The 288,358-nt window shown below is 50.0% G+C and overlaps 4 protein-coding genes across 9 annotated transcripts; all 4 read left to right on the top strand.

The window, feature by feature from the left end:
- The first annotated feature begins 42,626 nt into the window (after nucleotides 1–42,626).
- On the top strand, nucleotides 42,627–44,880 carry LOC144799591 (RNA-binding protein 3-like). Its single transcript, XM_078670976.1, has 5 exons — nucleotides 42,627–42,776; nucleotides 43,485–43,598; nucleotides 43,770–43,994; nucleotides 44,142–44,270; nucleotides 44,380–44,880. Exons 2-4 carry the CDS (start codon nucleotides 43,493–43,495, stop codon nucleotides 44,267–44,269), a joined length of 459 nt encoding a protein of 152 aa, XP_078527102.1. The 5' UTR covers nucleotides 42,627–42,776; nucleotides 43,485–43,492; the 3' UTR covers nucleotide 44,270; nucleotides 44,380–44,880.
- A 55,589-nt stretch (nucleotides 44,881–100,469) lies between these two features.
- On the top strand, nucleotides 100,470–105,637 carry LOC144798963 (cold-inducible RNA-binding protein B-like). Of its 4 annotated transcripts, none has more exons than XM_078670102.1 (7): nucleotides 100,470–100,655; nucleotides 101,360–101,465; nucleotides 101,645–101,751; nucleotides 102,336–102,465; nucleotides 102,657–102,723; nucleotides 102,835–102,909; nucleotides 104,993–105,637. In XM_078670102.1, exons 1-6 carry the CDS (start codon nucleotides 100,485–100,487, stop codon nucleotides 102,905–102,907), a joined length of 654 nt encoding a protein of 217 aa, XP_078526228.1. In that variant the 5' UTR covers nucleotides 100,470–100,484; the 3' UTR covers nucleotides 102,908–102,909; nucleotides 104,993–105,637. The 4 variants fall into 4 exon arrangements, with proteins under 4 accessions (XP_078526228.1, XP_078526227.1, XP_078526230.1 ...); XM_078670101.1 differs by lacking the exon at nucleotides 104,993–105,637 and adding an exon at nucleotides 103,187–103,655; XM_078670104.1 differs by lacking the exon at nucleotides 100,470–100,655 and adding an exon at nucleotides 101,133–101,240.
- Nucleotides 105,638–111,208: 5,571 nt separating this feature from the next.
- LOC144798962 (cold-inducible RNA-binding protein B-like) lies at nucleotides 111,209–199,489 on the top strand. Of its 2 annotated transcripts, XR_013603714.1 has the most exons (8): nucleotides 111,209–111,244; nucleotides 121,202–121,319; nucleotides 121,414–121,520; nucleotides 121,782–121,905; nucleotides 122,103–122,208; nucleotides 124,579–124,646; nucleotides 197,559–197,631; nucleotides 197,730–199,489. XR_013603714.1 is itself a non-coding variant. In XM_078670100.1 (7 exons), the coding sequence occupies exons 2-6, from the start codon at nucleotides 121,217–121,219 to the stop codon at nucleotides 124,637–124,639; spliced, it is 501 nt and encodes a 166-aa protein (XP_078526226.1). In that variant the 5' UTR covers nucleotides 111,209–111,244; nucleotides 121,202–121,216; the 3' UTR covers nucleotides 124,640–124,646; nucleotides 136,801–137,344. The 2 variants fall into 2 exon arrangements, 1 of the variants encoding a protein (XP_078526226.1); XM_078670100.1 differs by lacking the exons at nucleotides 197,559–197,631; nucleotides 197,730–199,489 and adding an exon at nucleotides 136,801–137,344.
- An 8,557-nt stretch (nucleotides 199,490–208,046) lies between these two features.
- Nucleotides 208,047–253,507, top strand: LOC144799216 (cold-inducible RNA-binding protein B-like). 2 transcript variants are annotated; one of them, XM_078670489.1, is made up of 7 exons: nucleotides 208,047–208,181; nucleotides 208,723–208,832; nucleotides 208,974–209,080; nucleotides 209,165–209,291; nucleotides 209,583–209,688; nucleotides 209,789–209,852; nucleotides 253,287–253,507. In XM_078670489.1, exons 2-6 carry the CDS (start codon nucleotides 208,727–208,729, stop codon nucleotides 209,847–209,849), a joined length of 507 nt encoding a protein of 168 aa, XP_078526615.1. In that variant the 5' UTR covers nucleotides 208,047–208,181; nucleotides 208,723–208,726; the 3' UTR covers nucleotides 209,850–209,852; nucleotides 253,287–253,507. The 2 variants fall into 2 exon arrangements, with proteins under 2 accessions (XP_078526615.1, XP_078526614.1); XM_078670488.1 differs by lacking the exon at nucleotides 253,287–253,507 and adding an exon at nucleotides 210,116–210,590.
- The last annotated feature ends 34,851 nt before the right edge of the window (nucleotides 253,508–288,358 follow it).

Here is a 288,358-nt window from a genome sequence, read left to right as displayed (position 1 = left end):
ACACACTGCACTTCACTCCACGTGTACAGGGGCAGGAGAGGGACACACTGCCCTTCACTCCACGTGTACAGGGACAGGAGAGGGACACACTGCACTTCACTCTACGTGTTCAGGGCAGGAGAAGGACACACTGCACTTCACTCCACGTGTACAGAGGCAGGAGAGGGACACACTGCCCTTCACTCCACATTTACAGGGGCAGGAGAGGGACACACTGCACTTCACTCTACGTGTACAGGGGCAGGAGAGGGACACACTGCACTTCACTCTACGTGTACAGGGGCAGGAGAGGGACACACTGCCCTTCACTCCACGTGTACAGGGGCAGGAGAGGGACACACTGCCCTTCACTCCACGTGTACAGGGGCTGGAGAGGGACACACTGCCCTTCACTCCACGTGTACAGGGGCAGGAGAGGGACACATTGCCCTTCACTCCACGTGTACAGGGACAGGAGAGGGACACACTGCACTTCACTCCACGTGTACAGAGCAGGAGAGGGACACACTGCACTTCGCTCCACGTGTACAGAGCAGGAGAGGGGCACACTGCCCTTCACTCCACATGTACAGGAGAAGGAGAGGGACACACTGCACTTCACTCCACGTGTACAGGGGCAGGAGAGGGACACACTGCCCTTCACTCCACGTGTACAGGGGCAGGAGAGGGACACGCTGCACTTCACTCCACGTGTACAGGGGCAGGAGAGGGACACGCTGCCCTTCACTCCACGTTCACAGGGGCAAGAGAGGGACACACTGCCCTTCACTCCACGTGTACAGGGGCAGGAGAGGGACACACTTCACTCCACGTGTACAGGAGCAGGAGAGGGACACACTGCCCTTCACTCCACGTGTACAGGGGCAGGAGAGGGACACACTGCACTTCACTCCACGTGTACAGGGGCAGGAGAGGGACACACTGCACTTCACACCACGTGTACAGGGGCAGGAGAGGGACACACTGCCCTTCACTCCACGTGTACAGAGGCAGGAGTGGGACACACTGCACTTCACTCCACGTGTACAGGGGCAGGAGAGGGGCACACTGCCCTTCACTCCACGTGTACAGGGGCAGGAGAGGGACACACTGCACTTCACTCCACGTGTACAGGGGCAGGAGATGGACACACTGCACTTCACTCCACGTGTACAGGGGCAGGAGAGGGACACACTGCACTTCACTCCACGTGTACAGGGGCAGGAGAGGGACACACTGCACTTCACTCCACGTGTACAGGGGCAGGAGATGGACACACTGCACTTCACTCCACGTGTACAGGGGCAGGAGAGGGACACACTGCACTTCACTCCACGTGTACAGGAGAGGGACACACTGCCCTTCACTCCACATGTACAGGAGAAGGAGAGGGACACACTGCCCTTCACTCCACGTGCACAGGGGCAGGAGAGGGACACACTGCACTTCACTCCACGTGTACAGGGGCAGGAGAGGGACACACTGCACTTCACTCCACGTGTACAGGGGCAGGAGAGGGGCACACTGCACTTCACTCCACGTGTACAGGGGCAGGAGAGGGACACACTGCACTTCACTCCACGTGTACAGAGGCAGGAGAGGGACACACTGACCTTCACTCCACGTGTACAGAGGCAGGAGAAGGAAACACTGCACTTCACTCCACGTGCTCAGGGGCAGGAGAGGGACACACTGCACTTCACTCCACGTGTACAGGGGCAGGAGAAGGAAACACTGCACTTCACTCCACGTGCTCTGGGGCAGGAGAGGGACACACTGCACTTTACTCCACGTGTACAGGGGCAGGAGAAGGAAACACTGCACTTCACTCCACGTGCTCAGGGGCAGGAGAGGGACACACTGCACTTCACTTCACGTGTACAGGGGCAGGAGAGGGACACACTGCCCTTCACTCCACGTGTACAGAGGCAGGAGAGGGGGACACTGCACTTCACTCCACGTGTACAGGGGCAGGAGAGGGACACACTGCACTTTACTCCACGTGTACAGGGGCAGGAGAGGGACACACTGCACTTCACTCCACGTGTACAGGGGAAGGAGAGGGACACACTGCACTTCACTCCACGTGTACAGAGGCAGGAGACGGACACACTGCACTTCACTCCACGTGTACAGGGGCAGGAGAGGGACACACTGCACTTCACTCCACATGTACAGGGGCAGGAGAGGGACACACTGCACTTCACTCCACGTGTACAGGGGCAGGAGAGGGACACTCTGCACTTCACTCCACGTGTACAGGGGCAGGAGAGGGACACACTGCACTTCACTCCACGTGTACAGGGCAGGAGAGGGACACACTGGACTTCACTCCATGTGTACAGGGAAGGAGAGGGACACACCACTTCACTCCACGTGTACAGGGGCAGGAGTGGGACACACTGCACTTCAGTCCACGTGTACAGGGGCAGGAGAGGGACACACTGCCCTTCACTCCACGTGTACAGGGGCAGGAGAAGGACACACTGCACTTCACTCCACGTGTAGAGGCAGGAGAGGGACACACTGCACTTCACTCTACGTGTACAGGGGCAGGAGAGGGACACACTGCACTTCACTCCACGTGTACAGGGGCAGGAGAGGGACACACTGCCCTTCACTCCACGTGTACAGGGACAGGAGAGGGACACACTGCACTTCACTCTACGTGTTCAGGGCAGGAGAGGGACACACTGCACTTCACTCCACGTGTACAGAGGCAGGAGAGGGACACACTGCCCTTCACTCCACATTTACAGGGGCAGGAGAGGGACACACTGCACTTCACTCTACGTGTACAGGGGCAGGAGAGGGACACACTGCACTTCACTCTACGTGTACAGGGGCAGGAGAGGGACACACTGCCCTTCACTCCACGTGTACAGGGGCAGGAGAGGGACACACTGCCCTTCACTCCACGTGTACAGGAGCTGGAGAGGGACACACTGCCCTTCACTCCACGTGTACAGGGGCAGGAGAGGGACACATTGCCCTTCACTCCACGTGTACAGAGCAGGAGAGGGACACACTGCACTTCGCTCCACGTGTACAGAGCAGGAGAGGGACACACTGCCCTTCACTCCACATGTACAGGAGAAGGAGAGGGACACACTGCACTTCACTCCACGTGTACAGGGGCAGGAGAGGGACACACTGCCCTTCACTCCACGTGTACAGGGGCAGGAGAGGGACACGCTGCACTTCACTCCACGTGTACAGGGGCAGGAGAGGGACACGCTGCCCTTCACTCCACGTTCACAGGGGCAAGAGAGGGACACACTGCCCTTCACTCCACGTGTACAGGGGCAGGAGAGGGACACACTTCACTCCACGTGTACAGGAGCAGGAGAGGGACACACTGCCCTTCACTCCACGTGTACAGGGGCAGGAGAGGGACACACTGCACTTCACTCCACGTGTACAGGGGCAGGAGAGGGACACACTGCACTTCACACCACGTGTACAGGGGCAGGAGAGGGACACACTGCCCTTCACTCCACGTGTACAGAGGCAGGAGTGGGACACACTGCACTTCACTCCACGTGTACAGGGGCAGGAGAGGGGCACACTGCCCTTCACTCCACGTGTACAGGGGCAGGAGAGGGACACACTGCACTTCACTCCACGTGTACAGGGGCAGGAGATGGACACACTGCACTTCACTCCACGTGTACAGGGGCAGGAGAGGGACACACTGCACTTCACTCCACGTGTACAGGGGCAGGAGAGGGACACACTGCACTTCACTCCACGTGTACAGGGGCAGGAGATGGACACACTGCACTTCACTCCACGTGTACAGGGGCAGGAGAGGGACACACTGCACTTCACTCCACGTGTACAGGAGAGGGACACACTGCCCTTCACTCCACATGTACAGGAGAAGGAGAGGGACACACTGCCCTTCACTCCACGTGCACAGGGGCAGGAGAGGGACACACTGCACTTCACTCCACGTGTACAGGGGCAGGAGAGGGACACACTGCACTTCACTCCACGTGTACAGGGGCAGGAGAGGGGCACACTGCACTTCACTCCACGTGTACAGGGGCAGGAGAGGGACACACTGCACTTCACTCCACGTGTACAGAGGCAGGAGAGGGACACACTGACCTTCACTCCACGTGTACAGAGGCAGGAGAAGGAAACACTGCACTTCACTCCACGTGCTCAGGGGCAGGAGAGGGACACACTGCACTTCACTCCACGTGTACAGGGGCAGGAGAAGGAAACACTGCACTTCACTCCACGTGCTCAGGGGCAGGAGAGGGACACACTGCACTTCACTCCACGTGTACAGGGGCAGGAGAAGGAAACACTGCACTTCACTCCACGTGCTCAGGGGCAGGAGAGGGACACACTGCACTTCACTTCACGTGTACAGGGGCAGGAGAGGGACACACTGCCCTTCACTCCACGTGTACAGAGGCAGGAGAGGGGGACACTGCACTTCACTCCACGTGTACAGGGGCAGGAGAGGGACACACTGCACTTTACTCCACGTGTACAGGGGCAGGAGAGGGACACACTGCACTTCACTCCACGTGTACAGGGGAAGGAGAGGGACACACTGCACTTCACTCCACGTGTACAGAGGCAGGAGACGGACACACTGCACTTCACTCCACGTGTACAGGGGCAGGAGAGGGACACACTGCACTTCACTCCACATGTACAGGGGCAGGAGAGGGACACACTGCACTTCACTCCACGTGTACAGGGGCAGGAGAGGGACACTCTGCACTTCACTCCACGTGTACAGGGGCAGGAGAGGGACACACTGGACTTCACTCCACGTGTACAGGGCAGGAGAGGGACACACTGGACTTCACTCCATGTGTACAGGGAAGGAGAGGGACACACCACTTCACTCCACGTGTACAGGGGCAGGAGTGGGACACACTGCACTTCAGTCCACGTGTACAGGGGCAGGAGAGGGACACACTGCCCTTCACTCCACGTGTACAGGGGCAGGAGAAGGACACACTGCACTTCACTCCACGTGTAGAGGCAGGAGAGGGACACACTGCACTTCACTCTACGTGTACAGGGGCAGGAGAGGGACACACTGCACTTCACTCCACGTGTACAGGGGCAGGAGAGGGACACACTGCCCTTCACTCCACGTGTACAGGGACAGGAGAGGGACACACTGCACTTCACTCTACGTGTTCAGGGCAGGAGAGGGACACACTGCACTTCACTCCACGTGTACAGAGGCAGGAGAGGGACACACTGCCCTTCACTCCACATTTACAGGGGCAGGAGAGGGACACACTGCACTTCACTCTACGTGTACAGGGGCAGGAGAGGGACACACTGCACTTCACTCTACGTGTACAGGGGCAGGAGAGGGACACACTGCCCTTCACTCCACGTGTACAGGGGCAGGAGAGGGACACACTGCCCTTCACTCCACGTGTACAGGAGCTGGAGAGGGACACACTGCCCTTCACTCCACGTGTACAGGGGCAGGAGAGGGACACATTGCCCTTCACTCCACGTGTACAGGGACAGGAGAGGGACACACTGCACTTCACTCCACGTGTACAGAGCAGGAGAGGGACACACTGCACTTCGCTCCACGTGTACAGAGCAGGAGAGGGGCACACTGCCCTTCACTCCACATGTACAGGAGAAGGAGAGGGACACACTGCACTTCACTCCACGTGTACAGGGGCAGGAGAGGGACACACTGCCCTTCACTCCACGTGTACAGGGGCAGGAGAGGGACACGCTGCACTTCACTCCACGTGTACAGGGGCAGGAGAGGGACACGCTGCCCTTCACTCCACGTTCACAGGGGCAAGAGAGGGACACACTGCCCTTCACTCCACGTGTACAGGGGCAGGAGAGGGACACACTTCACTCCACGTGTACAGGAGCAGGAGAGGGACACACTGCCCTTCACTCCACGTGTACAGGGGCAGGAGAGGGACACACTGCACTTCACTCCACGTGTACAGGGGCAGGAGAGGGACACACTGCACTTCACTCCACGTGTACAGGGGCAGGAGAGGGACACACTGCCCTTCACTCCACGTGTACAGAGGCAGGAGTGGGACACACTGCACTTCACTCCACGTGTACAGGGGCAGGAGAGGGGCACACTGCACTTCACTCCGTGTGTACAGGGGCAGGAGAGGGACACACTGCACTTCACTCCACGTGTACAGGGGCAGGAGATGGACACACTGCACTTCACTCCACGTGTACAGGGGCAGGAGAGGGACACACTGCACTTCACTCCACGTGTACAGGAGAGGGACACACTGCCCTTCACTCCACATGTACAGGAGAAGGAGAGGGACACACTGCCCTTCACTCCACGTGCACAGGGGCAGGAGAGGGACACACTGCACTTCACTCCACGTGTACAGGGGCAGGAGAGGGACACACTGCACTTCACTCCACGTGTACAGGGGCAGGAGAGGGGCACACTGCACTTCACTCCACGTGTACAGGGGCAGGAGAGGGACACACTGCACTTCACTCCACGTGTACAGAGGCAGGAGAGGGACACACTGACCTTCACTCCACGTGTACAGAGGCAGGAGAAGGAAACACTGCACTTCACTCCACGTGCTCAGGGGCAGGAGAGGGACACACTGCACTTCACTCCACGTGTACAGGGGCAGGAGAAGGAAACACTGCACTTCACTCCACGTGCTCAGGGGCAGGAGAGGGACACACTGCACTTCACTCCACGTGTACAGGGGCAGGAGAAGGAAACACTGCACTTCACTCCACGTGCTCAGGGGCAGGAGAGGGACACACTGCACTTCACTTCACGTGTACAGGGGCAGGAGAGGGACACACTGCCCTTCACTCCACGTGTACAGGGCAGGAGAGGGACACACTGCACTTCACTCTACGTGTACAGGGGCAGGAGAGGGACACACTGCACTTCACTCCACGTGTACAGGGGCAGGAGAAGGAAACACTGCACTTCACTCCACGTGCTCAGGGGCAGGAGAGGGACACACTGCAATTCACTCCACGTGTACAGAGGCAGGAGAGGGACACACTGGACTTCACTCCACGTGTACAGGGGCAGGAGAGGGACACACTGCACTTCACTCCACGTGTACAGGGCAGGAGAGGGACACACTGGACTTCACTCCATGTGTACAGGGAAGGAGAGGGACACACCACTTCACTCCACGTGTACAGGGGCAGGAGTGGGACACACTGCACTTCAGTCCACGTGTACAGGGGCAGGAGAGGGACACACTGCCCTTCACTCCACGTGTACAGGGGCAGGAGAAGGACACACTGCACTTCACTCCACGTGTAGAGGCAGGAGAGGGACACACTGCACTTCACTCTACGTGTACAGGGGCAGGAGAGGGACACACTGCACTTCACTCCACGTGTACAGGGGCAGGAGAGGGACACACTGCCCTTCACTCCACGTGTACAGGGACAGGAGAGGGACACACTGCACTTCACTCTACGTGTTCAGGGCAGGAGAGGGACACACTGCACTTCACTCCACGTGTACAGAGGCAGGAGAGGGACACACTGCCCTTCACTCCACATTTACAGGGGCAGGAGAGGGACACACTGCACTTCACTCTACGTGTACAGGGGCAGGAGAGGGACACACTGCACTTCACTCTACGTGTACAGGGGCAGGAGAGGGACACACTGCCCTTCACTCCACGTGTACAGGGGCAGGAGAGGGACACACTGCCCTTCACTCCACGTGTACAGGAGCTGGAGAGGGACACACTGCCCTTCACTCCACGTGTACAGGGGCAGGAGAGGGACACATTGCCCTTCACTCCACGTGTACAGGGACAGGAGAGGGACACACTGCACTTCACTCCACGTGTACAGAGCAGGAGAGGGACACACTGCACTTCGCTCCACGTGTACAGAGCAGGAGAGGGGCACACTGCCCTTCACTCCACATGTACAGGAGAAGGAGAGGGACACACTGCACTTCACTCCACGTGTACAGGGGCAGGAGAGGGACACACTGCCCTTCACTCCACGTGTACAGGGGCAGGAGAGGGACACGCTGCACTTCACTCCACGTGTACAGGGGCAGGAGAGGGACACGCTGCCCTTCACTCCACGTTCACAGGGGCAAGAGAGGGACACACTGCCCTTCACTCCACGTGTACAGGGGCAGGAGAGGGACACACTTCACTCCACGTGTACAGGAGCAGGAGAGGGACACACTGCCCTTCACTCCACGTGTACAGGGGCAGGAGAGGGACACACTGCACTTCACTCCACGTGTACAGGGGCAGGAGAGGGACACACTGCACTTCACTCCACGTGTACAGGGGCAGGAGAGGGACACACTGCCCTTCACTCCACGTGTACAGAGGCAGGAGTGGGACACACTGCACTTCACTCCACGTGTACAGGGGCAGGAGAGGGGCACACTGCACTTCACTCCGTGTGTACAGGGGCAGGAGAGGGACACACTGCACTTCACTCCACGTGTACAGGGGCAGGAGATGGACACACTGCACTTCACTCCACGTGTACAGGGGCAGGAGAGGGACACACTGCACTTCACTCCACGTGTACAGGAGAGGGACACACTGCCCTTCACTCCACATGTACAGGAGAAGGAGAGGGACACACTGCCCTTCACTCCACGTGCACAGGGGCAGGAGAGGGACACACTGCACTTCACTCCACGTGTACAGGGGCAGGAGAGGGACACACTGCACTTCACTCCACGTGTACAGGGGCAGGAGAGGGGCACACTGCACTTCACTCCACGTGTACAGGGGCAGGAGAGGGACACACTGCACTTCACTCCACGTGTACAGAGGCAGGAGAGGGACACACTGACCTTCACTCCACGTGTACAGAGGCAGGAGAAGGAAACACTGCACTTCACTCCACGTGCTCAGGGGCAGGAGAGGGACACACTGCACTTCACTCCACGTGTACAGGGGCAGGAGAAGGAAACACTGCACTTCACTCCACGTGCTCAGGGGCAGGAGAGGGACACACTGCACTTCACTCCACGTGTACAGGGGCAGGAGAAGGAAACACTGCACTTCACTCCACGTGCTCAGGGGCAGGAGAGGGACACACTGCACTTCACTTCACGTGTACAGGGGCAGGAGAGGGACACACTGCCCTTCACTCCACGTGTACAGGGCAGGAGAGGGACACACTGCACTTCACTCTACGTGTACAGGGGCAGGAGAGGGACACACTGCACTTCACTCCACGTGTACAGGGGCAGGAGAAGGAAACACTGCACTTCACTCCACGTGCTCAGGGGCAGGAGAGGGACACACTGCAATTCACTCCACGTGTACAGAGGCAGGAGAGGGACACACTGGACTTCACTCCACGTGTACAGGGGCAGGAGAGGGACACACTGCCCTTCACTCCACGTGTACAGAGGCAGGAGAGGGGGACACTGCACTTCACTCCACGTGTACAGGGGCAGGAGAGGGACACACTGCACTTTACTCCACGTGTACAGGGGCAGGAGAGGGACACACTGCACTTCACTCCACGTGTACAGGGGAAGGAGAGGGACACACTGCACTTCACTCCACGTGTACAGAGGCAGGAGACGGACACACTGCACTTCACTCCACGTGTACAGGGGCAGGAGAGGGACACACTGCACTTCACTCCACATGTACAGGGGCAGGAGAGGGACACACTGCACTTCACTCCACGTGTACAGGGGCAGGAGAGGGACACTCTGCACTTCACTCCACGTGTACAGGGGCAGGAGAGGGACACACTGCCCTTCACTCCACGTGTACAGGGGCAGGAGAAGGACACACTGCACTTCACTCCACGTGTAGAGGCAGGATAGGGACACACTGCACTTCACTCTACGTGTACAGGGGCAGGAGAGGGACACACTGCCCTTCACTCCACGTGTACAGGGACAGGAGAGGGACACACTGCACTTCACTCTACGTGTTCAGGGCAGGAGAGGGACACACTGCACTTCACTCCACGTGTACAGAGGCAGGAGAGGGACACACTGCCCTTCACTCCACATTTACAGGGGCAGGAGAGGGACACACTGCACTTCACTCTACGTGTACAGGGGCAGGAGAGGGACACACTGCACTTCACTCTACGTGTACAGGGGCAGGAGAGGGACACACTGCCCTTCACTCCACGTGTACAGGGGCAGGAGAGGGACACACTGCCCTTCACTCCACGTGTACAGGGGCTGGAGAGGGACACACTGCCCTTCACTCCACGTGTACAGGGGCAGGAGAGGGACACATTGCCCTTCACTCCACGTGTACAGGGACAGGAGAGGGACACACTGCACTTCACTCCACGTGTACAGAGCAGGAGAGGGACACACTGCACTTCGCTCCACGTGTACAGAGCAGGAGAGGGGCACACTGCCCTTCACTCCACATGTACAGGAGAAGGAGAGGGACACACTGCACTTCACTCCACGTGTACAGGGGCAGGAGAGGGACACACTGCCCTTCACTCCACGTGTACAGGGGCAGGAGAGGGACACGCTGCACTTCACTCCACGTGTACAGGGGCAGGAGAGGGACACGCTGCCCTTCACTCCACGTTCACAGGGGCAAGAGAGGGACACACTGCCCTTCACTCCACGTGTACAGGGGCAGGAGAGGGACACACTTCACTCCACGTGTACAGGAGCAGGAGAGGGACACACTGCCCTTCACTCCACGTGTACAGGGGCAGGAGAGGGACACACTGCACTTCACTCCACGTGTACAGGGGCAGGAGAGGGACACACTGCACTTCACACCACGTGTACAGGGGCAGGAGAGGGACACACTGCCCTTCACTCCACGTGTACAGAGGCAGGAGTGGGACACACTGCACTTCACTCCACGTGTACAGGGGCAGGAGAGGGGCACACTGCACTTCACTCCACGTGTACAGGGGCAGGAGAGGGACACACTGCACTTCACTCCACGTGTACAGGGGCAGGAGATGGACACACTGCACTTCACTCCACGTGTACAGGGGCAGGAGAGGGACACACTGCACTTCACTCCACGTGTACAGGAGAGGGACACACTGCCCTTCACTCCACATGTACAGGAGAAGGAGAGGGACACACTGCCCTTCACTCCACGTGTACAGGGGCAGGAGAGGGGCACACTGCACTTCACTCCACGTGTACAGGGGCAGGAGAGGGACACACTGCACTTCACTCCACGTGTACAGAGGCAGGAGAGGGACACACTGACCTTCACTCCACGTGTACAGAGGCAGGAGAAGGAAACACTGCACTTCACTCCACGTGCTCAGGGGCAGGAGAGGGACACACTGCACTTCACTCCACGTGTACAGGGGCAGGAGAAGGAAACACTGCACTTCACTCCACGTGCTCAGGGGCAGGAGAGGGACACACTGCACTTCACTCCACGTGTACAGGGGCAGGAGAAGGAAACACTGCACTTCACTCCACGTGCTCAGGGGCAGGAGAGGGACACACTGCCCTTCACTCCACGTGTACAGAGGCAGGAGAGGGGGACACTGCACTTCACTCCACGTGTACAGGGGCAGGAGAGGGACACACTGCACTTTACTCCACGTGTACAGGGGCAGGAGAGGGACACACTGCACTTCACTCCACGTGTATAGGGGAAGGAGAGGGACACACTGCACTTCACTCCACGTGTACAGAGGCAGGAGACGGACACACTGCACTTCACTCCACGTGTACAGGGGCAGGAGAGGGACACACTGCACTTCACTCCACATGTACAGGGGCAGGAGAGGGACACACTGCACTTCACTCCACGTGTACAGGGGCAGGAGAGGGACACTCTGCACTTCACTCCACGTGTACAGGGGCAGGAGAGGGACACACTGCACTTCACTCTACGTGTACAGGGCAGGAGAGGGACACACTGGACTTCACTCCATGTGTACAGGGAAGGAGAGGGACACACTGCACTTCACTCCACGTGTACAGGGGCAGGAGTGGGACACACTGCACTTCACTCCACGTGTACAGGGGCAGGAGAGGGACACTCTGCACTTCACTCCACGTGTACAGGGGCAGGAGAGGGACACACTGCACTTCACTCCACGTGTACAGGGCAGGAGAGGGACACACTGGACTTCACTCCATGTGTACAGGGAAGGAGAGGGACACACTGCACTTCACTCCACGTGTACAGGGGCAGGAGTGGGACACACTGCACTTCAGTCCACGTGTACAGGGGCAGGAGAGGGACACACTGCCCTTCACTCCACGTGTACAGGGGCAGGAGAAGGACACACTGCACTTCACTCCACGTGTAGAGGCAGGAGAGGGACACACTGCACTTCACTCTACGTGTACAGGGGCAGGAGAGGGACACACTGCCCTTCACTCCACGTGTACAGGGGCAGGAGAGGGACACACTGCACTTCACTCCACGTGTACAGGGGCAGGAGAGGGACACACTGCCCTTCACTCCACGTGTACAGGGACAGGAGAGGGACACACTGCACTTCACTCTACGTGTTCAGGGCAGGAGAGGGACACACTGCACTTCACTCCACGTGTACAGAGGCAGGAGAGGGACACACTGCCCTTCACTCCACATTTACAGGGGCAGGAGAGGGACACACTGCACTTCACTCTACGTGTACAGGGGCAGGAGAGGGACACACTGCACTTCACTCTACGTGTACAGGGGCAGGAGAGGGACACACTGCCCTTCACTCCACGTGTACAGGGGCAGGAGAGGGACACACTGCCCTTCACTCCACGTGTACAGGAGCTGGAGAGGGACACACTGCCCTTCACTCCACGTGTACAGGGGCAGGAGAGGGACACATTGCCCTTCACTCCACGTGTACAGGGACAGGAGAGGGACACACTGCACTTCACTCCACGTGTACAGAGCAGGAGAGGGACACACTGCACTTCGCTCCACGTGTACAGAGCAGGAGAGGGGCACACTGCCCTTCACTCCACATGTACAGGAGAAGGAGAGGGACACACTGCACTTCACTCCACGTGTACAGAGGCAGGAGAGGGACACACTGCCCTTCACTCCACGTGTACAGGGGCAGGAGAGGGACACGCTGCACTTCACTCCACGTGTACAGGGGCAGGAGAGGGACACACTGCCCTTCACTCCACGTGTACAGGGGCAGGAGAGGGACACGCTGCACTTCACTCCACATGTACAGGAGAAGGAGAGGGACACACTGCACTTCACTCCACGTGTACAGAGGCAGGAGAGGGACACACTGCCCTTCACTCCACGTGTACAGGGGCAGGAGAGGGACACACTGCACTTCACTCCACGTGTACAGGGGCAGGAGAGGGACACACTGCCCTTCACTCCACGTGTACAGGGGCAGGAGAGGGACACGCTGCACTTCACTCCACGTGTACAGGGGCAGGAGAGGGACACGCTGCCCTTCACTCCACGTTCACAGGGGCAAGAGAGGGACACACTGCCCTTCACTCCACGTGTACAGGGGCAGGAGAGGGACACACTTCACTCCACGTGTACAGGAGCAGGAGAGGGACACACTGCCCTTCACTCCACGTGTACAGGGGCAGGAGAGGGACACACTGCACTTCACTCCACGTGTACAGGGGCAGGAGAGGGACACACTGCACTTCACTCCACGTGTACAGGGGCAGGAGAGGGACACACTGCCCTTCACTCCACGTGTACAGAGGCAGGAGTGGGACACACTGCACTTCACTCCACGTGTACAGGGGCAGGAGAGGGGCACACTGCACTTCACTCCACGTGTACAGGGGCAGGAGAGGGACACACTGCACTTCACTCCACGTGTACAGGGGCAGGAGAGGGACACACTGCACTTCACTCCACGTGTACAGGAGAGGGACACACTGCCCTTCACTCCACATGTACAGGAGAAGGAGAGGGACACACTGCCCTTCACTCCACGTGTACAGGAGAGGGACACACTGCCCTTCACTCCACATGTACAGGGGCAGGAGAGGGGCACACTGCACTTCACTCCACGTGTACAGGGGCAGGAGATGGACACACTGCACTTCACTCCACGTGTACAGGGGCAGGAGAGGGGCACACTGCACTTCACTCCACGTGTACAGGGGCAGGAGATGGACACACTGCACTTCACTCCACGTGTACAGGGGCAGGAGAGGGACACACTGCACTTCACTCCACGTGTACAGGAGAGGGACACACTGCCCTTCACTCCACATGTACAGGAGAAGGAGAGGGACACACTGCCCTTCACTCCACGTGCACAGGGGCAGGAGAGGGACACACTGCACTTCACTCCACGTGTACAGGGGCAGGAGAGGGACACACTGCACTTCACTCCACGTGTACAGGGGCAGGAGAGGGGCACACTGCACTTCACTCCACGTGTACAGGGGCAGGAGAGGGACACACTGCACTTCACTCCACGTGTACAGAGGCAGGAGAGGGACACACTGACCTTCACTCCACGTGTACAGAGGCAGGAGAAGGACACACTGCACTTCACTCCACGTGCTCAGGGGCAGGAGAGGGACACACTGCACTTCACTCCACGTGTACAGGGGCAGGAGAAGGAAACACTGCACTTCACTCCACGTGCTCAGGGGCAGGAGAGGGACACACTGCACTTCACTCCACGTGTACAGGGGCAGGAGAAGGAAACACTGCACTTCACTCCACGTGCTCAGGGGCAGGAGAGGGACACACTGCACTTCACTTCACGTGTACAGGGGCAGGAGAGGGACACACTGCACTTCACTCTACGTGTACAGGGGCAGGAGAGGGACACACTGCACTTCACTCCACGTGTACAGGGGCAGGAGAAGGAAACACTGCACTTCACTCCACGTGCTCAGGGGCAGGAGAGGGACACACTGCACTTCACGTGTACAGGGGCAGGAGAGGGACACACTGCCCTTCACTCCACGTGTACAGAGGCAGGAGAGGGACACACTGCACTTCACTCCACGTGTACAGAGGCAGGAGAGGGACACACTGCACTTCACTCCACGTGTACAGGAGCAGGAGAGGGACACACTGCCCTTCACTCCACGTGTACAGGGGCAGGAGAGGGACACACTGCCCTTCACTCCACGTGTACAGGGGCAGGAGAGGGACACACTGCACTTCACTCCACGTGTACAGGGGCAGGAGAGGGACACACTGGACTTCACTCCACGTGTACAGGGGCAGGAGAGGGACACACTGCACTTCACTCCACGTGCACAGGGGCAGGAGAGGGACACACTGCCCTTCACTCCACGTGAACAGGGGCAGGAGAGGGACACGCTGCCCTTCACTCCACGTGTACAGAGGCAGGAGAGAGACACACTGCCCTTCACTCCACGTGTACAGAGGCAGGAGAGGGACACACTTCACTCCACGTGTACAGGGGCAGGAGAGAGACACACTGCCCTTCACTCCACGTGTACAGGGGCAGGAGAGGGACACACTGGACTTCACTCCACGTGTACAGGGGCAGGAGAGGGACACACTGCACTTCACTCCACGTGTACAGGGGCAGGAGAGGGACACACTGCCCTTCACTCCACGTGTACAGGGGCAGGAGAGGGACACACTGCCCTTCACTCCACGTGTACAGGGGCAGGAGAGGGACACACTGCACTTCACTCTACGTGTACAGGGGCAGGAGAGGGACACACTGCCCTTCACTCCACGTGTACAAGGGCAGGAGAGGGACACGCTGCACTTCACTCCACGTGTACAGGGGCAGGAGAGGGACACACTGCACTTCACTCCACGTGTACAGGGGCAGGAGAGGGACACACTGCCCTTCACTCCACGTGTACAGGGGCAGGAGAGGGACACACTGCACTTCACTCTACGTGTACAGGGGCAGGAGAGGGACACACTGCCCTTCACTCCACGTGTACAGGGGCAGGAGAGGGACACGCTGCACTTCACTCCACGTGTACAGGGGCAGGAGAGGGACACACTGCACTTCACTCCACGTGCACTGGGGCAGGAGAGGGGCACACTGCCCTTCACTCCACGTGTACAGGGGCAGGAGAGGGGCACACTGCCCTTCACTCCACGTGTACAGGGGCAGGAGAGGGACACACTGCACTTCACTCTACGTGTACAGGGGCAGGAGAGGGACACACTGCCCTTCACTCCACATGTTGGACAGGCCACATGAAGGGCCGCTCTCCCCCGGCCCAACCAGGCCCGAACCAGCCACGCAAGTACCACACACCACTATTGCACGTCCACCGTCCCCGCAGGGACCCCTACACTCGAACCTGTTGACCGCGTAGGCCGACCCACTACCGGCCTGCGCGCCCATCCTGGGCGCCATCTTGGACACTCCACCACGAGGCCGCCTGGCCCCCGATCGACCTCAACCCTGGGCCTGGCCAGGCCTCAGACATTCCGGCACCAACATCCACCCAGGAGGTGAGCGGGCTACTGGGTCAGTCAATGGGAGCAGGAGGTGTCGATGGCTCTCCCCCGCCAAGTGCCGCTCGCCCATCGCCTCCCCGGGCGCTGGCTCCACCCCCCTGCTGGGTGTCTGAACCCCCTCATCCCGGACCTCCCGACCTCCAAGTGCGAGGGTCCGGACATCAAAGCACACCAGCCCTATAACTGGGGCAGCTCCAGAGCAGGACGGGAGTTGTATCTTGGAGTCGAGAGACGCAAAGAAGAACTCATCCTTGACGGACTACTGGCGCTGCCGTAGCTCTGTCTTGTGCACCCTCGTCTTGCCTGCTGGCGCTGCCGCGGCTTTGGGAACCACCCTATCCTTCATCATCGTCGGGACCTGCTGGCGTGGCCGCGGACCGTTTGTAACCACCACCTTCATCGGGACCTGCTGGCTCTGCCGCGGACCGTCGTCTTCCTTCATCCATCTCGGGACCTGCTGGCTCCGCCGCGGCCCGTTCATCTACACCACCGAGCTCGAGGATTGAGAGCTATTTTCCATCTTTTTGGTAACAAGACTGTCCCGCTACCCCTTTCCCAAACAGAGACCAGAATAGAGGGGACCCCTGAGTCCAGACCTCCTTGTACCATTCTACCGTACTTGAAGAATTGTCTATAAAGTATCGTTGAACTTTATCATTGTGTGGTGTCCGTCTGTGGGGGGGAAGTTACTTGTCTGTACGATTCACTGGAGACGGCTCTCCCCGGAGACCTCTCCCCGTATCCTCGGCCGACCCTCCCGGTCCGTCTAACATTGGTGGCCAGCGACGGGATCCGAATCACCGCATAAACCGTACAGAGAGTAGCTCACCCCACGGCGAATCACGATGTCAACTAAAGACAGCGGATCAACGGAGAAATTCCAGATGGAGAAATTGGGCGAGTACAGCCATCGTGAACTTAAACAGTTCTGTATCGAATTAGGTATCGCTACCACCGGACTAAATACCAAAGATGACTTTAAGCAGGCCCTGGAATCTTGGGCAGAAACCGGGGCTGCCGGAACCCCCGATCAAGACATCGCAGCACAAACCCCCATGGCCCCTGAAGAACGAAGAACGGGTCTCTCGCCAGACGAGATCCAGGAACGAGAAAGAACCCGACTACACGAGCTGGAAATGGCCCGGCTCAAAATGGACGTTGAACTAAAGTTGGCCGAACAGAAAATCAACTTAGAGCACCTGCGTCTCCGAGAAGAAAGAGAGGAGAAACAGAGACAAAGGGAGCTCGAGGAAAAGAAACTGGCATATGAACATGAGCGGAAATTAGCTGAAATCGACCTACGCAAACAGAATAAAGAAACAGGGGTGCCCGAGCAACCCCGCACTCCAGGGGCAACAGAGAAGAAGGTACACATCCCCAAGGATGTCGTTCGAGAATACTTCCGAGAGGACGACATCCAGCAATGGTTTAAGGCCTATGAAATCGCTATGACTGCACACCGGATCGATAGAAGCGATTGGGGGGCCGGTCTGTGGGGGAGATTCCTCAATGAGGGCCGCGACGCCCTGCTGCAACTCCCGGACCAGCAGATGACCTCCTATGACCATATGAAAGCTGCACTCCTCACCCGCTATGGCCTCACACCCGAGATGTACCGTCAGAGGTTCCGAGACTGCACCCGCATCCCAGGTACAACTTGGGTGGACTATGTCAATTACTTTAGCCGAGCCTTCGAGGGCTGGATCAAAGGAAGCAAGGTCACAACCTACGAACAACTGTTCAATCTTATGGTATGGGAGCATCTGTCGAACAATTGCTTCATTGAACTTCGCCAGCACCTCCTCGACAGCAAGTTAACGGATCCCCGGCAGCTCGCAGCCGAAGCAGACCGGTGGGAGATCACCAGAGTGAGTCGAAATGGGTCCTCCGAACAGAACCGGAACAACAATGGTCAGCACCGTCCCCGAGGAGGTGGAGGCCAAGGACGCGGAAGAAGCAACGCTCCGGTCACCCCCACTACCAGCCCCACCCCCCCGGCCAACCGGGGCAGCACCCCAGCGCGACCGGGACATCGAGCCAATGTTACCTGCCATCGATGTCAACGAGTCGGACACTATGCAAACGACCCAAACTGCCCCCAGTACCAGAGCCCAAGACCCCGCCAAGTAGCCGCTGCTGCTCTGGGGGAGGAACGGATCTCAGAGGAACAAGAAGAATATGAACAGGAACACCAAGAATGGGAGCCAGCCGCCATGGCTCTCGCCTGCCTAGGGGGGAGAGACATGGTCCCGCGGGTCCCCCTACCCGCTAATACCCAGAAGTACAGCCAATGGGTGGGCATCAATGGACGCCGGGCTGAAGCCCTTCGTGACACTGGGGCCAGTGTAACAGCCGTCCGCTGTCACCTGGTGACCCCCGAACAATACTTACCAAACATTCTCTGCCCTGTACGTTCAGCCGATAACTCAGAAAGTCTGTGTCGGATGGCCTGCGTCCCCTTCGAATGGGGAGGGGTCTCCGGCATGTTGAAGGTGACGGTCCGAGATGATGCCCCCGTAGACTGCCTCCTGGGTAATGACCTGGAAAGCTCTCCATGGGCAGCAGTCGAACGAAAAGAGCACCTGGGGATGCTGGGCGTCCCGGACTGGGCGTGCGTCACCACCCGGTCCATGACCGCCCGTGCCAACACCCGCCCAGAGGAACTCGAATGGCCAGCGCCACCGCCTCCGGTCGCCCCCGCCGAAACCACCGACCGTGACGTCCCCCCCGAACCAGCTCAACCTCCAGACCTCGCTAACCTCGACCAGTGGCCTCAAGAGGGGGGGCCCACGCAAGAACAATTTCGCCAAGAACAAAAGACCTGTCCCTCCCTCGAGGGACTCCGCCAGCAAGCGCTAGCCCAAAGCGCAGGGGATACCTCCGGAACTCACTGGGTCTACTGGGACAATGATCTGCTGTACAGTGAGCAAAGAATCGCGGAGCTGGGGGCCAGCCGAGTCCTAGTGGTACCCCTCCGTTTTAGAGACTTTCTGCTAAACCTGGCCCACGATGTCCCCCTGGCAGGACACTTGGGTCAAGACAAAACCTATAGCCGCCTGGTGACCCACTTCTTCTGGCCCAAAATGAGGGACAATGTACACCAGCATTGCCGATCTTGCCCCACGTGCCAAGCCAGTGGGAAGAGCGGCCGCAAACTGAAAGCCCCCCTGCAACCTTTTCCCGTGGTCACCACCCCGCTCGAGAGGGTCGGAATCGATATCGTAGGGCCCCTGGACCCGCGCACAAAACAAGGCCATCGATTCATCCTGGTGCTAGTGGACCACGCCACCCGCTACCCGGAGGCTGTTCCCCTGCGGACTGTGACAGCCCCGGTAGTCGGCCGGGCTCTGATGGGGATCTTCTCCCGGGTGGGCTTCCCCCGGGAGGTCGTCAGTGACAGAGGCATGAACTTTATTTCGAAATATATGAAATCTCTCTGGCAACAGTGCGGGGTTACCTACCGGTTCACGACCCCCTATCACCCTCAAGGAAACGGACTCGTTGAGCGGTTCAACCGCACGCTCAAAGGGATGATCGGGGGGTTGGAAGAGCCCCTCCGTCGCCAGTGGGATGTACTGTTGCCGTGCCTTCTCTTCGCATATCGAGAGGTTCCCCAGAAGTCCCTGGGCTTCAGCCCATTTGAACTGCTATATGGACACCCCGTGCGCGGGCCGCTCAGCCTAGTTAAGGAAGGCTGGGAGATGCCCCCTCTAAAGAACCCACCAGATGTTTTCCGCTACCTCCTAACACTCCGCAACCAGACCCGGCGATTCCGAGAACTAGCAAAAGCCAACCTAGAGGCCAGTCAGGAGGACATGAAAAGGTGGTATGACCGGAATGCCTCCTCCATCGAATTTGAACCTGGGCAACAGGTATGGGTGATGTCCCCCACCGAACCCTGCGCCCTACAAGACAAGTGGACAGGGCCCTTCAAAGTGGTCGAGCGCAAGGGTCCGGCTACCTATCTCATCGACTTGGAATCTTCCCGGAACCCCCTCCGGGTCCTCCACGCTAACAGACTGAAACCGCACTTTGTACGGACAGAACTCAGCCTCCTGATGGCCACAGACAATGGGGCTGAAGAGGACTCCGAGCCCCTCCCGGACCTCCTACGAACGCAGGAGAAAGACGGTTCCGTAGATGGGGTCCGACTCTCAGAGGCCCTCACCCGAGAGCAACACCAGGAGTGCCAAGTTCTCCTGTCACAATTCGCCAGCCTGTTCTCCCTCACCCCAGGTGTCACTTCCTGGTGTACGCACGATGTGGACACGGGGGACAGCCCCCCTATCCGCCACCGGGCCTACCGCGTGCCAGATCGGGTACGGGCCTGCATCCAGGAGGAAGTAGCCAAAATGCTCACGCTCGGGGTCATCGAGCCCTCAGACAGCCCCTGGGCCAGCCCTGTAGTACTGGTCCCCAAAGCAGCTGCCCCCGGCACCACACCAGAACTCCGGTTCTGCGTCGACTACCGGGGCTTGAATGCGGTCACCAGGACAGACGCACATCCCATCCCCCGGGCAGATGAACTAATCGACCGCATGGGAGCTGCCCGCTACCTCAGTATCTTCGACCTGACGGCGGGCTACTGGCAAATCGGCCTCACACCCCGGGCACAAGAACGTTCTGCCTTTTCCACTCCCGATGGCCATTACCATTTCACAGTCATGCCCTTCGGCATGAAGAATGCCCCAGCAACGTTCCAACGGCTCGTCAATCAGGTCCTGGCGGGGCTCGAAGGATTCAGCGCCGCCTACTTAGACGACATCGCTGTATACAGCAACCAGTGGTCCGAGCACCTCCACCACCTCCGAGCAGTACTGCACGCCCTTCAGCAAGCTGGCCTCACGATCAAGGCCAGCAAATGTCAAATTGGGCAAGGGTCTGTAACCTACCTCGGGCACCAGGTGGGAAGCGGCCTGGTGGCCCCTCTGCAGCTAAAAATTGCCGCCATCCAGTCCTGGCAGCCCCCCACTACCCAGACCGAGGTACGAGCCTTCCTGGGCCTCACGGGCTATTACCGAAGGTTCGTGAAAGACTATGGTACTATCGTGAGGCCCCTCACAGAGCTCACGTCAAAAAATCAGCCCCAGAAAGTCAACTGGACCCCAGAGTGTCAAGCTGCATTTGAACAATTGAAAGCCGCCATGTGCTCCGCCCCTGTGCTCCAGGCCCCCGACTACAGCCGGGAGTTCATCGTCCAGACGGATGCCTCCGACCATGGCATTGGGGCAGTCCTGTCCCAAGTGAACACCGAAGGCCATGACCAGCCGGTGGCCTTCATCAGCCGGCGACTCCTACCACGGGAACAACGCTGGAGCACCATAGAGAGGGAGGCCTTCGCGGTGGTATGGGCCCTCAAGAAGCTCCGGCCCTACCTTTTTGGCACACCCTTTCGGGTACAGACCGACCACCGACCCCTGCAGTGGCTGATGCAGATGCGGGGGGAGAACCCGAAGTTACTACGCTGGTCCATCTCCCTACAAGGGATGGACTTCACAGTTGAACATCGGCCTGGGCCCGATCACGCCAACGCAGATGGCCTGTCCCGGTTCTTCCGCCTCGACGAGAAGAGTCCCCAAGAGAATGGGTAACTCTCCCCGCCTTCAGCTGGGGGGGACGCATGTTGGACAGGCCACATGAAGGGCCGCTCTCCCCCGGCCCAACCAGGCCCGAACCAGCCACGCAAGTACCACACACCACTATTGCACGTCCACCGTCCCCGCAGGGACCCCTACACTCGAACCTGTTGACCGCGTAGGCCGACCCACTACCGGCCTGCGCGCCCATCCTGGGCGCCATCTTGGACACTCCACCACGAGGCCGCCTGGCCCCCGATCGACCTCAACCCTGGGCCTGGCCAGGCCTCAGACATTCCGGCACCAACATCCACCCAGGAGGTGAGCGGGCTACTGGGTCAGTCAATGGGAGCAGGAGGTGTCGATGGCTCTCCCCCGCCAAGTGCCGCTCGCCCATCGCCTCCCCGGGCGCTGGCTCCACCCCCCTGCTGGGTGTCTGAACCCCCTCATCCCGGACCTCCCGACCTCCAAGTGCGAGGGTCCGGACATCAAAGCACACCAGCCCTATAACTGGGGCAGCTCCAGAGCAGGACGGGAGTTGTATCTTGGAGTCGAGAGACGCAAAGAAGAACTCATCCTTGACGGACTACTGGCGCTGCCGTAGCTCTGTCTTGTGCACCCTCGTCTTGCCTGCTGGCGCTGCCGCGGCTTTGGGAACCACCCTATCCTTCATCATCGTCGGGACCTGCTGGCGTGGCCGCGGACCGTTTGTAACCACCACCTTCATCGGGACCTGCTGGCTCTGCCGCGGACCGTCGTCTTCCTTCATCCATCTCGGGACCTGCTGGCTCCGCCGCGGCCCGTTCATCTACACCACCGAGCTCGAGGATTGAGAGCTATTTTCCATCTTTTTGGTAACAAGACTGTCCCGCTACCCCTTTCCCAAACAGAGACCAGAATAGAGGGGACCCCTGAGTCCAGACCTCCTTGTACCATTCTACCGTACTTGAAGAATTGTCTATAAAGTATCGTTGAACTTTATCATTGTGTGGTGTCCGTCTGTGGGGGGGAAGTTACTTGTCTGTACGATTCACTGGAGACGGCTCTCCCCGGAGACCTCTCCCCGTATCCTCGGCCGACCCTCCCGGTCCGTCTAACACCACGTGTACAGGGGCAGGAGAGGGGCACACTGCAGTTCACTCCACGTGTACAGGAGCAGGAGAGGGACACACTGCACTTCACTCCACGTGAACAGGGGCAGGAGAGGGACACACTGAACTTCACTCCACATGTACAGGGGCAGGAGAGGGACACACTGCACTTCACTCCACGTGCACAGGGCAGGAGAGGGACACACTGCACTTCACTCCACGTGCACAGGGGCAGGAGAGGGACACACTGCCCTTCACTCCACGTGTACAGGGCAGGAGAGGGACACACTGCCCTTCACTCCACGTGAACAGGGGCAGGAGAGGGACACACTGCACTTCACTCCACGTGAACAGGGGCAGGAGAGGGACACGCTGCCCTTCACTCCACGTGAACAGGGGCAGGAGGGACAGACTGCCCTTCACTCCACGTGTACAGGGGCAGGAGAGGGACAGACTGCCCTTCACTCCACGTGTACAGGGGCAGGAGAGGGACACACTGCCCTTCACTCCACGTGTACAGGGGCAGGAGAGGGACACACTGCCCTTCACTCCACGTGTACAGGGGCAGGAGAGGGACACACTGCCCTTCGCTCCCCGTTCATAGGGGCAGGGGCGCTGGGTGCGGACGCCTCTGTCCGTCTGTCCTGTCCTAGGTCTAGTTTGGTCGAGGGTATGGCGTTGCCTTAGCAGACTGGGTTCAGTTGCGGTTCCTTTTGGGGCCGGTGTTTCTAGCGCCATGAAGCGGCGCCTCGGCGCTGTGTGAGGCACATGGTTTGGGCGGCCGGAGGCCAGGCCCGTGCACCCGGCCCTGGTGGCGCCTCGAAGCCCCTCTGCATGGCGCTTCTTGCTGTGATGAGGGGGGGGGGGGTCTTCCGTCGCTCTGAGCTCGTGATCTGTCCCAGCCCCCCCACCCCGCTCGGGGGTCGTGTGTTCCTCGCTTTGCATGGCGCCGTGAAGTCTCTTCTAAGCGCGGGCCTTTCATTCATAAAACCGAATAAAGGCTCCGAAATGAAAATAAATATAAATGTGTTGAATGCGCCCCCCGCCCCGCGAGGCAAAGGCCGGAGCCGGAGGGGGGGCTGAGGCCAAGGGCGGGGGGCGGCCCCGGGCTGGCGGGGGGGGCTCAGATGCATTTGGCGTTGAGTAAAGACCCCCCGGGCCTCGAGGGGGGCCGTGAATGGGCCGCATTCACGGGGCGTCGCCCCCTCTTCCTGCCCCACTCAGCCCCCCGGGTCTTTCTAAGGGGGGCCGGGCCTCCCCCACACTGGGGAGCTGAGATCAGACCGCAGGGAGGGGCTGATCCACTCAGGCGCCACCTCGCACCCCCAGGACCCCCCCCCCCCCAACAAAAGGCCCCCCTGTGGGCCTGTAATCAGCAGCCCCCCCCCCGGCCCCGCCAGCTGCGCCGCCCCGCTTTGTCTCACCGCAGCCCCCTTATCTTTGAATGGGGGGCTGTGAATGGCGCTGATGGGGGCAGACGACCCCCCCCAAACACACACACACCCCCACGGCCTCCCCGCACTCAAGCGTGAACTCGGAGCAGGGCCCAGGAGCGCCTTGCGTCAGCACCAGTGACCCTGCACAAGGTCAGATTCATGTTTGTGATTTGCCCAGGATCACAGGATGCGCAGCCGAGGCCGGGACTTGAACCTGGTGCCCCAGTTCCAAAGTCGGCAGATCCGGCCGTTAGGCCACATCCTCATGTGGATGCATGCAGAGGCGCCCCTGAGCCCCGTCCACTCATCAGCAGCTCAATGCGGAGGGCCCGGGCCCCCAATGCGAGGAGGGGGTAGAGCTGCTTCAGGAGGTGGGCAGGCGATGCTCCCCCTGGTGGTACTGACAGGCGATGCTCCCCCTGGGGGTACTGACAGGCGATGCTCCCCCTGGTGGTACTGACAGGCGATGCTCTCCCTGGGGGTACTGACAGGCGATGCTCCCCCTGGTGGTACTGACAGGCGATGCTCCCCCTGGTGGTACTGACAGGCGATGCTCCCCCTGGTGGTACTGACAGGCGATGCTCCCCCTGTGGGTGCACACTGGCGGCGATGACCCCCAGGGCCTTGACCCAAGAATCCAGTAGATGACGGAGCTTGACTCAAAGCCCATCACATGGACATTTTAAAGAAAAGATGTTTGTTTATGCCAGATCTAAAAAGCTGCAGCATTTTTTAATTTACATTTAGTAAGAATTTTTGTCCTTTGCCATTTGTTGCTAAATTCAATAAAAACACTTGTTAAAAAAACATATAGCAGGAATGTTGAATCTAAGATAATATTAAACCTGCATTTGAGTGCGCGGCCTCTTTCAATGGAAACGGGGGGAGTGGAAGCGCCCCCCCTGATGGAAGTCAATGTGTGATTGAACACATCGGATGAACTCGAATGTATCCAAGGGGGCCTCGGCCATGACTTTAAAGGTGGGATGGCTGGACTGACGCTAAATAAAGGACAGAGCTCCAGACACGACCGAGGTGGGGCCTGCGTTTTTAGATGTAGTGAAACTTATTACACCACGGTTGATGGGGGGGGGGGGGCACGTCAAATGTGATTGCTGTGCTACTTTGAGTGACTGGAAGGGTTACTGGGCGTGCTCCTCCTGAGCCGTCGGTGTCCTCACATACTAACAGCACAGCTGAAACACCTGTAAAGTGTGTATGACATATGCAACGTGTATCCTTAAAATTAAGACTAACGTTAAAGAGCTCGGTAAAGCCAACATAAAGGAAGCCCTCGGCCAATCTGTACGCGCACGCGCTGGAAAAGGATGAGTGAGTGAGTTACGGGTGGATTGGGCTGGTTTTCCAAACTGTAACTACTAATCGCTTACCAGGTAAACTATCTTACATTTGCATAAAAGAAAGAAACAAGGAAAAAGTGGTTGAAAGCAACAATGAGAAACTGACCAGCTTTGGATGAGAGAAGAGTCTGTGTCCTTCTGTGCGAGCCCCCAGGTTTGGATGAGACAAGAGTCTGTGGCCTTCTGTGAGAGCCCCAGGTTTGGATGAGACAAGAGTCTGTGGCCTTCAGTGAGAGCCCCCAGGTTTGGATGAGACAAGAGTCTGTGGCCTTCTGTGAGAGCCCCCAGGTTTGGATGAGACCAGAGTCTGCGTCCTTCTGTGAGAGCCCCAGGTTTGGATGAGACAAGAGTCTGTGTCCTTCTGTGAGAGCCCCAGGTTTGGATGAGACAAGAGTCTGCGTCCTTCTGCGAGCCCCCAGGTTTGGATGAGACAAGAGTCTGTGTCCTTCTGTGAGCCCCAGGTTTGGATGAGACAAGAGTCTGTGGCCTTCTGTGAGAGCCCCCAGGTTTGGATGAGACAAGAGTCTGTGGCCTTCTGTGAGAGCCCCAGGTGTGGATGAGACAAGAGTCTGTGGCCTTCTGTGAGAGCCCCAGGTTTGGATGAGACTAGAGTCTGTGTCCTTCTGTGAGAGCCCCAGGTGTGGATGAGACAAGAGTCTGTGTCCTTCTGTGAGCCCCAGGTTTGGATGAGACTAGAGTCTGTGTCCTTCTGTGAGAGCCCCAGGTGTGGATGAGACAAGAGTCTGTGTCCTTCTGTGAGCCCCAGGTTTGGATGAGACCAGAGTCTGTGGCCTTCTGTGAGCCCCCAGGTTTGGATGAGACAAGAGTCTGTGGCCTTCTGTGAGAGCCCCAGGTGTGGATGAGACAAGAGTCTGCGTCCTTCTGTGAGCCCCCAGGTGTGGATGAGACAAGAGTCTGTGGCCTTCTGTGAGAGCCCCAGGTTTGGATGAGACCAGAGTCTGCGTCCTTCTGTGAGAGCCCCAGGTTTGGATGAGACAAGAGTCTGTGTCCTTCTGTGAGAGCCCCAGGTGTGGATGAGACAAGAGTCTGTAGCCTTCTGTGAGAGCCCCAGGTTTGGATGAGACAAGAGTCTGTGTCCTTCTGTGAGAGCCCCAGGTTTGGATGAGACAAGAGTCTGCGTCCTTCTGCGAGCCCCCAGGTTTGGATGAGACAAGAGTCTGTGGCCTTCTGTGAGAGCCCCAGGTGTGGATGAGACAAGAGTCTGTGGCCTTCTGTGAGAGCCCCAGGTTTGGATGAGACTAGAGTCTGTGTCCTTCTGTGAGAGCCCCAGGTGTGGATGAGACAAGAGTCTGTGTCCTTCTGTGAGCCCCAGGTTTGGATGAGACTAGAGTCTGTGTCCTTCTGTGAGAGCCCCAGGTGTGGATGAGACAAGAGTCTGTGTCCTTCTGTGAGCCCCAGGTTTGGATGAGACCAGAGTCTGTGGCCTTCTGTGAGCCCCCAGGTTTGGATGAGACAAGAGTCTGTGGCCTTCTGTGAGAGCCCCAGGTGTGGATGAGACAAGAGTCTGCGTCCTTCTGTGAGCCCCCAGGTGTGGATGAGACAAGAGTCTGTGGCCTTCTGTGAGAGCCCCAGGTTTGGATGAGACTAGAGTCTGTGTCCTTCTGTGAGAGCCCCAGGTGTGGATGAGACAAGAGTCTGTGGCCTTCTGTGAGCCCCAGGTTTGGATGAGACTAGAGTCTGTGGCCTTCTGTGAGAGCCCCAGGTTTGGATGAGACTAGAGTCTGTGGCCTTCTGTGAGAGCCCCAGGTTTGGATGAGACAAGAGTCTGTGGCCTTCTGCGAGCCCCCAGGTGTGGATGAGACAAGAGTCTGCGGCCTTCTGTGAGACCCAGGTGTGGATGAGACAAGAGTCTGCGGCCTTCTGTGAGAGCCCCAGGTGTGGATGAGACAAGAGTCTGCGGCCTTCTGTGAGAGCCCCAGGTTTGGATGAGACAAGAGTCTGTGTCCTTCTGTGAGCCCCCAGGTGTGGATGAGACTAGAGTCTGTGTCCTTCTGTGAGCCCCCAGGTTTGGATGAGACAAGAGTCTGCGGCCTTCTGTGAGCCCCCAGGTGTGGATGAGACAAGAGTCTGCGGCCTTCTGTGAGAGCCCCAGGTTTGGATGAGACAAGAGTCTGTGGCCTTCTGTGAGCCCCAGGTTTGGATGAGACAAGAGTCTGTGTCCTTCTGTGAGAGCCCCAGGTTTGGATGAGACAAGAGTCTGTGGCCTTCTGTGAGCCCCAGGTGTGGATGAGACAAGAGTCTGCGGCCTTCTGTGAGAGCCCCCAGGTGTGGATGAGACAAGAGTCTGCGTCCTTCTGTGAGAGCCCCAGGTGTGGATGAGACAAGAGTCTGTGGCCTTCTGTGAGAGCCCCAGGTGTGGATGAGACAAGAGTCTGTGGCCTTCTGTGAGAGCCCCAAGGTGTGGATGAGACAAGAGTCTGTGGCCTTCTGTGAGAGCCCCAGGTTTGGATGAGACAAGAGTCTGCGTCCTTCTGTGAGAGCCCAGGTTTGGATGAGACAAGAGTCTGTGTCCTTCTGTGAGCCCCAGGTTTGGATGAGACAAGAGTCTGTGGCCTTCTGTGAGCCCCAGGTTTGGATGAGACAAGAGTCTGTGGCCTTCTGCGAGCCCCCAGGTGTGGATGAGACAAGAGTCCGTGGCCTTCTGTGAGAGCCCCAGGTTTGGATGAGACAAGAGTCTGTGTCCTTCTGTGAGAGCCCAGGTTTGGATGAGACAAGAGTCTGCGTCCTTCTGTGAGAGCCCCAGGTTTGGATGAGACAAGAGTCTGTGGCCTTCTGTGAGCCCCAGGTGTGGATGAGACAAGAGTCTGCGGCCTTCTGTGAGAGCCCCCAGGTGTGGATGAGACTAGAGTCTGCGTCCTTCTGTGAGCCCCAGGTTTGGATAAGAGAAGAGTCTGCGTCCTTCTGTGAGAGCCCCAGGTTTGGATGAGAGAAGAGTCTGTGGCCTTCTGTGAGAGCCCCAGGTTTGGATGAGAGAAGAGTCTGTGGCCTTCTGTGAGCCCCAGGTTTGGATGAGACAAGAGTCTGTGGCCTTCTGTGAGAGCCCCAGGTGTGGATGAGAGAAGAGTCTGTGGCCTTCTGTGCGAGCCCCAGGTGTGGATGAGAGAAGAGTCTGTGGCCTTCTGTGCGAGCCCCAGGTTTGGATGAGAGAAGAGTCTGTGGCCTTCTGCGAGCCCCCAGGTGTGGATGAGACAAGAGTCTGCGTCCTTCTGTGCGAGCCCCCAGGTTTGAATGAGACAAGAGTCTGTGGCCTGTGAGCCCCAGGTGTGGATGAGACAAGAGTCTGTGTCCTTCTGTGAGAGCCCCAGGTTTGGATGAGACAAGAGTCTGTGGCCATCTGTGAGCCCCAGGTTTGGATGAGACAAGAGTCTGCGGCCTTCTGTGCGAGCCCCAGGTTTGGATGAGACAAGAGTCTGTGTCCTTCTGTGAGAGCCCCCAGGTGTGGATGAGACAAGAGTCTGTGGCCTTCTGTGAGCCCCAGGTTTGGATGAGACAAGAGTCTGTGGCCTTCTGTGAGCCCCAGGTTTGGATGAGACAAGAGTCTGTGGCCTTCTGTGAGAGCCCCCAGGTTTGGATGAGACAAGAGTCTGTGGCCTTCTGTGAGCCCCAGGTTTGGATGAGACAAGAGTCTGTGGCCTTCTGTGCGAGCCCCAGGTTTGGATGAGACTAGAGTCTGCGTCCTTCTGTGAGAGCCCCAGGTGTGGATGAGACAAGAGTCTGCGTCCTTCTGTGCGAGCCCCAGGTTTGGATGAGACAAGAGTCTGTGGCCTTCTGTGCGCCCCAGGTGTGGATGAGACTAGAGTCTGTGGCCTTCTGTGAGCCCCAGGTGTGGATGAGACAAGAGTCTGTGGCCTTCTGTGAGCCCCCAGGTGTGGATGAGACAAGAGTCTGTGGCCTTCTGTGAGAGCCCCAGGTTTGGATGAGACAAGAGTCTGTGTCCTTCTGTGAGAGCCCCAGGTTTGGATGAGACTAGAGTCTGTGGCCTTCTGTGAGCCCCCAGGTGTGGATGAGAGAAGAGTCTGTGTCCTTCTGTGAGAGCCCCAGGTGTGGATGAGAGAAGAGTCTGTGGCCTTCTGTGCGAGCCCCAGGTTTGGATGAGACTAGAGTCTGTGTCCTTCTGTGAGAGCCCCAGGTTTGGATGAGACTAGAGTCTGTGGCCTTCTGTGAGCCCCCAGGTGTGGATGAGAGAAGAGTCTGTGTCCTTCTGTGAGAGCCCCAGGTGTGGATGAGAGAAGAGTCTGTGGCCTTCTGTGCGAGCCCCAGGTTTGGATGAGACTAGAGTCTGTGGCCTTCTGTGAGAGCCCCAGGTGTGGATGAGACAAGAGTCTGTGGCCTTCTGTGAGAGCCCCAGGTTTGGATGAGACAAGAGTCTGTGTCCTTCTGTGAGAGCCCCAGGTTTGGATGAGAGAAGAGTCTGTGGCCTTCTGTGAGAGCCCCAGGTTTGGATGAGAGAAGAGTCTGTGGCCTTCTGTGAGCCCCAGGTTTGGATGAGAGAAGAGTCTGTGGCCTTCTGTGAGCCCCAGGTTTGGATGAGACTAGAGTCTGCGTCCTTCTGTGAGAGCCCCAGGTTTGGATGAGACAAGAGTCCGTGTCCTTCTGTGAGACCCAGGTTTGGATGAGACAAGAGTCTGTGGCCTTCTGTGAGCCCCAGGTTTGGATGAGACCAGAGTCTGTGGCCTTCTGTGAGCCCCAGGTTTGGATGAGACTAGAGTCTGCGTCCTTCTGTGAGAGCCCCAGGTTTGGATGAGACAAGAGTCTGCGTCCTTCTGTGAGAGCCCCAGGTTTGGATGAGACAAGAGTCTGTGGCCTTCTGTGAGAGCCCCAGGTTTGGATGAGACCAGAGTCTGTGGCCTTCTGTGAGCCCCAGGTTTGGATGAGACAAGAGTCTGCGTCCTTCTGTGATAGCCCCAGGTGTGGATGAGACAAGAGTCTGTGGCCTTCTGTGAGCCCCCAGGTGTGGATGAGACAAGAGTCTGTGGCCTTCTGTGAGAGCCCCAGGTGTGGATGAGACTAGAGTCTGTGTCCTTCTGTGAGCCCCCAGGTTTGGATGAGACAAGAGTCTGTGGCCTTCTGTGAGAGCCCCCAGGTTTGGATGAGACAAGAGTCTGTGGCCTTCTGTGAGAGCCCCAGGTTTGGATGAGACCAGAGTCTGTGGCCTTCTGTGAGAGCCCCAGGTGTGGATGAGAGAAGAGTCTGTGGCCTTCTGTGAGCCCCCAGGTGTGGATGAGACAAGAGTCTGTGGCCTTCTGTGAGCCCCCAGGTGTGGATGAGACAAGAGTCTGCGTCCTTCTGTGAGAGCCCCAGGTGTGGATGAGACAAGAGTCTGCGTCCTTCTGTGAGAGCCCCAGGTTTGGATGAGACTAGAGTCTGTGGCCTTCTGTGAGAGCCCAGGTTTGGATGAGACTAGAGTCTGTGGCCTTCTGTGAGAGCCCAGGTTTGGATGAGACAAGAGTCTGTGTCCTTCTGTGAGAGCCCCAGGTTTGGATGAGACAAGAGTCTGTGGCCTTCTGTGAGAGCCCCAGGTTTGGATGAGACAAGAGTCTGTGGCCTTCTGTGAGAGCCCCCAGGTGTGGATGAGACAAGAGTCTGTGTCCTTCTGTGAGCCCCCAGGTTTGGATGAGACAAGAGTCCGTGGCCTTCTGTGAACCCCCAGGTTTGGATGAGACAAGAGTCTGTGTCCTTCTGTGAGAGCCCCAGGTGTGGATGAGACAAGAGTCTGTGTCCTTCTGTGAGAGCCCCAGGTTTGGATGAGACAAGAGTCTGTGTCCTTCTGTGAGAGCCCCAGGTTTGGATGAGACAAGAGTCTGCGTCCTTCTGTGAGAGCCCCAGGTGTGGATGAGACAAGAGTCTGTGTCCTTCTGTGAGAGCCCCAGGTTTGGATGAGACAAGAGTCTGTGGCCTTCTGTGAGAGCCCCAGGTTTGGATGAGACAAGAGTGTGTCCTTCTGTGAGCCCCAGGTTTGGATGAGACAAGAGTCTGTGGCCTTCTGTGAACCCCAGGTGTGGATGAGACAAGAGTCTGTGGCCTTCTGTGCGAGCCCCAGGTTTGGATGAGACAAGAGTCTGTGGCCTTCTGTGAGAGCCCCAGGTTTGGATGAGACTAGAGTCTGCGTCCTTCTGTGAGGGCCCCAGGTTTGGATGAGACAAGAGTCTGCGGCCTTCTGTGCGAGCCCCAGGTGTGGATGAGACAAGAGTCCGTGGCCTTCTGTGAGAGCCCCAGGTGTGGATGAGACAAGAGTCTGCGGCCTTCTGTGAGAGCCCCAGGTTTGGATGAGACTAGAGTCTGCGTCCTTCTGTGAGAGCCCCCAGGTTTGGATGAGACAAGAGTCTGCGTCCTTCTGTGCGAGCCCCCAGGTGTGGATGAGAGAAGAGTCTGTGTCCTTCTGTGAGCCCCCAGGTGTGGATGAGACAAGAGTCTGTGGCCTTCTGTGAGCCCCCAGGTGTGGATGAGACAAGAGTCTGTGGCCTTCTGTGAGAGCCCCAGGTTTGGACGAGACAAGAGTCTGTGGCCTTCTGCGAGCCCCCAGGTGTGGATGAGACAAGAGTCTGTGGCCTTCTGTGAGAGCCCCAGGTTTGGATGAGACAAGAGTCTGCGGCCTTCTGTGAGAGCCCCCAGGTTTGGATGAGACAAGAGTCTGTGGCCTTCTGTGAGAGCCCCCAGGTTTGGATGAGACAAGAGTCTGTGGCCTTCTGTGAGAGCCCCAGGTTTGGATGAGACTAGAGTCTGCGTCCTTCTGTGAGAGCCCCCAGGTTTGGATGAGACAAGAGTCTGCGTCCTTCTGTGCGAGCCCCAGGTGTGGATGAGACAAGAGTCTGCGGCCTTCTGTGAGAGCCCCAGGTGTGGATGAGAGAAGAGTCTGTGTCCTTCTGTGAGCCCCAGGTGTGGATGAGACAAGAGTCTGTGTCCTTCTGTGAGAGCCCCAGGTGTGGATGAGAGAAGAGTCTGTGTCCTTCTGTGAGCCCCAGGTGTGGATGAGACAAGAGTCTGCGTCCTTCTGTGAGAGCCCCAGGTGTGGATGAGACAAGAGTCTGCGTCCTTCTGTGAGAGCCCCAGGTTTGGATGAGACTAGAGTCTGTGGCCTTCTGTGAGAGCCCAGGTTTGGATGAGACTAGAGTCTGTGGCCTTCTGTGAGAGCCCAGGTTTGGATGAGACAAGAGTCTGTGGCCTTCTGTGAGAGCCCCAGGTTTGGATGAGACAAGAGTCTGTGGCCTTCTGTGAGAGCCCCAGGTTTGGATGAGACAAGAGTCTGTGGCCTTCTGTGAGAGCCCCCAGGTGTGGATGAGACAAGAGTCTGTGTCCTTCTGTGAGCCCCCAGGTTTGGATGAGACAAGAGTCCGTGGCCTTCTGTGAACCCCCAGGTTTGGATGAGACAAGAGTCTGTGTCCTTCTGTGAGAGCCCCAGGGTTGGATGAGACAAGAGTCTGTGTCCTTCTGTGAGAGCCCCAGGTTTGGATGAGACAAGAGTCTGCGTCCTTCTGTGAGAGCCCCAGGTGTGGATGAGACAAGAGTCTGTGTCCTTCTGTGAGAGCCCCAGGTTTGGATGAGACAAGAGTCTGTGGCCTTCTGTGAGAGCCCCAGGTTTGGATGAGACAAGAGTCTGTGTCCTTCTGTGAGCCCCAGGTTTGGATGAGACAAGAGTCTGTGGCCTTCTGTGAACCCCAGGTGTGGATGAGACAAGAGTCTGTGGCCTTCTGTGCGAGCCCCAGGTTTGGATGAGACAAGAGTCTGTGGCCTTCTGTGAGAGCCCCAGGTTTGGATGAGACTAGAGTCTGCGTCCTTCTGTGAGGGCCCCAGGTTTGGATGAGACAAGAGTCTGCGGCCTTCTGTGCGAGCCCCAGGTGTGGATGAGACAAGAGTCCGTGGCCTTCTGTGAGAGCCCCAGGTGTGGATGAGACAAGAGTCTGCGGCCTTCTGTGAGAGCCCCAGGTTTGGATGAGACTAGAGTCTGCGTCCTTCTGTGAGAGCCCCCAGGTTTGGATGAGACAAGAGTCTGCGTCCTTCTGTGCGAGCCCCCAGGTGTGGATGAGAGAAGAGTCTGTGTCCTTCTGTGAGCCCCAGGTGTGGATGAGACAAGAGTCTGTGTCCTTCTGCGAGCCCCCAGGTTTGGATGAGACAAGAGTCTGTGGCCTTCTGTGAACCCCAGGTTTGGATGAGACTAGAGTCTGCGTCCTTCTGTGAGAGCCCCAGGTGTGGATGAGACAAGAGTCTGCGGCCTTCTGTGAGAGCCCCAGGTGTGGATGAGAGAAGAGTCTGTGTCCTTCTGTGAGCCCCAGGTGTGGATGAGACAAGAGTCTGCGTCCTTCTGTGCGAGCCCCAGGTGTGGATGAGACAAGAGTCTGCGGCCTTCTGTGAGAGCCCCAGGTGTGGATGAGACAAGAGTCTGCGGCCTTCTGTGAGAGCCCCAGGTTTGGATGAGACAAGAGTCTGTGGCCTTCTGCGAGCCCCAGGTGTGGATGAGACAAGAGTCTGTGGCCTTCTGTGAGCCCCCAGGTGTGGATGAGAGAAGAGTCTGTGTCCTTCTGTGAGCCCCAGGTGTGGATGAGACAAGAGTCTGTGTCCTTCTGCGAGCCCCCAGGTGTGGATGAGACAAGAGTCTGTGGCCTTCTGTGAGCCCCCAGGTGTGGATGAGAGAAGAGTCTGTGTCCTTCTGTGAGCCCCAGGTGTGGATGAGACAAGAGTCTGCGGCCTTCTGTGAGCCCCCAGGTGTGGATGAGAGAAGAGTCTGTGTCCTTCTGTGAGCCCCAGGTGTGGATGAGACAAGAGTCTGTGGCCTTCTGTGAGAGCCCCAGGTTTGGATGAGACAAGAGTCTGTGGCCTTCTGTGCGAGCCCCAGGTTTGGATGAGACAAGAGTCTGTGGCCTTCTGTGCGAGCCCCAGGTTTGGATGAGACAAGAGTCTGTGGCCTTCTGTGCGAGCCCCAGGTTTGGATGAGACCAGAGTCTGCGTCCTTCTGTGAGCCCCCAGGTTTGGATGAGACAAGAGTCTGTGGCCTTCTGCGAGCCCCCAGGTGTGGATGAGACAAGAGTCTGTGGCCTTCTGTGAGAGCCCCAGGTTTGGATGAGACAAGAGTCTGTGGCCTTCTGTGAGAGCCCCAGGTTTGGATGAGACAAGAGTCTGTGGCCTTCTGTGAGAGCCCCAGGTGTGGATGAGACAAGAGTCTGTAGCCTTCTGTGAGCCCCAGGTTTGGATGAGACAAGAGTCTGTGGCCTTCTGTGAGCCCCAGGTTTGGATGAGACAAGAGTCCGTGGCCTTCTGTGAGAGCCCCAGGTTTGGATGAGACAAGAGTCTGTGGCCTTCTGTGCGAGCCCCAGGTTTGGATGAGACAAGAGTCTGCGTCCTTCTGTGAGCCCCAGGTGTGGATGAGACAAGAGTCTGTGAGAGCCCCAGGTTTGGATGAGACAAGAGTCCGTGGCCTTCTGTGAGCCCCCAGGTTTGGATGAGACAAGAGTCTGTGTCCTTCTGTGAGCCCCCAGGTGTGGATGAGACCAGAGTCTGTGGCCTTCTGTGAGCCCCAGGTTTGGATGAGACAAGAGTCTGTGGCCTTCTGTGAGAGCCCCAGGTGTGGATGAGACAAGAGTCTGTGGCCTTCTGTGAGCCCCAGGTTTGGATGAGACCAGAGTCTGTGGCCTTCTGTGAGAGCCCCAGGTTTGGGTGAGTACTGGCTGCCCGAGGCTAAGGTCTGTACTTGTCTGGACTTCAGAGGGGGGCAGAGCTGCTGTCCCACGGGGCGCTCGTGCTCGAACGTGCAGCCTCGTGAGGACAGGCTGCGTCTTCTTTGCAGACTTCATGTGCTGCGAAGTGGAAAGAGGAGGACATTGAGCGAAGCAGTCAAGCTGGGGCATGCCTGCATCTCGCGGCTGGGAAAGACCTTGCCTTGAAAAGCTGGTTGTGCAGGAAGCCGAGGCTCCGTGCACAGGCAGAGCAGCTAGTCCTGTGCATGCATGTGAGCTCGAGCCACAAGCAGAGCAGAGTCCTGCGCGTGCATGTGAGCTCGAGCCACAAGCAGAGCAGCGAGTCCTGTGCATGCATGTGAGCTCGAGCCACAAGCAGAGCAGAGTCCTGCGCGTGCATGTGAGCTCGAGCCACAGGCAGAGCAGCGAGTCCTGTGCATGCATGTGAGCTCCAGCCACAGGCAGAGCAGAGAGTCCGCGCATGCATGTGAGCTCGAGCCACAGGCAGAGCAGAGAGTCCGCGCATGCATGTGAGCTCGAGCCACAGGCAGAGCAGCGAGTCCTGTGCATGCATGTGAGCTCGAGCCACAAGCAGAGCAGAGTCCTGCGCGTGCATGTGAGCTCGAGCCACAAGCAGAGCAGCGAGTCCTGTGCATGCATGTGAGCTCCAGCCACAGGCAGAGCAGAGAGTCCGCGCATGCATGTGAGCTCGAGCCACAGGCAGAGCAGAGAGTCCTGCGCATGCATGTGAGCTCGAGCCACAGGCAGAGCAGAGAGTCCTGCGCATGCATGTGAGCTCGAGCCACAGGCAGAGCAGCGAGTCCTGTGCATGCATGTGAGCTCGAGCCACAGGCAGAGCAGAGTCCAGTGCATGCATGTGAGCTCGAGCCACAGGCAGAGCAGAGAGTCCTGTGCATGCATGTGAGCTCGAGCCACAGGCAGAGCAGCGAGTCCTGCGCATGCATGTGAGCTCGAGCCACAGGCAGAGCAGAGAGTCCTGTGCTCGCATGTGAGCTCGAGCCACAGGCAGAGCAGAGAGTCCTGCGCATGCATGTGAGCTCGAGCCACAGGCAGAGCAGAGAGTCCTGCGCATGCATGTGAGCTCGAGCCACAGGCAGAGCAGCGAGTCCTGTGCATGCATGTGAGCTCGAGCCACAGGCAGAGCAGAGAGTCCTGCGCGTGCATGTGAGCTCGAGCCACAGGCGCACGGCGAGGGCTCCGTCTGCACGCCCCCCGGCCTACAAGTCGAGATACCCAGTCATGTTTCAGGAGGGGTTCAACACCGGAGCAGGTCTGCCCCCAGGACTGTGTGTACTGGCTGCATATGTGGCCTAACGAAGGAGCCAAGAGACGGCTAAAGGCAGCAAACTATGGAGTCGAGGAAGAGCGCGAAACAAGGACAGAAACCACACCATGCATGGACACACCATACAGGGAGGGCCATACACACGATGCATGACCCCGCAGGACATGGGGACAGCAATGCACAAGACACATGACCGCACAAGACACATGACCCCGCAGGACACGGAGACAGCAATCCACACGATACATGACCCCGCAGGACATGGGACAGCAATCCACGCGACACATGACCCCACAGGACACGGAGACAGCAATCCACACGATACATGACCCCGCAGGACATGGGACAGCAATCCACGCGACACATGACCCCACAGGACACAGAGACAGCAATACATGCGACACATGACCCCACAGGACACGGGAACAGCAATCCACGCGACACATGACCCCGCAGGACACAGGGACAGCAATCCACAATGCAGGACACAGGGACAGCAATACACACGACACATGACCCCGCAGGACACGGAGACAGCAATCCACACGATACATGACCCCACAGGACACGGGGACAGCAATCCACGCAACACATGACCCCGCAGGACATGGGAACAGCAATCCACACGACACATGACCCCACAGGACACGGAGACAGCAATACATGCGACACATGACCCCAAAGGACACCGGAACAGCAATCCACGCGACACATGACCCCGCAGGACACAGGGACAGCAATCGACACAATGCAGGACACAGGGACAGCAATACACACGACACATGACCCCGCAGGACACGGAGACCGCAATCCACAAGACACATGACCCCGCAGGACACGGGGACAGCAATCCACACAATACATGACCCCGCAGGACACGGGGACAGCAATCCACACGACACATGACCCCACAGGACACGGAGACAGCAATACATGCGACACATGACCCCACAGGACACGGGAACAGCAATCCACGCGACACATGACCCCGCAGGACACAGGGACAGCAATCAACACAATGCAGGACACAGGGACAGCAATACACACGACACATGACCCCGCAGGACACGGAGACAGCAATCCACAAGACACATGACCCGCAGGACACGGGGACAGCAATCCACACAATACATGACCCCGCAGGACACAGGGACAGCAATCCACACAATACATGACCCCACAGGACACGGGAACAGCAATCCACGCGACACATGACCCCGCAGGACACAGGGACAGCAATCGACAATGCAGGACACAGGGACAGCAATACACACGACACATGACCCCGCAGGACACGGAGACAGCAATCCACAAGACACATGACCCGCAGGACACGGGGACAGCAATCCACACAATACATGACCCCGCAGGACACAGGGACAGCAATCCACACAATACATGACCCCACAGGACACGGGAACAGCAATCCACGCGACACATGACCCCGCAGGACACAGGGACAGCAATCGACACAATGCAGGACACAGGGACAGCAATACACACGACACATGACCCCGCAGGACACGGAGACAGCAATACACACGACACATGACCCCGCAGGACACGGAGACAGCAATCCACAAGACACATGACCCCGCAGGACACGGGGACAGCAATCCACACAATACATGACCCCGCAGGACACGGGGACAGCAATACACGCGACACGGGGACAGCAATCCACACGACACATGACCCCGCAGGACACAGGGACAGCAATCGACAATGCAGGACACAGGGACAGCAATACACACGACACATGACCCGCAGGACACGGAGACAGCAATACACACGACACATGACCCCGCAGGACACGGAGACAGCAATCCACAAGACACATGACCCCGCAGGACACGGGGACAGCAATCCACACAATACATGACCCCGCAGGACACGGGGACAGCAATACACGCGACACGGGGACAGCAATACACACGACACATGACCCCGCAGGACACAGGGACAGCAATCGACAATGCAGGACACAGGGACAGCAATACACACGACACATGACCCGCAGGACACGGAGACAGCAATTCACAAGACACATGACCCCGCAGGACACGGGGACAGCAATCCACACGACACATGACCCCGCAGGACACAGGGACAGCAATCGACAATGCAGGACACAGGGACAGCAATACACACGACACATGACCCGCAGGACACGGAGACAGCAATTCACAAGACACATGACCCCGCAGGACACGGGGACAGCAATCCACACAATACATGACCCCGCAGGACACGGGGACAGCAATCCACACAATACATGACCCCGCAGGACACGGGGACAGCAATACACGCGACACGGGGACAGCAATCTACACGACACATGACCCCGCAGGTCACAGGGACAGCAATCGACACAATGCAGGACACAGGGACAGCAATACACATGACCCCGCAGGACACGAAGACAGCAATCCACAAGACACATGACCCCGCAGGACACGGGGACAGCAATCCACACAATACATGACCCCGCAGGACACGGGGACAGCAATCCACACAATACATGACCCCGCAGGACACGGGGACAGCAATCCACACAATACATGACCCCACAGGACACGGGATCAGCAATCCACGCGACACATGACCCCGCAGGACACAGGGACAGCAATCGACACAATGCAGGACACAGGGACAGCAATACACACGACACATGACCACGCAGGACACGGAGACAGCAATCCACAAGACACATGACCCCGCAGGACACGGGACAGCAATCCACACAATACATGACCCCGCAGGACACGGGGACAGCAATTCACACAATACATGACCCCGCAGGACACGGGGACAGCAATACACGCGACACGGGGACAGCAATCCACACGACACATGACCCCGCAGGACACGGGAACAGCAATCCACGCGACACATGACCCTGCAGGACACAGGGACAGCAATCCACACGACACATGCCTCTGCATGTCACCGAGAGAGGAACCAGGCTCCATGGACATGTAAAGCATAGACAACTAACCCACCAGTGCCGGAGGGGCTGGGGTGGGTAAATAGAGGCCTCTTCATGTCACAGAGAGAGGACCCAGGCTCCAGAGACATGTACAGCCTGTAAATCTATAGGCCTCTGCATGTCACCGAGAGAGGAACCAGGCTCCATGGACATGTAAAGCATAGACAACTAACCCACCAGTGCCGGAGGGGCTGGGGTGGGTAAGTCGAGGCCTCTGCATGTCATGTGGAGGGGGACTCGCAGGGCTTCTGGAGCTCAGGTGAGGACCATGTGCGTAGAAGGGGTAGAGAGGCGGCAGATGTGGAGTGGGGAGCCCACTCCACAGGACATGTCCCGTCGAGCGGCACGCGCGGTGAAGGGTGTCCCTCAGAGCAGTGCTGTGGGGCACCCCAGTGATCATGGGAGCGCCACCCCATGGCTCATGTGTTGAGGGGTGTTCGGCGTTGCGCCTTTAGACCGGGTTGAGGTAACCCCCATTTTTGCAGCGGTTCAGAGGCTCAGCCCACGGCTTCTGGCATCTCCGCGGGGTCACATGTATCACAGTGTGTGGTGGTTGAGGGGGGTCTCGATATTGAGGTGCTGTGGGGTTTTTACTCCATTGTGGGGGGCCCACGAGGTAGGTGTTTTGCTGTAGTTTGCACATGTTGGGGAGCCCGCTTTTATTTATGGGTAGGAGGGATGGTTTTGGCGGAGGGGTGTTTTTGGGGGGCGCTTGTTGCATTTGTAAGAGGGATGCCTTCTGAGCTGAGCTGTTTTTGAGGACCCTGGTACCCTTTGTAAGAGGGATGGTTTATGTAAACTGTTTATGGGGGACCCTGGTACCCTTTGTAAGAGGGATGGTTTATGTAAACTGTTTATGAGGGACCCTGGTACCCTTTGTAAGAGGGATGGTTTGTGTAAACTGTTTATGGGGGACCCTGGTACCCTTTGTAAGAGGGATGGTTTATGTAAACTGTTTATGGGGGACCCTGGTACCCTTTGTAAGAGGGATGGTTTGTGTAAACTGTTTATGGGGGACCCTGGTACCTTTTGCAGGAGGACGGTTTGTTAGGCGAGCTATTTTTGGGGGGGGGGTGCTGGCACCCTTTTGAAAGAAGCATGATTTCTGAGGTGAGCTGTTTTCGGGGATCCTTTGTGAGGGATGATTTATGAGGGGGAACTGTTTATGGGGGCGTTGGAAGCATTTGTAAGGGGGATTGTTTATGTGCCGAGTTGTTTTTGGGGGACTCTGGTACCCTTTGTAAGAGGGATGGTTTCTGAGGTGAGTTGTTTGGGGGGCACTGGAACCCTTTGCAAGAGGGATGGTTTCTGATGTAAACTGTTTTCGGGGGACTCTGTAAGAGGGGTGGTTTCTGAGGTGAGTTGTTTGGGGGGCACTGGAACCCTTTGCAAGAGGGATGGTGTCTCGATGTGTACTGTTTTCGGGGGACTCTGTAAGAGGGGTGGTTTCTGAGGTGAGTTGTGTTACGGGGTGCTGGAACCCTTTGTAAGGGGGATTGTTTATGTGCTGAGTTGTTTTTGGGGGACTCTGGTACCCTTTGTAAGAGGGATGGTTTCTGAGGTGAGTTGTGTTACGGGGTGCTGGAACCCTTTGTAAGGGGGATTGTTTATGTGCTGAGTTGTTTTTGGGGGACTCTGGTACCCTTTGTAAGAGGGGTGGTTTCTGAGGTGAGTTGTGTTGCGGGGTGCTGGAACCCTTTGTGAGGGGGATGGTTTCTGAGGTGAGTTGTTTTTGGGGGACTCTGGTACCCTTTGTAAGAGGGGTGGTTTCTGAGGTGAGTTGTGTTGCGGGGTGCTGGAACCCTTTGTGAGGGGGATGGTTTCTGAGGTGAGTTGTTTGGGGGGCACTGGAACCCTTTGTAAGAGGGGTGGTTTCTGATGTAAACTGTTTTCGGGGGACTCTGTAAGAGGGGTGGTTTCTGAGGGGAGTTGTGTTACGGGGTGCTGGAACCCTTTGTAAGGGGGATTGTTTCTTCTGTGATCAGTTTCTGGGGGGACCCCGGTTCCCTTGTTCGAGGGGGGGGGGCGTTCTGATGCGTTCTGGGGGGCACTGGCCCCCTCTGTAAGGGGGGGTTGTTTATGAGGCGAGTTGTTTTTAGGGGGCGCTGGAACCCTCTGTACTTCGGTGATCCGTTTTAGGGGGGGACCCCGGTACCCTTGTTCGAGGGGGGGGGGGCACTGGCCCCCTCTGTAAGGGGGGTGTTTATGAGGCGAGTTGTTTTTAGGGGGCGCTGGAACCCTCTGTACTTCGGTGATCCGTTTTGGGGGGGACCCCGGTACCTTTGTTCGAGGGGGGGGGCACTGGCCCCCTCTGTAAGGGGGGGTTGTTTATGAGGCGAGTTGTTTTTAGGGGGCGCTGGAACCCTCTGTACTTCGGTGATCCGTTTTGGGGGGATCCGGTACCCTTGTTCGAGGGGGGGCACTGGTCCCCTCTGTAAGGGGGGGGGTTGTGTATGAGGCGAGTTGTTTTTAGGGGGCGCTGGAACCCTCTGTACTTCGGTGATCCGTTTTGGGGGGACCCCGGTACCCTTGTTCGAGGGGGGGCACTGGTCCCCTCTGTAAGGGGGGGGGTTGTGTATGAGGCGAGTTGTTTTTAGGGGGCGCTGGAACCCTCTGTACTTCGGTGATCCGTTTTGGGGGGATCCGGTACCCTTTGTGAGGAGAGGGGGGGCTGCTTCTGATGTGATCAGTTTAGAGGGGGGAGCAGGGGGGGGCCGCTGGAACCCTTTGTGCGTCACGCCGCGCCATTCCCATTGTCCCTCCGGGGGAGGCGCGCGCAGCGGCCACGCCCCTTTATGCGAGGGCGGGAAGGCGCGTCACGCCGCCAACGGTCACGCACGCCCTTCCCCGCATGCGCCCCTCCGGCGGCGGGAAGCGGCGTCACGAGGCGTGGCCCGCGCTCGGCCTATAAAAGGGCAGCGCGCGACTGCTCGGTCCTTCACTTCCTGACAGTCCTCAGCTTGACTCGGCTTCCGTGTTCTGAACCCGGTAAGGAGCCTGCGGCGGCGGCCTAGGTGGGGGGACTGGGCCCGCGGACCGTGGCGGGGTGTCCTGGGGGCTCTGTGTGGGAGGGAGCGATGGAGGGAGGGCCTGGGGGCGCACTGGTGGTGGCCCGGGGGGAGGCAGCTCTTTTTCAGTGGTGGCGTCCCTGTGGTGAGCGGGTTCGGTGGGGTCGAGTCTGGAGGGGATCACCGGCCCCCTGGGAGGGACACTGCCGGGGAGGTCGGGAGATGGCGGGAAAGGAGCATCTTGGGCCTAGTGTGGGAAGATGTTCGGGCCGGGCGCTCGCTTCCTCCCCTGCTTGGGGGGCGGACCAGTCTGCCGGTGCTCGGCGGCTCTTGAGTTTATTTGGGGCGCTGATGTTTTGATTTTTTGCGGTGGGCTTCTCGGCGCTAACGCCTGTTGTTAATGGCTGCCGGCCGCCATCTTGGGACGGGTTCGTCCGGACGGCACCTCCATGTCGGGGTCTCCCCGCCGGTTGGGCGGCGGCGGGCTGCTGCGTCAGTCCCGGCTCTCCGATCTGAGATGGCGGCCTGCGCTGCGTGCCTGGCCGCCTGACTCCAAGATGGCCGCCCAGTGCTTTCCCCCGCCCTTTTTTTCGTCCCAGGCGTCTCGTGCAGCGCGGCCCCCGGGATGTGCGCGCGCCCTTCGCTGCAGCGGGGCCCGGCTCTAACCTGCCTTTTTCTCTCTCCGCAGAATCAACCATGTCTCAATCTGATGAAGGGAAGCTGTTCGTCGGGGGCCTGAGCTTCGACACCACCGAGCAGTCAATGGAGGATGTTTTCTGCAAGTACGGGCAGATCCAAGACTGTAAGTATAAGTGGACCGGGATGGGGTCCCCTCGTGTGTGGGGGGAGGGGGGTCTATGGGGCCTGATCTTGCCGGAGACCCTCGTGGGTGGTGGGGGGGTCCTTGGGTTGCTAGGTATGCAGTCTGATGATCACGCTGCAAGCCCCCCGTGTAACGCTTCTCTCCCTGCAGGCGTCGTGGTGAAGGACCGAGAGACCGGCAGATCCCGAGGCTTCGGTTTCGTCACCTACAGGAACGCCGACGACGCTAAGGAAGCGCTGCAGGGCATGAACGGAGAGAGCCTGGACGGAAGGCAGATCCGCGTGGACCTGGCCGGCAAGTCCTCCGGCGGAGGCCGCGGTGGTGGTGGAGGATATCGCGGAGGATCCGGTGGAGGATACCGAGGAGGATCTCGTGGTGAGTGCTTGGTTCAGGGGGGTGGGGCCTGAGATGTATTGCCTCCCTCCGGCTGTTATTGGGCTGCTGGTGGATAAACTCTGGTTATGTTGTAATTTACTCGTGTTCAGATAATTCGGGTCACTAACGTGTTCATTTGCTCCCCAGGAGGCGGAGACAGCTATGGCAGGAGCGGCGGATATGGAGGCGGCTCCCGAGACTACTATGGAGGCGGCGGTGGCGGCAGGAGCAGCGGCGGATACGACCGGTCCGGCGGATCCTATTATGATAACTAAAGTAAGTTCAGACCCAAGAGCTCTGCTTCTAGCCGCTATGTGTGCTTTGCGCTTCCAGCCGCGGTGAAAGCCGGCAGAACTTCATATCGTGACCCTTTGTTTGCTTCCAGTTTCAGGCATCACATCGCCTCGACCTCTTTCAATGGCTGTATTTATAAAGACTTTTTGGAGCTTCGCTGATTGGTTTGCTGCACCTCCATCCTGCGCTTGTCGACCAGTCCGATGCCCAGCATAGAATCTTGAGTTGTTTTTGTCCGTGCCCTTCACGAGCTGGTCCATTCTTCAGAAATGCAATGTTTACTTGAGAGCGGAAACTAAACAAGCTGTGGAATCTTCTGAAAGTGCATTATTGACTTCACCACGTGTTAACATTCCTTAGAGTAGCGGGGTACACCCACGGACGTGGGGTACCGCCCTGGAGCAGCCGAAAGACCTTGTTTTACTGTAAAGTAACGCCTCTGATTCTTGAAGCTTTCCGTGAAAGGTTCTTAATGTCCTTTTTTTACTGAAAGAAATGCATATTCAGTGTTCGAAGTGGTTAGGAATATTGTGTACCCAATTGTTTTTGGCTTCATGAAGCCCTATTAAAAGACGGTCTGGATTACAAATCAGTGATTGCCTTTGTTTTCTGCACTAATGCGTTTGGTTGCATCCTGAGGATTGAGGTTTTGTGTTTTTAGCTGGGTGGGGGGGTCGTGTGTTTGGTGCAAGCGTGGGCTCCCTCGGTGATCGCGACAATGTCCTGCAGACCGAGGGTGAGTGCCACCACAGCAAAACCCGGGTTCAGCTTTGGGGGATTAAAAATATTTCTCGCTATGCTACTGCCTAAACTTACAACGTGTTGATTGAATGTGGCCGAGCTCGTTCGACTGTGCAGGTGGCAGCGACACGTGTTGCTGTGCACTTGTAAGCGGCGGCAGGTAGTCCCCGTCGAGGCTTTTTCCTCTAGATTAGATACCCCCCTTGGCGACCTGTGGGGGGTTCAGCAGCAGCTGACACCAGAAGCCGCCGTGCAGAATCCGTTGGGGGCGCTGTCCCTAATTTGAGATGGTGACGCTTCCATGGGCGCCGGTGCCAGACTGGTACCGCAAATAGCAGGAGCTGGCTGACCTCCCCGGCTGCAGGACGTTTAGGGGGGGCTTCTTCGTGGCTCATAGTGAGTCACTACCAGTTGGCTATAGGCACTGTATGTTGGCCTTTTGAGTTCTCTTGGCAGCCCTTGTTTGTAGTCTGCTCCCCCCCAAGCTGAGATCAGCTCTACCCTTCAGGGAGATTCCCAAATCAAGCGCGTTGGATGGTTAAACTAAATCCCTTCCACTGGCATGTGGTGATAGCATTCCTTCCCCGCTGCCAACTCACATTGGCAGAAGTGAAAGTCGAGTAAGAGGTGATTCTGACCATGTTCTTGTATGGTCCAGGGTGACCCCATGAGTGCATGCATGTTCACGCGGGATGGCCGTAGCCCCAGTATTTAGCTTGGCGTTTAATGCACCCCTCTTCTACCCTTCTTTGTGTAGATAGTCGGGTAGTAGCATTTTCAGCACTATGGATGCTTTCCTGTCACCCCCTCCTGGTCGAGTCACTGCAGAGCCATGTGCTGCTGTGCTCTGCTCGCTAGTTGGTACAGGCCCTCGTCCTTGTGGTTATGTAGTGCTTACTACCCCTGACAGGCGTTAAACCGCAGCCGATGAAATTCCGCGGGGCTGGTGATTGCTAGTTATCCTAGTGGCAAATTAACATTAGGGCCCTGTATGCGATGGACTGGAGATGATAGGTAGAGTCCGGAGTAGAATTACAACTGACTAGAAAGGAAGGTATGCCAAGATGGCAGGAAACCAGGTGGTTAATAGAAGGGAAATAAAGATTCGTGCATGCCTCACTTGAGTGGGAAGGGGTTTAACTTAAACATGCAGCAAACTTGAGTGTCCAGATCACTGAGGACATACACCGCAGGGTTCAAGTCCTTGCAGCTTAAAACAGTATTCACTTAAAAAATCTAGGTCACTAGCACGGTTACCTGTTGCGTTTATTTTTAAAGGGCATGCTGACATCAAAAAAACATGGCTGCCAGATAAATCTGGCTAGCCAGCTTTTACTACACTAGAAATATTCAGTGTCGTTACCGGTAATGGGGGTGGGGTGTAATAGTTGAGTCTTTGCCCCCCCACCTATTTCGATCTGCATTTAAATCAACCCTTGGTACACCTAGCTGGCCTTTGGGTACTGTGGGTGCTCCCCTGTACGTGTCGTGGCAGGCAGAGGAGCGTGGCCCACATACATGCTAAGAGGGGGGTCTCGAGCCCATTTTGTGGCTGGTCGTAGGTAGGTGCAGATAGTTCAGTGCGCACCGGTGCTGAGGCTGTTGTAGACATTCTAAAACCGCTCATCCTGGGCACTGTACATACGGCCAAGTATTCGTAACACCCGGAGCCCCAAACTCGCCTGTTGATGGTGTGCTGATGGCCCAGGTGAAGTCTGCAAGTAATCCCCCGCCCTCTACCAGAGATGAGCCTCATAGATGCCACGACTTCATGCACTGATCACTTATACACCTTTATTTTGTAAAGGATTCAGTATGCGCTGTGATGCCTGGGTAGGGGTTTTCAACGGCTGCCCACGAGCAGGGTGAGTGCGTTGTGCCTGGCCATACCGCTTGATATCTCGCGTTATCTAGGTCCTGGTACAAGTCCCACCGGCACAGTGCAGGCTGGGTCAGCTGACGAGCTCTCCTTCAGCCATCGGCCCCTTCTCTGCTAGCCGCCAGGTTCAGCCATCGGCCCCTTCTCTGCTAGCCGCCAGGTTCAGCCATCGGCCCCTTCTCTGCTAGCCGCCAGGTTCAGCAGCTGCAGTCCGCAGCGGTGCAGCCTCTTGGCTGTTATCGGGACAGCCCTTGCAGTCCTAATCTGGGTGCCAACACTGCCTTGTTTATGCTCAGAAAAAGCACTTGCAGTTAACAGGAAATACACAACGGGAGGGAGGATACCTGGTAGTTCATTTGCTAGTAAGTGGAACTCCTGGCTATCCCAGGATGCATCATTCTGCCTGGCTCCAAGTGGCCGAACCCCCTCTTGGGGCATACCACGTTTAGCACAACCCAAAGGGGTTACATGACTCGTGTAAACGGGTTTGGTAATTGCTAACAGCCGGAGTGTCAGCCAGTCTATCCAACAATGGGGTTCCCCATGTACCCTTTGTGAAGAAATGGGGTGTACTGTGCTTGGGCCACCTCGCCATGTAATGCCCAACTCTGTAGGACCTTTACATTTCATTGATCAAACCTTCAGCTCAACCCTGAGCAGACCGGCTTCCACACAGGAACAAGGGCGAAGCATTGAAAAAATGTAAACAAATCGATTCCTCAGCAGAAATCCGAAGTTTGTAAAAATTGACTTTGTGTTTTAGATGCCACGACTAAATAGTGCACCGAAGGATTCCAAAGATGTAGAATTTTCAAGATATAATAAATCTGAGCATTTGCCTCGGACACAAACCAGCGTTGGCAAATAACACATGTGGACTTAAGATGGCCTGTAACATACTAGAGACCAAACCCATTGGGAAGCCAGCCGGGGAATAGCAGGGTTCGTGAACCGTTCACTCCACGTGTAAAGCAGTTTTCAATCCGATCTTGGCATTTTTAGGCGTGGATTGTTTTTTTGCCTCTGGTTCTGATGCAAGCACTGGAGGTGCTCGGAGGGGCTGTGGCTGCACCTTTGCTCTTAAAGACTCGCGCCCCTCGGAGCCCTCGAAGTGCTGGCAGTTGTCACTTGGCTACAGATCACCCGTTCGTCTTGGCTGGGCTCCAGAGGTGTCTTGGCCACGAAGGACATGGCAGGCGGGGTCCCACAGTGCTAGACGGCAGGTGCAGTCCACAATGATTCAGCCTTGGCGGCCACACGCTGCTCAGGGCAGCCCTCCCTTGTTTATGCTTCCAGTCAATATCCGCGTCCTGGGAGCCCTATTTATGCACTTAAAATGGCCTCCGGGTAGGATGCCGTTGGTTGTCAATGGATTACCATGTTCCCTCTGGCTTGATGACCCCTCCCTGTGCAGTATGGCTCTTGACTATCCCAAGCTACACTATTCTGCCCACTCCCAAGATGGCAGAAGCTGCTGAGCGCCCACACACTCGAGGCCAGCTCAGAGGGGTGGTTACCAAGGGGTCCACGCTGCCCTGGGAAGCCGGTTTCACAAGTGGCTTCTCCCCCCCCCCCCCCCTTCCCATCCCCAGTGGCAGCCTAAATCATCTTCAGCACCAACTTTAGTATTTTCAGCCGAAGTTAGCCGGGCTGTACTTGCCAATGGAGTTACTAACTTGTCTACAGTAAATCATTTTGGTTTTTACTGCTGGGACATGTATTAAGTACATATTCTAGTTTATATAACATTTAACATCCAGCCTTGGGCCTACCTTAGGGGTAACTTGGATTAAGGGAACGTTAACCTTCATCTTAAATGGCAAAACAAAGTTGACCGTTTAAACTGCCCTTCTAGTCTGCAGTGGCAGGTGGTTTATCTTGTTCTAATTGGGTGGCACAAGTGTTAGTCTCTGGGGGCACCCTTAACTTACACGCCCTGGGTACCCCTTGTACTACTGACGCACAAGTTTTGCTGTAAGTAGACTGAATTGCTTGATTAGTGAAACCCTTTCAATGTGTTACAAATAAATCTATCCAATTACGTAACTGTAATGCATTGTAAAATGTGCATAAAAGGACAGTTAACACCATAGCGAGGAAGTATTTATGCGATTTTCTCGCGCGCACTTTACCCGAAGGTGTCGGAGCGCTTTACATAAGCACCAGTTGAGAAACATAAGGATTTAGGATTACATGAGTTACAAAAAGGATACACACGGAAAAAAATTGCAAATGTACAAAATGTAAAGTCACAAGGAGGCGATACACGTTGATATACTCTAAGCTGGTATAAAGGTCTACGCATATACTAGTGATTGCTCTATACATAGGGAAGGGATACACATGGATATACTCTAAGAGTCACATAGGAATGGTAGAGAGTACGATGGTCTACGCATATACTAGTGATTATAGAGATCTCTATATACACAGGGAAGGGATATGACGATATACTCAAGGGTCACATAGGAACGGTAGATGGTACAAAGATCTACTGCAAATACTAGTGATAAGTTATCCTCTTTAAACAAAAATAAGCACACGTAGTAGAGATCCTCAGGCAGAGTTCCCTTAAGTGGGGTTGTAGGGGGGACGAAGTCACAACACCCCAAGGTAGGGTGGGAGGGAATCGAGGGTAGGGAGAGGAGGCAATGCATAAAAGGGAGGAAACATTTGAGGAACATCAAGGGGGAATCGAGGGAAAAGGGTATAAGACGAAGGGATGGGCAAGAATACAAGCCGGGGACAAGAGAAAAACGGCCGAGAGCAGAGAAAGAGCCCTGTTCGGCCTGATGCCTGCTTGTAGACAGACGGTTGGTACGAAACATTGTCCTGCAAGGTCCACAAATAAAGAGCAGTACTGGTTAATATACCCTGCGCCTGTTCAAAACCGTTTCAGAAAAAAGTACATTCATGTGCCCAGTGCCAGGCACGTTAACAGCCTAATCACCCACAGCTGCATAATCCAGAGAATCGACTTTTTTTGAAAAACAAACCTTTAACCAGAGCACCCTTTAGAATGGTATTCATTGGCTCAAAACAGGCCAGCACTGCTTCCCTGCAGGAGGATCTTGTGGCAACCCACACCGTCCTAAGTGTCACCCAAAAGGGTGGGCCAACACATTGCCTTTTCCTAACCCTTTTCCAGGCTGGATAATACACTGGGGTCAGGATTACCCCCATTATTAGATGAATAAACTTCCTTTGTCCAGTTGCTGTAAACTTCTTTTAAGTAGCGCTGTGGTTTCTGATGTTTATAGGTGTGCAACGTCATCCAGCCACCTTTCCGTAGAGAAAGGCAGGCCTTGTCTTCTATTAGTGAGAGCAGCTTGTGCTTATTTATGCCACCCTTCAAAATGCCTGATAGTTGGGTCACAAATGATAATTGAACCAAGCGTGCTAAGAGCTTGTGGCAGAGCACTTTTCTGCCGACCTTTGCTTTGTTTCTAAGTCAGTCCATATATGGTGACCCCGAGTGCGTTCTTCTGTACCCCTGAGCTTGTGACATTGTATTGCAGAGGCTGCTTTCCATGCCAAAGCCTGCCTGCATAGCTAAATTCCAATCTTATAAAAAGGTCATATATGAGAGGGAAGCTAAACAATTGTCTATATCTTCAGAAGCATTTGGTCAAAAGTTGCACTGTCCCGCCCTATAATAGCCTCACTCCCATAGGGTAAGGTTGGCAGAATCTTTGCTTGGGCCACCTGAAGGATAGGCTGGGTCAGATATCCTTTCAGCATTGTGTACACATCTGAGAGCCAACAATATTTTATTTATTTTGAAAGTTTTATATAGCGCAAACAAGATCTTTGCAGATATCAGAGCGCTTTACAAAGCATGGATACCAACAGGAGAGTAGATAACAGTCCATTGGGCATAGCGTGGTTGCAGGTAATAAGTGGGGTGAGGTAGGTACATGGGGAGCATAGTAAAACGGGTACATCAATAATGCTAATAGTACAAATAAGTGGGAGCAAAGACAGTCAGGTAAGACAATAGTACAAGTAATAAAACAATCACAGGGATCGAGCGGATAGTACAGGTCGGTGCAGAGTCTTTAACAAATCCACAGTAATAGTTCAAGTGTATTTAGCCATGAGGATAGCCTTCTTTTTAAAAAGTGTAGTGGAAGAGATGAGCCTGGTTTCGAGAGGGAGTGAGTTCCAGATCCTAGGCGCCATTCCTGAGAAGGAGCGTTAATATGTTTTTTCCTTCCTGAATCTTCGAGGTTTTAGCAAAAGATTATTTGTGCCTCTAGTGTTTCTAGAGCCGCCAGAGATTGTCAGCTTCTGGTTGAGGTATCCGGGTGAGCTCAAGTGTACCGCCTTGTGTGTCATGCAGGCGATTTTCAGATGTATTCTGGCTTCAAAAGGCAGCCAATTCAGGGATTTCAGGTCAGGGGAAATATGCAAGTGTTTTTTTGACCCAGTGATGAGTCTCGCTGCAGCGTTTAGAGAAGCTCTTAGGGGTGCGGTAGTAGTTAGGGGGAGACCACAGAGGGCGGTGCTGCCGTATTCTATTCGCGGGATGACTAGTGCTTGTACTGCAGTTTGGAACAATAGTGCAATGCCTTTCTTCTTTATTTCATTCATCTGGTTCCTGTATCTACCATTGCGTTAAAAGTGGACTCCTAGCTACTTGAAGCATTTGATTGTGCCTAGTTTCTCCTGCTCCAGAAACAGTGTCAGTTCTAGCACCTCGGGCCACAAGAATCTTAGTTTTCTTGTTGATCAGCAGGCTATTCCTAATTGAAAAAGCAGAGGTGGCCTTGGTTTTGCAGATAAGAACCAGATCATCTGCGTACAGTAGGTTTCAAAGGGGGAAACCCCTTAGTTCGAGCGGATGGGAATTGACGGCATTCATAGCCGTGGTCAGATCAGATAAACAACGTTGAATAGAGTAGGTGAAAGGACGCAACCTTCCTTAAGGCCTTGCAAGGTGATAATTGGCCTAGACAGACGTGAACCGTTCCCAATTTTTATCATTTATTCAAAGTTTTATATAGCGCGAACAAGATCTTTGCAGATATCAGAGCGCTTCACAGAAACAGGGGGGAGGGGGCAACAGAAGGGTGACTAAACATATTGTTGGGTACAGTATAGTAATCAATAGCATAGTCGGATAGCAGTCATGTGCTGATAAGATACCAGTAAATAATCAGACAATAATATAAGACGGTGCAGAGTCTTTGATCCAGCTACAATAGAGATCAGGAGAGCTTAGGCTATAAGGATATCTTATATCAATTACTAAGAGTTACAGAGAACGAGGGGTAGGGGCATCTAGAGGGTGAGTCAACAAACTAATATGCACAGTGTAGTAATAGGTAGTAAGTGAGTAGCATAATACGATCGCAATCATATAGGAATATGAGGTCATTAGACAATCAAGTAACCAAAGTTACAAAAGCGGTGCAAAGTCTCTGATCATGACCTGCAATTCTAGAGCCTTGAGCAGGCCGCCTGGGGAGTTGAGGTGATCAAGTTTCTGCCAAAGCTTCACCCGGTCAAATGCAGATCTGTACTCAACAGGTAGATGGCTTGGTTGTTGGATTCTGCCCGATCAAACAGAAGGGAGAGTGCATTGTAAATCCGGTATTTGTAAAGTGCACAGGCAACCATGGGTGTTCCGGCGCTGGGGGCTGTTGGGAAGGTTAAGCGAGCTATTGCCCTGAGTCACATGGTGCTGGGCAGACTCCGTGATCCCCAACGTCCGGTGTCAGTCACCCTGGCCGTTGCGCCACACCTCTTCCCATTAAGGTTCACGGATGTCCCTCTTTGCTTCATGAACCCACTTTGGTTTGGCATAAAGATTTTGTGTCTCAGCCCACAACGGTAGTGCTTCTCAACACACCAGCACAATATTTAGCTTTGTTGTCAATTAAAGCTATTGGGTGATAGTTCTTGGGAATCTTTTTATCGCCCCTGTCGGAAAGTGCTACTATTTGCATGGTTATCTCCCACTTTTTGCCTGACGTGATGCAACCTGAGTTGATGTTCCCTGGGTACCTGCCTAGCTGGTTCCAGGGCCTGTGTTCTTTCCCCAAGACTACCTTTCTACCCACAATTGGAACATCTCTGGCCACAGGTTAGCCTTTTGTAAAAAAAATACCATGGGTACTGTAGGGCACTGTGACCAGAGAATGCCCCTAAGTGCTTCAGCACCTATTGTGCTGTCCTTCCAGGCCCTGTTCCTTAACACCCACATTGCAGCATGCATGTTTTGGTGCAGAGAAAGTGAAGTCTGCATGACAGCAACCCACTGCCTGAGGTCTAGGTAAGTTGCCCCTCTAGCAGGGTGCAGTAGCCCTAAGCGAAGGGTACCGGGGCAGGAGCCCTGTATCCCTACATCCATTCTTGGACATTATAGGTGTAGTCAAATCAAAAAGGTGAGGAGGCGCTGGTGACTACCGCATTAGCTGGCCACGAGGTACATAGTAAAGTGTTCCAAGCCAAAACTGAAAACCCAGGTGAGGATTGTGTATATTGGCAGCCATTCTATACGTGATTGTTGCTTTTCATCTCATGTATAACCTGTGATCAGGTATTTGAGTTCATTCAACCACTCCCTAATTTTTACGTTCCCATGGTTAGCACCAAGCAGTGGAACTGGTTTGTGAATTCTCTGGGCGAGGATTGAAAACAATTTGTCTTCCTGCGCTTTTACAGCATGGGACTGCTACAGATTCACAGGCTTTGCATCAGCCTGGCATCTACAGCTTGGATCCGGAATAGTGGGTAGTGTCTTTGAAGTTTTGAAAACAAAATTGGGTTTCAGCCATTACAAATATATATAGAGCTTTCTGTGGTGCTTGGAAAGTCACACTTGGACACTTTAGTTTGTTTTGTTAGTTGTTTTCCAAAACAGAACTACACAAGAAAATTAGACTTTGACAGAAAGCAGACGAGATGTCACAGGACATGGTTTTTGTAGGGCAAGTCTTCAAAGTTCATGGCAGAATCACCGACGTTCCTGAAGATTTACTTTTCAGATTATCTCAATGGAGTCCCCAGGATGCGGACATTCCTGATTGAGACCGAGATCAGGCCGAAAAGCCAGTTTTGCAAGAATTGACAATAACTGGAAAGTACAACCCTGGATTAGCAGAATAGCACAAATAAGTTACTTAATCTCCATAAAGCTGCAATGCTTGGCTTCAGTGAATTTATGTGCATTGGTAGATTGTGGCTACATTAGTACAGACCACGTATTTAATCATTTTCTCCAGTACCACCAACATAGTAAAAGAGACCAAAGATGGAATGACAATGTGGGCTGGACAGATAGACTTCCTCACAGTGTATGGAAAAGTCACCATGTATGCATAAGCTACCAGGCACACAAGGGAACTGGTTTCTGGCATGAATGAACTCCATTTAACAACATAACTTCTGGATTTTTAACCCTTTTACCGCAATTTTGCGGCACTTTTGCAAAACGGGCGGGCCGCGTTGGTCCTACACTGCTACCCATGCATTGTTTTCTGAAGACGCCCCATCAATCGATGCATTGTACGTATTCCAACAAATGAAATATGTTATTGTTGCAAAGTCATCCTGGGCACCCCCCAACTTTTTGCTGACTGGAACTGGTGGTAACTGACTCTGACTGACCCGGGGCTCTGTTTAACCAGGCCCAGTGCCAAGCCAAAAGGAACACATTAGAACACAGTTAAGACACCCAACATACACTAGGGTACACTATAGTATGGTGGGGTACTCCTGTAGTTGGCATGACCTACCTCCTAAGCCCCAAGTATGTAACAGGGCAGGGGATTGAAACTACCTAGAAGTCTCCAGTATCCTGGTGCATGGCAGTTTAGAGGCCAGCAGATTCTCTGCATCAGCATGTGTGCAGTGCTGAAGCCTGAGGTCAGTTTAAAAGCTGCACTGGTGGCCAGGACAGCTTTTAAACCTTAAATTGTGCCCAAACTCGACTTTGAGGGTAGGGGCCCATAAAAATGAAAAACCTACCATGTTTTTGCATATTAGGGACCCCCAGGGTCACCCCTAGGTATCCCAGGGGTGGGGGGTCAGTTATCTATAAGGAGCGCCCTTATAAAATGAGTTTTTAGAAGCCTGGGTAAAGTGAATTTTTACATTTCACTCACCACATTGTCTTAAAGAGGTGCTCAAATTCGACTTTGATTCTGGAAGAATTGGGTAAGGGTGATCTGCAATATTTCTGCAGATTCAGAACCCCTGAAGTCTCCCCTAGTTGCACAGGGGGTGGGGGTCCGGTAGAAATTTGGGAAATACTTATGAAATATGGTTTTATAAGCCCTGGTGCTACAAAAGTGGCGCAAGTCATGTTCCCCATTGCAAACCACATGGCCCATAGGTTAACATGGTAGGAAGTGATTGATTAATGAATATTGATAGGAGAGGACTAGCCGGACCATTCAAAGACTTCCCAGAATGGTCGTAGTAAATCCAACAATTTTATATTGTTGAATTTCTCCTAAAGTGTACATACAATAAGTTATGAGACTTTCTTGTTTTTAAGTCCAAATTCAGCCTTTCAGTGGTCTGCCCTGATTGGCCAGAGTTAAGTGGATTAGCCAGGCTGCTGGGAGGGCAGTGATCTGTTCTATAAGAATGCCAGGCCAGGAGGTGGCGTCGTAAACTACGCTCTTCAAATGCAAGAGGGGAGGCCTGGGTTTTAGTCCACAATGACAGTTGTGACCCAGAGTCAGGACTAGGCTTAAGAAAGGAATTTGCAGATGTTACTGGGATGGTCCATGGAAATGAGATATCCCAGGGGGTGTGTTTAGCCAGCTCTTACCTCCTTGCTGGAAAATCAGCCATTATGGATTTGGAAGGATGATGCATTCTGGGACAAACTAATGACACACTCCACAGGATGTGGTCATAACTAGGAGGAGTTACCCTGCTCTCATTGGTCAGCAGTGACCTGGTGCTTGACCCAGAGAATTTTGAATAAGTATCTGAGAGGGGCAGAGCCCTCCAGATCTGCTGCTTGAAACTGAATGAAGCAAGAAGTGCCCTGCCGCGAAGTTTGCTGTGCTAAGATTTCTAAGGCCTGGCCTCTGAAGACTGCACCAAGTAAAACTGCAGCCCTGTGGATTACCTTGCTGCCAAAGGACTAAGAGTGGACTCCCTGCAAGCTACAGGTTTACAGAGCTCACCTGGACAGCCCGACAAAGAATTCCAAGCCTGAAGTACAGTGGATTTTTAAGGGTTTTGTTCAAGTGGATTGCAGCATTGAAGTTTCACACTTTCAAGGACCCTCTTGGAGATTCCAGAACCTTGGATTGCATGTTGGATACTTTGGGACCTGCAAGCAGAACGCCAGGAAGGTGTTCTAACTGGACCCCGCTTGCTGAAGAAGGCGGCCCACTGCAGTGGTGAGACGTCTTCAGAACAATTTATAAAGGTGTGTCCCTGACCGAGAAAACAAAAAGACTTAAAGGGGCGCTGTTGGTTTCTAAGCACTAGCAAGTGACTAATCTTTAAAAAATCATATATCAGGATCCCTACAGTGGATTATTTTCGTTTTGTGTCATTTAAAAGATAAAAATATGACCTATTTTTATAAATTGGTGTTGGATTTTTATTTTGTGATATGTCTTAATTATTTACTGAAATGGTGTTTTTAAATGCTTTACATACCTGTCTTTGAAGTTAAGCCTGTCTGCTCGCAGCCACGTTACCAAGGGTTGAGCAAAGGAATAATTTTCTAAGACCTATGCTGAGTCCTATTATGTGTTAGTGGCCTTATTGCCAGTGGCAGACCTACATTTGCCCCTACCAATAACCCACTTTCCAACAGTTATTTGACAGACTATTAGTTATAGATTCCTTAGAATAAACCCCAGGCATCAGACTGGATCCAGAGAATTCTTCAGCAGTACCCCTGCTTGTTGGTAGGTGGCGTCGGTCGACTCTGCATCGTGGTCGCCGGAATGGCGTTGCAGTGCCTACTTAGATGCCGCCCCTGCTCGCTGACATCAGTTCATGCCAGCCTATGGCAGAGGAGGAGAGAGCTTGCCCCTTAGTTATTTTTGACATTACTTTTTAAAAAACTTTTGTCGATGTCTTTTTTCAAGTCTTCGACTCCTGGTGCGTGAGGGATGTCCCACAATCGGACTGGATTCAAGCCTTGTGACTCCAGTCACAAGCTGATGTCCGTGACAGGTCTGCACCTCATGTACCTCTGGTACCGGTAACGCGACCACGACCCGAAGTCGTGCTCTAGCTGTTGGGCCATGAATCTGAAGTCTTTGCAGGAGCAGTCCCAAAAGCTTTTATAGACCCGGCAGTCTTTGCGTAGCTCCTGATCTCATTCGAGGGGAAGGTCTCTAAGCCATCACACCTCGCCAAAGTCTGCGCACTCCTCGGGTAAGTCGAAGCACAAGAGGAAGGCAGAGAAGCACCCTCACTCTTCACTTTCCCTTCCGTCAGCTGACGCGGCACGGAACCCGGTCATCATTGCTCTAAAGCTCTGTCTCCGGCGCCTGACTCTGAGATGGCTCAGCGCTTCCCCCGTATCCATGAGCTGGGGCGTCCCCTGTCCAGCTTTGTACGTTGTACAAAGCCCTCCACCGTGTGTTTGGCCAGCCTGACTCGGCAGATGATCCTTCGGGCCCCGCAGAGCCAGTTGAGGGCCCTGAGCCTTTGATGCCAGCCACTCCACCCTACGCTACTCAACTCTACACTATTACACTCTACCATACCCTACTCTACTCCACTCCGGCGATGAAGCCCCTGGTTTCAGCTCTGCCCCCGGCTGACTCCATCTCCATCCCCGAGCTGGATCGACTCAGCTGACCTTGGAGGATACTTTTGTTCCCTTGTTCATCCTAGGTGTCCCCTATCACCCGGAGGGTGGGATGAGGAAACAGAGGGGTCTCTGGGCCCTTTAACAGACCAGCTGGAAGAACAGGACTGGAGCTAGGAATCGGGTGACACCAGTGGTCTGGGTACCTCCCCAGACCATGGCATGCTTTCTCCCCCTACCGAGGAGGGAGCGTCCTATGCAGTGGTGGTGGTGCGTAGGGCAGCCAAGGCTTTGGGCCTGGAGATCCCTACGGTTGCAATCAGGACTAACCTCCTGATGGAGGTGCTTCAGCCAGTGGTAACATCCTCTAAACCCCCTCTTGCCCTTCAATGAAACCCTTACGGATGTCCTTCTGGGCACTTGGTCCAAGCCCAGCACAGAAGCTCCTTTGGAACGGATGATTGCCCACCGCCACAGCCCAGCTCCTGGCGATCCCATTTTTCTCACTCAACACCTTTCCCCTGAGAGCTTGGTGGTCCAAACCTTTTCTTCCAAGGGCACATTTCCTTCTGCACCCCCGGATAGAGAATTCACCATTCATCATCATTCTTTAGCTCACTTCGCCACCTCACCTCAGTTCAGACCCAGCTATATGCAAATCCGTCTTGACGCTATGCCTCTAGGGAACAGTCCAGCCCAAACTGTTAAGCCAGGTCTTCCTTGAACCGGAAACAAGCATCCTGGGACCGATTTCTGGGTAGCAACTATCATGTCAGACAGGTGGGTTTTGCAGAGAGTATGATGGGGCTCCTCCCTCCCGTTCAAGACTACCCCTCCCTGACACTGTCTTTTGATTGCATGCAGAGGATCACTTGGCGCTTCTCCACCAGGAAGTCTCAACTCTCTTGGCCAAGGGAGCTACCAAGAGGGTCCCGGCTCCAGAAGTAGGTTGTGGTTGCAATTTTAGATACTTTTCTGGTGCCCAAGAAGGACAAAGGCTTGCATCACAGACCTCAGGGCCCTCAACCGCTTCTTCCGGAAGGAGAAGTTCAAAATGATAACTTTGGCTCAGGTCTTGTCTGCCCTCGACCCTGGAGACAGGATGGTGGCGATGGATTTGCATGATGCCTCTTTTCACATCCCCGTCCTGCCAGTAGGCCACAAGCATTTTCAGTTCACTGTGCTCTCCTTCGGCCTTACTGGTGCCCCTCAGGTGTTCACTCATTTGATCAGATTAGGGGTTCCAGTCTTCCCCTATCTCGACGACTGGCTGTTGAAGGCATCAGACCTCTTGCATTCGCTAGGGTTCACTATAAATGTGCCGAAGTCACACCTGACTCCCTTTCATTAGAGCTGTCTAGACACTGCTGTTTCGGGCCTATCCTCCCGAACAGCGAGTCTGGGATATTCGGGCTATGATACCGATGTTTCAGCCTGTATCCCAGATTTCAGTGAGAATGACCCTGAGGCTGCTGGGCCTCATGGCCTGCATCCTCCTGGTGGATCATGCTAGATGGCATATGCGAGCTCTGCTGTGGGACCTGAAGTTCCCTTGGCACAGCATCAGGGGAATCTTTCAGACTACGTATAGATCTCTGTGGGAACTGCACAACAACTGCAGTGATGGTTAACAGACCAGGATTGGGTCAGAGGCAGATCCTTCCCCAAGCAGACCTCACAGTGGTGACCGATGCATCACTACCGAGATGGGGCGGCCACTTGGGAGAGGCGGAGATCGGAGGAGTCTGGTCTCCTGCCATAGTCCAGGCTCCATATCAACCTGTTGGAGCTCCGGGCGATTCAATTGGCACAAAGCATTCTTTCCCTCTCAAGGGGAAGGCAGTGCAGGTGTTCACGGACAACACCAGCGCCATGTGATACTGCAACAAACAAGGCAGAGTGGGGTCGTGGACCCTTTGTCAAGAGGCTCTTCGCCAACACCTTGCAGGTTCTCAGAACGCCAGGGCTAACAAACTCACCACATCAGGTGCCTGATGGATCACGAATGGTGTCTTCACACACAGGTGGTGCAAGGTCTCTTTCCGCCTATACCACTTCTGCCCAGAGTGCTGAAGAAGATCGGGCGCGACCGGGCCCAAGTCATCCTTGTAGCTCCGGACTGGGCACGAAGATACTGGTATCCCAAGCTACTCAGCATGTCTGTCGAACCCCTGATTCGTCTGCCTATTCAGGAGGACCTTCTGTTGCAGCTGCAGGGGACGGTCATCCACCAAACCTGTCCAGCCTTCACCTCCATGCTTGGAGATTGAGCGGCGACAGTTGACACCTTTTGATCTTCCTCCCGAAGTCTGTGATGTCATTCTGGCAGCCAGGCATCCCTCCACCAAAACGGTGTACACCTGTAGGTGGAACAGATTTGTGGCATGGTGCACAGCTAAGACTGTGGATCCCCTTTCAGAGGTTCTTCTGTTCCTTCTATCTTTGGCCCTGCAGGTATCTGCTCTGGGCACTATCAAAGGTTATCTTTTGTCTATCTCCGACTTTTTATGTCTTCCAGATCAGCCTTTTCTTTTTAAGTCCCCGGTTGTTAATCGTTTTCTTAAAGGCATTATGCATACGTTTCCACCCGTACCCTTCATAATGCCTCAGTGGGATTTGAATCTTGTCTTGACTTTTCTGATGTGTGCTCCCTTTGAGCCCCTTCATAACTGTCCCTTACGTCTTCTCACTCTCAAGACGGCTTTCCTGGTAGCTATCACCTCTGCCAGAAGAGGGCGAGACGTAATAACCTGCGCTTCGTAGGTTTTCGAGAGGGAATCGAAGAAGGGAGCATGACCGCGTTCCTACGCACCTGGCTGAAGGAGACCTTCCCCAATGCCCAGTTCTCTCCGTGCTTCATCATCGAGAGGGCGCATAGGGCCCTCCTGGCAAAATCGCCCGAAGGAGCAAGACCGAGACCGGTTATTGCGCGTTTTCTAAATTTTGCGGACAGAGACTTAATCCTGCGGGAGGCGAGAAAAATGGGTGAGATCTGCCTGGAGAACACGACGATAATGATCTTCCCGGACTACAGCCAGGAGGTTCAGAGGCAACGCCGCTCCTTCGACGCTGTGAAGGCAAAGCTGAGGGCACTGAATATCTCCTACATGCTCCTCTTTCCGGCGAAGCTCAAAGTGCTATATAAAGACAAGTCTATCTTTTTCACTCACCCAGAGGACGCCTGGCAGTGGCTCGAAGAGCGCCCTATCCTTAATAGTAGGGAGGCCGCGGGGCGAGAGGAACTGGACAAAGAAATACGGCAAAGATCCCAGTGGGAACTACCGAAACCACGAAGGCGTAGGTTCAGTAGGGTGAAGAAGCGCACACCGGCGACGCCATACAGAAGTCATGACATGGGCCGGATGCGGAGGGGACGCTCGGAGTCGCCAGGTTCGCCCTCAGGAACGGGATCCAGGTTCAGCTGCCTCAGGAACAACGTCAGGTCGTCAGGTCGGAGGGCGACGACGAAGAGGAGCTGGGGAGCCGAGCGTCTGGGGGAGAGGAGGAGGAGGGGACACAAGACTCTGCCCATCCGCTGGCAGTGGCAATCCGCCATTTGGAACAGGATGCCCCGGAGATGAACAATGCTCCAGTGACTGATACACAAGGCTCGCATTCATGATCGGGGGTGCACCTGGTCTTTAGTGATGGCAGCCCGACACGGAGAAGCACGCAAGTTGACACGCCCTCTTGTTTTACAACGTTCAATTGTGTGTTTTCCTTGTTAGTTAACTGAAGAAAGGGATGGATGGGTGGGCGACAGGCCTACTCCTGCGGACAGTTCTGTCCTGTGTTGGGATGCGACTGGATGGGGAGGGAGGCGGGGTGGGGGGTGGGGCAAGGGTTTACCATGTTGTTTCAAGTTGGGGATTGGGGGGGTAAGCTGGGGGGGGGGGCACTAGTTGGGGAGAGACAGCACAGCACTTTGAACCTCCGCACCTCACGACCATGCCAGAGATTTAATGCAGTGGGTTACCGCTTTGTCGAATGGCGCGTACCGTAGGCGCTCCTCAGGAGGGGAATAGGGGGATAAGTATCCTGACGTGGAACGTTAATGGTCTGGGCTCCTAAGTTAAGAGGGGTTTGGTGAATGCCTACATTAGAAGGGTAGACCCAGATATCACCTTCCTGCAGGGAACCCACCTCAGGGGAACCCAGTGTGCTTTCATTGCTAGGGGCAGACATGGAGTTCTGGCTCATGCGGGATACACCTCCGATTCCAGAGGGGTGGCGGTCATCATCAAAAAAACCTCCCCATTCTGCGTTACGCGTACCTGGTTAGATGCACAGGGGAGATATGCTGGGGTGCAGGGGTCCTGGAATAGGAACACTTACACGCTGCTTTCGATTTATGCACCGCCTAAGTTACAGGCACGAACGCTTACAGCGTTGGCTACAATCCTACTAGACACTGCAGACACAGTACAGGTGGTGGGAGGCGATTTTAATGATATGAGTGTAGCTCAGGATCGCTCAGGGGAGTCAGATAGGGAGAGGCATCAGACCGCACTAGCCCGGCAGATGGCTACCTTGGGCCTCACTGATGTCTGGAGATGGCTACACCCAACACAACAGGTCTTTTCATACTACTCTGGGGCACACAGGGTGTTCTCCCGCCTAGACTATATTTTCATGTCCCGGCAGTACCTGAAAGTGGATGACATGGCGGACTATAAGGCCAGGGGTATATCTGACCACTCACCGTTGCTTGCCAAGGTAGGGCATGCACGGGGCACTTCGGGAGGCTCCTGGCGATTGGCAGCCTGGGACCTCCAAAACGCAGCCATACTACGAGGTATCAGGGCAGACATCAAGGTCTATGTTGCCGAAAACGAAGGTTCGGTGGAGTCCAGTGTCACCTTCTGGGAAGCTATGAAGCTGGTTCTACGTGATAGAATACAGGGTAGACTGGGAGACGAAAGGCGTAAACTCCAGGCTGAGGTCTCGGCCTTGGAACGGACGATCCTGGGATGGGAGAGTGAGTATCAGGCCTCTAAACAGGTCGCGACACTTAGAAAACTCCTAGACGCCCAGAGGCAATACCGAGAGTTGGTAACGAACGAGGCGAAGACCCAAGCCCTTGCCACGCTCCATCGTCTCTATGACGTGGGAGACAAGTCCGGCAAACTCTTAGCGTGGCTCAGTAAAAAGGAGCGGGCGGCTAGGTGGGTGGATAGTGTACACGGAGCGGACGGAACACTAGCCACTACGGACACGGGTATAGCTGAAGCGTTTGCAACCCATTATGAGCAGTTCTACACAGCTAGAGACCTGGCGTCCTGCGAGGAAGCCCTACAATACATGGAACAGATCGACCTGCCGGTGCTGTCCTCGGAGGCGGCCATAACGGCCGATGACATAGGGGAGGCCATTGCCAAGCTGAGGCCGGGCAAAACGCCAGGCCCGAATGGGTTCCCGGCTGAGTTTTTTAAGCGCTCTTCAGACCTCTTAACGCAACACCTTCAGGCCCTCTTTCTCGGTGCGTACCAAGAGGGGGAACTCCCCCCCGACCTCGCCCAGGCGACAATTGTCCCGATATATAAGGAGGGCAAGCCGAGGGACGACTGTGCCTCCTACCGCCCAATTTCCCTCCTTAACACGGAGGTGAAGTTGTTAGCAACCGTCTTGGCGACCCGCCTCAGGGCGGTTATTCCGGATCTCATACATCCAGACCAATCTGGTTTCTTGCCGGATAGGGCGACTAAATTGAATCTCAGACGCACTCATAACTGGCTGCAGGAAGTGCGGGGGCGAGACGAACCTCACTGGTTCCTATCTTTGGACGCCGAAAAGGCTTTCGATGCGGTGCATTGGCCATTCCTTACGGCAGTCCTCCACAGGTTTGGTTTTGGACCGAATTTTGTGAAATGGGTCCAACTCCTGTACTCCGCCCCGACAGCTAGGGTGCAGGTGAACCAGACGCTCTCCCGTGAGTTTCAGATCCTGAGAGGCACCAGACAGGGTTGCCCCCTGTCCCCCCATCTATTTACACTCACTATAGAAATACTAGCAGCGCGGATCCGACAGACCGCGGACATCTCTGGTTTTACAAGCATTGACACCAATCCGACACAAGAAAAGATTTCCCTCTACGCGGACGATGTCTTGCTATATATCACAAAACCAGAGACCACCATCCCGGCGCTATTCAGGGAGCTAGAGCACTATGGGCGACAGGCGGGCCACAGCATTAACTGGCACAAATCGATTCTTTTTGATCCGGGGGGGGGGGGGGGCGGGCGGGACCAGTGGGGGAGCCTACCGGACAGGCTGTTAAAGACGGCTGAAGGTTTCCAATACCTAGGGATATACATAACCCTGGATAAGACTGCATCCTTCCACAGGAACCTGGAACGCATCATGCGTAATGCAGTGGCAGATATGGACCGCTGGAGACAGCTCCCTCTCACGCTCCTGGGCCGAGCGGCCATGTATAAAATGATAACTCTACCAAAATTTCTCTACGTTCTACAGAACGAATACTACCCACTCCCGTCGGGGACCTTCGCGAAGATCCATGCTGACTTACGCTCCTTTCTGTGGCTAGGCAAACATCCCAGGGTAGCCTTGGCTACGCTCCAGAGACACCAGTACAATGGGGGGATCTCGCTGCCTAATCTGGAGGCCTATTATTGGGCGGAACACCTGATACCCATCAACGACTGGCTGCACGCCCCGGCGGATCACCCGACGTACGCCCTGGAGAGAGACAAACTGTCATCAAAGCACTTAATGTGCTACCTTTATGGTGGAGTTGGAGGGGCCCCACTCCTCCCGGCGACGTTCCTCACGCTCGCCGCATGTAGTAAGGCTACTAAACGTATGGGGTGGGACAAGAAGCCCACGAGACAGACCCCGTTGTGCCACTGCCGATGGCTGACTGAACTGAATAAATTACGCGGCTTTCAAAGGTGGGATGACATTGGCATCTCCACCATAGGGGATATAATAGCCAAGGGAGAGATGAAGTCCTTCCAGGCTCTTTGAACTGAGTTTGGTCTCCACAACACACAACATTTCAAATACATTCAACTGAGACATGCATGGCGAGCCCAGAATATCACACTTGCCGGCATCCCGGAATATGCCCCGTTGGAGGGACGGCTTCTCCAGGAGCGGAATCCGGGGCAGGCGGTTTCCTTAACATACAAAACCTTGACGAACAATATGCTGGGGGACCTGGCGACACTTAGAGAGAGGTGGGAAGCGGAGGTGGGTGAGATGGAGGATCTGGATTGGGAAATTGTGCTGACACATCCCAGGGAGGTGGCGATTAAATCGAGATTGCGTCTTATCCAATTCAACGTGCTCCATAGAACCTACTATGATAGACTGAGGCTTAGTAAAATGGGGAAGGTAGACGACCCGCAGTGTATCAGATGCCGCCACGGGGACGGGGATTTCTTCCACACGATTTGGGCATGTGACGTAATCCAAACATACTGGTCACAGGTCTTCAGGGAGTTGGAAGACGTTTTGGAGACACCGATCCCCCGGGACCCCAAGCTTGCACTGCTAGGCGTGACCACGGAGGTAGATCTGACTCGCCCACTCACCATTTTCCTCGTCCTAGCCCTGGTGGTCGCGAAAAGGGACATCGCTAAGTATTGGGGGGCCTCTGAACCCCCGGGTCTAGAGGAATGGCGAAGGGGATTGGACTTATATATGGCAGCCAAGAGGGTGACTTACAAGGCGAGGGGATGCCCCAAGAAGTTTCGAAAAGTTTGGTCCAAGTGGCGACACCATCACAGGTTGGAGGGAGGGGTGTAGGGGAAAGGGACCTAGATACGGGCCACGGATCAAATTTTGGCACTAATGGTATGGAGGTGATCAATAAGATGGACAAGATGGGCACGGGGTATTCGACTCTCAGCATATGAAGTAATCTTTGGTCTTTGGGGGGTGGGGGGGAGAAGAAGTGAAATTGCTGCTGTCCTTTTGCCTGTAATGTTGAGTTTGAAAAATGCAAATAAAAATATATATATAAAAAAAAAAGATTCAATCCTAGTTCTACTACAACCACCTCAAACTTAACACCCAAAACACTTAAATCATTCTTTTCTCCCCTAAAAACAGTTTGCTCCCCATCCAATCCTGGATCTTGGACCATACTGCGTTTGTATGTTCTTACAACAAACTCCGTTGTAACGCATGCCTTTACCACGCATGCGTTACAACGGAATGCTATTTTCACGCTTATCCTTCTCCACGTATTTTTCCGTGGTGACATCATACGTAGTAAATAAAAAACGGCCGTTTCCTTCGTCTGCGACTCCGATTGCCTGCACATCTCGACTAAAGGTCAGTGTTTTTATTGGGGGGGGGGGAAGCCCCCCACCCCCTTTTTAGGTCGAGCTAGACGTAAGCAATGCGAAGCATTGCTTAGTCTGCGAAGACATCTATAGTCACCCGTTTCTGGGAATGAGGACAAGAGGGTGCACGAGCGCAGATTGTTGGAGGGAGGGGTGTAGGGGAAAGGGACCTAGATACGGGCCACGGAGCAAATTTTGGCACTAATGGTATGGAGGTGATCAATAAGATGGACAAGATGGGCACGGGGTATTCGAATCTCAGCATATGAAGTAATCTTTGGTCTTTGGGGGGTGGGGGGGAGAAGAAGTGAAATTGCTGCTGTCCTTTTGCCTGTAATGTTGAGTTTGAAAAATGCAAATAAAAATATATATATAAAAAAAAAAGATTCAATCCTAGTTCTACTACAACCACCTCAAACTTAACACCCAAAACACTTAAATCATTCTTTTCTCCCCTAAAAACAGTTCTCTCCCCATCCAATCCTGGATCTTGGACCATACTGCGTTTGTATGTTCTTACAACAAACTCCGTTGTAACGCATGCCTTTACCACGCATGCGTTACAACGGAATGCTATTTTCACGCTTATCCTTCTCCACCTATTTTTCTGTGGTGACATCATACGTAGTAAATAAAAAACGGCCGTTTCCTTCGTCTGCGACTCCGATTGCCTGCACATCTCGACTAAAGGTCAGTGTTTTTATTGGGGGGGGGGAAGCCCCCCACCCCCTTTTTAGGTCGAGCTAGACGTAAGCAATGCGAAGCATTGCTTAGTCTGCGAAGACATCTATAGTCACCCGTTTCTGGGAATGAGGACAAGAGGGTGCACGAGCGCAGATTGCACCTCGTGGGCGCGCACGGCGCCGTGCCGCTCTCCTGCCTCGGAAGCAAGCACCAACACGCATGCGCATACCCAGAGACACACACACGAGCACCCATGCACGCACCCATACATACAGAGAACCCACCCCCGCCGTCGCATACACACACATGCGCGCGCACACACACTGCATACACACACTGCATACACACACGCTCCCCCCTTACCTCACCAGAGACACACACACGAGCGCACATACATACACGCACGCATACACACACGCTCCCTACCCCCTTACCTCACCTCACCAGGCTCTCTTCTTGTCCTGTTTTCATGTGGGCTCCTTCTGTCCGGCTCCCGATGGATGGGCGGGCGGGTGCCGGAGAAGCGACCAAGAACACTCTGCGCCTGCGCGGAAGTGCACGCGCCCGTCTGACGTTACTTGTTTTGCTTGTTTACTATTGGTAAGGTTCCTGCGCCCCGCCAGGCACGAGTGATTGCTCAAAGCAAGAAACTACATTTCCCTGTTGGTTGTGTAAACTGACCATGTGTGTGCCGGTGATGGATATTGTCTGTTCGCCTATATATGCGCTCCTTGCAGCTGCTTACTAGCGAAGACAAAGCCAAGGTTCGGATGCTGTCGTTGAAATCCATTTTCTTAATGCGAAAAATATGGAACTGTCCATCTATCGATATGCATTTATTTAGGAGTCTATACAAATGTACTGTGTGCGGGTATATATGTAGTTATATATGGGTATACATATCCTGAACCTTAAGTGAATATATGTAAATATAGATCTGTATACATAAATATGTATTCCCTAATATATAATACATACGTGTTTATACGTTTTTTATATATGTGTTTACATATATTTCACATAGCGCTGTGCGTGGATACCCGTGTGAACACAAACATCCCAATCCCAAGAGGTACACATGTCCCCCAGGTATGTTGATGGAGAGGGGAGGGGCGGGGAGTGTTGCTTATGGATCCCTACAATGGTATTGCGCCTCCATATTAGAGGCCTGTGTATGTTGGTGGCGGTGGCTATCGCAGAAAGGTGAGTGAAATATGGGTGGGATGGCATGAAAGGTTGAAATTCAAGGTTAACCCATTCAGTTGGACACATCATCACTGCAGGGACCTGGGGGGAGTCTTTCTGAAGGGTGTGCGCAGGGTTACCCAAGAGCACCTAGGCGGTTGACATGCATTTCACTGGTGAACATGTTTCTTAGCTGTTAATTTGGAGTGACCCCTTGCTTTCCCTCCAATAACGCCTGCGTCACCCCGACCGGGGGACAGCGCCACTTTGATGATATTAGGGCGCGCAGTGGGAGGGCACGAGGCGGTGGCGCAGGTAGTGATGGTTAGGAGTGCCTAAGGCATAACCGCCACATTTTGTTAATCTGGAAAATGGAGGCAAAATGGAAAAATACCCTTCTACTGCAGTATAGACCGAGACAATGGAATTAGCCGCCGATCGGACTTTTCTGAAGCATAGGCCCCAAGCATAAAATCTTCAAATCCTTTGTCGTTAGCATAAATATTGTTGTTATTGTAGTCCCTTCATCTTCGTCCGATATTACCATTCGTAACCAATCAGTGAGCGGATTAGCATGCAACAATCACGGAGCTGTTCAAGAAAACTAGAGCAGTCTTATTTAATTTGTTCCTCACTACCAGCAACTGGACTGACCAATGGCTTTTTCCTTTTTTTTTTCTTCATACATATATTTTTTTCTTTTCTCTATTCTCGCGTTCCATGGTGGTGTTCTTGTGTCCGTTTGAACATCTGTACCTGCGTGCCCCTCCTCCTTTCTCCATCTTGCTTTAGAACTGTCTCTTTTTAAATATTTTTCTGTAGTCTTTCTTACTTTATTACCATACATAGTACCACCTTTAATTCTAACAGTGTTTCTATGCATCTTTCACTATCATTCTCTCGTTCATTTTATTTTCGATACAAGGTGACAGCACAGCTTTATGAGTGACATGGCTGCCAAAATATTTCTCACTTTGAGATTAGGCAAGATAAATGTTTTCATAACCTTAGAACCTGCTTTTGCTAATTTTTGTCTAGCAAAGAAATGCCACACGTACCGTAAAAATACCTTCCTGTGCCAACACCCGAAAGTGATTCCCCAGTGCGAAAAATCACGTCGGATGAAAGGAGTGTCTTGACTACAAAGGATGTGTTTGCTCAAGGGCTTATGCAATTTCAGCTCCACGGTCTTGTTAAGTTATATTGCGCCCTTGCTTGCATCGAAGTTGCATTTAGCCATTAAAGCGCTTCATGACCTCAGAAGGCGCAGACGATCCTTTGGAGGACAGATAGCGCTATACTATGGAGTATGTGCTTTTGGGAAGTGTATGTGTTTATTGTTTGGCTATTTAGGGCATGTTTTTGTGTTGTGCGTGATGATGAGCAGAAAGATTTGGTAGTTGTATGGCACTCGCCTGCTGCTAGTCTGGTGTTTTGCTGCTGTTTGTTGGCAGTCTGTATTGTTTGCCGCACAGCATTCTCTTTGTAATTTAAACATTGATACATGGTTCTGGGATTCGCGGACAGGGGGCTTATTGGGCCTGATGTTAGGTGGCGTTGTATGTCACGTGTCTTCATTTACGTGTGTAGTGTGTTGTTTTATGCACACGACTGTTTGGAGGTGTAGATCTTGGGCCCAGCTGGCAGCCCGATGCCTGGGGCTGGGTTCATGCTCGCCTGCCGGTGTGGCATCCTTGCGGTATGTGCCCCGGCCTCGGTGTTGAGTCCCACAGTGATTGTGTGGGTTGGGGGCTCGTAGGTCCTAGGCAGTCGTTGGATTGCGCAGGCATCTGAGGGTAGGAGAGCTTCGGTAGGGTGGAGTATGAGGAGGGCAGACGTGACTCGTCGCCATTGAGTTGGCCTTTGGTCATGGGGTGGCTGCAGCTCACGCAGGACGGGCATAAGGGATTGCAGACCTGACCCTGGTGGCATGCAGGATGCGCACCAGGGGTTGCGTAGGGTCCGAGAGCAGGCGGAGTGTGAGTGTAGTCTTGAGAGTAGTGACTACTACACATTGGACTTGGACGCACAGGTGTTTGCGGACCCGGGTCCGGTCCAAATGCTTTGCTTGGATGGTGGTGTTTGACAGTGGTGATGGTGAAAAGTGAGGTATCCTTGTGACGGGAGCGGTGTCTGCGGACCGTGTCACTGCGGTGGCTGCTGATTGAAAACGAAGACACTGGCGTAGCTTTTTACTGTTACACTTTGGGTTTGCCGCTTGCCGTATGAGTGTTTTTATATGAAGGTCAACAAAAAAAAGCGACTCGTCACCAGACGCTAGTAAAGTGTTCAAGTCTATGGGTGACAGAGAAGTGGAAATTTATCTTGGCTTGAAATGCCCTCGCCCAAAATATGAGAGGAGCGCCGATCCAGATTAACAGCGCCTTGAGGGAAGGAGTACAGCGTGTAGCGCCTGAAAAGTCTGTCCTTGCCCGGAATAATCATTTACAAGGACCTCGTCCCCATAGACTTGTACTTGTTCTTCCTAAAACTGAACGGACACAACTTCCATCCCCAGCATGCAAGTTTAACTCAAGTGTCTGTCTGACTTAAAGTTCTAAAGCTACGTTTAACTCCAAATGCCCCTGCCTAATCCGAATAGTAATCCTAATTGCTACGGCTAAACCCCAATGAACCTAAACCAAAGAATTTTTTTCATGTCTCTAAACATCAAAATGTAACCAGCTGTGACCCTTAACCTAAAACAAAGTCTCTAACTCTAAATGCAATCTTAGTCTCTAAGTGCTACAACTCCAAAATGAATGCTAAGTATCACAGAGTAAACCTTAGGATACACGTCCAAGCACAAACTCCTACATTCATACATATAGGATAGGCCTAAAAAAGATGCCTAAACACTCGAACCTAAGCACTGAATTTTAAACATAAACAGCAAGTCTGAGACTGATCAGCCTAAACCTCTAAATCTGATACCTAAGGCAATCCACCTACATATTTCTAAACCTCTAGGTTAATACCAGGCTCCTAAACCTTAAACTCTTTATACTTGGTTTAACCTCATGAATCTAAGCCTATTTCCATAAACCCACATTTAAATTCCTCAGCCTCATTCACAGCAGCTGTGTCTAAATCTAAACCATTTGTCACTACTTAAACATCTAGGTTAAGGTTACTCCCTAAACCAAAACTTGTGCGACTCAATTCCCTAAACCTATATTTAACACCTTATTGGTAAACCTGGAATTTATTATAAAAGTTTACTCATTTTGTAAATCTAACCCTTTTAATCCATGCTAGCAAATTTTAGTCTAAATGTTTTAGACTAAAACCCTAAATCCATAATATTGTCCGTATCCCAAACAATGTGTCCACAATCTCCACTTCTGGATGAAGGACAGTCATTTCTGCTTGAATGGTGACAAAACTGAGATCATGCTTCTAGGCGGTACTAAGGAGAATCCATCCCATTTCCATTACCCTTAATCCTGTCCCAGCAAAGAAGGCAAAGAATCCAAGCATTACTTTAGACTCTGTAATCACATTTATGCTGCAAACAGATAAAGTGCTCAAGGATGCTGGCTTTCAACTCTCCAGCTCAGCAAGTTCTTGTAACTCCTGCAACCAACTACCAGATGGAAATGGCTAGAAGTATGTTCATAGTCGTCTTCATTATTCCATTATTATCCACATCGGCCAGCCCATAAAACTCATAGACATGCTGCTGCAAATGTGAAATGAAATGATCCGGTTGTGCATATGAGACCCACCTTGCTAGTTCTCAATTTTCTCACACTTAAATGGAGAATTCCATTCACAGTTCTCTGTGCAGTGCATACGGCCCGGTGGATCACAGGCCCTTGCATCCCCAGGAGCTTGACCACACTATTGACCAGAGTTACATGGTCAGCAAAGTACTCATGATCTGCCATGCAAAACAAATGCTGCAGAAGCCTGGCAGGAGGGTATCTGAGCTCCATGAGCCAGGGATCCTAACCATGGCCTCTTGCAAAGGCTCCTGGAGCACGTGCTGTTCAGACAGACCTTCAGCTGAAGATGATCATCACAAACAGGGCCGGACTGGCAACCGGGCTTTTCTTAATGAACAATGCAAAGACCTGTTTAAACAAGCATTTGCAATGCAATAGGTCTCGAATTTACGCAAGTTTGACCTATTGGCATTGTAAATGACACTGGCTTTTATTTATGTTTCATAAATAAAAGGCATTGTCAATTACAATAAAAATAGCTCAAACTCGCAAATGCGAGACCTATTGCATTGCAAATGCTTGTTTTATTTGTACCCTTTACCACACATGCTTTTACTACGTACCTCGTAGTAAACGTATGCGTGGTAAAGGCTTTCGTTGTAACCACGCATGCGTTGTAATGCATGCGTGGTTAAGGTTTTTGTTGAAACGGTCGCATTGTAGTGGCCGTTTCCCCATACTGCGCTCTCTAATTCTGTGAAATCCTCCGGAATGAACATTGACCAGAACCTTTCTCTTCTCTCCCACATAAAAAATTCAGCCAAGAGGGGTCTATTCACTCGCCATCCCCTCATGAAATTAAATCCCTTCATTCCTGCTTATGATTTTAAATCAGTTGTCCAATCACTGGTCCTGTCAAAAATCGATTATGGTAACGCCATTCTCTCTGGAACACCTAATGTCCACCTAGCCCCAAGCAAATCTGTTCTTAACCTCGTTGCTAGGCTCATTTCTGACCTCAAATGATTCAATCACATCTCCTCTGCCCTTAAAGCACTCAATTGGCTTCCCATTGAAGGCAGAGCATCGTACAAGACCGCCTGTATTACACACTAAGCCCTGCATCAACACACCCGCTTTACCTTGCAGATAAACTCCACAAAGCGGGCTGCTCTTGAACACTGAGGAGCTCAAACACTCTTGTCCTTCCTCTGCTAAACAAGAAATCCACCCAATCGCGCTCCTTCTCCGGAAATGCGCCTACCATCTGGAATCCACTCCCTAAAGAACTTTGTTGCAACCCCTCCTACTTCAGCTTCAAAAAAGACCTCAAACTTCACCTTCTCAACAAATTCTGGGGTCCTTAACCCCCTTCTCAATGCTCTCATCCCAACCCAGTTTTCCACTCTTTAGGGTCCCCCCTTCTGTTCTTCCGACTCACTTTCTCCCCCCCCCCCCCCCCATTTCACTTCTTCCTTTTCTTCCTCTCCCACTAATCTCTCTCATAGGCACTGCCGGTCATACTTGGTATTTCCTCCCCCCTCACCCCCCCCTCCTCAACAGCCTCACACCATTCCTACATCCTACCCCCCTCTTCTCCACCCCCCCTTTCTTTTCCACGCTAACCTCTCTTCTCTTGACTTGCTGTTGCCTATCGCAATTTGTGTAATTGAGCTATCTACTGCTTTAATTGGTTTTGAATGCTAGCTCATTGTATTTTGCTATATTGTAAGTCCTACTCATTAACCCCTTCTATGCTGATGACAGCCCCCGTCCGTCATGCATCACGGTGGGCGTGTGCTGATGACGGCTGGGGGCCGTCATGATCCCACCCACTCTTAAAAACGGCCGCACAGGCGCAGAATTGCGGCCGCGCCCAAGGGGTTAAACCTATGTAAAGCGCTCTGATACCCTTGGGTCCAGTCAGCGCTATATAAAACCTTTTAAATAAAAATAAAATATACCTCTGGGGATACGCTGGACTCTGTGCACACTATACCATACTTTGGTGTAGTACATACAGAGCCAGCGTCCTACACCCCCCTTGAAGATAGGAGCAAGTATTGATCCATGCCATGAGGGGGGAATAGTGTTCTGCTGCAGTATGGTCAAAAAAGAGTGAAGCTAGTTGGGCGGCCCAGAATAAAGGGTCCTACTTGTTAATAGCGGGTGGTATACCGCCTGGGCCTGGTGCCCCGTCTTTGTGGCCTTCTGGCAATTTGTTTTTGGACTAGAGTGTCAGTGATCAAACACCAGGGAGTAACCTGATCACATCTCTTTAAAAAATGTCCCAGGGCTTTGCTAGCCTCCAAACCTTCCCCGAGTAAGGAACGGATCAGGTTTCAACTGCTCGATAAAGTGGATGTACAGAAAATGATAGCATATTGGCTCCGAGATGTTGGAGGAAGCCACGTTTAGAAGCATGCCACCCAGTCCATTTACAGTACTCCAGAAATTTGCAAAAGTTGTTTGACCTGGTGTCGTACAATAGTTATGTCCAGAACAAATTCCATATCTCCCTTTGATTTTTCCTCTTCAACGCCTTTAGATGTCTTCTAGCCTCCCTTAAATCACAAAATAATTTTGAGTGCATTGGCGACCTTTTGAGGCTTCTCCACAACTGGTTGGTCTGTTTTTTTAGCACTTATTATTAGGCTGTTGGTTCCCCCTCCTTGTGTGGAATACAACATTTGTGTCTTAAAATTCATTGTTTTTCCAGGTACCGCCTTTGCGTTGTGGCGTGCCAATTTTTCAGTGAACCTTGCCTAAGAGGAAACCATGTCTCCCTCTATCTCACTCTAACTTGTAAGTGTTAGCTAGTAGTTGTTTGGCTTTTGAGGCCAGGCTTTAGAGGGAGTTAGTGGTACACTTCATTCGAGTTTCCTTGTTTCACAATCAAATCTGCTGCAACATCACACATGTCTAACTCAATGTTGAGGGTAAGCTTTTGAGGGCGGTGATCACTGTCCATTTTTTTGTCAAAGCCAAACAAAGTAATGTTGTTCATTAGGGGAAGATTTACAAAGGTGTAGTCAACTAAGGAAGCACCAGTACTTGTTAAATATGAGAGGCCGGGTGGTTCATCTGGGAGTATTCGACCATTTGGTGCTGTGAGGCCAAGATGTTCCAGGTTTCCTTGAAGTGCCCGTCCTCTCTTGCCCTCTTTGTGACACCCGGGGGATCCCGAGATGGAATTGCCCAATCACCACCTTGCACTTTCTTTATCTCAATTGAGGGTAGTTCGCTTATTAGCCACATATTGAAATCGCCTCATATCATGATGTCCATACTGGCATTCTCTGGTCTGAGGTTTCAGATAATATCGAATTGCTTCTTAGAGAGAGCAGTACTTGAAATTAGAAATGAGCAGATGTAACCATTTATCATGGTTATTCACTTTGGCTGGTCGTTAGTTGTTTTGAGAGATAAGTCCACTACTTGTGGCCCTGTAGTGTTGTTGTCTTGTTCCCAGGAATCATTAGCACTAGTAGTGGATATGCATATTGCAAGGCCACCACTGCTGCGGCCATACTTCTGTTGTTTAGTAGTAGGAATGCAGTGAATTGTGTAGCCCTCAAGATGGTGAGCCTTCTGTGTCCAAGTCTCTTGTAAAAAGAAAATTTAAAAGGGACATAAATATAAGAGAATGTCCCGGTCACTCAGTTTATTAGCCAATCCATTGATGTTTCAGGAGCATATTTTGAGGGGTTGGTCTGAGAGTCCAGTTAAATGGCTACTATGTCAGCGCAACAGTCAGGTTGAGTTAAAGGTTCCAGACAGCCAGGCCCAATTTTCTGCCCCTTCAGTGCCAGCACCTAGTTTTTCGTGGCCACCCTTCATTTGCTCACTTAAAGGTGCCAGAGTTTTACCTAGTGAACCTCTAAGGACTGAGTAGACCGGTATGCGCTGAGCTGTTGTTACCTCATTCATCAGACTTTCGAAAATGTACCTTTATCCTGGTTCCTTTGGTAAGGTGATGATAATCCCCCGCTATTTAAAGGTATCTGTGTATCCCATTACTTTCATGGATAGCTTCGTAGGTCTCCAGGTTACCTGGGTTGTTTCATTGTTCTGGCTAGACCCAGGAGCGATGAACTCAATAGATACGATCTCTTGCGATGTAACTTCTCCGAGCGTCCCCATGGCTCGGATTAGTTTGTTTATTATCACGATTTGAAATATCAAATGGACTTTAACACTTAAATTCCGGATAAAATAGCATGCTGGCAGTTGCAATTTGAGATTACTTAATGTCTGTGCATCCATATTATGCTCTAGCAGATGTTCTAAGATGCCTGGTCGAAGAGGCGAATGGTATAGGATTAGTTTCAATAGAGGCGAGTGGAGTAAGCTGAGAAGTAACTGTGGTCCCCTTTTTGTTGATGGGCTTTTGTTGAAAGATGGAAGTAGGCCCTCTTCATGAAAATTGGAGTCCGAGCTCGGGCTAGCTGTTCTGGGGGGCAGTTGAGGGGATGTGTGGGACTCCTTTTGACTCATTGTGACTGGGCCAGTGGCGTTGTGTAAGGCACTTGCTTGATCGATGTCCGCAGGATAGGTCTTTTAATGTTCAGTAGTCCCGTTCCAGTTGGCTTGGGGGTTATTCGACCAGATGCTACTGCCCCCGCCGGAGTGCTTGAGGCTGGATTGGGCTGGTCTTGCTCGACTATTGTACCGGGAGTTGTAGGGGGGATCCCTATTTACTGTCGTGGCTAGGTCCACAACATCTTGTGGGGTGCTCGCTTTAGAAGATTCCATGGTGTTAGTCTTTTGAGTCAAGGGGGTAGGTTCATGGTTTGGCCTGCACCTTCAGGCACCGCTTCCAGGCATCTGGGCTGATGTTGATCCTTGGACGGGCTGGTGAGAGCTGAACATTTCCTGGTTTGAAACAAGGGATAGGGCACAATGTTGTGATTTGGAATAAGATTTTTGTTACAACCCTTCCTTCTTTTTGTTTGTTTACGTTTGGACTCTCCTTCATCTTTGGAGAGTGGCCTGTCAAGTCCAGCTAAAGAGGCAGATTTGTCCCAGAGAATGCTGTTATTAAATGATGTGTGCAAACAGTTGTCTTCGACGTTGCTATCTATCAGGGCTCATTGCTGCTGATGTCCAGACTCCGCTACCATTTCAACTTTTGCGCCATCTCTTAGACCGGCCTGGTAACCATTTTCAGTTTCCCCCCCGTCTTTTGGGGCCCCACCTTTGTGCTTTTAAGGTTCTGCGTTCATTGCTTCTTTCAACTCCCCCACTACTTTTGTCATCACCTCTCTGGGTGAGCTTAAATGATCAAGACCGAAGAACAATTAAATGTGTGACAGGGACTCTCTGCACCCGCCTGAGTCCCTTATATCAGGTTGTTTAGATTTGTAATTTTTTCGTCAATTCTGACTACGTACAGAGCCAACCATGGTGTTTAGGAGGCTGACCTGTATGCTCATTTTATTGGCTTGGAAGGACATTGCCACCACCGTCCTCTGCAGGACCCCAAGAGCTATGGAACCAATAATTAAACTGAAGAGGGGCCCTGAATCTAAGAATACACTACAAAGGGGGAACAACCCGCCAGGGCGAGAACAAGAGGAAACAACATGAAAGTGGATTTATTTTGCTGCCCGGTTTTAGTGTTTCTGCGTGTCCTAGTTTTTAGACTGTTTTTGCATGTTTTTGACTATGTATATTTTTTCTAAATGTCATGTATTGTTCAAATGGAATCACTTTATTTATTATACAAAAAAATCATGTTGATTGTCAAAATGAAAATTAAAAACTTCTTTTGAATAAATTTATTCTTGTTGTGGTGTGTGAGGTATACTGTTAATATTAATTAAACTTTGATCCTTGTTATCTGGGAACACCCCTTTCATGTTGTTTCCCCAAGAGCTATGGCCCAGAGCGAACCGTGATATCCCTTGGGTTCTGCTTTGTGGATTCCAGTTGGGCTTGAGTTTTTAGGGGCTTTGTTTCCATAAAATGACAACATAATCTTCCATTCTTTTGAGTGGAGATAAGAGAAATCTTTTGCTGGATTTTGTGAGTCTTCTTCAATGAAAATCGATTGATTCAGTCCATTTACCTTGGACTTTTACATCCTTGATTGCTGGAGCATCCGGTGAGGACACTGAAGTGCAGACACGAGAGCAAGCTATGCTCAACAACGCAGCAAAACTGACCGCTCTCCTGCTCAAACGACAGCTACACAGCCGCCTCTATAGTCTTTTGGGCCCTCCTCACAGCCCAGTTCCAGGCAAGATTACTCAAACGCTCCTGCAAACGACTAAAGATACAAAGGAACAAAATCTATAAAGCACCATTTATTATTAAGCAGGATTTGTTTCATCTTAGCTTCACCAAGTCAAAGTCAAATAAAATTTGTCTCTCATCAGGCTCTACGGTGCTGCCTCCAGAATCACCTCCACATTTTCCACCTGTAGACTGGGCACTGCAGAATCAACATACAGGCCACATTTGCCTAGTAGCAGTAGCAGTTTGTAAATTGATACTTGTATAGCGCACTACTCACCCGCAAGGGTCTCAAGGCGCTTGTACGAATACCGCTGTGGAACCCATCCTGGCATTCCCTGTGAGGTGTCCACTCCTGGGCACCCCCAAGGTGGAGGCCAGGCATCCTTAGCGTTGTGGGGGCCGTTGTGGAGATTAAGCAAGCTTTGCCCAGAGTTGCAGAGTGGGACTCCATGATTGGAATAGGCACCGAGGCGAGAATTATCAGGTCCGTGGAATTTTTGAGCCCAAGACCCGCCGAGGCGGGGAATTGAACCCTGGTCCCAGGCTAGACCTCTGCATCAGGGTCTGCCGCTCTAACCATTGAGCCTCACTTCTCCACAGCAACCAGACCTCTATACTGGGCAACAGGCAGTCCCAGGGACTAGACCCTTCAACAACTGAAGAAGTGCCATGTCAATCTTCCCCTAGGCGTACCTGCCCCCACTGTTCCCCCAAACAATTCAAACAACCGGTCAAAAAGGTTGTCTGAGGAAAAAGCGATCCACAGCAAAACAGATACCCACTCAAGTCTGTTCTCCAACCCATCCAACAGAGCACTTTACAGTGAAAAACAAGATGACTCCATCCCATCGTGCGATTCTCTGATTCAAACACCGAGAATCAACAGAGCATCTCACAGCGAAAAACACAATTGCTTCAACCAATCACTGAATCTCCGACTTAAATACTGAGAACCCAGGATTCTGTCAATAGACTGCCAGCCCTACCCGGGTCCAATAAGCTGTTTTTTCTCTTGAATACAATTCAAGGGAGGCACATAACGTTTCAAACAGGGGCAATATTCTTCTTCTGCTACAGTCTATCCCAGATCTAAAGCTCATAAAATCAGCTGACATCCTGGCTATCGACTTTTTAGAGCCAAGAAGAAAGCTTGAACCCGAACCCACCCAGGTTTCATTCCTTTCTACCACTTGGGTGGAAATGATCTTGGCAAAATCCACAGTCTTTGAAAGTTGGAGCATAAAAATAGAGCGAGCGGGGGGCGTGGCCTGCAGCCAAGGAAGATGGCCGCACATTAGAAGAGCTGCTGTAGCAGACCCGCACATTACACCCTTAATCCGCTATTATCCGGCCTAAATCACGGCACCCATCACCCTGTAAAGCTGTAGGTAGGCGGCTGAAAAAGTTTTTTCTTCCTCATCGATCTATAGTAAGGTGTTCCCGAGCCGTTGAGTGGGAGCCCGGGCGGCGAGTCAGGCAGAGAGAAAATGGCGCCTGCCGCCGCCGAGCTCTGCGGCTGAAACCTAGTGCCCGGTGCAGGACCTGCGAAGCTGCTGAAGGACGGCGGCGGAGTGGAGCGGTGACGGCACACAAGGGTTGCCGTCAGTGAACGTCGCGGTCTGCCAGAAGTAAGACCCCCGTCCCGGCGGCTGTTAAATTGCCGACATTGACTTCTGCGGTGCGACCTTAATCACCGGTCCGTGCCAGTGACGGAGTGGGGCTGAGGAGGGCCGGGCGCTCTAGAGGAAGGAGTGCCGCGGCCGGCCCTGAGGGCATAGCTGAATACTCATCGTCTGCGGGGCCTGGGGGCACCGCCTGGAAGACTGTGGCATGGCTGGGAAGGACAGACAGCGCAAAGATCCGAGGAGGCCCTGGTGGGCTGGGCCTGGTGAGACCTGGGCGCTTTTGTGCCGGGAGAGCGCAAGGCACGGTTGCTAGGCCCCGATAGAGGTCAGACCACTCTTCTGGTACTGCTCGACCTGACAGCGGCGTTTGATACCCTGTCCCCTCCATTCTGGCTACTCGCCTTAAGGAGATGGGAGTGAATGGATCAGCACTGAGCCTCCTAACATCTTATCTCAACCAACGAAAACAAAGGGTTAAGCTTGGTGACTTCCTTTCTCCCGTTAAGCCTGTGCAGTGTTGGGTTCCTCAAGGCTCGTCCATGAGCCCCACGCTCTTTAACATCTACGTGGCCCCACTCGCCAGGTTAGTAAGATCATTCGAGTTGGAAGTGTTGTCATACGCTGACGACACCCAGATCATGGTTTCCCTCTCCCAACCGGTGAGTAACACCGCCCTTAATTTCAGGAATTGTATGGAAGCAGTCTTGCGCTGGATGATTCAGAATTTCCTGAAATTAAATGGGAAGAAAACCGAAGTCCTTATCTTCGGGGGCGAACAGGAGATCTGGTCGAGCCATCGGTGGCCCTCTGCTCTTGGAGCCTGTCCTCCTCCTCCACTGCTCGCAACTTGGGTGTAATGTTGGACACCACGCTCTCCTTCGACAAGCAAGTCAGTAGGATGGTTTCAACCTGTTGTGATGTTATTAGAATCTTGAGAAAGATTACACACTATCTCACCCCGGAAGGTCGAAAGCAGGTTACGGTGGCCCTTGTCTCCTCAAGGCTGGACTACTGCAACGCACTATACTTAGGCATAAATAAAAAGCTGATTCACCGCCTACAAATAGTGCAAAAGGTGGTGGCCAGGTTTGTCGTTGACGCCCCAAGACTTTCATCAGGCTCCCTAATTAGGAAAGACCTTCACTGGCTTCCAATCCAGTCCTGGATAAACTTTAAGATCTTATGCCTCACCCACAGCGCCCTGCATGGGTTTGGAGCAGAAGATATTAGGTCCCTTGTGTCCTTCTATGCGCCCAGCAGGGCCCTACGTTCCACCAATAGGAAACTTTTGTCTCTCCCTTGAGTTTTCAAAGCCAGATGGGGAGGGAGGGCCTTTTCCTCCCTCGCTCCAAGACTGTGGAACTCACTTCCCGCTGAGCTAAAAGGGCAAACATCGCTCGCGCTTTTTCGTAGAGCATTAAAAACCTGGCTTTTCTCAGAAGCCTACCAGTAGTCGGTGCATCTTTTCACATCACTTGCAGCTGTACCATCTTTTAAGCGCCTTGACGCCCTTGGTCTAAGTTGCGCTCTATAAATCTTCATTCATTCATTCAGGTCCAAGACTGTGAGAGCAACGGGGCAAAATCAGTAACGGACATATTGGCGGCTCAGGGCGGCTGAAGGCAGCGAAGCTGTGAGACTAGATCAGCACAGGACGGCAGAGGGGCAGTGGGCGAGTAATGTGTTGCACAGTAGGACATTCACCACGAGGCCCACCGTTGCTGAGAGGGTGGCCACGGCATGGTGGCGGCTAGAGCGTCCTGGAGCGCCTGAGTCCTGCGCCTGGAGAGTGTGAGGTGTGGGGGGTATAGGTGCTGGCTCCCACGCAAATTGAAGAATGGAAGCCAGTGTGGCATAGCAGGCTGCCCCCTGGAACACGTGGAGTCCCCCTAGCTGCAGTATCAGAGTTCTTCCCCCGGCACTACAGGATCCGATCTGCACCGGGGTCTGCGCAGGTGGTGCCGGCCTGGGGAGTGTGGCAAGCCATTGGGGAGCGGTTTTCCTCGGGAGCCAGACGAGCTGCGAGAGGTCCAGTGACTAGGAGGTCGGCTGGGTGGGGCTCTGAGCCACCCAACGAGCACTAAATTGATCCTTAGGGGGCCTTGTGGGGAACTGCCAGCCGTACCCTAGTGAGTGTCTTGGATAGGCCTGGGGGAGTGGTACAGTGAGCAGTGTTGACTCCCGGGGTGGAATCCGGTGCAATGGGCCGCAACAGACCGCCAGCGCACGGCCAGACAAACCACATCGATAAGTACACGGTCAGCATGGGGAGAGAGGAAGATCACTTAGGAGGGAGCCAGCACTGCGAAGTGAGGGACGATGGGCCTGACCCTTCGCTTCGGGCCATTTTGTTGGCCATACATGAGATGCGTGGCCCATAAAAGAGATGCGTGGCACCATGGAACCCAAGCTGGACTCAGTAACGGAAGAAGTCATACTGCTCCGCGCAGACTTTGGTACGATGTCTGACAAGGTTGCGGAGGCAGAAAGCGGCATAGGCAGCCTTCAGTCCAAAACGAAGAGGCTTGAGGAGCAGGTGGCCGATATAGCCGCCCAGCTGGAGGATCAGGAAGGTCGGGCGAGACGCAACAATATCCGTATTGTGGGGGTTCTGGAAGGCATGGAGGACCCCTCCACGGAATGCTTTGTGGAGGATCTTATACTTAAGCATCACAAGCCGAAGCGCCTTTCAAACTTCTTCTCGGTTGAGAGAGCCCACTGGGCGCTGGGGGGAGGCCCAAGCCGGGGGCCCCTCCATGCCCTATCATTGCCCAGATTCTAAACTTTAGAGATCGGGGTGCTATCTTACAGGCCTCAAGGGTGTTCGGTGACCTGCAGCTGAACAATGCCACGATTCGATTCTTCCCAGATTTCACGCTCAATGTACAGCATCAGCTAAGATTGTTCGAAGGGGTCAAGAGGGCCCTCAGGGATCAAGGAATAAAGTACATGATGCTGTACCCGGCGAGACTTAAAGTCCTGGATGGGGAAAAGGCGTTCTTTTTTGATGCATCGGCTGAGGCACACCATTGAATGGAGTGATGTCAGACCGTGGGCCGTCAGAGTGGTTCACGACGTTCGACCCATGACCTAGTTGGCCAGGGGTCCCAGAGCGGCAACACCCAATCAAGAGAGTCCCAACAGATCGAGCAGGCATCTCTCAAGTGACTATCCTGGTAGTGCTGCTGGGGTGTGCTTGGTTGATGGGAGGCGGGGGGCGGTGTGCCGCTTGGATCCTGGCCTGTTGGGAGTGGTAGAGTGAGAGGTTCAAGGACTGTGGACTCCGCTAAAGCTGTAAGTGTTGACCTGGTTTTTGGTTTATTGGTGAACACTGAAGGTCTCCGGCTTTGTTCTTTGTGATTGGGGAGGGGGGCGGAGTCCGGTTAACGTGATTCATCCATGGGGTGTGCACTCCTCTAGCCAAGTATGTCTTCTTCTGCCGATGCAGGCTTATGTTCCCTCTTTCTGTTGATATGGGGCTATTGGGGCGATAGGCATTCTGCTTGCTTCAGAGGTGGGCAGTTGGGGACCCACTTTGCAGGGAGGCAGGGAGGGGGGTATGGGGCGGGGTGGGGGTAGGGGTTTGTGGGGTTGTTTATATTTGGCTCATGACGTCTCAAACCCAAATGTTCTGTTGGTGAATTGTAACAGCAAGCAGTGGCACGCAACAGATCTGGGACAAGCTAAGCTTTTGTCTTGCAATGGCTAACCAGACATGCTTAACGATTTGGTCATGGAACGTTAATAGATTGGGCAATAAGGTAAAGCGGACTTTAGTTCTACAGTATCTGAAACGCCACGCCCCTGACGTAGTGCTCCTACAGGAGACTCACCTACGGGGTAATTAATACATGCGGGGCTCTGGACCGGTTTGGTTATAAAATGGGGGCCCATTTGGAGTTCACGTCTGGTTCCAGGGGGGTGGGGATTCTAGTCCGTAACACCCTCCCAATGTCAGTTACACGTACTTGGGCTGAGGATTCTGGGTGTATGGTGGCTGTAGCGGCCAGGTGGGAGAGGCGTACAGTAATGTTTAGCTCCTGTTAGATTTCACCCGGCTTGCATGCCCTGACATATGCAAAACTGGGGACCCACCTGCCAGACCTTCCCCGGGGCACGTTGGTATTGGGGGGGGGGGACACTGATGCGGTCATGGATGCGGACTTAGATCGCTCTGAGGAGAAGCAAGGAAATAGGGGGAAGCTGGCTTGCGGAGCTTCATCACAGCTATGGGCCTCAGTGACATATGGCGCGCACATCACCCCTCACAAAGGCAGTACACTTTTTACTCAGCCAGGCACGGGTCCTTTTCAAGGCTAGATCACCTTTTCGCCCGGGGGGACCAACTAGGCGACTTCGCGGACCCCTGTATCATGGCCCGGGAAATCTCGGATCATTCACCAGTGGGTGTCACTCTTAGAGGGGCGACAACGGTTAGGGTGGCATTCCCTAGAATTGACCCATGGCGTCTCAGGGACGATTTTCTGACGTAGAAGCTACGAGAAGTCTCCCAACTGTATTTCGCTGAGAACCAGGGCTCGGTCGACTCTCAAGTAATCTTGTGGGAAGCATTTAAAACAGTCTTAAGGGGCCAGGCCCAGGCGCTTATTGGTGCTCAAAAAAAGGAGGAGGCGCTTCAGGTCACACAGATTGAACGGGAAATTGAAGCGCTGGAACGGGGTGCCGGTGCGGCTCTGTCGGCGGAGCAAAAACATGAGCTTGCCCTTAAACAAAAAGAACTCCGCTCGTTGGCGGAGGGCGAGGTGCGCGCCTATTCCCTCGCCACGCAACATCGGATAGAAGATACGGGGGGACAAAAGTATGAAACGGCTAGCGTGGCTCGAGCGCAGGGACCGGGAGCGATCATGGGTAGCGGAAGTAAGGGATGAGTCGGGATCCTTGGTATCCACTGGGGTAGCCATAGCAGAGGTTTTTGAGTCTTACTATGAGAGGGTTTATACCCCGGTCTGTACTAGATCCGAGTTGGACTGTGAGGAGTTCCTGCGTGACTTTGCCCTGCCTATGTTGTCCCAGGAGAAGACTGACAGTCTAGGGGCTGGATTGACGGGTCTAGAATTGGGAAAAGCCCTAAACTCACTTCAGGCTGGGAAAGCGCAGGGACCCAATGGGCTCCCAGTGAAACTATACAAGAGGCATCCTAATGTTGTGATTGACCAGATGTGACGGATGTTCCTTGAGGCGCGTGAGGTGTGGAGGCTCCCACCCGACCAGTGGGTGGCTACGACTGTGGTCATCCACAAGACCGGTAAGCCGGCTGACCAATGCTCGTCTTATCGCCCCATCTCGCTCCTCAATGTGGAGGCCAAGGTGTTGGCAAAAGCCTTGGTGACGAGACTGCTCTCGGTTCTGCCAGACCTGATACACGTGGACCAGTCGGGTTCATGCCTCACAGGAGTACTCGGCATAATTTACGACGGTTGTACGGCGTTCTTTACATGACGGTTGATGTGGGCGACACCCAAACGGCATTGATGGCGCTGGACGCCTCAATGGCTTTCGACAGCATTGAATGGCGGTACTTATTTATGGTTCTGCAACGTCTGGGCTTCGGGCCGGTCTTCTGCAGTTGGGTGCGCTTGTTCTATGAACAGCTGGTTGCAAGGGTGAGGGTCAATGGAGCGATGTCTCGTACTTTTCCCCTGTGTAGGGGTACCAGGCAGGGATGTCCCTTGTCCACTCTCCTTTTTGCCTTGGCCCTAGAACCATTGGCACACTGGATTTGGAGAGATCGGTCTTTCTGGGGCCTGGCGCTTACTGACGAGTGGGAGGAGCGTATGTCACTGTACTCTGATGACATTGTCCTCTATATGGCCAGACGCTGATGACATTGTCCTCTATATGGCTAGACCCTACCACACAATGGCGCAGGCGCTTTATCTGTTCAAACTATTCGGTAGCTACTCCGGCTATATGATTAATTGGGCTAAGTCTTTGATTTACCCACTCTCGGCCCCCCCCACGGGTCCCAAGGGGATGTCTGGCCTCTATCGTGGCTGATGGATTTAAGTACCTTGGGGTGTACGTTACCAGAGACAGGGCGGAGTTCTTCTTTAAAAATCTTGAGCCGCACTTGGTGCGCTTAGCATCGGACGTTGCCCACTGGACCCCGCTGTTTCGGTGATCAGTTGGCGGATGTGACTAGACTAACGGGCTTCATGGGATGGCAACTGATTGGGATTGATTACATGGGCTATGCCTGGAAGGGGAGGGCGCCTAGACCCATTGACTTTCTCAGAAAAAAGTATCAAATGCACGACTCCCAACACTACCATTACTTGCGCCTGACGCATGCCATATGCACCCATATACCTGCAGACACTTCGATCCCGGAATACTGTCCTATGGAGGACAGGCTCCTACTGGACCCCATCTTAGAGAAACCCACGGCCTCTATCTATCGTAAGCTCATAAATAATGCGCTGACCCCCTTGTGTCCCTGCGGGAGAGGTGGGAGGAGGATCTCGGATGCCTGGAAGACGAGGATTGGCAGGACGCCCTGCAGAGCCCTAGCGAAATCGCCATCCGGGTTCGGTTTTGTCTTGTACAATTAATTATTTTGCATTTGGTGTACTACCCGCGTACTTGCCTGTTTTCGTGGGGCAGGAGTCTGTCTTCCCTGTGTGTGAGGGATTGCCAGGGGGAGGGAACCTTTTTCCATATTCTTTGGGACTGCCCATACAGACTGCCCTTTTGGACCAAAGTAGCACATACTATGACGACAGTGGTGGGATCGTCGGTTCCGGTGGAACCCAGGTGGTTATTATTGATGATTAAAGGTCCCACGGTCTGGTCCAGGTATGACAAGATCTGGTTGGCCATGGCGGCTGGAGTAGCTAAACGTAATATAGCTAGTAGTTGGGGGTGCTGGCGCCACCACAATGGGATCAGTGGGTGTGGGACCTAGACTGGTGCCAGAGGGTGGAGGAAACAATCTACAAGTCCAGGGGTTGTGTGAAGAAATATGGATGGTCTGGGGGCCCTGGCGGAAGTATCGGGCCATGGGGGTGGGGGTGGGCCATGAGGGATAATTGTCCTCGACCTACTTTATTGCCCTGCCTGCATATGAAAGTGTAGTGTACTGTCATCCTGTTACATGCCTATTGAACACTGCTATGTATTGTATAAGCCACTGAGCAAAGTTAAATACAAATAAAAAGATTAAAAGCAAAAAAAATAGAGCGAGCGAAGGCCAAAGAATAACCAACAGTACTTCTGCATTAACAAAACCCGACTCATTCTATATTAAAAAGCACATGGACCTCAAGGCTCAAAAATATCAGCCACATCTTGGGGACGAAAATCACCTAGGGGGATATGGCTCCAGCAAAACCCTATGACAGAGGTCTCCAAACTTTTGGATGCCGAGACCACCCTGTCAACATTTGCAGGCGTAAGGACCCCCACCTGACAAAAATTTCTAAACCTCTAGGCAGGGCTACTGGAATTATGAGGCAGGTGAGGACCAAATTATACGACAGGCTTGACTAAATTGTGTCAGTAGAAAATTTAAATATTTATTTAAATTTTTTAAACACAGTAACACTGAGGAAAGATTTCACCCCATCAGTACCAGTTTATAACCAAAATACAGCAATTAACATCAGAAAGATGTCTAGTCAACCTCTGTGAAGGGCCTCCCACTCAGCAGGAATACGCGCTGCCACATTAGAAGCTCACCTGGCCATGGCCGGGAGCAGCAAGGGTCCCTTCAAACCCTGGCGGTCTTGTGCAGAGTTAAGCAGTTTACCCATGCCCCTTTCCTCTCACCCCCTTCCTTCCATCCCTCTCTCATCTCTCAACCCCGGATCCCTCTCTCACATTGCAGGCAGATGGTTATTAGCCCCAGGACACCTTTTGGTAACAGTAGCGCACTACAAATGTAAATAATAATAGGCAGAAGCAGGGGATCCGCTAGACCCGAACTTCGGGGGGGGTTTAACACTCCCAGCCAGGGCTGGCCCTAGCACTGGTCGCACATGGTGCAACAGTCTTTCCACCTTCTCCATGAATTCCCTCACTACTACTCACCGACAATACACCTCATCTCTCTATAGCACCTGTCTGACAAAATACTCATAGTTTACTCACACTCAGTTCTGTGATGTGAATGGTACATCTTCTGTGTACCAGGTACTTTAACCTTCTGCACTGTGTGGGTGACAAGAGTGCCCATGTGACTGCACGGAGAGCAATGCAACAGTGTGAGAGTGGGGTAAAAGGAGTGACTACAGGTTGAGTGAGGTGACCATATGGATTTGGGTTCGGCTGTAAGTGCAAAGTGGGACAAATTAGTGCATGGTTAGTGATGGCCTTGTTTGAGTAAGCTACAGATTGAACAGTGAGGAGGGGACAGGTGAGTGAAGTGTGCTTGTGTGACTGCAGGGTGAGGTACAGAGTGAACAATGCAAGCACATTTTTAGTGCAGAGTGATCACTGTGAGAGCAGGGTGAGCGGGTGAATGTTGTGAGTGCATTGTGATCAGTGTGAGTGCATTGTGATCGCTGCGAGTGCAGGGTGAGCATGAAAGTGAAGGCGAGAATGAGAAGTGAGTAGTCTGAAAGCAGGGTGCATTCCCAGAAACTTGAAGTGTAGTGTTTCAGATATAAGTTAAACTATTGCTATAATGGCATTAATCAGGGATTGAGGGTGGAGGAAATAAATAATGTGCTGATCCTGCAACAAACTTCCAGTCTTATGATTAGGGTTACCAGCTCATTATTTTGATGGCCCAGAAATAAGCAGTCACCTACAGCTGTATTTTTAGCACTTATAAGTGAATAATTAGAACAACAAATATATATAGAAAGCACATTTAATTGTGTCACTTTTAATTGTGTTCTAGGGCTGCCTCAATGATCCATGACTGAAAATATAACTAATTAATACATACTTTTTTATTTATAACTCTATTTAGTGTCAAAAGCAGGTATTTTTCTTTTGGCAACCCAACTTTATATTCCTTTTCATTAAATGCATTCTCACACTACAGCAGTAAATGTAAAAATACAAATGTAAGGAATAGGCAGAGTGGGAGCCCAGGGGGTACTGGAACCATAAAAACATTAAGCCTCTGTAACCAGTTTACAAAGGCATGTAAATATGCTAATGGTCTTTAAAGACCTGTGAAAAACTCGGGCGTGCCGGAGATAAGACTCCAGACCCTGCCCAGCCGAGCCCCCAGCAGCTCGAGTTTCACTGCAGCAGCCCGGACTGAGACACAGGACGGGGAAGAGGGGGGCTGAAGCCCTGGAGGCCAGGGCAGAAGTGTGACTGTGAATGCGCGACCCCCTTCACACCACTCCACGGCCCCCTTGGGGGTCGTGCCCCACAGTTTGAAGACCCCTGCCCTATGACAAAGTAACCTAACTGAAGATGGGCAGTGCCTCTGCAGGGACAACTCCAGTCTATGCTCCTGGAACACAAGGTCTCTTGCAAAAACGTAAAAAATTACAAACCCGTACAGGCTTCGTGAGTTTTAGAAACCAACCATAAAAGTCAACAAGCATTGCCGACCAATGCGCAGCCTCTCCATTTATGTTTCTATACTACTGCATCACACAGTGGAAGAGATCGCATTTGGGCTCAAGCAATTCACCAAAATATCCTCCAACACAGTAAAGTCCACGCGCTTCTGATCATCAAATCTATATTAATCCGTTTAAATCCAGGAAGATCGAGACGCTGAAGAAACTGGTATCAATATTAACAGATTCCAAACTAAAACACCTCTCTGCAAACATCCTACTCTCCGGTGATTTCACCACCGACCTCTTTGGGGGACTAATTGGCCTCAAGGTCAAAAGCCTGGACATTGATAATGATCTTCAAGTGCAAAGCACCCCCTCCCCACCTCAGCCACTTGGCAGAACTCTTTTTAAATGAATGTGGCTTCCCAGGCCTGAGGCTCATCAATGGCCACTTCTGCGGCGGTATACAACATGGTTGGACAAGAACAGTGGGCACGCTCATCTCTTGCATAGATTTCAGCCTCAGCACGGTGGGACGCTTCAAACATATTGGAGACTTATCAGTTCAAAACTTCTTTATTTCGAAATTCCTTCATAAAAGACAACAATAAAATATATACATAGTACAACATAATAGATGTTAAAAACAATTCATTCATTACACAGTAAAATAGGATTAAATAGTATTGTAAGACGTTGCATGAGTCATAAAAAGGAAAAAAAGTTGTTTATCAGTCATGAATCGTGGTGATTTAAACAATTGGTTCCTACAATTGACTTGTTTATCTTTTTCCACCTGGTACGTGTCTAGCTCTGATGATCCAAGCCCATCCAAGGAATTTCACCATACCTATAGATACCCACTCTGTGCTGTTAGATCTTAACATGACCAAAGCTTCCTCACACACACGTAGATTGATCCTTCTGCAAATGGGTTGAAGCCATTTGCGACGGGGTGCGGAATAAGCTGGACAAGCAAAGAGGAAGTGGCCAACAGTTTCTTTTAGCTCACTACACCAGGGACAAAACGTAGTTGATTGATTACGCCATTTGTTTGTAAATGCCCTTACTGGTAATGTGCCAACTCTAAACTGGTGGTAAAGTTTCCTGTCTGCGCTTTTAGTAATATTGTCCCAATAAGTCTCGGTATGAGGGACCAGTTTGTGAAGCAGAAAAAGACCAGTCAAACTGGATGTCTGCGAAAGCAAAACGTAGTCCTCTGTTACTGTTGTCCAAAAAAGTAGTTTAAATTCTTTTTTCGACGGGAATACCTGATTTCCCGGATCTGACCACTGTAAGTGAAGACCCATTTTATAAAGTGTGGCCTTCACAATCTTAAACCAAAGTAGGTTACCTGACCCCAAAATCGATCTTACATCCAGAATCTCATTGGCAAACATAGAGAGTTCTGGTGTAGACCAAATGCGTCTCCACAGGGCAACCATCCTGTATCGAGCCTGATTTTTAATCGAATGGCAGCCCATGTCTAACATAAGGGGAAGTGATGGTGTTGATTTTGGGAGCCCTATCAGGCTACGGAAAAACTTGTTTGGGATTTTATCTAAAGGGGCAAGATCTACATTACCCCATAAATCCGAGCCATAGAGGATGGCAGACCTAATTTTAGCGTTATAGATTTTAAGTGCTGGTAGAACCCTTTTGGTTTGGGAGCTGCGCTGTTCCTTAACTAAGCATCCCGACAAACGTGCAAATTTTAAGCAAAGTGCCTCGATCTGCTCCTTCCAGCGAAGCCTGTAGTCTATAACTACCCCTAAGTAGGTCATCACCTCTACTTGCTCCAATATAATACCGTTCATTGTAACTTGACCCCTTAATGGTTTGTTCTTAGTCAGGACCATAAATTTGGTTTTCGAAACATTAATTTCGAGGTCATTTATATTACAAAACTCCACAAATGTATTTATTGCAGTCTGGAGTCCCCCCTGTGTTTTTGCCAATATCAAGGTATCGTCGGCAAAAATTAGGAGGGGAAACTTAGTCCCACCAAGAGCTGGTGCATCGGTCGGGGTATCTGCTAAAAACTGCACTACTTGATTTATAAAAAGTAGAAACAGGGTAGGTGCCAAGACACACCCTTGTCTTACACCGAGTGACACTGGGAAGGACTCAGTCACCTGGCCCTGGCTACCCATTCTAACCCTGGCGAAATTTTGGTCATGCAATCTAATAGTTAATTCGAGAAGTTCCAGTGGCATACCCATTCGCCTTAGGGCCATCCACATCTTCTCTCTTGGGACCAAATCGAACGCGGATTTGAGGTCCACGAACGCTGCGTATATGGTGCCTTCACCTAAGTGCACTGTCTTCCAGTATATCAGATTAAATCTTAGCACTTGGTCAACAGTGCTTGTACATGCCCAGAAGCCAGCTTGCATCGGGGACAGGATGTTTTCATCGTTCATCCAAATCTGGATTCTACCTAACAGCATTCTAGCTATGACTTTCTGCAGGGCATCTATAAGGCTTATTGGGCGGTAGTTCCCTGGAATGGTCTTATCGCCTTTTTTAAATACGGGAAGATTTCATCCCCTTTCCAGGAGTCGGGTACCCTAGCACCTCTGGCGATGGCATTAGCCAGTGTAGTTATGTAGGGCACCCAGTTATTCAGATCATGTTTAAAGAGATCCGCAGGGATGCAATCCATGCCTGGTGCCTTGACAGCTTGGACCAGCCTTAGTGCATTTGCCGCCTCAACTTCATTAAAAACTAAGGGCCCACTATTTGCTTCCGGACAAAGTAACATGTTATGCACCCCTGCATTGTTACTTTCCATCAACATGCCGCAGAACTGGGAAGAGAAATACTCAACCCAGACATCAGCAGGGACATGGTTTGCTAGGGTTTGCAGGTCTCTCGACCCACCCCACTTCACTACCTGCCAGAATTTAATCTGGTTTGAGGACATGCTGGCCTCATAAAGATCCCGCCAGCGTAGATCATCCCATGTGGTCTTTGCACATTTTAAGGCCTTCTTATAGTTCAGCCTTTCCTCTTGGATATCCGCAGTTACTCTAGATTTAATAGCAACAATCAGGGCGCTATGGGCGATACGGCAGGTTTTATCATACCAATTGGCACCTGAGGGTTTTCCACCTTTTTTCACTTCAACACCAGTTTTTGTAAAAAAGGTTTTTAGTTTGGCAAAAAGGGACTCATGGATTGTGCTAATTTGCTCCAAGGAACCCAATTCGTCAAATATTGACCTTACTTTTATAACCGCCTCCGACACCTCATGAGCGAACCCTACGACAGTCGTTAGTAAGGGCAGTCTCAGCTGTAATGCAATTTGTTGCATTTTTACTATACGAATCAACATCAATTTTCAATTTAATTGCCAAGGGGTTATGATCACTTTCTGGTCTCCCAATGATTTCCATATCCCCTAGTAATGACCAAAACTCCATTTTAATTAAAAAATAATCAATCCGACTCGAGCTATAGCCATTATCAAAGGTAACATTTCCTGCTAAGTCGGAATTTGACCTTCCATTGGCTGCCCTTAAACCCCACTCCAGGCACAATCCAAGCCACTGCAGTACGGCCTCAGTGATCTTTTTGACTGGTGGTATGGCAAGGCTGGGGATATTCCATAACTCATCTACCTCTCCATAACAACCATCATCCAAGCAGGACAGAGGTTCGAACGTACAGTTTAAGTCCCCTGCCACTATGACACACTTGTCTCTGCCAATCGTGTTCAATAAAATCTCTAGGTCCACTATTATTGCAGGGGCCTTTCCTCCAGGTAGACCCCTTGCATAAATATTATTTATATACAGGTCCTCACAGTTTGCTCTACTAAGTTTGAGCCCCATAATGTCAGCATTTGGGGTAAGCAACATGAGGGGCCTATAACAAAGTGATTGTCTAATCCAGACAACTAGCCCACCAGACGGACGACCCTTTGTCCCCTTGAGGGCTGGTTTGAAAAAATTTAGATATCCTAAACGAAAAACTGCCTCGATTGACCAGCTTTCTTGAAATAAAAGGATACCGTATTGCTCTATAAAATCACCCCATTCGGCCCCATCCAATTTCCCTTTCAAGCCCGCAATGTTCCAGGAGGCTGTCTTAAGAGAGTGTGCCTGAGCAGCTAATTCGTTTACAATAGAGGCAGTGTGCCCCCTACTACTCTCATTTGGTAAAAAGTTATTTTCACAGCCATCCACCAGATTATTGACGGGGGGCCCTCTCCTTCTAAATCCCCTGATAAATCTTCTACAACAGTTGTAGTGCCTCCATAAGGGCCTGTCACCTTATTTCCAACATCTAAGGTCATTATCTCCTGAACCTCGACCTCGTCTATTACCAATCCCACATCCCGGTCACCACCAGGAAGATCAGATTTCCCATTCCCACAATAAGATGACTTTCCATTCAGTACTTCATCATAAGAAGGAACTTTACCTGGGGTAGCAAAAATACCCGTACAATCTTGATTGGCCTCTAAATCGGAGAACGGAAAAATGAGTCAATCATTAAAATCCAACCCCGAAAATGGTTCATACAGGTTTTGCAACGGGATGTTCCAATACTCATTATAGTTGGTGTAATTAGTATGATTATTTGGTGTGGGGAGGTGACTAGGAGGATGACGACGTAGAGGGAAGGGGAAAGGAATGTTGAAATTATTGGCTGGGCGGGGAAAAAGTGGTGTACGATTGGCCATATTCAGAGGGTGAGTGTTTCTATTAGATCTGGAATAGGAAGGGGGTCTAAGCAGAGCCTCTGGATAAAAATAACTTAAATTTCGAGTTGAAACACCTCCTTCATTGTTTCCTGGGTACCAATCACTAATATGTGAAACAACTCTGTGGTCCTTAAAATTAATGATCACAATGTCTCCCTCGATATCTTTCGGACGAAGACCCACCCAATTACATCTTCTTACCGAGATTATACGACCGTTTAAGTGGGCAGGGTGGGGTCTATTAGTTCTCAACCAAAAGATAACTTTGTTTTTCAAATTTGCATTGTGTTCACGATTTCCACCTGAAATCGGGGAACACCAGTTAAAAGGATCACGAAGTTTGCCGACTCTGGCGGTAAGTCCACTGTGGACCTACGATTTGCTCTTTGAGTTATAGTATTTGTTTTGGTTACCCCTGAAAACATTGTTGGCTTGGTCGAAGGAGGAGGTGGTTTATTCGGAATCAACAGTGTCTTCTCTTTGACTGGCTTATGTACTGTCGTCAGCTTAATTGAGGTTGGGGGGGCACTTGTGTTATTAGAGGTTGCCTTTACATTGGTTTTAAGAGATCTACTAGAGATCAAAGTTTTTGTACTAGGCTGGCAATTCGAACAGGGCTGATCTTTGGAATTCACAGGATCAGGATGCGTGTTCAAGTCGGCAGCTGCCATGAGGCAATCCATTTTTCCCCCCAAAATCCTCACTCTCTCCATAAGTGGGAGCATATACGATTTTAGAAGCTGTTCAAAGAGATCGATTGTCTCTTTATTGGACATAGGTGGTAAATCTTCGACGAGGGGTGGCAAGGAGTGGGTTCTTAATGAAGCCTCACTCACAAGTGGATCAGTTAATGTGATTTTGGGACTTACTAATAGGGGTGCAGGGCTCAAGGGATTTTGACTTTTTCGTTTTAACCCACCTTTTCTCCTTTTTTTCCTTGGCGGAGAGCAGAATGCCCTTTGTGGATTCAAGGACTTAATCTTGGTCTTGCTAAGAGTATGTTTTGGAGATGTCTCGGTGGGTGCTACTATATCAGATGGATGAATAGTCAATGTTGAATGGAGTTGCGGAACTATAGTCAGGGCAACTGGAGTATTCAAATCGATAAGGCTATTAGAGACAATAGGAGGGCTATTTATATTGTCTTCGCTAATAATAGCAGAGTGGGCAGGAGTTATATTATGATTTCGAAAAATATTACGGATATGGTCGGTGCTAAATAAATCAACGTCTAAGTCCGACCTACCAATACTGCCCAAATCTTGAGTAAAAGTTATATCTTGTTGGGAAGTCATCGGTTTCTTTTTGAATTTTTCAATAGAGCGACGACGCTCTGCACGTTTCTCGGCTAATAAGAGTTCTTTATCAATTTCCTTATTTGCCTTCACAAAGTATTTATCGAGAGGCCCAAGAATCGAAACCCCAACACAGGAAGGTAAAGAATTAGACATATCTAAAAATGTCCTTAACATGTGAGGCTCCCCGGAGACCAGCTAACCTGAAACAGCAGTAAGCAGGATATGAATAGTGTAGATGTTAGAGACTAGGCCCAGCCCAGCCTCCTTCAGCCCCTGACGGCCACAGACGGCCCGCCCTTGTCCTGGGCTTCTCCCGGGACGCTCCCGCGCCGCGGGAAAGGATGATTGCAAATATAGGTAATTGGTTGGTGGGGCGGGGCGAGCAGGGAGAGCGGCCAGATGACAGAGGCTCGGGTTACCAGGGCTCCTGGGATATGGAGTCCGGGTCCCGACGCTCGCAGCCCTGCACACAAGCCCACACCCACAACAGCTTTCAGAGGTCCAGGGAAGATGCACACGGCGCTGCGGGACCCGCGGAGCGGGTTCCGCAAGGTATGGAGTTTTAAAGCTGGTGTGCGCAATAAGCAACGAAAACCACGGGTCCAGGCAGGTCAAAAACAGCGTCCCAAATCCATTAGGCAAGCAAGGGCTTTAAAGTTGGTGGTGGGGCGGGGCGAGCAGGGAGAGCGGCCAGATGACAGAGGCTCGGGTTACCAGGCCTCCTGGGATATGGAGTCCGGGTCCTGACGCTCGCAGCCCTGCACACAAGCCCGCACCCACAACAGCTTTCAGAGGTCCAGGGAAGATGCACATGGCGCTGCGGGACCCGCGGGTCCCGCAAGGTATGGAGTTTTAAAGCTGGTGTGCGCAATAAGCAACGAAAACCACGGGTCCAGGCAGGTCAAAGACAGCGTATTGGAGACTTATCTTTAGGTGTGCGTCTCAACAGCGACCACCGGCCGCAGCACATGAACTTCACTATTAGCAGCTCCACCTACCAGCCTCGGCGTGCAGACAGAAAACTTAAAACTGCTGAAATGGGGCAACAAAATCAGCCTGGAAGTTATCTCAACGATAACAGCCAAACTCAACGAAGACACAACCCAGTGCAACTCCACCATGGACATGCTTCGTCAAACAAATTCTGCAGGAATTCCGAGCCAACCCAACAGAAGGTGCTAAGCAACGAGGCCTGATTTCTACAAAATTCAAAGTGCCAAAAGACTTAAAATTGGTGAAAAGAGATTTCAACCACAAATTGCAAACTCTGGCAAATAACCCATATCAATAGCCGTGAGACACAGTCTGAGCAAATCAAGATCTCTATTCAGGAGAGCAATCATGTCAAAAGGGAAAAAATGAGAACTTCTGGCTACAATTGCTAGTAACAAGCAAGGGAAAAGGGCTCAAAAAAATTCTGGTCATTTATCAACAAAGCTACAATAGGCAGCAGGAGAGGGACTAACACAAACATCTGAACCAGCGTGGGTTTCATTCTTGTCAGCTTATTTCTCATCACAATCTGAAACCCCCCCCCACCCCCACCCTCCAACCCCAGCAGCTTGCCACGTAATTTAGCTGCCCCTCAGAAGGCTAGTGATACACCCAGCTCCTTAAACCTTTCCAAAACATGCAGCAAAATGGAATAATGTGTCACACTAAAACTGGAAAGGCTGAGAAAAGAAGGGCCTTCTCTCTGGTCCAAGGTATTAGCACCACTGTTCAAATATTGTTTAGCAGCCAACTCCATTCCAGACTCTTGGAGAGGATCCCTCATTCAACCAATCATCAAAGGAGGCACGAAATCTGATCCTCACCACTACCGGCTCATTGCTTTAATCGATAACGATGCCAAAATGTACGCCAGCCTCCTACTTGACAACCTTCGAGCCTGGGTAGAAGACCATCGGACTGTACCTAAGAACCAGTGCGGCTTCAGAGACAAATGCAGCACTTCTCCCAACCTGAAAGCTCAGGCCCTTATGTGTGACAAAGCAATCACAGGCAAAAGGGAACTTCACTCTTGCTTTGTGGACTCTAAAGCCGCATTAAAAAGCATACCTAGACGGCCTCTATAGTGCAAATTGCGGGACTGGGGTTTGCCAGAAGTCTTGTTGAGAGCAATAGTGCAGCTGTACGGCAACACCGGGGTACAGATTAAATCAGAAGGCCTCTGGATCTCAATGAGGATCCCCACAAACGCTGGGTTGAAGCAAGGCTGCGTGATGGCCCCTCTGCATTTTAACTCATTTATATCTGACATGTCAATACCCCATGTTGAAGCAAACTGCCATCCACTGAAATTAGGAGGCCAAATAATGACTCGTCCGTTATATGCAGATGATCTGGTGCTCCGCAGCCAGACAAAGATCAGACTCCAACGGCTATTGACCACTCTACGTGACTATACAGTAGGAAACATGCTCGAAATCAACCAAGCAAAAACCAAGGTGGTCTTATTCAGCCTAAAACCAAACTTGGCTAACAGGTGGCATCTTAAAGGCATCTGGCTCCAGCAAAGCAAGCACTATAAGTACCTCGGAATCCTCCTAGACAGCAAATGGTATTTTACCCCTCATGTACACTCCATAAACTTCAATGGCTGTTTCCATATGTTCGCTCTCTCATCCATCGCCCTGAAGCTACAAGGCCCCGGCCTCGAACCGCTCCTCCAGGTGGAGAAAGAAGCGTGGCTCAGTGGTTAGAGGCGGCAGACCCGGAAGCTGAGATCGACCGTGGACCAGGGTTCGATTCCCCGCCTCGGCGGGTCTCGGGCTCAAAAGTTCCACGGACTCGACAATTCTCGCTCCGGTGCCTACTCGAATCACGGGGTCACACTCTGCAACTCTGGGCAATAGCTTGCTTAATCTCCACTACGGTCCCTCGCGGCGGGATGCCTGGCTTTCACCTTGTGGACACCCTGCCGGGGTTTCTCACAGGGGAATACCAGGACGGGTTCCCTAAGCAAGCGCCAGGATGCCCTTTGGGTGACAGGTTTGCGCTATATAAGTACACCTACATTTACATTACATTTACATTTACATGAAAGCGAAATCTATCCCAACATTAACCTACAGGGAAGAAATCACCCTGGGAAGGGAAGCTAGGTCAGTGGACAAACTGTTCACCAGAATCTACAAAGCCACTCTGCATCTTCCAAAGAGAGCATCACTGTTGCAAGTGAGACACGAGTGAATCATCATAAACCAGCACTGGGCGAGTGCCAGCTGTTTTCGCAACTTCTGCAACAGGCTCAGACTGGCCTCTCCTGACTCCATGCACAGCCTAATCTGCTGCGAACTTGAGCAATCTTCATACAGACAAAATCTTTATGAGAAACGGAGGGAATTTGCACTTACCGAAGCCCGGAGCAAACACCTCCCCCATCAGGTGTTCAAGAAACTAACATCTCTCATGGCCCCAAAAAAGTCAAAGCTGGAGGATTTGAACCGTGGCCCGTGTAGGTAAGAGCGGTGGGGCCAGGTGGGGGTGAGGGGGGCATTTTGACAGATGACGAGGAGGGAAAATTATTTACATCAATGGCACTTATCCAATAGGATTAAAGCATGGCTTGTGGCCCTAAGAATGGGTGAGTGGAATTTTCTAGCTCAGCTTCCGTCCTGGCGCCGCTCTGTCGCTCATCACACAAGCTGCCGCCTATGCAGACAAGGAAAATAAACCTTAATCCATGTTTTATGTATTTTCCCCCCAACTACTGCAGCAAAGGAGAAACCTTCTCCGCGCTGACTGCCTCTGGCTAGGCGTGCGTACCTGCAGGCAGGCTGCAATTGGCAGCCTGGATCCACTAAATCCACAACTAATAATTAAAACTCTAATGTCTTCATATGGCAGCAACCAAATTGGATGCAGTGAACACAAGCCTCACCAGCCTGTGATTGTTGTAGCACTTACTAGGAGCAAGGAGCTCAGCTGTGCAGGGAGTGCCCCAAGCCTGCGGAGCAGTGCGCACAGCGGAGCTCTGCCGCAACAGTGCTGGTGCAGTGCTCCACAGTGACAGCTGAGACAGATGCAAATGCATATGCGTGACAATGCATTTCAGTGCGGCGATGCGTCGCACCACACTGAAATGCGTTAGTCTAACGTGTGATGCGTGATAATTGTCAGGACTGCGGCTGGCAGGCTACTGGTTTGCAGGCAGCGCCGTCTTTAATTCAATTAGGGCGCGGTGGGATTGTGGCTCCCAACCTGAGCCATCTGCCTTGCAGAGTCGTCAACACAAGAGTCGCGCTGCCTGCAGTGCTGTGAATGTTGAAGTAAGCACTAGTTACCAGGCACTGTAACCTGTGTGTCACTGACTGTGTTAATATTTATAACAAATCATTTTCAATAGCAGTGCTCGATGAGCAACTGCCTCAGCCTGCAGTCTGAGACAGTGTGTGCCCTAGCCACGGTCATGGGTCTAGGAGGTATAGGTGATTAAACTGCTTGTGAAGTTGTTGGGCCTCTTTCATCTTTGGTATTGGGCAGGGTTGCATCACAGAGAGAGGCCCTGAGTCCCGACATTGTGCTCTCCAAATTGATTTTGCAGGGATTGGGGCTGGCAATCTTGTTTTGTTTTTCTGACGGCCAGTCCAGGGCAACACTAGGCAGGCACGCACCACACCACTGTGTTGTTGGGGCCGGGAAACAGCCACTACAACGCGGCCGTTTCCACGAATACATTAACCACGCATGCATTACAACGCATGCGTGGTTAACACGAAAGCCTTTACCACGCATACCTTTACTACGAGGTATGTAGTAAAGGCATATGTGGTAAAGGTTCAAAATAAACAAGGGGGGCTTGGGGGGGGTCTCCCCCCCCCCAAACAAAAACCTCACCTGAAATCACGTCAGAATGTGTATGGAATCGTCGTCGTTTAGGAGGAAAAGGAAAGAAACTTTTGTTTCTTCTTAACGACGTACGACGTCACCACGCAAGAATTAGAGGAAAAGGTTATGCGTTGGAAAACCATTCCGTTGTAACGCATGCGTGGTAAAGACATGCGTTGCAAAGGAATGCGTTGTAAGAACATACAACCGTTGGGGCCAGGTTCAAAACCCAAGCAGTGGGAGAGAGGCCTCAGCATAATTAACCCATTGCATGCGTCGCGAATTTTCGCGCTGTGCGGCCGTTTTGAAGAGTGGGCGGGATCATGACGGCCCCCAGCCGTCATCAGCACACGCTCACCGTGATGCATGACGGACGGGGCCGTCATCAGCATGGAAAGGGGCTAAGAGGGAAGTGCAAAGGGGCAACGCCAGTCCGCGTCGCAAAGCCAAGGCTCAAAGTGTGTCATTAGTAATATTTGTATGTTTCCCTCGTCTTCATTTCCTTGCTTGATTTTGCTCATGAATAAGTGTCACTCACAGTGGTTGAAATGTCACTCCTAATTACACTAAAATTATGAAAATGCCACACATGGCATTCTGGAGCCTTGGCAGCTCTGCTGGCAGAGCAGACCCACAGACGTCAAGGGGGGCAGCTGCACTGTGATCTATGTCGGTATTTTGAACCCACAGCCGCCGCCATGCGACCAAAGGGGCTGGGCTCCATGAGGCAGGGTCCCACGTCCTTCTCTTTGCTGGACGCGCTTGCGTCATGGCGTTTCCATACCGTTAGAATGAATATTCATGACCATGCGAGACTCCGTCGGGCGGAAGTGCGTCAGCGCGTCGTAGTTCACGCGGTGGGCGAGGGGCTGCTTATAAAGGGGGCGCGCAGTGGCTCGCGTCTCCATTCGCGGTCTCTCCTCGGCTCCTGCTTTCGTGACTCGTGTCTGTTCATTTTCAAGGTATGGCGCGCGGGCGCTTTTAACGCATATTTGGCTCGAGGGTGTAATGGGGGTCTCTCTCGATTTTTGCCGCTGCAAAGCATTTCTTTTAACAGTTGCCTTGGATTTTAAATCCATTTAGCGCTTAAGTGTGTATTGGTATTTAACATCTTTCCGTTAAACCATCGAGCGATATTTTGATTTTTCCTAACCGATGGCGCGCCCCTCCCCCCTCTATTTTATTTTACGTAGCCGGTACCATTGACCGTTATCTGCTGATCACGTCGTGCGTGGTTCCGGCTCTTTGTTCTGCGTAGCGCTTTACTAGCCACGGCTCTTCCCGTACTAACATGGCGGGGGCGGCCTCAGACCCTTTATTGTTGTCAGTGGCTTTAGCGACCAACGACGACGTCTGTGTCCAATCCAAGATGGCGGTCTTTTTGTTCTGCGTGCTGAACGTAGTGCGACAAGATGGCGGCTGCTGGCGTGCGTTGTTTGGGCGCCATCTTGGATAGCGCGACCGCCATTTCGTGCGGGTGGGGGCGGTTGGCCCTGGTCGGATTTTCAAACTGATCATCCGGTTTTGTATTTTGGGGTCTTTGGAATGTGAGTGTGGGGAGCGGGTGGGCCCGGGCGCCGCTGCTGCGTTGTTTGTGGCGGGAGGGGGGGGGGTGGTCGTGGGCCGCTCGGAGGAGTAACCGGGCCCGTGTCTTGTCACCCCGCAGCTCGCCATGGGTGACGACGGGAAGCTGTTCGTAGGAGGCCTGAGCTTCGACACCAACGAGCACAGCCTGGAGCAGGTCTTCTCGCAGTACGGGCAGGTGGCCGAAGGTGAGCGGGGGTTCTCTGGGGGGGTGAGGGGGGGTTCTCTGGGGGGGTGAGGGGGGGTTCTCTGGGGGCTGAGCGGGGGTTCTCTGGGGGGTGAGCGGGGGTTCTCTGGTGGGGGGTGAGGGGGGGCCGGGGGCGGCCTGAGGCGCGCGGGCACTGACTCTCTCTTCCTCCCCCCGCAGTGGTGGTCATCAAGGACCGCGAGACGCAGCGCTCCCGGGGCTTCGGCTTCGTCACCTTCAAGGACCAGAACGATGCGAAGGACGCGCTGCAGGCCATGAACGGGGAGGTGAGTGCGGGGGGGGGGCTTAGAGAGGGGTGCATGCCATGTGCGGGGGGGCCATAGAGGGGGGTGCATGCCATGAACGGGGAGGTGAGTGCGTGGGGGCCCTAGAGAGAGGGGTGCAGGCCATGTGCAGGGGGCCCTAGAGAGGGGTGCAGGCCATGAACGGGGAGGTGGGGGCCCTAGAGAGGGGTGCAGGCCATGTGCGGGGGGGCCTAGAGGGGGGTGCAGGCCATGAACGGGGAGGTGAGTGCGGGGGGGCCGGCGAGAGGGGGCCCTAAAGAGGGGTGCGGGCCATTAATGGGGAGGCACCTAAAGGGGTTCAGCCCAGAAGCGTGAGGTTGATGGGGGGGGGGGGGGTCCTTGACCGGGGAGGTGAGTACGGGTCCAGACCATTAATCGGTAGGGAGTGGGTTTCTAGGAGGGGGTGCTGGCCACGAAACTTAAAAGAGCTTCCCCTTTAAAGGGGGGCAGGCCATGGACGAGATGTGAGTGTCTGTAGTGAAGGGTGGGGGTGGGGGGAGTTCTGATAAGAGTATACCCCAAACCTGGTGCCAAGGCTTGTACTAAATACTCATTTCCGCCCACAGACCCTGGACGGGCGGCAGATCAGGGTGGATCTGGCCGGTAAGTCGGGAGGAGGAGGCGGCCGAGGTGGCGGCGGTGGATACAGAGGAGGCTTTGGCGGTGGCGGAGGAGGAGGACGCGGATATTCCAGAGGTTTGTGTTTCTCTTGATATTGCTTGAGGCTCGATGCGGCTGAGCTGTGCCCCAGTCCACTGTGCCCTTGTCTCCTCCCAGCACCGCCAGCTCGTGGCGGGAAATAATGGCTCCCCTTGCCTAGTACGTGCCAGTAGGGTGGGCTGCCAGTGTCCACCTGCCCTGATGCTCATTCTAATATCCTTTAACAGGTGGTGGAGACAGCTACGGAAGAAGTGGGGGATATGGCGGCGGCTCCAGAGACTACTATGGTGGAGGGTAAGTACTGGACTCCTGTAATTAGTAAATGTTTCACACTGTGGCTCGGCGTAGGAAGGAGTACACCTTTGTGTTGGCACTGTGATCTGACCCTCCGTCTCTCTCCTCTAGTGGCAGCGGTGGCGGCAGGAGTGGAGGAGGTGGAGGATACGGCCGTTCCAGCGGATCCTACTACGATAACTAACGGTAAGTGGCCGTTTTGAGCTTCTGCTACACCTAAACCCCATGGTACCTTTAATGCATGCTGGCTGGGAGGGTTTTCTCCAAAGCAGTGGGTGGTAGGTCTCCTCTTTAATGCTTCTGATTGCGTGGACTGAACATTAGTCTGTTAAATTGACTATTCCTTTAGATGGGGGGGGGGGGGTGTAGTTTCCCATATCTGCTTAGAGGGAGGGTGGGTATTGTTACATGCTGAATGTTCTGCTGGAGCTTTTACAACTTTGTGCCTGCTTCTTGTCCTCAGCTCGCAAGTAAAAAATCTTCCTGACTCGACATCATCCTTCCAATGGCTGTATTTATAAAGATTTTTGGAGCCTCGCTGATTCGTTCTCGTATAATGCACCTGCAATATTTCTAGTGTTCAAGCCTGTCAGATACGATATCAAGTTTAGTTTGCCTTTTTTTGGACTTGTGCCCATCACAGATGTAGCCAGGGTGATGTTTATTGCAAGAAATAGACATCTAAAGTTCACGTTTTATAACATTCCTTTAATATAGCGAGGTGCGGTTTGGGTCATTGTACATAATAAAGCGAAGTCTCTTAATATTCATTGTCGAACTGAAGACAACTGCTCGTGTATCTTTTAAAACACGTATTGCTTTTTTTACTGGAAGAAATGCATATTGAATTGTTGTATTTGAAATGGTTACAGAAACTTGTATCCCGTTTTATTTGGCTTCATGAAGCCCATTAAAAGACGCTCTGAAAAACATTTTTGCATTAACTGGATCTTTTTAGATAGGTTTTGCTCATTAAATGTCCTGGCCTATTTGGTGCACAGTAAATCACCTGCAATAACCCAGGCTGGACTTGTGTAAGGTTGTGAAATCTGGCCTGCCCCCGAGTTACATGAGGGGTGGCCAGTGACCTTACAACAGAACCTGGGTTGGTAGTCTTGGAGCTGTAAACACGACCCCAAATAATATAAATTGGGTCAAAGATTGGGCTCGTAAACCACTTGAGCGTTAAGCGTTCACCCGGGTTTTGTGCACCCCTTCCCCCTCAATGACGCTCCAGAGGCGTCTGGTATGATCACCCTAGACAGTAAATAAGTAACGCAGGACAGGCGTGGATGCTTTAGACTTCAACAAACATGACGATTTGGCCTCCAGAGATGATGCTCTTGACTAGCTCAGATGCGCACATAGTCCTGTCATTAAAGGTAATTTTTGTTTGTAAGCTATCATATATTCTCTTTACACATCCTTGCTGTAGAATTCGAGTGAACTATTTTGAGAACATATTTTGTTTTATACTATTACTTACTGCTTCTATGGCCCTAAGTCACTGGAGCGCTCCTCGAGGGTAAAAAGCTGGACTTGGTGGGCTGTGCGAGGGGTGGGGGTGGTGGTACTGTAGTGGAGGGCCCACTCTCAAATGACTGTTCTATTTGGCAGGTTTGACTGGCACCCATGGGCACAGGCTGGTGTGACCTGTGCACACCTCTGGGGATGGGAGCTGCCATTGGAGGTAGGTTGGTACGGCGAATCTGGGACTGCATTCGACCACCAGCCTACTATACGTTAGCCTTGCAATCGTTAAATGGCAGGTTATGGGTGTATACTTAAGGTTATGGATGTTACAAAAGGGGAATATGTTTGTATTTAGGCCCGAAATAGCTAGTTACGGATGAGGGCGCTGCGTAAACAAGGCGTGCAGCTTTTGGGCTCCGATTAAAGGTTGATACCAGTCTTGCTAATACTAGCTTTACTTGTCCTTTGCATGCACTGGACTGGGAAGACCCCCACCTATTTGAGTGGCATTAAAGTTGACTGCAATGCATGCTTTAGTCTCAGTGCACGTGCTTAAAAGGAGGTTTTATGGGGGGTGAGGGTAAGAGTATGAGCTGGTTTGCAGCTGTTGGTGAAAAGCACAGCTTTCGAAGGGCCAGGGAGGGCGTGGTGCCAGGCTGCTACATTCGGACAGTAGAATTCTTTAACTAGTTATCTTGTCATAAGTTTGTAGTTGAACATGCAAACGCTTGCCCTGCGTTGAGACGGTGGTCACAGCTGTGATATTCTTGATCACTGAATTACTGTTTTGTAACAGGTAACTCCCAGCAACCGCCTGCTTCTGAGGATAGCCCCGAAGCACACATTGAAGGCTTGGACGATGGCGAAGAGTGACTGCAGCCTGGCGTGCTCTGCCTCCAGTGGAAGGTAGCGCAGAACTAGAGGCGGCGGTTACCTCGACATGGATGTGGCCTGCTCGATGCACCGAAGGGCTCTTACTGCAATAGCCGTTGGTCATCTGGGACTGTCAAGTAGGCATCCTGCCCCACCAATGTGCTGTAGGGCTCTTGTGATGGCTGGTGGGGGTAGTTTATCTTCCCGTGGTAGCTGGGACGTGTTTATCCTAGTATGGATTCACATGCGGCCCCAGAGTTAACCTAGAATTGAACAGTACGTGTGATTGGTGTGACCCGAGATAATTGCCCCCGCATAGACTGCAGTGACCTCTTAATGCGGTCTGAATGGCTGATGGGAACAACGTGGGCCGGGCATCCCTCGCTGCAGTGACCTGACGGGGGTCCTCCTACTCCAGTAACTCATTGTGGTCCACAGAAGACAAACGCAAAGAACCACTCCTGGGGTCTCGTGCACGTTGCCATGAAGCTTTGGTACATTAAACTTGCGCTGCCCCTAGTGGGTTCATTGTTTTATGAAGTTAAATAAAAAATGCACATTTTGGAAACTTGTGTGAATTGATCAATTTGAGTTTGTATTGTTTTACGGTTCAAATCATGGCATTTGCCGAGGCCCTGGCTTCTAAAGACTGGGGCTGAGCTGAACACCATAACCAGCAAAAATCGAGGTCAACCGAAGGGAAAGGGAGTAATGCTTGCTGCTATCCGTTGCCCCTCGGGGCTTGTGTCCTCCACTGCATTTGCTTCACGAATCTGCAAGAGCCACAGTGGGAGCCGTCTTGGTTGAGCACCCTGTGCGGCAGCTCCCTTTGCTATTACATGGGGGTCTGTGGCTTACGATTCCCCCACCCCCGGGTGCGCTGTGTGGGTGGTGCTGTGACTAGTTCTGGATGCATCTTCTAGCCATGATTGCTTTTTGACCTCTGTCTAGAAGCTGCATGACACGTGGGCTCTGTTCCCCTGGTGGTACCGCAGTTATTTCGGTAAAAGATGTAATTGGCCCGGGTCGGATTCCAAAGATGCCGTGTCTGCTACCTGTAGGGTGTTTATTTCTTTACTCGTCTAGCCAGCGCTTTTGGTCTCTTCGAGACATGCTACATTCAGGTGTGGGCCATTCCCTCGCTTTTTTCGCAAATATTTTCAATTAGCATTTTTTTAAAAATAGGTTTTAATTCTTGAATGTGCTTAGTACCTCTTCTATTACTTCCGTAAGGACAGCCTCTTACATGTGTCCCTACATTGTAAGCAGTTGTGGGGCACTATGTAATTTGTCCATCTGCGTGCCGCTTATTTTAGATGTAGACCCATGCCTCCCTCGCAGGATGTGGCTTCAGCAATAGGCGCCGCGTGTCAGTGCGCTCTTTCACTTCAACAGTGGCCGAGCTCCTCTTCCAAATGATTGTTCCTGGCGTCCTTCACATCTTCTCTTTGCCCACTGTTTATGTAGGATTCTTGGTGTGAAAGATACAAAAACTTTCTTGCAATAGTGTAGCCAGTGTTTACATGAGGTACTGTAACATGGCCAGGTGAAAACTGGCTTTTATAATGCCAGTAACGCCCAAAAGAGCAAGACCTATAGCATTTGCAAAGCTTGCTGCTTCGAAGCCTTGCCAAATGTGTTCTGCTGGGCACAACTGAGCATCACCTACCATGGGGACTGTACTGGGGCACCCCCAACCCACAGTGACCTCTCTGGGAGAAGCACAAGCCACACTGCGCCCCCCAACCCAGGTATCCAGAGTAGGCTCCTTGCTCCCTACTATTCAGCTGTGCTGGAGCCGCCAGAGGAAGAGCGTGGCCTGCGGAGAGCACTGCACCCTCTGGGGGACGAATGTCCACATTGGGTGAAAGGGAAACCAGTGACAGGCCACCTATAGGAAGCCTTCTGGCTTGTTTTAAGTCCTGCCGCTGTGGGCAAAATCCCGCACTTGACTGGTCTCGGTGCTTGTTTCCGGTCCAGGGAGCACTTGCCCTAGCAGTTCAGGTTGGACTTTTACCATGAATAACGGCATCCAGACTTATTTGCCTATTGCAATTACATTCATATAATTATGATTGGACTCGTTTGTATGGCGCAGCTAATCATTCCCGCGGGGATCTCGGTTCCTGAGAAGACACCCTATAGATCGGAAGATCTTTAGAATAGCCAGGTCTCCAGCATGTTGTTGAGAGAAATGCTTTCTACCCCCCATGCGAGGTATCCAAGTGCTTTATTGGCCAGTTGCCTGCTACTCGGGAACCGATAATGGATTAGTTATGAATTAGTTGGTGTAGCAGGAACATTTTTATTTGAGCGGTGGACATGTTAGTCTGTTCAGATTGAAAAGGATAGTGGCGAATAGGGGAGGGAAGCGATTCCATTTACAGGGTGCTTGCCATTATGGGATGTTAAAGCACTTCTTGGTGGGTACTTGAGGACACCAGCAGGATTAAGGGGGCATTGGAATAGGGTAATATGAAATCAATTTGAGAGGTGGAGTAAGTTTGTTTTGGAAATGATGAAGGTATATAGCGCTTGCTGCCCCTGAGGCAGTGTCCGTGCTTTCTGGTGGGTAACCAGCTGCTCTGGAACTGGGTTTGAACTGGAACGGCGTAGGGAGCCAAACCTGAAGGATTTAGGCCCAGGTCGCTGCACAGGGTTGAGCTTTTGACATTGTTCTGTACTGTAGCAATCGTTTTTGTAAATAAAACGCTCTTCCTGAGTGTCTTACCCTGCATGCCGTGGTGCTAAATGGGACTCGAAGCAGTGCATGCTGTCTCCTCTCTCTCCCCCCCCGGTCTGGGGAGCAGTCTAGTGACTAGTAGTACAGGTGCTCCTCATAAATTGACACTGGCGTAGGTATGGATTTATTAAGACCAGATTCCAAACCAGGATTTTCAGTCCAAGCCATTAGGTAGCCGGTTTACTCGTTATGACCAGTACACATCTTTAAAATGGCTTCAAGGACACTTTAAATGTCTAGCAATGGAACTAAACCCCACTCGCCCATCCAGACAGTCTTCTGGCTCTGCAATGTGCTGTAAGGGTGCATTACATAGCATATCCCGTCTGCTTTGGCATTGCACACAGGGAGTGGGCAATGCCAAGTTTTCAGTATAGATTGCACCATTTCGCACAATCTGCAGTTCGTCTACACGCAGTGTGTCTGGATCCTTGGTGGTGCCATAATGCATGCTGCAGCCTTTAGGGACCCTCTTTAGAACCTTTGTCCTGCGTCCCAGGGGTACCAATTATCAGGGGCCCATTGCGCTACCAATCAACATAGGTTACAATGAACAAGAAGTGGAGGGTGACCATGTCAAAAAGTGGCATTTTACTATTGTCTTAATCATTTGTGCAAGCAGCATCCATCAGCAAGGCTTGTCTCTTTTTTTTTTTTTTTTTTTTTTTTTTAAATGTCTCCCCCCCCCCCCCGCACTGCTTTGTTGTCTGTGATCACACTCCTCCCCCTATGGCCTTGGATCACCCTCCAAGATGCAACTTCAGCCTTTTGGCACCTTTGTTTTTAGCTATGAGAGGATCTTGCGGAGAAAGGTCGTCTTTTCCCCTTAATTAGGCAGTGTTCCCCTGAACAAAATCACGTCTTTCGTACTTGACAGAAAGGTATTGAACCTTTATCAATGAGCACCAATGATGTTTCAAAAGGCTGCTTTGATTCGCAGGATTTTGAGCCGATACCAGGACTTGAAGCTGGTTCCCCAGTTTCTAAGTCTGCAGCGCCAAGTCCTCTCCCCGCTTCAGAGATTTGCAGTGGCACGCTCGTTTCCATGAGAGTAAGAATTCTCTCTATTTTTGCTTATGTTCAGGTACTCCCTCTGAAATATGCAGAATTTGCACACGTGCCATACAAACATGGAACACCATCAATATTAATTATCTTCAAACGGTAAAAGTAACACAATCTGAAATCAAAAGCAAGAGATTTGCATCTTTAGTCATTTTTGAGCCTTGTACAACAGTGCAGAAAAGTGCTGTGACGCGGCCAGTTAACCAGGTCATGGCGCTTTTTTTGTTTTTTACTTTCAGCCATCTTGCGCAATGTTAAAACAAATATGGAGTAGATCTTGTGTAGCCAAGACCTATTGGCTTTGCCAATGTTTGTTTCTTTAGAGAGCAATGTAGCCTCCTGCTGGACGGGTAATAAAGTAGCCTCTCCTAGAGGTGGGTGATCTGCTGAAAGCTGGAAGCTGGCTCTCTCGGGCCAATGTCTGGCTAGAATCTTGAGCCACTGGTGAGCCAAGCTTCCGCCTGCAGTCCTCTCGCATAAATAGGTAAAAACAAAGCATTAACATTTCAGTTAAAGTGTTTGATTCACACACAGTGAAACTGGAAAACCGGGACTCCTCTCAGCTTCCCCAACTTCTGGGAAACGCTTTTACGGGTCCTCTTTTTAAAATAAAAATCATTTTGCAGTATTTTATGCAAAAGCACTTTCAAATATGTGAGTGCAGAATACCAGCTGTAGAAACACCAATTGTGATCAACTTGATAAGACTATAAGCATGGCATGTGGAATTATGCAGCACGGAAGGGCCACCATATGCGACAGGGTTGATTTGTGCCATGAATAAGCATTTTCTGTGGCCCAGTCTGTGATAGCATTGCTTCAATATTTCCGTCTCATATTTTTTCTTCTTGTTTTAACACTAGGCATAGGTTGCACATTATTAGTAGCAGTTTTATATCATCCCAGTAGCCTCTAACTATAATAATACGAGCCCCATACCAGGGTTACACGACCTCTGTCTTGCCTCTTATTTAACTAATGGCAGTTTTGCTGCATGGTCAGGAATGAGCTTAAGTTTGCTGTTAATAATTAGTTGTGATTTTAATGTCATATTTCACATGTTTTGGTTTTTAAGAGACTTTATCATGTTATGTTTTTTTATTTACATTACAGACCCTTGGCTTGGCTTAATTTTTGGCTTGCCCACCACTACCTTGCACTGCCCACACCAGGTGTCGCCAGTCCTAGATAATGTAGATGGGGTGCACATCACCACTTTGGGCAGATCTTGATGTTTACACTAAATGTTGCATTCATTGGCTGATGCTTCAACAACAAGGAAGTAGTTGAGAACCTCAAGACATCGTTCAGCAGACTATCCGAATGGTACAGTGACTGGCACCCTGAACAAGAAAACCACCGCAACATTTACCAGGAAGCAAAATAGGAAGCCTTCTCAAACCCTCCTCAATGGAGAGGAGAGCAAATGAGAAAACAGCTACCATGGGGTGAATCTGGACTCAACTCAGCCGGAGAAACCACATAGAGAAGACACGCCAGAAAGCAACAACCGCCGCGTTGTACCCACTCGGGAGGACCAGGAAAGCAACAACCAACCTGGCCGCGTTGTACCCACTCGAGAGGACCAGGAAAGCAACAACCAACCTGGCCGCGTTGTACCCACTCGAGAGGACCAGGAAAGCAACAACCAACCTGGCCGCGTTGTACCCACTCGGGAGGACTAGGTCGGAGCATGGTGCGGGCAGTTAACCGCATTGCATGCACTCCTGAGGACTAAGTCGGAGCATGGTACGGGCAGTTAACGGCGTTGCATGCACTCCTGAGGTTCAGGTCGGAGCATGGTGCGGGCAGTTAACGGAATCATTTCATGTAGGTGTCCCCAGTTTGGAGTGGTGGCCTCGTGATGTATCGGAAGGGCCTGCAGAGACTAGAGCGAGGCCTTGCGGAGTGCAGCAGGTGCTCCTTGCATCGCAAGAACAGCAGACCTCCAGGGACCATCTCCCTAAACTCAACGAGGCACTCTACAAGGGACTGGATCAAAAAGAAAACCCACAGATCAGGAAACTGCTGACATTGCTGCAAACCCATTTGACCGCTTCCCATCAAAGCGCTGACTGAACCAACTGTCTCACATGAATAAGAAGTGAAACAGCGACTAAAGTAGTGAAGGTGAAGGTGGAGTCATGAGGCCTCTACCGCCCCAGCATCAAAACACCAGAGGCGTCCGAGGGCCCAGGGCTGAGCAGTGTTTCCAGGGGCGGAGCCTGGCTGTGCCGTCGTCAGCGCGTCATCATGGATATTCATGAGCTGGGCGTGGCTCGCCGGCGCTTGTAAGCGGGAGTGCGCCTGCGCGGCAGCCTTCGACGCCCCTATCTCACCGCGTCAGAACCCGCCGCCCGCGCTCAGGTAGGGGCCCGGGGCCCGTCTGCGGGGGGGGCCCCTGCGAGGGCCCGGGGGCGCAGGGCAGTCAGCGGGGGTTCTGTCCAGGGCTGGGGACGCAGGAGAGAAGGGGCTCGTGCGCACGCGCGGTACCTGCGGCTACGGGGGCGGGCGCCGCGGGGACGAGTGACGACACCCGAGGGGCGGGGTCTAGCGGGACAAAGGGAGGCGTGCGCCGCGGGGACGAGTGACGACACCCGAGGGGCGGGGTCTAGCGGGACAAAGGGAGGCGCGCGCCGCGGGGACGAGTGACGACACCCGAGGGGCGGGGTCTAGCGGGACAAGGGGAGGCGCGCGGCCGTTGCAGGGCGGGGTCTCGCGAGCGCTGCGGCCTGCAGAGGGGCATGCTGGGACTTGTGGTCCGCGCGCCGGAGCCAGGCCTGGAGGCCGCGGGGACGGGCGGGAGCCGCCGTGTGAACCCCGCGTGGCAGCCGTGTCCGTGGCCGTACAAGCGCCTCTGGGGACTGGAGCCGCAGACCCGGGACACTCGGGGCTCAGATCCGCAGCCGAGCTTCAGCAGTCCCACAACAACTCCAGGCGCAACAACAATCATCACACTCACTGTGTGGCCGGCGTGAGCGAGCACGGCCGGCCGCAGAGGAACACACATGACAATAAACAGGAGCAACGAGCGAGGGCTGCAGCCAATGCAAGAGCGCTGGCATTTGCCGGTGCTTGTTTAATCTGGAGGGGCTCGGGAAGGGCACATTCGAGCGTGCCACCCAGGGCAAGTTGATGATGGAGGTCATTTTAAAGACTTAAACCCACCCGAGCTGAGGGCAGCGCTGGCAGCCCCTGGGTGCAGTCGGGCGGAGGGCAGAGCTGGCAGCCCCTGGGTGCAGTCGGGCTGAGGGCAGAGCTGGCAGCCCCTGGGTGCAGTCGGGCTGAGGGCAGAGCTGGCAGCCCCTGGGTGCAGTCGGGCGGAGGGCAGAGCTGGCAGCCCCTGGGTGCAGTCGGGCTGAGGGCAGAGCTGGCAGCCCCTGGGTGCAGTCGGGCTGAGGGCAGAGCTGGCAGCCCCTGGGTGCAGTCGGGCTGAGGGCAGAGCTGGCAGCCCCTGGGTGCAGTCGGTCTGAGGGCAGAGCTGGCAGCCCCTGGGTGCAGTCGGGCTGAGGGCAGAGCTGGCAGCCCCTGGGTGCAGTCGGGCTGAGGGCAGAGCTGGCAGCCCGTGGGTGCACCCGAGCTGAGGGCAGAGCTGGCAGCCCCTGGGTGCAGTCGGGCGGAGGGCAGAGCTGGCAGCCCCTGGGTGCAGTCGGGCTGAGGGCAGAGCTGGCAGCCCCTGGGTGCAGTCGGGCTGAGGGCAGAGCTGGCAGCCCCTGGGTGCAGTCGGGCTGAGGGCAGAGCTGGCAGCCCCTGGGTGCAGTCGGGCTGAGGGCAGAGCTGGCAGCCGCTTGGGTGCTCCCGAGCTGAGGGCAGAGCTGGCAGCCCCTGGGTGAAGTCGGGCTGAGGGCAGAGCTGGCAGCCCCTGGGTGCAGTCGGGCTGAGGGCAGAGCTGGCAGCCCCTGGGTGCAGTCGGTCTGAGGGCAGAGCTGGCAGCTGCTGGGTGCAGTCGAGCTGAGGGCAGAGCTGGTGCAGTCGGGCTGAGGGCAGAGCTGGCAGCCCTTGGGTGCAGTCGGTCTGAGGGCAGAGCTGGCAGCTGCTGGGTGCAGTCGAGCTGAGGGCAGAGCTGGTGCAGTCGGGCTGAGGGCAGAGCTGGCAGCCCTTGGGTGCACCCGAGCTGAGGGCGGAGCTGGCAGCCCTTGGGTGCAGTCGGTCTGAGGGCAGAGCTGGCAGCCCCTGGGTGCAGTCGGTCTGAGGGCAGAGCTGGCAGCTGCTGGGTGCAGTCGAGCTGAGGGCAGAGCTGGTGCAGTCGGGCTGAGGGCAGAGCTGGCAGCCCTTGGGTGCACCCGAGCTGAGGGCGGAGCTGGCAGCCCTTGGGTGCAGTCGGTCTGAGGGCAGAGCTGGCAGCCCCTGGGTGCAGTCGGTCTGAGGGCAGAGCTGGCAGCTGCTGGGTGCAGTCGAGCTGAGGGCAGAGCTGGTGCAGTCGGGCTGAGGGCAGAGCTGGCAGCCCTTGGGTGCAGTCGGGCTGAGGGCAGAGCTGGCAGCCCCTGGGTGCAGTCGAGCTGAGGGCAGAGCTGGCAGCCCCTGGGTGCAGTCGAGCTGAGGGCAGAGCTGGCAGCCCCGGGGTGCAGTCGGGCTGAGGGCAGAGCTGGCAGCTGCTGGGTGCAGTCGAGCTGAGGGCAGAGCTGGTGCAGTCGGGCTGAGGGCAGAGCTGGCAGCCCTTGGGTGCACCCGAGCTGAGGGCGGAGCTGGCAGCCCTTGGGTGCAGTCGGTCTGAGGGCAGAGCTGGCAGCCCCTGGGTGCAGTCGGTCTGAGGGCAGAGCTGGCAGCTGCTGGGTGCAGTCGAGCTGAGGGCAGAGCTGGTGCAGTCGGGCTGAGGGCAGAGCTGGCAGCCCTTGGGTGCAGTCGGGCTGAGGGCAGAGCTGGCAGCCCTTGGGTGCAGTCGGGCTGAGGGCAGAGCTGGCAGCCCCTGGGTGCAGTCGAGCTGAGGGCAGAGCTGGCAGCCCCTGGGTGCAGTCGAGCTGAGGGCAGAGCTGGCAGCCCCGGGGTGCAGTCGGGCTGAGGGCAGAGCTGGGTGCAGTCGGGCTGAGGGCAGAGCTGGGTGCAGTCGAGCTGAGGGCAGAGCTGGCAGCCCCTGGGTGCAGTCTGCGTGCTCTTGTAAGTTACCTTGCTGTACAGTGAGCAGGGTCGCTCTGGTGGTCCCTGTACTGCGAGGGCACCTCGACAGGTAAAGAAAGAGATATGGGGTCAACAGCTCCCACTGGCCAGCCAGTGTGCCCCCAGTCTGCTATTTTCACATAGTTCAAATGATGAAGAACATGTACCCAAATAAACTTATGTATTTTCAGTTTTTCTTTTTTAAACCAAAAACATTTACTTCAGAGATTAAATAAAACAAATCAAACTAAATTAATCTAACTTCGTAAGTACCTGTGGCTTAACCCACTCTGTGAGTATCAAGACTGCCATTGCTCCAGCAGCGCTTTGCCATCTGGCCTGACACAATGTCGCCCAATCCTGGAAAAGGAGGACTTATCTTCGTTCCAGATCTGGCACAGACCTCAGCTGGGGTGCTAGTGTCTTTTTTTGGCATCAAAATACAACTTCATACCGGCCAGAGACTGCACCACACAGGGATCTATGCTCATCGCCAGCTGCACCTATCACCTGGGAGGCCACGTGCTGTGCTCACACCATCTGATGAGTGAATGAAAGGGCTGGGGCAGAGAAACACATTTGACCAGAGGATGTGTGTTAGAACACCCCAAGAGAAACAGAGCGAAGATGAAAGTCCCAAGGAAATGCAGCTGGGAAAGAACACAACATGGAATATCCGATCAACACTCAAGCAGCCAATGTCATGGAGGTGTCCAAACTAGCAATGATACTTGTAGGAACAACACTGTAGGCCAATTGTCTTAAATCTTTTCAATGCTCTCCCCCCCCCCACCCGAATTTTTATACTAAATTCGCAATGTTTAAATATGTCTCGGCTTATTTAAACACAAGACATATTTGAACATAGCAGTTAAATTATGTTATAGTTTTAAAAATGGAACCAAATGCTTGCTTGACCAGAATAATACGTTTGGCAAACAGGCCCTTCTAATGTGTAAAAGTATCCATCGTGTGATTAGAGGTGGGGGTGGGGTTTTGAAGAGTATTTGGGGTCCCTTCCCCTTTGATACATACTCCCAGCCAGGGTATTGTAACGGCCTGCTGATTTCGACCAATGAAACCTTACTCCGCAGACTACAGGTATTTCAAAACACAGCAGCACGGCTGGTCCTGAATGTTCCATCCTGGACTCCCTCCCACCCCCTCCTTGTAAAGCTCCAGTGGCTTCCTATCCGCCAACGGATTAAGTTTACAACTTGTATTATTCACAAGGCACTGCCGAACCTGGGTCCTTCCTATCTTTCGGCGAAATTTCTACCCTATGCATCCTCAAGATCTCTCCGTTCCAGCGGTAAACATCTTCTGGAAGTACCTCATATAAGAAAGGCTAGACTAGGAGGGAAAGCTCCTTCCTACCTTGGCCCTTGCCTTCGGAATGAGCTCCCTCTCTCTCTCAGACAGTGTTCAGAACATCTGATATTCAGGAAACTGCTTAAAACCTTCTTGTTCTGTATCTGCTAAACTTGCTAGGAACCACTGCCTCTCCTCACAGTCTGCTTAAGCGCAGAGATACCCCTTCGGGGGTCGATTCTAGCACTATACAAATAAATAAATATAAATGACAAGAGATGTCAGTGATGGCTTGTTACAGAGTGTCTTACTGATGCTAATTTTTTTCCTGCTTAAAACAAAGAATTTCTATCAGCATAATGCTCATTTTGGCTAGAACGCCCCCACCCCCTTCCAGGCTCACTTAAAGACCCCCTAGCGAGACCCGCCCCCCCCAGTATTAAGACCCCTCCTGTAGTAGGCCCTAGCAACCTAGAGACTAAACTTTTATAGTTACCTGATATCAGCATACATATCTAAACCGACACTGCGTCCGGTCTGTGTGCCCATTACCCTCCGACTCTTCAACCTACTCTGTCCCAGAGATCACCAGGGCATCATGTGCTCTTTCTCCACCAGCCTGCATGTAGATACACAAAGGAGAAGGCCTTTAAGCCATCACTGCAATGATTTGGCCGCCTTCTGAGCACTACTAGACCAGAAGACAGAACTACCAATCCATTGCTGACTTAATTCACAATAATAATACATTCAAGGTGAAACCTTGAGTGGAGTATGTTTGGAGAAGAGGAGAGAGACTACAGATTCACACAAAGGATTGTGGCATGGGCCAGCCACCGCAAGTTTATATACTCTAATGAAACATTTCAGCAGTGCACTCTACTGCAGTACCAAGCCAGTTTATAATTCGACCCCTTCCAGTGATATAGAAAGCCCCTACATAACATCATTGTATACCATCAAGCCTCTATCACCTGATACCCCCTTTGTGATATCCTTTCCACCCATCTCAGATTGGCATAACATAAAAACAAACATTGTCGCTAGAAACTGCTCATTTAGACAGCAGATCCGATTCTGCAGTTCTTGGCTCACCATTCTTTCAAGGGTGTAGATACCCTTTTCCCTAGATCAACTGGTACCAAAAAGTTCAATTTCACCTTAGTGTGGGTGGGGCAGAGTGTTCTTAAACATGAAAATAACCTGCATGTACTCCTACTAATTCTTAGTCAAGAAGGACTCAATATGATGATTTGACCACTTGTGAATCTCAGACCTGGCAATGCGTCGAGAGAAAGTTATATGGATGGCGCAACTAAAAGGAGACTGAGTATGCCACACCACATTAATACATTTGTGCAAAATATGCGTTTCATGAGGTACACTATCAGCAAAAGCTATTACCTATACTGGGTCTTTGCTTTCAGACAAAAAAAGTCACCCACCCACTTTTTTCCTGGCAAAATGCACGAGGGTAGTAGTAGCGGGCTTTCTCGGTTACAAAGAAAGTTTCATCTGTAGTTTTCTGGGCGATTGGCCATTTGCAGACAGAAGGTACTACGGGCCATATGTATCAACACATTTCCCCATAGACACAGAATGGGCAAAACCCTTTGATACATCTGGCCCAACAAGATGTGCAGCCGCATTCGACTGTCAACAACCATGTCTTCACCTCAAACCTTTAGTCTTGTTCATCCAGGAATTACACGTTTTGAACAAAGGCCTTTGAAGACTGTTTGTGTTGTACAAAATGCCATTGCCTCTGAGTCACTTCTCGTCTGGTCAGAAATGTCTCCTCTTTGTGGGATTGCATGTCGTCGTCGTCCGGCTACCTCCAGAAGCCTGAAATCTTGACATTTGTGACTGATCATCTCTGGAGGAATGCAAAGGCACTATGGACAAGCTCACAACTTTTAAGTAGTCTTCCAAAACGCTGAAGAATCTCAGCAAGAGGCTAGAGTATAGGGCACGTTCATCTGGCACTCATCCATCCATCCTACTGCCTACACCACCCCAGATCCTTCCATCTGGATATCCTCGCTCACTCAACAAGCAGCAATTCCTAACACCCATATTTCTGTGTAGATACTCTTGTCACTGGTTCTGGTGAGGAATCTTTACATTGCATCGGGGCACCTTTCAGGATTACATACTTGAGGGGCTGACAAACGCTACGTTTCAGCTAAAAGAGCACAAGTGGCAGTCAATCTGACGAAAGGTGCTATCTGATCCCTTTGCAGCAAGGTGAACGAAGATCTAAACAATACACCCCTTCGATAACCTGGTGGCGCTTCCCCTCTCAGAGTTGATTTCAGATCTGGAATCCTGTGCAGTTTGCTCCAGACTGTCCATGGTACTGCCACTTCACCTATCCACATACCTGCACAGGAGGCGTCGGTGCTTGCCAGAGCTCCTCCGCCCCCATCCTACTGTGTCTGTCCTTGACCATCTTGCTTCTGACAGCTTGCGGGATGTCCAAATGAACTTCCCTGACAATGGCACGAACAGCTTGAAACCAGCATTGCGTTCTTCCACAAAATTGCCTTGCTCTTTCAAGTCTCGAGGAAAAGCAGGTAAACTGTGATTTGCCAAGGAGAACCAATGCCGCCATGTCATCTTTATTTACCTATCTCAGGCTTTCAATGCCGCCGTGTCATCTTTATTTACCTATCTCAGGCTTTAAATGCCGCCACGTCATCTTATTTTACCTATCTCAGGCTTTCAATGCCGCCACGTCATCTTTATTTACCTATTTCAAGCTTTCAATGCCGCCATGTCATCTTTATTTACCTATCTCAGGCTTTCAATGCCGCCGCGTCATCTTTATTTACCTATCTCGGGCTTTCAATGCCGCCATGTCATCTTTATTTACCTATCTCAGGCTTTCAATGCCGCCGAGTCATCTTTATTTACCTATCTCAGGCTTTCAATGCCGCCATGTCATCTTTATTTACCTATCTCAGGCTTTCAATAACGCCGTGTCATCTTTATTTACCTATCTCAGGCTTTCAATGCCGCCGTGTCATCTTTATTTACCTATCTCAGGCTTTCAATGCCGCCATGTCATCTTTATTTACCTATCTCAGGCTTTCAATGACGCCATGTCATCTTTATTTACCTATCTCAGGCTTTCAATGACGCCATGTCATCTTTATTTACCTATCTCAGGCTTTCAATGCCGCCGAGTCATCTTTATTTACCTATCTCGGGCTTTCAATGCCGCCATGTCATCTTTATTTACCTATCTCAGGCTTTCAATGCTGCCGTGTCATCTTTATTTACCTATCTCAGGCTTTCAATGCCGCCGTGTCATCTTTATTTACCTATCTCGGGCTTTCAATGCCGCCAAGTCATCTTTATTTACCTATCTCAGGCTTTCAATGCCGCCGTGTCCTCTTTATTTACCTATCTCAGGCTTTCAATGCCGCCGTGTCATCTTTATTTACCTATCTCAGGCTTTCAATGCCGCCATGTCATCTTTATTTACCTATCTCAGGCTTTCAATGCCGCCGTGTCCTCTTTATTTACCTATCGCAGGCTTTCAATGCCGCCATGTAATCTTTATTTACCTATCTCAGGCTTTCAATGCCGCCATGTCATCTTTATTTACCTATCTCAGGCTTTCAATGCCGCCGAGTCATCTTTATTTACCTATCTCGGGCTTTCAATGCCGCCATGTCATCTTTATTTACCTATCTCAGGCTTTCAATGCTGCCGTGCCATCTTTATTTACCTATCTCAGGCTTTCAATGCCGCCGTGTCTTCTTTATTTACCTATCTCGGGCTTTCAATGCCGCCAAGTCATCTTTATTTACCTATCTCAGGCTTTCAATGCCGCCACGTCATCTTTATTTACCTATCTCAGGCTTTCAATGCCGCCACGTCATCTTTATTTACCTATCTCAGGCTTTCAATGCCGCCGTGTCCTCTTTATTTACCTATCTCAGGCTTTCAATGCCGCCGTGTCATCTTTATTTACCTATCTCAGGCTTTCAATGCCGCCATGTCATCTTTATTTACCTATCTCAGGCTTTCAATGCCGCCGTGTCATCTTTATTTACCTATCTCAGGCTTTCAATGCCGCCGTGTCCTCTTTATTTACCTATCTCAGGCTTTCAATGCCGCCGTGTCATCTTTATTTACCTATCTCAGGCTTTCAATGCCGCCATGTCATCTTTATTTACCTATCTCAGGCTTTCAATGCCGCCGTGTCATCTTTATTTACCTATCTCAGGCTTTCAATGCCGCCATGTCATCTTTATTTACCTATCTCAGGCTTTCAATGCCGCCGTGTCCTCTTTATTTACCTATCTCGGGCTTTCAATGCCGCCATGTAATCTTTATTTACCTATCTCAGGCTTTCAATGCCGCCATGTCATCTTTATTTACCTATCTCAGGCTTTCAATGCCGCCGTGTCATCTTTATTTACCTATCTCGGGCTTTCAATGCCGCCATGTCATCTTTATTTACCTATCTCAGGCTTTCAATGCCGCCATGTCATCTTTATTTACCTATCTCAGGCTTTCAATGCCGCCGAGTCATCTTTATTTACCTATCTCAGGCTTTCAATAACGCCGTGTCCTCTTTATTTACCTATCACAGGCTTTCAATGCCGCCATGTAATCTTTATTTACCTATCTCAGGCTTTCAATGCCGCCGTGTCATCTTTATTTACCTATCTCAGGCTTTCAATGCCGCCGTGTCATCTTTATTTACCTATCTCAGGCTTTCAATGCCGCCATGTCATCTTTATTTACCTATCTCAGGCTTTCAATGCCGCCGAGTCATCTTTATTTACCTATCTCAGGCTTTCAATGCCGCCGTGTCATCTTTATTTACCTATCTCAGGCTTTCAATGATGCCACGTCATCTGTATTTACCTATCTCAGGCTTTCAATGCCGCCGTGTCATCTTTATTTACCTATCTCAGGCTTTCAATGCTGCCACGTCATCTTTATTTACCTATCTCAGGCTTTCAGTTCTCTTAGTTTAATGATGTCGCTGCCAATAATGCTCAGACAAGTTTTCCTTAAGCAGTCCCTTGCTAGGTAGTATCTTGCTTCAAAATTGCTTCTTTAAGGCCAACACATATTGTCAGCCATAGGCTGATGCAGGCAGGAGGAAATGTAGCAATCACTGCGTGCATGAGCAATTTACCAAATCCAGTACTTTGCGGCTAGCAAAAGATTAGTAAATATTTTTGCTGAGCTTTATTGAATTGTCCATCTCAGAACGAGTACGCTTGAAGCTAAAGCCTTTATATCCTCTTTCCTTAATTGATCTCAAAGCCCCCGAAAACCGAGGTATGGAGGAAGCTTTTAACAGGATTTATGGATACTAAATGACCATTTCCCTTCAAGGATAAGACAAAAGACTTGTTTAAAATAGTGGCTCCCCAAAATGGGTTTTATCCCTGAATTAATAAAGATCTACCTATCTACCTGTGGTTTAGGGACATGTGTGTTTGTGCTTCAAATATCCATTCTCTGCTTAAGCTCAAACCAAACGGCATACGTAATCCTGCGCATGATGGGACAGGGTAACTTTAAGACTCTTTAAAGAGACAGTTTGAGTTTGTTCTTAAGATGAACATACACTTGTTTTAGTTTTTCATTTTAAAATGCTTTTCTTAAGTACTACGTCAACACGCAAAATACTCTTATGATGATTTGGTAATCTATGTTCCTTTCAAAAAAGACAAAAAATAACCTGTCTTTATTTAATAAGTTTAAAAATGTGGAAACACTTCTCAGTGGTTTCTGGCACATACACCCATATAGCCCTGATAGTCGGTCTATTAACTGTTCTACCTCATCCGGGTTACTGAAACGGTTTATTTAAAGTGGGGACTGCATTTCTTAGTCGCTGCCCTAATCTCCTGCCTTTATATTGATTGAAATCTTTGCTTTGTGCAGGTTTCAGAACTCATCATGTCATCTGATGATGCAAAGCTCTTTGTTGGGGGCCTCAATTTTGACACCAACGAGTCCACGTTGAAGCACACTTTTTCCAAGTATGGGCAGATCGTAGAAGGTGAGACTGAATTTCAAGCATCTTGTTTCTCCGATGTCTGAAATGTAATGACTGTCCGCAGATGGCTCTCACACAGCTTTTGTTTTCCCTGCAGTTGTTGTAGTAAAAGACCGAGAGACCCAGAGATCCAGAGGCTTTGGATTTGTCACCTTCGACAATCAAGATGACGCAAAGGATGCACAGCAGGCCCTGAATGGAAAGGTGGGGGTCCCTGAATAGCAATATATCTGAGAATGCCTGGGATCTGCTGATAGCTTAGTGAATTCATGGAAGAAATGCACTAATAGGAGTAACTTGTGAGCCCAGTTGACCTCAATGATTGTGGTATTTTCTGTTATGGAGCACTCTGCCTGATTTGCAGTGCGTTTATCGAACACATGGCTTGCAGGCTTTTCAACATTTTTATTTTGTGTTCCTCTAAGCTGACCATACTACTGTGTTTTCTCTACTCCTGCACTCCAGACTGTTGATGGGCGCCAGATTAGAGTTGACCAAGCCGGCAAATCTTCAGATCGAAATCGCGGTGGCTATCAAGGAGGTTCTGGTGGCGGCAGAGGATTTTCCCGTGGAGGCAGAGGAGGGCGAGGTATTGGAATGATGTTATGTGGGACATCTTTAAGTGTCTTATTACCACAGTCACAACCTTTCTACCTCTGTGGGTAGGATGTCAATAACTTTTTTTTAAAGATATACCCAAAATCTTGTTGCTCATGCTGAGATCTAGAACATACATAAATGCTTGCTTCCTCTTTAAACTCCTGACTGTCTGCTTCCTTCTTGTAGGCGGCGGAGACGGGTACGGAGGGAATTATGGCAGCAGTTATGATAGTAGCCGTTTTGACTCCAGACGCGGAGGATATGGTGGTGGATCCCGTGATTATTACGGCGGGTAAGAGGACTTACTCTGTTCGGATTCGTGTTGTTGGTGAGGGACTGTCTGTGCACCTGCTGCAGCTACCACTGTGTAACAGGTCCCAGAGCAACAACACAACTTCTGTTTGCAGTAGTGTCAGCCTGTGGTGGCAAGGCTTGCCTTGAGCTGGGGTGGTCTCAGTTTTATTAGAGCTGACCCTCTCTATCCACAGCGTAACTTCTGAGATCTGTAGCTGCGTGGTGGCCTCTTACTATGGGTTCCACAATAACCTTGGCAGAAAGTCAGTGGTTGCTTTGTTGTGCCAGGCAACCTAGCTGTCCACGTAGGGCTGGACATCTGACAAAGGTTTGCCATCCTTGAAATGTCTCCATGCTCGCCTTCTGCCAGTAGAGCACATGCTGCTTTCTGACCAACCCCTACAGTTTGGATTTAATTGAGCAATCTGGACACTGCAACTGCTGCCTGACCACACGTCCCTGAGTAACTGCCTGGGAATTAATGTCGGCGTCAATCACTAGATTATCATTAACGTTCATAAACGCTTTTTCCATCTCAACCCATGGGCTAGTTTCAAAAACAATAGTGTACCTATTAAATTAAAGCCACAATTGGCATTAATAATCGTTAACGGAGTGCCCCAGCCACCCTTTTAAAAAGAAAAAGCAGGGAATCTGCATACATAGAAACCTCATAAACGTGCAATTTGACAATGTCATCTGCAATTCCTCTCATGAAATTCGACCTGAACAACATCAAAACACGCACTTAGCACAGCAACCGTGCAGTAGATACACAAACTAGTTGTGCTTCTATCGTCGTCAACCAGAGAAATTCTCTCCCCACCCCCTCAAAAAACACATTTTCCTCACATTTCAGTGATGGAAAGTTTTGGAATCTGCCTGGATCCACAAAATTCCACCCACCCCGCATTCCCCAGAGCCTTCTGATGAAAATGGTACTTCACTTGTGTGGGTAGGCCGAGTGCCCGTAACAGGAAACTGGCCAAAACGCAACGTGGACACACCACATTTTCACAGTGAAAATGGACCCTTTTTTTGGAAAGTGCCTAGCTGTAGATTTTGAACCCTAGCTCTGGCGGCACCTAGGGTACCTAGCAAACCTAAAAAAAATTGAAAACTAGACACCCAGGGGAATCCAGGATGGGGGGGACTTGTCTGGCTCTCACCAGAATCTGTTACTCAGAATCCCTTGCAAACCTCAAACTAGGTCAAAAACCCACATTTTCCTCTCATTTCTGTGGGAAAAGTTCGTGAATCTGCATGGATCCACAAATTTCCTACCCTTCCGCGATAAAAATGGCTCAAGTACCAGCGACAGGCAAGGGCCCAAAACATATTGAGGGGGTCACCTGGGTTTTTGGCCCCGGGCTCGGCGGCTATCTTGGGAAACCTACCAGACCCACACATTTCTGAAAACTAAACACCCGGGAGAGTCCAGTGAGGTATAGCTTGCTTGGGCCCCCCAACGTTTTCCTACCCAGAATCAATTTTAACAGAGCAGCAACCTGGTCATGACCGCATCGCATACCTTCCCAGACACTATGATCTAGGTGTCCAATCATCAGCTGAGGCATCGGTTTCTCTGTATTGTGTGAACGTTGTTGGTACGGTAAGCCTCATTTCCGCACAATGTCTTTGACAAATTTTACTTTATGAATCGTTATTCAAACGTGTGAATCTATGAAAGATCCAATGCTGTTCTGCAGCATTACTATCTCTCTAAGTCATATGCTCCCTCTCCTCCCGGTTCATAATGCTATTGCGAGCAGTGCAAACCTGGCAGTTAGCACCCCTGAGGAGGGTTTGAGCTTGGGAGTCCCCCCAACGCCACCAAAATGTCTGGACTTTGGGCTACAGAGTGGGGTGGATGGGCTTAGTATAGTCTACAGAGGTCTGTCCTTTATTTTCAATATCATTTGCTTTACTGAAAAACTGCTATGTTAAACATTGCCTTCTGCAGGCGATTACAATTATTCTGTGCATGAGTTTAGGAGGCTGTGTTAAGCCTTGCATCCATGGTATCAACATAATTAGGAGATCATATTTTTCAGATATGGGCGGGGCCCCCACGCATGGATTTGTGTGAAAGAAAAAGTAAAAATGGAAGATTTGTGGTTCACCCATGGCTGAAAGACCAGCCTCTCTGGGCGGAAGGTCCTCTAAAGACACTTACATGTTCATAGATGTGCTAGATATAATCACCTGGCAAAGCTCTTCAGTTAAAGTGTGCTGTAGCTTTGTTGACTGCCAGTCGACTGCTGTTAAATATCACACTAAGAGTAAATTGTCAGATTTCACTTTGCTAGGAGTTGGTGTATACAGTGCGTTTTTGTTTTTGATTCTCATCTGAATTGTCTCTCCTCAGCGGAGGCAGGCGTGGTGGCTATGATCGCTCCGGGGGATCCTACAGAGACAGTTATGAATAGCTTGAAGGTAAGTCGGTTCAGAGTGTTGTGTCTTTGTGCCGTGGTTACACGGAACTTCCAAATATCCAGCAGTATCTGTTCTCTGAGTCTCACCATGACCTAAGCCAGAATCAGTACCTTGAATGTTTCATGTTCTCCATCTTCAGTGACATGCTTGAACACTGATTGATTCTGTCGTGTGCCAGACACTGGAACACTTCTGAAAAGCAGTCATTCGGGCATTTATTGCATTCCTCCTTTTAGTACATGGGAAACAGTAAACATTCTTTATTAAACCTGCAGATGGCTAGAATATCTCCTGGTCCAAGGATCACTGCAAATCTACTTATGTGTGCCTGACTGAAATCCTCCTTGCATACACAAGAGTCCTCTATAAAAACCCAAGGCATGTCTCCAGGTGTTAGAGACAAAGAAAATGATTCCAACAGTGCCCTTGGTGTGGAGCCAAGTACACCCACACCAGCACACAGGAAGTATGCAACGTGTGCCTGTCTCCAGCGCACAAAGAACAATGCGCTGCATAGCACTGTTCAAATAAAAATTAGGACACAACAAGATCAACACGCACGCACCACCCTCCGGCTTGGATACGAAACTTAAGGACAAGCCTTCCGGCTCTGGCTCGAGCCGGCCCCGTTCCGGTACTGAAACACCTCAGCACTGAATCATAAGCCGCCTCATGTGCCACTCCCTACAATGCCGGCAACGAAGGACTCGGAGCCGAAATCGTCCAGACCAAAATCCTCGGCACCTAAAAGCTCGGAGCCGTCAACCTGCGCACAGAAACTCTCGGACCCGAAACATCAGGTTCTAAACACACAAAAAATAAGCATCCAGACTCGGTACATTTGGTGCACAAAGACCCTCATAGATCTTCCACGCCGAAACCCATTCCTAAGGAAAAAGACACTCCTTCCAAGGAACTTCCATCCGAAGATACAGTTTTTGGGCCCAATAGAGAAAAGACTCTGTATCGATCCCAAAGCTGGACACCTTACAGCCACTCTTCCAAAAAAACGGAAGCAAGATCTCTCAGAGGTTACTAACCCTTTTCCCCCTTGCATACCTCCTTCTTCACCTAACCCACATCTACTAATCACACCATCAAATTCACCACCACCCCCATTTTCACCTGAACCACAGGATGATGATAATGGGGAACCGGGATGGGGACGAGGATCAGGACATTCCACATGACACTGACCCATGGGAAGATTACAATAAAGACCCTGACCTGTATCCCTCCAGACCCTCTCCACCTGATGATAATATAGGCTTGCACAGCTTATTAACGGCTGCTCAATACCACGGGTGGAGCTACATTCAGACACGCTAGAGGAGGATTTTCTTGTGGAGACATTCACGCATTCACAGAAATCCACTAATACTTTGCCCATACTCAAGAGCATTATAAAACACGTAGACGAGGTTTTTACGGACCCAGTCAGAGCCAGAATACTGACCCTTCTGTGCTGATGACGGCCCCCATCCGTCATGCATCACGGTGTACATATTAAGGGACAGTTGCCCTTAGACTCTCTTGTCGTATCTAGTGCACGCAAAAGAGCTAATTCCCAAACTACAGGCAACGCCCCATCTCCTGATAAGGAGTCTAAATAAATAGATGCATCAGGCAAATGATTGGCCTCACGGGCTGCTAGTAATTGGCGAATCGCCAATGCTCAGGCCCTATTACCACGCTACGCCAGAGCTCACTATGATGAGTTAGAAAAACTCATCCAATGTTTGCCTGATGAATACAAGACAAAGGCTAACAACCTCATCCAAGAAGGGAAGCTTATCACCAATACATCCATGAAATGCGCACTAGATGCAACAGACACAGCATCTCGTGCCATCAACACCAGCATACGCAGGCACGCTTGGCTTCGAATCTCTGGATTCAAGCAGGAGGTCCAATCCTCCGTACTCAATCAGCCCTTTGATGAAGAGCATCTTTTTGGGCCAACAGTCGACACTTCAGTTGAAAAGATGAAAAAGGACACCGAAACTGCGAAGTCCATGGGGGCATTACAATTACCTTCTAGCAGGGGTTCCTTTCACCGCTCCTTTTATAGCGGTGGCACAAGATGCAGCCAAATAAGTTGTGCCCTGGATACTGGCCACACATGGATGCTGCCCACAGGTTTTTCAGGGGGTGTATGGGCACTTTCAATTCGGTTCTACCTGACACTGCTTCCTCCCACATCAGAGCATCTCTGATGAGCTCCTCTCCATCTTACTACAGCAACTGCAAGTTCTGCAGTATTGGGGTATCTTTCATAGATACACATGCCTGAATCATTCCCCATCGTCGGAGTGGGAGTCCCAGGAACTCCCACTCCGACGACGGGGAATGATTCAGGCATGTGAATCTATGAAAGATACCAATACGTTGGTCCGGGAGTGTGTGGTCCTGCTCTCCGATCAGGCTACCCCTTTAGAAAGATTTTTTGTCTCTACAGCAGGGCTTGGTTTTCCACTCAAACCTGCTCAATCTTCACCTCTGTGCTCGGAGATTGAGTAATTGCAGTTGACCGCGTTTGATTTGGCAACAAAATTGTGGACGTCATCCTGGCTGCCAGGATGTCTATTTACGCTGGGACAAATTTGAGTTCTGATGCAGAGTCCGCAGGACAGACCCGTTGCAAGTCAATCTGTTGGATATTTTATTTGTTTTGTCTTTGATCTAGCAAGTTCATGCAGTGGGCACCATTAAAGGTTATTTATTGACCCTTTCGACTTTTTGGTTGTTTTCCTGGGCCGACTGTCCTTGGTTTTTAAATGACCCGCGCCTGCATACCCACACGGGTGAGAAGCTGCACCATACAGATCGGCATAATATAACCTGTTGTGCAGTTTCTTGAAGGTTTAACACGCATTTCCTCTGAATCTGTTATTGATGTTACAGTAGAACCTTGTGTTCTGTAGTAGGGGATCTCTGTGTATAGTCATAATCTAGTGAATAGTCCCGCCCATGTGCGTGGACCCCGGAGCAATCAAAAATAATCTCTTACAGTGTCAAAAAATGCAGAAAAGCATAGACACTTAAGAGAGAATTTAAAGACAGATAATGCAGCCTAAAAAGGCTACACTGTCCAGTACTTCAACTAGAAATTCCACCATAAAATCCACAAAACAGCAAAAGCCTGTACAGATTTCCCTTGCTTAAGAGCAAAATCCCTCCGGAATGATAGAGAGAAGAACCTGGACAGACAAGCCCCATAGGCTGCCATTATGTGGCTCAAAACAGGATACTGTGCCTTTAAGAGAATCTTCCAGAACCTTCTCCCAGTATCCCAGAATGCATAGCAGGTCCAACTTAGTTTCAGTTCTTTTTTCCGGCTCCTGCAAGCAGGACCCTGGAGCATTGAGCTCTCCCTTTTCAAGGGTTTTGTTAGTGTTTTCTCACTAAATTCGATTTTGTGTACTTTTAAAGTACTTTGGTGACTTTCTTCTTGGTTTTCTGCACTCATTTATTGTCCATAATGCCTGCATTATTCGATAAATGCCCGGAGTGCTCCAGGAAGAAGGCCAAGTCAGACCCCCATGCCTTCCCTCTTCCCACATCCCAGAGGAGTGTGTGATCTGTAGAGGCTTCTCTGGCAGGACCCTGAAGGACAGGAGGAAGATCAGACTTCAGGGACTTGAAGAAAGAAGACTGAAGGCTCAAGGTGGGTCTGGAGGGGCTTCTACTGCCCATGCTGAGGCCTCTGGGGGGCTCCCCAGGGGCAGGAAGTCCAGCAAACGTCCAAGATCTCCGTCTGGGTCGGTTGCCATGACCACGACGTCGAGAGGACGGTCCACGGCCAGTTCCCGGTCTCCCCAGGGCTCTGGGTTGAGCAAACGTCGCCCGTCGACGTCGAGGGACTTACACAGGCCGCCGTCGAACCCGGTGTCGATTTCCTCGTCGTCGGCGTCGAGCGGACGGCATCGAAGGGCCCGGCGTCGGCGCTCGCCGTCGAGGCGACACCGCCGTTCGCCGTCGAGGGCGAGGACATCGTCGTCGAGGGGATCCTCGTCGTCGAGGCCGCCGTCGAGACGGAAGAGGTCTCCGGCGCTGAAGAAGTCGACGTCGAGGCGATCGAAGAGGTCGACGTCGAGGCGTTCGAAGAGGTCGCCGTCGAGGCGATCGAAGAGGTCGTCGTCGAGGTCGCCGTCGAGGCACCAGCGACCGTCGTCGAGGTTTAGAGGTTCGTCCATCTGGTCGGGGTCGACGTCGAGGCGTAGAAGCCGGTCGATGCCGAGGAGTGCGAAACGGTCGACGCCGAAGGGCCGCTCGACGTCGAAGGAACCACGGTCGACGTCTGAACACCGGTCTTCCGCGTCAGGGGGCCGTAAGGACAGGCCGAGGACTGTGGGGGGCTCCCCACAGTCAGAACAGGATGGTGGCTCGCCGGGAACGGCGTATTCAGAGGTGTATACACCAAGGAAGACTGTTATACAGCCTCCTCCCCCTCCTTTGCCTAGAGGGCCTCCTCCGAGGACTGCGACGCCTCCTCCGTTGCCCCCTCTACCTGCTCTTCTGTCAGGACCACAGGCCCCGGTGCCGGGTGCTCCTCCTCCGGTTCCACCGAGATCGGTGTCGATGCCCAACCGTCCGACACCTCCGAAGAAGACTCCGAAGTCGAAGGTTCCTCCTAAGCCCAAGACGTCCGACCCGGGGAAACCGGCGGAGCGTCCCAGACCCAGGAGATCGAGGTCACGCTCAGGGAGAAGGGACAGGTCTAGGAGTGGACATGGCTCCTCCTCGAGATCCAGACATCGCCATAGGAGGCATCGGTCCAGGTCCCATTCGGCCTCTGGGACCCGTTCGTATTCGCCTACATTGTTGGATTCACCGGAGACGGGGGTGTCTCCGATAGATGACATTGGCACGTTCCAGGAGGTTCTCCTGAGAGGGGCGGCGAAGTTGGGGATCAAGGTGACGGCCCCTACGCCCACAACTTCTGTGATCTTCGAGACTTTGCACACGAAGCACCTGTCTCGCCCCCTACTGCCTTTGGTGCCAGGACTGGTCGAGCCGGCGGAACAGCTATTTCTTACGCCGGCTGTGGTGAAAGTGGCTCCCTCCAGGCTTGTCAAGAAGTACAGGGCTCCTGAGTCGGACCCGGCCTTCTTGCGGAAGGACCCAGTGCCTGATTCAGTGATTGTGACGGCGGCTCGGAAACTACATGCTACCTTCCCGTCCTCCACTGTGCCTCCGGATAAGGAGAGCCGCTGGATTGACTCGGCTGGACGGAAGGCGTGTGGCACGTCTTCCACGACAATGAAGGCCTCCAGTGACTCGGCGTTGTTAGGAAGGTACTACCGGGCACTGTGGGACTCCATGGAACAGTTTGCGGACCTTGTCCCGCGGGACAGAAAAGAGGACTTCATGGAGATCGTCCAGGAAGGGATGCTGGTTTCGAACCAGGCCATCAGTGCCGCGGCGGATATCTCCTTGCTGGCCGCTCATGGATACTGCCACGGTATCAATCAGAGACGCCATGCTTGGCTCCGGCTGACGTCGCTCAAGCCTGAAGCGCAGCAACGAGTGGCTAATCTGCCGTTTTCCGGCGACACCCTCTTCGGGAAACACGCAGATGACGAAATGGCCAGGATGAAGGCCGAGACTGAAACCCTGACGGCTGTGGGCTTGGAGAAGCCGAAAGAAAAGAAACCCTACCACCAGTTCCAACGGCGGTTCGGGTCGCAGGGTAGAGAAAGAGGACAGTCTTCTGGGCAACAACAGCAGCAGCAATACAGAAGACCCTTCCAGAAACGTCAGAGGGGTAGAGGTGGACAGCAGTCCTCTACCGCGAACAAGGGCCTGGCTGGGCCTCGCCCCTGAGCGGTTACTTCCCCTTCATCCGTTACCCGCTCCGGTGGGGGGAAGCGTTCAATTTTTTCTGGCAGAGTGGAGAAAAATTACTCAGGACAGGTGGGTGCTGAATATTGTTTGCAATGGATACAGTCTTCGGTTCATCAGCCCTCCTCCATCGATTCCTCCGGTCAGCTCGCAGTATCAACTGCGCGAGCTCCAGGCGGAGGCCGACATCCTTCTGAGGAAAAGGGCGATAGAAGATGTACCTCTGTCTCAAAGAGGAAGAGGTCTGTACTCCCGGTTCTTTCTGGTCCGAAAAAAGGACAAGAACGAGTTCAGGCCCATTCTGGACTTGCGACAGGCAAACAAATGGATTCGCAGAGAAAAGTTTCGCATGCTGTCGTTGCATCAGATTTACCCTCAGCTGCAACGGGGAGACTGGCTTTGCGCCATAGACCTGCAGGATGCGTACTTCCATGTGCCCATTGCACACAAACACCGGAAGTTCCTGCGATTTCAAGTCGGCACCAATCACTATCAGTACACGGTACTTCCGTTCGGGCTGAAGTCTGCGCCCCGGACGTTCTCGCAGTGCATGGCAGTGGTAGCGGCACACCTGCGGAAGAACAAGGTGTTTGTCTACCCATACCTGGACGATTGGTTGATCAAGGCCTCCTCCTTCTCGGAAGCTCAAGCACACTTCCAGAAGACGTGCGTTCTCTTGAACAAGCTGGGGTTGCACATCAACATGTCCAAGTCTGTCCCGACTCCGGTCCAGTGCATCCAGTACTTGGGAGCCTCCATCGATACGCTGTCGGCAAGCGTGTCTCCTTCGGAAGAGCGACGTTTATCACTCCTTCGGAAGGCTCAGGCTCTCCTGTCCGCTCCATCCACGACAGTGAGGACGGTGTCTTCTCTGCTGGGATCGATGGCTTCTTGCATCTTCCTGACGCCACATGCACGGCTGCATATGAGACCGCTGCAGGAGTGCTTGGAAGATCAGAGGGACCAGAGGAGAGGCTCTTGGGACGACAAGATACGACTGTCTCTACATGCTCTTCAGTCTCAGAAGTGGTGGTGTTCAGCGGAGAATCTCCTCAGAGGGGTTCCCTTCCACAAGGACATTCCCACTCAGACTATCGTGACGGATGCTTCTCTCCTGGGATGGGGAGCGCACTCCGGAGATCTGCAGATTCAAGGGACGTGGTCCCCGTCGGAGTCCACGTACCATATCAATTTCCTGGAACTCAGGGCTGTTCACTTGGCGCTGAAGGCCTTTCGACCGTCCTTCCGGACCAACTCTCTGCTTGTACAGACGGACAATACGACCACGATGTATTACCTCAACAAGCAGGGGGGCTCGAGATCGCGCACTCTGTCTCAGGAGGCGCAGGCGATCTGGCATTGGCTTCTGGCTCGAGGACTCTCGATAACTGCCACTCATCTGCCAGGTGTGCAGAATGTTCAGGCAGACGAGCTGAGCAGACTGATTCAGGAAAATCACGAGTGGGTCATAAACGACGAAGTACTAGGAGAAGTCTTCGCAAGGTGGGACACTCCAGACGTAGATCTGTTCGCCACCGCCGAAAACAGCAAATGCCGAGACTTCGCCTCCAGGTACTACCAGCCGGGGACGCTGGGGAACGCGTTATGGATCAACTGGTCGAACAGCTTTCTGTACGCTTTTCCACCCATTCCCCTGATTCCAGCGGTTCTCATCAAGCTCTCCCAATCCAGGGCGAAGATGATTCTGATTGCCCCGGAATGGCCCAGACAGTGGTGGTTCACGGACCTGCTTCACCGGTCTCTCCTTCCTCACATGAAGCTGCCGTGCAGGCCGGACCATCTCACGAAGTTCGGGGGGCGGATGGTGCACCCCAACCTCTCGTCTTTGAGTTTGGCGGCATGGCTCCTGAAATAGTGCAATATGGCCATTTGAATCTCCCAGCGGATTGTATGGACATACTGAAGGAGGCTAAGCGACCTTCCACTCGGACTTCTTATGCTTACAAGTGGAAGAGGTTTTGCATCTGGTGCAAGTCTAAGAACTATGACCCTACGACATGCAAGGAAGATGTCATCCTTCCATATCTGCTACATTTGGCGCAGTCTGGCCTTAATGTCCATTCCATTAAGGTTCATCTGGCTGCTTTGACTGCCTACAGGAAATGCCCTTCACAGACTTCCTTCTTGCAGATCCCTGTGATCAAAGATTTTTTGGAAGGCTTGAAGAAAGTGTTCCCTCCTGTCCGGCTTCCTTCGCCTTCATGGGACTTAAATGTGGTGCTGTCCAGATTGATGAAGGAGCCTTTTGAACCTATTCATAAGGCTTCGTTGCAGCACCTGTCCTGGAAGGCGGCGATCCTCGAGGCCATTACATCAGCCCACAGGGTGAGTGAAATTCAGGCGTTGTGTTGCCAAGAACCTTATACTGTATTTCATGCTGCTAAGGTTGTTATGCGTACTCACCCTAAGTTTCTTCCCAAGGTTGTTTCTGATTTTCATATCAATCAGACTATATCTTTACCTACGTTCTTTTATAATCCTTCATCTCCAGCGGAAAGGTCTTTGCATTCCCTGGATGTTAGGAGGGTGTTGAAGTTCTTTTTAGGTTAAGCTGATGGAGTCTCTCCTCCTCTTTCAAGGTGTAAGGCAGACTAAAGAACTTTGGAGGATAATGGATTGCCCAATGTGAAAAGGAATTACCACTTTTGGCATGAAGGTTGTCCTGGTCCTCAGCACAAGTTTGTTAGGCATGAAAGGTAGTGTAGGACAGTTGCAACAAGATAGCCTGGAGCTCAGGCACACACTGAGCTAGAGAAGGCATAAAGCAACCCATCTTTAGCATCACAAGATGCAATACGAAGCAGTGCATCAACTCGAAGGGCGTACACATGGGAAGCCCCAGAAGGAGTAGTTTCTGTCCTGTAACTCCAGTTCTGTAGTAGGGGTATCTCTGTTATAGTCATAATCTAGTGAATAGTCCCGCCCATGTGCGTGGACCCCGGAGCAATCAAAAATAATCTCTTACAGTGTCAAAAAATGCAGAAAAGCATAGACACTTAAGAGAGAATTTAAAGACAGATAATGCAGCCTAAAAAGGCTACACTGTCCAGTACTTCAACTAGAAATTCCACCATAAAATCAACAAAACAGCAAAAGCCTGTACAGATTTCCCTTGCTTTACCAGCAAAATCCCTCAGGAATGATAGAGAGAAGAACCTGGACAGACAAGCCCCATAGGCTGCCATTATGTGGCTCAAAACAGGATACTGTGCCTTTAAGAGAATCTTCCAGAACCTTCTCCCAGTATCCCAGAATGCATAGCAGGTCCAACTTAGTTTCAGTTCTTTTTGAAGGCGTAACACGCCAGACCTGTAGCATTCCATAAAGGAAAATGTCTCTCTCCACCGGGGAGGAGGGAGGGCGCTTATGACTATAACAGAGATACCCCTACTACAGAACTGGAGTTACAGGACAGAAACTACTCCTTCTGTAGTAGGGGATCTCTGTGTATAGTCATAATCTAATGAATAGAATGGCAAGCCCATCCCCACACCAAGCGGCGGTGGAGAAAACAGAATTAAGGCCACTACTGTGCGAACAGATTTCGCAGCGAAGCCTGCCCAACCTGAGCGTCTGCCCTGGCATCAGTGTCCAGGCAGTAATGCTTAGCAAAGGTATGAACCGACTTCCAAGTGGCCGCCTTGCAGATTTCTGCAATCGGAACATTACGGAGCAACGCTGTCGTGGCAGCCTTGCCCCTGGTGGAATGAGCCTTAGGCTTACCTCCTAAGGTCTTATTAGCTTTTTGGTAACACAGCTGTATGCAGGACACAATCCACCTAGAGATAGACTGCTTAGAGGTCGCAAGACCCGTCCTGACAGATCCATAATTGATGAACAATTGGTCTGACCTACGAATATCCCTGGTTCTGTAGTAGGGGTATCTCTGTTATAGTCATAAGCGCCCTCCCTCCTCCCCGGTTGGCTGCATTATCTGTCTTTAAATTCTCTCTTAAGTGTCTATGCTTTTCTGCATTTTTTGACACTGTAAGAGATTATTTTTGATTGCTCCGGGGTCCACGCACATGGGCGGGACTATTCACTAGATTATGACTATAACAGAGATACCCCTACTACAGAACTGGAGTTACAGGACAGAAACTACTCCTTCTGGGGCTTCCCATGTGTACGCCCTTCGAGTTGATGCACTGCTTCGTATTGCATCTTGTGATGCTAAAGATGGGTTGCTTTATGCCTTCTCTAGCTCAGTGTGTGCCTGAGCTCCAGGCTATCTTGTTGCAACTGTCCTACACTACCTTTCATGCCTAACAAACTTGTGCTGAGGACCAGGACAACCTTCATGCCAAAAGTGGTAATTCCTTTTCACATTGGGCAATCCATTATCCTCCAAAGTTCTTTAGTCTGCCTTACACCTTGAAAGAGGAGGAGAGACTCCATCAGCTTAACCTAAAAAGAACTTCCAGCTGATAGCACCAAAACGTGTGTACATTGGGTGGACAGTTAGCTTTTTGTGGGGGTTCTCTGGGGCAAGGAAGGGAATGGTGCTGCAGAAAAGGTCTCTGTCATGGTGGATAGTCATTTGTATTAACAGCTACTGCATATTGGCTAAGAAGCAACTTCGAAAAGGCCTGAGAGGCCCATTCCACCAGAGCTAAGACTGCCAACACTGCTTTAGTACATGAAGTGCCTTCCTTTGTATCAGTCAGGTCGCTACATGGACGTCAGTGCACACATTCACAAAGAACTACTGCCTTGCCAGCCAAGTCCAACAGGAAGGGCGTTTTGCCTGTTCAGTCCTGCAGACTTTTTAGTCTGCATTAGCCACAGAGCCACCACCTTGGGAGACGCCGCCTTGGTATCTAATCTAAAGTTGAGGGATCTGTGTTTAGAAGTATCCGTCAGAAGAACAAGTTACCTTCGAGAATGCTCTTTCTGTTGCATACTGTATCTAACCACTGATTCCTCACTGCCCTCCTACTCTCTGTTTTGTGGAGAGGTCTCTTTTTACCATTTAATATGGTCCCAAATTGGACATCTGCACCCTGGTATCTCCAGTTGTTTTGTACTCCACGTCCAAGCACCCTGAAATGGTCAAGCAAGAAACTAACGTAGGTGCACAGGCGTGGTGCTCATGCGTAGTGCAGAGCCGCACTGCGACACCTAGCGCTGCGCTGAAGTTCTACTGTGAAGATCCAGTCCAGCGACCTAGGAATTTTCCACCTGAAACACCTTTACTTAAGGTAAGTAACTTGTTCTTGTGGGAATTAGCCCTGGAGAAAGTTTCTTATGTATTGAGCTGCCAGACTTTTTTGTCTTTGTGCCATGTTCCTGTAGCATTAGTCCATTTGCTCTGCTTCGTATGAAATAACTTAGGGCCAATTGTAGGTGGCTCATTACCGGTCGGTAACGGCCGAAATTAGCGAATTTCGTCCGTTACCGACCGGTAATGGGCTTTTCTTATGTAGGGGGCCAAAATTAAGGATTCTGTAATTTACCGAATCGGTAATTTAAGAAATCGGTAAATTACCGATTTCTTAAATACCGATTCGGTAAATTACCGAATTCCTAATGTAGGGAGCACTTAAATTCGTTATTTACCACCAACTACAAGTTGGTGGTAAATAACGGAAAAAAACCAAAAAGCTATTTAATGCAAATTGCTTCAGTGCCATATTGCAGACATACATGCCGATTCGGTAATTGTCATTCATTCCTATGGGCCTGCAGGCCCATAGGAATGAATGGCAATTACCAAATCGGTAAATACCGATGCGGTAAATACCGAATCTTAACGATTCGGTAATTTTTACCGATGTTTAAGCTACATAGCATTTACCGATTCGTAAATACCGAATCGGTAAAATTCGGTATTTACGAATCGGTAAATACTATTTACCTACACGAGACCCTAATTCGTGACCCCTACAAAGTCAGGCCTCCGAACAGATTTGCAGATCTTTTCGGTTCACTCACTACTGCATTTTTTAGCTGCAAATTTAGGATTTTATTGGTTCATTTTCTGTAGCGTTCTGTCTAAATTTTCTGAAACTGGTAATAAGATGAAGTCGATGCTCATGCTTGAAAGCAGACTTTTTTGAAAGACTGAATAGTGTGTGGGCTCTGAGGTCTGGTGAGTTAATGGCTGACGCCTGAATCCTCTGACTATACAGTGGTCCTTGTAATCTTTAAGGCACTTAGATAGCGCCAGGTGTGTGGAGCTCTAGCATGGTTGTGCACTACTTCTACTGGTGGATGGTTTCTGTAATGAGCTAAATGCATAATTCAATGCTTCAGTGACTTTACACTTGTGCCTGCTTCTTGTTCTCAGCTCGCAAGTAACAGTCCTTCCTGACCTGATCATCAGTCCAATGGCCGAATTTAGAAAGACTTGTGGAGCCTCGCTGAACTTTATTTAGTGCACCTGCATACTTTCACTGTCTGGATTTACCTATTTGAAAAAGTTTTGTCCTGCATTTTGCTCTCCATGAACTTTTTTTTTATACGAGGCCTATTTGTGAACCCTCTCAATGTCCATTTTACTGTTCAGTGGATGCTAAGGAAGCTGCGAAGGACTCCACACTTGAATGGTCAACATCACATTGGTAGCATCCTTGGAGCGTGTTACGAGTTGTGAACTGGAGCATGTGTTCTAGGGCAAGCTTCCTTGCGATACATAAAGAGAATGGTTTGTTAAATCTTTTTATAATTACTGTAACTGCTCTGAGGTTCTTGGAAATATGCATCTGAACGGTTTTTATTGTCCTTTTTTACTGGAACAAAAATACATTTCATTAATGTGTTAAGTGGTGAGTATTTCAGTATCGTTTTTTTCTTCGGCTTCATAAAGTCTATTAAAAGACACTCTGAAATTACTCTCCTCGTGGCACTTTTCTGTAAAACACAGGTTGCAGATATATTATGCAAAAGGTTGGTAAATTATCTCCTACAAAACTAGCACCATTTTGAAACCTAATAATGTGAATTTCATTTTTGGTTACCTAGCCAATCCTTCCTCCTCAAAGGGTGGGTAAACAGGAAGACTTCTGCACTGAAACATAGCAGACTTCTCTAGGCTCTGCAAAGGAACTCTGTCCTGCTCATACTCTTGAGATGTCTTTCCTAGGATAGGAGATGACAACAGTGCTGTGTACAGCAAAGAAGGCCTTTATACAGAAAGTACAAAAAAATGCGGTCTCCTTGAACTGTTGAGCTTGTTTGAATGCATGACCCAAACCCTGCTCCCCTTTCCTAAGTAAATATGTCTGCTTTTGAAATATTTTTTCAAGCACAATTTAAGTTCCCCGTGATCTAACTTAGTAGAGAGACTCCAGCTTTATCCTCAGCGCAGAAATGTGGTTCTAGTAGAACACGTTTCTCTGAAGCCATTACTCTTGAGAAAATCTTCCCTGCAATCCCTGTATTTTTGCCGTTCTGCTCCTTTTTTGTTTCCAACTTAATAAAAATGCCTGCATGGTAGCCATGACCAGAAAAAGGTTCTTGAAAGTTGTCACTTCAAGATCTTTGGAAAGGGACCAAGCTTGGGCTTCCCATTTCCGTTCCCCACCTTTGTCCAGAACCATCCCAGGTCAGTTCCTGTTTTTAGATGTAGCATAAGGCGGTATGACACTGTGCTTACTTCACGGCTAACTACCTAAAGGCTGATGTATACATTTTTTTTTTCTTCAGCCATTGGGTTCAAACGTGTACTGACTCAGCTGCGAGACTCTACTTGTTTTTTTTCTCTGGCTCACACGGTCAAATTCCACACCTACAATCGCGGGGAGGGTAGAAGCCTTCATCGGCCGTGCGGCACCCTTCAGAGACAGACGCCTGTCAATTGATTTCTATCCTCCAGGGACCCAGGCCCTCTTTGGGGTCACATTCACCCTTGTCTTTGACTTCTTCATGGAAAATACACATTGGGTGATGGAACGGATGCCCTTCCTGTACTGTACCCAGTATCACATGAAGTACCTGTGGTTTTGCAGCATGCATCTTTTCTGAAGTCACATACTGTGCAATATTCCGACATCTAGTGGTTTGGTCCGGGACTCTCAATTTTTGTAGACCTTCTAATTTTATTTTGTTGGTGGTTGTCGAAGGACCCCCATTTGGTGTCCCTTGTGAGGCTGTGAAGAAAAACTCTAGGAGAATTAGAGAGAGAAGGAGACACAGTTCTTCGGTTTTTCGAGAATGCTCATGCAGAGGGTTCCCTGTGTGGCCTAATGGAGAAGACTTTGTTCCAGTTATGCCCGAATCGCCACCACTTGCTCTGCAACCTCTGTCTGCCCGAAGACCATTGATGCGACAACTGCAACACCTGCTCCCTGTAATGCCAAAGACGCTGAGGCTGAGCGATAGAGGCGGGCCCATCATACCATGCAGGGACGGCAGACATTGCCATCCCCAAGATTCCTGGGTCTCTCGAATGACGAGAAAGAAAACGTAGCTGACGGTGCGAGAGGGAAACTTTGGTTGCCGACTTGCGGATCGTCAACGCCCAGGCAGCCAATAGGACAACGAAACATGAGGTAAGAGAGTCAGTGACCTCGAAGAAAATGCCAGAGTCTAAAAATCGAACTCAAGGGTGAAAAAGGGAGCCTCGGCGTTCAACACTTGCCGACCAGAGGCACGCCTTGAGACAAGGAATCCCTCAAAGCAGGATGAAGATCTCAAGAAAAAACCCAGCCTTCGAAAGATGAACGAGGAAAAGACGTTTCAACACCCAAAAGAGAAAGGTCGCGAGGAGAAGAAGCTCGACAACTGAGATGTCTTCAAAGTACTCTTCAACGTTGAAGAGAAAGACCACAGAAAACCTTGATGCCGAAGAACGGGCGGCAGAAATCAAGAAGAGGAATCTCGAAGCCAAAATGGCTGCCCTTCTACAAAAGAAGGACTTCGTCAAAAGCCTAAAGGATTTTTAAATTCCACCGAAGGAACAGGGTGAAAAAAAAGTTGACGATCGTGCCTCCTTTAACACCAGATCCACAGGAAGAGGAAAAGGAGCTCTTCTATGAAGAGGCAGAAAAGCTGGATGGATTGTACCATGGGTCTGAGGAATCTGAGTTCATAGAATTTCAGTGGTAAGACCTGGAGACAGACTCCCTGGAGGCCGTCGCCTACTGATGACATGGGTGTCTATAACCAGGTGATTAAGAAGGCCGCGGACCAATTTGGGATGCGGCTGGAGGAAGAAAGCCCAGTCTTGTTTCTTGCTGGAAACACTTCTACCCACACAAGCCAGGAGCCAATTCCTGCCAATGCTCCCTAGTGTGCTAGACCAGGGAAGAGAGGCCTTCAAAGAACCTGCCACTTCTAGAACAGCTGTTACTCCAGGGCAGAGAAAAAATACTCGTCCAAGGATCCAGCCTACATAAAGGAAATGGTGACGGCTGATTCGATTATAACCTCAACAGCAAAAAAGAGAGCCAACCTCCCATCTACATCTGGCCTGCCTCCAGAGCAAGAGGATAGACCTCATTGTTCAAAAATGTTGGTGCAATGTGGCAAACTAGTAATGCATCGCAAATTCATATGCCCTGCTAAGTCATCATGCCTCCCAGCACTGGGAGAAGATGGCTGAACAAATAAAGCACCTGCTTGAACAATACCGGAAGAGAGCTGCTCACCCGGTGGACGAAGGCAAAAACATTGCAAACACGTTCCTCACATCAGCATTGGACGTGGCAGACAATGATGAGGACAGCCACATAGGGGGGTCACCTTCACCAACAAGTGACTTCACAGCAGTCCACAACCTCTCACAAACAAGATCAGTAAATCCTAAACGTAATAGAATGTGGATATTGCATAAAATTAGTCAAGAGCCCTCCAACAAGGAGACCTAAGAAGGTTGGTCCATTGATAAGAAGAAACATCTTGCCTGCTCAAGGAGGTATAGTAATTGCTGGAGAAAAAATCAGCTCAGACAGTGCCGAAAGCAGATCCCAGCAAGGTAAATTACTCTACGTATTTCCTAATTACAAAGGTAGACTGATCTCTACGGCCATGTCTAGACCTCAGATTTATAAAACAGTTTATTAAGACTCATGTTTAAAATGACAACATTGCAGCAGGTAATACAGCAGTTGCAAAAAGGGGATTATATGGCAAATCTAGACTTAAAAGGCGCCTTCTTGCACATCCCAATGAGTCCAAAGCACAAAAAATACCCCAGGTTTGTTTCAATGGCATTTGGGGTAAAATCAGCCCTAAGAGTGTTTACAAAATGCCTCGTAGCAGTAGCAGCACACCTAAGAAGACAAGGCATGCATGTCTACTATTACCTAGATGACTGGCTAGTAAGCGCAAACTCCCACTACAAATGCTGGGAACATATTCAACAAGTAATGAAAATGTATTTGCTTTGGGATTCTAAATAAACATGAAGAAGTTATCACCAACACCAGAGCAAGGATAAACTCAGTCCAAGGGAAGGTGTACCCCAGTGACAAGAGAATACATTAATTACTGCTGGAAACAACACTATACCAGAAGGGGCAGGCTCTGACTGTGAGTCTTAGATCAGAGGGCATCATGCATACCTCAGATCCCATATGCAAGACTGCACATGAAGCCAATCCAGGAATGGCTCCAAGACCAATTGTCACAAGCAACAGGGAGTTAAGAGGATCTAGTGCTGTAATGCAGAGAGTACAGAAGGAGATGGTGTGGTGGAACATATCACATAAAACACAAGGGAGGAACGTTGCACAACCAACTCCAGCAGTGACACTTACAACAGATAACTCACAAATGGACTCGGAGTCTCACATGGGGGAAAGTGCCCCTTTTTGCATGGTTGCCCTAACCTTTTGCCAGGTACCTGATGCACTTTGACTTAGTGTGCTCTGCCAATCAGGTTCCCACGGCCTGTGTTCTTTCACTAACCTGTACCATTGTTTCCACAATCGGCACAACTCTGGCTTACCTGTAAGCCACTTGTAAGGGGCACCAATGGTACCAAGGGCATGGTAGCCAGGGAAAGGCCTCTGAGGGCTGCAGCATGCTATGCCACCCTCCGAGACCTCTCACCACAAACATGCACCACTGCCATCGCAGCTAAAAGTGAAGAGTCAACATTGCACACGTCTCTGTGTGCTATGCCGCCCGCACTGCATGAGCCCTAGATAAGTCATCCTTAAGGCAAGGTGCACTATACCTCACGTGAGGACCTATCTGCATGAGCAGACCGGCCCCCATTAATATCTACGGCCATTCTTAGATATTATAAGTGCACAGTAAAGTCATATTTTTGGAAGCGGGCTCTGTATATACTATACCAAAATGAGGTATGGTGTGCACAGAGTCCAGTGGGAACCCCAAAGGTGGGCAGAGGGAAATGTGGATAGCACCTTCATCTCTATTTGTGGTAGAGTGGTCGAGCAGTAAGGCTTTTTTAAAGGAGTAGTGTTAAGCATTTGTTGTACACACTCAGGCAAGAAATTATGTTGCACACTCAGACTTCACCCAGATACATTTGTTTGTATAAAAAATATTATTTTGCTGTATTTATTTTCTAGAACCAAGCAAGCCTGGTACAGGTGAGTGTAAATGGCATGTTGATTAACATAAGCAAGCTGAATGAAAATGTATTTGTTATGGGTTTGTGAATCTTTTCAATACAGTGGAAATTACTGTTAGATTACTTTATGGATTACTTTTTCTACTCAGTGTGATATGCCTCGATATCACACTGGGACGTTTCCTAGAGAAAAGGAGAGTAAAGCAGTTTTCAATTATTCGCAGTTTTTCAAGTTCTCGTACAAAACCAACTCCTCACTTAAAACAATTTTCAAGAAAAAACAGTCAATGTATTCCTACGGAGAGAATGTGGTTATCGGTTAACAGTCAAGTACTTGGTTGTGCGAGTTGGTATTCTGGGGTTAGAACCTGGGTTCCCCCAGGGTCAAGGATGCACTCTCAAAGCACCCTGCACCCAGCCGCCCCTGCCCCTCTGATGTGGTAGCTTTGGTGCCGCCTTGGACCCCCCGTTATACTTACCTTAACTCCTGAAGATTGTCCCCCAAAGCCGCTTTACCTGCTCGTGAGCTGAGCAGCCTCCAACCGATGTGCCCCTATTCTCCATTGACACTCTGCACCCGGCTACCCTAGTGCTGCTGGGGGTGCACTTTGAGTGCAGAATTGAACCTTGGGGAACCCTGGTTCCACCCCCCAAAAGGACCACACCAAAATCCGTTTTACCTACCTGCAATTACTAACTTCGTGTTTCCCATGGGATTGCATGGTGTGGCATTTTCTGAAAAAAATTTAAGTGTTGACTCTGCCTTGCATTGCAACGAAGTAACTTAGTTTTTACAAGTGAGTTGCCCTGCTTACTAATGTACCGCAGTACCTAAACTGCATTATTTATTTGTTTTACACTAAGTTAGAAAAGTAACTGCAAAGCAACTAGAAAGTCCTCTGAAGTAATTCTAATGATTCTGAAGAGTTTGAAACACAGTTTCTCTACTGCAAATTAACTTTATACAAAACCAGTGCACACTGTACTCGGAAAAGTATTAATGCTTTGAAAACATCACTTACCTTCAACTAAGTAATTCTGGGTTCTAGCAATACAATAAAGCAACAACTTTTTCATACAAATAATTGGTCTGGATTCAGTCTTTGATTGTGTGACATTTCTTGCTTGAGTGTATACAACAAATGCTTAACACTACCCTTGGATACACCTGACTGCTCAACCACACTACCACAAAAGGAGAGTACGTTTTGGAAAGTGTATTATTAGTAGTGGCAGATATGCATTTACAACTGGTAATAATACCACTGACACAATATAGGGCTCAGAATAGCTCTTAGAAAATTATTCCCATGGTCAACCCTTGGTAGCTTGGCTGTGAGCAGGCAGGCTTAACTCAAAGACAGGCATGTAAAGCATTTAAAAACACCAATTCAGTAAATAAGTAAGACACCGCACACAATAAAAAACCAACACCAGTTTATAAAAATAGTAAATATTTTTATCTTTAAACTGACACCAAAATGAAAAACATCCACTAAAGGGAATCAGAGATATGACTTTAAAAATAAGTCACTTTCTAGTGCTTAGAAACCATCAGTGTCACTTTGGGACATTTGGGGCCAGATGTAGGTAAATCTGATTTACCGACTCTACAATACCGAATTTTACGGATTCGGTATTCTAGATTCGGTAAATCAGATGTAGGTAAAAAAATCGGTAATTTTTACCGAATCTGTATGATTCGGTAATTACCGAATCGGTATTTACCGATTCGGTAATTGCCATTGATTCCTATGGGCCTACAGGCCCATAGGAATCAATGTCAATTACCAAATCGGTATTTCGGTAAAATTACCGATTTTGCAAGGGGAATAGGGTGTCACTTTGACACCCTGTTGCACCCCTGATTTTGGCTTGTGTGCCATGTGACACCCATACATGCCCTTAGGGCATGTATGTGTGCCACATGGCAAAGGTGTACATGCACAGATGTGCATGTACACAGGAATTCGTTATTTACCATGCAATAGTATTACATGGTAAATTACGAATCGGTAATGGCCTGTGGCACTGTTTGAAGTGCCACCTACATCTGGATTTACAGATTCGGTATATTTACCGATTCAGTATTTTACAGAATCGGTAAATTTACCGAATCGGTAAATATACTGATTCTGTAAATCTATGGCCCCCTACATGTCAAACACCAAATACCGGTCGGTAACGGCCAAAATCGGCCGTTACTGACCGGTATTTGGTGTCCTACATCTGGCCCTTGGTTGCCTCTGACAGGGACAAATTCACATGTAGCAAGTGTTCTGGGGGATCTCTCACCAGGCTTGTGCAGCCTCCTCCAGCAGGCTTAATTTTGTTAGAACTCCTTCCTGAAGTTCTTCTTGCGGGCCCAAAGTGTCTAACACACAATCCAAGATTCTGGAATCTCCAAGAGGGTCCTTGGAGATTCCAGGGCAGCTTTTAAATGGACCTCAGGCTCCCGCAGTGCACACAGGCAAGTGCAGAAAGGGCTGCTGGCCTCTAAACTGCCCTGCCCTATTCTATACTAGGGACTTACAGGTAGTTTCAATCCTGCTGCCCTATATGTACTAGGGCCTTATAGAGGAGGTCATGCCAATCACAGGAGTACCCTAACCCATAGTGTACCCTAGTGTATGTATGTGTTTTCACTGTATTACTACAAGTACCAGTCAGCAAAAAGTTTAGGGGGGGGGGGGGGTCACAGGGTGACTTTGCAACAGTAAGATATTATCTACTTTAGCCTCTGCTATACCTTAGGGACTCAATGGTCTCCGAGCACACTATACCTTACTTTGGTGTAGTATACACAGAGCCATCTTCCTACAACACATCAATATCCTGGAACTAAAACCGGTGTTCTTAGCCTTACAAGCCTTTCAGAAAGATTTGTTCTCTTCCAGGGGATACTCATCAATAGTCATAAGCACTGAATAATGCCCGCCCAATTGCGGGATGCCGGAGCATACAAAAAATACATATATATGGTGGCTGAAGACGGGGGAGGTGGCGGTCCCAATGCGACTCCGGCTTGTCCAGCGTAAGATTCTCCATTGGGTGTACTTTGATGCTAAATTGTTATTTAAACGCGGTAAGAGACCAGGTGCACTCTGTATTAGACACTGCAACCAAATTGGGACATTTATACATATCCTGTGGGAATGCCCCCACATACATCAATACTGGACAGAGGTCACCCGACAAATGTCAAAGTCTTGCAACAAACCCATGCACCCATCTCCCCTCCTATGCCTCCTTACCATCTGGGAGGCAACTGACCTCACCCAAGCTGAACAATCGTGGGCCACCATGGGGTGGAGCATAGCGAAACAAAACATTGCCCAGAAGTGGGGGGTCGACACTGTGCCAAATTTACGAAATTGGGCTAAGGACATGGACCACGCTATGGTAGCGGAGAAAACTGTATATAAGGGTAGAGGTTGCCCACGAAAATGGGATCAAAAGTGGGGACGCTGGAATAAATCCAGGGGGGAAATTTGTGTTCGAGGCATATGAGCTGCAGATTGCACACTGTGCATAGATGGCCACCTAGTGTTGGGCCCGGATGTTTGCAGTTTGTTTTTCTTGTAGAGAGTCTTTGGAAGTCACGGGATAGTTGACTCCTCCCTTGGGTGATACTGCGCATGGGCATCGGCTCCATCCCCACATAGTTTTTTTCCGCCACCGGGCTCAGATGTGGTTCCAGCGCTCCGTGTTGGAACCGATTAACCGTCGATGCGCAATCTTCATCGGCATCAAGAAAATACTCTACAAGGCGTTTTACAGTCGACTTAACTCTTCGACTCCAAGGACGTCCATTCCGTTCGTCTAATACGGCCTTCGGGCCCAACTAGGCCTCGACTCCAGCTAATGGAAAGTACGCCATTTAAAAGGTGTCCTCAATGTGGGTCGAAGTTTCCCCACGCCGACCTCCACGAGGTCTGTAACCTCTGCCTCTCTCCGGAGCACGAGGCCAAGGACTGTTCAGCCTGTGCCTCTTTCCGCTCCAAAAAGACTATCAGGGACCGGAGAGCCAGGCGAACCATGGCTCAAAGATCTTCGGCTCCGGTTCCGTACGACATTTTCCAAGAAGGCGTCGACGTCCCAGAAGAACACGACGTCGACAGCGAATCGGAGGCAGAAAATTCAGATGTCGAGGACCTGACTCCAGCGCAGCGGGTCGTAAGTAAGATCGTCGACCCCCACACTTCCTCGACACCCACAAAAAAGGCTACGGTCACACCCCCGCCCTCGGGCTCGGGTACATACTGAGACAATACTTCGACGGCCCCACCTTCGGGCTCGGCCAAGAAGTCGATAAGGCCTTTGGGAGACTTGGGCTCGAGTCGACCCCCGCTCGGTGCCGGCACACAATTACCGGCACCGAAAAAAACATCTACTACCGCACCGAAGCCATCGGTGCCGAAACACCCAGTTCCCTTGGCACCCAAGCCAACTTCGGAGCAACCGAAAGCTTCCGGCACCAAAAAACCACAGGAGCCGAAGCACCCGTTGGAGCCGAAAAAAGTGTCGGACTCGAAAAAACACCCGGAACCGAAAAAGACACCGGCTTCCCCCGTAAAGGATAAAAGGTCAAAAGAGGCCGTAGCGGCGCCGAAACGTCCTTCCACGCCGACAGGCCATACTCCTGAAAAAGACTTGGCTCCAGATCCAAAGCAAAAGACTCTTGTTAAAGACCCAAAGACTGGTCGATTGACACTATCAAAGAAACGACCACCAGAGGCGCCTGCACCAGCTCCAGCCCCAAAGAGGAAAAAGGACATGGCTACCTCACCTATGCATGTACCTCACCCAGCTCCTGCACCCACTCCTCCACCCCATATTTCACCACCTCTCTCCCCTGTACCATCTAGCACACATGGGGATGATGAATCAGACACAGGGGCTTATCCTCAAGAGCCAGTTGATCCCCCAGACTCGCCAGACCCATGGGTAGATTACAATACACCGGACGTCCCAGACGTCCCACAAGACGTTATATACCCGTCTAGGCCTTCACCACCAGAAGAAACCATGGGGTTCAATCAGTTACTAATCAGAGCAGCACAATACCATGGGGTAGACCTGCACTCCAATGCAGTAGAGGAAGACTTCCTCCTGGACACATTTGACACTGCACAACGGTCTTCCACAATTTTGCCAATGCTCAAAGGGGTCGTTAAACATGCCCCTGAGGTTCTTAAAGACCCTGTCAGGACTAGAGTCATAAACCCAAGAATGGCAAAAAAGTACAAAGCAGCACCATCTGACCCAGCATACATAAAGGGACCAGTTCCCCTCGACTCTCTAGTCGTATCCAATGCACGAAAGAGGGCTAACTCTCAGACATCAGGAGAAGCTCCCCCACCTGACAAGGAGTCTAAACTCCTTGATGCGTCAGGGAAAAGAACAGCCTTACAAGCAGCAAACATGTGGCGCATTGCTAACACGCAAGCTTTACTAGCCAGATACGATAGAGCACACTATGATGAGCTCGAGGACATAATGGAACATCTCCCTGATCAATTTAAGGATAGAGCTAGTGAGCTAATTCAAGAAGGCAAAATTATTACTAACACATCTATCCGCTGCGCACTAGATGCAGCAGACACAGCCTCAAGAGCAGTCAATACTAGCGTCCTGCTGCGCAGGCATGCTTGGCTGCGTATATCAGGCTTTAAGCCAGAAGTCCAAAGTGCCATACTCAATAGGCCATTCGATGAGCAACACTTATTTGGCCCTGAGGTAGATGTCTCACTCGAAAAAATGAAGAAAGACACGGACACAGCAAAGTCTATGGGAGCACTGCAGTCCAGGCTCCCAGACGTTCTTTTCGTCGCTCCACATATAGAGGTGCAAGCAGAGGGTACTCATCAGACACACCATCCACAGGTTATAAAAGCCCCACTCAGTCTAACTACGGTAAGGGCTATCAAAGGGGAGGTTACCGCGGTAACAACAACAAAGGCAGAGGCAAGAATAACAACTCCCGCTCTGCCTCCACCCCTACCCAATGACTCCCCTCCCCTTCCCCCGCCCCATTCCACTCCTGTCGGGGGAAGGATACAGCAACACCTGTCAGCCTGGCAAGACATCACATCAGACAGGTGGGTGCTTCAAATAATTTAGTCAGGTTACTGTCTAGAACTAACATCTACCCCCCCAAACATACCACCCAAACAGCGTCCAATGTCGCAAGATCATTTAACGCTACTCAAAGAAGAAGTACTTTCTCTACTGCAGAAAAATACAATAGAGATAGTTCCAAAACATCAACGGAACAAGGAAGTATATTCCCTGTACTTTTTGATTCCAAAAAAGGACGGATCTCTGAAACCCATTCTAGACCTCAGACCTCTCAACGCTTACATACAATCAGATCACTTCCATATGGTCACACTTCAGCAAGTCCTCCCACTCCTGTTACATGACGACTTTCTGGTCACACTAGATCTCAAAGACGCCTACCTTCACATCCCAATTCATCAGGCGCACAAAAAGTATCTAAGATTTGTGCTGGAAGGACAGCACTACCAGTTCAAGGTACTCCCATTCGGAGTAACCACAGCGCCAAGAGTGTTCACCACATGTCGAGCAGTGGTGACAGCACACCTAAGAAGACAACACATACACGTCTTCCCATATCTAGATGACTGGCTCATAAAGGCACAGTCATACAACCAATGTGTACAACACGCTCACAATACAATACTGTTACTTCACAGTAAATTACACCAAGTCACATCTGCCACCGTCTTACACACAACAGTACCTAGGAGCTACAATCAATACTCAACTAGCACAAGCTTATCCCTCTCCAGCAAGGATAACAAGTGTGCAAACGCTCCTAAAAAAGTTCAAATCACAACACTCGCTTCCAGCTCGAGTGTTTATGCAACTCCTAGGGATGATGGCATCTTGCATATTCATAGTACCTCACGCAAGACTGCAAATGTGTCCGCTTCAAGAATGTCTAGCACGTCAATGGAACCAGGCTCAGGGTCAGTTAACAGACTTAGTGTTGGTAGACAGTCTGACTCATCGCTCTCTACAATGGTGGAACTCAAAAAACCTATCAAAAGGCCGACTGTTCCTAGAGCCAGTTCCACAAATCACTAACAGCAGATGCATCGCTCTCCGGCTGGGGAGCCTACTTACTGCACCACACCACGCAGGGAAAGTGGACACCAATGCAAAAACTACTCCACATCAACCATCTAGAGCTATTAGCTGTGTTTCTAGCTCTAAAAGCATTCCAAAGACAAGTGGTAAACAAGACTGTTCAAGTCCGCACAGACAATATGACAGCCATGTATTACGTAAACAAACAGGGAAGGACACACTCTCTGCAGCTATCTCAACTAGCTCAGCAGATATGGAGGTGGGCTATACCTCAGAACATCTTTCTAATAGCCCAACACGTGCCGGGGGTCCAGAACACCATGGCAGATCTGTTAAGTCGGCAGACCCAGCAGATGCACGAATGGGAACTTCATCCAAGAGTTCTTCATCCGTTCTTTCAGATGTGGGGTCAACCTCAGATAGACCTCTTTGCCACCCACGACAACGCAAAATGCCCACACTTCGCCGCCAGATACCCACACCCATTACCCAAAGGCAATGCGATATGGATGAACTGGTCAGGACTATTTGCGTACGCTTTTCCTCCTCTACCAATGATTCCTTTACTAGTACGCAAGATGCAGCAACACTCGCTAACGCTTATACTAGTAGCTCCAACGTGGGCCAGACAACCGTGGTACACCACACTGCTGCAGCTATCTGTGGTACCACACCAAAAACTAAACCTATCTCCACATCTTTTAACCCAGAACCATGGAGAGATCAGGCACCCGGACCCAGCTCAGCTCAACCTTGCGATCTGGCTCCTGAAGTCATAGAGTTTGGCTATCTTAAACTCCCTCAAGAATGTATTAATATTATCAAGGAGGCAAGGCGTCCCACCACCAGAGCATGTTATGCTGCTAAGTGGAAACGCTTTGCGATATACTGCCAAAGCAACAAATTGAATCCATTGGATGTATCCATTCAACACATTATAGGCTACTTACTACATCTTCAAAAGTGTAATGTAGCCTACACATCTATCAGGTTGCACCTAGCTGCCCTTGCAGCTTACTTACAAAACAGACAGCACCTGTCTCTCTTCAGAGTGCCAGCCATTAAAGCTTTTATGCAGGGTCTCAAAAGAATAATACCTCCAAGAATGCCACCTTCACCAGTGTGGAACTTAAACATAGTGCTCACACGTCTCTTAGGACCTCCATTTGAACCCTTACACAAATGCGAATTGCAATTTCTCACATGGAAAGTGGCTTTCCTAGTAGCCATTACTTCCTTAAGAAGAGTTAGTGAAATGCAAGCATTTACCATCCAAGAACCTTTTCTGCAAATGCATCACAATAAGGTGTTTCTTCGTACAAACCCTAAATTCCTACCAAAGGTAATTTCACGTTCCATCTAAACCAATCTGTGGAACTGCCAGTTTTATTCTCGCAGCCACAAACAGTCGCAGAAAGAGCTCTGCACACCTTAGATGTCAAAATAGCACTACTCTACTACATAGAGAGAACACAAAGCTTCAGGAAAACAAAACAGCTTTTTGTATCCTTTTCACCACCACATAAAGGCAAACCAATATCAAAAACGGGTATTGCCAGGTGGATCGTTAAGTGTATCCAAATATGTTATCAGAAAGCTAAGCGTACACTGACAATTACTCCAAGAGCCCATTCAACAAGAAAAATAGGGGCTTCCATTTCATTCCTAGGGAACATTCCCTTAGAAGACACCTGCAAAGCAGCTACATGGCTTACACCGCACACATTCACAAAACACTATTGTGTAGATGTGCAAACAAAACAACAAGCTACTTTAGGCCAAGCTGTACTTAAAACACTATTTCAAACAACTGCAACAGATTTAGGTGGTCGCCGCTAGTGTGGGTACTGCTATATAATCTATGCACAGTGTGCAATCTGCAGCTCATATGCCTCGAACGGAAAATGCTACTTACCAGTATGCATCTGTTCTTGGCATGTAGAGCTGCAGAATTGCACACGCCCACCCGCCTCCCCGGCCACTTTTATCTGTTCCAGTGTTATTAACATTAGATACAAACACACATGGTCATCACTATCTCTTAGCTCCATCACTTCCCTAATGGCGAAAAACAATCTGGGGATGGAGCCGATGTCCATGCGCAGTATCACCCAAGGGAGGAGTCACCTATCTCGTGACTTCCAACGACTCTCTACAAGAAAAACAAACTGCAAACATCCAGGCCCAACACTAGGTGGCCATCTATGCACAGTGTGCAATTCTGCAGCTCTACATGCCAAGAACAGATTGTAGGAGAGTAGGGTCTGCAATCCTATGATCACCCAGATTTTTGCTTTTTGCTGCACTGGTTTACGACTTTCCCTGGCTGTGGGCCTGCTAATCAGACCCACAGCCTAGCTGTTCTCTCTATCCAAATTGTACTCAGGTACTGAATTGGCACTGGGCCCTCTCTAAGTCCCTGTACCCAGGGCTGAGGTACCCAGAAGTCTCCCAGGGGCTGAAGCATGTATTATGCCACCCCTGGGCTGACTATCTAAACTGACACAACTGGCTGCACGACAGCTGGGGCAAGGTGGTGTACTCACCCTTTGCTGTAGATATAGTATACCTATATCTAACCCTAAAATGGACACACAGATCTCCTATCAGCCACTCCTATGGCAGGCCTTAACAATCCTGAAGGCAGAGTGCTTGGAATCGTGTGAGATGGTGCTCTGGCATGAGCTGAGCCTGTCTGCGGCTTTCGGGACCCATCCCTTAGCCGTTTCCATGATATCCCATACCATATACTCTTAAGTGCATTATAATCCTCGCGGTTATATGCCAACTCTGGTATCGCTTTATCAAAACATGTCGAGTAAGGTGTCATACGAATTGGAATACTAACCCCTCGCCAATTCTGGCGACGGGGTTATTATTCCACCCTTCTAGAGGGACACGACATGCATGTAACCTATAACCCGGTTAAAAGTCAGACAGAGCCTTAGCATCCACAAAATGGATGCTGCCACCGAGACACAAGTCTGCCCTCCTGCTGCTGGGAGTCCTCCCAGAGCAGGAGATAAGGACAAAGGGTTTCCTGCCAGGGGCGGTGCCAGCACCGTCCCAGACAGGGTTTTGTGTATTGTAGGTAGGCAGGGCTTTAGAGGAAGGTGACTGCACGTGGCACCCCGGTGCTCACTGTGCATAGGCTGGCTGGAACCAGTTCCAGGGTCACTCCAGACCCTGTGCTGGGGAAAAGCCCGCCAAGGAAGTGGGTGTAACCACCCCCCTCCTAGTCCCACCCCTAGGGCAGGACTTAGTCGCGTGCCAGCCCCTTTTTACAGGATAAAGGTAGGAACTGGCCCCCTTCCAAATCAGATCATCTTTGAATCCTGAAACTACTTTCCACGAAAGGAACTCAAGACTTCTTCCTATGATTTCTCCCTTGTGACTAAGGAGTAGTCACCCTGCATCCGCAGGCACCATCTTAAGAACACTGCGGTCTGCTGCAAGTCTCTCCTCCGGATCAAGACTGCCCAGCTCGACGAGAACCGGCTTCCCTGGCACCTCTGACCTCTACCTACATCATCAGTCACGCTGAGATTCGTGGGTGTGACGAGACCTCGAAGGACCGGCCATCTTCAAGACGGCACGACTTCTGCACAGCAAGCCCGCCGAGTAATTTCCTGGTGAGTGCTTTGGGGTCCGAGAAGCCCCCACCCTGAGCAGCTCCAGCACCGAAGAGCAGCCCCCCAGCATCTCCACGATCGGCGTGGGGCCCTTCTGCTTTTTGCTGCTCACCGCGTTGTTTGGCTACTAGCCCGCTGGCTTGTGGCCTTCCGAACGACGCCCGACGACAACACTGCTGCTGGTCTGGTTGCTCCAGACTGGCCCTTGCTTCCCTCCATCGGAGAAGTACCCTGGACCCTCCTGGTCCGGCTAAGACGCCATTTTAGGTCCACCGCGTGGGCCTTGCATTTGCCAAGACTTGTTGCCCAATCCTGGGTCCAGCGACGTCGACAGCAAGAACCTTCGTGGGACAGCTCGCACCTCCATCCTGGTCGCCGACAACGCCTCCTGGTCCGAGAGACTGCAGAGCCCAGCAGCGCCCACTCACCTGACTGCGGTGACTTCGCCCGGTGCCATCCTGGTGCCCACTAAATCACTGGCTAGTGATTCAAGAACTTGGTCCCCTCTGCTTTCAGGTTTTCTTCTTCCTTGATCCAGGCTTGGATCCATCGAACTTTCCCTCACTGGTCGCCTGCCAGCAACTTCCTTCTTCCAGGCTCCTGGTCCGGCAACGAGATCCCCGACGTCTTTTCAGACCTATGCAGCTGCAGCCCCTGGGCTAGGTAACTTCGGCACTTCGGTGTCCCAGCATAGCCTCACTATCCTAGGGTCAGGATCCACTGTCGTTTTCTTCCTACCAGGTCGGGTTCGCCCGTAAACACTAACTTTGTGAAATCTAGCCTCCATAGACTTTGTCCCGCATCCCGCGTGAGAGTGCACACTCTGCACCCGAGTCCCCTAGGCCTCCTAGAAGTAATCTAACGATTCTATAGTCAAGTCCTGGCGATTCCAAAGCCTATTAGTACTGTACTTACCTGCTAGTAATTTCGCATTCCACTTTTAAAGTATATGGTTTTTCGTGCCCCTCGGGCATTTGTGTATAACGTGCTAACTTAAGTATTTTCGTAAGAGTTTTGTTGTGTGCCTAGCACCCTGTCCTCATAAAGAGTACAGGGTTGTTGTGATTCTAATAAATACACTGTTTATTTTCATAACACTTGTGTGGTGTCCTTTCACTGGGTGTTCAAGGGGTAATGTGATGGTAAAACAGCTGGCTTAACACGCCCTCTAGAGTCTTAGCCTTAGACTGCTCGTATCCATGCTACTAGGATAGCTGGTCTATAAGGTTGACTTACAACCAATCATCAATAAGGGTTGTTTGGACTGATATATAGTGATCACTAGAATAGTGAGCACTGCACATCAGGCCAACTTCTCACACAGATGCATACTGGTAAGTAGCATTTTCCTTTTCGCCCACGGTTCAGCCTTTCCCTCTGCGTACTTTTAGGTGCTCCCGATGGATTGCAAGTCATATTGTAATGCTAAAACGCTTGTATCCCCAGCTGAGATGTATATGTAATGTCATTATTGCTGCAGGTTGTTTCTAATAAAAACTTTAAAAAAACACATATATATGTGTATGTTTAGGCAAAAAAGTACAGAGTACTTCCAAACATACATATATACATGTATACATACATAAACATGCAACCTAGTATAGCTCAAATAGGCTACTATGCCAACATTACATGGGTTTAATCCCACACATAAATACTGTAATAGAGAACATTCACTTAAATAGGGTTCCAAGACAGCCCTTTATTTTCAGAGAAAAGTAATAGCAGGCAATTAGCCCATAGGCTGCATAAATGAAAAAAACATAACAGTATAAAAAAACTGGCACCTTGCCTTTAAGACTTTCAAGAACCTGGACACCGTGCCTTTAAGACCTCCAGGAGCCCCCCTGCTCCCATCATGCACCACAGGTGACAGTTAAGTCAGTTCTTTGTTTTGGCTCCTTCTGTGAGGATCCTGGAGCATTGAGCTTGTCAATTTGTGATTCTTTCTAGTCAGAAATTGGTTTATTTCATCTTTACTTGACATTTGTGACTGCTGATAACTTTTTGTGTTGTTTTTTGTCACATTTGACAACTATTTTCTGTCAGAAATGCCAGCTTTATTCAACAAATGTCCTTCCTGTGGGAAGAAAATTGCCAAATCAGACCCACACTCTGTTTGTATTGTGTATTTGCCATCTTCACACAATCCAGAGAAATGTTACTACTGTCAGCAATTCTCCAGAAGAACTCTGCGTGATAAAGAGAAAATAAGACTTCATGCCTCCAGCATCCAAAAGGAAGCAAATTCCTGATTGTTTGCCGTCAGCGTCGAGATCGACGTCGGAAAAGCATGCAAGGCATGCAGAGACGTCGAGGGAGAGATTGCTGTCGAAGCGACAAGAGTCTCCATCGCCGAAAAGTAAGTCGAGGCATATTACTTCGGGCTTGAAGTATGTTGGTCCCGAGAGACCTAAAGTCGATGTCCAATTCTAGGTCGGCGTCGAGAAAACATCCGTCGACGTCGAGTCACTGGTCGGCGTCTTGTTCTCCACCCCCTTCATGAAGGTAGGCGTCAAGAGGATCGACGTCGAAGACACCGCCGCAAGCCTACAGACGGTTGGAATCGAGTACTCCGCCGCAGTCACGACGGTCGGCGTTGAAGGGATAGACGTGGAAGGCACCACAGCAAGTCTACAGGCGGTCGACGTTGAGAACTCCATCACAGTCCTGTGGGGAGTTCGACGTCGAGGGAGAAAAACTCAGCGGTCTCATCAGGAGAAGTACCAGATAGGCCGAGGTCAAAGACCATACGGTCGACGTTGACGGAAGTGTCATCTTCGCCTGGCATTAATATTATACAAATCACACCGGAGGGATCTCCGGCTTCGAAGGAGAAGACTCCTGCTGTCAATTTTTCCCCAAGATGGCTAGAGACGGTACAACACTGGAAGGTTCCACACAGAAGTCCGGGCTCGGATTTCTCCAGAACATACTCTCCCTCAAGTGTCTCTGCCGGTCCTCCTCCTACTGCAAGTGGTGCAAATGATGGACGGAATGCTGAATGATTCAAACATTCTCCTCCAGTCAAGAATCTGGGTTAAATCCATCGTTCTTTTGCCCACAACGCCATCTCCAGTTTGGACCCAGCCATATGTAAATGAGTCTTGATCCTGTGCCTCATGGGAACAGTCCAGACCGAACTGCTAAGCCAGGTCCTCCCTGGACCGGAAACAAGAATCCTGGGACCGGTTTCGGGGTATGTCACCCTTCATCAGCCAGGCTAGCTTGAATCCAGTGGCACAGTGAGCAAGGGACCCACATCTGGGCATACCCATCCCACTTAGGGCGAAAAGTGTAACTGCAACAAATGATGGACGGAATGCTGAATGATTCAAACATTCTCCCCCAGTCAAGAGATCTGGGTTAAATCCATCGTTCTTTTGCCCACTACGCCGCCCCACTTTGGACCCAGCCATATGCAAATCAGTCTTGACCCTGTGCCTCATGGGAACAGTCCAGACTGAACTGCCAAGCCAGGTCCTCCCTGGACCAGAAACAAGCACCCTGGGACTGGTTTCGGGGTATGTCACACTTCACTCCTCCTACTGCATCGATGAGGGCTTCACTACTCAGGTCCCCGAGGAGAGCTAGGTCTCCATCAGCGCGACACTCATGATCCAGGACACGTGGGTGGTCTGGATCTCATCCTTCTTTCACCCCAAAAAGAAGACGGAGATCACGACCATGGTCCACGTCCTCAAGGTCTTCCATTAGAGACTATTCAGACTTTCATGATTTTCTTTTCCGGGGTGCCAGCAAACTGAACATTGATATGTCGGCACCAGCAGTTTCTACATCAGTCATATTTGTATCCGGCACCACAGATCCTCAGCGAGTTCTCTGCTTCCTTTAGTCCCAGGTCTGCTGGAACCAGCGATGCAGACTTTCCTGACTCGGACTACAGTGGGCTCAGCTTCCTCACGTATTTCCAAAAAGTACAAGGCCCCGGATCAGGGTCCATTGTTTCTTCGATCGGATCCTCCTCGAGATTCGGTCATAGTGGCAGCAGCCAGAAAAGCACATTCAGCGACATCCTCCTCTGCAGTCGCTCCAGAGAAGGACACTAAACATGGATTTGCTGGGCAAAAGGATGTGTTACACTTCGGCATCAGTGATGAAAGTGGTTAGTGCCTCTGCTCTCCTGGGGAGGTATGACAGATCGCTCTGGGTCTCTTTGGCCCGATTCACGGAGAAGCTGCCAATAGAAGATCAGCAAGATTTCCAAGAAATGCCGCAGGAAGATGGCTTGGTGGCAAACCAGGTAATTAGCGCATCAGATCTGGCTGCTCATGGCTACTCCCATGGCATCTGCTCTAGACGCTCAGCCTGGTTGCGTCTCACGGGGCTGAAACATGATGCACAGCGGAAAATTGTGAACCTCCCCTTCAACGGCACGTCTCTCTTTGGATCTCATGCAGACAATGAGATGTCCAAAATGAAAACTGAGTTGGACACTCTAAAAGCCGTCGGATTGGAGAAACGAAAGGAGTTTCGATGGAGGTTCCATCCTTATGACTGGTGCTCCTTCCAGCAGAGAGTTCAAACCCCTCACTGGTCCATGCAGCATCAACTTCAATCCAGGTCTCACTACCATCAGCGAAGACCTGGTCGAGGAAGGGGAGCTGCAAAACAAACATCTTCTGCAACAAAACAATCAGCAAAGCAATGAGCTATGGCTTCCTCCATGCCCTTTAGCCTCTCCGGTGGGGGGGGGGGGGGGGGGGAGTATTATGTTTCACCTGGAAGAGTGGAAGAAAATAATTTGGTCAGATTCAAATCCCCACCTCCATCATTACCTCCTCGAGAAAAATGTCCCCAAAAACACCACTTGTTGCAAGCGGAGGTGAACAGTCTTCTGCAGAAAGATGCCATAGAAACAGTCCCTGTTCTACAACGAAGGCAAGAAATATATTCTCATAATTTTCTGGCACCTAGAAGAGGCCCTACCAGAGAATACAGACCAATACTCGACCTGAGGTTTTTAAACAGATTCATCCGCAAAGAAAAATGTTGAATGTTAGCGCTGCACCAAATCTTTCCTCATGTGCACCAAGGGGACTGAATGTGCTCCATAGACCTGCAGGACGACTACTTTCATGTACCTGTTTCCAAGAAACATCGGAAATTTCTGCGATTTCAAGTAGCACTTCAGCACTTCCAGTTCAAGGTTCTCCAGTTTGAGCTCAAATCAGCTCCCGAACTTTTCGAAATGCATGGCAGTGGTGGCAGCTTTTCTTCTCAAACAATGGATATTCATATATACTAACCTGGACGACTGGCTCCTGAAGAGCTCGTCACCCACTCTGCTTCAGAGTCATCTCTCATACTGTCTTCAACTACTGAGCAAGCTGGGCCTACAAGTCAACTACAAAAAGTCAATCTTCAACCTGACCCAAAAGATCCACTACCTGCGTGCTTCTCTGGATACCACAAAGGCAAGCGTGTGTCCTTCGGAGGAGAGGTTATACTCAGTCCGCGAGAAATGTCACAATCGTCTCTTTTTTCAGCATCCCACAGTCAGACTGATGTCATCACTGCTGGTGTCGATGGCATCATGCATCTTCATCGTACCAAATGCCAGATTAAATATGCGTCCTCTGCAGCAATCTCTAGAGGACTAGTGAACGCGGATATCTGAAAGAGACAATTAGTTATAGATTCTTTACCTTGTGAATTACCCCAGGCGTCAGACTGGATCCGGAGAACTTTTTCATCAGCAGTACCCCTGTGCGTCGAAAGGTGGCATCGGTGGACTCCGTGTCCTTCATTGGTGTCGTGGTCGCCGTAATGATGTTGTGGTATCTACTTAGACGCCGCCCTCGTGCGCTGTCAGTTCTTTTTTTTTTTTCACGAAAGCCAGCGCAGATCCAGAGAGAGCGGTACCTCTAGTCACTATTTGACTGACTTTTTTGCGACTTTTGTCGACTTCGTTCTTGAGTCTCACATCAACTCCTGGAAAGCCCGGTTTCAAGCCTTGCGTTTCCCGCCGAAAACTGATGTTGGTGACCACGTGTGCCTGTGGTGCCTCGAATGCGACCACGTTTCTAAGTCGAGTTCCGACTGCCGGACCTTAAATCCGAAGTCTTTGTGGGAACGGTCCCGAAAGCTTCACGAGGCCCGGCAGTCCGCTCCGCGCTGCTCAAGGTTCCGGTCGTGTGGGAGGTCGAGGGACCGGTGGCGGAGCCACCACCACCACTCATCCTCGAAGTCTTTGCACTCTTGAGGTAAGTTGAAGCACAAGAAGAAGCCGAAGAAGCATCATCACTCTTCGACTTCTCCCAGTCCGTTTGCTGAAGCGACGAGACATGCGGGTGGTGGCCCTCCCGTGGCTCCTCGTGCGCAGCCTGGAGGGTCGACTCCGAGGTTCTCTTTTTCCGGGACCCAGAGCGACCCCTGCCGAGCTTCGAAGCTTTTACGAAGTTATGCATGTCATCTTTGAGCAGCCCGACTCCGCTGGCGCGCCTTCAGGCCCTGCGGACTCGGCTGAGGCACTGGGCCTTGGACGCCGGCGCTGCAGGGTCCCCTTGGATCCAAGACTGGATCCGCTTCGGCGCTAGTCAACCTCATAACACCTCCCACGGCGCAGATTCCACCGGCACCACGTCCGCAGCCGACGCTGGTTGTGTCCCCAGCCGAAGTCGACCCCGGCCTCCATCCCGACGTGGACACAGTGCAGGACCGGCGTCAACCGACACCGGTTCCGGTGGGTACTTTTGTACCCCTGTTCTACTCTGGTGCTCCTTTCAGGCCAGATTGGCAACCAGAGGAGGGAGAGGAGGACTGGAAGGGGTCTGGAGACGCTTTAACAGACCAGTTGGAATATGATCTAGACTGGAGAGTGGAATTGGGGGTAGCCAGTGGTCTGGACACCTCCCCAGACCTTGGCCTGTTGTGTCCTCCTACCGTGGCTATGGAGGAGGGAGCTTCTTACGCAGTGGTGTTGCGTAGTGTGGCAGAGGCTCTCAACCTTGAGCCACCTACGGTGGCAGTCAGGACTAACCTCCTGACAGTTGCTTCAACCAACAGTGAGCTCTTCAGAGCCCCTGCTGCCATTTAAAGAAGCCCTAACTGACATCCTTTTGGGCACCTGGTCCAGGCCCAACACAGTGGCTCCTGTGGATAGGATTAATGCCCGACACCACGGCCCGGCTCCGGGTGACCCCACTTTCCTCTCCCAACACCCTGCCCCTAAGAGCTTGGTGGTCCAAGCCTCAACGTCCAAAGGCACATTCCCTATCGCACCACCTGATAGGGAATCCAAAAAGCTGGACCATCTTGGGAAGAAGATGTTTTCTTCCTCCAGACTGGGACTGTGGTCGGTAAACACTGCGTGTCTGTTGGGCCGTTACATCCACTGTGTGGGATACGGTAGCGCAGGTGCTGCCCCAGTGCCCGGAGGAGGCCCGGCCGTGCTCTCTCATGCAATCGCCGAGGGGAGAAAAGTTTACCATACGATGTGGACTGGACACTGCCGACTAGCTAGGCAGGACGATTTCAACGTCTGTAGTTCTTCGATGCTACGCCTGGCTGAAGTAGACTGGTTTTTCTGGGGATGTCCAAGCTACCCTCACGGACATACCCTTTGAAGGCCGTCGTCTGTTCGTGGACAAAGCAGACAGCGCACTAGAGCGCCTCAAGGACTCTAGGGCTACGGCCAAGTGCTTGGGCTTCTCCACCACCCGCCCTGCGCAGTCTGCTTTTCGCCCCTTTTGTGTCTATGGAAAAGGTGCCCAGCCACGTTCCTCTCGGAGCCACAACCCGATGCAAGCTGTGAATAGGATGATTGCCGACTATGACCAGATCTCTGAGAAAACTGCGCAACAACTGCAGTGGTGGTTAACGAACCTGGATTGGGTCAGAGGCAGATCCCTCTCCCTTCCCCAACCAGACCTCACAGTGGTGACCGATGCATCAATCCTGCGATGGGTGGCCATCTGGGAGAGGAAGAGATCGGAGGAGTCTGGTCTCCAGCAAAGTTTGGGCTCCATATCAACCTGTTGAAGCTCGGGAGATTCTCTTGGCACTGAAGGCATTCCTTCCCTCCCTTAAGGGGAAGGCAGTGCTGGTGTTCACAGACAACACCACCGCCATGTGGTACTGCAACAAACAGGGCGCGGTGTGGTCGCCTTTGGACATGGCTGGAACATCAGAGCATGAACACCAAAGTGGACAAACTCCGCCATCGGTGCCTGGTGGATGACAAATGGCATCTCCACTCAGAAGTGGTGCAAGGTCTCTTTCAGCAGTGGGTAGAGCCTTGGTTAGATCTGTTTGCCACCGAAGAGAACGCGCAATGTCAGCAGCTTTGTGTGTTGGAGTTTCCAAGGCGGCACTCGCTCAGCGACGCTTTTTGACGCGAGTGGAACTGCAGCCTCCTGTACACCTTTCCGCCTGTACCACTTCTGCCTCGAGTTCTTAAGAAGATCAATTGCGACCGGGCACAACTCATTCTTGTGGCCCGGGACTGGGCACGAAGAGTCTCGTACCCCAAGCTCCTGAGCATGGCTATCGATCCTCCGATCAGACTGCCCCTTTAGGAGGATAGTTTGTTGCAGTAGCAGGGGACGGTCCTCTGCCCGAACCTGTCCAGCCTCCACCTCCTCCCATTAAGACTCAGCGGCAACAGTTGATAGCTTTTGCCCTTCCTCCCAAAGTCTGTAATGTCATTTCGGCAGCCAGGCGCTCCTCCACTAAGTTGGTATACATCTGTCAAACGAACATGTTTGTGGCATGGTGCACAGCAAAGGCTGTGGATCCCCTCTCCGCCCCTCTTTCTGAGGTTCTTTTATTCCTTCTTTCTTTGGCCCAGCAGGGCTCTACTCTGGGCACTCTTAAAGACTGTCTGGCAGCCATTTCTGCTTTTCTTCATCTACCAGTTCAGCCCTCTTTGTTCAAGCCCCCTATTGTTAACAGGTTATTTAAGGGCATTATTCACCTCTATCCTCCATCTCTTTTCATAATGCCTCAGTGGGACTTGAACCTTGTCTTGACTTGCCTTATGTGTGCTCCTTTTGAGCCTCTTCACATCTGCCCTCTCAGGCTCCTTACTCTAAAGGCTACCTCGCAGAGTGAGTGAACTTCAGGCTCTTTCTTCTAAGCCCCCTTTCTTCTCAGTGCATCCGGACAAAGTGGTGCTTCGAACAAGACCCTCGTTCCAAAAGTGGTTACACCTTTTCACATTGGACAAACCATTACTTTGCCCACCTTTTTCTCACCGCCGCACCCTTCCATGGAGGAGGAGAGACTCCACCGCTTGGACCTTAAATGTGTGCTGTCCTTCTACCTTGACTGCACTAAAGATTTCCGGGTGGACGATCAACTTTTCATTGGCTATGTGGGTGCCTAGAAAGGAAGTCCAATAGCATGCCATCTCAATATGGGTTGTCCTTTGTATAAAGATTTGCGACACTTTATGTAGGAAGGTTGATCCCTGACTATGGTTGCCCCCAACTTTTTGCCTGGTGTTTTGCTGGTTTTCTGACTTAGTTGACCTGGGACCCTGCTATTCAGGGCCCCAGGCCTACTGCTCTCTCTGTAAAATGGATTCCATGTACCTTAGGTACATATCTAAATTGGATACTGAGTCACCTTATCAGTCCCTGTACAGTGTACCTTAGGTACCCAGGGCATAGGTGTACCCAGGGCCTACCAGGGGCTGCAGCATGTATTATGCCACCCCTGGCTGGCCATCCAAATCTGACACAACTGGCTGCTTGACAGCTGGGGCAAGGTGGTGTAATCACCCTTTGCTGTAGATATAGTATACCTATATCTAACCCTAAAATGGACACACAGATCTCCTATCAGTCACTCCTATGGCAGGCCTTAACAATCCTGAAGGCAGAGTGCTTGGAATCGTGTGAGATGGTGCTCTGGCATGAGCTGAGCCTGTCTGCGGCTTTCGGGATCCATCCCTTAGCCGTTTCCATGATATCGCATACCATATACTCTTAAGTGCATTATAATCCTCGCGGTTATATGCCAACTCTGGTATCGCTTTATCAAAACATGTCGAGTAAGGTGTCATACGAATTGGAATACTAACCCCTCGCCAATTCTGGCGACGGGGTTAGCATTCCACCCTTCTAGAGGGACACGACATGCCTGTAACCTATAACCCGGTTAAAAGTCAGACAGAGCCTTAGCATCCACAAAATGGATGCTGCCACCGAGACACAAGTCTGCCCTCCTGCTGCTGGGAGTCCTCCCAGAGCAGGAGATAAGGACAAAGGGTTTCCTGCCAGGGGCGGTGCCAGCACCGTCCCAGACAGGGTTTTGTGTATTGTAGGTAGGCAGGGCTTTAGAGGAAGGTGACTGCACGTGGCACCCCGGTGCTCACTGTGCATAGGCTGGCTGGAACCAGTTCCAGGGTCACTCCAGACCCTGTGCTGGGGAAAAGCCCGCCAAGGAAGTGGGTGTAACCACCCCCCTCCTAGTCCCACCCATAGGGCAGGACTTAGTCGCGTGCCAGCCCCTTTTTACAGGATAAAGGTAGAGACTGGCCCCCTTCCAAATCAGATCATCTTTGGAATCAAGATACCACTTTCCCCGAAAGGACTTCACGATTTCTTCCTCAAGATTCTCCCTTGTGGCTAAGGAGTAGTCACCCTGCATCCGCAGGCACCATCTAAGAACACTGCGGTCTGCTGCACGTCCTTCCTCCGGAATCCGACTGCCCAGCTCGACGAGACCCGGCTTCCCTGGCACCTCTGACCTCTACCCACCTCTACAGCACAGCTGAGAACCGTGGGTGCGACGAGACCTCGAGGGACCGGCCATCGCCAAGACTGCACGACTTCTGCACAGCAAGCCCACCGAGTAATTTCCTGGTGAGTGCTTTGGGGTCCGAGAAGCCCCCACCCTGAGCAGCTCCAGCTCCGAAGTTCAGCCCCCCAGCATCTCCACGATCTGCGTGGGGCCCTTCTGCTTTCCGCTGCTCACCGCGTTGTTTGGCTACTAGCCCGTTGGCTTGTGGCCTTCCCGACGACGCCCGACGACATTTCTGCTGCTGGTCTGGTTGCTCCAGACTGGCCCTTGCTCCCTTCCAGAAGAGGAGCACCTTGGACCCTCCTGGTCCACTCAAGACGCCATTTTGAGTCCACCGCGTGGGCTTGAATTAGCCAAGGCTTGTTGCCCAATCCTGGGTAACTTCGACGCCAACGACTTCATCCTTCGTGGGACAGCTCGCACCTCCATCCTGGTCGCCGACAACGCCTCCTGGTCCGAGAGACTGCAGAGCCCAGCAGCGCCCACTCACCTGACTGCGGTGACTTCGCCCGGTGCCATCCTGGTGCCCACTTAATCACTGGCTAGTGATTCAAGAACTTGGTCCCCTCTGCTTTCAGGTTTTCTTCTTCCTTGATCCAGGCTTGGATCCGTCGAACTTTCCTTCACTGGTCGCCTGCCAGCAACTTCGTCCTTCCAGGCTCCTGGTCCGGCAACGAGATCCCCGACGTCTTTTCAGACCTATGCAGCTGCAGCCCCTGGGCTAGGTAACTTCGGCACTCCGGTGTCCCAGCATAGCCTCACTATCCAAGGGTCAGGATCCACTGTCGTTTTCTTCCTACCAGGTCGGGTTCGCCCGTGAACACTAACTTTGTGAATTCTAGCTCCATAGACTTTGTCCCGCATCCCGCGTGAGAGTGCACACTCTGCACCCGAGTCCCCTGGGCCTCCTAGTAGTAATCTAACGATTCCCTAGTCCAGTCCTAGCGATTCCAAAGCCTATTAGAACTGTTACTTACCTGCTAGTAATTCGCATTCCACTTTTAGCGTATATGGTTTTTCGTGCCCCTCGGGCATTTGTGTAACGTGCTAACTTAAAAGTATTTTCGTAAGAGTTTTGTTGTGTGCCTAGCACCCTGTCCTCATAAAGAGTACAGGGTTGTTGTGATTCTAATAAATACACTGTTTATTTTCATAACACTTGTGTGGTGTCCTTTCACTGGGTGTTCAAGGGGTAATGTGATGGTAAAACAGCTGGCTTAACACGCCCTCTAGAGTCTTAGCCTTAGACTGCTCGTATCCATGCTACTAGGATAGCTGGTCTATAAGGTTGACTTACAACCAATCATCAATAAGGGTTGTTTGGACTGATATATAGTGATCACTAGAATAGTGAGCACTGCACATCAGGCCAACTTCTCACACAGATGCATACTGGTAAGTAGCATTTTCCTTTTCGCCCACGGTTCAGCCTTTCCCTCTGCGTACTTTTAGGTGCTCCCGATGGATTGCAAGTCATATTGTAATGCTAAAACGCTTGTATCCCCAGCTGAGATGCGTCGAAAGGTGGCATCGGTGGACTCCGTGTCCTTCATTGGTGTCGTGGTCGCCGTAATGATGTTGTGGTATCTACTTAGACGCCGCCCTCGTGCGCTGTCAGTTCTTTTTTTTTTTTCACGAAAGCCAGCGCAGATCCAGAGAGAGCGGTACCTCTAGTCACTATTTGACTGACTTTTTTGCGACTTTTGTCGACTTCGTTTTTGAGTCTCACATCAACTCCTGGAAAGCCCGGTTTCAAGCCTTGCGTTTCCCGCCGAAAACTGATGTTGGTGACCACGTGTGCCTGTGGTGCCTCGAATGCGACCACGTTTCTAAGTCGAGTTCCGACTGCCGGACCTTAAATCCGAAGTCTTTGTGGGAACGGTCCCGAAAGCTTCACGAGGCCCGGCAGTCCGCTCCGCGCTGCTCAAGGTTCCGGTCGTGTGGGAGGTCGAGGGACCGGTGGCGGAGCCACCACCACCACTCATCCTCGAAGTCTTTGCACTCTTGAGGTAAGTTGAAGCACAAGAAGAAGCCGAAGAAGCATCATCACTCTTCGACTTCTCCCAGTCCGTTTGCTGAAGCGACGAGACATGCGGGTGGTGGCCCTCCCGTGGCTCCTCGTGCGCAGCCTGGAGGGTCGACTCCGAGGTTCTCTTTTTCCGGGACCCAGAGCGACCCCTGCCGAGCTTCGAAGCTTTTACGAAGTTATGCATGTCATCTTTGAGCAGCCCGACTCCGCTGGCGCGCCTTCAGGCCCTGCGGACTCGGCTGAGGCACTGGGCCTTGGACGCCGGCGCTGCAGGGTCCCCTTGGATCCAAGACTGGATCCGCTTCGGCGCTAGTCAACCTCATAACACCTCCCACGGCGCAGATTCCACCGGCACCACGTCCGCAGCCGACGCTGGTTGTGTCCCCAGCCGAAGTCGACCCCGGCCTCCATCCCGACGTGGACACAGTGCAGGACCGGCGTCAACCGACACCGGTTCCGGTGGGTACTTTTGTACCCCTGTTCTACTCTGGTGCTCCTTTCAGGCCAGATTGGCAACCAGAGGAGGGAGAGGAGGACTGGAAGGGGTCTGGAGACGCTTTAACAGACCAGTTGGAATATGATCTAGACTGGAGAGTGGAATTGGGGGTAGCCAGTGGTCTGGACACCTCCCCAGACCTTGGCCTGTTGTGTCCTCCTACCGTGGCTATGGAGGAGGGAGCTTCTTACGCAGTGGTGTTGCGTAGTGTGGCAGAGGCTCTCAACCTTGAGCCACCTACGGTGGCAGTCAGGACTAACCTCCTGACAGTTGCTTCAACCAACAGTGAGCTCTTCAGAGCCCCTGCTGCCATTTAAAGAAGCCCTAACTGACATCCTTTTGGGCACCTGGTCCAGGCCCAACACAGTGGCTCCTGTGGATAGGATTAATGCCCGACACCACGGCCCGGCTCCGGGTGACCCCACTTTCCTCTCCCAACACCCTGCCCCTAAGAGCTTGGTGGTCCAAGCCTCAACGTCCAAAGGCACATTCCCTATCGCACCACCTGATAGGGAATCCAAAAAGCTGGACCATCTTGGGAAGAAGATGTTTTCTTCCTCCAGACTGGGACTGTGGTCGGTAAACACTGCGTGTCTGTTGGGCCGTTACATCCACTGTGTGGGATACGGTAGCGCAGGTGCTGCCCCAGTGCCCGGAGGAGGCCCGGCCGTGCTCTCTCATGCAATCGCCGAGGGGAGAAAAGTTTACCATACGATGTGGACTGGACACTGCCGACTAGCTAGGCAGGACGATTTCAACGTCTGTAGTTCTTCGATGCTACGCCTGGCTGAAGTAGACTGGTTTTTCTGGGGATGTCCAAGCTACCCTCACGGACATACCCTTTGAAGGCCGTCGTCTGTTCGTGGACAAAGCAGACAGCGCACTAGAGCGCCTCAAGGACTCTAGGGCTACGGCCAAGTGCTTGGGCTTCTCCACCACCCGCCCTGCGCAGTCTGCTTTTCGCCCCTTTTGTGTCTATGGAAAAGGTGCCCAGCCACGTTCCTCTCGGAGCCACAACCCGATGCAAGCTGTGAATAGGATGATTGCCGACTATGACCAGATCTCTGAGAAAACTGCGCAACAACTGCAGTGGTGGTTAACGAACCTGGATTGGGTCAGAGGCAGATCCCTCTCCCTTCCCCAACCAGACCTCACAGTGGTGACCGATGCATCAATCCTGCGATGGGTGGCCATCTGGGAGAGGAAGAGATCGGAGGAGTCTGGTCTCCAGCAAAGTTTGGGCTCCATATCAACCTGTTGAAGCTCGGGAGATTCTCTTGGCACTGAAGGCATTCCTTCCCTCCCTTAAGGGGAAGGCAGTGCTGGTGTTCACAGACAACACCACCGCCATGTGGTACTGCAACAAACAGGGCGCGGTGTGGTCGCCTTTGGACATGGCTGGAACATCAGAGCATGAACACCAAAGTGGACAAACTCCGCCATCGGTGCCTGGTGGATGACAAATGGCATCTCCACTCAGAAGTGGTGCAAGGTCTCTTTCAGCAGTGGGTAGAGCCTTGGTTAGATCTGTTTGCCACCGAAGAGAACGCGCAATGTCAGCAGCTTTGTGTGTTGGAGTTTCCAAGGCGGCACTCGCTCAGCGACGCTTTTTGACGCGAGTGGAACTGCAGCCTCCTGTACACCTTTCCGCCTGTACCACTTCTGCCTCGAGTTCTTAAGAAGATCAATTGCGACCGGGCACAACTCATTCTTGTGGCCCGGGACTGGGCACGAAGAGTCTCGTACCCCAAGCTCCTGAGCATGGCTATCGATCCTCCGATCAGACTGCCCCTTTAGGAGGATAGTTTGTTGCAGTAGCAGGGGACGGTCCTCTGCCCGAACCTGTCCAGCCTCCACCTCCTCCCATTAAGACTCAGCGGCAACAGTTGATAGCTTTTGCCCTTCCTCCCAAAGTCTGTAATGTCATTTCGGCAGCCAGGCGCTCCTCCACTAAGTTGGTATACATCTGTCAAACGAACATGTTTGTGGCATGGTGCACAGCAAAGGCTGTGGATCCCCTCTCCGCCCCTCTTTCTGAGGTTCTTTTATTCCTTCTTTCTTTGGCCCAGCAGGGCTCTACTCTGGGCACTCTTAAAGACTGTCTGGCAGCCATTTCTGCTTTTCTTCATCTACCAGTTCAGCCCTCTTTGTTCAAGCCCCCTATTGTTAACAGGTTATTTAAGGGCATTATTCACCTCTATCCTCCATCTCTTTTCATAATGCCTCAGTGGGACTTGAACCTTGTCTTGACTTGCCTTATGTGTGCTCCTTTTGAGCCTCTTCACATCTGCCCTCTCAGGCTCCTTACTCTAAAGGCTACCTCGCAGAGTGAGTGAACTTCAGGCTCTTTCTTCTAAGCCCCCTTTCTTCTCAGTGCATCCGGACAAAGTGGTGCTTCGAACAAGACCCTCGTTCCAAAAGTGGTTACACCTTTTCACATTGGACAAACCATTACTTTGCCCACCTTTTTCTCACCGCCGCACCCTTCCAAGGAGGAGGAGAGACTCCACCGCTTGGACCTTAAATGTGTGCTGTCCTTCTACCTTGACTGCACTAAAGATTTCCGGGTGGACGATCAACTTTTCATTGGCTATGTGGGTGCCTAGAAAGGAAGTCCAATAGCATGCCATCTCAATATGGGTTGTCCTTTGTATAAAGATTTGCGACACTTTATGTAGGAAGGTTGATCCCTGACTATGGTTGCCCCCAACTTTTTGCCTGGTGTTTTGCTGGTTTTCTGACTTAGTTGACCTGGGACCCTGCTATTCAGGGCCCCAGGCCTACTGCTCTCTCTGTAAAATGGATTCCATGTACCTTAGGTACATATCTAAATTGGATACTGAGTCACCTTATCAGTCCCTGTACAGTGTACCTTAGGTACCCAGGGCATAGGTGTACCCAGGGCCTACCAGGGGCTGCAGCATGTATTATGCCACCCCTGGCTGGCCATCCAAATCTGACACAACTGGCTGCTTGACAGCTGGGGCAAGGTGGTGTAATCACCCTTTGCTGTAGATATAGTATACCTATATCTAACCCTAAAATGGACACACAGATCTCCTATCAGTCACTCCTATGGCAGGCCTTAACAATCCTGAAGGCAGAGTGCTTGGAATCGTGTGAGATGGTGCTCTGGCATGAGCTGAGCCTGTCTGCGGCTTTCGGGATCCATCCCTTAGCCGTTTCCATGATATCGCATACCATATACTCTTAAGTGCATTATAATCCTCGCGGTTATATGCCAACTCTGGTATCGCTTTATCAAAACATGTCGAGTAAGGTGTCATACGAATTGGAATACTAACCCCTCGCCAATTCTGGCGACGGGGTTAGCATTCCACCCTTCTAGAGGGACACGACATGCCTGTAACCTATAACCCGGTTAAAAGTCAGACAGAGCCTTAGCATCCACAAAATGGATGCTGCCACCGAGACACAAGTCTGCCCTCCTGCTGCTGGGAGTCCTCCCAGAGCAGGAGATAAGGACAAAGGGTTTCCTGCCAGGGGCGGTGCCAGCACCGTCCCAGACAGGGTTTTGTGTATTGTAGGTAGGCAGGGCTTTAGAGGAAGGTGACTGCACGTGGCACCCCGGTGCTCACTGTGCATAGGCTGGCTGGAACCAGTTCCAGGGTCACTCCAGACCCTGTGCTGGGGAAAAGCCCGCCAAGGAAGTGGGTGTAACCACCCCCCTCCTAGTCCCACCCATAGGGCAGGACTTAGTCGCGTGCCAGCCCCTTTTTACAGGATAAAGGTAGAGACTGGCCCCCTTCCAAATCAGATCATCTTTGGAATCAAGATACCACTTTCCCCGAAAGGACTTCACGATTTCTTCCTCAAGATTCTCCCTTGTGGCTAAGGAGTAGTCACCCTGCATCCGCAGGCACCATCTAAGAACACTGCGGTCTGCTGCACGTCCTTCCTCCGGAATCCGACTGCCCAGCTCGACGAGACCCGGCTTCCCTGGCACCTCTGACCTCTACCCACCTCTACAGCACAGCTGAGAACCGTGGGTGCGACGAGACCTCGAGGGACCGGCCATCGCCAAGACTGCACGACTTCTGCACAGCAAGCCCACCGAGTAATTTCCTGGTGAGTGCTTTGGGGTCCGAGAAGCCCCCACCCTGAGCAGCTCCAGCTCCGAAGTTCAGCCCCCCAGCATCTCCACGATCTGCGTGGGGCCCTTCTGCTTTCCGCTGCTCACCGCGTTGTTTGGCTACTAGCCCGTTGGCTTGTGGCCTTCCCGACGACGCCCGACGACATTTCTGCTGCTGGTCTGGTTGCTCCAGACTGGCCCTTGCTCCCTTCCAGAAGAGGAGCACCTTGGACCCTCCTGGTCCACTCAAGACGCCATTTTGAGTCCACCGCGTGGGCTTGAATTAGCCAAGGCTTGTTGCCCAATCCTGGGTAACTTCGACGCCAACGACTTCATCCTTCGTGGGACAGCTCGCACCTCCATCCTGGTCGCCGACAACGCCTCCTGGTCCGAGAGACTGCAGAGCCCAGCAGCGCCCACTCACCTGACTGCGGTGACTTCGCCCGGTGCCATCCTGGTGCCCACTTAATCACTGGCTAGTGATTCAAGAACTTGGTCCCCTCTGCTTTCAGGTTTTCTTCTTCCTTGATCCAGGCTTGGATCCGTCGAACTTTCCTTCACTGGTCGCCTGCCAGCAACTTCGTCCTTCCAGGCTCCTGGTCCGGCAACGAGATCCCCGACGTCTTTTCAGACCTATGCAGCTGCAGCCCCTGGGCTAGGTAACTTCGGCACTCCGGTGTCCCAGCATAGCCTCACTATCCAAGGGTCAGGATCCACTGTCGTTTTCTTCCTACCAGGTCGGGTTCGCCCGTGAACACTAACTTTGTGAATTCTAGCTCCATAGACTTTGTCCCGCATCCCGCGTGAGAGTGCACACTCTGCACCCGAGTCCCCTGGGCCTCCTAGTAGTAATCTAACGATTCCCTAGTCCAGTCCTAGCGATTCCAAAGCCTATTAGAACTGTTACTTACCTGCTAGTAATTCGCATTCCACTTTTAGCGTATATGGTTTTTCGTGCCCCTCGGGCATTTGTGTAACGTGCTAACTTAAAAGTATTTTCGTAAGAGTTTTGTTGTGTGCCTAGCACCCTGTCCTCATAAAGAGTACAGGGTTGTTGTGATTCTAATAAATACACTGTTTATTTTCATAACACTTGTGTGGTGTCCTTTCACTGGGTGTTCAAGGGGTAATGTGATGGTAAAACAGCTGGCTTAACACGTCCTCTAGAGTCTTAGCCTTAGACTGCTCGTATCCATGCTACTATGATAGCTGGTCTATAAGGTTGACTTACAACCAATCATCAATAAGGGTTGTTTGGACTGATATATAGTGATCACTAGAATAGTGAACACTGCACATCAGGCCAACTTCTCACACTTTAGCTGAAACCTCCAGTGGGTCTGCGGGCTCATTCCACTAGAGCTACAGCAGCAACTACTGCTTTGCCTTGTGGAGTCCCACTTATTTACATCTGCCAGAGGGACTCGTGGGCATCTATGTACACGTTCACCAGACATTACTGCCTGGATAGCCAAGTCCGGAGGGACGGCTTCTTTACCTGTTCTGTCCTCCAGGACATTCTGGTGTGAACTTGGTTCGCAGCCCCTCCCCTGGGGATGGTATTGCTGGGGTATCTATTCTAAGGTAAGGAATCGATAACTGTCTCTTTCAGATGAACAAGTTACTTACCTTCGGTAACAATGTATCTTTAAGAGACCTAGGTTAGTTATAAATTCCTTACCACCCCACCCATCCTCCCCGCTCTGCGAACTTAATTCTAGGGATAGGGACTCCATTACAGGGCCCTAGCTGTGGTGTACCAGTGGTCAGTGTATTGCATGGCTCTGCGCTTCTGGCGTGGAAAGTCGTGTCAGAACTGACGTCAGCGCGCAGAGGCGTTGTCTAAGTAGACACTGGATCTTCATCCCAGCGATAACGTCATCGGACGCGGAGTCGACCGACGCCACCTACCGACGCACATGAGTAGTGCTAAGAGAAAAATTATCCGGATCCAGGCTGGCTCCTGGGGGTTATTATAAGGTAAGGAATCTATAACTGACATATGTCTCTTACAGATACATTGTTACTGATGGTAAGTAACTTGTTCATCTGGACCGGAGGCTTCAAAGCCTCTGCTGCCTTTAATATGCGACCATGACTTCCCCCATACCTGGGGAACCCCACCCCATGCCCTGAGGCCTATTTGGCGCCACAGCAGGTGGGAAATAAATGTTCAGGAGGCGTTTCACTTACAGGCTAGTCACACCCCTAATGTGGGCTACCTGAAGTGGATAGCGAGAGAAGGGTTTCACCATCTTGATTTGGATGAAACGAGAGAGTTATGGGTCAGGGTTATGGTCACGCCACATGGGAAGTGGTCATAATGGGGGCATATTCACCCTTGTGGTATATAGCCCATTGGCTACTATCATATATTACCCTACATTCCATATTTAGGGATCCATCCTGACACCAGAGAGAAATTTCTACCAGGGAAGAGAACAGGGAGAAAGAAGAGCAGTCACCGCGAGAACTGAGGACCTCTCCGAACTTGGCAAAAAACCCTGCCTGGCTGCTTGTATCTCGGGAGTTGCAAAGACCGGACTCATACAATAGCTGTGCATCCTCCCCAACACTTGGAGGACTGTCCAGCACTTGCCAACCAACCATCTAACATCTCCCTTTGAGGTGGAGGAGTCATCCCCCTGCATCTGCAGGCGCCGACCACACTTACTCCAGTATTGGAATATTCATAGATTCACATGCTTGAATCATTCCCCGTCGTCATGATGGGATTCCCCGGTACTTTAGTAGTAGTAGTAACAGGAGTATACTGATAGGTGTAGACTAGAAAAGGCCTCTCAGTTTATTAACTTATCATAATCCTTATTAAAAAAGGAATCAAAATCTCCTCTGAATCTCTGCTCGGCTTTCTCATCTGAAGAACATTTCTGGACTTTTTACCTCATTTGATTATATATTCATAGACAGATATTTAATCCATCCTGTATACCTACTGGCAATTACCATATCTGACTGGATTATGGCTGATAAGGCTAAGAAAGCTCTCTTCAAGGAGTGTGCCACTTGTTTGAAGAAGAGATTGTATGTAAAGGACCCTCATAAAAACTGCATTTATAGTCTGTATCCATCTTATAAGGCTTCAGACTGCAAGATATGTCACACTTTTTCGAAGAAAACCCTTAGAGACCAGGAAGGACGTCTTCTTATCTGGCTCCAGAATTGAAATCTAGGTCTGACGCTGTATCAGACTCAAAGAGTAAGCAGTCTACTGCTTTAAAAATGTCTAAAATTTCTTCAAAGAGGGCAAGAGAATCTTCACAATCCAATAAAGAGCCTGTCAGAAAATGCGCCTTGAAGTCCTCTCATGAATCTTCCTCTGAGCGCAAAAAAAGGTTCTCACAAGATAGAACAGCCATCCAAGACTGTTTCTGAGCCAAAAACACCACCTACAAAGCTCAAATTAACATTGAAAACGCCTGCTTCTGACCAGCCGTCGGCGAGCTCTCTGCCAGTGAAGAGAAATGTTTCAGCGCTGTCAACAACCAGAGCCTGCACTTCAGGCACATCGACAACTTGTTCTATGGCCTTCTCTTCATCGACAACATTTTAATCATCGATGCAAGGCCCAATCTCCTCGACCATTACTCTCACATCATCATCTAAGGAGGAGCAGTTCTCGTCGACGAAGCACTCGTTGCCATTGAAGTTGACAACAGCACCATCGTTGTCGGAAAAAGTGCAGTTGGCGAAGTCGTCATCGTCGTCATTGACGGATAAGTAGACGAGGTAACAGCGTTCGACAAGGTCGTCACCGTTAACGGCGCAGTCGCCACCGTTGACAACGGCAGTCACCTGCGTCAACAAAATCTTTGTCATCGACGAAGTAATTGTCGTTGATGAAGCCACATTCAATGACTAAGTCATCTTCGTCAATGACATCGACGTCAACGACGGAGTTAAAGGTAGCGGAAGAGAAGACCTAGTCGTCGACCCAATCGTCGACAAAAATTGTGTCATCGAAGGTCCTTTTAACAGCAAAGACACTGGCAACAGAGATTAGGCCAGAACATACCTCGCCCAGTAAAATGACACCTCTTTTGCCCACTCATCTTCTAGAGGAGGGAGAGTCTGAAGAAGAGGGAGGCCTTTTCGGGGACGCGTATAGCCCGTCCGAATTGCACATTAGGTGTCAGCCAGATGATGATGGTGATCAACAGTACTATGGTCAGGCATATTTTGTTCAACCTGAACAAGAACACCAGCAGTACCAGGAAGATATGGTCACAATGCCCTCTGTGTTACTATCGGATCTGCAGTTCATGTTACAAGATTACTGGCGGCGCTTCCCACCTTCAGAGCCGGGTACTAGTACTTCACCTCCTCAGGTGGCATCACCAGTATGAGTGTACATTCCTACAATACTTTCTGTACCAAATACTCTGCAATCTGGTCCTCTCCAGGAACCGGGCGCTTTGGATGAAGAGGGAGAACTTCATAATACGGCCTTGGAATGGGATGATTACAGAATGTCCTTGCCTGCCTCACCTACACCTCCTCCAGTAGATTCCCCACTAGAGGATAGTGTTTTTGTTGACAATTTATTAGAGCATGCAGCAAAAAGATTGGCTCTACCAATGCCTTCCAAGCAAGCTGATTATTTCTTATACGATTTTAAAGAGCCATTTTGTAAGTCTGTCTGAGCTATTCCCATAATTGATTATATCTGGGATGAAGGTATTAGGATCATGAAAACCCCAGCCTCAGTGCCGACATTGCTTCCATGTCTTGATAAAAAATATAAGACCACAAATGACGCCCCAGCGTGCCTCACAGGTCTCTCAAAACCGGACTCAGTGGTTATGCAGGCTGCACAACGCAGCTAAATAACTCCTGCGCACCTCTTTCCGCACCTCCGGATAAAGAGGCCAGATTTCTTGATTCCATCAGTAAAAGATTCTTGGCAATGTCAGCACTGACAGTGAAGGCAGCAAACTCCTTGACGATCTTAGGGCGCTGTGATCACCAAATGTGGTCTGACATTGCTTCATTTATTTACCAACTGCCGGAAGAGGCTAAGGAAGAAGCAAAAAAGATCTTGCATGAAGGGGAGAGAGCATCCAATGAAATAATAAATTCGGCCATGGATGTTGCTGTTACAGGCTTCAGGCAGCTAGCTGAAGCAGCTGTTTTGCCGAAGGCAGGGTTGGCTTAAAACAACCTCATTCTGCCCAGAGGTTTAAAATAAGATCTTGGACCTTCCGTATGATGGGGAATCTCTTTTTGGCAGCCATGTGGAGGAGGCCCCCAAGACCATCAAGGCAGACACAGATACTGCTATGTCATTAGTGATGTTGCAGTTGAAGAAAGCTCGTTTTCGAGGATCAAAATGAAGAGGTCAGCCATCCTATAGGGAAGGCTATCAGCAATACCGATACCCTGCCTATTCTTTGGGGTCCCAGTCTTACCGACCTCAATTCCATCAGACACAACCACCTCAGACATCCTATGTCAGAACAAATCGAGGAAAGACACCACTGGCTGGCAAAGGTTTTAGCTGCCTACAATGCTATAGCACAGGCTCCGGCTCCAACTCTTCTTTCCCCACATTCAACTCATTCGCAAACCTATCCCTCCCTCCTGGAAGCCAACATTTACTACTATCTCCACCAATGGCAAACCATTACTACAGACCGGTGGATTCTACGCCTAGTAAAATTTGGATACCCACTAGAATTTATCCGAAAACCACCTGCAAGCACTCCTCAAGCCTTCCCCCACAGGCATCTCAAGGCTCTTCAAGAGGTCAAAAACATGCTTCATAAAAGGAGCAATAGAGAAGGTCTCATTGCCCAGCAGCGGCAAAGGTTTCTACTCCTGTTCCTTTTTGATCATTAAAAAGTTAAGGCAATGGCGACCAATTTTGGACCTCTGGAACCTCAAGCTGTATTTGATAAAGCAATCATTTCGGATGATGACATTGCAGGAGGTCCTGAATCTCCTAAACCAGTACGACTTCATGGCAACACTAGATTTCCAGGATGCCTATTTCCATATTCCTATTCACCCAAAACACAGAAAATATCTGAGATTTGTGCTAGCCGGACGCCACTACCAATTCAGAGTACTTCCCATTGGTCTCCGTCGTGCGCCCAGGATTTTTACAAAGTGCCTGGCTCTGGTCGCAACTTTTCTCAGACAACCGCAACATCAAGTCTTCCCATAACTGGACGACTGTCTGATCAAGGCATGTTCCGAGACAACAGTGAGAACGTCCACAAGGGCCTGCACAACTCTCTTCAAGAGGTTGGGTCTTACTATCAATCGATTAAAATCCAATAAGAATCCATCACAAAGGATTGTCTTCCTAGGAACCCAGTTAGACACGGTTTGCTTAAAAGCCTATCCTACATTGGAACGCCAGCGGTGCCTTCTCACTCTGGTAAATTTAATCTAAAGAAAAAAGTCTCTTTCGGTCCGACTGCACAAATCCCTCTTGGGTATGATGTTGTCATGCATACCTCTGATTGCTTTCTGTCATCTCAAGATGCGTCAAATTCAGGAGGAGCTGGACAAGCAGTGGGTACAATCTGTTGGCTCCTTCGACGACCTTATCAAGGTGACTCCACGCATGGTGAAAGCCCCGGAGTGGTGGATAGATAAAAGCCATCTGTCAGTAGGGATGTCCCTGCAGTAAGAGGCGGCACCACTAGAATGACAACGGATGCGTCCTTAGAAGGATGGGGACCTTGCCTCCTAGAGCTCCAAGTAAGCGGCAAGTGGTATCAGGCTCATTCCCACATAAATTTGCTGGAACTGAAGGCGTTGCTACTGGCACTACAGGCTTTTCTTCCCAGAACATGTGGTTCATCAGTACTAGTCCGTATGGACAATACTACAACAATGCACTATATAGACAAACAGGGCGGCACAAGATCTCGCCATCTTTCCAGGGAAGCACAGAAGTTGTGGGAATGGGTCATAAGTCACAAAATCTGCCTCCGAGCAGAACATGTTCCAGGACATCAGAACATGATTGCAGACACTTTCAGCAGGCTCGCGACATCGTGCCACAAATGGGAGCTGCACCAGCAAATCCTACAGAGCATATTCCTACGCTGGGGACTACCAGAATTGGACCTGGTCGCAACTCCCCAGAACTGCAAATGCTGGTACTATTCAGTTGGCATCCCCAAAACGGGTGATCGGGCAATGACTTTTCAATTGCATGGTCCGGCATCTTTGCTTACGCTTTTGCCCCATTCCTCTTCTTCCAAGAGTCCTTAGAAAGACGAAGATAGAACCATGCAAACTAATCCTCATTTCTCCAGTATGGCCACGTCAACACTGGTACACACTGGTACACAGGTTCCACACTTCCGATTTCCAGTGTTTATCTTCTGACTATGAACCAGGGGCAGATCCTACACCCGGATCCCAGGAACCTACACCTATCGGCATGGCTCCTGAATTCAATGAGTTCCAGCACTTGAACATTTCCGCTAAGTGTCGAGATATCTTGGCTAGAGCCAGGGCAGACAGCACCAACAAGACGTACCGCCTCAGATGAAAGCATTTCTGTATCTGGTGGCATCAAGCGGGCATACATCCGCTCTCGTCCTCTCCTGAGGTGCTAGCAAAACCAGGCTTTAAACAAGCTCGATAGAGGTTCACTTAGCAGCTATTTCCCGTTATAGAAGATCACTTTCCACCTTTGTAGTCTTCTAGAATAATCAAAGAGTTACTCAAAAGGCTGCTTCGTGTGTTTCACCCTACAATGCCTTGTCTTCCAGCATGGCAGTTGGACACACTCTCACAATTGATGAAACCCCCTTTCAAACCAATTCACACAGCGGAGATCAACTTCCTGTCATGGAAGTTGGCAATGCTTCTTGCATTGACCTCAGACAGACTGGTCAGTAAAAATTAGGCATTTTGTAATAGAGGAACCCATCTTGCAATTCAAAACGGACGGAATGCTGCTCGCACAAATCCAAAATTCATACCCAAGGTTCCATCTGATTTCATCTTAATTAGCCTGTGGTACTGAAGACTCTTCCCGAATCCAATGACATCTGCAGAGAGGACTCTTCACTCATTTCATGTCAAGCGTTGCCTAAAATTTTATCTGCATAGGACACAGGCTTTTTGCAAGACTTCCCAATTATTTGTCACATACAGTGCGCCAAGGAAAGGTTTCCCGCTCTCCAAGCAGAGTATTTCTAGATGGATCGTAACTGCCATAAAATCTTGCCATCTCAAAGCAGGCAGACCTTTATCTTCCCAAGTCCGAGCCCATTCCACGAGAGCGGTTTCGACGTCCACAGCATTGTTTGCTGGAGTGTCACTTCCTGAGATTTGCCATGCAGCAATGTGGCAGAATAGACACACATTTACCCTGCATTACTTGCTGGACTCTGCAGTCCAAAACGACACGGCAGTGGGTCAAGTAGTACTTCAGCACCTGCTCCATTAAGGTGGCCAATTCGCGAAACAGCTTGAGACCATGAAGAGGAAAGGGATGGTGATTGCGACAACGCTATGACAACTTAAAACAAAATTGACTGGACCACTTTTTTCACCATTGCTTCGTTTTGCGCAAGCAAAAATTCCATCGTCAATTACTTATGGCAGGGAAGCTACACTGCTGGATACCACCTTTGCAAAAGCATACAGAGTCATGCTAAACCTCCCGCCATACACCTCGCCAGCACAGATTCGACTCGAGTTTGGATTAACAAAGCAACTCCTTGCAAGGCGAGGCTCGTACATCAAGTGCTGGCATAAAATCAAGAATTCGTCCAGGAACAGGCTGAACCACCAGCTCTGGCAGGAACTGTGCAGCACATCCACCTCACCGGCTAAAGCCTACCTGGAGGAATTAGTGGCCATCACCAGATTATCCGATTTATGGGAAATCCCAACAACTCATTTGCACTTTAAGCACATGGTAAATAAGGTTATTAAGAAACTTTCACTCACAGAAGACAAACCTGCCTTTGCACACAGGAGCCACACATGGATGACTCTGAGTAGCTTCAAATCATTTGGACCGCAGGCATACTTCGAACTGGAGTACTCCAGGAAGTCAAAATAATCCTTTCTAAAATATAGGTTAGGAATCCTCCCAGCCATACCTCATCTTTCCCCATGGGTGAGAGAGAATTACGGGAAATTAGGCAGGCTATGCGGAGTTGTAAATGAGGACATCGAACATTTAATATGCTCCTCCATAAAGCTAAAAGAGGAAAGGGTAGTGTAGGAAGGTGGAATCTGACTGCATAGTTGCCCCCACTTTTTTCCCCATCTATCAGCTTTCTCCCTAAATTGATTGCATGTACTTTGGGTACACTCCAGATTGGATTCTGGGGTACCCTTATAAGTACCTGGTATATGTTATACTATGTACCTAGGGCATAGGTACCCCAGAGGCCTCCCAAGGGCTGCAGCATGTATTGTGCCACCCCTGAGAGACCACTCACACTGACACCACAGGTCTGCTACTGAAACCTGTGTAAGGTGTTGCAGTCACCCCTATGGCAGGCCTTATCAATTCTGAAGGCAGGGTGCTGGCTTTTATGTGAGAGGGTACCCATGTAGGAGCAGAACCCCTCTGCAGCCTTTGGAACCTAGTCTCCGGGGTTGTTCTATGATGCAGCCAACCATATACTCTGAAGTGCATTATAACCCAGCGGTAAATGCTAACTTTAAAATGGCTGCATGGTGTTTGGTGTCAAACACCTTGGAATCATACCTCCACACCAGTAACTGGTGTGGGAGGTATGATTCCACCCTCCTAGTGGTGTGGCTCACTGGTTAGAGGCAGCAGACCCGGAAGCAGAGGACGGCCCGGGACCAGGGTTCAATTCCCGACGCGGCAGGGTCGTGGACCAGGGTCAGCGGACTCGATAATTCTCGCTTCAGTGCCTACTCTAACCAGGGATCACACTCTGCAACTCTGGGCATTAGCTTGCCTCATCTCCACAACGGCCCCCCACATACACCGGGGATGCCTGGTTTCACCTTGGAGATACCCAGCAGGGATCATCTCACAGGGAAAGCCAGGACGGGTTCCCCAGTGGTCTACAGCGCTGGGACGCCCCATTGCTGGGGTAGCCATGCGCTTTACAAGACAACCTAACATAACATAACATAGTCCAACTCAAACCGGTTGCAGGAGCCATTGCTCTTGCGTGAAACTGGACAAAGGACATGGGTGTACCCACCCCTCTGTCCTGACCCTCTCATAGGTGGGTCCACAGAGTTTGTCCCACCCCTTCCTTGGGTATAAAGTAGGAACCCCTGGCTACAGGACTTTAGATTTACCTGGACTAAACTCTGCTACAGAAACCAAGTACTTTGACTACGTTGGATGACTTAAGAATCTCCCTTGGAGTAAAGGAGTTACTCTCCTGCTAAGCAGACACCAAAGACGCATCTGACCGGTTTGCGTCTCCGAAGCTCCTGAGGACTCTGAAGACTTTTGCAATACAGGAGGTGAGTTTCCAAGTGCCCCTGAGGTCGACTAGTGCTCTCAGCAAACCTGAGACCTGTATCCCTTCTGGGGACAGTGCTACCCGTACCCCTAGGCACCGTGTACATTTGCAGAAGCATCTGCTTTCCGGAGACCCCTGAAGCTCTGCTGTGGGCTACTTGTAGTCCAGACCCCGAGCAGTGATTCCACAGAAGATTACCGGCCTACACTCCACAAGTGTTCCGTGGGCTAGTATTTTGTGATTCCTCTGGAGGTCCCTTCGAGATCCCTGGTCCGTTGGCCTGTGGGTCCCTATGAAGGCAACTTTAACTTTCAAAGGGATTTCCTGGTTGCTCCAGATGTGCCCTGACTCTCCATCGCTTGGGGAGTCACCAGGACTTTGCTGGTCCTCACCGAAGCATCTTTCCTCTGATCGCGTGGGTTGCAGTTGCCAAGGCTTGTTGGTGTTCAATCCAGACACTGACCCCCCAGCACTCTACAACCTTCGTGGGACAGCTCGCCTGCGGACTGTGGTCGTCCTTGACGTCGCCTGGTTCCCGTGGCTGCAGAGTCAAGCTTCCCCTCTTCTCACCTGAAGCACCCGACATCGGTGGGCATTCGTCTACCCGGCCCCTGGTCACCCTGAAGTGACCCAGACTCTGTCCCCTCTGCTTTCAGATTCTTTTCAGCTCCGATCCAGGCTTTGATCACACCAGACACTTTTCCTCTTCACAGCAGCAGCACTTTTCAGCATCACACCCTTAAAAACGACGAAGATTCCTGACACCATTTGACACCTATGCACCCGGCTTCCCTGGGTTAGGTAACACGAGTACTCCGGTGCTCACATGGGTGCTAGCCTTGGAACCTTCTAAGTTTGAAAGGGTTTGCTCAAAGTCCTCTCCTAAGTGACCTTAATCTTTAAAAGTCCAACCGCTACTTTCCCATAGAGTCGTACGGAGCTCGCGGCTGTGTTCTCACACTGAATGGGCCCCCTGTGTCACTACCATGGGTGGTTCCTTGGGGTCCCAGCGATTCTACGTGCTCTAGGCACTATGTCTAGTCAAATCGGGGTTGTTATACTACTTTCTTAGTAAATGGTTTGGTCTCCTCCTGGAGCCCACTGTGTATTGTGCTATTTACTGTTCTAGTGATTTAATATTGTGTGCTTTGTTCTCTAATTTTTTGAAACAAAATAGAGGAGTATCTCCTGCAGATTATAGGGTCAATAGTCTGGAGGATAGATTAAATGGCATAAAAGGAAAGAATTTCCTTTTCTTTAAAACCCCTCACTCACCAGCCTGGCGGTGACATGCTTCATCATCGGGGTCCACCCTGGTGGCCTAGCGTCACCAGGGTGTGCTTCGACACCTGAACTACAGTGGAGCGGGTGTGACTGTAGGTGCAAAAAAAGAATTTATGTTAAAAATTGTCCTGGTTTAACTCAAAAATGATTTTATTATAGAGTAACTGAACAATATTAAAAATAATAGTGAGATGGTAGTAGGCAAGTTACGACCGACTCATCTCTATATGTGTTGGTTGTGCATTGGTCGACATGTTTCTACCAAAGGGACAGTGCCCGGTTTCTTCAGGACCAAAAAACAGGTGGACGGGAGGTGTGGGCCCCCTAAAAGGCTCACCCTACCCTGATCCCCTGTTGAACCCACCGGCAAATTGCTCGGGGTGTGTGTGCTCAACTAAATAAGTGAGCAGGCAAGCGAAAAAAAGAGACTTAATTGAGAGCTCTGATGCGCTTCATCGGGCAGGGCGTAGGCTCTTCGCAACAGATAAACACATTAGTTTTCCGGCAAAGCGATTAGCTAGAGACCTACTGCCAATGGTTCCCTGCTCGCCCAAGGGGAATAGGAGTAATCCTGGTCCACAACTGGATGCTCGTGGACAAACCCTTACTCTCTCCTTTGATTATCACTTTGTTCTCTAATCTCATAATGAGGTTAGTAGAGAATGTTTAGTAATACATATATTTTATATATTCCTTATGTGGTTCTCCTTTCATTTGGTCATTCAGGAGGTTATAGACTTGTAAAACAAGCTGCTTTACATTCCTTCGAGACTTAGCCTGAAGGCTGCTCTCCACAGCTACCACTAGGATAGCTTTCTCTTAAGGTTGTCTTTGACCTAAACATCAATAAGGGTCGTATAGACTGGTGCAAGGTACCCACTTTAATTAGTGGACAGCATATACCAGGCCAACTTCTCACAGGTAGGCCTCCTAAAAATCTACTTTAATGAACGAGGCATATGTACCCAGAGACAAGCAGTACTTGCCTGCTTTAACCAGAAAGGCCCGCAATTAAATTGGAAGCTTGTCAAGTTCCTGCTTTTAGTAGCATCTAAGCAAGGCCCTGTGGCACCCTGTGGGAGTTTAAAAACAACAAAATACCTCAAGTCTCCACAAACTGTAACCTGTGTATAGATTCCAGAGGCTTAGAGGATAATGTAAACATGGGTACTCTGCACTTCCGAAATATTTCTGTATTTTTTAATACATATAAACTTACGTTTGAAATCTTTTTATTGAATGATCAATAAACTAGACGCAGTGAATAGGGAGGCCTAGGTCATAGGCCAGCAAATTTGACTGCTGCACAGAGCATCGGAAACAAAAAACACCCAATTAAACCAGCCCGCCTCCCCTCCCTACTCCCACCCTCCCCTCCCCCTCCCGTCTCCTCCCCCCGTATAACATGTTCCGGCAACAGATCCAAACACAGACCCAGCATCTGCAAAGACTACATTGCGATGTTTAGTTTGTACCGTGACCCAGTTCAGGAAGGCGGAGCATTCGCCAGTATCGGGGGCAGGACTGTTCTCGGGACTCTGTGCACAACGAAGCGACACAGGGCTGCCATGTGTCGGCAAAGGAAGCCCCGTCGCCCTGAAGGGAGAAAGAGATGCGCTCCATACCTAAACCATACCATAAGTGATGTAGCCACTTCTGCACCATTGGTGTTCTATTTGTGCCCCAATGTGACAAGATGTTCTGTAGTGCTGCCCCAAGGGCTATACCCATTTGCTTACCCCTACGAGACTTGAGGGGAAAGGTAAGTCTATATGACGCCCCAAGGACTATGTATGCGGGGAAGCGTAGGAGCGTAGTATCGAAGTGGCCATCTATCTCGTCTAGCACTTGCGACCTATATGTAGCGAGGATCTTTCACTCCCACAAGAGGTGCAAGAGTGTGCCTTCAGCATCGCATCCCCTCCAGCAAGTAGTGGAGCGGTCAGGGTCACATTTATGCAGTTTAGGTGTCAGGGCTTGGCCGAGTTCAGCCTCCCACTGTCTTTGCCCTACTGACTTAGCCGCTGATACTGGGGGACGTAGGATGTGATAATGTTCTGTGATCAATCGTTTGGAGGAGTGCTTGGAAAGTAGCCAGCGCTCGTATCGGGTGAGGAGTCTCTCCGCTCCCGTGCGGATTTGTGGCTGCAGAACCCAATGTCTGATTTGCAGGGAGTGCAAATCAGCATGGGGGAGTCAGACCTAAAGTCCTCAAAGGAGCGAGGGCCGTCGAGATAAAAAAAAAATCCGATAGACCTACGTCTAGCTGTGTCCCACTGGTGGAATGCCTCTCAGTTAAGGCCTGGGGAGAAATTTGGATCTACCATGATGGCGGTGTGGGGCGTGGGAAAAGACATCTGATAGAGACTACTAGCCGCAGATTCCTTAACGTAGAATTATCCCCAGGCGTGAGACTGCATCCGGAAATTTTTTGCCCAGCATCCCTGCGCGCCGGGGGGACGGCATCACGCGGCTCCGCCCAGGCGTTGCCTGTGTACGTGACATCAGCAAGGTCACATAAGTCCAACCCCGCCCCGGCGCTCCTACGTCAGTTTTTTTTCCTTTTACGCGTGCAGCGCGGATTCGGTTCTTGCTCTGAACCTGTTTAGGCCCCTTTTTTTCCTTCGATCTTTTTTTAAATTTTTTATCCTCATTTGCCTCTTAAAAAAAAGCACCATTTCACTTACTCCAGTAAAATGAAAAGCACCATGCCCTTCTGTACATTTGTGCTGGGAGCAGGGAGAGAGGAGACACCTGCTTCAAATCTTTGCCGCCCTGGTTTAAAAAGAAGCGCCGTCTTCTAACCTCGACTTCCTCGCTATCACAACCCTGCATTCCCCCTTCGATTTTTTGTGTATTGTGGGAACAGTGCGCGGATGCCTTCTGGCTTCAAAAAGTGTTGGTCTTGTGAACGCTTGATGTCGGCGACGGACCCTCACCTCATTTGCATGTTGCGGAGAGCAGTGGCATCCCATGCTTTCCACTTGGTACGAGCTATAGGGAGCTGTATAGCCCAGGGGGTCTGGAAGCCTTGGGAAAAAACGGGACCTTCCATAGGTTTTTTTTTGTCAACTGGTGTTCCATAATTAGCTAGCTCTTTTTAGACTCTGGCTGAGCCCATTCCAATAGAGTCCGCAGCTGCGTCACTTTATAATAACGGTCTAAAACCGGGATCCCCAGTCACCCCTCATCATGAGGTCTAAAACCGAGGTCTCTACTTATTTGCGGCCTCTTATCTGCCCAGACGAAAGCGTTGAATTCAGATTGTAGCTGCTTTAAAACACCTGCGGGGGCACCACCGGGAGGGTCTGGAAGATATATAGTATTTTGGGAAGTATGCTCATCTTGAGGGCTGCTATTCTACCCAACCAGGAGAGATTGAACGGCCGCCTCTGCTTGAGCTCCTGCTTGGTTTGGCGCAGTAACCGGGAGTAATTCAAGAACGTCATTTCAGCCATGGATAGAAATAACGTTATACCAAGGTAGGGCATAGTCCTTTGATCCCATCTAATAGGGCACGCTTGGGACAGAGCCGTGAGAGTGGTTTGCTTAATGGAAAAACAAAGTGCTTGGGATTTGGGTACATTGACCGTAAACCCAAAGGTGGCTGCAAATGTCTCCAGTTCAGCCAAGAACGCTGGGACCGAACTATGTGGGGTTGCCAGTGTCGCCACAACATCATCATCGTAGAGGCTGATTGTATGACGTTCCCCCCCAAAAAGAATCCCCTGTATGTTGGTTCTCTCTAACCCGTTGAGCCAGTGGCTCCATGTAGAGAGCAAATAAGGGGGAGAGTGGGCAGCCCTGATGCGTGCCTCTGAGGTGAAGCCATTCACTCTGACAGTGGCCGAGGGGCGGCCGTACCCTCTAAAACCCCATTGGCGAAAGCGGCGCCCCAACCCGAAGCTCTATAGGATGATCTCTATACATAAGAACTTTAATAGAGCACTTATCGAAAAGGCTAATTAACCAAAAATGTTTTATTAGAGTGTATTTTTGTAATGGTTTTAATTCATCAAAAACAATTTTAAAAAATGACTTACATTAAGGCACTCGCCCTCTCGCATTTGCGATGGAGAATGGATGAGGACGGGCTATTTTTAGGTCCTACACGCCCTTTCTGGCGGGTAGGAAGACAAACAAACTTTTGTCCTCTGGCTTTGAAAACGGAGCAAAAGTGACAAGATAACAAGATTTAAAGGCATTTTTATTGCTCACAAAGGGACTGAGCAAAAAGATGCCTTTAAATCTTGTTAACTTGTCACTTTTGCTCAGTTTTCAGAGACAGAGAATAAGTAGGTTGCAGTTGGGTCGAGGGGTTTTTCCAAGATACTAGACCTGCAGGACGAGTACCATTTTTCAGATTTTTCGAGCTCTGCATTAAGGTGAGCCACCCCTGTCTACTCCCTACCCCTTTAGCTGTATCACATTTCCATAAGTATCCCAATTGCTATGTTTAACCCTTAATGGAATTTTACTTAACTATCATGGATATGGTTATAGTTGTTATATTGTTTAGTGGCTGTTTGCTGGTTTTAGTGTTACATATTCCTGTTAAGCTTTTCAGAGTTATGGTAAAGGTGCTACTCAACTGCTCGCTATTCTGATTCAAGCATGTGACTCTATGAAAGGTCCAATACTGGAGTAAGAAATAAGTTACTTACCTGTAACTGTAGTTCTCCCATATTGGAAGCTTTCATAGATTCACATGCAACCCACCCTCCTCCCCGGGGAAACTCACCTTGTTTATCTCAGCATATTAACCTTAGCACTAGTGCTTGAACATCTGAGGTACTGAGCTTCTATCTAGAGTGTTCTAGAGGGTGATTCATGCTGGTTATTGGTTAAGGCAAAACTTTGGGTCCCTTTTTAATAAGGACTATGATAGGTTAATAAACCGAGAGGCCTAGGCCTTTTCTAGTCTATTCCTATCAGTGTCCTATTTTTACCCCTACTCCTGTTTAAAAGTTTTGGGGACTTCCATCACGTCAACAGGGAATGATTTAAGCTTGTGACTCCATGAAAGCTTCCAATACTGGAGAACTATTGTTATAGGTAAGTAACTTATTTCTTCCTTTTTAGGTCTCGCGTGGCGTACTGCGCACATGCGCAGTCGAGCTCGTGAGATTTTATGTTTTTAGGAGTACTTCACTAGCGAGGGTTAAGCCCCTCCCCTCTTCTCCATTGGCTGGGCTCCTAAATGGTGGCCAGCCATTGGAGAAGAGGTCCAAGTGACGTTCTCCTTTCTCTCTAAGCCCCGTCCTTTTCAGATGGGGCTCCTTGACTTACTGCTGGCGTAAAAGCTTTCTTATCTTTTTTATGCGGCCAACAGATGGCCCCATAAAGAAGATCAGGAACCTTTTACCACAGCAGGAAGTCCGGTCCGGGTCGCGCCCGCTCTGTGTAAAACTGCAAGAAAAAAAACGGTCATCTCTGAGAACTGCCTCTCTCCAGTATTTTGAGGTGGAAGGGGAATATGTGTCTCTCTATAAAGTGTATGCGAACCTGAGTGCCAGTTTTACATCAAGTGTTTTACTTCTTGGCAGAGACCTCATGCCTCAAGGTGATACAGAGTCCAAATCATCTAATACTCAGAGTTACAGTTCCCCCAACCCTCAGCCCCCCGTCACAGTACAGTCACAGGCAGTATGTGCAGTGCTGCTTGTTAGTTACAGACCCCCTCTCACCTCCAGGTCACAGGCAGTATGTGCTGACCGCAAGCATCCCCCTAAACTCGGCCACCATCTGTTTCTAGTTAGGTGATTGTGTATTTGCAGTAAGAACCATTTCCGGCTCCTGACGTGATAACACCAACAAGCACACCCGTGGCGGCTTCTATTTTGTGGGTGCCCCGGCTGCGGGGACGTGGCAGATGGGGTGATTTCCCGCTCCTGGAGCCGCTGGCAGCGCTAATTTGTATATAGTGCACGCATCGCACAGCCCTGCACACATTTACATTTTGCAGTGATATTGGGTGTGCGGCCTGCGTGCATGACGGGGCTCACCATGCACGATTTAATAACCTGAGTGCACGATTAATGGATAAATAAGAGCGGCGAAGGCCTGGAGTTATGAATGGCTTGATAACCCCCGCAGAGCCGGGGTAATGCGGAGTTAAGTTGTCGATGGAGCATGGTTACGCGGGAGGATGATCAGGGAGGGGGCTATACAGTGTGCATGAGCTTCATCGCACGTGACACGGAGCGGAGAGGCGGCGCGGGGTATGCTTTACAACCTAGCGTCAAGAGGCACGCTTAAGATCCTTCCCTCTGTGGGCGCCCTGTTAGACAGCGTCACGGCATGTTGTGTTATGCATTTGTTAAGCTGTGTCATGCCATTTTGTCATATGGCATGTCTAGTTATGTTGTGCTGTGTCATGCCACGTTGTCTTATGCCATGCCCTGATATGTTCTGCTTAATTCCATTTGCTACATGACCCAAAAAGGATTCTGAATTGCCATGCAGTGCTGTGATGCACGCATCAGACAACATATAAAACACACGAAACAGAGCACGCCTGAACTGCTACCTCACTGAATACTCGTGTTGGCATTAAAAATATTTTACACAACACGCTGAAGTGAGCCACCCGCATGCCTGATTAGCTAGTCCATACAACAGACCCAATGTTTTCCGTCTTATTAGGACCATGCTTGTATTCTTACAAATATCGTGGTTTTCAATGGTGTGTGTGAATTTAACCTTTAATGGCCATTTTTTTTAACATCTAGCGCCCAGTCGCTCGCTACCTATAGTAGAAATGATATCACAGCATCTAGGCAGCAGGTTCATTTTCTTCTTCCCTGCTAATTTGCCATGTAGTCCGCAAAGGAAATGTGGCTGTCTTTAAATTGAATGATCTATTCTTTGAAGGAATAAACCCGAGACTCGACCATAACAAAGAAGCACAACAAATGCACTGCTCTGCATATCAAGTCTCTTCTACGTTGTATCATTCCATGAAAAAGTCATACCTCATTGATGCCTCCCAGAGGAGCGTTCAGGAACAACTAGATGCACAGTTTGACCAAACAGGGGTCCCTGTGTCGACATGGCCTAACATGCTATATGCCGTACTGTTTTATTGTTTCTGCATTTCTGCTTTAGACAATTGCTTCCTCTTAGCACATAGCCACTCCACTTCTAACCATCGATGGCTCAAGTGCACATATGTAAGAGTTTTTCACACAATGTATATGTAGGGTGACTATATTTTCAGATGCAAAAACGACGACAGGTCAGACATAAAAGTAGGACTAAAGCCTGTAGTCTTACAACTATATCTGGCCTGTCCTGGTTTTTGCGTAGCCTTGTAAATGTATGCATATACATATATACTAGGCGTCTAGTAAATATATGCCTTTATGTTGTGTAAACTTAGTTTTTTAAATGGGTGCCTTTATATGACATTTTTTAATACAACATGAGCAGTGAGCCCAATGTATAGTACCTCCCCTTTGTCTCACTGTAAATAATTTCCAAAGAAACATTGTGCACTCGTTATAAACACCCTCTGATCAAGGGTGCGACCAGAGGCAACAATATAGAAAAATACATATAGTGGTGCATCCAAAGTAAATAATAATGTGAAAGACCCCCGTGCCCACACCTCTCAGCACTCAATCAGCGCCAGGAAACCTATGGTGACAGAGCGCTATACAAGACCCCCTTAAGATAAGATAAGATAGAGCCCAAATCAAAATGTAGAATGTTCCATATCTTCTTTATTGTTTGTGCAGTAGAATAGATCCAAGTGTTACAGCAAAACAGCACAGTCAACACGTTTCGTTTTCCACTGTGAACTTCTTCAGGGCACTTCTACTTTTGTACAGCCAATATAACCATGATTTGTTTCTCGTGAAACTGTAGTTCACCATATGGATATATACACCATATAAGTTGTGTGAGTCACGAGGTATAGTGATTCCTCCCTTAGGCAGAATTGTGCATAAACGTCGATTCCTTAGATTGTTTGCGATTGGGTTTGGGCATGCTTCTCCGAGGCTCGTGAGTCGATGCCGCTTGGCAGACTTTGTTTCATCGAACAATTCCGCATCCAATTCTTCTGTCAGTTATGCCGCAGTCGACCATTCTGTGTAGAGGGTGATTTCCTCGGGTGGGATCGTGGTCCGGCCGGGCTTTCTTCAGTGTTGCTTGCCTTCGAAAATGATTGTAGAGAAATGGAAAAGACACCTTTTTAGAAACTGTCCACAGTGCCACTCCAAGTACTCATTGAAAGGCCAGGACACAGTCTGCAACCCGTGCCTTTCCCCAGACTACAACTAGGCATCCCGCTCCGCCTGTCTTTCGTTCAGGTCCAAGAAAATAATTCGGAATTGCGGTGATCAACGCCTTGCACTGCGTGCAATAAAGCACCTAAGGAAAGAGGAGACCCCCGATATCCTCGGGGAAGAGGTTGGAACTGGACAAAGTTGAAGAGGAACTCGAGGCTGGCCATGTAACAGTGTTCAGCCCGGAGCCAGAGTTCTCTAACTTGGAAGAGCCAGATCCACAGGCTACACTTAACACTGGTCAGAGGCAGAATTGGATAATTTCGCAAAGAAATGGTCTTTGACATTAAAGACAGTGGGGAAGATAGGGTTTGGTGGCACCTGCTTCCCCTAGTTGTGAAGGTAAGATCACATGTCGAAACCACTACAAGAGTGCTTGCAGTGCCTGCCAATGGTAACACGTAGTCTGGAGTTGGGAGGATCTAGTGGTTGACATGGTGAAAGAGCAAAGATACAGTGGTGGAGCACAAAAAAAGCAATGTGGCCAGACTTCTCAACCATCCAACTCTCTCAGCGACCATCACAACGGATGCGTCCCACAGAGGGTCTGGAGCCCACATTGGCAAATGGAACATCTGAGCCCAAAAGCCCTGACGGGTCGCAGCAAAACATACTAGCACTAAAAACTGTTTTATTAGCAGTAAAGGCCTTCCAAACACATGTCCAAGGAAGAACTGTAGAAATTCAGAGTCTATAGAGCCACAATGTTTTCCCATCACAAAGAAGGGGACAGATGTGCAGGCTTTATCATGGCTAGCACAGGACATATGGTGACCATCCAGAACCGAATACCACTTGTATCCGTTCCTCTATAGCGGGTGCAAAACATCCAAAGCAGACGGACCAATTCCTCACATGAATGGGAACAAAACAGCAGATTCTTGAAACCATCTTCCGCAGATGGGGAATACCATAGATAGAACTGTTTGCAACACAGGAGATTGCCAAAACGTTGTATCTAGGCACCCACACCAGTTGTCAGAGGGGAATGAGCTGTCAACATACTGGTCAGGGAAATTTGCATTCCCCCGCCCCAAAATTCCAATACTATCCTTTGTGCAAAGAAGCATCCATGACATTGATACGCATTGCCCCATAATAGGCCAGTCAAACAGTTTTCATAGCTGGTGGATATGAGAGAAGACATGGTGATCAGGCTACCACTGCACTTCCTAACACATGAAATGCCCTTTGAGTCGATCCACGAAGCAGACAAAACGTATTTCGTGGAAAAGCACTGTCCTATTGGTTTTGACATCCGCAAGAAAAAGAGGAGAGAATCATGCCTTTACAACTGAAGCTTCTCTACATTTCCGTCAAACCAAAGTCATTATGAACTTATCCACGCTTCACACCTAAAGTACTATCAGACTTTTATTTTAACTAACCAGTGAATCTGAAAACATTTATTAAGAATCTTCCAGCTGAAAAGACACTTCACGAGCTGGATGTTAGGATGTGTTGAAAGTTTTACTTTCAAAATCTAGTAACTTTAGAAAACGTTTACTTGTTGATAGCTTATTGTCCTCCTAGAAAAGGACCACCCATTACCAAACAAAGTGTAGCTTGCTCGGTGTCAGCTGCCACTGTATAATGTTACGATGAAGCGCGCCACTCTTTGCAAGGACATACAGCCAGAAGTGTCTACTTCAACCTTATTATTCCCTGGTGTTCCACTGGCAGACATATACCAGGCTGCAACATGGAGGAATCAGCATACATTTACCCAGCACTACTGCTTGGATTCTGCGACACAGAGATGCTGCAGTGGGTCAAGTGGTTCTATACCACTTGTTTTGGTAACGGTTAGCCTTTTTTCTAAAGTAGCTAATGACTGTGTGTTATTCTGATTGAAGTTTGAAAGATCCAGTTGTGGAGAAGAAATAAATTACCTGTAACTATGGTTTGAATGTTTGAAAGATCCATTTGTGGAAAATAAATAAATTACCTGTAACTATGGTTTGCCAGAATATCTGTAAGGAAACAGGCTTGTTGCAGGTTTAACACCACTTTTTGCCCCCCTTTAGACTAATGTAATGGCTCTGAAGTGCCAGAGTCCTGCTAAACAGGACTCGAGTACGTGTGCTCTGTCCCTTAAATGTGTACATGTTGAATTGACCCTTCCCCAATTGGCGTTGCCCAAGTTACTTGTAAGCCCCTAGCATATGGTACCAGGGGTTCCCTGGGCATGTGTGCTTGAGTGTTTTTCAGGGGAAACATCACTTACAACGAAACTTTTACAACGCACTACCATTACAACGCGGTCATTACAACGCAAACTATTACAACGCATTGCGCTGGGGGGCGCTCTAGGATAGGGAATAGGTTAATTTACTATCCAATAACCTTCCCTAGTGTCCACGGGGACTGGAGTTGGAATAGTAAATTAAACTATTCACTACCCAACACCCAAAAGCGCTATGCGTTGTCATGGTATGCGATGTAAAAACCGCGTTGTAAAGGCATGCGATGTAAAAGCATGCGTTGTAACGTCATACATCCGTTTTTCAGGAACTGCGGTACTTGTTGGGTCACCCTAAGTTTGACAAGGTAAAACATGGCTCACAGTCTGCCAGAGCAGGCTGGTAGGACACTTTCAAACTGCTAACTTTGCCATTTAAGGTAATGGGAAAACCCCAAACCTCTTTTTTTAGCATGTGTAAGTCATCCCTAAGGTAAGTTTAATAAACCCTAAGGCAGGATGTTTTATTTTAAAAAGTGGAACATGTACTTTTACCTGTTGTAACATTTTTTTAAAACAAATTTGTTCTGTTTACTGTGGAAAGGCTAGTAGCCCCAATGTCAATATAGAGTTTCAGGCTGACCATCAGCCCTGCAAACTAATGAATGGGACTACTAAAGTTGGCACCATAAGGTATCATAGGACTCAATGTATTAAATCTGCTTTAATGTTTAAATCGGATTTAATGTCACCGGTGGGCAAAGTGAAACTTTAGAAGTTGCAACTTAAGTTGCCCTAGATTTCCTGTGTTCGTTTATGTTTGTACTCAGGGTCTGTCCTGCACAAAGCTTTTATGCCCTCTTGGGGAGATGTGCTAAAGACTCCGTGGAAAAAAATGCAACAGAAGCCTGTGACTGGAGGAGGTGTTACCACCCGCATGCAGGAAGCCATACAGGTGTTAGCCCAAAATGGGAGCTTCAAAGGTGAAGCTGCCTTTGAAGGGTGGATAGGGAACACTTGGGAGAGGGACTACTCTATTGTTTAGGTAAACAGGCTAGCACTAGGGACGTGGGGAAGCCAATTGGGAAACCGGTTTTCCAGGGGCATGTTGCCCCTTTGGTTGCCATACCCGTGGGTTGGACTAGGGAGCCGCACACCCCCGTAGAGTGGTCCTACCATCTTGAAAGTGGTCCGAATGGTGCAGGCTGGTATGTCGAGATGCCACTCTTTGCAGGAAATAGTCACCAGGTAGGAGGGAAACTGATAGCGCTTTAGACACCTCCCGTATCCTTCCCCGAGGGTATTTTCTGAGCATAAGCATGGAACCCCTGGCACCCTGAACTTGTTTCCCCCCCCAGAGTTTTATATAGGCAAACTTGACCCCAAAGTATCAAGTATCAGAGTGCTTTATATGAGCACCAGTTACGTTACACAAGGACATAATTCATTTTTGTTAAACACTGGAAGATTGTTATTTGCCCTGAATCACATGATGTTGACCGTCACTTATGATACTCGAACCTGGTTCCCCATATTTGAGATTGGCCGCCCTAGCCCGTTAGGCCGCATCCTGAGCGACTGGAAGGACTGTCCTGCTGCTCGTGGAACTGGCAATGAGAGGCTGCACTGGCATGGACTGCACCTGCCGGCTGGCAAAGAAGAGGGACTGTGCTTGCTGTGTCTTGCTTGAGGAGAAGCTAAGCCCAGTGACTCCAAGAGTCAGTGAGCTGACCTCTAGTTTACTGCACAGGGACACAATAGCTGAGAAGCCGGCCGGGCAAGTTGGCAGTCCAGTATTTTCAACCCGCTGCCGTGCAGCACCATGGGTCATGACCCCACACACACAGATTGCACCTGAATTCGCTGAGCCCAGAAGTGTTGTCAGACTGCAGCTAGGACCCCCAGACAGAATAAGAGTTATCGATCCAGAAAAGATTGACCTGTGACCATGATACTGGCCAACTTGTAGTCCAGAGGCGACTGGACGTCTGCCAGTACTTTGGGGGCTTCAAGAAATGTCGCCCCTGTGACCAGAACCCACTTTGTGGGCGAAGGAGTAGTCTCAACAAGTCCCCCGTGTACCGCGTCACATCCAAAGCATTCTCTGAGCATCTTCAGCATTCTTTATCTGTTGTATCAGGACCACTTCCATAGGAAAGCCCCGCAAAGGATAAAAGTGCTTGGAGCTGACTGAAGACTGCATTCCCTGCTGAGGCAGCTGTTTCTGAGGACCTTGCAGGTCCCCCGACTGGCTCCCTCCTTACTAGAGTTGGTCGCCTACAGTGACTCCCAAGTGACTGCATTCCAGCTAGCCCAAACTTTTTATTGAAAAGGTTTCCATGTGTTAAATTTGTTGAATGTGCCAAAGTTTGTTTGGTGGTTGAGTGAAATAACCTGATTTACCTTATAAATTATATATCTCTAGAACTCTCCAGTGGACCTTTTCAGTTATGAAGTCTAAAAATAAAATTAAAATACAGTCTACTTTTATAAATTGGGGTTTTCGTGTGTTGTCGATTTGTTCAGTTGCTTTGGTGCTGTTTAAATGCTTTACACTTGTTCCTGTGTGAAAGCCTTGCTGCTCAGAGCCACAGCTCCTCAGGGTTGAGCTGAAGGTTTGACAAACGAAACCCATGGTCCTAAAGGGGTTGGTACATACATTACACAGCGAGGTTGCACAACCTCACCGTATAATACACCCCATTTCCTCACAATATCTTTCGTAGATTCCCATGCAAACCACCCTCTTCCCCGTTAGAGGCTCACCTGTTACAATTATTCCTTCACATGAGCACTATATTGAACTCTGAACAATGGGAGCCCCACGGGTGTGGTCTGGACTGATTGCCTCTGTCTGATTTTTTGATTTCAGTAATTTTTTATTGAAAATAAAGAGCATATTGACATGGTACTGGGTGATTTTAAAGTTGATGATGTGAATAGGATACTTAAAGTCTTTGGGGTATGTTTTCTAGATGGGGTTCATATTGTATGTTCCAGTGGGATACTCTGCTCAAGAAGGGTTAGGATTCAAGCATGTGAATCTATGAAAGATGCCAATTCTGGAGAACCATAGTTACACTGCTGCAAACTTTCTTTTGTGTCCTTTGGGTCGGCGACTAAGATTTGATTGTTTTTTAACTGGAAAGTCCAACAGAATAAGTGATTTTTTGCCAACGCTAGTCAATTCAATTAAGCTTTATTCAGTATATAATATACAACCATAAAAGCATTCTAAAAATGTCTCCATTATTAAGCACGATAATTTTGTAGGCAGATTAAAAATAATACACCACATGGTAATACTCAAAGTGTTTTTGAGCATATACTCCTTTCTGTATTTTAGTAAACAAGAAGAAACCCCAATTCCTTTATAAGAAAAACTATTTTTGTGTTTTTTTCATGATCCAACACAATAGGTTACATCCTTGCCTTTCAGAATTTTCTTTTAGATTTACATCCTTATAACTGCACCAGCCGACTTGTGTTTCACCCTGAGTGGTGTGTCGGACCAGGGCTTTCCCAAGGCTTCTTGGTTCATTGATAGATATTGATTATTTCCTTTAAGCACATTTTAAAACAGTGCATGGTAATACTCATTTAAAAATATTTATCAGCTTATAATTGCAATAATTATGTAAACAACTCGAAAACACAATACAATGTACACTGCATAGTAATACGTCATTCTAAAAAGTTTGTAGGTTATTAATTGCAATGGTTATGTAAACAAAACTCAGGGATACAGGACTCAAAAGTACAGAGCAATGACTATACTCCAGCATAAATATTTTGAGCCTTAACAAGTATTAGAAAGACTTTTTTTTCTCCATATGTTAAGGCGTCCAAAAGAAAATTATCCTTTCTTTTCCTAATTGCCATTTGTATAAAAACAATAACAGCATTTCAAACTTGTTTGTTCTTCCAGGCTAGATATAATTAAAAGCAGATTTATAAAAATGCAATTTGTTTACTATAAATGTCGTAAAACTTGCTTCCCAATGTGTTGATAAAAGTTACAGACGAGTATAAAGTGCAATGTTGTCTGTAATGACTTTCCATTTCAAGGGCAATTTGGAAAATGATGATTCCACTTGCCCATTGTGGGGAATGCACTCTATGTAAACTATATGTTGCAAATTTCTCATCAAAATAAGGTATGGTTGGGTGCCTGGAAAAAGCGGACCGTCACAAAATATTTTAAGTCGATTTTGAGCTTATCCCTACATCTCTTGCAGATCACCTTGAATTTGCTAACTTCGTTTTTAGATCCCCTTTACTATAATCCTGAATGAGCTTTGGATCATAAAAAGCAACATCTACCTTACTCTCTGTTAAAAGTTTATAAGTATACTGTAGCCAAAGTTTTTTTTTTTGCAGTAATCAAGGGCAAGATAATCCATCACTATTTCCCTAGTAAATTTGGTCTCCTCCTTAGTCCAAATCCCATACCAGAGCATAAGGGCTGCCGTACTCATATAGTCACTAATATAAGGTTCATACAGCTCTTTGTGAACTATATATGAGGCGGTCGAGTTAGGGACTGCTAAGATCCTCCTTAGTAATTTGTTTTCATGATTTTGCAGCAAAGTGGTATTTGCCCTCCCCATAGTGCTGCTCCGTAACGTATACCTGTGATGCACTTACTCTTATATAGTGTAAGGATTTGCTGTACTGGCTTGTTTCTAATTTACTTTTTAAAATCTAAAAATACCCTAACTTGATCATATAAATTTCAACTTGCATAAGTCAATGTGTGCACCTGTCCGATCTGAGAAAACTCGATTTACTTGGCCGCACAGGAACAGAGATGCCTTGTCCCAAATCCACCCTAACAACAACCCAGAGCTCGATTGATTACGAGTCTCTAAATTATTATCTTGGGGGAAGGGGGATATTGGATAAAATAATAAACAGAAAAGAGAAGAGACTGTCTTGGATGGTCCAATACGTCTAGTCCGTCCTGCAGTCTGTTCTATTGTACCTATAACTTCCAAGAACTAGTCTCTCTCCTATTGCTTGCATTAGGTTCTGTCTTTTCTTCACTTGTAGTCTTCTTCCTAATGGCTCTCTCTCTTCTAGTCTGTAACTTTATTAGTTATCAGATGGAATTTTGTCTTTCTTTCTTCCTTAGTAATAAGTTATTTTAGTATTGCTATTCGTTTGTTGACTTTGACTTGCTAGTACATTTTACTTCTTTCCAATTCTCTAGGGTATTCACAAGAACCAGGTACACCTTCTACTATGATGCTGCTTCAGAACAATAATTTGTTTTTTAATATATGGTAAGTATTCTTTTACACTTTTCCTCTGTAATATTTGCTGTTAATATCAGTTATTTCTTATTTGACTTCGCTCTCATTGAATGTTGTTCTCTCTTCAGGAACTCGAACAAGCGACTACTCAGCACGAAGTCAACTGAAGAATCCAACCTCCGTTGGATTAACTGCGCTGACTACGGTAACTGTTTTCTCTAACTAGCGTTAGCGGCACTGGAAATTCGTACTTAAACGCTCATTAAGATTTACACTTTAATAATATTCTCCGGTCTTCTGTGACGCTTCCTCTCTGGGTTGAATCCTTGGTGAAGTGCGCAGCTTCAATCTAGCGTGCGCGTCACCTGAACTCTGGCGATGACCTAATACAAAGACTAGACGGCGGACATCTTAGAATGCCGAATTCGCGTTAGCTCGGACCATGAACTCTTTACTGGGTTAATTCTTCCACAACTTGACCCTTTATGTTTAATTGCTGCCACTTGAGCTCCGTAGGTTCTGACAGCACCCTAGGTTCCATTCCAGCTAAAAAGGAGTCCGAAATATGAAAAAAAATTATTTCAATATGTACACCTTCCACATGATCTCTGCTCTTCATTTTACGTTTTCCACAAGTCATGACGAAGGTTTTACTAAGATTTAATATTAAGTCTTTTCCAGTTATAAATTGTGTGAAATTTTCAATTAAACATTGGAGCCCTTTTGCAGTACTTGATAACAGGACTGCATTGTCTTCATATATAAGTACCGGTGTCACACACATCCAGATTATTGGGGCATCAGCGTTTAGGCTCTGCAAAGGATAGGTCAACTTTATTAATATAAAGAGAAAATAAAAGAGGTGTAAGGACACAGCTTTGTCTAATGCCACGTGTAATTTTAAAATGATATGTGCATTCACCTTTCGGACTCTTGGAAGTTAGTAGAGCATACATTTGTGATAGGTAAGTTATAATGTCATGTGGGGCGCCCATCCTTTGCAACGTTTGCATATTTTTACGTAGTTAACTAGATCAAATGTGCTAGTGAAATCTACAAAACAAAGGTGTAGTTGACCTTCTTTGGCAAGGGTACATGTCCCTATAAATAATTCAAGGTTAACGCACTGCTCTACTGTCCCTATACCCCTTCTGAATCCATACTGGGAGTCAGTTATGATATTAATCTTGGTTACCCAGCTTTCCTAAAAGGATTCTGCCCATCAATTTCGATGTTTAGTCAAGTAGGGATATAGGGTGGTAGCATTTTGCGTTCCGTCACCTTTTTAAAAAATTGGGACTATGATGCTTTCCACCTAATGCTAGTCATTGTTTCTCATGTTTCCTCCTCTTTTTCTCTCCAAACAAGTCTGATACACCCTCCTGTTGATGAGCATGTAAAGATATTGATTTTGCCTTTTTGTTTTGACAAAGATTTTCTTGGCAATTTATAGAGGTGTACAATTAATCAAATGAGCTAATAAGAGGAAATGGGATGCAAGCTGACCGCACAATACACTTATCAACTCCTTCAGGGTGCTTGGGTTTAGTTTGTCAAACCCTCAGCTCAATTCTGGTTAGCTGTCCTTTCTCCCCCACATAGCTGACAATTTCACGTGTTACCCCATATTGTCCCTTCGGGATCTTCATTGAACCCTACCTTGTTCAACATTTACATCTAGCCTTTAGCGAAGATCGTTAAATTCCTGGGACTTGTGATTTTATTGTACACTGATGATACTCAGTGTGCTGTGACTCTTGGAAAATGCATTAGAAGACATGGCCAAGTTTAATGACGAAATGATTACTGTTGTAGAGTGGATGAGCAACAACTGTCTGTGTCTCAATGCGAAAAAACCTGAAATGCTTCCACTGGCGGCCTTCCTCCCTTTGGTAAAGTACAAAAAGAAGTGGTCCGAGTTATCAAACAATTGTGCACAGAAGTATTACTTCATACCAATGGACACCACATATAATTTGAGTACAGTAAATTTTAGTTTTAGATGCAGTATTTTTAATCAAAATGCATTTATTCACAGCTAAAGTTCACTCTTAGTAGCCTGCGAACAAGGAATTCATCATATTATGATCGGTGTTCATTCAATGTAATTGCAAACATTAAAAAGTGCTCTCAAAGTGAAAGAGGGAGGGGGAGTGTAGAGGTATGTGAGGGACTGGGTAAAGGTGGTGTGACATTGTTAACATCACAGTAAAATCAGATACGCCTTTACAATCAAGGTAGTATTAATGTTCCCCCAAACACATCACACATAGGTAAGGTACATTCTTTGCATTGGATCCTATGGTGTGTCAGGTTGGCGTAGTCTACGTTTCGACCCCTTGTGTGCCGAAGGGTTAGTACAGCCTCATGTTGGGGTCTTCATCAGGACAATGGTAGAGAGCCTATGAATCAATGTGGAAACTAATATTAGTCTACGTGGTGGGGTGGCTATAATTGTATCTGAAAATGTAGGAGTTACCTACATGAAACCAACGGTCAATCGATGTCCCGTCTAAGTGTGGGCTCGAGGGCGCTCTTATTGATTCTGAAATAGACAAAATTGGACAAAATCCTCAAAGGGCAGTTCTGGCTGGTGGGCCATCAACCTATGGTATATAGGGGAGGGACACTTACTTGGGCATGAGTCCTCATGTGGCAGCATGGAGCGGTTGGTAGCAGTGGAATTTCAATGTGGACGCCATGCTTTACTGGCACTGTTCTAAACATAATTGAAGGGCACCATGAGAGGCTGACACAAAGGGGGGCGGTACATAGTACTTCTTATTGCAACAATAGTGCATGCAAAAAAATCTACCCTCTTATTGTGCCTGCCGCATCTGCGGTGTGTATCTGAATCATGCAAATGAGCTGGTGAAGTGGTAAATTCGTGCATACTGGAACAAGGGTTCCAACAGCCACAATTTCCATTCATGGGATGGAACCCTGGCTTTATGCCCCCAGCACAATTCCAGAACCAATACCGACAGCCTTTTTTAGAGAACGGCCGGAGGGGCAGAGGCAAAAGAAGAGGCCACAACAGAGTGACCTGGGAAGAGGAGGATCCAGTAGCGAATCACACCCGCAGCAACCAACAGCCAGGAACGAGCGGGATTTGAGTTTGGTGACGAACTTATCGGATAGGTCCCTAACAACCACTGAAATCCAAGTACTGGAGAAAGGCTTAGGTTTTGTCCCGTTGGCTAGGCCGGACAAATTCAAATTACATTGTGAACTTGCAAGCTTTTTTCGAAAATTAAAACTCAAGGCATTCTTTGAAGGTAAGACAGACCCTAATGAGGCTGTCAGGAAAGGAGACACGGGACTCAGACTAAGTTCCACTTTCACCCCTCCTAACCACACTGTCCCGGCGGCTATCGCCGCCTTTGAGCAGGCCGTATCTAAGGATCTGGAGACACATCAAACTCCTAAGACCTTTGGTAACTTTAGCACAGCCGAACATCAAGCGTTACGGACGTTACAGAATGATACCTCTATAACCATAAAACCGGCAGACAAGGGCGGAGGGATAGTTATCCAGAACACCAGTGACTACGAAAAAACCTGTAATGACCTGCTGGGGGACACCAGAAACTACACCCTACTTACTATTGATCCTACATCAGATCTCACCAAAAGGATTACAAACCTGGTCCGCCATGCTGAGGAATGCGAACATCTGTCTAAAAACGAAGCAGACTTCCTAAACAATCCAAGCAAGGTGATTCCATACTTTTACACCTTGCCCAAGATGCACAAGAATCGATTGCCGCCACCAGGACGCCCCATCGTGTCAGGGATCGGTTCGCTTCTGGAGCCCTTGTCACAATTCTGTGACTACTTTTTGAAACCTCTAGTACAATCCACTCCCACGTACCTCAAAGACACCAAGAGCCTCTTAAAACTTTTATCAGAAATCACGTTCACTGAGAATTCAGTTACCCTAGTGACCCTCGATGTAGAAAGCCTTTACACAAGTATTCCACAGGACGATACCATCAATGTCCTGAGGAAATCTCTAGATTCCATCGAATGGAACTATCAGACACCAAAAACCTTCATCATTGAATGTGCCACCATAGCCCTCAAAGAGAATTTTTTCTCTTTCAAAGACAGGCTGTACCTTCAATGCTCAGGGACCTCGATGGGTAGTGTCTTTGCTCCCAGCGTGGCAGGATTATACGTTGCGGATTTTGAGGCCAAATTCATATTACCCCCCACTGCAGCGTTTTCCACTCACATGCTTCTTTGGAAGCGTTATATTGATGACATTCTGCTTCTCTGGACAGGGAGTGATGGCGAACTGGACACATTCCTGATCTGGATCAACACGCTAGATCATAACCTGAGATTCACAAACAACACTAGCAAAACAGACATTGTCTTCCTTGATGTGGTCATCTCTGCTGTTGGTACTGGGCTCACGACTAAGACCCACCATAAGCCTACAGCCAAAAACAATCTTCTTGATTTTAGAAGTTTTCATCCTCGCCCTCTCAAAGAGAATCTCCCTTATGGGCAATATCTGAGACTTAGAAGAAACTGTAGTGCCCTTTCTGATTTCAAGGAACAGTCAACCATTCTTACAGAGAAATTAAAAAACAGGGGTTACCCAGCTCCAATTCTGAATAAGGGTCTAAAAAGAGCGAGAAACCAACCTAGAGAGGCACTCTTGGCTGAAAAAGAAAAGAACCCGGATTCAATCCCACTGACGTGTGTAACAACATACAATAGTCTGTCCAATGTGATGAAAAAGACAATTAACAAACATTGGAATATCATCACATCCTGTAAAGAAAACTGGGAGAAACCACTTTTTTCTTTCAAAAAAGGTCGAAGCTTAAAAGATGCTCTAGTCCACACCAGGCCAAAAGAGAAACTTACCATCAATGCGCCATCGATAACAGCAGCGTGGGGCCTACCAAAAATTATTGGGCACTACCCTTGTTCGGACTGCGCGGTCTGCCACTTGACAGAAGCAACTAAAACCTTAGCATTGGAACCAGGGAAGGTCTGGGTACAGAGAGAACACACTAACTGTAACACAACGAATGTCGTGTATATGATCACCTGCACTTGCCAGCTTCGTTACATTGGCATGACTACTCGCAGGGTGAAACAGCGTATATGCGAACACCGAAGCAATATAAGGTGTAAGAAACTAACCACCAAGCTGAGCCGCCATTTCCTAGACAGCAATCACACACCCAATGATATGAGGTGGACTGTAATTGAAGCACTCCAAGGGACCACCAATATCACAAGCAGACTCTTTGAAAAAGAACAACGCTGGGTGTATCGCCTGGGGACTAATACCACCGGCCTTAACGATGATATCCCATGGAACACTGTATTATCCTGAGTGTCAATATGATAATCTGTTCCATCACTCTGCATTTTTTGCATTTTTCTTGACAAGGACAACTCTAAGCCAATTGCCTGTTCTGTGCTATTTGTCTTTTTGCTGTGTGTCTCTCTCTCCTCCTCCCCCCATCCTGGGAGTTATTGTTTTTGCCATGTGCCTTTGATGTGCATAGAATCCTATCACACTAATTCTACAGCACAGTATTACTGTTATTGTAGTGCACAACTAGGGCGCTATCTACTGACCTCATTAGTCGCCCTCTTTCCCAATTTCTTAATACTGGCTAAATACTGTACTGCTCATTATTTAGCGATATTGAACATCTAGCGCCTATATTCCAAAGAGTACTGCCCCATAACTACACGGTGTAATCAATCGCCCCACCGACCCGGGCCGGTGCGTGTCAAGCCTCCTCTGCAGGCGGGGGGCGGGCGCGTTCCTGGCCTCTCTTTGGCCTGACACGCCCACCAGGAAGGACGCGACGCCCTGTCAGGCTTCCTTGCGGCGGGGGGCGGGCGCGCTCCTAGCCTCTTCCTGGCCGGACACGCCCACCAGGAAGAACGCAACGCCCTGCTCCCTTGCTCTTATACTCACTCACCGGCCCCGCTCTCCATCGACGGGGTCCGGTTACGAGGGAGATCCTAGGTGTCTAAGCGGGCTGTGAGCATCAAGGGCGTGAGTGTTCCTGAACCACAACGCTGATCGGTTTGGAAACAGAGCTAAGTACTGCCCGTATATCGGGACCGAATGGCTAATACCTCTTTTTCATTTATAGGATGTGCCAATTTCGCTCCAACCCCCCTCCCGAGACCCATGGTGCAAGTAGCGCCAAATTTTAAAGTGAGATTTATGTATGTTATTACCAAACTAGGGGGTCACCGACCTTTTGGTCCATTGATCCCTTCAGAAGGAGTACATAGAGTGTGTTTTTAACCCATTTTCTTCCTAATTAAGTGTATTTTAAAACACCCTTATCACCCCACGTCCCAGAGTTACCGATATCATCCCTTCAGGGTTATGTGGATGGTGTTAAACCTACATGTTACTTTGGGCACACGAATTTTGCCACACCATAAGGAGCACGACAACCAAACGCAAGGGCATTTATTAATTATTGTGTGTTTGTGTTTGTATGTGTACTTTCACTTTACAGGTGCAGAAACACTCCCGAATTTGGAGTTTTTTTGGGATTGAGCATTTGCTCTCCCTTTTTTATGCACTTTTTCACCTACCTCTTTTCACTTTCACGTCCCTTGGTTAGGGTGGACGATTAGAGAGTCCATACCGCCGGGGTATAGTCCTGATGAATGCCTTGGTAAATTTAAGCCTCCAAATGGCAGAAACATGTTGACTGACTAATCTATCTACTGTATTTATCTGAATTTTACCATTCCTAATCCTTGGCAACCAAATTCAGACACATAATACCTGTTAAATCGTGTCTTAGGGATCATTTAATAAAATTTTTTTTTTTTTTTTGATACTCGTTTAGACACTTTTAATTTAACTCACCCTCACAACACGTCCTCCTTCACACAACCAGCTCCGCAGTCTTTCTGGCGTTGTAGCACACCAAAGAGGCACTCTGCCTCTTTGGTGGGGCCCGATGATGAAGCATGACACTGACTAGGTCGGTGTGTGAGGGCTTTCCTTTTCACCCTAAGTGAGTGTGTGATCCTTAAGTTATCTTGCTCCAATCTAGTGGCATGTTTGAGACTGATTTGGCCTCTCTCTTTTTGTTTATCAACAATGTCACACCACCTTTACCCAGTCCCTCACATACCTCTACACTTCCCCTCCCTCTTTCACTTCGAGAGCACTTTTTAATGTAATGAATTTGCAATTACATTGAATGAACACCGATCATAATATGATGAATTCCTTGTTCGCAGGCTACTAAGAGTGAACTTTAGCTGTGAATAAATGCATTTTGATTAAAAATACTGCATCTAAAACTAAAATTTACTGTACTCAAATTATATGTGGTGTCCATTGGTATGAAGTAATACTTCTGTGCACAATTGTTTGATAACTCGGACCACTTCTTTTTGTACTTTACACAAGGCCCAAGGTCCAGGAGTTTTTAGGGTAACCCCTTTACAACTTACACTTCCTCCCTTTGGTTTTACATCAAAAATATAGGAGTCTGGGTGGCTAATAACTTGGTCTTCCGTTTTTTGGCTCCTGCTTCTGGCTCTTGAGAAGCGTTAAACCGGTAATTGGCGTTTTTGATCTACACACGTCAAGTTTTCAATCTGTAGTAATTTGGTCCTGGCTGGACTATTGTAACACCTTGTGCCTAGGAGCCAAGAAAAGTGCAGCAGGCACAGGCTGCGGCAGCCAGGCCGCTCTTTCCCCTCCCCAAGTTCACTTCTGCCTCGTCTGCTTGTGAGTTGCACTGGCTCCCTGCGGACAGGCGCGTTTATTTTAAGACTCTTTGTACTGCTCAAGGAGCCTTCACTCCCAGGGGCGTTCTTCCTTCGTACGGCCAGACGCGCTCCGCCAACCTTAACCCCCGACCATTGTTCCCAGAGTGTGCGAGGAGGGGCGGGCCCAGGCTAGCTCCCTGGGAGATTCCCTCGCTCCATCTGCCACATGCACAACCGCCTGTTGTTTATCCATCCAACCCCTATCTTTCATCCATCCACCCCTTTCCACTCAATTTTTTTTAACCCCTTGCCTCATCCATTGACCCCTCGCCTCTCATCCATCAACCCATCGTCCCTCTCATCCGTCCACCCCTCTCCTCAATCCACCCCTCGCCTCTCATCCATTCACCCCTCTCCATCCTCCACCCCTCTCTCATCCATCCTCCGCCCCTCTCATCCATCCTCCACCCCTCTCTCATCCACCCCTCTCTCATCTCCACCCCCTGTCTCATCCATCCACCCCTCTCTCATCCATTCTCCCCTCCCTCTCCTCCACCCCTGTCTCATCCATCCACCCCTCTCACTCATCCATTCTCCCCTTTCTCCTCCACCCACCGCTCTCATCCGTTCTCCCCTCTCCTCCACCCACCCCTCTCATCCATTTTCCCCTCTCCTCCACCCACCCCTCTCATCCACCCCTGTCTCATCCATCCACCCCTCTCTCTCCTCCACCCACCCCTCTGTCTCATCCATCCCCTCTCATCCATTCTCATTCTCCCCTTTCTCCTCCACCCACCGCTCTCATCCATTCTCCCCTCTCCTCCACCCACCCCTCTCATCCATTTTCCCCTCTCCTCCACCCACCCCTCTCATCCATTTTCCCCTCCTCCACCCCTCTGTCTCATCCATCCACCCCTCTCACTCGTCCATTCTCCCCTCTCTCTCCCCTCCACCCCTGACTCATCCATTCTACCCTCTCTCCTCCACCCACCCCTCTCTCATCCAGCCTTCTGTCTCATCCATCCACCTCTTATTTATTTATTTCTGGTTTTTGTAAAGCGCAACACTCATCGCATGGGATATCACGGCGCTGTAAATCAAAAAAGAAAACTACTGAGGACCGTGTTGGGGAGTTAGTTTTTAGGGAAAAGGTGAGTTTTTAATTTTTGGCGGAATTGAAGGTAGTTTATAGTGTGTCTGAGGTCTACAGGTAACTCATTCAGACTCTCACTCATCCTTTCTCCCCTATCTCTCCTCCACCCACCCCTCTCACTCATCCACTCTCCCCTCTCTCATCCATCCACCCCTCTCTCTCCTCCACCCGTCTCATCCATCCACCCCTCTCACTCATCCATTCTCCCCTCTCACTCATCCATTCTCCCCTCTCTCATCCACCCCTCTCACTCATCCATTCTCCCCTCTCTCATCCACCCCTCTCACTCATCCATTCTCCCCTCTCTCATCCACCCCTCTCACTCATCCATTCTCCCCTCTCATCCACCCCTCTCACTCATCCATTCTCCCCTCTCCCATCCACCCCTCACTCGTCCATTCTCCCCTCTCTCATCCACCCCTCTCACTCATCCATTCTCCCCTCTCATCCACCCCTCTCACTCATCCATTCTCCCCTCTCATCCACCCCTCTCACTCATCCATTCTCCCCTCTCCCATCCACCCCTCACTCGTCCATTCTCCCCTCTCTCATCCACCCCTCTCACTCATCCATTCTCCTCTCCTCCACCCCTCACTCGTCCATTCTCCCCTCTCTCCACCACCCCTCTCCTGTCTCATCCACCCCTCTCCTGTCTCAACCACCCCTCTTCTCTCTCATCCACCCCTCTCTCCTCTCCTCCATCCCTATCTTCTCTCTCGGGCTGTGTGTCGGGGGTGCACTGTGGGGGAGGCCGCCTGGAAGAGCACCTCTTTCAGGGCCTGTGTACTGTGCTCAGGGCCTGTGTGTGGCCGGGGCCCTCGAGGGCCGGTGGACGGTGCTCAGGGAGCGGAAGCAGGCCTCTGTACGGCCGGAGCCCGGTGATCCGTGCTCGGGGCCTTGGTTTGGCCGGTGATCCGTGCTCGGGGCCTTGGTTTGGCCGGTGATCCGTGCTCGGGGCCTTGGTTTGGCCGGTGATCAGGGCTCGGGGCCTTTGTTTGGCCGGTGATCAGGGCTCGGGGCCTTTGTTTGGCCGGTGATCCGGGCTCGGGGCCTTGGTTTGGCCGGTGATCCGGGCTCGGGGCCTTGGTTTGGCCGGTGATCAGGGCTCGGGGCCTTGGTTTGGCCGGTGATCAGGGCTCGGGGCCTTTGTTTTCGGTGAGCCGGGGTCTTTGTTTTCGGTGAGCCGGGGTCTTTGTTTTCGGTGAGCCGGGGTCTTTGTTTTCGGTGAGCCGGGGTCTTTGTTTTCGGTGAGCCGGGGCCTTTGTTTGGCCGGTGATCAGGGCTCGGGGCCTTGGTTTGGCCGGTGATCCGGGCTCGGGGCCTATGTGTGGCCGGTGATCCGGGCTCGGGGCCTTTGTTTTCGGTGAGCCGGGGCCTTTGTTTTCGGTGAGCCGGGGCCTCAGGTGAGGCGCGCGGCCTCCCTCCCACGCATGCCCTGCGGGCGGGGCCGCTCCGTGTGGTGTCACCCTTTGTCCCTCTTCTCTTTCCACCACTCGTGGGGCGGCGGGCTGGCAGTGCGACCCTAGTCCTTCTCTTGTTTCACCGACCCTTTGGAGTGGTCGGCGTCACGTACGCGGCCTGATGTCATTACGCCGGTGGGCGGCGCTTGTCCTTTATAAGGGAGCGTGCGTTCTGTTCTCGGTCTTCGCTTCCTGAGTGTCTGAACTTCACCTTCGTCTTTGAGCACCAAGAGCGGGTAAGTGAGGCCTCGGGGCCGCTGCTGCCGCCGCCGCGGGTCATCTGATGGTACTGGCGCGGGTTCCTTGCTGCTGCTCTGGGGTGTCCGGCCTCTGCATGCTTCTTGTGTCCGCACTGTGCCTCCCTTTCTTGCGTGGGTGGGATTCCTGCTCGTTTGGTCGCGGTGGGTTCTTGTCTGTCCTGGAGGTGGAGGCAGTTATCTTGGGTCGGATGTCCGGAGGAGGCCTCCGTGAGGGATCCGTGTCCTGCCCCGGGGTTCTCTTGTTTTGTTTATCCGCGTCCGTTGTAAAGGAGGGGCGGGAGCGGGGGTCGCGCGCTCTAAGATGGCCGCCGGGTCACGTGCCCACAAGTGCGCCACAGTCAGCCGCGAGATGGCGGCCGCCGCCATTTTGTTTGCTTATTGCCGCGCGCCTCCGGGGAGTGTGCTGCGGCGCGGGGGCCCGGTCACTACGGAGGCCCCGGGGGACGGGAGCGCGGCTGCCGTGCGCGCCCCGGACTCACCCCCCCTCAGACTCACGCCCCTCGCTCTTTGTCCGCAGGAACATGTCTTCTTCAGATGACGGAAAGATCTTCGTGGGCGGCCTGAGCTTCGACACCAACGAGCAGGACCTGGAGCAGCAGTTCTGCAAGTACGGCGCCATCTCCGAAGGTGAGTCTGGAGCCCCCCTCCACCCCGGGTCCGAGGAGAGCTCCTCCCCGGGGAGCCCCGCACTGACCCTCGCCACACCCCGGGCGAGACTCGCCCCCGCCGGGGAGCCCCGCACTGACCCCCCTTCTCTCTCCCCTGCAGTGGTGGTGATCAAGGACCGCGAGACGCAGCGCTCCCGGGGCTTCGGATTCGTCACTTTTGAGAACCAGGAAGATGCGAAGGACGCGCTGAAGGGCATGGACGGCAAGGTGAGCCCCCCACCCCCCAATAGACCTTTGAACCCCCTCTCCCAGACCCCGCTGGCCGCACCCTAACCATCTCTCTCTCCACAGACCCTCGACGGACGACAGATCCGAGTGGACCAGGCCGGCAAGTCCGACAGGAGCCGGGGCGGCTACAGAGGAGGCTATGGAGGCAGCGGCGGCGGACGGGGCTACTCCCGCGGCGGCCGAGGGCGAGGTAAGGCCGCGGCGCGTGTCCGGCCAGATCCTATCATGCGCCCCCATGCTCTTATCTCACCTTTCTAAACACATCCAGGCTTTAGGCCATCTCTGCGCCCCTCTGGGCTTTATCCCACCTTCTTGACGCCTCTGGGCTCAAGCGCCATGGGCTTTAAGCGCCCACCACCTCTCGTGGCTCCCACAGATCCTATCATGCCCACTGTTGTACCCCAGATTTTATCCTGCGCCCTTCCTGTTTTACCCACATCCCCTGGCGCCCCATGACTAACCCACTTCTCTCACCGTGCAGGCGGAGACAGCTATGGCGGTGGAAGCCGATTTGAGTCCAGGAGCAGCGGCGGGTACGGAGGCGGTGGATACAGCGGCGGATACAGCTCCAGGGACTCTTACAGCAGGTAAGCGCCTAGAGGCGAGCTGTAGCTCGAAGGGCTGGGGCTGCTGTGGTATCACGGTTTGGACTCCATCTCACTCACCGGTCCTCTTCTCTTTCCTCAGCGGCGGTGGCCGAAGCAGCGGGTATGGAGGCGGCTCCTACAGAGACAGCTACGACAACTAAACGGTGAGTGATTCTGGGCGCTGGGGCGAGGGCTGTGGGGGGGTGAAGAAACATCAGAAGGTGCGCATGCGGAAGTTATAGCATTACACAAATTGCAGAACTCGACAGGAAATAAACGTAAAAAGAAAGACCACCTAATAATGAGACATTAGAATATGAGAATAACCCATTACAGAGTGTCTGGAGCTTGTAAACATTGCTGCGTCAACTTTATATCACTCGTCACCTTTCAGTGCCTTTACAATCTGCCTGCTTCTTGTCCTCAGCTCGCAACGATAACAATCTTCTCGACTCAAGATCGTCCTTCCAATGGCTGTATTTATAAAGATTTTTGGAGCCTCGCTGATTCGTTGTCCCGTACCTGCTTTTTATTGTATTAATTTGTCTGCTCGTGTAAAATATGCAATGTTTTCTTAAACAGTTCTGTAAACGCACTCGGTATTTTTCTCGAGAGCAGACTTACATGGCCCAGATTACTTTACGCCTATAAACTTCTACTGTTACCTGTTGTGGATCCCGTAGACACGAGTGCATCAATGTTGACGTTTTACAATTTATGCATAGTTAAAGGGGCCTGTTACTGCAGGTGACCGTGCTTACATTCCTACTATCAGACCTCCTATGGAAGGTCTAGTTTTTTTTTGTTTTCCCCATAAAAAGTGAATTTTTGAATTGGTTCAAAGTTGTATTCGTTCAATTTCTTGGTGGCTTCACGGAGCCTATTAAAAATCTGAAACTCTACATTTGCATTTTCAATTTGTTCAATCAGACCACATGAAATGTTAATACACTTGTTAATTGTTACTGTGATCCTTGACGTGACTTGTACAGTACGTCGTGCTACACTGGTTTCACGCCTTTTTGGCTAAAGGCGAGTCTTGCTGGCTGGCCCATCACGTGGTTCAGCGCAGCGTTTCAGAAACCGACACGAGAAGGAACATGGAGTAAGGTGGTTCCTTGACAGAGGCCTCGACCGCATCTGTTCATACAATTTAAAATGATTCAAGTACTTGACATGCCAAGCTCCTTCACTTCAGGCGTGGTGGTGAGCGACTGGATTATCTGGCTGGGCTAAAATACCAGCCAAACGAGTTTTCTGGTATCACTCGTGCAGTTCATGCAAAGAGCCCCATTGAAAGCGGCCTCAGTGGCGATGCGTGCGGGGTTTGGTGTGGTAAACGCCCAAACCTGTAAGTGGGTGCAGTATTACCAGTTTCTGGCGCCCCTCACTTAAAAGCATGTCGCCGTTGCGGTGACCTTATTTGCTGTCTGAATTGGCAGTTTTATGTGGGCAGTCAGACTTTGGATCATTGTAACTGGGTGGCATGGCATCATCCGCTCTGGGCCAAGTGCAAATGCCTGGTCGTGGGTTTGTGAATGCCCTAAACTTGAATTGCCTGCTGGAGCATGAAAAGGCGTAGCAACCTTCACAAAGAGAATGACCGGCAGCGACTCTGAGGCAGGCCGATCAATCATTTGTGGTAACTAGTTTGTTCACAACCTGTAGCTGTGAAAACAGCCTGAAGTCCACTGCTTCACAGGGGTTCAGGACCAGCTGGCCATCTCCTGATCGAATGGGATTGGCCATATTTAAGAGGGTTTCACGCTGCTGACGAGTTGATTGCTATCTTGGGTGGGGTCTGCAATGAGGGTGCGACATACTCTTGACTTCATCTCTTTCAGCAGTTGGAAGATGGTGCGGTTCACTGCATTGGTTGCAGTAGCAGCGGGTACCGCATCTTGGAAGACTGCCGGCCTGGTTGAATCGGTAAGGTATGGCTTGGTGGGAGGCTATCCACATAACTGAGGGGGGGGGGGGAATTAAAAGGATGGCTGTGACGAAGTTCCACAGAGCACTATTTTTGTGCAGACTAGCCATTGGTTTCTCATGGCTGCTAGAATTCTGTTGAGTTAAATCCTTTACAGAAATCGTTAAACCGATATTTCCAAACGGAGTAAGTTAAATGCATGCTTGTTTAGGGTGGGAGGAGACCTGGATAGTGGTGCTCATAAGGTACGGGACACAAAGACATAATGAACTTTAAGGATCGAGCCTACTTGAAATGAGGGGGAGCCGTTGAGTCAGGAGTTCTCTGGACCGCACCAGAGAAGTGGTCTGAGCACTCGCACGCTTCTGTAGCATGCTCGAGTGTTTTTAGCAGTGTCTGTTATAGTACTGTTACACTACAAGTGTACTGAGGGCATACTTTGTTTTCGTTTTTGCAGATTGCCAGAAAGAGTAACATGTGGAAGGCTGGGACACATTACAACTAACTTTCTTGAATTCTTTGTTATACTGGCCAGTTAACGACGGTTTTGTACTTCGATTTTTATTAGCGGATGAGCCCTCTATATTAACTGGTAGGTACCACCTATGTTATGACCTGGTAACATGTGAACGGGGAACATTATGTAAAGCGAAGGTATTCATGGCTGGAAATTATACTTAGGGCCATTTGATTCTAGCGGAGTGATCTATATTGGCGACGTAAAAAATCCACGCTACACCTTTGCATGCTGAACAAATTTAAAACTTGTACAGCATTTGATTGAAGACGAGAATAACCTAATACTAACTTATAAACCACACCAGTAAATCTAGCGTTCCAGCCGTGAACACAGTCTATATGGTAAATTGACAGTGAGGGGATTATTTGGAAAGTATTGCACACTAAACTTGCATACGTTTTATGTCCAATGTTCTGAGAGGTTAGTGAGTTGCTCACTTAACATTGAGCGTTGTATCCTTTTAGAAATAATCCTTGCTATCGTCATTAAGATATAAAAATAATGCATTATACAAAATACCTTTCAATAAAGAGTTTGACTAACCTAAATCGTGTCCGTCTTTATTAACTAAAACGAAGCTTTGAAGACCATTCACTGCCATCCTAGGCTACAGCAGAAGTTGCATCTTTAGGAGTGTTTGGGTCGTGCAAAAAGTTCGGTGGAGGGGGTTTGGTTGCATTTGGGCTGGGGGGTGGAAGCAGCTGGACATAATCTGAAACCCTTTCAGTCCCAGGAACGTCCGCAAACTCCTAGCAATCGCGGAACTCTCACCTCTCACTGATTGCAACCCCCCCCCCCCCACATTATCCATTGCCAACGCAGGAGGCTTTGCAGGCAGGTTGTCTTTGTGGCGGTTGCCCTGTATGAATTGAGACCACCACAGCTGGGAGAAGCCCCCCCCACCCCCCGGGTTCTCGATGGCCCTGAATATGGGGGTCCCCAAGATCATGTACGTGCCTGGTTTCTTACTCTGGGCCTCTAAGGAGGGCTCCCTGCTAGCCCACTCATGTGTATTTGTTGGAAAGTGGGTTATTGGTAGAGGGTAAATGTAGGTCTGCCACTGGCAGGCAATAAGGCCACTAACACATAATAGGACTCAGCATAGGTCTTACAAAATGATTCCTTTGCTCAACCCTTGGTAACGTGGCTGCGAGCAGACAGGCATGTAAAGCATTTAAAAACACCATTTCAGTAAATGATGAAGACAACACAAAATAAAAATCAGACACCAATTTATAAAAATAGGTGATGTTTTTATCTTTTAAATGACACCAAAACCAAAATAATCCACTGTAGGGAACCTGATATATGATTTTTTTTTAAGATGAGTCACTTAGTGCTTAGAAACCAACAGCGCCCCTTTAAGTCTTTTCGTTTGCTGTCAGGGACACTTTTATAAATTGCTCTGAAGAATTCTTACCACTGTAGTGGGCCGCCTTCTTCAGCAAGCGGGGTCCAGTTAGAACACCTTCCTGGTGTTCTGCTTGCAGGTCCCAAAGTATCCAACACGCAATCTAAGGTTCTGGGATCTCCAAGAGAGTCCTTGAAAATGTGAACCTTCAATGCTGCAATCCACTTGAACAAAACCCTTAAATCCACTGTACTCCAGGTTTGGAATTCTTTTTGGGGCTGTCCAGGTGAGCTCTGTTAACCTGTAGCTTGCAGGGAGTCCACGCTTAGTCCTTTGGCAGCAAGGTAATCCACAGGGCTGCAGTTTTACTTGGTGCAGTCTTCAGAGGTCAGGCCTTTAGTCTTCGCAGCAGGGCACTTATTGCTTCATTCAGTTTCAAGCAGCAGATCTGGAGGGCTCTGCCCCTCTCAGATACTTATTCAAAATTCTCTGGGTCAAGCACCAGGTCACTGCTGACCAATGAGAGCAGGGCAACTCCTAGTTATGACCACATCCTGTGGAGTGTCGTTAGTTTGTCCCAGAATGCATCATCCTTCCAAATCCATAATGGCTGATCCTCCAGCAAGGAGGGGTAAGAGCTGGCTAAACGCACCCCCTGGGATATCTCATTTCCATGGACCATCCCAGTAACCTCTGCAAATTCCTTTCTTAAGCCTAGTCCTGACTCTGGGTCACAACTGTCATTGTGGACTAAAACCCAGGCCTCCCCTCTTGCCTTTGAAGAGCGTAGTTTACGATGCCACCTCCTGGCCTGGAATTCCTATAGATCCGATCACTGCCCTCCCAGCAGCCTGGCTAATTCACTTACATCTGACCAATCAGGGCAGACCACTGAAAGGCTGAATTTGGACTTACAAACAAAGTCTCATAACTTATTGTATGTACACTTTAGGAGAAATTCAACAAAATAATATTGTTGGATTTACTACGACCATTCTGGGAAGTCTTTGAATGGTCCGGCTAGTCCTCCTATCAATATTTAGTAATCAATCACTGCCTCCCATGTTAACCTAAGGGCCATGTGGTTTGCAATGGGGAAAATGACTTGCGCCACTTTTGTAGCACCAGGGCTTCTAAAACCATATTTTATAAGTATTTCCCAAATTTCTACCGGACCCCCACCCCCTGTGCAACTAGGGGAGACTTCAGGGGTTCTGAATCGGCAGAAATATTGCAGATCACCCATACCCAATTCTTCCAGCATCAAAGTCGAATTTGAGCACCTCTTTAAGACAATGTGGGGAGTGAAATATAAAAATTCACTTTACCCAGGTTTCTAAACTCATTTTCTAAGGCCACCCCTGGGATACCTAGGGGTGACCCTGGGGGTCCCTAATATGCAAAAACATGGTAGGTTTTTAATTTTTAAGGGCCCCTACCCTTAAAGTCGAGTTTGGGCACAATTTAAGGTTTAAAAGCTGTCCAGGCCACCAGTGCAGCTTTTGAACTGACCTCAGGCTTCAGCACTGCACACATGCTGATGCAGAGAATCTGCTGGATTAACTGCCATGCCCCAGGATACTGGAGACTTCTAGGTAGTTTCAATCCCCTGCCCTATTCCATACTAGGGGCTTAGGTGGTAGGTCATGCCAACTACAGGGGTACCCCACCATACTATAGTGTACCCTAGTGTATGTTGAGTGTCAACTGTGTTCTAATGTGTTCCTTTTAGCTTGGCACGGGCCCTGGGCCTGGTTAAACAGAGCTCAGGGTCAGTCAGTTACCACCAGTTCCAGTCAGCAAAAAGTTGGGGGGTGCCCAGGGCACTGGATGATTTTGCAACAGTTATTCTGTGGAAGCAGCAAGGGGGACGTGCACTCCTTGGGTTGCGATCAAATTATTTCCCACATTACTGTTTGGCTGCTTTCTACCATATTGGGCACGTTTTGCTCCTGCTGGTGTCTACAAGTCACATGGATCCTTTTCCTCTGCCATGCTGCTCCCCGAGGTGGCACACTACTGGTTCCCTGAACTAGCTCTGTTTACTTGTCCTCTCCTGGTGAGGGCGCTGAAGTCCCAGCTTTTCCTTGGTGTACAATGAGATCACCTTTTCTGGCCTGGGCCTCTGCTTGGCCCTGAAGAGGAACGCACTGGTCCTGAATTCATATGTAGACTGTGCTTGAACTGAAGCCCACCCTGTACACTGGGGCGGACCCCGGAAACCCATGACCAATTCTAGGCTCGTTCTGGGATAGCTGTAGATTGCACCAGAGTCTCCCTTACCTCTGGGAGCCTCGGCTTCAACCCCTTGCAAACTCTACAGTCCTCTTCTGGATTGGCTCCAGAGGGCTGAGCTCGCTCTTGTGTTCAGTGGGCCTGGCTGTTCTAAACCTGGTAGAGTGTGACCCCCTTGTAGAAAATTCATATTTTCTTCCTCCAGAAAACCCTTCCTGTCTACAATCCTGATGCCGTTTTAACAATTCTAATCGCGTGCACAAAGGCCTGCTGGCCACACATCCGTGTCCTGACTTGTGTATAATTGGCTTCAACCCAGTTGGCACAAGCCACCTTGTTTGCAGTCCCATGTGAATATTACCCACCAGGGTTTGCAGTTCACTGTTGTGCCAGCCTTTTTTTTCTTCATACTTTCCAATGTGTCTACTGAAAGCGTCACATTTCACAGTGCTTGTTCCTGGCTTACTAAACATGCAAATTTCCAATGCTTCGTAAATCCTGTATATTCTGCATCTCCATAACCTTATTGCTCTTTTATTCCTTCCCCCCCCCACCCTGGTGCCCTTGCTTCCACATACACTCATCCTTCCTCCCCAATCCTTTTTATGATGTTACCCATGTCATTGGACCTCCAGTTCAACTTGTGTGACAGCCATCTTATCCGGCAGCTGGGCCATGGCAGTCTTTCTGACTGCTCCTCAATGCAGTATGGGTGAGTAACGTCTGGTTGTGCTATCTGCGGGACCGTCACTATAAAAATCCCTTAGCCAATAACCTAAAATATTAAGCAAACTTGAGCAACTTAGTGTTCTTAGTGGACAGAGAAAACAGGTGGTGTCAGTTCTGGTACCAGCTGACAAACGCTCGAGGGCTGATAAGGTGTGTAAATGTTTGTACAACAGCACTGGTGCATGTGCTTGGGTCATATGACACTCTTGTGCGAACTATTCAGTGTGCTGAAATCATGTCTGATAAATGCCTCAACTGTATAAAAAGGTGCAGGTCGCATTGCTGGTCTGACCCATGAAGTTCATGCTTGCTTGGGTGATCCTCTTGCGTTGCCCCAAATAATTTTTGACAAGGCTGCCTTAATCAATTTTGTCGCTACGGGCAGTACGTGCTCGCACTCGCGAGCAATCTTGCGCTGCACCCAAAAGGCAGAGTTGCTGATAGTCTGTACAGGTTTGCAACCAGTTGGGTTGCCTGGAGTGTTCGAGGTAGGAGGTTCCCATCAAAAGAATGACTGCAGAGTGAAGGTTCCTGTACAATAACCATCCTTGTCCATTGTTTTCATATCTTGGGAGTAGTTCAACCACACCCCAATGGTCACTGGACTAATGAAACATTTCATGTTGCATGCTGGTCTTTGTAACTTTTTTTTACTCCCGCAAGTTTTAGATGTGACAATCTGTCCAGTCAGAAAAAATAGTGGCGCTGAGCATAACATTGCTCCATATCCCTCCCTGCTTTAGTTTCCTGGCACTATGCCCAGTGCTCTTTCAAAAATGAGCACACCCAATCAGACCACAGCATCATTTTGTCATTGGAGCTGAATCCATTGAGGCATGGAGATTTGCAAGACCACTGCTCGTGTTATTTGATGTGGGGATTGTGCCCTTTACCAATCTGGTTTTAATTTTGGGTTTCTGACCATTGTGGTGATTGTTCACCCCACTATCCGCCAAATTGAGAACTCAATTCATTGCTTTCCACATTTTTTCTGAATTAAAGACAAACCCCTTGCATGAGGAGGTAGAATCGCAGCTAGTTGCTCCTCCACCCTATGCATGCACAACCAAGTGCTCTGCTGACACCCCCTGTCATTTCTGACCTCAGCAAACCGCGGTCTCTACATTAGGCCTGTGCTCAATGGCAAGACTGTTTACTATCACATCATACGTCAAGAACCTGCCTGGCGGTAGTGCAAGGCTTGAGATTAGTATAAAATATCACGGTCCTGATGAATTGCCACCATACTCCTTTAGGCAAGAAACCCCACACAGACCCTGTAGGGGCTTTCAGTTTGGCTAGTGCAGCCTAGGAATAAAACTATTGGAAAGGGCAGCCCTAGACGTACACGGCACACTCCTGACACTACCCTGTGCACCAACCCTCATGTACCAAACAGCTTCATCCACAGAAGCCTTCCACCAAGGAGCCCTTCGCGGGTGCCTGTCGGACATTGCAGCGCTGGCCCAATGATGAAGCATGACGTTCTCTGGGGTGCGAGAGAGAACTTCTTAACAGACCTAAACACTCCCACCTGCATACTGGGTTATTTTTACATTTAAAAGACGCATTCATTTCTGTTGAGTTAAATAATTAGTTATGAATTTGCTTATTCCAGTTCGCTCTTTCTTCAACCGCCACAGCTTAAAATTACATATGCTTGTACATAATAGGTCATTTATTTTTTCTTTCAATATCTTCTAAAATCAATGGCTAACCCTATAGGGTTCTGTTGGTGTCCAAAAGGTGAGACCTATTGCCTATGCCGATTCTTGTTTAAATTGATACTGTAGTTTTTTTTGTCTTGTCAATTTCTTCACATGTTTTGGTGCTGTTCAAATACTTTACACTTGTTCTTAGTTTAAGCCTGACGGTTGAATACTTAGCTCAACCCTAGGTCGCTGTAGCTCAAAGCAAACAAAACCTAGTAGTCCTAAAGTGGTTGGCAAGAGATGCACACAGATTTCTCCTAACTCCACCATACAGTACATCACATTTCCTCACAGCAATGTGATTAACTCAGTCCAGCTGGGCGACAAAGGCTCCTGTGCTGGGCCAGAGAAATGACAATTCAGGATCACACCAGATGTACATGTATCTGCTTGAGACTTGCATAATACCTCTTGGTGTGCGTGGTGCACTCATTTTGATATCTTAATGGGCTTAATCGGTCAAAGGAATGTGAAGCTGCACACTGAATGTATACCAATGATGTCACTGCAGACAAATTATAGACTTCCCTATAGATGTTCACTAATACATGGGCTACCAGATCTTCCGCCTCGTCCTCCTTTATTGGAAGACCGTGATCATCGAGGGGGGAAGACTGCACATGGTCTTCGTAGACCTGAGGTCAGCCTTTGACCTAGTCCCGCGCAGAAAGCTCTGGGAGGTGCTGGAAAAGCTGGGAGTTCCCCCCCAGCTACTTCACATCTTAGTCAGGCTGCATGAGAACAACTATGCGCAGGTCAGGTGTGGGAAAGATGGCAAATTATCATTAAGGTTCCCCGTTGCTCGAGGGGTGAGGCAGGGTTGTGTCCTGGCACCAACCCTGTTCTGCTTGTACATCAACCATGTCATCTCCCACCTGGAAAATGTCAATAACAACGACGCCCCCTGCCTGGCAGGAAGGAGGGTACCGGCAATTATGTTTGCCGATGATACCCTCCTTCTTTCCAAATCCCCCATGGGGATTCAGAGGATCCTGGATGGATTTGGACTTTTTTGTGCTCAGCACGGGTTGGAGATAAACACAGAGAAGACAAAGTATATGATTTTTAACCCACCCACCAAAACAGGACCTAATCCTACCCTGGGGACGGCCAGCCTCGAGAGGGTGTCCACCTTCATATATTTGGGGGTAACATTACAGGAACACTTATCTTGGGACCACCAGATAGCACGCTCAAGGGTAAAACTGTCTCAACTGTCTGGTGCAATTCTGAAGGTGGCCAATTCTTCGTCCTTTAAGCCTGTGAGCCCGGCCCTCGAAACCTATAGGTCCCAGGCCAAGGCAGCGGCCATCTATGGCTGTGAACTTTGGGGGCATAAAGCGGCGAGGGATTTGTCTACAGTTGAAAACAGCTTCCTAAGGCGTTTATTGACTCTTCCGCGTGCAACGCCACTTTTACCCTTGAGAATGGACCTGGGGCTACCCCCTATTGCAGAGGAGCTTGTGTCCAAACCAGTGAAGTTTTGGCACAGGCTCTGGTCCACGAACGAACTGCACCATTATAGGGAGGACCTCACCCATGTCATGAGTCTTAATTGTGGTGGAAAAATTCCTTGGCTTGTCTCTGTCAAAAATGAATTGACTTCAATGAATCTCCGTGACCTTTGGGAGGACCCAGCGCGAGGTTGTCAAGCAATCTCGCGTAAAGCCCTGTCAAAAATTTTCAAGGACAGGTCACTTGCACTTTTGGTAAATGCGCAACACAGTGGCACCCTTACTCTGCGATTTTTAGAATCCAAAAATTCATACACTTTTGAACCTTTTATGGATTTTATTTTTCCCATCCTGGCCAGAAAACTTTTTGTTCAGTGGAGGCTTGGCACACTGCCTACTAAAACCTTCACATCCAAGTGGTCCAATACGGCCGATAAATTTTGCCCTTGCTGTAAAACCCACTTGGAAGATGATCTTCATATCTTATTTGTGTGCCCCGCCTATCAAAGGCCTAGGAAACGCTGGATAGCACCCCTTTGTAAAAACCTAGGGTTCAGAGAGTATGCACATGCATACAGGATTAGGATTTTGAAAACTAGTACCCTGGGTCACATCGTGTTTGCTGTCTCAAAATTTCTCATGGCTATATGGCTGATCAGGAAAAAAAAGGATCTGCTGAACCCTCTTGAACTTTTAGTGTTTTAATTACTCCTATGCCGGGATGGAGCATTTTATGAATCGTACATTTCTTAATTATGATGTGTATTTTAATGTATGTGCTGTTTTTTATTGTCTCTTTTATGGTCTATATGACCGAAATAAAGAATTTTTGGATTGGATTGGACATGGGCTACCTATATACATCTGGCTTTGAATGTAGTGTACCAAAATCCACTAGGCAGACAGTCCAGACAACACCTATTGGTTTACATGGCTTAAATTAATGAAGCTAATTGCTCTCTGTGGTGGAAGCATTTGTTGTGCACACAGTCAATAAACAACACTCGAGAACAAACAAGAGACCAATTGTGAAAAAATAAGATTTTCTTTTAGATACACAAATTATCGTAATATGGTAAGTACTTTAGATATTAAGAATTTTTACAGATAAAACAGTAGAAAATCACAGCTGTCGGATTGGAGACATGATCTTCGAGCATGGGTTATCCTATGGGAGAAACATTTGCTTACAAGTGATTCTCAGTGTTACTGTCTTGGACATAAGATGCTTAGGTCAAAAGAATCTCCAGCAGTTTTGGTTTACTTGCACTGATGTATCGAGGTGGTGGTCGTGACGGTAGCCTTGAATGATACCTTTAGAGTCCAATGAAAACAAGAAAAGACTAAGTGGGGACTTTGTGACAAGTCCGAACGAACAGTAGGGCTCTGCTCTTGGTCTCTAGAGCAAAGAGGCACAGTTTGGCTCGGACACTGATATTTTGTTCGATGTGTTGCTTGTATTGGTAGGGGGTGAAGGGGACAGTAGGGTTACTCTGCTGGCCTCAGTGATACGTATGTCTCATCAGTCTAGGCAGGGTTGGTTTCTGGACTTGACACTCCTTGGCTGGTGCAAGGTCTCTGTTACCAAGTGTTTTTGATGGGGGGGGGGGGTGTCTCCCGAGGGTCTAGCAAGTGCTGGCAGGCCTCCAAGGCTTTAGGAGAGTGCACATCTGACGGTCGAGCTGGGTCTTTGCAATTGTCACGACGGCACATGGCAGGGTTTGTTTCCAATTATAGGCGAGATCCACAGTTTAGTGTCATTAAAGGAGCAAATGGCCTTCCAATCCCTGGGGTGCATACGCTCCCCAGTTCCTATTTCCACTAAAGGGATGGTGGAACCCTTCAGGTAGCCCACCTGAACATGCCCTTTAGCTAGCTAATATTTCTACTTGTCCTGGTGCCAAATGGGCTCAGATTATGGGGTGGGTTTCTCGGGTGCTGGGTACACATTCAAGGCAGAGGCTTGAAGCAGCTGGCCTTGATCTGCTAGAACACTAATCTTCCTTGTGGAGGAGGTGTGAACACCTTTCTCCATATAATTAAATGTGTCAGAAAGTGGTTCTGATGCTATGGGCCGCCTGGATGTTTCGCTTTACGAGTACCTAATAGTTGAGCTTTTACCCTGGGGAGCCTCATAAGTTGGGACTCGCCCACAGTGAACTCAAGATAAAAGAGACCGTAGGGGGGTTTTACTGGTGTTCCCCTGGCTTGACCAGGCCACTGTGCAGCAGCTGGAGTAAGGGACACTGGGCTGGTTACACGCAGACACATGTAAATGTACAGGAATTTATATAGCGCAAATCACCGAGCGGTTTCTAAGCGCTTGCTTAGGGAACCCATCCTGGTATTCCCCTGTGTGATAACCCCAGCAGGGTATCTGCAAGGTGAAAGCCAGGCATCCCGCCGCGAGGGGCCGTTGTGGAGATTAAGCAAGCTATTGCCCAGAGTCGCAGAGGGTGAACCCATGAATCGAGTAGGCACCGGAGTGAGAATTGTCGAGTCCATGGACATTTTAGGACTCAAGACCCCGCCGAGCCGGGAATTGAACCCTGGTCCTGGCTGACCTCTGCTTCCAGGTCTGCCTCCTCTAACCAGTGAGCCACACTTCTCCACGGTGTACATGCGTGTGCATATGTGTAAGGGCTGTGCAGAGAAGATTCCTAGCATGCGCAGTTCAGGAGCAGCTAAAGAATGAATGGTGTGGCAGCACTTATGCATACTAATAGGCTTTATACACTGGGAAGGAACATGCCCGGGAAAGTTGGTGTCTTTTACTGTTTTTCCCTTCATTATTCCTCTGGGGATGTGGAGCCCATGGGCTAGAATAAGCTTCATAAGGCCTACAGATTACAGACGCACTAAAGTCCACTGTGGCGGAAGTGAAAAGAAGTATTCTGCAGAGTCCAAAGTCATATTTAAACTGCTTTTGGGCCACCCAGACCTGTCACATTTCTCTGAGTCACAGCTAACCCGACTGTCTGAGGGCTGACCCCATCAGGATGGATTGATAACCTTTCTTTCGCAAGCTAAGGCCTCCTCCACGAAGAGAAGATGAGTGGGGCTACAGGCTCATCCATCAACAGCTATCACTGGGTGCCAGGCACCAGACTGCACCAAGGAGGGAAGGCAGCGAGGCGGTGATGGGGTTTTTTCAGAGACCATGGACAACGCCATTTTGAACAAACTCGGAGGCTTGACAAGGAGGGACAGGGGCAGGGAAGTGATGTGTCGCTGTTAGAAAAGACCAACAGAGACTTTGTGCGCAGCAAGAGAAGCTCTCTGGGGTGTGGTCTACTGAGGCAGGAGGTGCTGCAGTCTGGCAATGGGCAGTTGTAAGGAGGGACCCCCTGACTGCCCTCTGGGCCCGGAACCGCGGCAGGGGATGAGTCAAGGACCAGTGTGCAGAAGCAGGGGCCTCTGTGCAGGGAGAAGAGGCCCAGGAGTAGATCCAGGTGAAAGGCTGGTGCAGGGAGCCAGCGAAGACCGCTCCCTGCAGAATGCACTCTCTTGGAGACCAGGAGGGTGAAGGAGAGTGCTCCCAGGGGAGGGGGGGCAGCACCAGGAGCAAGAAGACGTGAAAAAGGGGCAGATCGGACCCCAGGGGCTGAGATGTGGCCCCTGGAAGGTAGACTACCATTGACCCCCAAGAAGACCGACGACGAAGCACTTTGGGCTCCACTGTCGGCCTCGGAGATGCCCCCGGGGTGTGTCAGGTCCTGGGGGCTGCTCCCAGAGAAGTAACGTCGGGGTGTGCTGTTGCACGCTTCGTGAAGGTTCCCCTGCGGGGTGCCAGGAGCCCACCCTGGCCACTGCCGAACACAAGAGGTCGGGGGAGTGTTGTTGCCTCCCCTTTGCGAAAATGTACCCAAAGGGCCCAGGCGCTCCCAGTGACGATGCCCCAAATGGCGCACCAGGAAAACTACCCTGGGGAAAAAGCCAAAGATTGGGAGTACCGGCAAGCTCCCTGCGAGGAAGAGGGGGCCTGGGACGCAATCCCGGTGCCCCAAAGAGACTGGGAAGAAGGGTGGCACCATTGCCCCCCCTGAAGTTGTCTGGGGCCCATGACCCCATCCCTGGGTCCTGAACTATGGGAGGAGGCTGGGGGAGTGTCACCGCACTCTCCCTCCCCCCCCCCGCAGTCCAGCGGAACGGAGTATGAGTGCACGTCTGCCCGCAGAAGTGCCCAGTCGGCTCCCACAGCAGCACATGAGGGTGCTGGCTGCGCGGGGACAGTCGGGGGTGGGCACTCCAGGCTGCCCTCCAACATGGAAGCAATTGGGGGTCTCGGGTGTGACCGGGACCCTGAAACAGACATGACGAGCAGCATGGGGCTTCGGTGGGACCGGTCCAACACCGGCGGAACGGCCGGGGTGGGCTCCCCCACCCCAACGAAACCTGATGATGTGTTGAAGCCGCTAGCAGCTCTGTACGGCTATCACCGGAACAGTGGGAGAGCCGCTCATTTATTATGTATGAAATGGAGCCTGAAGTGCCCCATAATGCCTTTCAAGGCATGGGGAAAACCACGTTTCGAGGCATATGGGCTGCAGACCACACACTTTTGCATTAGATCACCATCTGGTAGTGGGCCCGGATGATTACACTTTGTTGTTGTCTTGGAAGAGTCTTGGTCTGCTGGATGACTCCTCCCTTAGACCATAGTGGCATGGGCATCGACTCCATCCTCAGATTGTTTTTTTCCGCCATCGGACTCTGATGTGTTCATCGTTCGGTCCTGTTACCGATCTCTTTTTGAATCCATACGATGATGATGGTAGACTCCTGTACACACGACTGAAAAGAGGAGAAGAAACAATATCGTTAACCAATATCTATGCACCGAACAAAGACGACACAGTATTCTGGAAGGGGGTCACCAGGAAGCTAGACAAGCACCACATAAACAACCTACACATTGTTGCAGGCGACTTCAATCTAGTCCTAGATGACACACTAGACAGGCAGTCGCACTCCAAGACAAGACCACCAGCCACCCACAATATCCTGAAAAATATCTGCAATAGATTTCAGCTACAAGACCCATGGAGACTACAGCACCCAGATCCCAGACACTATACCTTTTACTCCAACCCGCACAACACCTATAGCAGAATCGACTACATTCTCATCTCTAAATCACACATACATCTTACTGAGCATACAGACATAGCAGCTAGAACGGTCTCAGACCACTAATTGAGAGAACAATCAAAAACGACATAACGGAAAACGACACAGAAGACACAAACCCGAAATGCCTGTTGGAGGCCCTGAAAGCAACCATAAGAGGAGCACCTGATTGAAATCAAGGCCAGGAGGGACAAAGAAGCAAAATCGCAGCTGGATAAACTAGAAAGGGACATCAAACTACTAAAAGCAAAACACATAGATGTCACATTAAACTCAGACCGCCTAACCCTCACAAAGAAGAAATATGAATACAACAGAATCCTCAGCGAGAGAGCAGGAATGTGGATCAGGAGGTACAAACAAATCAATCTGTGTAAGGCTATCAAGGCAGGGAAAATCTTAGCGTCATACCTCAAACGCAAGCAAATACAGCACTCCATAGCAAACATCACAGATAAGCATTACAACACACACACACACACAAGCCACTCAGAAATCCTACACATTTTCAGGGAGTTCTACAGGGAACTTTACACAAAAGTAGACGAGGCAGGCACTACAGACTACTTAAAAAGACTCAACCTACCCAAGCTACAAGATGAGGAAGCGAGAACGCTAGGCCAAGACTTCAAGGAAACCGAAATAGCAAATGCCATTAACTCGTTAAAAGACAACAAAGCACCGGGACCAGGTGGCTACACAGCACCCTTTTACAAAAAGTTCAAGGAACTTCTTGCCCCAGTCCTGACCAAAGCATTCAATCACTGCGCAGAGAAGGGCATAGTAACAGAAACAATGTCACAAGCTGACATAATAGTCATCCCGAAAGAAGGCAAGGACCCACAATTGCCCAAAAACTACCGCCCCATTTCGCTAATCAACCTTGACTGCAAATTATATGCAAAAGTACTAGCCCCCAGACTTAACAAAATACTACCCCAGCTAATCGGAAACACACAAGTAGGGTACATGAAATCCCGTATGTCGCACGACAACACCAGACTTCTATGTCAGATGATTGAACCCTCCTCTAACTCAACCCAACCATCTGTAGCTATTACGCTAGACGCCGAAAAAGCGTTCGACAGGGTCTCCTGGCACTTCCTCGAGGAGTGCATGCAAGAGTATAATGTAGGGAGAGAGTACACGAAGAAAGTCAAAGCGCTATATAAAAAAACAATTGCAAAAATTGCCATAAATGGGGGATCATCCACCCCGCTCGAACTTGAAAGAGGCTCGAGACAGGAGTCTCCTCTATCCTCGCTACTATTTCTACTAGCACTAGAACCCCTGATCGCAGACACCCTAGCAAACAGAAATATCACAGGGATAACAATAAATAATACAACAGCCAAGATCGCTGCCTACGCAGACCTAATTTTGACAAACGACCCAACCGAATCCATATCAGCACTCATGAACACAATAGAAACATACGCCAAACACTCAGGCTACAAACTCAACAAGGACAAATCGGACTGCATGCCACTCAATGTGCACACAACCAGGGAAGTAATAAGGAACATAGGACTAGTGTGGCAGCCGAAGGCCATCAAATACCTGGGCATCCAATTCAAAAGAAGCCTAAGGGGCACCCTAGAACTGAACGAGACACTCGCGCTGAGAAAAGTAAAAGAGCTACTGGACTCATGGTCACCCAAGTTCATCACATGGTGGGTCCACATAGACACCATCAAAATGATGGTAACACCCATAGTCAATTACCTGGCGGACATGCTCCCCCTGCCCATGACAGAAGACTTCCACAAAAAGTTAGACCTAATGATCAACAAATTCATATGGCAGGGTAAAAAAGCTAGTATAGGCCTCCGCGAGCTGAGACTGGGGGAAAAAACTAGCCGGGCTCAACCTAGCGGATCTGAAAACGTTCCAACTAGCATTTATAGCCAGACAAGGAATACACTGGGTGGTACCCAGACAAAAATACACGCCAACCTGGTTAGCCATAGAGAAAGCCATGCTAAATAACACCGCCCCACTCACACTACTCACTGCGAACAAACAAGCACTCAACAACAACCCGATCCTAAAGTTCGCGAAACAGGCACTACTGAAGATAGACCGGCAACCTAGAGATCAGCATCAAAAACTCTCAGTGGGAGACACTATGGGGGAACCACAAGATAAAATACAAAGGGAAAACTTTAGACATGAGTACATGGAAAACTCGAGGGATTCAATTCCCAATACAACTAGGACAGGAATGTACACCACACACCTTCAACAACCTGAAAAAAGAACACAACTTACCAGACATAGAACTCTACAACTTCCTAGCCATAAAAACAGCCCTAATGAAATAAAATCTATATAGACAGACCCCTTCCATCTTCCAGCTCATGGAGAACTTAAACAAGATAGGACACCAAGTCTCACTTCTGTACAAACTGCTCCAACCAACCACGACCAAGCTCGATAGAAAAACGGCCTACTGGGAAAGCCAAACTGAGACTAAACTGTCTGAACAAGAAATACAAACTCTGTGGGCTTCCCCATCTAAGAATATGGTATCCCCAGTACTCGCTCAAACCAAATTCTGGTTAGTACACCAGCCTATTGGACGCCAGCCCGCCTGGCGATCTGTAGGTCTAAAAGACAACGACATCTGTTGGAACTGCGGATTAGAGAAAGGGGACCTAGAACACCTCATCTTCAGTTGCACTAAAGTCAAATACTTCTGGAAACAGGTGCTAGATTTCACAAACAAAACACTAGGCTGCACCCTCAAAGAGTCATTCGCCACCATAGCTACAGCACATATCTCACAAGAAGTCCCGCCCCTTGAAGACAAAAACCTCCTCAACTTTCTCCTCACTTCGGCAACAAAAATAATACTCACAAACTGGAAGGACACCTCCAAGGCCACCTTCAAAAGTTACCTCAACTGGGTGATCTTACTAAGCGGTGCAGACATGACCACCCTCAGAAACACGCCAGGTAGACACCACTTCAGAACAATGTGGTCCAAACTAGACAATCACATGGACACCTTCAAACCACCATAGTCAAAGCACACCTCTATACCTAACCGTTGGTACTTGTTTCAGGCCCTGAGATTCCAGCTGACCAAAGGAGAGAACTATATGTCAGGTGGGATCCATACCAAACAAACCCACAATCTCCGTATAACAACCAAGGTCAAAGCACAACGCAACCTTTAAATGGAATCGATTTTCTGTCAAATTAACCGCCACCACTAGATGGTTTCTTTTCTATGTTTTTTTTTGTTTTTTGGCAGCGGCGAGAATTTAACCAAGAACGTGTAACTATATGTCTGTCATTATATGTAATTTGTACCCTGTAAATACCAATAAAAACATTTTTTTTTTTAAAGTAAAGAACACCGTTCAAGAAGTGCCCTCAGTGTGGACACAAGTTTCCCCCACTGACCTTCATGAGGTTTGCAACCTGTGCTTGTCCCCAGAGCACGAAAGTCGAGACTCAGGCCTGCGCTTTATTCCGGTCAAAAAAAAAAATGAGGGACCGTCGAGCTTGAAAAGCTATGGAGCAGTCATCGTCGTCGACACCAGACCTCATCATAGACGAGGCGCCGGTCGAGGTAGACGTCGAAGAACAGCAAGAAGACATCGCTTCCGAGGCAGAAGAGTCAGCTTCCAGAGAGGAGGATCGATCCGAACATGATGATCTGCTTCCAGCTGGTCAACAGGTCGTGAGTAAGAGCGTCTACCCTGTTCACCCCCCCCCCATTCCAGTACAGGCTTCGGTGTCACCCTCACCTTCGGGCCCAGCGAAGAGTGTTAAAAAGCCTCAGGTCGACTCGGGCTCGAGTCAGACCGTTGGTCCCGACAAACAAAAGGTGCTTAAGCTGAAGTCGGCACCGGCACCAAGACACCCTTCGACACCGAGGGTTACCGAACTGAAACCGAAACCAAGTTCGGCACCAAAGGAAGTTCCGAAACAAAGTTCGGCATGGAAAGATGTTCCAAAGGTTACCGAAACAAAAACTACGTCGGTACCTAAAAATCAGACACGAAAGGGGTTTCCATAACAAAACACATTTCGGCACCAAGCACGGACGAGTCTTAAGCACTCGGCAGCCAAAGCTTCCGATCCAAAAAGCGTACATCCAAGCAAAAAGCAAGATAAATCTTCGGAATCGAAAGCAAGACCCATTCCAAAGATAATAGACACTATACAAAATAAACCTGACGGCTCCAAACCACAAAAATCGACGCCGATGGGAGATTTACCAGTGGAGGAACTTTTCCAGCCTGATGTAAGGCAAAAGACTGAAAAGAGGAAATTGGACTGTCCTAAACAATCTCCTGTTCCTCCAAAGAAGCATGTTCAGACTGTACCCACAAGACCTCCTTCACCACAAGTAGAAATACTACATATTTCTCCTGCACAGTCACCAGCTAGTACACATAGTATATTTCCACAGGAGGAGGATTATGGGGATACATACGCTCAACACAGTTTTCAACAAATAGAGGACAGTGATGACCCAGATAATATGGCTAGGTCATCAGGTGACCCATGGGAAGATTATAATGCACCAGATCTACCACAAGACGAGGCATACCCGTCTAGACCATCTCCACCAGATGACACCATTGGGTTCACACAACTCATTCATAGAGCAGCTACTTTCCATGGGGTAGACCTGCATACAGATCCAATAGAAGAGGATTTTCTTATGGATACACTGATAACAGCACATAGAACCACTACCACATTGCCAATACTAAATGGAGTGGTAAGACAAGCACCAGAAATATTTAAAGACCCAGCCAGGGTAATTAACCCCAGACTGGAAAAGAAATATAAAGCAGCTCCCTCTGATCCTGCATACATTAAGGGACAGTTGCCACTAGATTCATTGGTAGTATCAAATGCGAGAAAGAGAGCCAATTCGCAGTCAACAGGGGATGCTCCACCCCCTGACAAAGAATCAAAGCTTCTAGATGCCTCAGGGAAGCACACACTATCACAAGCTGCCAACATATGGAGGATTGCTAACACACAAGCTCTGTTAGCAAGATTTGACAGAGCTCATTATGATGAGCTAGAGTCTCTCATGCAGCACCTGCCAGAACAATATAAGGCTAGAGCTGCTGATTTAATACAAGAGGGCAAGGTTATAACTAACACCTCCATACGCTGTGCACTAGACACTGCAGATACAGCATCTAGAGCAGTAAATACTGGAGTACTGTTGCGTAGGCATGCATGGCTAAGAAGCTCGGGATTCAAACCAGAGGTACAAGCCAGTATACTAAACCAACCATTTGACCAACAACATCTTTTCGGTCCAAATGTAGACAGTGCATTGGAGAAAATGAAAAAAGACACGGGCCCTGCAAAGTCAATGGGCGCTTTACAAACACAGGCCCATAGACCTTCCTTTCGTCGCTCCTCCTATAGGGGGGCATCAAAAGGCTTCCAAGCTGACAATACCTCCTTTACTTACAAACAAACCAACCAAACCTCACCCAGTAAGGGATACTATAGAGGAGGGTATAGAGGAAACAATAATAAGGGCAGAGGCAGAGGCAACAACAATCGCAACGCCTCTACTCCCAAACAGTGACTTCCCTTCCATCCCCCCAGATCATTCCACTCCGGTCGGGGGAAGATTACAACAGTTCCCACCTGTCTGGAACTCCATCACCACAGACAGATGGGTGAGACAAATAATTCAGTCAGGTTATTGCCTGGAGCTCACTTCCACTCCTCCAACAATACCACCCAGACAATGTCCTATGTCACAAGAGCACCTGTTATTACTAAGGCAAGAGGTACAATCACTACTGCAAAAGAATGCGATAGAGCTAGCACCAAGAAAACACCAAAACACAGGGGTTTACTCCCTTTATTTTCTCATACCCAAAAAGGACGGGTCCCTCAGACCAATTCTAGATCTAAGACCCCTAAACCAGTACATACATTCAGACCATTTTCATACGGTCACATTACAACAAGTATTACGGTTACTAGAAAAAGGGGACTTCCTTGCTACCTTAGACCTCAAGGACGCCTACTTCCACATTCCCATTCATCAGTCTCGCAGAAAGTACCTAAGATTTGTGCTAGAAGGCCAGCTCTACCAATTCAAGGTGCTCCCCTTCGAGTGACAACGGCACCTCGAGTATTCACAAAGTGTCTAGCAGTAGTAGCAGCACACTTCAGAAGGGACAACATTCATGTATTCCCATTCCTAGACGACTGGCTAATAAAATCCAAGTCATACAACCAATGTGTACAGCACATGCATCAAACAGTCTGCCTGCTGCACAAATTGGGGTTTACAGTAAACCAAAAAAAGTCACATCTACAACCATCCCTATCTCAGCAATACCTAGGGGCCACAATAGATACCTCTAAGGCAGTAGCGTACCCCAATTTGATAAGAATACAAGCTATGCAGAATCTTATACAAAAATTCCAAGCACAACACTCACTACAAGCTCAAGTGTTCATGCAGCAAATAGGAATGATGGCATCTTGCATTTTCATAGTGCCATACGCAAGACTACAAATGCGCCCCATACAAGAATGCTTAGCAGGTCAGTGGAATCAGGCTCAACAAGAGATAACAGATCTGGTGATGGTAGACGACCGGACGCATCGCTCTCTGCAATGGTGGAACAACAAAAACCTTTCCAAGGGCCGGCCGTTTATAGAGCCAGTTCCACAAATAATACTGACCACAGACGCATCTCTCACGGAATGGGGAGCACATTTACAAAGTCACACAGTACAGGGAATATGGACAATGAAACAAAGAGTACCGCACATAAATTATCTGGAGTTACTAGCAATCTTTCAAGCTCTAAAATCGTTTCAACATTACATATCGAACAAGGTTGTATTAGTCCGGACGGACAATATGACAGCAATGTATTACATTCAGAAGCAAGGAGGAACACACTCCCTACAACTCTCCCGGCTGGCGCAGAGCATTTGGAGATGGGCCATTCCTCAAAACATTTTCCTGTTAGCGGAGCATCTACCAGGAGTTCACAATCAATTGGCAGATCTGTTAAGTCGTCAGAGACAACAGATACACGAGAGTGGGAGCTTCATCCTCAAGTTCTTCAACCATTCTTTCAAATGTGGGGACAACCAGAGATAGATCTGTGTGCCACACAAAGCAACTCCAAATGCTAAGCTTCGCCTCCAGGTAGCCACACCCATTATCCAAAGGCAATGCGGTATGGATGAACTGGTCGAACAAATTTGCGTACGCTTTTCCACCTCTCCCAAATTAAGACAACATTCTCCACATTGATTCTAATAGCACCAACGTGGGCGAGACAACCATGGTACACAACGCTACTGCAGCTCTCCATAGTACCACACCACAAACTAAAACTCTCCCCACATCTACTAACACAGAACCATGGAGAGATTATGCATCCAGAAACCATGCAGCTCAATCTAGCGATTTGGCTCTTGAGGTCCTAGAGTTTGGATATCTAAATTTACCTCCTGAGTGCATTGATGTCATTAAAGAGGCAAGATGTCCTACTACTAGAGCATGTTATGCAGCAAAATGGAAAAGATTTGCTGTATATTGTACAAACAACAATGTGAACCCCTTAGATGTTTCAATACAATACTTTCCATCCCCAGGCAGAAATAATATCCCAGAGCCAACCGGACCATGTCCAGGTGCCTGGATTCTGGTGTAACTGATGGGCAATTTTATGAAGTCTGGTTATAGCTGAATAAACAGACGGCGCGTTATTAGGAATGAAAATGCAGCAACTAGATCCAATGACTCTACATGCTCCTCCTCTATCGGCCAGTATGACGTCAAGACGAGACGATTTTGGAGCACGACAAATCTCATAGCAGATTGCTCTTCGGTTAAGTTACCTAGAGCAGAAGTAGTCTCATTCACTACTGCTTCAAGGGTTCTGGTTAACCTACGTATTAACTTGCTATTCTGGATAGGTCCTATAAAGAAGAAGAAACCTCTATTGAAGTCTGTATACTGTTCTAGAGCAGTTTCAGTTTGATCGACAATCGGGGACTCGATCTCTCTTCTATGTCTAATGTGTACTAGATGTGTGTTTCTATGATAATCAGATGGGGCTAGGAAAACTGGTGGCAGTAGGAAGGCAATGTAACATGTTCCATCCCAATCGAGGGGCAGACGAACATATGCGGTCTGACCACAAACAAAATATGAATGACGTGAGGCTTTGAAAATAGATTTCCCACTGTCACTATACTCGACAGTAGTAGTACAATCACTATGTCCTACATGTACGGAACCATTATTTCTGACACATAATTTGCCTTTGACTGGTAATACTGAAATAGCAGGTAAATCTGGAGTGGTATCAGACTGAACATTCAGGACCCTAAAAGTCGAGGAATAATTACCTAAATTATAAACTTCATTTTCTAGATCTAACCCGGTTCTATGGGTGAGACCTTGCTTGTCTGGAAAACATGTACTGTTCAGAAGGGACATATCAGTTGAGGATGACGTTAACGTGGACCATGCTCCACACGAACCATTGTGTGAAAACGGATAAGGAAAGAGTGGCAGAACTCCCTTCGGTGTCTGGAAAGGGGGGAGTCGACCACACACCCAACAATTAGTGGCATTGCTGGTCTGGTGTGAATAATGTAGCATTCTGATAAATGTATTGTTGCGCATAGCAAGACGATAGGATAGCTCGTGAGGAGGCAGATCACTGAATGTGTGCTCTACTGTAGCATTAGAAAACTTATTTACATGAGGAATTGGAAAACATAAATGCAATGCATAACTTGTGCAGGTAACCATCAAACTCAAAAATAGAAGAAAACATAAAATAACGATACATCTGATAGAGTTTTGACTAACTCTCTCACTATGGGGGTCTATCTCATACATGTCAGAAACCTGTCTAACCGTTTCACCTAGGGGAGGACTTAGACAATTAAACTGGCTGACTTATTTTACTAGACCGGAGCTTCAACTTATACTCCTGCTGCGGAGTTTTCTCTAACAGGGAGGACTTGGTATCAATGTCATTTGCGGGACAGTCCTTAAGAATAGTATCTTGGCAGTCTTTAAAATCTTGACAATCCTTGGAAATGTTCTTGGAAACAGTTTTTAGTCGGAGTCCGTGAAATTTCTTGACATGTGACAGGTGCACCCACCCCTTCCTGCCTTCCAACTTGACGGCAGTACGGGTGGTCAGAAGAACTAACTTCGGCTCCTTCCAGCGAGGCTCCAGCGGACTTGAACGATCAAAATTCCGGACAAGAACCAGACTTCCTGGAACGATTTCATGCGGTTTCACCTCGGTATTGTCTGGAAATGCGGCGGCAACCTGTGAACGACAAGAGTGTAGGGCAGACATCAAGGAAGCTAGGTAATCTGTCAGCATGTTACTGGAAACATCTGTAATACTTCGGGGTCTAGGTGTACCCCACATGTTCGGGGGGCGGCCGAATACGACCTCGTAAGGGGACAGACCTGATCTGGAATGTGCGACCATGCGCATATAGAACAGGGCGACTGGCAGAGCTATTAGCCAGTCTACACCTTTCTCTTTACAGACTTTGGCAATACGGATTTTCAGGGTCTGATTATGTCTCTCTACGAGACCTGCTGCTTCAGGATGGCGTACACAATGAAACTTCCACTGGTACCCTAACAGAAGGGAAACGTGCTTCATGAGTTCAGATGAGAATGGCTGGCCGTTGTCTGAATACACGACCCTAGGGAGTCCATAACGGGGGAAGAATTCACGAACCAGCTGCTTGGCAGTGGTCGCGGCTGTGTAATCTGGGACTGGATATGCCTCTGTCCACCTGGACAAAGCGCATACAACTACAAGGACATACTTAAAACCTCGACATCGCTCCATCTGAATATAATCCATCTGGAGGACCTCAAAAGGGTGGTCAGGAGGCTGGAATCCCCCTTGTTCCACCGGGACACTTTTACCTGGATTGAACTGACAACATATCATACAGGTACGGACTTTCTGCTTGGCTGCAGCTCGTAAATGCTTGTTGAACCAAATGTTCTGGATACTGTCTAACATGGCTTTTTCTCCTAAGTGTGCAGGACTATGTGCGGTATTAATAATGACTTGAACCATTGAATCGGGGAGAAACCATGTGGCTTTTCCCTTCGTCAACCATCCCTGATCTGTCTGGACCCCTCCTTGTTCGGACCATTTCTTGATTTCATCGGGAGTAGCATGTGACTGGATATCTATGACATCTTGAGTGGGGTCCTTAACTGTCATACATGTAGTCGGATCTGGAGTATGTGTCAGTGTTGTGTTGACTGGAATGTCTGGAGTCTGAGCTGTGAGCTTGGCTGTTCGATCTGCTAGATCATTACCTTGGGAAATAATGTCAGTAACTTCGTATGTGCTTTGCACTTCATGATAGCGATAGCTGTCTGTAAATGTATTGCATCTAACAGAGCCTGAATGAGGAGACCATGCTGAATCTTGGTTCCATGAGAAGTCATGAAACCTCTCTCCTGCCAGAGCACTCCAAAGTCGTGTACGACTCCGAATGCATAACGTGAATCTGTATAAATGTTAACTTTCAGGTTCTTGGCACGTATGCAGGCTTGGGTCAGAGCGACTAGCTCTGCTGCTTGAGCGGACAGAGTGTCAATACGGTGTGTCTCTATAACTTCAGTGTCAGTAGTCACTGCATACGCGGCTACTAGTTCTCCTGTACTTGTTCTCATACATGAACCATCCACATAAAGTGTCAGGTCGGGATCTGGTAATGGAATATCTGTCAAGTTTTGTCTTGGCTTCGTCATGGTGTTAACTACTTCCACACAGTCATGTGTGGCAGGATTTGAAGTAACTGACGGTAACAGTGTATCAGGATTTAAAACGTTGCAGCGTCTGATTTCTATGTGTGGCTGGAACAGTGTCAATTCATAACCTGTTAAACGTGCAATTGTCAAGTGCTGAGTCTGGGTTCGGTTTAAAAGAACTTCCACGGAGTGTGGAACTTGTACTGTCAGGGAATGTCCTAATACTATGGAGTCACTTTGTCTGATAGCTAGTGCTGTGGCTGCAACTGACTTGAGGCACGCAGGCAGAGCCTGGGCCACTGGATCTAATGTGCTCGAAAAATAAGCACAAGGCTTGTATTGTCCGGCTTGATCTTGTGTGAGAACAGATAACGCAGTACCGTCACGTTCTGTGACAAAAAGTGTAAAAGGCTTACTATAGTTCGGTGTTGCTAGAACAGGTGCTTGACATAAGGCTTTCTTTAACTCATTAAAAGCAAGTGTATGTTCAGATGTCCACGGGAGGACAGTCGATACGGCTGCCTCCTGTGTCGTTAACTGTATCAGTGGCTTGGCTAGAAATGCATACTGGGGAATCCATTGTCGGCAATAAGAAGTGAGGCCAATAAAAGCTCGTACCTCCTTCTGTGTCTTGGGCTGAGGAAGACTCGCTATTAACTGGATACGGTCGGGTGTCAACTGCCTACCCCTCTTGGACAGTAAGTGGCCTAAATAGATCACTTGCTGGACACAGAATTGAAGCTTCGAAGGGGACACCTTGTGCCCCATCTCGGCTAGGAAATACAGAACTGTAAGTGACGCTCGCTCGCAGTCAAGTTCAGAACGGGCTGTGATCAGTAGATCATCGACATACTGGAGTAGGGCAGTGTCAGTTGGCATGTGAATATTGTCTAGTTGTCTCTTAAGTGCTTGACTGTAAATACTAGGACTTTCTGTGAAACCTTGAGGAGCTCGTGTGAATTTATAGCTCCTTCCATTTAAACAGAATCCGAAAAGGAACTGGCTGTCTGGATGAATGGGAACACTGAAAAATGCGTTCTTGAGGTCGATGACTGTGAAAAACGTAGCTTCAGAATCAATGGCTGTCAATAGGGAAGAAATATCTGGAACAACTGGGTACTGGGGAATGATACATTTATTAAGTTCTCGAAGGTCAATCACTAATCGATATACTGGAGGTGCATTTGGATCAGTACGTTTCATGACTGGAATGATAGGAGAATTACATACATTGGAGTCAGTTTCTACAACCACTCCTTGAGCAATGAGCTCGTCAATAATTTTGGATAAGGCTGCTACAGCCTCAGGTGGCAATCTGTACTGTCTGATTCGTGGTAACACTACACCTGGTTTGAGAGTCACACGATGGGGTGTGATTTGCATAAAACCAACATCAGTTGGACCTCGTGCCCATAGATGCTGCGGAACATTCAGTAATCTTGGATCAAAATCACGTAATACATAGTGACCCTTAAAGTCACGTAAGAACAAACGTATTCCTTCTGGGGAACAACAAATAACTGCACCTAATTCTTTCAGTGTCTTAATACCTAACAAATTCTCTGGACATGACTTCGTAAGTAACAGGTCAGTAGTTCGGGACAATGGACCTAGTTCTAGAGTAACTGGTTTAGAAATCTCGTTAACAATTGGTTTTCCTGAAAATCCAAGGGAAACATTTCTAGAGCCTGAGAGCGGAGCCCCTGGAACTTCGGCGTGACTAATTGTGGTCCTACTTGCCCCTGTATCAATCAGAAACTTTCTGTCTTTCCCTAATACTTGACTATGAACATAGGGACCCTCTTGATCTACAGGTATCTCGATGAGAGGCAAGCCTACCTCCCTCTCTAGGCTGTTTCATGAATACTGCTGGTACTCTGGATACTCGGACTGTGCATACTGGTACATCTGCTGTGTAACATGCTGTGTTGCAGCGATAGGCTGCGGTACTGTAACTGTCTGTGGTGCATTCTGTGGTAACTGGGGAGTCTGTGAAACTTGTTCTTGTCTAGGCGGACGTGGTCTTTCTTTAGTTTTACCAGTAGCTATATTGTGTTTCAGAACTGCACACTCGTTTATAAAATGACCTGGTTGTTTACAATAATTGCAGGTCCCTTTAACAGGAACTGCAGGATGACTGGCTTGGTTCATACCCCTCTTCTGACTGTCTTGTGGAACAGTTTGTGCAACTAATACTTTCATTTTCGTGTCTTTCATACGTTTCCTTTCGTGATCTTGCTCTTCTCTGATTCTATTCTGGTGATACTGAAGCATCTGTAACATTTGGGACGGAGTATTAGCTTGCCAGGTACTTTCGACTTTCAAAACTCGATTTTTCACTTGTGGGCTTGAATTCTCGACTAGTTTAGTAACAAAAAGATGAGGGTATGACTCACTACTCGTCTTGAGACCACTGTTAATGCTAAAGCATTTCTCAAATCTAGAATAACAAGCATTGGAAATGCAATAGGTCTCGCAGCATTAGAGTTAGTGCTTTTAGAATTGTTTATGGTTTTTTTTTGTAAATCTTTAGCATTTTTGTTTCCTGTAGCCAATGCCAAAGAATTACAAAAAAAAAAAGCCATAAACATTTCTAAAAGCTCTAACTCAAATGCTCCGAGACCTATTGCACTGGATGCAATGGAAATGTGTTTCGAGGACGTGCTCGGGGCGTGCATACTGGAAGCAGGGGCAGACAACATGGTAGCCAAGACATATGCAAACAGGCAGGGCGGTACGAAATCTGCTACCCTGAACCTAACAGCAAAGAAGATTGGATCGCATCGCTGCATGTGATGTTTTTGTTCCAAATCCAGTTTTTCATGAAACGACTTGTTTTTTTGGTCACAAATCAATTTGTTTATGAAACAAATTGTTAAGTCCATTTAACATTTCTTGGCGGGATAGTGGTGAAGGTGACTGTCACCTCACATCGAACTCGTTTGCCAAAAGCCGCATGATTTGCCCTGGAGAGATTCAGTTTTCCCAGGCTCGATGAGTGTTTACGAAAACAGATGCACTGTCTCGTGACTTACTCTTCTCTGTCTCAGAGCCCAGCAACTGGCATGAAGTTGTATTTGCATAAAGTATTTGTAGCTACACGTTACCTGGAATTCAAAACACACACATCAACCCAGAAACAGCCATACACTTGTGCACCACATCGTTGTACAGCTGAATAACACCGTGCCAGATAGTCATACACATAGCTAGACTCCACCCGTAGAAACACACACAAGGCCATACAACTCAAAGACATAACACAAACAGCCACAAAAACACCCGCTGCTATTTGAGCAGAGGCCACCAATACGTGAAAGGTGGCGCCATTCCTTTGTAGGCCACAACCCAATTATGTGCTTAGCGCATTTTCTAAAAATAGGCCGACTCCGTTCACGACTCAAGAAACATCCCCAAGACGTTTTTATTTTGATTTCCCTCAATTTGGTGTGTGGGCGACGTGTTGTTAAAAGCTCACTGCAAACCGCCGCGGGCTGTTCTAAAATCCAAGTAAAAAATAAAAAAAGCGCCTGCACCACTTGCATCCACTTCATTCATAAAACAAGCACCCGGAGTCCCGGACCCCCAAAGAAGGTGGCTGCAGAAGGCGGGACCCGCGCTGTCTTTCTTTCCCTCCTTTCCTATTGAGAGGGAATTCAATTCTCGTCTTGTCTCGAACAGACTGCGGGCAGGGGAGGGGGCGGAGCGGGGAGAGGGAACAGACGGAGGGAAGGCCAGATAAGGGGAGGGGGGAGGAGAGTAGGAGGAGGAGAGTAGGGGAGGCACGGCCGCAATCAAGAAGTGAGGGGGCGGGAGAGTAGGCAAGGCAGGCGGCTGGGGGGAGGGGGGAGGAGAAATGCGACGCGTCATACACATAGCTAGACTCCACCCGTAGAAACACACACAAGGCCATACAACTCAAAGACATAACACAAACAGCCACAAAAACACCCGCTGCTATTTGAGCAGAGGCCACCAATACGTGAAAGGTGGCGCCATTCCTTTGTAGGCCACAACCCAATTATGTGCTTAGCGCATTTTCTAAAAATAGGCCGACTCCGTTCACGACTCAAGAAACATCCCCAAGACGTTTTTATTTTGATTTCCCTCAATTTGGTGTGTGGGCGACGTGTTGTTAAAAGCTCACTGCAAACCGCCGCGGGCTGTTCTAAAATCCAAGTAAAAAATAAAAAAAGCGCCTGCACCACTTGCATCCACTTCATTCATAAAACAAGCACCCGGAGTCCCGGACCCCCAAAGAAGGTGGCTGCAGAAGGCGGGACCCGCGCTGTCTTTCTTTCCCTCCTTTCCTATTGAGAGGGAATTCAATTCTCGTCTTGTCTCGAACAGACTGCGGGCAGGGGAGGGGGCGGAGCGGGGAGAGGGAACAGACGGAGGGAAGGCCAGATAAGGGGAGGGGGGAGGAGAGTAGGAGGAGGAGAGTAGGGGAGGCACGGCCTAGCGGCCGTGCAATCAAGAAGTGAGGGGGCGGGAGAGTAGGCAAGGCAGGCGGCTGGGGGGAGGGGGAGGAGAAATGCGACGCGACATGGCAGGCAGAGAAAATGGGGAGGGGGCGGATCCGGAGGTGCGTCGTGACACTCGTGAGGGGGAGTGGAGAAGGAGGGGGGAGTAGAGTAGGGGAGGCACGGCCTAACGGCCGTGCAATCAAAAAGTGAGGAGGCGGAGCTGGGGGAGGCTGTGACAGAGAGAGCAGGCAATGCAGGCGGCTGGGGGCTTGTGCACGCGCTTTGAAGCTCATTGCGCATGCGCATTGAGCTTCAATTTCTCGTGCACTGCAAGGAATCGCCACGATTCCTTGCAAGTTGGATAAAGAGTGGATAAGCCCCCATAGTCTCGCAAGCTCGATGCGCATGCGCATCGACAGGCGAGACCTAAAAATCACTAGTATCTTCGTCTGGTTTCTGTTTACAGGCTGAGATTGCATCCCAGTCTTCCTTTTTCGTGGCTAGTAATCTTGGCAACACTTGTATTAACAGTTCGGGTAATTCCTTACATTTACCTCCTAGACCGGTACCTGGTACACGTGTATTTTCTTCAGCTTCTAGAGCTGCCCAATCTATCTTTTTCTCTCCCACCTCCCATTCTTTTTCCTTGAGTTTTTCATATGTGCCCGCAGGCAACAGAACCTTTAACATTTTAATGAGATCTGGATACGTATATTCTCCCATACGGAGCATGTCTTTTAATTCACGGTGGAACCCTGCTGGATCTTTATCGTGACAGGGAATTAATTTCTTCATCTCTAAGAGTTCCATCTTTGTAATCGGGGTGTAAACAAATACTCGTTGCATTTCACCAGCTGGTGTCCTGACTGGGTGTACTTCTCGTAACGGATGCTGTCTGTCTATGTAAAACGGTTTACTTTCTGGGGGTGAGACGTGAACAAAATGCGGATTCAGAAACGTTCTGTATTTGTGGCGCTGTTCTAGAATGACACTAATTAAATCGGTACCTAGACCTTTCCATCTATACTGTAGTAACTCGTTCAGAACATCATGTGACGGACCTGGATCGGAATGCTGACCCTCATACAGTGTAATGAGGTGCTGGATCATATACATACCCACCAGTCGCTGCTCGGCTGGGGGCAGTTTCAGAAACATTTGTGCCACTATTTCGTCTGGAAAAGTGGTAGAATCAGTAGCCCATCGGACTGCTGATCGGGCTAGTTCTTGTTCATGCATGGTACTAAGTTCACTATAACCGATTCGTGATTTCAGAATGTGATCGGTAGCTTGAAATACTTGTTCTAGAGAACCTTGTTCTGGTGCTGGAAGAGGAACAGTTTTCTTGTAGTCTAGACGTGAATGTCGGTCGGAAAGTCTAGTTCTACCTACATACGCTATTCTGGAAGGATTCTCGTCGTCTACCTCTTCAGTAGAAGAGTCATTTTCTTTCTCGCTTCCTAGAGCTTCTTTGCGTTGTTCGTGTAACCTTATTATTTCTTTACGTATTTTCTTGTACATACTCTCTATACTACTGATGGTCCTGTGTTTACCCTCGGCTATATTATCACTCCACCTTGTCAGAATTTTCATTTCGGTCGGATCTTTAGTCGGGGAATCTTGTTCCCTTATTAAACAATTTATTAGAAACTTTAATAGTATGAGCTGGGTCTCGGCTTTCCTTAGAGAAATAACTTCGCCAACACTTTCTGGGTCTGTTCCTGTACGAATGAAACGATATATTCTGTCTAGATCTTCTTTCATATTTGGTAGGGTGTCCAAATACTCGGTCACCCGTCTTACACGCAATGAATATATAACCATACTATCATCACCTGGAACTGGATCATAACGGCATTCGGTAAGAGCTCGCCTGATATCTGCAACGGACTGATATTTGGGCGTACGCTGTAACGCACGTTCATGTAACTCGACTAACGTTACACGTTTGTGTGGCGGCGGGGTTCCCGGAGGACCTCCTCCCGCGGCCCCTAAACTGGAATCGTCGACTGATACTCTTCGTGCTGGCAGAGTGACCGATGTAGCGGGAACTTGTACTGTAGGCTGGACCGGGGGTACCGTAACAGGTGCTGTAACAGGTGCCCCGGTGGCTGGAGGAGCAAGAATTACATTATTTACAGGGGCTGGCGGAGCAGGATTAGCATATTCAGGGACTGTGTCGTCCAAATAGGACGAGAGAAAAATATCAGCTGCGGTCGGTTTGTGACGTAGCTTGGTCGGAACTAGTGGTGGCGGGAAATTACTGGATGCCTCCGGGGTTGCTTTTGGCAAGCCCTCGGCAAGAAGAGGGTACATACCCTTAATAAGGGCATTCCTCTGTCTGTCTGACTGTTCGGCTTTAACTCGTTCACCTATTTCGATTAATTCCCTTTCTTGGGCTCTTTCTGAGGATTCTCTACTTAATTCTGACTTTCTGATTTCTTTTTCGGTTCTTTTATGAGATTCTTTGCGCCATAACTCGATGGCATCTTTCTGTGACTGTCTGGCTTTCTTTTTCCATAATACTTCTTCTACTCGCATGATGCACTCGGCATCCCATGTGCCTGATGCAGGCCATCTATATTTCTCTTCTAATTCCTTGGTGTACTCGACCCATAAATCTAGATATAATATGGCACTTATGCCATGCTTTTGATACATAAAATGACCTGGACTGTCCCTAGGCGGGACAGGAACTGCTTCTTCGAGCAGACCTTTTCTAGTTTTTAACTGACGTAATTTGGAAAACAGAGGCATGACTATACTGAGATCTGGACACAATACAATACACAATGAACACAATAATGACTTAAGACTGATCACTCATACCACGACATTAAAAACACATTGAAATGACATTTAAAATAACAGTTCGAACAGAAACATTACCTGGAATACTTGAAAATAGAAACACATGAATTTCTCGAGAACAGAACTTACTAGAATTACTAGATGCACTGCTGAAACAGTACGAAACTTACCGGTCTCATAAAGAGACACGTCAGGACCCGCATCCACCTAGGTGGACACTTCGTGTTGGATCTGTGTACCTAAACCCACGGACCAGAGACAAATTAATTGACCCTGTCTAGATACTACCCCAGCAACGGTACTCACCGGGCAGCAAGAACGGAAGGCCTCGGACGACGGACGGACAAACTTCGGACTTCAGTTACGGGTGGGCCTCCGGATACCTCGGACCTTGGACTCTCGGCTTGGGCTCTGGTCGGGACTCGCCGCGTTCCTCCACCGCCTCGTCTGGATGCTGGACCGCAACCTCCGTCTCCTCCGTGGGCCTGAGGGATACTTGAAGCAGAAATATCTGCACGTGCACGGTATGGTTCCGTCACGGCTGCAGAGGGTCAGGGGGCTGGCGTGGCTTCTCCGGCGCGTGGGGAAAGGGCAAGTCCCTATTCGGGCGCCATTATGTGGTAAATAAATAAATAATACCTCTATTTTTGACTGGATATACAATAACAGATAGCTCAATAAATAAGAGTCAAGATTCGAGGTAGCTGGAGTTTGCAGGTTTAATACAGCATAAAGGACAGGAACAGGACAACCTGCACGGGGAAGATCTGGGATGGCTAGCCTGGCAGGGGGGCCCCGACAGCTGTCGGGCAGGATCTGGGATGAGCGCGCTAACTTTAATAACAGTACACAAGTATATATACTAAAACAATTGCATTACAGTACATACAGTAGGCGTAGCAGTGGGTGGGGTTTGTAGCAGTCGCGAAAGATAAGGCAGAAAGTAGGTGTAACAAGAGGCGTGTACATAGACATGTAATGTAAACGTAACAGAATATGTCATAAATGGGGCGGAAACATGGAGGGGGCTACCTAAGGAGCCGGGACCTCTGACCTAGTGGTGCGCGCAAGCTGGCAATGACGTGTTACTAGGAGAAGCTGGGGGCTACGACTTCTGCGCTAGAAGAGGAGACGAAAGTCTGGAGAGTCAGAGCGACATGTACCTAAACATTATCTAGTATCTGATGTTTAGAGAACATGTTGATAGAAACTAAAAGTTATCAGGGCAAAGGCTAACAGACTCTAAGACTGGTGCATGCATTATTCTACATGTAGTGCGTGTTGAGGAATATTAAATGACCATAAATACAGTATTTCTCTTACATGGAGACGTAAAGGCTAGACGATGACTGAAACTATTGATGCGATTCAGTAGCTTAGGAATGCAGAGAAGGAGGGCTGGACTGATAACTAGAATCATAACATACTCTTGGCAGACTGGCAGGCAGAGCCAGGCCGAGCCGGGCACTGTGAGGCAGGAAGTAAGTGAAGGGTCAGGGATACAGGTGGGGGCTGTATCGCTCCTCAGCGAGGGTTCAGGAGACAGGAGCTGAATCTGAGTCCGGGCCCTTTTGAGGCCTAGAAACGGGGACTTTACAATGAAATAACGTGCACACTGTGAAACGTGGCAACATGGGTTTACATAGGCCTAATACTCGTAGCTTTCACGAGAACTGGAAACTGGCATACTAGAGTTGGACACAACTAGAATTGCGTCTTTAATCGATCATTAGGGAATACATATGCATATTAATCAGGCACATATAACATAGGATGGGGAACACGTAGGGACACAGAACATGGCAAAATTTACTTTTCCACACTCCCTTGACCTAATCAGCAGTTGGCCCTGGCTCCCACCATTTTTTTACCACGGCCCTTTAAGAGACTCCCCCCACACCCACAGCCACCCTGTGGATCCCACTTAAAACACTGGTTAAACCCCTCCATTCGTACGAAGAGGCCTCTGGTGTCCGTGGTAACCCCAGCCCTTTCTCCTGCCCTTCAGATGACACGGCAGGGGCATAACGTTTAATAGTGCAGCCGGGCAGGGGCACCAGGGCCCAGAGTTCTGAGGGACCCACTGCTCTCCGACCCCAACTGTAGGTGCTCTTTAACTGCCAACCCAAGGTATCAGGACCGTTTTCCGTGCTTGAGCTAGGGCCCACGGCAGCTTTCTACAAGCTCAAAGACCACAGGCCCATCACTGCAGTGTGGCCGTTTAGAACTTAAATCTCATTCTCTGAAGAATCCATGAATAGTCCCTCGAGAGGCAACCTTTTACAATTCGAGTAACAGTCGTTTGTTTCTAGAATCCCCATCATGGTCGATTAACTGCCGGTTGCTGCCCCCCTACTCCCTCACACCGTGGACAGACTGTACACAACCCAGGACTGCTCGAAGCTTCTGGAACCTATGTTTCTGAAAAATATAAATATAACTCCTGCAGCTTAGATCGCCTGGCCTGACCCCTGCGCCATCCAATTCCTGCAGGATGTAGCACTTCAGCGTGACCCCTGCAGGCTTCTAACTCCTGCAGCTCGGCGCGCCCAGCCTGGCCTCTGGGCACTGTGGAGCCAGCAGCCGGGCCCCTGGCCACTCTGGAGCTGCAGACGGGCCCCTGCACCCATCTAAAGCCTGTAGTCTAGCAACCACCCTGACCCCTGTGGCCAAGAGGGCCCCTTCATGCACAAAAGCAATCACTGCAGGCATTTTCCTCTTTCAATGCGTGCTGTAGAAAGCAGCACGCATTGAAAGAGAAAAAAAAAAGAAAACATTTCTCCTCGTTTCGCTGGGGTCTACGATTTCTCGTAAATCTGGAAATGCATGAATGGACATGGGTGTTGCGTGCGAACACCCACAGCAACACCCATGTCGCGCCCCTAACACGCAAAGTTCTGTGTGAACGGGGGCGATATTTACAAGCACAGGTTAAGTCACACAGGGTGACTTTACCTGTGCTTGCAAATATCCCTTACCAGTCTGCACCACCGGTGCGTCACGCAATGTGATGCACTGGCGGTGCATGGGCTTGTAAATCTGCCCCTACATGCGCAGGTTGTGAAATAATCAGCCTATAGTTTCAATGACCCTCCAGGATTAGCTGTGTTGCCGCTGTCTAGTTCCGACGCAGGTGAGTGAGGTGGTGTGAATCATATCACCAGATGGCGTGCAGTACAAGTGATTAACAAATAGCATGAGCCAGTCATGGTAATTGTTCCCTCTGCATCTGAAACACTGGGCACTCGGCCTCTCTTGGGATGCTACTAGTGACTCCTCTTCCCTTCTGGAAAGCTTTGCCTAAGCACCAACCCTATCCCCCCCACCCACCCCACACCCACGTAACCTCTATAGCTCGCATATAATTTTCACAAAACACCTTAATCCTCTGTTACACAGTCCATTAACATAATTAATATTTTTTTTCTCTTGGGCCAAATGTTACTATTGAACTATACTAAAGTCGCATTTGACTTTATACAGATTTACAGTCTGCTCATAAACTAAATGTAAAATGTCACCAGCCCCCTCCCCCCCCGAAATATTTGATTAGCCCTCCCCCGAAATTCAGCTCGAGTTGCGCCTCTGACACCCACTCACTCCCTGCCCATTACTCACTAGCATGCAATTTCCCACATCGTGCGCGCGGCGCCCCTGACACCTCATTACGGCGCACCGGGGTGCCGCAGCGCACAGTTTGGGAACCACTGCCTTAGATGATATCTGCAAAGCAGCTACATGGTCTGCACCGCACACATTCACAAAACACTATTGTGTAGATGTGCAGGCAAAACAACAAGCTAGTGTGGGCCAGGCTGTACCCAAAACACTATTTCAGACTACTGCAACAGATACTGGGGGTCGCCGCTAAGGGAGAGTACTGCTATGCAATCTATGAATAGTGGGTGAACTGCAGCTCATATGCCTCGAACAGAAAATGCTACTTACCAGTATGCATCTGTTCTTGGCATGTAGAGCTGCAGATTCACACACGGCCACCCGCCTACCGTTATCTGTTCCAGTATTATCTTAATTAGATACAACATACATGTACATCTCTTTCTGTTTCTCACAAAACTCCACCATTTCCCTTCATGGCGAAAAACAATCTGAAGATGGAGCCGATGCCCATGCGCACTATTGTCCAGAGGAGAAGTATCTTGTGACTTCCAAAGACTTCTTACAAGACAACAACAAAGTGCAAACATCCAGGCCCAACACCAGATGGCGATCTGTGCATAGTGTGTGAATCTTCAGCTCTACATGCCAAGAACAGATGCATACTGGTAAGTAGCATTTTCCTTTCTTATATCGATCACATTTCTCAGGAGAGTTAGTGAACTCCAGGCATTAACCGTACAAGAACCACTTTTGCAAATGCATCACAATAAAGTGGTTCTTAGACCAAACCCCAAATTCCTACCAAAAGTAGTTTCTGCTTTTCACCTTAAACAGTCTGTTGAGCTGCTAGTCTTCTTTCTTCAACCAGACTCAGTAGCAGAATGGGCTCTTCATACACTTGACGTCAAAAGAGCTATCCTTTACTACATTGAAAGAACAAAAACTTTTAGGAAAACGAAACAACTTTTTGGATCTTTCTCACCACCACATAAAGGCAATCCTATATAAAGCTGGAATTGCCAGATGGATCGTTAAGTGCATTCAGATATGCTATCAAAAAGCAGATCGTACTTTATCCATTCCCCCTATAGCGCATTCTACACTCAAACTAGGGGCTTTTATGGCATTCTTAGGGAACATTCCCCTAGATGACATCTGCAGAGCAGCAACTTGGACTGCACCACACACTTTCAGAAAACACTATTGTGTAGATGTGCAATCAAAACAACAAGCTAGTGCGGGCCAGGCTGTATTAAGAACACTTTTTCAAACCTCTGCAACAGAAAAATGCTACTTACCAGTATGCATCTGTTCTTGGCATGTAGAGCTGTAGATTTGTATACGCCCACCCACCTCCCCAAATACCTCTATCTGTTTCAGTACTATCTCACCTAGGTACATCACACATGGAAATCTTTCCACTTTCTCACAAACTCCACTATCACCCTCTATGGCGAAAAACAATCTGAGGGTGAAGTCGATGCACATGTGCACTATGATCCCAAGGAGGAGTCACCTATCTCGTGACTACAAAGAACTTCTTACAAGACAAAAACAAAGTGCAAACATCCAAGCCCAACACCAAATGGGGATCTATGCACAAGAATACAAATCTACAGTTCTACATGCCGAGAACAGATGCATACTGGTAAGTAGCATTTTCCTTCCCATGCTCAACCCTTGGTAGCTTGGCTTCGAGCAGGCAGGCATAACTTCAAAGACAGGTATGTAAAGCATTTAAAAATACAATTTCAGTAAATAATGAAGACACAATACAAAATAAAAGTCCAACACCACTTTATAACAATAGGAAATATTTTTTTCTTTAAAATGACACCAAAAAGACAACAATCCAATGTAGGGAACCGAAGATATGAATTTGTAAAGATTTAGCAATTTCTAGCACATAGAAACGTATTGCGCCTTATCGGGACATCTAGTCGAGATAGACCGGGTCAAAGTTTCAGGCCGACCTCGATGAAACCCTCGCCGGCTGGCCCTTGCAGTAGGTCTCGGTCACAGCTTTTACCTTCTGACTTATCTGGAGCTTTTTTTTCCAGGGTCTCTCGAAGCTCTCAGCAAGTTTGACCTCTGGAGCGTTCCAGCGGAATGAACCAAGGATCCAGGCCGATACACGGTAGTTGGCTTTTGCGGCTACTCCTGGTCACCTTTTCTTAGTTCAGACTTGGAAACTTTTATGGAGCTTTTTCTCGCGGGGTACCCCTGCTCTTCACCAGGCCGGATTCGGTGAGTGTTCGCAGCCCTCAAATTTGTGCTAATCCTAGTGAAACTCAGGAAGTAGGACCTTCAGAGCTTTTCTGTGGGACAAAACTGGATGGCAGGCCGGCTCACGGATGAAGGCAGGCAGCTTGGCTGGCCAGGTTGAGTTGCCCCTTTATGGAGCTTTTTTCCAAAGTTCTCCAAACTTTTTGAACTTCTTCCTGAAATTCCTCAAAGGGTCCCAAAGTGTCTCAAACTCACTCCAAGGGTCTGAAAGCTCCAAGATGGTCCTTGAAAGTTGAGGACTTCTGTTCCCACACTCCACTTGGACAAAATCCGTACAATTCCACTGGTAGTTCTCCAGGTTAAGGTTTCTTGGTGGTAATGTTCCAGGTGAGCTCTGTTAACCTGTTGCTAGCAGGGAGTCCACTTGTGAGTACATTTACAGCAAAGTAATCCACAGGCTGTAGTTGCAGATGGTGCAGAAAGTGCAATCTTCAGAGTGCAGGCCTTTAGAAATGCACATCAAGCATCCAGCATGGCCGTCTTGCTTTCTTAGGTTCCAAGCAGCAGATCTGAGGGGCTCTGCCCTTTTCAGGTACTTATTATAACTTCTCTGGTTCAAGCAGGAGGTCACTCCTGTCCAATGGGCTGCAGGGTACCACCCAAAGGTCTGACCCCTTCCTGCAGTGTGTGGCACTATTTTGTCCCAGAGTGCACCAATTCTTCCAAATTCACAATGGCTGATTTTCCAGCAGGGAGGGAATAGCTGGCTAAACACAGCCCTTGGATGGCGTATCTCCATAGTCGCTCCCCCCTGCACCTGCTCATTCCTTCCTTAATCCTAGCATCTGGTTTATTGTTAAAAGAGTGGAGTTGTAAATGACACTGATGTCTTACCCTTCCCTTGAAGTCCATTGTTTACGACTCCTCCCCCTGCTCTGGCATTCCTATGCAACAGGACCCTGCCCTCCCAGCAGAGCTGGTCAACCGCAGGGGCTCTTTATCACTTCTTCAAAGAAGCCCAGCTAATCCACTTAACTCTGACCAATCATGACAGACCTCCGGAAGGCTGAATCTGGGATTACAAACAAAGTCTTATAACTTCTTGTATGTACATTTAGGATAAATTCAACAATATAATATTGTTGGATTTATTAATACCATTCTAGGAAGTCTTTGAATGGTATTTTTAGCCTTCTCCTATCAAGAGTTATTAATTAAGAACTTCCTGCCAAAATCTCTTGGCAATCTCCCCAACATCAGAGATCTGGTTCCGCCCAGTCTGTATATATACCGAACCGCCGTGGCATTGTCCATCTGAAGGAAGATGCATATGTTGACCTCGGATGGTGGAGTTTTGATAGCAGGAGCTGCTAAAAGTTTGAGACAGTTGATGTGAAGAGTAAGCTCGTAACCAGCGAGCTCCTGTGGAAAATTCTCCACACCGAGCGCCCCACCCGGAAAGGCTGCAGTGATATTAGATGACCACGTCTGGCACAGCTTTGAAGATGGCTTTGCTGTTCCAGGCTGCACAACCATGTGATTCCTGCTGTCGCTTCCTGAGACTGCAGAATCCGAGAGTCGTACCACAATTTGTGTCGGAAATGATGGATCTTCAAGCACTGTAGAGCCCTGTAGTGCAACAGGCCAAGGGCAATCGCTTGGAAGGAAAAGGCCTATAGTCCCACCAATCATGTAACCAATCTCAATGAGACAGTGTGCCTTGCCAGTACAGATTTCCGTTCTTTCTAGATTTGCTTCATCTTGGCGGCTGAGAGTAGCAGTTGAGCCTGGATTGGGTCTACTTGGAATCGCAAGAATTTCATCTGCTAGGAAGGAATCACCACTGATTCCTTAAGATTCAGAACGAAGCCCAGCTCCTGCAGAAGGGTGGTCGTCCATGAAAGGTGAAGAAGTTAAGCACACGCCCTTCACTCTCAGCGCTTCGACCACTGGCTTCATCGGCGCGAGGTCCAAAGAGGCTGAAAGGAAAGGCTTGGTACTCAAACAATTGGGACCGCCATTGGAACTGCAGAAACTGCCTGTGAGGTGCAAAAATGAGAACCATAAATTGGCCATCTTCTGTGTCACGGATTGTGGGCCTACTAGTGTCTTCCATCCAGTCCACTGTTTTGGGACCCCTCCATTACAGAGCCCTGCAGAGACTCAAAATTTGTGAAAAACAATGGGGAGAGCAAGGTATTTAGTTCACTAGAGTGAACGGGGGATACTCCTATACCCCTGGGTATATCTTTAGTAAACAAAACAAGGAGTACCACCCTTAGTGAATTGCCAATTCCTAATGGGGTGCGTTCTTCAACAAAGAGAGAAAGTTCTCCTTTAGTTAAAAAACCCCTCACTCACCACCTAGTGGTGACATGCTTCATCATCGGGGTCCACCTTAATGACCTAGCGTCATCAGGGTGTGCTACAACACCTGATTACAGTGGAGCTGGTTGTGAGTGAGGATGCGTGAAAGAAAAAAAGGTAAGTGTGTTAAAAATTGTCCTGGTTTAACTTAAAAAATAAAGTTTTATTTGTAAGCAACTGGACAATATTAAAATCAAAGTGGCGAGATAAAATGAGGGTAATTATGAGCCCATGTATCTCTATGTGTTGTCTGGTCTACATGTTTCAACCATAAAGGTTTTCTTCAGGATTAGTTCTGTAGCGAGGAGTCTGGCCGTATACCTATTACCGTCCTCCGCAACAGGTCGGAGGATGGTAATAGGTATACGGCCAGACTCCTTGCTACAGAACTAATACGTTTTTCCACGAGGATAACCTCTCCCCGCCCTATGAGGTTTCCTAATACCCTAATACGAGTATTTTGATTTTTCCAGGCTTACCCATTCGGGTCTTAGCCTATACCACAGGCATAACTTTTTGCCACTTTTTGTGGTCCCAGAGAGTAGGACCGGGTGCGCCTTTTAGGGGACGCACACCATCCACTCTCAGGGTCATCGGTCCTGAAGAAAACCTGGTGAACCTACACCTTTATGGTTGAAACATGTAGACCAGACAACACATAGAGATACATGGGCTCATAATTACCCTCATTTTATCTCGCCACTTTGATTTTAATATTGTCCAGTTGTCCAGTTGCTTACAAATAAAACTTTATTTTTTAAGTTAAACCAGGACAATTTTTAACACACTTACCTTTTTTTCTTTCGCGCATCCTCACTCACAACCAGCTCCACTGTAATCAGGTGTTGCAGCACACCCTGATGACGCTAGGTCATTAGGGTGGACCCCGATGATGAAGCATGTCACCACTAGGTGGTGAGTGAGGGGTTTTTTAACTAAAGGAGAACTTTCTCTCTTTGTTGAAGAACGCACCCCATTAGGAATTGGCAATTCCGTAAGGGTGAGACTCAAAATTCAACATCTGCAGAAGGGCGTGTCGTACTCAGATCAGGTTCACCTCGGTGGAGGCTAAGACGGTGACGACGTGGTGGCTCAAACACATGGATGTCTTGAATGGCAGAGCTTTGGCCGCTCCCCGGATGTCATTCTGGAGTTGGATGCCAGCAGATGGGGGGGCCACAAGGGGTTGATGGGCAGAGACCGAGCTTCAGCTCCACATAAATTGTCTGGAGCGCCTTGCGGGTTCATTTGGGATCAAAAGCCTTTCCCCCTTGCAGATGAATTGTTGCATACTGCTAAGGATAGACAACATCTCAGTAGTTCGCTATGTCAACAAGTTGGGCAGGACGAGGTCTCGGCTCTTGGTGGCGATTGCCTAGGACTTGTGGCAATTTTGCCTTTAACACTGGATCTCATTGATAGCGGAGTACCTTCCCGGGGGAACAGAACTCAGTGGCGCATTGGCACTTCTGATGATCTTCAGTGTCAATATAAGGTGGGCCCTTGCTCAGCGGATCTTTTCGCCTCCCGTCTCAATTGGCAGATTCCCTGCTTTTTCAGTTGGAGGCCAGCTCTGGATACAACAGATGCTTTCTTACAGGACTGGTCTCTCCATCTAGGCTATGCTTTTCTTCCGCTCAACATGATGCCCAGAGTCTTGTCACAGGTGCATTGTCAGAAAGTGGAGATTGTTCTGGTGACTACGCTCTGGAGGGTGCAGCCATGGTTCTCTATGGCTCTAGAGTTGTCGGGTGACAATCCTCTCTTGATTTCAGCCTGCCGTAACCTGTTGAGTCGAACAAGCTTTACACGTGATACATTTATATCGCGGTCATTACAACGCAAGTCGTTACAACGACTTGCGCTGGATGGCGCTATACACTAAGGAATAGTATGATTTGCTATTGCAACACCTCTCCTACTGTTACGTAAGCTGGAGTTGGAACAGTAAATCATACTTTTCCTAAGTCCAGCGCCCTTCAGCTCAAGTCGTTGTACGACTTGCGTTGTAATAACTGCGATGTAACATAGCAACTGCGATTGGTAGCCTGGAGGGTTTCCGGGGTGTTTTGACAGGTGCCAGGGATTTCTTCACAGACTTCTTTCTACATCAACCAGGAATAGGCTTCAGGTACCCTTAAGAGTTACCCTTAAGCTTTATATTTCAGCATAGCAACGATAAGTTAATTGGTATGAAAATGGAATTCCGATCCCACTGGGGCAGATGTCAGCATGGTAATTAACTTTCTTTCTTTTTTTGCAGCTTCTGGCCTGGCTTATAGATCCATTAACAATAATCGGTCTGCCATATCTGCGGATCCTCTTCCCATCGAGAAGAAACTTGTTGAAGAACACCTATTGGTGTATAAACTCATGAGATGCATTCGCTTGTGTACTCCTCCTCGCGCCAAGTATTCTTCGCTGTAGAATGTTAATGTGGTCTTCCGAGAGATGGCCGGAGAATAAATACCGTTCTCACAAGCAGCTGTTCACCAAGCTTACAATGCTACTTTGTTTAATATCTTGTAAGAGAGTATCTGATGTCCGTGCCTTGGATCTTTCGGGCAGGGTTTTTTCCCCTTTAGGGGTTTTCTTTTTCATTTTATAGAAGGACTAAGTGTAATACTAGGACAGTGTCTCACCCGATGTTCCCTAATAACACAAAATTGTGTGTCGGGCAATGTCTTTTTTTTTTGTTTAAATTTCTTTTTATTAATTTTACAAATTTCCACCTATTACAGCAATTACAGACTACTTAAACTGCATACATGTATCTGGTACAAACGCTACTTGTCACAGGCGTTTAACCTTTGTTCTGCAAGTCATGCATGGCCTCCAAGTCCTTTGCTTTGGGTTCACGTTTAGAAGATATTTTGAAGGCAGCGGATTGGTCCTCTGAGTCAACCTTCAAGTCCTTTTATTATAAGCCGATTGTGGATGTTGCTTCAGTGGTGGTGGAAAAAGCATAGTTGGAGCTCTGCTCCTGACATAGAATAAAACAAAACAAAGGGGGAGCGTAGAGGTACTGATAGAATCACCCTCCTAACAGAACTTTAATAAACAAAGAGATTCTATCAAAAAAGTGATAACATGGTAAAATTTTAATTTTTAATTGGTTTCAATTTTTCTAACAAACGTGCTAGGCTCTCTCTTAAAGGTGAAAAGACCAGAGCGCAATGTGCTTTTTTAAAATACCCCTCACACACTAAAAAAATCCAATAGTGTCATGCTTCATCATAGGGGTCTTCCCGCCCCTATAACGGGACGGGGCGTGCTACGACCAAGCGAATACGCGGGAGCACTTATATTGTGACAGTGACTATGTGTAAGTGCACAGGTGTCAGTGAAAGTGTAGGGACCTCAAAAAAGTGAATTAATAAAAAATATAAAAATTCCCTGGCATAGTAGAAAAAATACTTTATTCACTTCTCTAGCTGGGAACGTTAAGAAGGGGTTGTGAGGTAGAGCAGTAGCTAGCTACCTAGTCACTTTCACTGACACCTGTGCACTTACACATAGTCACTGTCACAATATAAGTGACAGTGTGTGAGGGGTATTTTAAAAAAGCACATTGCGCTCTGGTCTTTTCACCTTTAAGAGAGAGCCTAGCACGTTTGTTAGAAAAATTGAAACCAATTAAAAATTAAAATTTTACCATGTTATCACTTTTTTGAGAGAATCTCTTTGTTTATTAAAAAAAAAATAGAATAAAACAAGTCTAGCTTATGTGATAGGAATTTTCAACTCTATTAACCCCTTCCATGCTGATGACGAACCCCAGCCGTCATGCACTACGGTGCTCGTGTGCTGATGACGGCTGGGGTTCATCACGGCCCACCCTGTTCGTGTGTTTACCGCACAGCAGGGGAATCGCGGCCGCATGGAAGGGGTTAAAGACCCAGAGGTGAGGTTTATCACACCCTGATTTGTGTATAATGCATATGTAAGGTCTAAGTATATTCCTCTATTACAACATTGTTGATTTTGGGTTTCCCACCCTGTATATGATGTGTATCCTTATGTGCTTACTGATGTTCCTATGCATGCAAGTCCCTTCCATCGTATGGATATTATGGCTTCATTTCCTGGTACACAGGAAACTACCAGAAACGATACGATCCTGATGTGGACTGATGTACACAAGACATAGCTTGAACAGGAGTTACGGTCATTGGGAAGACTCCCTCGTTCTTAGCTGCAAGTTTCGGAGACTGCCTTGGTGGTGCTGTTTCCCTGCCTCTCCCGTTGATGGGTTGGAGGGTTTGATTGCAAAGAAAGAGGATTCTAAAATAGAAAAGCCTGCTCTTGAAGGACTGGGTTGTCAGAGATTGGAGCATGTGACTACTTGTGGACTGGGGGTTCAGGGGATGTGTAATTTTTCATTTGTAACGTTTAATTGGCTGCTGTTGATTTTCTGCTGATAAGAGAGAAGCATAATCAGTGCCTCCGTGTCCTTAATAAAATTGAACATTTGTATTGTGTAAGTATAGGAAAGTGCTCCTTTTGGCATGGTTACCCTCCCCCACTTTTTGCCTGACTAGTAATGCAACTTTGACTGAATGTGCACTGGGTCCCTGGTAATCAGGTTCCTAGGGCCTGTGTTCTTTCCCAAAACCGTACCTTTTTTTCCAGAATTAGCACACCTCTGGACCACATAACATTCCCTTGTAAGAGGTACCCCTGCTACCAAGGTCAATGTGACCAGACGGCTTCTCTATGGGCTGCAGTATGTATTAAGCCACCCTAAGAGACCCCTCACCAAACACGTGCGCACTGCCACTGCAGCCTTCATGATTTGGTACAACTAAAAGTGAAGAGTCGACCTGGCACACACCTCTGTGTGCCAGGCCTGTCAGCACTGCCAGAGGCATAGGTAAGTCACCCCTACAGCAGGCCTTACAGCCCTGAGGCAGGGTTCACTATACCTCTGATGAGGGCACAACTGCAAGAGCAGATATGCCCCTATATTGTCTAAGTCCATTCTTTTTTTTTTTTATTATACGATGGTTGATCACAGCTTAAGACAGTCACTTAAATGAGCATTACAGTTATGCGGACATGACAGAAACATTTGACAAAGCCCCTTTACATTGAGACAAAATAAGTTATTCTAGTTACAGTGCTGTTGGATTGTCTTGGGAAGGCAAGTAGACAGTTTTTTCCCTGATCATGCACCAGTCCGTATCTGCCTTCCAGGCTTTCATCTTCGGCGGGTTTGCTGCCCCCCATAGTCGTGCAATATTCCTTTTTGCTACCATTTGGTCCAAGGTTGCCCATAGCTTATCTTTACTGTGGAGGTCTGTGGGCTCCCACACGTTCAAAGGGCACCTCTTTGCTTCCTGGTCTAATCTCTATCTCCGGTACTTCGCTCATGCAGTCATGCACCCCCTTCCAATATTTCTGGATGTACCCACACTCCCATATAATGTGCATAAAAGGCCCTCTAGACCACACCGTCTCTTGGTGTCTAGGTCGTCTGTCGCCCTGCCCATACGTGCTAACCTGGGTCCAGAGAGATAGACTCTATGTAAAATTTCAGCTGGACAAGCCGTAATCTGGATGAGATCGCCACTTCTCATGGAGAGGCTACTGCCTCCTGCCATTCCTTGTCATCCAGTTGTAACCCTTCCCTCTCCCATCTCTCTCGCAGTGCTACTAAATCATCTGCAGTAGTTGTTAAGTTTTTTGTAGGTAAGGGAGACTATTTTATCTGGCAAGTAACCATCAAGCAATCTGTCCTCTAGGGGGAAGGATTGTGGGGGAGAAGTTCTCTCTAGCAGATTCGATTGGAGGGAGTGTCGGACTTGTAAGTATCTAAAATATTCAGTGTCTGCAGTTGGTTTGTGCGCCCGAGTGTAGCAAACTCTTACCATTTTGCCTGATTCTCATAAGTCGCTGATCTGTGATAGCCCTATACGCTCCCATTTATCGAACCCCTTTGATCTTCCCAGGGTAGCCAGTTGTTCCGAGTCCCATAATGGGGTGGCTAATGTGAGTGTTCAGTCCAACCCTAGGCTACGGTTCATGATGTGCCAGACTTGGACTGAATGTTTTGTCGGTCCCCTAAGGAAGTATCTGCGACGTTTGGAGTATAGTGCTCTATTAAAGTTCCCAACGGGGAGTATTCATCTATCCATTCTGTACCCGGGGTCATCTCCAAAGTGGTAGGTACAGTGATTCACTGCTGCCCAGTGGGCAGCCCAATAGTACTTTCTAATATCTGGTAGCCCTATACCGCCTTCATACCACCCAAGTGTGAATTTGTGTAAAGCAATGCAGGGTCTACCGCCCCACAGCAGTTCTCTCTGAATGCTCTCTATTTCCTTGAAGTATTTGTCCGAAACCAAGTCTGGGCAATTCTGCAAGACATATATGAAGCACGGCAGGGACATCATTTTAAAGAGCACCGCTCTTTCCCGAAGTTATAGCAGCAGCGTCTTCCAGCTCTCAGCATCGCTCTTTAATCTTTGCAGTAGGGGGAGGAGGTTGCATTCGTAGCGACGCTTAGAGTCTACGTGATAAAAATCCAGTGATATCTAAAGCCTTCTTGTGTTGTCTGGATTGGGCAACCTCGAGGTGGGGTGTGAGGATCCCCATGCAAGACATAGAGCAGAGACTTGCTCCAGAGTTTTTCCCAAAGTTAGTAAAGATGTCGAGAACCACATGCAATGATGTTTTTGGGGAGGTGAAATACAGGAGAATGCCATCAGCATACAAAGATATGCGGTCCTCCCACCCCTCAGTCCAATTAAGCCCTCTAATCGATGAGTCTCTGCGTATCCATGGTGCTACTGGTTCCAAGGATAGAGCGAAGAGCAAAGGCAAGAGTGGGCAGCCCTGCCGAGTGCCACGCCCCAGGTTGAACACCTCCGACTTCTTATTTTTAACTACCACCTGTGCTAGTGGGGCTGAGTAAAGGAGCTCCACCCATCCGATGAAGCACGGGCCGAAGCCCAACTTTTTAACTACCGCAAAGAGGTATGGCCATTCAATGGTATCAAACGCCATTGTGGCGTCCAGTGACACTACAATTGCATCTTCCTAGATCGTGTCCAGTCTTCCCCGAACACCATGTAGTCTACGTAAATTTAAAGCTGTATTACGATGAGGCATGAAGCCGGATTGATCGGGATGCACCAGTTTGCATAGGACCTGAGCAAGGCAAATCGCCAGCAGTTTAGCTAGGATTTTGGGTTCTGCGTTCAGGAAGAAAATTGGACTATAGGATGAACATACATCCCTTGGTTTTCCTTCTTTGTGAATGGCGACCAACATTGCCACTCTCTGGTCGCGAGGTAGTTGACCCCGTTTTCTACTTTCCTCGAACATGGCTTTGAGATGAGGGGCAACTTTGTCTGGGTTTCATTTATATAACTAAATGGGCAGCCCATTGGGGCCTAGTGCTTTGCCTGGTTGGAGGTTCCCTATCGCCTGTGCTATTTCATGTCTGCAAGGGGACTGTCTTCATCATCTGACAGGATAGGTAAGGCGATATCAGCAAGGAGCACTGTTGAGTCCTCCTCAGGTAAGTCCGAGCCTTTTGTGTATACCACTTTGTAGTAATCTGCAAATTCATCAACTATGGCCTGGGGATCTGATAGCCTATCACCGGAGCGACTCTGTAGTTCTGGGAACAACCTAATTGCTCTCTCCTTCCGATCTACACATACAATCAGTTTCCCTGCTTTATCTCCTTGATCATATAGTCTGCCATCTCTGTCCCTTGCCAAGGTCCTAGCCATATCTGTAGCAATTGCTTTGTACTCTTCCCTTTTAAGATGCAGGGTATGGAGTACCTCCTGCCGGTTCTCTTCTCCCATTTCTTCCTCATGGCAGAGGAGATCTGCTTCAAGGCGGGCCATGTCATTGAATTTCTCTTTACGCACTCTGGCTATGGCCGATAATGCCTGCCCCCTAATTACTATTTTAAATGATTCCCAAAGAGTCAGGGAGGACCTGGCTGACCCTTCATTGTCCTGGAAATAGTGGTCTACAGCTTGTAGAAGTGCGGTTTTAACTGCGGGGTTACGGAGGTACCATGGGTTGATAGGCGCTACACTCCACACTCTGTTTTCACACAGGGCATGAGGCATCCACACCGGAGAGTGGTCAGAGATCCCTCTCGCCCTGTGTTGTATTTCACGTACTGTCATAGTTTGGGAAGCAGGCATTAAAAAGTAATTATTCTAGAGAAGGTGTTGTGCGCCTCCGAATAGAACGTGTACTGGCTGCACTCAGGGTGGTATGACCTCCAAAGATCCGTGAGGCCAAGGGCCTCAAGGAAGTTCATAAGCCAGCCGCTCTCAGTGTCGCTGTCTCGGGGCAGATAGCGATCCAGGTGGCCGGAGACCACAGAGTTGAAGTCTCCTTCCACAGTCAGTTGGCCCTCCGGTAGTGAGAGCATGCGAGTGCCTAGATCTTTGCATGTCTGGCCTTGAAGTCCCAGAGGCACATAAACCGCCACCACTGTAAGCGTACGACCCTCCCATTGTCCTGAGATGATGGAGTAGAGACCCAGTTTGTTAGACCAAGTGTGTGATACAGAGAATGGGAAGGAGTGTTTGAGAAGAATACCCACTCCCCTTGAGCCTGAGGTGAACCCGGAGAGGGCAACAAGTTTATACCCCCATCTGTTTAAGGCCTTGCCAGTGTTTCCGACTAAGTGTGTCTCTTGGAGTAAGACTATGTGTGGGCAGTGACGTTGGATGTACTGGAGTACTATACTCCATATGATCTTGTCTCCAAGCCCATTGACGTTCCAACTCAGGAGCTTAAGGCTCTTGTCCCTGTGCGTACTCATTGTGGGTAAGGTGATATATGTCTGTCATTTGTCATCTGTAGCTGAGTTCTAACCCTAGTAGTCGTGTGAAGGGTGACCATCCAGATCCCTTCCAACAACCCCGCTCCCAAAATCTCAAAACCCCTTTGTGGCAACCTAAAAACTCCCCCCCCCTCCCAATGCTAGACCATCCCCTCCCTCAATCTGTGTTACAGTGCAGTGTTGCAGGAGGCCTAGGATAATGCCCGTGCATACAAATGGCCAAAACTATCGTGGAATTCTGCGAATGGCAATAATTTTCAGTAGTATGTTCAACATCACTATACAAAGAAAAACCCTGTTACCAACTACCCCCTTCCCTGCTTCGTAGGCATAGAACTACCCACATCCCCAACTAACAGGGCGTCTGTCACCCATAAAAACAATCCCAAAACACAAAAGGGGGCTGCCTAGGGTCACTACACTAAATCTCCCCGGGGCCTCTATCCAGCCCATGCCCAATACAGTTCTTTGCAAAACAGTATCGCAGTTCACGGAGCCACCCCAGATGGCGAAGGCCAAGACCCATTACACTGGTACTTCTCTAAACGTTACCTGGTGCAGCCGGCAGCACGTCTATCGCCATGTTCATGCACCAAGTCTCATTCTCCACCAATTTCTGATGCCGCTGGGCTTAACGATTGTGACCCCGGCTGTCGTGTCCCTCGCCGCTCTAATCCTTCAGTCCCACTGGAAGAGCCGTATATATGATCCCGAGTGTCTTCAGCCCTCTTCCCTGCAGAGGCTGTGTCGCTGTGGCCTCCCCTCGTCCAACCATCCCTGCACCTCCGAAGGGGTCTTGAAGAACCAGGATCTGCCTTGGTCGATGACTTTCAATTTCACTGGAAAGAACATCATATACTTGATGCCCTGCTCCCTCAGGGCACGCTTGATTCCATAAAAAGTACGGCGCTCCTGTTGGACCTTCCGAGTGAAATCAAGGGTAAATCTAACAGTTGAGTTTTCGCAGGCAAGACCGCACTGGATGCGAGCAGCCTGCAGAATGGCATCCCGGCTCCTATAATTCAAGATCTGTGTGATAATTGTCCTAGGGGGAGCCCCAGGTTTTGGCTGAGGGACCGGAGTTCTGTGGGCCCGCTCCACCGTAAAAAGGGTGGAGAGCCGTTTGGATTTGAGATGAGTCAGTATGAGGTCCTCCAAAAAAAGTCCATACTAGGGCCCTCCGTCCCCTCCGGGACCCCCACCACTCGTTTGTTGTTGCGTTGGGCCCTACCTTCCTGGTACTCCAGCTTCAGGGCCACCTGTTTGTGCTGGTGTTCCAACCTGCGTGTGGTGGTTTGCAACTCCACTATGTTCGTCTCCGCCGTCGTGACCCTCTCCGAGGTCTTGTTCATATCCACACGGATCAAGTTCATTTCAATTGAAACGTTATCAACCTTTGTCTCCAGTGTCATTCCAAGAACGTGGATTGCTGCTATTATGGAGCTTAATGATGGTTCGGATGTCTCCTCCTGGCCTCCAACAGCCCCCCCCTCCGTGGGCAGATGCTTGGGAACCGCATACTAGTCCAGTTTGTTGGGCTGTACCGGTGCGGCTCCCTTGGGCTTCATAGCACACCGGATAGGACCTCAGTATAGAGGCGAAGTGATGAATGCTCCTTTGACTCCCCGGTGTCGTATTGAAGAATCGGGAATAGTGCAGGAGGGCCCCTGTGAAATCCGCAGGGTAAAGGACCTCTAGGCTATCGGTTCAAGTGTCTTTGTCAAAGGCGTCGTCCCGCTGGTCGCAATTCACTGTGCCTGGGTTAAACTGCAATACTGGCTAAACAGGAGGACCACATATCCACTCAGTGCTCAACCAGGCCCTGCTTCACTTGCGTCCCTGCCCCATCTACCTGATCCATCCATTTGGGGAGGGGCTGACTCCGCTGCCCCACCCGCGCAGGCCTGTCATGAAAGGATCGCCGGTGTAAATCCCTTTACTGGCCATCCTCCAATCTGCTACCCACAGCACTGTCCAGCATCACAGGGCGCTCCAGGGGTAGTGTCGGGAGTCTCATGCAGGGATCTTCTTCTCAGAGCGGGCCCCAGGCGTCTCTGCTCAATGATGCAGCGCCCGTTTCCGTCACAGGTATTGTGGGCTATGTGCCGGCCTCCGTAACAGCCCTCGTCGGTGGGGGCTCCCTCTGTTGGTGCGGAGGGGGGGTTAATTGCAGCCAGCCCCCCCTTCGCAGGGACAGGAATTGCAGTCTGCCGGGTGCAACTCCTCCGTCGCGGACGAACTCCTACCTCCGCCAAATGCCACCCGGCTCACAAGTCTTACCGGGCAGGCAGGCAGTGCAGCACAGGATCTCTGGGGTCCGATTCTGGCGTCCCTAGGCCTCTCACTGCTGCAGCACATTCTCGCGGTCAGGGATATCGCGACCCCCCGGACGCTGCCAACTCTGGCACCGCCCACTCACTCCAGAGGCCTTCCGCATCAGCCAGCCCCTTCAGCTCTGCGCCGTTTCCTTGCTGTCATGCATGGCATGGCTCCGTTTTTTGGACACTGGGCGAGAGCGCTCGGTGTCCTGCTTCACCGTTGGTGATTTTACTTTGCAGGGACAGGATTTGGGACGGATATCACGGACCTTCAGCGTGGCCCCGACGGAGCTCCCGCTTCACAGAGCCATCTTGGCTGACGCCAGGCCACGCCCCCTCTAAGTCCATTCTTAGGCATTCAAAGTGCACAGTGACGCCAAACTGAGTACATGGGCTTGGAGCTTATATGAGTTCTATAGCTCCATGATGGCTTTTCCGAATCCCTAGATGCTTGGTACCAAACATTTCAGATTAATGAGCCCAAACTGATGCCAGTGTTGGAGTCATTAATAAATGCACTCAGAAGGCAACTCAAAGGTGCCCCCTGAAAACCTACACAACCACTAGTGTGTAGCTGACTGGTCTGCACCAGCCTGATACCTCTAGATATGTTTCTGACCCCCTGAGGTGGGAGCCTAGTGCTCTTGTGGGTCAAAAACAAAACCTGCTCTGGGTAAAGGTGCCTCACACCTACCCTCAAGGAGGAACAGTATTCAATAGGAGTGAGTCTCAAAGGCTTCCTTCCCTTTGTTATGTTTGCCAGCTAGAGGAGATGCCTGCCCCCTTACCAAGCCCCACTTTTTGTGGCAAGGTCTTCAGGAAAATTAGTAAGCAGTAGAGGTGTGTCTCCTCTCAGCCAGGATCACCATCTGAAAGAGACACGTTAGTGATAGATTTCTTACCTTAGAATTTCCCCAGGCGTCAGACTGGATCCGGAACTTTTTTGCGTAGCAGTACCCTTGCGCGTCGTAGGCGTCGTCTGCGGCTCCGCGTCCGTCGTCGGCGTCGTGGGCGCCGCGATGACGTCGTCGGAGTACTTAGACGCCGCCTCCGCGTGCTGACGTCAGTTCTTCTTTTTTCCGTGCCAGCAGGGCAGATACGGAAAAAGTGGTACCTTAGTCACTTTTTGACTAAACTTTTTTGATCTTTTGATCATCCTTTTTCGAAGTCTTCGACTCCGAACGGTGCCAGTAGGGATGCCAGGTTTTAAGCCCTGTGAGGATTGCGACCGGCTGATGTCGGTCACCGACCCTCACCGTCGGTGTCTCCACTGTCTCGGCGTCGACCACGACGACAAGACCTGTTCCGACTGCCGGGCCCTCACTTCGAAGGCTAGGCGGGAGCAGTCCCGTAAGCGACTCTAACTCCGGTAGTCAGCCCCGTGCCGAGAATGGTCCCGGTCCGGACGGAGGTCGAGGGACCGGTCGCGGGAGAGGAGCCATCGGAGCTCCGGGAGTCGACATCACTCCTCAGGGTCGAAGTCGTCAGGTAAGCATAAGAAGTCGAAGAGACGTCATCGCTCTTCCGACTCCCCCCGCAAGGCGGCCGGGGGTTCAGGTGACACCGCCCACGCGGCTCCATCGGAGTCGCAGGCGCCGCGTCCGGCCCCATACCCTCCGGTCCCTGGGCCTCACGCGGCGCCGGAGGAGATCGAGCGGTTCCTCGTGGCCATGAGGTCCCTCTCTCCTCCGACGGGCTCCGCGGCGCCTTCGGGCCCAGCGGACCCGTCTGGGGGGCCTAGCGGGTCAGGGGCTTAGGCCCCGACGCCGTCGGGTGCTTCGCCGCAGGGCCCCACTGGATCCGGTTCCGGATCCGGGTCGTCGCCGGTGGACTTAACGACCTCCCCGGCGCCGGTCCCTCAGGTGTCATCCCCGGCGCCGTTCTCGGGCGGCGCCGTCCCCGATGCCTCCCTTGACCCGGTTCTGGCACCGGAGCGGCGCCGCTTCAGACGCCGTTCGGAGAGTTCACTTTCCATGAACCGGCCCCATCATTTGCTAACCCTGAGTACCAGGAGATGGGTGACGAGGAGGATTGGGAGGGGTCTGAGGACCCTCTGACACGTGAATGTCAGTCCCAGGAGGACTGGACAGGTGAACTTGGGGAGGCCAGTGGTCTGGACACTTCACCGGACACTGGCTTTGTCTCACCTCCTACCGTGGCTACGGAGGAGGGGGCAACCTACAGTGTGGTGTTGATGAGGGCGGCCAAGGCCTTGGGCCTTGAGCTCCCCGTCGCGGCCGTGAGGACTAACCTCCTCACTGAGGTCCTTAAGCCGCAGTCATGCTCAGCCGAGCCTCTGCTGCCGTTTAACGAGGCCTTGACCGACGTTCTTTTGGGCACTTGGTCCAAGCCCGCTACATGTTCGCCTGTAGATAAGGACGTGGCCAGACGCCACCGACCGGCCCCGGGCGACCCTTGTTTCTTGTCCACCCACCCCACCCCTGAGAGCCTGGTGATCCAGGCCTCAAATTCCCAGACCGCATTCCCGTCGGCGCCGCCTGACAGGGAATCCAAGAGGTACGAGCAATACGGCAAGAAGGTATTCTCCTCCCTGAGTCTGGGACTGCGGTCTTCCAACACCGCGTGCATGTTGGGGCGTTAAACCCACTCTCTGTGGGATACGGTCGCGGACTGCTGCCAGAATGCCCGTTGGAGGTACGGGCTAAACTTGGCCAAGCCCTTGTGGAAGGCCGAGATGCGGCACGTTATTCAATTCGGTGTGGACTGGATACCACCGACTCTCTGGGCAGAGCGATGGCAACGATGGTGGCGATTCGTCGCCACGCCTGGTTGAGGTCCGCCAACTTCTCGGCTGATGTCCAGAATACACTCATGGACATGCCGTTTGATGGCCGTCGCCTTTTTGGCGACAAGGCAGACCATGCGCTTGAGCGCTTTAAGGACTCCAGGGCTACGGCCAAGTCCTTGGGCCTCTCGGCCCGCGCCAGCAATCGGCTGCCTTTCACTCTTTTCGTGGCCACGGAGTACCCACACATGCTGCCAGCCACGCACCGCAGAGTAATACCCAACGCAGTGGCGGCCGTGGAAACCGCCGTGGCGGCGGTCGGGGACAACGGTGAGGACAGTCCACACCTTCCCCCGCAGCATCCGCCTCAAAACCCTCCTAGTCCGTGCTTTCAGGCCCATGTGATGCCAGTGGGGGGCAGGGTTCGCCATCACCTCCCCCACTGGTGCACTGTCACATCGGACAGGTGGGTGCTGCAAATCATCCGCAGGGGCTACTCCCTCCCCTTCGAGGCGACCCCTCCAGCCATGCCACGGCAGAACCACCGTGTATCGGGGGATCATTTGCGACTTCTGCAGGAGGAAGTTACGGCCCTCTTGGCCAAGGGGGCCATCGAGCGCGTTCCTGGGCCAGAAGTAGGGTGTGGTTGCTACTCCCACTACTTTCTGGTACCCAAGAAGGGCAAAGGGGGCCTATGCCCTATCTTGGATCTACAGGACGTCAACGGCTTCCTCCGGAAGGAGAAGTTCAAAATGCTGACCCTGGCTCAGGTCTTGGATGCCCTGGACCCAGGAGACAGGATGGGAGCGTTGAACTTGCAGGACACTTATTTCCACATCCCCGTCCTGCCGGCCCACCGGCGCTACCTGCGGTTCATGGTTGGCCACGAGCACTTTCAGTTTACCATGCTCCCCTTCGGCCTTACCAGCGCCCCACGGGTGTTTACAAAGGTGATGGCGATGGTCGCAGCTCATCTGCGCAGGTTAGGGGTTTCAGTCTTCCCCTACCTCGACGACTGGTTGTTGAAGGCGGGCTTGCCCCAGACAGTCGTCAGCACACTTCCAGACGACGGCAGACCTCCTGCACCTGCTGGGGTTCTCCATCAATGTGCCGAAGTCACATCTGTGCCCCTTTCAGAAGTTCCTCTTCATCGGAGCGGTTCTCGACTCGGCGCAGTTTCGGGCCTATCCCCCCGAACAGCGGGTTTGGGATATTCAGGCTATGATTCCACTCTTTCAGCCTTTATCCCGGGTCTCGGTCAGGTTGACGCTGCGGCTTCTGGGGCTGATGGCCTCCTGCATCCTTCTGGTGCATCATGCCCGGTGGCGGATGCGGGCTCTGCAGTGGGACCTGAAGTTTCAGTGGGCCCAGCATCAGGGCAACCTGTCCGACCATGTCCTGATCTCGGAGGGCACTGCGAGACAGCTGCAGTGATGGCTCACGGACCGCGATTGGGTCAGCGGCAGATCCCACTCCCTACCCCAACCGGAGCACGTAGTTGTGATGGACGCGTCCCTCCAGGGCTAGGGAGGCCACATGGGAGAGGCGGAGATCAGAGGCCTCTGGTCTCCGGCGGAGTCCCGGCTCCATATCAACCTTTTGGAGCTACGGGCGATTCGTCTAGCACTGAAGGCATTCCTCCCCTCTGTCCGGGGGAGTGTAGTGCAGGTGTTCACGGACAACACCACCGCCATGTGGTACTGCAACAAACAGGGCGGGGTGGGGTCCTGGACCCTTTGCCAGGAGGCTCTGCGCCTCTGGCAGTGGCTGGAACATCTGGGCGTGACCCTGGTGGTTCAACACCTGGCAGGTTCTCTGAACGCCAGGGCGGACGAACTCAGCCGTCGGTGCATGATGGATCACGAATGGCGTCTGAACTCGGACGTGGCGCAAGGCCTCTTTCAGCAGTGGGGAGAGCCTTGGTTAGATCTATTCGCCACCGAAGAGAACGTGCAATGTCATCAGTTCTGCGCGTTGGAATTTCCAAGGCGGCACTCGCTCGGAGACGCTTTTCGGCGCGAGTGGAGTTGCGGTCTGTTGTACACTTTTCCGCCTATACCACTTCTGACCAGAGTGCTGAAGAAGATCAAACGCGACTGGGCCCAAGTCATCCTTGTGGCTCCGGACTGGGCACGAAGGTACTGGTATCCCGGGCTACTCAGTATGTCAGTCGATCCCCCGGTTCGTCTGCCTCTTCAGGAGGACCTTCTGTCGCAGCAGCAGGGGACGGTCCTCCACCCGAACCTGTCCAGTCTCCACCTCCATGCTTGGAGATTGAGCGGCGACAGTTGAGGCCATTTGACTTGCCTCCTGAAGTCTGTAATGTCATTCTGGCAGCCAGGCGTCCCTCCACAAAATCGGTATACGCCTGCAGGTGGAATAAATTTGTGGCATGGTGCACAGCAAAGGCTGTGGATCCACTTTCTGCCCCTCTTTCTGAGGTTCTTCTCTTCCTTCTTTCTCTTGCCCAGCAGGGCTCTGCTCTGGGCACTATCAAGGGCTACCTTTCTGCCCTTTCAGCCTTTCTGAGGCTGCCTGATCAACCTTCTTTTTTCAAGTCCCCTATGGTAACTCGTTTTCTGAAGGGCATCACACACATGTTCCCTCCTGTTCCGTTTGTGATGCCTCAGTGGGACTTGAACCTTGTTCTTACCTTTCTGATGTGCGCTCCCTTTGAGTCACTTCACAACTGTCCTCTCCGCCTTCTTACTCTGAAGACTGCTTTCCTGGTGGCCATCACCTCTGCCAGGAGAGTGAGTGAGCTCCAGGCTCTTTCATCTAAACCCCCTTTCCTTTCTGTCGATCCGGACAAGGTTGTGTTGCGGACTAGGCCATCTTTCCTGCCCAAGGTTGTCACGGCCTTCCACATTGGGCAGTCCATCACCTTGCCCACCTTCTTTCCGCCACCGCATCCCTATAAAGAGGAAGAGCAGCTCCACCGTCTGGACCCAAAACGTGCGATTTCGTTCTATCTAGATCGCACACGCCAGTTCTGGGTGGATGACCAACTCTTTGTTGGTTACGTGGGCGCTAATAAGGGTAGGGCGGTGCACAAGAGGACCATCTCTCGGTGGGTCGTCTTGTGTATCAAGGCATGTTACTCCTTGGCGAGGAAGGAGCCTCCTGTTGGGCTGAGGGCCCATTCCACTCGGGCCACGGCGGCTAGCACTGCCCTGGGCTGGGGAGTCCCCTTACTGGACAGCTGTCAGGCAGCTACGTGGGCATCCCTGCACACGTTTGCAAGACACTACTGCCTGGACAGCCAAGTCCGGAGGGATGGCTTCTTTGGCCGTTCCGTCCTCCAGGACTTTCTGGTGTGATTATTGGTTCGCAGACCCACCACCGGGGTTGGTATTGCTGGGGTATCTATTCTAAGGTAAGGAATCTATCACAAACGTGTCTCTTTCAGATGAACAAGTTACTTACCTTCGGTAACGATATATCTGTAAGAAACAGTAGTTAGTATTAGATTCCTTACCGACCCACCCATCCTCCCCGTTCTGCGAACTGATATCTAGAGTTAAGGTCATCCCTTTCAGAGCCCTAGTTTCAATGGCACCAGTGTTGGTTTTTAACATGGCTCTGCGTTTCTGGCACGGAAAAGCTGTGTCTAAGAACTGACATCAGCACGCGGAGGCGGCGTCTAAGTACTCCGACGACGTCATCACGGCGCCCACGACGGACGCGGAGCCGCAGACGACGCCTACCGACGCGCAAGGGTACTGCTACGCAAAAATTTCCGGATCCAGTCTGACGCCTGGGGATATTCTAAGGTAAGGAATCTAACACTAACTACTGTTTCCTACAGATATATCGTTACCGAAGGTAAGTAACTTGTTCTTTAAAGACGCTCTCTCCGCGCTCCATGGAGTGTACATGTAATCACTTTTTTAATCAACTTCATCTTTAACAATGGCGGAGCGCCCCTTTTAGGAATGCGCTGATCACCAAAGTCATTTAAAAAAAAAATAATTATATGTGCTTTTTAAGCAGCAGGGGGGAACTTTACTTTGCGTTTCTCAACAAACTCCTTTGTTTTTAATATTGTTTTTTTTAACCAGTGCAGCATGGCATTTTCATTTTGTGCGCTGGCTGTTTGGGCAGTGCTACAGGGAGAGGGAGGGCACGGGGACTACCACCGCAGGGAACAACAATATGTTTTTTAATTTTATGCGTTTTTATCCGAAGGTGTCAGAGCGCTTCACAATAGGAACAGTAGTGAAACCTGAGGAAAAATTACAAGTCAGCATGTTACAAGAGCAAACGTTACATTACATAAGGCAACAGTGACAATTGTGCATGTATCAAGAGCAAACAAAATACAAGAGGTAGCAAATGATACGTTACAAGAGGAAAAACGGTGTGCAGTCATAATATCGAGTTGTTAATTTCGACTGGACAGAATATCGAGTAAAAAATATAGAATGGACATAATATCGACTAGACATAATATAGACAACAAAAATATCGACTAAAATGGACATAATATCGAATCAAAAATATAGAATGGACATAATATCGACTAGACATAATATAGACAACAAAAATATCGAATTTAAGGTAAGTTAATAATATTTTTAATTTTTTGTGTAATATTATTCTGTAGCGGGTTGTGGGTTTATAGGGGAATAGGGTGGGAAGTAATTTAAATATAATTAATTAAATATGTAATATAATAGTAATTGTTAATTAATTATTAATTGTTAATTAACTCAAATATAATTGGTAATTAATAATAATTGATTAATTGATCAATAATTATATTTACGTAAAATATTTTCTGTAGCGGGTTGTGGGTTTATAGGGGAATAGGGTGGGAAGTAATTTAAATATAATTAATTAAATCTGTAATATAATAGTAATTGTTAATTAATTAATTGTTAATTAATTAAAATATAATTGGTAATTAATAATAATTGATTAATTGATCAATAATTATATTTTCGTAAAATATTTTCTGTAGCGGGTTGTGGGTTTATAGGGGAATAGGGTGGGAAGTAATTTAAATATAATTAATTAAATCTGTAATATAATAGTAATTGTTAATTAATTATTAATTGTTAATTAATTAAAATATAATTGGTAATTAATAATAATTGATTAATTGATCAATAATTATATTTTCGTAAAATATTTTCTGTAGCGGGTTGTGGGTTTATAGGGGAATAGGGTGGGAAGTAATTTAAATTTAATTAAACATGTAAATTAATAATAATTTTAAATTAATTATAATTTGGTAAATAATGAAAATATAATTGGTAATTATTAATATTTTAAGAATAAATAAATAATAATTAGTAAATTAATTTCTGTAGTGGGTTGTGAGTTTATAGGGGGATAGGGTGGGGAGTAATTTAATAATAACTAATTAAATATGTTAATTAATTACATTTGTTAATTAATTAATAATTGACCATTAAATAAAATTTACTTCGTAAATAAAAGTAATTGGTTTTGGAAATTAAATTTAAGTTTTGGGTTTTTGGGTAAAGGGGTATTTTTAGGGTTCAGGGTCAGTTTTGGGTTTTTGGGTAAAGGGGTATTTTTAGGGTTCAGGGTCAGTTTTGGGTTTTTGGGTAAAGGGGTATTGTTAGGGTTCAGCGTCAGTTTTTAGTTTTTGGGTAAAGGGGTATTTTTAGTGTTCAGGGTCAGTTTTTCGTTTTTGGGTAAAGGGGTATTTTTAGGGTTCAGGGTCAGTTTTCAGTTTTTGGGTAAAGGGGTATTTTTGGTGTTCAGGGTCAGTTTTTAGTTTTTGGGTAAAGGGGTATTTTTAGGGTTCAGGGTCAGTTTTTAGTTTAAGGGGTATTTTTAGGGTTCAGGGTGGGACCAGGAGGGGGGTGGTTACACCCACTTCCTTGGTGGGCTTTTCCCCAGGCCAGGGGCTGGAGTGCCCCTGGAACTGGTTCCAGCCGGCCTATGCACAGTGAGCACCGGGGTGCCACTTGCAGTCACCTTCCTCTAAAGCCCTGCCTACCTACAATACACAAAACCCTGTCTGGGACGGTGCTGGCACCGCCCCTGGCAGGAAACCCTTTGTCCTTATCTCCTGCTCTGGGAGGACTCCCAGCAGCAGGAGGGCAGACTTGTGTCTCGGTGGCAGCATCCATTTTGTGGATGCTAAGGCTCTGTCTGACTTTTAACCGGGTTATAGGTTACAGGCATGTCGTGTCCCTCTAGAAGGGTGGAATGCTAACCCCGTCGCCAGAATTGGCGAGGGGTTAGTATTCCAATTCGTATGACACCTTACTCGACATGTTTTGATAAAGCGATACCAGAGTTGGCACATAACCGCGAGGATTATAATGCACTTAAGAGTATATGGTATGCGATATCATGGAAACGGCTAAGGGATGGATCCCGAAAGCCGCAGACAGGCTCAGCTCATGCCAGAGCACCATCTCACACGATTCCAAGCACTCTGCCTTCAGGATTGTTAAGGCCTGCCATAGGAGTGACTGATAGGAGATCTGTGTGTCCATTTTAGGGTTAGATATAGGTATACTATATCTAAAGCAAAGGGTGAGTACACCACCTTGCCCCAGCTGTCGTGCAGCCAGTTGAGTCAGTTTAGTTAGTCAGCCCAGGGGTGGCATAATACATGCTTCAGCCCCTGGGAGACTTCTGGGTACACCTCAGCCCTGGGTACAGGGACTTGGAGAGGGCCCAGTGCCAATTCAGTACCTGAGTACAATTTGGATAGAGAGAACAGCTAGGCTGTGGGTCTGATTAGCAGGCCCACAGCCAGGGAAAGTCGTAAACCAGTGCAGCAAAAAGCAAAAATCTGGGTGATCATAGGATTGCAGACCCTACTCTCCTACATGACCCCCCCCCAAACTTTGGGATAATAAACTAACCTTGACCAGGTGAGTCTTCTTGCTCTAAGTGGAAATACCTGGAGAGCCCATCAGCATTGCTGTGATCAGTACTGTGGAAAATTAGTACGGTTTGGTAAACATTATCTGCGCCATCTTGCCTTTTTCCCCGGATGCCACACTTTTTGTCGTGTGCACCCGCCATTTTAGGTGCCTCGATCAGAACCACCCTCTGCACGCCACTGGCCCCCAGCATAGCCCTTCGCCCTCGCAAAGCCCGCACGCTGACAACCCCCACACTCGCATGCCTTGGGTCATAAACCCCCCTTTAACGCAGCTCTGCCTCAGAACCCCATCCTGTTCCCAGAGCGACACCTCCCTTCATTCCTTTTCATGGTCCCAGGCCCTTTGATACCAACCCCCCCCCCCCCCCTTTTTCCTGTGTGCCCGTTTGTCTTCCTCTTTCCCAGGCCGACACCTAGCTCTGCCGATACTGTTTATTGCCCCTCCCCGTACAGTAGAAAGCTTCCCTCATCAAAGGACCCCCGAGTTGATCAAAGCCCCCACCCTATGAGATCCGATCAAACCCCCACATTCCGTGAATCGGCGGAATGTCCAGCTGCGCGATAATCATCACCTGTTGTGACCGGGGTGGGGACTTCAACTGTAAATGTGTGTGGGAACGGGCCTGAAGGGGAGATTCAGAGGATGTCCTTTCATACTTCAAAGCATTACAAGACTGTGTTACCTGCAATAAAATTCATTTAACTGTGTATAAGAGGCCAGGCCTCAGAGATGCGGTTAGAGCACCTCGTGACGATACTGGCTGTCTGAACTGATGTGTTCTCCTCCGGAGAGAATAAACCTTGTTTCCTGCCTTCCAGTCTCCAGCGCCTGCCTCTTCATTGGTTAATATTTTGTGGGTTAAAGAGGCGATACCGCCAGGCAAATATTGATTGTCCATTGACCTTAGTTTTAACAGTACCAGGTCTATGCTCCACTGTAAAATCCATCCCCTGTAGGGAAATGGACCACCTAAGCAGTTTGGGGTTTTCACCCTTCATCTGATTTAACCACAAGAGGGGCTTATGGTCTGTCTGAATGGTGAAGTGAGTGCCAAACAAGTAGGCCCTCAGCTTCTTCAGGGCCCAGACCACAGCAAAGGCCTCCCTCTCAATAGCTGACCAATTTTTCTCTCTGGGTGTCAACCTCCTACTAATGAAAGCAATAGGCTGATCATTACCATCAAAATTCAGTTGAGACAGAACAGCTCCCACACCCAACTCAGAAGCATCTGTTTGGACAATGAATGGCTTGGAGTAATCTGGACTCTTGAGGATAGGTGCTGTGCACATGGCCTGCTTTAGGTCATTGAATGCTTTCTGACAGCTTGCTGTCCACTGAACTTTCTTTGGCATCTTCTTGCTTGTCAGGTCATTAAGGGGGGTCACTATGGACCCATAATTTCTGACAAACTTCCTATAGTACCCAGTCAGGCCCAAGAAAGCTCGAACCTGAGTCTGGGTGATTGGAGGAGTCCAGTCCTTGATGGCCTGTATCTTACTCTCCAGTGGCTGAACCTGGCCTCCACCTACAAGGTGGCCCAGGTATACAACCTGTGACTGCCCTATCTGGCACTTTGTGGCCTTGATAGTGAGGCCTGCCTTTTGCAGGGCCTCTAACACTTTCCTCAGGTGGACCAGGTGATCCTCCCAGGTGGAGCTAAAGACAGCAATATCGTCAAGATAAGCTGCACAGAAGTCATCCAGCCCAGTGAGGACTTGATTCACCAACCTTTGGAAGGTGGCAGGTGCATTTTTCAGTCCAAAGGGCATTACCACAAATTGATAATGCCCTCCAGGGGTAGAAAATGCTGTCTTGGGTTTGGCTTCCTCAGCTAACCTGATTTGCCAATACCCAGCTGTCAAATCAAATGTGCTTAAGAAGTTGGCAGAAGCCAATCTATCTATAAGCTCATCTGCTCTTGGTATTGGGTGGGCATCAGTCTTAGTGACTGCATTGAGGCCTCTGTAGTCTACGCAAAACCTCATCTCTCTCTTACCACCCTGGGTGTGAGGCTTTGGCACTAGAACTACTGGGCTAGCCCAAGGGCTATCTGAGGGCTCAATGACTCCCAGTTCCAACATTTTCTGCACTTCAGTTTTGATGCAGTCTCTAACATGATCAGGCTGTCTGTAGATTTTACTCTTGACAGGCAGACTGTCTCCAGTGTCAACATCATGGGTACACCAATCAGTTTGGCTGGGTGTCAGAGAGAACATATGTCGAAAGGATTGCAGGACTTGCCTGCAATCCTGTTGCTGATGTTCAGTGAGGCTGCCACAAAAGACAACACCATCAACTGACCCATCATCAGGATTCTGAGTGAGCAGGTCTGGGAGAGGGTCACTCTCTTCCTCCTGTCCCTCATCTGTGGCCATGAGCAAGCTCATGTCCTTCCTGTCAACATATGCCTTGAGCCTGTTAACATGGAGCACTCTGAGAGGGCTCCTGGGAGTTCCAAGGTCCACCAAGTAGGTAACCTCTCCCTTTTGCTCAATGATGGTGTGGGGCCCAGACCATTTGTCTTTCAGAGCTGCTGGGGCCACTGGCTCCAGCACCCACACCTTCTGTCCTGGCTGGTACACAGTCAGTACAGCCTTTTGGTCATGCCAAGCTTTTTGAAGTTCCTGGCTGGCCTCAAGGTTTTTGGATGCCTTTTCCATATACTCAGCCATCCTGGAGCGGAGGCCAAGTACATAGTCCACTATGTTGGTTGCAGGCTTTTTGAGAGGTCTCTCCCATCCTTCCTTCACCAAACACAGGGGTCCTCTTACAGGATGCCCATACAGAAGCTCAAAAGGGCTGTAGCCAACCCCCTTCTGTGGGACCTCTCTGTAAGCAAACAAGAGGCAGGGGATCAGGACATCCCATCTTCTCCTAAGAGGTTCAGGTAGTCCATGAATCATCCCTTTAAGGGTCCTGTTGAATCTCTCAACAAGCCCATTGCATTGTGGATGATAGGGTGTGGTGAACTTGTAGTTCACACCACACTCTTTCCACATGGCAGTCAGATATCCTGACATGAAGTTTGTACCTCTGTCAGAAACGACCTCCTTAGGGAAACCCACTCTGGAGAACACTCCAACTAGGGCTCTTGCCACTACAGGGGCTGTAGTGGTCCTAAGGGGAATAGTCTCAGGATACCTGGTGGCATGGTCCACCACCACCAGTATAAACTTGTGTCCTGATGCTGTCTGGGGTTCCATTGGACCAACAATGTCAATCCCCACTCTTTCAAAGGGAACCCCCACCACAGGTAGTGGTATGAGGGGGGCCTTTGTTGTGCCACCTGACTTACCACTGGCTTGGCAAGTGACACATGAGCGACAAAACTCCTTGGTATTCTCATTCATATGGGGCCAGTGAAAGTGTGAGACAAGCCTGTCCCAAGTCTTTGTCTGACCTAAATGACCTGCAAGGGGAATCTCATGGGCCAAGGTGAGAAGGAAACCTCTCAGAGACAAGGGGATGACCAGCCTCCTGGTTGCACCAGGCTTGGGGTCTCTTGACTCAGAGTACAGGAGTCCATCTTCCCAGTATACCCTGTGGGCACCTGTGGCATTCCCTGCAGCCTCAGCAGCAGCCTGCTGTCTGAGGGGTTCAAGGGAAGGGCAGCTCAACTGTTCCTTCCCCAGGTCTGCTCTGGAGGGTCCCCCTGAGCCCAGAAACTCAACTTGATCAAGTTCAAGCTCTTTAGGCTCAGTTTCCCTCAGTTCTTCTAGATCAGCCTCCTCAGAGACTTGATCCTCAACCTGGGGCAAGGGGGAAGGCAAAGCCTTACCCTTACTGCTCTTCTTCTTGGGAGGTGTCTGGTCCATAGTTTCAGGATCCAGCACCTGTTCAGTGGGGCATCTTCTGGCCTGTGACCTAGTCACAGCAAGCACATGTGCTGGCAAGCCTAACATCTCCATGTGAGTCCTCTGCTCCACTTCTGACCATTGTGATGACTCCAAATCATTGCCCAACAAACAATCAACTGGGAGGTCTGAACTGACTACAACTTTCTTTTGTCCCTTCACTCCACCCCAGGAGAAAGCTACAATTGCCACACTATGACTAGTAGTGACATTGCTGGCATTGGTCACCAGGAAATCAGTACCTGGCATGATCTGTCCAGGGTCCACAAAGTTAGGTGTCACCATGGTGACACTGGCACAAGTGTCCCTATAGGCCTGAGCCATTTTGCCATTAATCAAAGGTGTCTGCCTGTATTTGCCCAAAGTATTGGGACTTATTTCAGGGGACATATCCATATCCCCTGTACAGACAAGGACAGCCTGAGTGAGTGTGCCAACTAAGTTGTCAGACCCCTCAGTACCCAAGGTTAACCCAACTAATGCCTTGGGAGCGACACTACCACTACTGACTGTACTAGGGGGTGCAGTTGCTTTAGGAGCTGTAGTGGCAGGAGTTTGTCCTCCTCTTTTGGTGCACTCACTAAACCAGTGAGATTTACTTTTGCAGTACTGGCACCACCTTTTTGACTGGCCTTCTTGAGTCTTCTTCTTCTGGGAAGCCTGACCCCCACCCTCTTTGGTTTGTTGGGGACCTGGTGAAGACTTCTGGTCATTTTGCTCATTCTTAACATTACCCTTCTGGTCTGCTTTCTTCTGACCACCCTGGTTCTGGTTCTGGTTCTGCTTGATCCTTGTCCTGACCCATTTGTCTGCCTTCTTTCCCAATTCTTGGGGAGAGGTCAGATCTGAATCAACAAGGTGCTGGTGCAGCAACTGGTTCTGACAATTGTTCAAAATTTGTTCTCTCATCATTAGATTATACAATCCTGTGTAATCTGTAACCTTGCTACCCAGCAACCAGCCCTCCAAAGCCTTAGTGGCACAATCCACAAAATCAGACCAGTCCTGAGACTGAGTTTTCTGGGTGTCTCTGAACAGCAACCTGTACTGTTCAGTGGTTAAACCAAACCCATCAACCAGTGTATTCTTCAGGACTTGGTAATTGTTAGCATCCTCCACTCTTGTAGTGAGGAGCTTATCTCTACCTTTACCATCAAAGGAGAGCCACAGTATAGCTGCCCACTGACTCTGGGGAATGCCCTGCACAGTGCAGGCCCTCTCCAGAGCAGCCATCCATTTCTGGATATCATCCCCTTGCTTAAAGGGGGGCACTATTTTAGTCAGGTGTTTAGTATCTAAACCCTTCTCTCTATCTCTTGGGAGATTGCTGCCACCAGTGGGAGCTAGCCCACTCATCTGCTGCTCTCTTGCCAGGGCAAGCTTCTCTTTGGCCAGGGCAATTTCTTCCCTTTCAATCCTCAGTTCAGCTTGTCTCATCCTAGCTTCATGCTCCTTTCTCTGAGGGGAAGTAAATCTCCTCTGTGGAGGATTCCTTCTCCCCTGAGAAGAGGCATTAGAGTGCAGAGATCTATTGGAGTCCCTAGAAAGAGATCTATCTCTCCTAACTCCAAGGTTAGGCCCACTTCGGGTCAGTACTGGGGGGCCCCCAGATCCTAGCCCAAGTAAGTCTAAGTTGGTCCTAGTTAGCCTTCTGACTACCTCAAGACCCTTGTCTACCTCATCCCCAGAGAGTACCTCCTGATCCTCCTCCTCAACTGCTGAATCAGTGTTGTGGAGATCTGGATCCCCAGAGGTTCCCTCTAAGGCTGGCATGTTCTCATGTAACTGAGAAAGCTTTCTGGCATCATATGTCTCTAAGAGACCTATCAGAAAGGAAGTGGTGGGGTTAGACCCCTGCTTCAGTTTTCTGGAGACACAGATCTGTCTCATCTCATGGAAACTGAGAGCTGCATATCTTGAAGTGACCTGTGGAGGGTCAACACTGACCAGGGGAGTCTCAGTAGAGTCCCCCTGAGTCGACATGCTTTTCTAGTGAGGTGTAAGTGGTGCACTTACCTACACTATATGTTTGCCTACTGATCCCTTGCTAGAGTTGTAGTTTAGGGTGTGCTAGGCCCTAGGAGCTACAACAGCTGGTTCAGTAGAACTCAGAGTATTCTAAGCTAAGTTATATGTACCTTTAGTACTTATGTGATTTTTCACAAGATATTCTTAGGATATGTGTGGTAAAACAACAGCAAGCTCAAATCCCAACCGCTGCTCACCAATGTGAGAAGTTGGCCTGATGTGCAGTGCTCACTATTCTAGTGATCACTATATATCAGTCCAAACAACCCTTATTGATGATTGGTTGTAAGCCAACCTTATAGACCAGCTATCCTAGTAGCATGGATACGAGCAGTCTAAGGCTAAGACTCTAGAGGGCGTGTTAAGCCAGCTGTTTTACCATCACATTACCCCTTGAACACCCAGTGAAAGGACACCACACAAGTTGTTATGAAAATAAACAGTGTATTTATTTATAACAAGACTACCCTGGCTCTTTATGAGACAGGGAGCTAAGCACACAACAAAACTCTTACGAAAATACTTTTAAGTTAGCACGTTACACAAATGCCCGAGGGGCACGAAAAACCATATACGCTAAAAGTGGAATGCAAATTACTAGCAGGTAAGTAACAGTTCTAATAGGCTTTGGAATCGCTAGGACTGGACTAGGGAATCGTTAGATTACTACTAGGAGGCCCAGGGGACTCGGGTGCAGAGTGTGCACTCTCACGCGGGATGCGGGACAAAGTCTATGGAAGCTAGAATTCACAAAGTTAGTGTTCACGGGCGAACCCGACCTGGTAGGGAGAAAACGACAGTGGATCCTGACCCTTGGATAGTGAGGCTATGCTGGGACACCGGAGTGCCGAAGTTACCTAGCCCAGGGGCTGCAGCTGCATAGGTCTGAAAAGACGTCGGGGATCTCGTTGCCGGACCAGGAGCCTGGAAGGAAGAAGCTGCTGGCAGGCGACCAGTGAAGAAAAGTTCGAGGGATCCAAGCCTGGATCAAGGAAGAAGAAAACCTGAAAGCAGAGGGGACCAAGTTCTTGAATCACTAGCCAGTGATTAAGTGGGCACCAGGATGGCACCGGGCGAAGTCACCGCAGTCAGGTGAGTGGGCGCTGCTGGGCTCTGCAGTCTCTCGGACCAGGAGGCGTTGTCGGCGACCAGGATGGAGGTGCGAGCTGTCCCACGAAGGATGAAGTCGTCGGCGTCGAAGTTACCCAGGATTGGGCAACAAGCCTTGGCTAATTCAAGCCCACGCGGTGGACTCAAAATGGCGTCTTGAGTGGACCAGGAGGGTCCGGGGTGCTCCTCTTCTGGAAGGGAGCAAGGGCCAGTCTGGAGCAACCAGACCAGCAGCAGAAATGTCGTCGGGCGTCGTCAGGAAGGCCACAAGCCAACGGGCTAGTAGCCAAACAACGCGGTGAGCAGCGGAAAGCAGAAGGGCCCCACGCAGATCGTGGAGATGCTGGGGGGCTGCTCTTCGGTGCTGGAGCTGCTCAGGGTGGGGGCTTCTCGGACCCCAAAGCACTCACCAGGAATTCACTCGGCGGGCTTGCTGGAAAGAAGTCGTGCAGTCTTGCAGATGGCCGGTCCCTTGAGGTCTCGTCGCACCCACGGTTCTCAGCTGGGCTGTAGAGGTGGGTAGAGGTCAGAGGTGCCAGGGAAGCCGGTTCTCGTCGAGCTGGGCAGTCGGATTCCGGAGGAAGGACTTACAGCAGACCGCAGTGTTCTTTAGATGGTGCCTGCGGATGCAGGGTGACTACTCCTTAGTCACAAGGGAGAAATCTTAGGAAGAAGTCTTGAGTTCCTTTCGTAGAAAGTAGTTTCAGGATTCAAAGATGATCTGATTTGGAAGGGGGCCAGTCTCTACCTTTATCCTGTAAAAGGGGGCTGGCACGCGACTAGGTCCTGCCCTATGGGTGGGACCAGGAGGGGGGTGGTTACACCCACTTCCTTGGCGGGCTTTTCCCCAGGCCAGGGGCTGGAGTGCCCCTGGAACTGGTTCCAGCCGGCCTATGCACAGTGAGCACCGGGGTGCCACTTGCAGTCACCTTCCTCTAAAGCCCTGCCTACCTACAATACACAAAACCCTGTCTGGGACGGTGCTGGCACCGCCCCTGGCAGGAAACCCTTTGTCCTTATCTCCTGCTCTGGGAGGACTCCCAGCAGCAGGAGGGCAGACTTGTGTCTCGGTGGCAGCATCCATTTTGTGGATGCTAAGGCTCTGTCTGACTTTTAACCGGGTTATAGGTTACAGGCATGTCGTGTCCCTCTAGAAGGGTGGAATGCTAACCCCGTCGCCAGAATTGGCGAGGGGTTAGTATTCCAATTCGTATGACACCTTACTCGACATGTTTTGATAAAGCGATACCAGAGTTGGCACATAACCGCGAGGATTATAATGCACTTAAGAGTATATGGTATGCGATATCATGGAAACGGCTAAGGGATGGATCCCGAAAGCCGCAGACAGGCTCAGCTCATGCCAGAGCACCATCTCACACGATTCCAAGCACTCTGCCTTCAGGATTGTTAAGGCCTGCCATAGGAGTGACTGATAGGAGATCTGTGTGTCCATTTTTAGGGTTAGATATAGGTATACTATATCTAAAGCAAAGGGTGATTACACCACCTTGCCCCAGCTGTCAAGCAGCCAGTTGTGTCAGTTTTAGTTAGTCAATCCAGGGGTGGCATAATACATGCTTCAGCCCCTGGGAGACTTCTGGGTGCACCTCAGCCCTGGGTACAGGGACTTGGAGAGGGCCCAGGGCCAATTCAGTACCTGAGTACAATTTGGATAGAGAGAACAGCTAGGCTGTGGGTCTGATTAGCAGGCCCACAGCCAGGGAAAGTCGTAAACCAGTGCAGCAAAAAGCAAAAATCTGGGTGATCATAGGATTGCAGACCCTACTCTCCTACATGACCCCCCCCCCCCCCAAACTTTGGGACAATAAGCTAACCTTGACCAGGTGAGTCTTCTTGCTCTAAGTGGAAATACCTGGAGAGCCCATCAGCATTGCTGTGATCAGTCCCAGGTCTATGCTCCACTGTAAAATCCATCCCCTGTAGGGAAATGGACCACCTAAGCAGTTTGGGGTTTTCACCCTTCATCTGATTTAGCCACAAGAGGGGCTTATGGTCTGTCTGAATGGTGAAGTGAGTGCCAAACAAGTAGGCCCTCAGCTTCTTCAGGGCCCAGACCACAGCAAAGGCCTCCCTCTCAATAGCTGACCAATTTTTCTCTCTGGGTGTCAACCTTCTACTAATGAAAGCAATAGGCTGATCATTACCATCAAAATTCAGTTGAGACAGAACAGCTCCCACACCCAACTCAGAAGCATCTGTTTGGACAATGAATGGCTTGGAGTAATCTGGACTCTTGAGGATAGGTGCTGTGCACATGGCCTGCTTTAGGTCATTGAATGCTTTCTGACAGCTTGCTGTCCACTGAACTTTCTTTGGCATCTTCTTGCTTGTCAGGTCATTAAGGGGGGTCACTATGGACCCATAATTTCTGACAAACTTCCTATAGTACCCAGTCAGGCCCAAGAAAGCTCGAACCTGAGTCTGGGTGATTGGAGGAGTCCAGTCCTTGATGGCCTGTATCTTACTCTCCAGTGGCTGAACCTGGCCTCCACCTACAAGGTGGCCCAGGTATACAACCTGTGACTGCCCTATCTGGCACTTTGTGGCCTTGATAGTGAGGCCTGCCTTTTGCAGGGCCTCTAACACTTTCCTCAGGTGGACCAGGTGATCCTCCCAGGTGGAGCTAAAGACAGCAATATCGTCAAGATAAGCTGCACAGAAGTCATCCAGCCCAGTGAGGACTTGATTCACCAACCTTTGGAAGGTGGCAGGTGCATTTTTCAGTCCAAAGGGCATTACCACAAATTGATAATGCCCTCCAGGGGTAGAAAATGCTGTCTTGGGTTTGGCTTCCTCAGCTAACCTGATTTGCCAATACCCAGCTGTCAAATCAAATGTGCTTAAGAAGTTGGCAGAAGCCAATCTATCTATAAGCTCATCTGCTCTTGGTATTGGGTGGGCATCAGTCTTAGTGACTGCATTGAGGCCTCTGTAGTCTACGCAAAACCTCATCTCTCTCTTACCACCCTGGGTGTGAGGCTTTGGCACTAGAACTACTGGGCTAGCCCAAGGGCTATCTGAGGGCTCAATGACTCCCAGTTCCAACATTTTCTGCACTTCAGTTTTGATGCAGTCTCTAACATGATCAGGCTGTCTGTAGATTTTACTCTTGACAGGCAGACTGTCTCCAGTGTCAACATCATGGGTACACCAATCAGTTTGGCTGGGTGTCAGAGAGAACATATGTCGAAAGGATTGCAGGACTTGCCTGCAATCCTGTTGCTGATGTTCAGTGAGGCTGCCACAAAAGACAACACCATCAACTGACCCATCATCAGGATTCTGAGTGAGCAGGTCTGGGAGAGGGTCACTCTCTTCCTCCTGTCCCTCATCTGTGGCCATGAGCAAGCTCATGTCCTTCCTGTCAACATATGCCTTGAGCCTGTTAACATGGAGCACTCTGAGAGGGCTCCTGGGAGTTCCAAGGTCCACCAAGTAGGTAACCTCTCCCTTTTGCTCAATGATGGTGTGGGGCCCAGACCATTTGTCTTTCAGAGCTGCTGGGGCCACTGGCTCCAGCACCCACACCTTCTGTCCTGGCTGGTACACAGTCAGTACAGCCTTTTGGTCATGCCAAGCTTTTTGAAGTTCCTGGCTGGCCTCAAGGTTTTTGGATGCCTTTTCCATATACTCAGCCATCCTGGAGCGGAGGCCAAGTACATAGTCCACTATGTTGGTTGCAGGCTTTTTGAGAGGTCTCTCCCATCCTTCCTTCACCAAACACAGGGGTCCTCTTACAGGATGCCCATACAGAAGCTCAAAAGGGCTGTAGCCAACCCCCTTCTGTGGGACCTCTCTGTAAGCAAACAAGAGGCAGGGGATCAGGACATCCCATCTTCTCCTAAGAGGTTCAGGTAGTCCATGAATCATCCCTTTAAGGGTCCTGTTGAATCTCTCAACAAGCCCATTGCATTGTGGATGATAGGGTGTGGTGAACTTGTAGTTCACACCACACTCTTTCCACATGGCAGTCAGATATCCTGACATGAAGTTTGTACCTCTGTCAGAAACGACCTCCTTAGGGAAACCCACTCTGGAGAACACTCCAACTAGGGCTCTTGCCACTACAGGGGCTGTAGTGGTCCTAAGGGGAATAGCCTCAGGATACCTGGTGGCATGGTCCACCACCACCAGTATAAACTTGTGTCCTGATGCTGTCTGGGGTTCCATTGGACCAACAATGTCAATCCCCACTCTTTCAAAGGGAACCCCCACCACAGGTAGTGGTATGAGGGGGGCCTTTGTTGTGCCACCTGACTTACCACTGGCTTGGCAAGTGACACATGAGCGACAAAACTCCTTGGTATTCTCATTCATATGGGGCCAGTGAAAGTGTGAGACAAGCCTGTCCCAAGTCTTTGTCTGACCTAAATGACCTGCAAGGGGAATCTCATGGGCCAAGGTGAGAAGGAAACCTCTCAGAGACAAGGGGATGACCAGCCTCCTGGTTGCACCAGGCTTGGGGTCTCTTGACTCAGAGTACAGGAGTCCATCTTCCCAGTATACCCTGTGGGCACCTGTGGCATTCCCTGCAGCCTCAGCAGCAGCCTGCTGTCTGAGGGGTTCAAGGGAAGGGCAGCTCAACTGTTCCTTCCCCAGGTCTGCTCTGGAGGGTCCCCCTGAGCCCAGAAACTCAACTTGATCAAGTTCAAGCTCTTTAGGCTCAGTTTCCCTCAGTTCTTCTAGATCAGCCTCCTCAGAGACTTGATCCTCAACCTGGGGCAAGGGGGAAGGCAAAGCCTTACCCTTACTGCTCTTCTTCTTGGGAGGTGTCTGGTCCATAGTTTCAGGATCCAGCACCTGTTCAGTGGGGCATCTTCTGGCCTGTGACCTAGTCACAGCAAGCACATGTGCTGGCAAGCCTAACATCTCCATGTGAGTCCTCTGCTCCACTTCTGACCATTGTGATGACTCCAAATCATTGCCCAACAAACAATCAACTGGGAGGTCTGAACTGACTACAACTTTCTTTTGTCCCTTCACTCCACCCCAGGAGAAAGCTACAATTGCCACACTATGACTAGTAGTGACATTGCTGGCATTGGTCACCAGGAAATCAGTACCTGGCATGATCTGTCCAGGGTCCACAAAGTTAGGTGTCACCATGGTGACACTGGCACAAGTGTCCCTATAGGCCTGAGCCATTTTGCCATTAATCAAAGGTGTCTGCCTGTATTTGCCCAAAGTATTGGGACTTATTTCAGGGGACATATCCATATCCCCTGTACAGACAAGGACAGCCTGAGTGAGTGTGCCAACTAAGTTGTCAGACCCCTCAGTACCCAAGGTTAACCCAACTAATGCCTTGGGAGCGACACTACCACTACTGACTGTACTAGGGGGTGCAGTTGCTTTAGGAGCTGTAGTGGCAGGAGTTTGTCCTCCTCTTTTGGTGCACTCACTAAACCAGTGAGATTTACTTTTGCAGTACTGGCACCACCTTTTTGACTGGCCTTCTTGAGTCTTCTTCTTCTGGGAAGCCTGACCCCCACCCTCTTTGGTTTGTTGGGGACCTGGTGAAGACTTCTGGTCATTTTGCTCATTCTTAACATTACCCTTCTGGTCTGCTTTCTTCTGACCACCCTGGTTCTGGTTCTGGTTCTGCTTGATCCTTGTCCTGACCCATTTGTCTGCCTTCTTTCCCAATTCTTGGGGAGAGGTCAGATCTGAATCAACAAGGTGCTGGTGCAGCAACTGGTTCTGACAATTATTCAAAATTTGTTCTCTCATCATTAGATTATACAATCCTGTGTAATCTGTAACCTTGCTACCCAGCAACCAGCCCTCCAAAGCCTTAGTGGCACAATCCACAAAATCAGACCAGTCCTGAGACTGAGTTTTCTGGGTGTCTCTGAACAGCAACCTGTACTGTTCAGTGGTTAAACCAAACCCATCAACCAGTGTATTCTTCAGGACTTGGTAATTGTTAGCATCCTCCACTCTTGTAGTGAGGAGCTTATCTCTACCTTTACCATCAAAGGAGAGCCACAGTATAGCTGCCCACTGACTCTGGGGAATGCCCTGCACAGTGCAGGCCCTCTCCAGAGCAGCCATCCATTTCTGGATATCATCCCCTTGCTTAAAGGGGGGCACTATTTTAGTCAGGTGTTTAGTATCTAAACCCTTCTCTCTATCTCTTGGGAGATTGCTGCCACCAGTGGGAGCTAGCCCACTCATCTGCTGCTCTCTTGCCAGGGCAAGCTTCTCTTTGGCCAGGGCAATTTCTTCCCTTTCAATCCTCAGTTCAGCTTGTCTCATCCTAGCTTCATGCTCCTTTCTCTGAGGGGAAGTAAATCTCCTCTGTGGAGGATTCCTTCTCCCCTGAGAAGAGGCATTAGAGTGCAGAGATCTATTGGAGTCCCTAGAAAGAGATCTATCTCTCCTAACTCCAAGGTTAGGCCCACTTCGGGTCAGTACTGGGGGGCCCCCAGATCCTAGCCCAAGTAAGTCTAAGTTGGTCCTAGTTAGCCTTCTGACTACCTCAAGACCCTTGTCTACCTCATCCCCAGAGAGTACCTCCTGATCCTCCTCCTCAACTGCTGAATCAGTGTTGTGGAGATCTGGATCCCCAGAGGTTCCCTCTAAGGCTGGCATGTTCTCATGTAACTGAGAAAGCTTTCTGGCATCATATGTCTCTAAGAGACCTATCAGAAAGGAAGTGGTGGGGTTAGACCCCTGCTTCAGTTTTCTGGAGACACAGATCTGTCTCATCTCATGGAAACTGAGAGCTGCATATCTTGAAGTGACCTGTGGAGGGTCAACACTGACCAGGGGAGTCTCAGTAGAGTCCCCCTGAGTCGACATGCTTTTCTAGTGAGGTGTAAGTGGTGCACTTACCTACACTATATGTTTGCCTACTGATCCCTTGCTAGAGTTGTAGTTTAGGGTGTGCTAGGCCCTAGGAGCTACAACAGCTGGTTCAGTAGAACTCAGAGTATTCTAAGCTAAGTTATATGTACCTTTAGTACTTATGTGATTTTTCACAAGATATTCTTAGGATATGTGTGGTAAAACAACAGCAAGCTCAAATCCCAACCGCTGCTCACCAATGTGAGAAGTTGGCCTGATGTGCAGTGCTCACTATTCTAGTGATCACTATATATCAGTCCAAACAACCCTTATTGATGATTGGTTGTAAGCCAACCTTATAGACCAGCTATCCTAGTAGCATGGATACGAGCAGTCTAAGGCTAAGACTCTAGAGGGCGTGTTAAGCCAGCTGTTTTACCATCACATTACCCCTTGAACACCCAGTGAAAGGACACCACACAAGTTGTTATGAAAATAAACAGTGTATTTATTTATAACAAGACTACCCTGGCTCTTTATGAGACAGGGAGCTAAGCACACAACAAAACTCTTACGAAAATACTTTTAAGTTAGCACGTTACACAAATGCCCGAGGGGCACGAAAAACCATATACGCTAAAAGTGGAATGCGAATTACTAGCAGGTAAGTAACAGTTCTAATAGGCTTTGGAATCGCTAGGACTGGACTAGGGAATCGTTAGATTACTACTAGGAGGCCCAGGGGACTCGGGTGCAGAGTGTGCACTCTCACGCGGGATGCGGGACAAAGTCTATGGAAGCTAGAATTCACAAAGTTAGTGTTCACGGGCGAACCCGACCTGGTAGGGAGAAAACGACAGTGGATCCTGACCCTTGGATAGTGAGGCTATGCTGGGACACCGGAGTGCCGAAGTTACCTAGCCCAGGGGCTGCAGCTGCATAGGTCTGAAAAGACGTCGGGGATCTCGTTGCCGGACCAGGAGCCTGGAAGGAAGAAGCTGCTGGCAGGCGACCAGTGAAGAAAAGTTCGAGGGATCCAAGCCTGGATCAAGGAAGAAGAAAACCTGAAAGCAGAGGGGACCAAGTTCTTGAATCACTAGCCAGTGATTAAGTGGGCACCAGGATGGCACCGGGCGAAGTCACCGCAGTCAGGTGAGTGGGCGCTGCTGGGCTCTGCAGTCTCTCGGACCAGGAGGCGTTGTCGGCGACCAGGATGGAGGTGCGAGCTGTCCCACGAAGGATGAAGTCGTCGGCGTCGAAGTTACCCAGGATTGGGCAACAAGCCTTGGCTAATTCAAGCCCACGCGGTGGACTCAAAATGGCGTCTTGAGTGGACCAGGAGGGTCCGGGGTGCTCCTCTTCTGGAAGGGAGCAAGGGCCAGTCTGGAGCAACCAGACCAGCAGCAGAAATGTCGTCGGGCGTCGTCAGGAAGGCCACAAGCCAACGGGCTAGTAGCCAAACAACGCGGTGAGCAGCGGAAAGCAGAAGGGCCCCACGCAGATCGTGGAGATGCTGGGGGGCTGCTCTTCGGTGCTGGAGCTGCTCAGGGTGGGGGCTTCTCGGACCCCAAAGCACTCACCAGGAATTCACTCGGCGGGCTTGCTGGAAAGAAGTCGTGCAGTCTTGCAGATGGCCGGTCCCTTGAGGTCTCGTCGCACCCACGGTTCTCAGCTGGGCTGTAGAGGTGGGTAGAGGTCAGAGGTGCCAGGGAAGCCGGTTCTCGTCGAGCTGGGCAGTCGGATTCCGGAGGAAGGACTTACAGCAGACCGCAGTGTTCTTTAGATGGTGCCTGCGGATGCAGGGTGACTACTCCTTAGTCACAAGGGAGAAATCTTAGGAAGAAGTCTTGAGTTCCTTTCGTAGAAAGTAGTTTCAGGATTCAAAGATGATCTGATTTGGAAGGGGGCCAGTCTCTACCTTTATCCTGTAAAAGGGGGCTGGCACGCGACTAGGTCCTGCCCTATGGGTGGGACCAGGAGGGGGGTGGTTACACCCACTTCCTTGGTGGGCTTTTCCCCAGGCCAGGGGCTGGAGTGCCCCTGGAACTGGTTCCAGCCGGCCTATGCACAGTGAGCACCGGGGTGCCACTTGCAGTCACCTTCCTCTAAAGCCCTGCCTACCTACAATACACAAAACCCTGTCTGGGACGGTGCTGGCACCGCCCCTGGCAGGAAACCCTTTGTCCTTATCTCCTGCTCTGGGAGGACTCCCAGCAGCAGGAGGGCAGACTTGTGTCTCGGTGGCAGCATCCATTTTGTGGATGCTAAGGCTCTGTCTGACTTTTAACCGGGTTATAGGTTACAGGCATGTCGTGTCCCTCTAGAAGGGTGGAATGCTAACCCCGTCGCCAGAATTGGCGAGGGGTTAGTATTCCAATTCGTATGACACCTTACTCGACATGTTTTGATAAAGCGATACCAGAGTTGGCACATAACCGCGAGGATTATAATGCACTTAAGAGTATATGGTATGCGATATCATGGAAACGGCTAAGGGATGGATCCCGAAAGCCGCAGACAGGCTCAGCTCATGCCAGAGCACCATCTCACACGATTCCAAGCACTCTGCCTTCAGGATTGTTAAGGCCTGCCATAGGAGTGACTGATAGGAGATCTGTGTGTCCATTTTTAGGGTTAGATATAGGTATACTATATCTAAAGCAAAGGGTGATTACACCACCTTGCCCCAGCTGTCAAGCAGCCAGTTGTGTCAGTTTTAGTTAGTCAATCCAGGGGTGGCATAATACATGCTTCAGCCCCTGGGAGA

Source organism: Lissotriton helveticus, chromosome 12 (genome assembly GCF_964261635.1).
Source record: "Lissotriton helveticus chromosome 12, aLisHel1.1, whole genome shotgun sequence".
In the NCBI taxonomy this organism is placed as follows: domain Eukaryota; kingdom Metazoa; phylum Chordata; class Amphibia; order Caudata; family Salamandridae; genus Lissotriton; species Lissotriton helveticus.
This window is presented reverse-complemented; position numbering and strand designations above follow the sequence as displayed.

What these genes read in the sequence shown, in the direction of transcription:
- LOC144798963 (XM_078670102.1), top strand. Translation starts at nt 100,485, where the DNA reads ATGAATATTCATGACCATGCGAGACTCCGTCGGGCGGAAGTGCGTCAG. An exon ending in TGCAGGCCATGAACGGGGAG is followed by an intron (nt 101,752 to 102,335) that starts GTGAGTGCGGGG and finishes TTCCGCCCACAG; the next exon opens with ACCCTGGACGGGCGGCAGAT. An exon ending in AGAGACTACTATGGTGGAGG is followed by an intron (nt 102,724 to 102,834) that starts GTAAGTACTGGA and finishes TCTCTCCTCTAG; the next exon opens with TGGCAGCGGTGGCGGCAGGA.
- LOC144799216 (XM_078670489.1), top strand. Translation starts at nt 208,727, where the DNA reads ATGTCTTCTTCAGATGACGGAAAGATCTTCGTGGGCGGCCTGAGCTTC. An exon ending in GTACGGCGCCATCTCCGAAG is followed by an intron (nt 208,833 to 208,973) that starts GTGAGTCTGGAG and finishes TCTCCCCTGCAG; the next exon opens with TGGTGGTGATCAAGGACCGC. An exon ending in TCCAGGGACTCTTACAGCAG is followed by an intron (nt 209,689 to 209,788) that starts GTAAGCGCCTAG and finishes CTCTTTCCTCAG; the next exon opens with CGGCGGTGGCCGAAGCAGCG.
- LOC144798962 (XM_078670100.1), top strand. Translation starts at nt 121,217, where the DNA reads ATGTCATCTGATGATGCAAAGCTCTTTGTTGGGGGCCTCAATTTTGAC. An exon ending in GTATGGGCAGATCGTAGAAG is followed by an intron (nt 121,320 to 121,413) that starts GTGAGACTGAAT and finishes TTTTCCCTGCAG; the next exon opens with TTGTTGTAGTAAAAGACCGA. An exon ending in AGCAGGCCCTGAATGGAAAG is followed by an intron (nt 121,521 to 121,781) that starts GTGGGGGTCCCT and finishes CCTGCACTCCAG; the next exon opens with ACTGTTGATGGGCGCCAGAT.
- LOC144799591 (XM_078670976.1), top strand. Translation starts at nt 43,493, where the DNA reads ATGTCTCAATCTGATGAAGGGAAGCTGTTCGTCGGGGGCCTGAGCTTC. An exon ending in GTACGGGCAGATCCAAGACT is followed by an intron (nt 43,599 to 43,769) that starts GTAAGTATAAGT and finishes CTCTCCCTGCAG; the next exon opens with GCGTCGTGGTGAAGGACCGA. An exon ending in ATACCGAGGAGGATCTCGTG is followed by an intron (nt 43,995 to 44,141) that starts GTGAGTGCTTGG and finishes TTTGCTCCCCAG; the next exon opens with GAGGCGGAGACAGCTATGGC.